The 288358-nt window shown below is 39.1% G+C and overlaps 3 protein-coding genes across 3 annotated transcripts; 2 read left to right on the forward strand and 1 right to left on the reverse strand.

The window, feature by feature from the left end:
• The first annotated feature begins 3444 nt into the window (after window positions 1-3444).
• LOC139729247 (sodium- and chloride-dependent glycine transporter 1-like) lies at window positions 3445-49656 on the forward strand. The gene is made up of 14 exons (XM_071640177.1): window positions 3445-3834; window positions 10305-10533; window positions 14300-14431; window positions 16313-16652; window positions 22546-22678; window positions 37071-37205; window positions 37931-38034; window positions 40043-40167; window positions 43417-43529; window positions 44336-44476; window positions 45609-45708; window positions 46311-46411; window positions 47884-48057; window positions 48612-49656. Exons 1-14 carry the CDS (start codon window positions 3817-3819, stop codon window positions 48741-48743), a joined length of 1977 nt encoding a protein of 658 aa, XP_071496278.1. The 5' UTR covers window positions 3445-3816; the 3' UTR covers window positions 48744-49656.
• Window positions 49657-61074: 11418 nt separating this feature from the next.
• LOC139729248 (alpha-1,3-mannosyl-glycoprotein 4-beta-N-acetylglucosaminyltransferase B-like) lies at window positions 61075-220413 on the forward strand. The gene is made up of 14 exons (XM_071640179.1): window positions 61075-61375; window positions 64783-64950; window positions 83530-83688; window positions 132122-132255; window positions 149718-149764; window positions 169643-169756; window positions 170190-170265; window positions 184730-184844; window positions 197886-198016; window positions 210555-210662; window positions 214947-215140; window positions 215980-216149; window positions 217217-217329; window positions 219538-220413. The coding sequence occupies exons 1-14, from the start codon at window positions 61291-61293 to the stop codon at window positions 219565-219567; spliced, it is 1644 nt and encodes a 547-aa protein (XP_071496280.1). The 5' UTR covers window positions 61075-61290; the 3' UTR covers window positions 219568-220413.
• Window positions 220414-232555: 12142 nt separating this feature from the next.
• LOC139729227 (lysosomal Pro-X carboxypeptidase-like) lies at window positions 232556-245182 on the reverse strand. Its single transcript, XM_071640160.1, has 9 exons — window positions 244998-245182; window positions 243876-244016; window positions 242951-243052; window positions 242279-242460; window positions 239320-239477; window positions 237742-237914; window positions 236204-236368; window positions 234966-235153; window positions 232556-232818 (listed from the first exon to the last, which is right to left on the reverse strand). Exons 1-9 carry the CDS (start codon window positions 245166-245168, stop codon window positions 232614-232616), a joined length of 1485 nt encoding a protein of 494 aa, XP_071496261.1. The 5' UTR covers window positions 245169-245182; the 3' UTR covers window positions 232556-232613.
• Window positions 245183-288358: the final 43176 nt, after the last annotated feature.

The following is a 288358-nucleotide window of genomic DNA, read 5'->3' on the forward strand; positions in this document are numbered from 1 at the left end:
GTTCACGCATGATGTTAATGCAATGATCCAATGGGGTTTTCTGTAAGATGTGGGCAATGAGTTATAGTTTCACACCCTGAAATTGTATTTGGATTGATTCATTAATATTAACGTAATATCGTTGCGGAGGGTACCATTGTATTTTTTTTTTTTTTTGGGGGGGGGGGGGGTGGGGGCATGCGGTACATAACGTGGATGGTCCAATTCGCTTTGCGTGCCTTGACGCTGATTGTGGCAAACCTATTTTTACTGTGTCTCAGGATACGAGTTCAGCATGTAGGGAAGTTTTAAAGGAAGAAAGAGTCATCTAGGATGTGAACATCTGGTATACTTGTGACCTGTATCACTCCTGTTTAATCAGGCATGTTTTTACTGCAGAAGACAGGCAATGGCAAAGCTGAGTATAGCCGAAAGGAAAGGGCAGCTGCGTAAAACAACAACAACAAAACAAAACACTATAGCCCTTTTTACACTTGTGTTTCTTAACCCCGGATTTTTCTCTGACCCAGGACTATCGTTAGTCCCGTACCAATTTTTTTTCAGCTTTTTACACTGGCCAATTAGTCAAATTTGCTATCAGTACCAAGGATTTATTAGCTTTTCTGTCAGTCCGGGGCAAATTCATCTAAGGAGAAAACTGATCTTTTTACATTCGTGTTTCTTAGCCCCGGACTTTCCAAACCACATGAATATTCATGATTACGCTGTGCACTGTACACGTACACGCACGCACCGGCAGCACTGTCTTGATTACCTCGTTTCTGATTGGTCAGTAGGGGCCAGATAGTACCGGACTATCGGTGGGGCTAGCCCACTTTGGCAAAAAACGAGTGTAAACAGAAAATGGGCTAAGGATAGTCCCGTACCAACGGTGGGGCTAAGCCCCCCCCCCCCCCCCCCCCCCTTAGCCCCACCGTTGGTACGGGACTAAGCAAAAATTTACAAGTGTAAAAAGCCCTTATGGTTGCTATACTGTTTCACTCATCTGTAGTATAGTAAAATCATGTAAAATCATGTAACTGATTTTGGAGTGACCTCAGGGATCACTCGATTGACAAAAGTAGTGAAATGCACATTTTCACTCAAAATTCACTCTTTTCTGTTATTCACTCCTTCAAGAGTGAACATTTTCACTCGATACGCATACTATAAAAGAAAGCGGGTTGAATTTTTATTCAGAAATTAATCAAGCCTTTTCTATGTGATTTTATGGTTTACATGTTTCAATGCGGATTAGATTTTACACATCGACGGGACGATATTAGTATACGCCACAGTAGGTAAACATGCAACTTCGGCAGACAGTATCTTATAGCTCTGTTCTCTGTTACCACATGTAAATTGTAATGTCAACCAAGAGCACCAGTAACCATGCCAGGGGGTACCTGTGTGGTATAAAAGACAACTTTTTGGGGAGAGGTGTATTTGAAGTCTATTTTCCAAAAATCAGAGTGAATGATTTTCATACTTTTGCCGAATTCGTAATTTTCAGGACTTTGTGAATAACTGGTGCTATTATGGGCTGAAATAATGACTGCGGAATTCAGAGCCCCCCCCCCCCCCCCCCCCAAAAAAAAAAAGAAACAAAAAGCGTAAGGTGATACGATCCACTCTCCTATGTGTCGGAGCTCCTTTACACAGAGAAGACACCAGTAAGCATCATGGTGTATCATAACATGATAACACTGAAGAAGGGTGAAAGTTCAGGTATAATGCCGCGCATGCTTGCAGAAAGGTAAATTTCGGTTGAGATGGAGGATTCAACTTTTGTGAGCAGACCCGTAACTTGCTAACTAGGATTTTTATGGGGGGGGGGGGGGGGGGGGGGCGGTTGGTTCAAAATTGGAAATAGTGGACCTTTACTGTAGATATTATCTCGCTCAGTCACCATAAACGCCGACCAAGCGGGAATGAGGGGGATTTTTACGGATTTTTTTTTTTAAATTTCATTTTGATTGTTGTTGGTTTCTTCTGTCGTATTTGGAGCTTTGGGAAGAAGTTTTCACTTTTTTTTTTTTGGTTCAAGCGGACCCTGCTCGCTAGCGGGTGGGCCCCCGGGGGTTCGTTCAAACCCCTGAACCACACCCCCCCCCCCCCCCCCCCCCCCCCTGGTTACGGGCCTGGTGAGGTAAGTAGAACTACTTATCATAAAAATTTAAGTAGGGCCTATACATATAACAAAAGAGGAACGGAAAGTTTATTGGATGAAAATCGGTTTTGAAATGGCTGAGATATCAAAAAAAAAGTAAAAACAAAGTGCTCCTAAAAAAAGGTGAATTCCACCTTTTATTAGGATTCTTTGTTTTTGAATGTAGAGTATCTTAACTATTTCAAAACCAATTTTCATCTAGCATAGTTCGTGTAACATTTCATAAGAGGTTTCTCATTATAACCTCACAGGAAAAAGTTGGAAACCTGTATCCCGATGTCAGCCACCAAAAACTCGTATTTGAATTCACAGGGCTCACACCTGAAAAAAAAAAAAGGAATTTCCGTTTCCATTCAATGACACTTTCACAAAATCGTTCCAAAGATACCCAAATAAATGAAGACAAAAATAATTAAAAATCAATAATGCAGTTCGGCAAAAAACTGAATAGCTGCAGTTATTGAGTGCGAATTCCTCTACAAACTGCATTGATGTTAAGATGAAAGTTTTCTCATGGAATTTGAAGGGACTAGTAGTATTTCATTGGGTGCATGTACAGAAAATGTTCAGTACTCCAGTAGTTGATTGTTTTTAGTGGAAAAACAACCTGTAGTCGGGCTTTGCAGACCCTTGGACAGAGTTTGAGCTGAAGAACCCGCCTTGGAAATTTTATGGATGAAAGGGTATATCTCACTTATCCAGGATAGTGAAGATGAAACACCTCATTTCTCCCAGCTATTTTACAAAATGTCTGAATTTTGATTTTTAACACACGCCTCTATGGGGAATTATTTACCCGTGGCCGTGTGAGCCCTAGCACGTTGAAACTCGTAACATGGAGCTACTCGTAGCTCTATGCTCGTAGTCATTATTCTCGTTTGCTGCGCGCGCGGGAGCAGCTGCGAGCGAGCGATCGCGAGCGTAGGTGGCCTTCGATCCATGATCCACCAATCCAGTTGCTCGCCACCATGTCATGGGTAGAATTTACACACATACACACACACACACACACGAATAGAAATTGTACATGCGCATGCAGCGTCATTGTGTGCGCGCGCACCTGAAAGACACTTACACACACACACAAACACACACACACACACACACACACACACACACACACACACACACACACTCATGCTCCCTTATCCACCAACCACGCAGACCCACACTCAGCCAGTGCAGTGATGCGTTTACTACACTGTAAAGGTACTCTCTCCGCTCCGTCGCGTCTGTCGCCCGTGGAGCACGTCGATCCTCCCGGCCGGCCAAGCGCAGTACACATACATCCACCAGCACCACACACGACACGATCACACACACTTCTTGTCGAATGTCGGCATATCAGCATCTCATTTTCAGTCAGGCCACAGCTTAGAAAGCTGCTTGTACATCAGCTAGACCACTATACCACAACGTTTGAATTCTATCGAATTCTAGTGTCGATGTATTACTGTTACCTTGCCTTGCTTGTGAATTTAACAGTGGATTCTTTCGTAAATCGTTTCGAGAGCCTGTCTCGCAACTTCTTACGCCGCCGATCATTGGGTGTGTGGCAGAATTCTGCTTGAGCCCCCAAAACGCCGCCACGCGAGCCGAGTGATTCATTCATTCAGTGTATTGAATATTGCATGCGTTTCACTATTTGAGAGAGACAAGTCGCCAAGATGAGTTACGACCACGTGGTAAGTAATTTTCTCGACACGCGATTTTAACGGATTTTCTCTGTGTCTCGTTGTAAGTGAATTGTTAGCATCTAAATGATATCCCGATGTTTAATGTATTTGGGTCAATTGGTTTTTTTTTTCACTTTTCAAGCATTCGCACGCGCACGAACATCTGAACATCCAACAACTCTACGCGAGTGTCTAAAGTACCACATGTACTCATGTTGCTTTAAATCGCATTTTCCACTTTTACTTTCGTACATAGTATAATAGGCCTCAATTACAAGGGTTGAACTGGAGTAAATTATTTGCCGTCGCGTTTTCCACTTTTGATAAACCTGATCAACTTCTGATTAGGGCGTACCGTAGGCCTCACTTGTGACTTAGTATTAAGGGCGAAGGTGCCTATTAAGAATCAATCAGTTCAACCAGTTCAAACCATGGATTGTAAATTATCAAACATGGGAATATCAAAAACAAAACAAAAAAATGTGCGGGTTTGGCCTAGCCTTCGGTTAAATTTACATTAAAAACAAAAAATATAGAAGCAGAGTCATTGACATTGTTGTCTATGTGTCCGAGTTCCCCCCCCCCCCACTAATTTGCACAAAACAAATAAATTACTATAATATAGTGCCTCAAAAGGAAGTCTTCCTATAAATGGCAGGCATAACCTTTATTTAGTTTATTAGTTGCCTTTAAAAAAAGAGTGGGGGACATAAGGAACTCTTTCCCTATTCGCTATCGTACTCGTGGGGGTTTGCAATATTTTCGTTTTCCATGAACATTGACATGATAAAGGTACACATGTGATGTCCGATGATGGGTTTAAATGGGCACCCCTCCATAATGCTGGTAAAAGTTTGGGTGTTGCCGCTCGACGTCGACACCGTTTAAAATGTTAGCAGATATAAACAGGCTTATAAACAGCGTACCGTACTGCGTAGAGTTTTAATATTTGTTTGAAATGACTAAAAAGCGGTGCGAGCGCCGGTGTTGTTACGAATCCGTGATGGAAATTTCCACGACGCTCCGTGTGCGGTATACGGGTACGATGCGGGTGTTGTGAATCGAGGCGCCCGTCGAAGCGAGGCCATGTCATTCGCCCGAGTCTAGTTTCATTCAATTCAAGAAGTGGCAGCATGCGGAATGCTATTCATCGCACCGAGGCCGAGGTTACTTCTTCACAAAGGATAAAGTATTCGCTGGATTCCTTTTTTTTTCTTTTTTTTTTTGCGTTGATAACTATGCTACATCCCTACATTGTACGCAGAGATGATGAGAACAGTGGATGGCAAGGAAGCAAAATACTTAATAAATCCGCCAGACGCCAGCGCCAGTGTAATGTGAAAGAAACTGTTGACACGGTCTGTGGTTGCTTTTGTTGTTGTATACGGTACAACTTTTGTACACTGTACTAGTATTTTTGTAGAATTGTACCAATCTTCGTGTACAGAGCTCAGCTACCAAGCTTATTTAAACACACAGCGAGTGCGTATTTTGATGGCGATCAAAAAAGTGAAAGTAAATTTATACTACCTACCGGTGCGGTGTAGATGTCGGGCGCTGAGCACTGCCTTTCATCTTCAAATTTATTTGATGCGAATACTCTTGATAGATGCACTGATTTTTAAAACACATTCACTTAAGGTCCGTGTTTAGTAGGTATAGTAAATGACCAAGAAAAAGTATGACAAAGACACGACACTTGTGCTTTCTTGCTCACATCAAACTGCAGTTGTAAACCTATTCCCGAAACTCCTTTGACAATTTCCATATGACCGGATGTCATCACCACCGAGGTCGTCTTATCATAGTGAACAACATTGACCCCGGCATCGCCAATTATACCAGACACCCGTGTTTTCACGTGGGTAGGGAGGGATGATTGTAAATAGGAAGGTGGAAAGAGACCTCTACGGAATGGTGTAGTGAAAAATGTATATGCCCAGTCTTGTGATAAATCGTAAAGGGATATATAAACCTACAGGAACTGTACAGTTCAGAGGAATCAAACGCAGATTCCCTGCCTCTGGTTTGAGAAGACGACATTATTGACAGAGCTTACTTTTGCACAACACATTTTGTACACCGAGTTCCTTGTCAAGAAGGAAGGCGGGAAAACCCCTTGAAGTTGAATTGGGCAGCTTTCAGTGAGGAGAGCTGAAATACCGAAACGGTGTGACAAAAGCTGAATCTACTGTACTTTCCACTCGTATTAAGGTCCAGTAAATTTTGATTGAAGGTTCGAATCATTTCTTTATTCAAGGAAATGGTCAAAATACATATCTAGGTCTATTATCCATTTAGATGATTGCAGGGACACATCGAAAGTTACAAATCACAAGTATCTTTTCACATAAACAGGCCCTTACACAGATGACACCCATGAAATTAATGCGCCGATATCAACAACACTAACAAACATTATACAATAGTAGCAGTTATTCCTACCAATCTTTTTCTTGATATAATTATTTTCGGGGGGGGGGGGGGGAGTATTGAAAATATCCGAATTTTATATGCAGACTTGTCTTCTGCCCAAATTTTATGTTTGGTCTACGTAGTCCTAGTTTCAAATTCAATGACATCGAAAGTGCGCGTTTAATTATGATTTACATGTATTGCATTGGTTACTAGTGCAAATGCACTGTGCCTCTTTCCCTCAGCCAACTCCGGCACGATCGAGTGAGTACTGAAACAAAGAACAAAAAATAAAGTTAGGAAGTAGCACCGGTATTTCATATACATACCTGGCACAAAGCGTTTTCCTGCTCCTAAGTCGATGGAATGTGGAGTCTCATTTCGGAATTCGCCACCTTCTTTGTGCGATATCTGCGATCAATAGCATTACAGCTGCATACAGTAGTTTTGTCAATCAGGCATCTGCCGTTTGCACAAAGCCTTAATTTGGGTTCGTTAGTTACATTCGTATCCCATTTCTGCGTTTTGTTGCATGCGCAAGTTACCATCTTCCACCCCTCCCAAATTGCACGTTCTACCAGTGCTTGTACAGTCAGTGCATTCTTCTCTACACCCATGTTTAGTACGTATACATGTACTAGTATTTGAAACCACTCGACTCTCCTACATTCTGCTGCCTACATTGCTTGAAAATTTTCATAAGAAAAGCAAAACTTCATTCCAAAATGAACATTTTTGTGTAAGGCGTTTATTGAAACGAGCGAAACTTGATCGTTTTCAGAATTGGAAGCCTATAATTAGTAGGCCTACATAGTATACCAGCATGAATGTGTGGCATATTATTTTGTATGGCGTGTCATAGTCAATATAGCTGCAATCCGGCTAGCAAATATGTCTAGTGATGCATCAGGAAATAATGTGAGAATGTAAGCTAGCGGCTTTGTCTACCCCAAACTTTCAATAGAGGGGACTGGTTTATTGTTCGACGTTCATTCATTAAACCGTCGTCTGGCCTGCGTCCATTTAGGTCGCGAAGAAAACACACAAAGAAAATTCCCGTTGCGCACATTGTGGTGGCAGTTCCCGCGCGCGCGCTTGGCCGAGAGCCCACGATAAAGATCGTACAGTGCGTACGCTTTTTTTTGTTTCGCGTTTCGTTTTGTATAAGGAGCTGTCCCAGAGGGCTCTCGCCGCAGCCCGTGGTCATGGGGTCCCAAGATAAGTAGCAGAATCGGAATGAGGAAAAAAAAAATTACATTCCCGTATTCCAAGTATTTCATGAGTCATTGCTAGCGTTGAACACGTCGGTAACAAAAGTAAATATTCACTTGATCGTGTGCTATCTGTAGATTAAAATCGGAAGAGACCCAAATCCCAACTTAGTCAAAATTATGTAGGACAGTATTTGGGTATATTAAACATTACATTCATGTTTACCTTCTCTTTTAGTCCAAATATGTTGGATCTATAGTATTTGCGTAGGCCCTGTCACATTTTATCTTCTCTGTTTTTTTTTAAAGCGTGTGTTCCTAAATCAATGACCTCTCTTCACGTGATTTCCTAGCTGTGAGTGATAAGCTTGAGGGCCGTGTGATTTCCTATTAAACTGTTAGAGATAAGCTTAAGTGGGAAAGTGTCCGTTATTTTCCAATCATTATGCTTTGGTCTATTGAGGCAGATGAATTGAGCAGTGACAGTGTCGAGGAGTTACCGTATTGCTTGACAGCACCACAGCGTACGATGGAAATCTACCCGTGTAACAAGCTGGTTTACAAAGAAAAAACAACAACAAGTTATAGGCTTCGTTCACATTCCACAAGAGCTAAACTCTCCTTTGTTCCGTGTTCTCCACGGTTCTGCAAAACGAAGGGATTAGCGCCCCTCCATTTCGGGCTTTTGATACCCGTTCCAATTCAAGTATCTCATTCTCTGCACCAACGACCGAACTCTTAAAACGAATTTTTAATTTTATCTTCCCGTAATCATGTCCAAGAAAAGATGACTGTATGACGCATTTTTTCTTTCAGATTAGGTGCCCTTTAGCTTTTTATGTTTGTCTGTTTGTTTTTTGACAATCGCAGAAAACAACACGTTTTCGCTGTTGACAATTGTTTATTTGGTTTCTTGGTTTCGGAGAAAGAATGAGAGAGAAGTCCTGAAGTACCCAATGTGTCGGGAACACTATAGGGTATTTAGACCAAATGTGATACGGCCTATACTGCGCCATGGGAGCTGAGTGTTATTTTCGCGAGTGAGGTCACAAAACATTTTCGCGAGATGTTGTTTTCGCAATTTTGAGAAAAGGCTGTTGAAAGAGCATTAACAATGCCTGTCTGTTCGCGATGTTTTCGTGTGTTGTCAAATCTGCGGCCCAGCCGTAAAATAACAGCTTTTACAAAACACGTACAATGCACTGTATAAAAGAATTAAAATAAAATGTGCGTCATACAGCGCTTCGTATTTAAGGCATGGAAAAGCTCCATGGTATACATTACATTCCCTAACCAAGTTCATTTTCAATACGCTGGCGCGGCATGTGTTGTTGGCTGTAGAGCAAGGTTATGTGGCTTTTTTTGTGAAATCATCAAGAACGAGGAGGAATGCGTTGTTATCCCGCTCTCCTCTCCACTTAGGTCAATTATGGAAGGAAGGAGGGGTTCGTGACGTGTTGCTGACGTCATGGTCAGAGAATGCGCAAGGTCATTCTCGCCTATGCAGACTGTCGGCAAACTGCGATGGTTGAGGAAAGCGCGCGAGCGGGGGGTGGGGAATAAAAGAGAAAAAAAAGAGGATGGTGGAGGGTGGGGGTGGGGGGTCGAAGAGAGGAGCCCTGCCAATGTGTGTGTGAACTTATGGGTATGTGTCTGTCTGTCTGTTTGTCTGTCTGTCTGTCAGTTTGTCTGTCTGTCTTTCGGTCTGTTTTTCGGTCTGTTTGTACGTTTACGTCTGTTTGAGAGGAACTAAAGTTTATTTTGTAGTAGTAGGCCCCTATACAAATTGAGTCGATACTCTTTTCATGGACTATTAGTTCATGCTCATAAGCGTGTAACAAAATTGGAAGTATAGCCAAAAGTCCGGCCCTTTATGATACGGCAATCGTAAGTAGTATTTTACATGGGAAATTCACGTCAGTGGCTGTAAGGGTTAGTAGGAGACGACGGACGTTTACAACCACGAAATTCTTTCAGTAAGCCTATTGGGCAGTCAGTATGAAGTGGTCATTGAACCAGCAGGTAGTAGTTTAGTGTAGTTTTATTTTGTATCCAAATTGAATATTTAGAGATTAGTATGAAATCAAAACAAACGCAGTGATCGTTGGTACGTAAAATTGGAAATAATCCAGGTAGATTTTCAGAAGTGTTATTCCGCACCATGCTTTATCTCGGCTGGGGAGGGTTCCATCATCTTATGAGAAAGGGGATACGCCCTCACACAAATATGACCTTTTTGAAAATACGCGTGATGTATTTCTAAGTATTAGTGCCTACAGTCAATACAATAAAATTCCATAAAATAGTACTAAACAACTGGTAGTGTATAGGTTCCGTTAATTTTAGACCTTATATTACAAGAGTTACAGGATTATTGAGTAGAAGTCTACATTTTCACATATTGCTCGCAGCTACCTAGGCGTAATTATATTCCGCACTCTTCATTTCAATCATGACAAATTTAAGAAACAGCTATTGTCTTGTTTGGCGTTTACTTCAGCATGGAGAGTTGCATTGCTCTTGGAAAAACTGCTGATGGTGAAGGTGATCCGAATTCGCATGATACATGTGCAGCGAATATAGAGCTTTAGATTTGCGACGCGAACGCTAAAGACGACGCTATTGAGCTAAAAATCGTGTTCTGCACATGCGCGAGGCAACAGGTATACTGTTTCCATTGTTCAACCCTAGATGCTGCATCGTTATAGCGTTCGCGTCGCAGATCCCAAGCTCGGTAGTGTTTCCGGGTGTGCAGAGAAGTAGCGCGCAAAACCTAATAGCCAATATACTTCGTTAAAGTTATGCAATCACGTTCTAGATTCTTTCTCTGCCTTTCTCCCTGTCTTTGTGCAGCCAACCAGTGAGAAACCGATGGTCAACGGTCACGATGAAAAGAAGTACGACCTCGCCATCTCCGCACGGAGGGATGATGGCAGCCTGCCGCCCAAGGACAGCGAGAAGCCGAAGGTCAAGCGAGAGCATTGGGGCCACAAGATGGACTTCATCTTGTCCTGCCTGGGCTGGGCCGTGGGCCTGGGGAACGTCTGGAGGTTCCCCTACCTCTGTTATCGCAACGGAGGAGGTGGGTTCAATACTGGATATTGATTGTTTCCGAGTTTATTTGTTGTATTTTATTTCTTTGTTGAATTGTGTTGTTGTTGTTCATGTTGTTGACTTTCGAATGCTGAATCTTGTGATGGCTGGAAAATGTAAAGTTAAAGTATATCTTTTGATATTTATCAAGTCGCGTGTATTGACAAAACATTGAACATACCGGTACTAGTAATTTAGCCTGCAGCGTTGCTGGTATAGACCACACTGCATTAATAATTTTCTATCATCTGTAACGATGAACAGTGCAGCACGCGGTGATGACCAAACTGTTCTTACCGTGTTTATGCTGCATAATTTTTGATATTTTGCGTTTTGCCTTATTTATTTATTTATTTATTTATTTATTTATTTTTATTTTTTTTTTTTGGGGGGGGGGGCGTGGTCTTGGCGGTTGCTGAGATCTTGTTAATTATTTGAAATATTTTCTTTTTGCTCAGTGCCTGCCAAATGGTCTCCTTCTGGTAGGGACCCTCGAGATTACCATAATTTATAGAGTTGATTTTTGGCTTCTGCATTATTTGAAAATACAAATATTTACGCGAGACCAACCCATCTTGTGCTCAGCCCATTGTGACCATGGTGTGCTATAGCATATACTGTAGCCAGCGATGGGTATCAACCCGGCACGTTGCGCCATGCCAAGATGATATCGGATCCTCCTCCCCTATCCCGTCTGCCAATCATCATCCAGTACATTGGCCAACTGTGTAATTCCGTCTTCCGACGGCGTCTCCTCCCTCATAGTGCATGCTCCTCCCCAGTCAATAAGACTGATGGATTTTTTCATTTTAATCTGTCAGTCCGCACGGAAGTCGCTGATGTTACAGTAGGCTGATATGTACAGGCGGAGGGTATGATCACCGTGCGCGATCATGGAGTGGTTCCCCTCTCATCTTCAATCGGAGATTTGAGAATTCTCATGTCGCTTCTCTAGACTGCAGTGCAGCCATTGCACACATCCTGGGTCCCTTTACATCACTTGGAGCTTTTTATAGTCAACAGTTGCCACATAATCCACTTTTTTTTTTGTCTCTTCGAACAATTATTGCAGCAGTCAAGCACTAAACAGCAAATAATAATGATAATAATAATGATGTCAATTTTAATAATAATGATAATAATGATGATAATAATAATAATAATGGTAATGATAATAATAACTATAATAATAGTAATAATAATAATAATAATGGTAGTAATAATGATGAGAATAATAATAATGGTATTCGACTATGCAATCAGGAATATGCATAGTCTCAACCTTATATTCTTAACTCTCATTGTAATGTATATATTCGTGATGTGTCGCCCTCCGTGTTTTGCATTAGCTTGAGCTTGATTCGCAAATGACGTTCGGACGTCATTGCCGCGGTGCATGGCGAATCTGTTTTCCAGCTTGTTATTCAAGCCCTCTCTCACATTCACAAGGATTCTATATTTGGCGCAGCCTCCTGCGATTCGGTAACGACGACTACAGCATGTCTGCGGCATTTTAAATTAAGTCGCTGGGTGACCAGAAAAAGAAGGAAAACTCGATTGCCTTGTGAATTTAAAAGACGTCGAGCACACGTTATGAACATAATAAGTTCTCCTGTTGTCCATTGACATTTGTAAGAGCAGACATCACGTTTCCATTTGTAGTGAGTGTCTTCGAGCTCCCATTCAAATGAGAAGGTATATGATCGTTATACAAAATGACATAACACCGCCCACACCTTTCTCCTTCAGCAAAGACTCGCATGACAAGTCTATCGATAAGATTGATATCGCCCAAGGAGCATTCACAACCTTGCGTTTTTTCCTGAAAAAGTGAGGTATATTTGTGGATGTGTTTCTGGCGAGATCTCTGCTTCCCTCCGTCTGCGATGATTTTTTTTATCCCCGGGATCTGCAAGGTCATGAAACATTACTCTTTATTGTCTAGTGACTTATAAATGTCTTCTTTTTTCCCTTTGACATTCGAGCAAGATCTCTTCTCTATTGAGTGTTTTAATTCAGTCTCTCCCCCATTCATGTGTGGCTCTCTTTAATCCTCTTCCTCACTCTCCTGTCGTCCTTCGTCCCTCCGTCTGATGATTTTGTAAATATTATTATGATCCCCGTAATCTGCAAGGTCATCAAACATGGTGGCTTATAAATGTCCCCCTTTGACACTCGAACGAGGTCTCTACTCTATTGAATGTTTTCATTCAATCTCTCCCCCATTCATGTGTCTCTCTTTAATCCTCTTCCTCAGTCTGCGGTCATCCTTCACTATTCTTTTCTTCACATCTTTCCTGTTATTCATAAGCTTTTTCTCCATCTTCGCCTTCGTCCACAAGACATGGACTGAAAAAAGAGGGATATTTTGCCTATTCTTTTTGTATATATGATCATATTTTTTACTTTCTCGTTGAAGGGACGTTTTAAAATGGTATTTTGCCTTTTTTTTCCTGTTAACTTATGATGAAAAAAATCGTATACATATATATATATATATATATATATATATATATATATATATATTTCTTTTTTTAAATTATTATTTTTTTTTTTGCAATAGAGCATTGCGTGAGATTAGGATTCAGCTTTTAATGTTTTGCGAGATACATAGAAACCACTTCAAGATTTTGAAATCTGCGGCCTCATGTCAACCTAAACTATACCAAACCTTTAAGTAGAACATCAGCGCCCCCAAATCTTGTTCGAAACCTTAACAAATCCCAAATCTTAATAGTGTTAATTTTTCGGATTTGATACAAATAATGGAACTTGACGAGCGCAGCTTTGGTTCATCTACAGCGAGGTTCGAGTTTATTTGGCAAATAATTTTTTAATGAATATTTGATGGACAATGTTGCATTTTGACAATTTTGTTTGTTTTCTGTATTTAAAGCAATGCACATACCAACCCTCAGATTTCTATTAATAGATCGATGAAAAGCTGAATTTTATTTCATGGGGGACTTGTATTCGTCTTTATACATCTTACTTTGTAAATTTTATTCAAACTTCAAAGGGACATTGGCATTCCATGAAATCAGTGACCCATGCCTATTGCATAGCGAAGAGCAACGGACAAAGGAGGTATAGGCCCTAATAGGCGAGCATCTGAGCGGAATTTGAAAAGAGGTGCTGAAACTGCCAGTGCATCAGCTATTGCAGTTGGCACGCAGAATTGGCGTGGCCATGTAACTGAGGCGCCCTCTATACTGATATCGTATATCATTCATGATTGCTATTTGCTGAATGACATGTAATATCACGTGCTTTTGGTTTTTTTTAAGTTATTTAATTTCCTTATGTATAATAGATGTTTACGCAACATCAAAGATGTAAGAATAATAATATTCTCGACACAAAGGAAGTTTTTCAGTCATTTCATTCGAATTCAAAACGGGACAATGATTTGGTCTGTAATGAGGAATTCTACGTCAGCATCACGTGACAAAGATGATCACCCAGATGTCCTCAGTACCACCGTATATATAGGTGACTGACAGAGGATGTTCATAGCGTCTGAATTCGTTTATATATCCATGGAGCTACAATATGTAGCTCCATGATATATCATTCTTATGAGATTCTGTCGTGTTTCTACTTCGTGTCACCTTATTCTTTTGAAACCATTTCATATTTCCGACTCCTTCATGAGCACTATGAATTTGCGAATATGTAGCACTAGCCCAACTATTGGTCGAACTGCTTGATAACTTTTTAAACATTTACATCCTGCATCTTTTCATTTTTAACAGGTGCCTTTCTCATCCCATACCTTCTGATGTTGACGCTGAGCGGCCTGCCTCTCTTCCTCATGGAACTTGGCCTCGGTCAGTTCGCCAGCCGTGGCTGCATTAACGTTTGGTGCATGGCCCCCGCCTTCAAAGGTACGGAATCGCCCCCCCCCCCCCCCCCCCCCCCCTGTCGACAATCCCCACTTCCGATCTTCCGTTTCCGTTTTCCGAATCTCCATGTTAAGGTCATGAGTGATGGGAGCGTGGTTTGACCATTTCAGATCTGTTTTATTTATCTATTCGTTTATTCTTTTTTGTGCGTGATTTTGCGATTAGGTGAGAAAATATCACGCAGACAAAAAACAACCAAAAAATTCTCAATTATACATTCATGATTCCTTCTTTGTGAAATAATTCAGTATATTAAAATGTTTGCCTGTATTCGTAAGCGTCAATTGCTTTCGACGATATAAAATGAAATTGCTCTCCAAACTTATGATGCTTAACTTGAAAGACACATTCCAGTGGCATTTTCTTGATTGTTGATATCGCCAACTTTTCAGATGTTTATATAACCTGCAGACTAACAAAGCGGTGTCTTCAAAAATTCTTCTTCAGATTATTTAGTAGAAAGATTCTTAGCCAGTGATGACGTACATTCTTGTCAACTTTACATGCCATCTCATCAGTAGCCCTACACGTACTAGTCTATGATAGGTTCCGTCTTTGATAATTTTATTGATCCAGAGACCTTCATGAGTTTTGATATAGCGACAGAAAAACACGTTTACAGCATAAATTTGTTATGTGATTAATGTATTTGTTTTATCTATTTCCCATGCATTTTGCATTGATTTATATTTCCCTTATTTTGTTTATTGTACTTGAATTCAAGCGAAAGATGATTTTCCTTGTTTTACATGATCTTCAGGATATTGGACTCGTTGTGTGATCTGTGATGATGTCATTTTAGCCACTTGCCTTCTATACACCTCGAATTCAGAGTGGATCTTTTTCCAAAGATTACCATCTTTATGAATGAAGATATTCATTTTTGAGTGTAGCGTGCTTGACTTAATTTGTTAATATCAAATGTATTCGTCATATTTCGTGTTTTCTCCCAATAACTATGTATTATATTCGCTCTTGTCATAAAATCTGCTGATTGTTATGATCCTGATAATGTCATCCCATGTTAGCAGTTCATGTTTTAGACCATTCATGAATCATTAGCATCGTCTTCAGACTGACTTTCGTTGTTAGTCTATGTGGCTAACAACACAAAAGAACACCAGACACGGACAGAAAAAAAAAATAGAATTTGTTTGAAATATTGATTCAATTTCTTTCGTAGTTTTTGTCCCTCTGCGAACTGAATCACGAAAGCAAGTTTTATAGTTAAAAGAAAACAACAACAACAACAACAACACTAAGAACAAATACAGGATAAATTCCCAGCGTGGTGTGTAGCGAATTAACAGAACTCGGCGCGTTACCTTGCAGTACTTTTCCTGTTGTCTTCTGTATAGTTCTTGGATAAACCTGTCCTCTGAGCACGCGGCCCCAATTGCAGTGGTCGCGTCGCATTCAAGGACAGTGTGGTAGAATCGCCGTAAGTATTAATAGTCGGTGTGGACGGCTCCGCTGATTCCTGGGGTTCGCTTTTCTAATCCCTTTGTCCTCCGAAGAAACAATCGTTGCTGAAAAAAAAAAAGCGGAAAAAAATTATATGATATGAAAGAAACCAAACTAGTGATCGGGATTCGTTTTTGTAAACATGTTTACACAAAGTATCCACGGGCCTAATAGAAAGCCGGCCAGTTGTTGCCATGACTTTCTGACCGTTTTATGCACGAGGTTAGCGGTCATTTTTAGCTGGAGAAAAGCGAGCCCCCTAGAGTCAGTTGGGAGTGTGAAGTCTCTTGTGGACTTGTCTATGCTTCAATGAATGCTCGCATATCATGTCTTCTCTTTTTTCGACAGATTTACCTGATGTGATATTAAAACTCATTTTATGTATGATGTGTCATTTAGGTATTGGGTTAGCCATGTGCATGATCAACAGTTTAGTAAATATCTACTATCCCGTGATCATCGCCTACGTCTTCTACTACTTCTTCATCTCGTTTACGAGAGAGCTCCCCTGGAAGTATTGCCATGCCCCCTGGGCAACCGCAAACTGCACCGATTCCCTCTCGGCGTTGGGCAACGGTACCGCCAACGAAACCGACGCCACAACCTGGTCAATGACCACGGTTGCGTCCAACGCTGTCTATAACGCCACCTCGGCGTTTGGTAACTCGTCGTTGCTAAACGAGTCAGCGCTGGTCGAGAAAGAAGATTACAACACGAGGCCGGCGCAGGAGTTCTGGGAGTACGTTTGTTTCCTTGATTTCGTTCCGACTATTCTTTGGGCGGGCCCGCGTGTGCGGGGGAGGTGCTGGCTACCGTCCCTCCCGGCTTAGCCTGGGTAGGACACAGCTCTCCCCCGTAGACGCACCGCCCCAATATATCCGAGATTTCTAGAGGTTCTACTGAACTCGCGTGGAATTGTGCTTTTTTTCGGAGAAAATGTGATAGGGGAAATGCCCTTGGGCTTTACCGTCTTCTTTATAGGAAATGTGTACCCATCTTTTTTGCTTTATGACATTGAATAAGTGCTCCGTGCATTGTTTTCGCGACAAATCCTTGTTGTCCACTGTCGCAAGGCGATCGGGACTCCAAAACAAGAGCAGGGTACATAAATATCGTATTTTCCAAGTCACGTGACCCGATGCATACGTCACTGTGGAAAGAATTAGCATTTTTTCATTTTCGCGCTCATTTTTGGTCGATAATGAATTGTGACCTTTCCATATGGTATAGAACGTTTAGGCTCTGGTCGCATTTCAGGTCAAGAAATTAGTGTCCGCAGTTTGCTTGTCGCGGGAGAAACGTTCGTCATTCATGGTCATGCACAATATGTTAACGAAAAAAAAAAATAATAACCGCCGACTTCTACGTGCAACTATGGAAGTGATGTGAATCTTTTCATGCGAGCAGTGCCACAAAATCGATGGTTTCTGTTTTGGATACAGTATTCGTTGTCGAAATGACGTGTAGATTGAAATACACCGTTAACGAAAGACGGTTTTCCATCGATGAGCGATGTTTTGTTTATCTGTTTGTGTGGGTTTTTTTTTTTTTTGGGGTACTGGGATGAAGAAACCAAAAAAAAAACCCCAAAATCTTGAACCATCCGCGCTATTGGTTTGTGTTGGCGATATAAATAGTTCCGTGCAGCTCGCTTCCAGATTTGGCGTAGAATTCCGTGGGTGAATGGTGGGTGTGGTGGGTAAAGGCTGCGAACATGGTCCCGATGGAAGAGGTGCCTGCTGGTGACCCTGTATGTTGCGATGATGGTGGTGAGCCTCGCGGTCTTGGGCGATGTATAATGATGTGAAAATGTTGTGTGTGTGGCCTGATGCAACGAAGTGGTTTCTCCGCATTTCAAAAATCTGTGACGTCGCTGCTGCCCACGGCCGAGAGCTTGGCAGAGAAGTTTAGAGAAATTTCTGAAAGCGTCCACCGAGCCACGGTGGTACGTTGGTCCTAGCTAAGAAACACTCGAGATCTGCAAAATAGCGAATTAATGAACATGAATTTATTGTTTATCGGAACTTACATAGCAGGAAAGTTGAAGGGATATGGATCATCAATATCTGAATGAGATATTTAAATTCAATTCGTCTCTGTTTTATAAATCCAAATATGATTGCAAATTGCTCTCATGGAGAAGATTTCATGCCGTGGAAACAGCGATGGAAGCTTCAAAAAAGCATGGAAAAATTATTAAAAATTGATATCACCGCGTAGAAAGTGACGTATGCAGTGCCTGGTCGACGTATTACTGAACCACCAATGTATTCGTTCTCAATTTTGCTCGATTTCTTGCGAACCTCTATAAATCTCAAATTGTCACTCATTTTGATGATATGCCACAAATGTTTGGATATTGCGTTACGCCATACGATAGTTAAAGACGCTGATATATTCCTCTTTTTTTTTTCTGGGACGCGGGGGAAATGTACGCGTACATATCTTCATGTATACTACTACATGCTTTCCACTACCATTATTAATGCATTGCGTGGATTGTTCCATTTCAATACATGATCATTTTATGAACATACAATATAAAAGTACTATATAGCCGAGCTCATATGAAATTAATACAGACTTGTATTGGGATTTTTTTTTTTCAACGAGTGATTGACGTCACACAGAATACACTCCAAGGCAAACATAGTTATACAGACACATTAAGCAGAAAAATGAAAACTTTGCTCTATTCCCCTGATTCAGTTGACAATAGTCTATTTTCATTTTGCAGTGGGCAATGCAATGTTTCCACTTTCAATTATACAACAGCACATAAGAAAATACAGATCAACACACACACAGATCATATAGGAAACAAACATAATTTCCCATGCACAACTAGTGATTCAATTAGAAAGAAGAAAAAAAAATATATATATATTATGTATGCTACTCTATGTCTGTGGTATAGAATCATCATGGTATAATATACCGTATTTGTAGCGTCTGAAAGAGGATTTTCTGTGGAGTCTCCTTTGCTATAATTTTTATGATATGACTTTATACATGAAAAAAAAATAATTGAATGCTCTTGAATATTTTTGCCTATTTCCAGATGGGAGTATAAATTTTCTAGCGTGGACGAATGATAGTAAAAGGTGGAATTATGGATTATGGAGATGGGAAAAATTGCTGATTTCCTCCTTATCATTAATAACACACTTCCATTGGGATGTATTTACGCTACATTGACTTCTTTTGTTATGGTTTTTGTAATCATTTGATCGTCATTTCATGGGGAATTGATCGCGAAATGTGTTCTTGATTAACGTAACACCATCGTTGCAGTCAAAGATGAACATGACATTTTTATTTATTTTTAAAATGTTTTGGTCAGAATTGAAAAGGATCAAACTCCTCAGAGAATTAATTTGCACGACTTTCACACTCACAATAATTCACATTCAAAAAGCGCCCGATACTACTTCATTACTCGGCTATGAGCGTTCACGATATTATAATTATAATCCCTGAAGTAGCTTTTGTCATCAGCAGACGACATCTATGCACTAAAACCAGCATCAACAGTGAGGCGAGAGAAAAAAAAATACAAAAACCCAAAACCAACAACATCACTATTCCACAGTCATGACATACTAGTACATTATCTACGTTTGTATCTACTCCCACAAACTGCATTTCAATCGTCCATTGCCAATAGTACATGTAATATAATCACGACCCAGAAATAAGCAAGCAAAAATTGCACAATGACGCTTATAAAAATCATTATTTTAGTACTTGTTCTGTCGAAAACGGGCAAGCAATTTCTCATCCCACCCTATTTTTTTTTTTCTGGTTCTTATTCACGTTTGTCCACGAGTATAGTAGCGAATACAATAGTATCAAGAGTTTAGTATATGACAGTATGTTATTGCGTTTTATTACAGAATTTAAGCACTGTTGATGAATTTTGAAGGAAATGATATTGTTAATTAAGAGTCTAAATTCCTTCGTCGGTATTCATGGTACGAATAATCGATTTTACTACAATTCAAGTACCGCGGTGACCACATTTTTTCTTACTTCAGATATTGCAGTGATATTTGCAATAAAATGTCTCTCGCTAGAATGTGTGCCCATGATATCCCAAGTTTTCCACCATATTATTAGTAGTAGTAGTATTAGCAAGTTCTTTGAGCAAATTGACTTGGGAGTCTTAGATGAAAAGCTGAATTTCAAAATTTCCTAGAATGCGTGATTTTTTTTTTCTTATTTTATATTTGATAGCAGTGATGTACGGTACCTTTTCCCGAAATTAAATACGTAAAGTCTTTGTAGGAAAAGTTTTTGGTTGAGTAGGGAATTGATTGTTTAGCTAGAATTATTGACATGTGTCTCAACTCAAGTTTTCAAACTTTGTTTCTGTTGAATTTTATGTTTTATTTAAAATTTTTGGATTGGGAAGGAACCCAGCTCATGGAAAACAAACCACAAAAGAGAGAGAGAAAAAAGAAAGAAAGACATACACACGATGAAATAGGTATTTACGTACTAATCGTAACAACCCTTGTTTCTTATTTTCCATGATCGCAGTTAACCCAAATCACCTTTCCTTGCAGCGACGGCCCAAGGTTGTCGAGCTCTTGTGTCTCATTGGTGAGATTATCACAACAAAAGATGAATATGTATATATGTTAATTTGGCAATGAATGACAATGTAATTCTTTTCTGCAGAGAACAATGTCAAACAGAGTGTGTGTGTGTGCGTGCGTGTAGGTATGCGTGAGGGTGTGTGCTGGGTGTGTATGGGTTTGATACGAGTGAAGAGAGGATCTAGCGTCCTGTATGGTGCGCATTATTAATTTCTGGCGCCAAATCGGCATTTCTTGTTCTTCTTCGAGAGGAAATAATCCAAAGGAGGAAAAAACAAAACAAAAACAGGTTGCTACAAAATCAAGCACTACAGTCCACTCAAACTGATACAAACATTTTCACGCTAAATCTTGGAAATTACTACTCCTTTCTTACTTGAAAGATGTGTCACCGTCTCATGTATAGTGCTTTACAAAAATTAACATTGGCCTTTGCCGGCGGTTCGTTAGGGGATACCGTTGGCATACTCATGTTGGTGTGACTACTTAACACACATGGTGAAAGTGTCTGCTTTCAATTCCCGCATCTTGTTTTGACTCTTTCGGAGTATGCAGTACCGTATTTATTTATTTATTTACTCCTTTCCTCTTCATTCTCTTTACACTGTTTTCGATCCTGACAATTCTAAGAAGATACAGACCGAAACATGTCAGAAATGTAATGCTTTACCAGAGGGAAATGACGTATGGAAATGCGACAAATGTTGTTCCATTACACACAAATCGATTGTGAAAGAGATGTTTTGATCCCAGTTTAACTCTCCAAATTTTTCACGGATTTATTTCAGTCATGTTCATTTTGCTTGCAAGTTTCAATGCTCTGATTCTAACAAAACTATATTATCCCTATAGTTCGTACCAGTTTCGATTATGTCAAACAATTATTGATTTGATCTTTCTTGTGCTTAACTTGAAATACCAAGACGTAATTATAGGTGTGAATTGTGAAGTACATTGTATAGCTATACTTGACTAGTTTGCAAATCTGACAAATCATGTACCGCTTCGTCGCCAAATTGATCATATTAAACAAAGTTGTCCGATGGCATAACAAATTTATCGCTGTTTCTAAATTAATGTATACGTTTCTGTTTCACGTTGTAGGTGTTTGGGCGTGGTTTTATATTGTTCTCACTATTGAAATACCACTTATGTGCCTCTTAGTGCATGGATTTTTGTGATGGGGATTTAGTTTACCTATACTCGTGAGTAGATTAGGATGTTTATCAGCATGTGGTTTATTATTTATTCATTTCGATATAAAGAAGTTGAGTTTTTCTCAAAAAGAAAACGAGAAATTTATGCCGGACAATGATCTCAAACAGCAAAACAATTCAGAGATCAAAATTTCGATCGTGCTTCCAGGAATCAGTTTGATATCTAGAAGAGGGGAAGATTAGTTTGAGTGCCTTTTTGCTGTTTTCACGTAGATACTAGGTCTATCCTTTTGCTTGTATACATCATCCATTCATTCTACGCCTGTACGTACACATCCCGTCTCCGTTAACTCGACTTTGCTGTTATGCGCTCTGGCTTTTCATACTGTGTCTAATTTCACTGATGTGTTTCATCGTTAACTCTCCTAACCTTTTTCACCTCCCCGTGTCTTCTTTCGTCACTGTCCCTTCAGCTCTGCCCCCTCCTTCCCTTCTCTCTCGCCCTCCATCTACATTTCTCTTTCTCTTTCCTATTATCAAACTAACACCCCCTCTCCTGGTCCCAGTTGTCCAATGTTCCAAGATCCAGTTTTTCCCTTTTGACTGTTCTGTCCAATTCCGCCAAGTTTATGTTGACGCTTCCTAGTCCGTCTTTGTGTTATAGCATCACACTGTAAACCCATTTCTAAAACCCAAATCAAACCTCCCCGATCTTTTGACGTACCCACACACCTCTCTACCTACCGTGTAGTTAAAAACCAAAAGACAAAACAAAATAAACATGCGTTGATGTCCGAATTCATTGCTAATGTGCGGGACGCTCTTGGTTTTTCTCCCCGTTGCCTGCCCTATACTTGGCTTGTGCCTCCGACAGTAATTCGGTGCTCCAGAGGTCTGCCGGACTCCACGAAACGGGCGAGATTCGCTGGCAGCTGGTGCTGTGCCTCATGCTGGTCTGGATCCTAACCTTCCTGGCCCTCGTCAAGGGAGTGAGGAGCGTCGGAAAGGTGAGCCCTCATCACCAGCTAATTATAGATAGATAGATAGATTTTAGATAGATGAATGAATCAATAAATGGATTAATTTGTTAATGAACAGATCTCATTTATATAAATGAATGAATGATAAGTTATTTTGATATATATATAAGATAGAAACAAAACTGGAACAAAGTTCATGCTATTCTCCAACATCTTATATCTGCACACAAATTTTCGAACGATTCGCTCTTTCTCAAAAGTGTTGATACTGAGAGAACAATAACAATTCTACATGAATATGATATAATGTATACGTTTATTATGTATTTGATAAATTATAAATTTTATTTGTTAGATAAAGAGGAAATCGATAAGAATGAAGATGTTTTTTTTAAGAATTTTATTCAAATGAGAAGATTCAGATTGTACAAGTGAAACTCATTCTACAAAATGCCTGATACGAAATGCAGGAGATGGCTGACGGCAACAAACAATCTGGAATGAGTATATTGTTTTCAGCCGACGTGGGAAACAAAATCTTCATTTCCTGATACATATCCATCAATAGTTTTGCTTGCTTTATCGAATGACAATTTTGATGGGGGAAAAAAACATGATTTCTGTTCATTTCTGGTAGAAAACATGAAATGTTTTGCGTACAAAAACGACATTTAATGAAAATGATAGTGTGCATAGATGTGATGATATCTTGTATAATTGTGTGAGTAGGTCAATATCCCCTCAAGCGATTAGTCTCCATGCTTCCAATTCTTGCTCAACGTCACGAAAGCGTTGCAGCATTGTGCATTCGTACTTCAATATTTTATTCATTGGGTTGTGCTCGGGTATCGAACCCTCACAATATCTGGCAACGCCGTACAAAATACATGTAGGCCCCCTACTGGGAGTTGCAAGCATGCGCATTATACACTGAACATGCTCGTGCACCGCATCATATACACCACCACTCAATCCCCTGCACATCGACGTCGTCCCTCTAGCGCCTACTTGTGAATACAATGTATTTTAAGGAAATGATGGACTAGTTTGAGGACGTATTTCTTGATCATTTTCCTCGTCCTATACACTGGAAACGGCGGGAGGGGGTGTGGCCATCATGGGTAAAGAGAAAGGGAGAGATGTCCTGCTAATTATTGTCTTCCGGTATATAGGTGAATATTGCGAATGAAAAGTGGTTCTGTGGCAACAAACAAAACAACAAAACCAAAATCGTGGGGAAAAAATATGGAGTTGTTGCGGGCACCGCGATTTATTCATTTTGTCGGTGTTTTATGTGTCTTATTGTGAGTTTCTACATTGTCGCAAATGCTTCTGGCTTCGTTGAAGCGGCATATCTTGATATATCTATATATCTGTACTTGTATATGTATTATATATTATATATAAAACAAAAAGGAAAACAACAAAGGTGAAACATGCGAGTTACCAACTAATCGTCGAAGAGGTGAGGTTGCCGGAAGTATTCAAGCATGCGTTCCATTGGGAAGAACTCTATACACACAAAGAACCGTGAAACTGCTCCACAGTGTCCTCGCCTTATACGCAGATTGCTGCTCTTATCTGGGTTCAAATTGGATTTATTACACGACCATTGCATGCCTGTTTGATGAGAATAACTCAAAGGGATCGTATAGTTTTGGTTGAGACATAATTTCAGGTTTCTAACATTTTTTTTTTTTTTTTTGTGAGATAGTGAGAACTCTCTTATGAAATATGAAAGAGCATGTAATTCCATGAGGAATTCAACGTTTATTAGATGAAAATTTGTTTTGAAATGGCTGAGATATCCAAAACAGAGCGATTCTCATAAAGTGTGGGACCCACACTTTTTTACGATTGCTTTGTTTTACTTTGTTTTTGGAGGTTTCAGTCATACCAAACCCGGTTTTCATTAAATAAACTTTGAATTCCTCTTAGAATGGTATATGTTCTGTACTATGTCATAAGTGTTTTCTTGGTATCTCACAAAAAGTTAAAAGCCCAATTCTCATCTTCACCAATACTGTACCATCCCTTTAAAAAGAATACGCGGAATATACAAAGACTTATTTCTAATTGTTTGCATAAATGCACTTTCCAGTCAGATTGGAAATTTAGTTTCTCTTTCAATGTTTTTTTTTTTTTTATTAGTAATTTGCGCTGCGTGAAGTAGAAACTTAAGAATTTATGGTTTCGATATTTATTATAGTTTTATCAAGGAGTTAGGCGACTTTTTGCCTGGTACCCTCCTTGATTTTATGACGTTTTATGGCGACCCTGTACTAAATATTTCACTCTTTTAAGATTCCGAAAACGAACCGTCCCGTTCTTGATTACAATGCCAAGTTCGAAACTTTTAGCAAGCCATCCTCAACAGGGAATTAGGGTCGTGCACTTTTTGAAGGAGACTCCTTCAGCTGTAAAGCGAGACGCCAACTATGTGCCTATGTTGTTGTAAGCAGCGAGCCCTTATACAATGATGAAGGGCGGATATATAACATGCAACAGTATTAGTCTTGTCAATATGTAAACAGCGAGTATCTGTCTTCTTGGAGAGGTGTGTTACTATTTTCGTGCTAAATGCGCTTTTTGCTCGTGGTTTTCACTTTCACTTGTTGGCGGCGAACGGAGCTGTTTGAGACCGGGAGACGTTTGCATTTCCTCTTCCGTATATAGAGAGCTCTGGAATAGAAACCACCGAATGATTTACTGGAAAAGTCCTAGTGAAATTCCTTGTAAAATTCCTTCATGAGGCGATCAGGCTTACGAGTTGTAGTCTCCTTCATATCGGGCTCTCTTCAATAATGAATTGAAGAAACGAAGGTGAAATAATCCAACCTTCCCTTCATGTGATATTGTCTCTCTGCGGATGGATACGATCTTATGATCCGAGCGAGAGTTTTGAGACGATAACTCGACATTTTTTTGTGTGTGTTAGATGTTTCCAGTATATTATAGACCTTCAAAAGCATACATTAATGTGAAAAAAGGAACTCCTTTTACTTAACTAAGGGTTTAGAATTTCAAAGACGCTCAAATCAAAATCAAACAGTGGTCATTAAGGACCTTCGAAGCACATATTTTGCGTTTGATGGAATTTTGATCTCTTAATTTGAAGAGCAGTGGAATACAGCCAAGCAATAAGTGGTAATTGACATGTAAGCGCTGCATGAATGGCTTTAGATAATTTTGATTGTCAAAAAGTTTCCAATGGGTTAATGGCTTTAGTTGATTTTGATCGTCAAAAATATGCGTTCACCTGTACATGTCGATATGCATACAGCTTATGAATATTCGTGACGTAGTTTTCATGAAGACCTGCCTATTTTCATTATAGCACTTCAGTTCAAGTCTCTTTCAAGAGAAGGTCTTCAATGACCATTATGTGCACATGCTCAGATTGACAGTGTGAACCTGCTTTTAGTGAACGTAATTCTTGTTTCTGTGTAGTTTACGTATAGGCCCTAAATCGTTTTGCAGGCCTCCGATCATACAAGTTGTTTTAGTTTAGTTAATTCATTTCTAGTCAGTGGATGATTGGGATGTTTAACTAAGTCCCAACGACCGATAAAACCTTTTGATAGTATACCACACACAAATACACTCCCGCGCGCACTCATGTTTCTTTGGGTGAGAATTACGGGAAGTGTTGTATCAGAACTAATTTCTCCACCTTTTTATTCTAGGTCCGACATAAAAACTAATATTAATGTCCGATTTATGATTAGGGCAGTAAATGGGTGTAAGGTGCAACGTATACTGTTAGATGAAGGAACACGAGGAGCGTAATAACTGGCTTTATTCATTCCTTCATTTTCATATGAATTTCTTCATTAAACAGTGAAGGCCCTGTTATGGCAAAGAATAGACCAAAGTCAGAAACTATTCGACGCAGCCTGTAGTGTCGTGTGTACGCCGATCCCGACGTGAATAAGTTCCGCTTGTGAGGCAGACTCTTGCTTTCCAGCGTCAAAATAATATTTTGACGCTGGAAAGCAAGAGTAACATATTATGTTACGCCCTCCCCATGCGATAACCCGTTTTGCCGTACTCACGAGTTTATTAAATAAACCTTATAGCCACTGTGTTCTGACACAAGATGTAGTATGACTCTGAATAGAATGAGGGCTTCAAACAGGTGACCTTGTCTGTAATTTTCCGCGGTATTATACAATACAAAGTATGGTAGTTTTCCATTCGCCATTATCCCCGCTCAAGGTCGACTTCGTGAAGTCTTTGTCCATTCGTCGTAGCGGGCTTCGAGGCACATCGCAGTCATTAATTGCGATACTGGTATCCTTTTAGCGCGTTTTTTGAGGAGAGCACAGTGAAATTCAATCACCATCCTGGTGTTCTTGACTTTGAAAAGATGCATTGTTTTGCTTCGTTTTGTGTAGTTTATTCATTTATATGATTTCCCTACCAAGAGAACTGGCTTAAAAAATATTGGCACGGCTTCAAATGTGTAGTTCTCGCCGCGTGATCACGCGGAGAGGATCTTTCCCTCTCTCTTCTCCCTTACTCTCTTAATTATGGCTAATAAAAAGTTAATGATTACTGGTGTGGAGTAAACACACACACACACACACACACACACACACAAATATACACTTCTAGTTATAATTATGCCGTTTTCATACTGGAATATAGATTCACTCATTATACTGCCGCTCTTTGCCCGGAGTCTGCAGAAATTGATCGTAAAGTTTCTTAGCTCTCAGTCGACGTTAAGTGAACATTTGGCAATCGACTAACGCGATAGATGATATCGATCGGGCCAGTTTTCGGTCAGTCATCCGAACTAGTCTAGCTCGCAGACCTGTCGTCTCGCATTTTAAAGGCACGAAACATGGTCTACGCGTTTGTAATCGGGGAAAGAGATGGGCACTTCTCATACCAGGCACATATTACTATTGGCAAAATATGTTTGTTTTCATGCTGTAGGCCTATAGTTTGTGGTGTTGTTGGTTTTTTTTTTTTTCTGGCTTCTATTGCCATCTTAGGCACTGGCACTAGTACAGCTATTACAAGTTCCATCCGATCGTGAGAATGGTATTGTCATTAATCTGACAATGTAATCACTTGCACAAAAGCACAGTGAAATCTGCTACAACGCCCACTTGGCCGCTAGTGGAACCTGATTATTAGACCATGGAGAGTTATCGTCAGCCTTTAACGGTCTCATTAGTAACTGGTAACTCCATGATGAGACCGTTACATGCTGAGCACTGTGAATTAGAAACATGGTACACGCCTTTAAATAAGTCTTAGACGGAAATCCCTGTGCCTGGTCAATAAAACTGCATTTTGTAAAAAAAAAAAAAAGGATCCCTTACAACCCATCAGCCGCGAATTAGCAAATACGATATGCATCCGTCCCTGCATCGAAACATATCCGCTTTACCAGAGATGAAATTATTGATCATCAGTATGTTTAGTAAGATGTGGGCAGGAAGTACTGTTGTTTCTTACTGATCGTTCTACTGCCATCATTTTTTTAGTTTTGATCCGTCCGCATTGGGCGCTTCGGTACACTTGAGCTTCCGGCAAAGGAAAGCTCATTTGCGCAAAATTTTTAAGAGCAGATATTTTTCCGGGTATATACGGAGGAATTCCTGGAATTCTCACTACCATATTCTTGTACAGAAATCTGACTCTGAACTGTGTTAGACTGCATGCGGGTTGATCCTGCAAACGAGGATGCATATAGAGAGTGCACGTCGGGTATGGTCACATCAGCGTTGTGAATCCGTTATCTACACTGTTTAAGACTCAAACACACATAACAGTGAAGATCATTTTCATATGTTTAAATGATTAGGAAGGCCTGCGATTGTATAACACACTTTTCCAATACGGTTATATTCATTGCAATGACTATCCCCTCCCCGAGAACAAATCAAAGTTGTGAGGGGTCCACCTACTCGGGGTCTACTCAGGAAATTCACGGGAACTGTTTAATTTCCTGTTTTCAAACTGATCAGTCAGTGTTCCAGTGCAAAATGTGACACAAAGATGCAGCAGGTTAGTCATGTCTCCCCACCTTCATCCCCCCCCCCCACACACACGCATACACACGCACACACACACACACACACACACACACACACACACACACCTCATTCTTCCATGTTTGCCATGTTTGTTTCCGGCTCTCACTTTTTGCCACATAGCGATAATATATTCCGACATGGTTGAGAGCCACTTAATTCACTCCCACCCAACCGGGGGCCGTGGGGGGGGGGGGGGGGGGGGAAGAAAAGGCAGACGCGTTGCTTTGCATTTGATTTGCGCAACCCCTTGCTCCAGGCAAACACAAGATGTTAATGAAGCCAAGAACAACTAATGCATTAGTGAACGAAAATATCGGCAGGACAGTTTTCTTCAGTTCGTCGTTCATCTTAAATTGCTGTTGCATCATAAATTTCAGATGCGAGTAGGCCGAGTTACGAAAATTTGAATAAATGCAGATAATGGACTCTATACAGCAGGACTAATCCAGAACTTGTAATTATCCATTGATCTGATTTAGTGCGTAATTGATATTCAGTGCGTTTTGCTTTGATTCAGTGTATAGGATTTATTGTGTCTTCCAGGTAAATGTAGCCATGAAAGGTCAGTTGAATTTTGTGAGCTTTGGACCAAGTACTACATCAACTCTTCAGGTCGCTGGGCCTGTGACCCGATTGTTGGCAAGCCCTGTATCCGGCAAATCTGCGCCATGTCGACTTATCGTGACGACCAGGCACCCATTTGCAATTTAGTAAGATGGATGCAATTACTGAGGGTTGCTGTGACTGTAGCTGCCATGATAGAGGCTACCATGCTGTGGTCGTGTGCCTCTTCAGTTTGAACACTTCTGTCCAGAGGACCCTGTTATCATTGTCACCGTAGCATTTTCTATTAGGTACCCTTTATACAACGTACACCTGTATGCGACAAAGGGACATTGTCGGCAGAACATCGTCCAAGGATGAACGACCATGGGAACGGATTCGAACCCCAGACCAGCTACACGTTGTGTGAACAAATCCAGAGTCTTCTCCCGATATACCAACTTGGCTACTTGGTATACCTAGCACCACGATCTTCCACACGGTGCTCACAGATAGTCTATCCAGGGAGGTGATCCCTGAACTATTGTCTCGCTGTTTCCATAGTAACAGATAGAACAGCCAGTTTGCCATGATTGTTCTAGTGCACTCTGAAACGGCCTCTCTTCAGACGGGAGAGAAGAATATTGCTCTGGCATGGAGCCATTAAACCGTATCTTCACATCCTTCGAAAGTTACTGGACAAGTGCGGCTGGCACCGGAGAGTCGATCACGAGCTGTCCGTTTTCTCACGGCTATTTGCCACCGATGATTGCAGGACCGTCGCAACCGGGGCTTCCGATTGGCAAGGCGTATCAGCCCGGCCTTCCGTCTCAGCTGTGGATGATAAGTCACCATATAAGGACAACCAGTTGGACGGCGCTTGGACACTGTCCTTTGCTATCTGTAATATCGCGTGTGGATGCATCCATCCATCAGTAGCCGGACTATCATGTTGAAAGTGTATGGTAGAAATCCCCCCCCCCCCTTTCCCACCAATTTTCCCATACTAAGTAACAGTGAGCATAAATGGTTGAGCAAGAGTAGCAGTCTGGGAGAAAGACTATCATCATACCCTGTATCCATATCCTTACACCGCCGTAATACATATTCATTTTATACATTGGCCTATATACTATTCATTTTTAATGTCCTAAATGCCAGGCATTCAAGGCAGACAGCAACAGCAGCTGCGATTCGGTGGTTGCTAGCAGCTCCTGGAGTTAAAGGAAGGGACTCGTCTAACAACCCATTATCCTTACACGCCCCCTTTGCCATAATTATTGTTGGCCTTGCACTTCTGGCATTATAGAATGGCCGCGCCCGACATTTCAGTTGCGTTTTACGTGGGAACTTCTGCCGGACCCCGAACGCCTCCCTTTATTTCCTCTTAGAAAAAGAAATAAAGACATGCAATTCATTAATGAATCCTTCCACACCTGCCAATTAGCTGTGTGCTTTGTATTTGAACTCATTAACAAAATGATGTAGGAAGTGTTTCAAGAAGTAGGTCTACTTAACAGCCTTTTATCATGAATTTGTAAACTCAAGCCTTAAGTGCTTCTGTTGTGTACGCATTAATTGAATCTCATGTACATGTCAAGTCTATATCTCCATCACCATACGGCAACAAAACAATAAAATGATACCACCATACGGTTTGGTGTGTCTTTTGCTTTCGAAAGTCATTGATAATTATTTTTCCATTGCTTCCTTACTATCGACCAACTTCCTTTTGAATTTATGCGATTCATCTTTGGACAACAGAAAATGGCAATGAAGGAAATTGAAAAGGAAGTGAGCACCATTATTATGATTTCTTTTCACGTTTGTCAGCAAGCAAAGGTCTCTTGGATATCAAAACTGTGAATATGCTCGCAGGGAGCTATGGGTATTGCAGAGAAACTGTACCCGAGTTATTCGTATTTTCTGTGAGTTTCAATCCCGGTTTGATACGGAAACTGAATATCTATGCATCCCCATAAAACCGGTAACTCTTCTCTGTTGTTCACTAAGCAGACTTTTGTCATCTGTTTGCTTGTTAGAAATAAAAGTGTCATCTTAAGTATCGGGATTATTTTATTTTCACCTCACCGTGTGATGTGGAAGTTTTCCCTCTTTTACATTATGCCACCCTCTCGGTACCCCCTAACGCGCATGTTGCCAAGGTTGGCAAATGAAATGAACGTCTACGGTCTACGTGTGAACCGAAGCTTCATCACGGAGCTATGGCCTCATCGTGCCAAACTGTCCCATTGCTAATTTAAATACGATGCAGATAGCTAAAATGATTGTTTTGCACTCTAGTAATTGCCCCTGAAAAGTTCATGTACTTTCTGCCATTTCCTGCCTGCCTATTGGCGTTGTAAATTTGGCGATGTTTACCTCCCCGTAAAAATGTTTGGACTTCTCTTCCCCACACAGGGGATTATTGATGGGATGGAGCTTCGAATTTAATGATGGTGTTCGATCAAAAGACGATGAAGGAGTGAAGTTTAATTTTTGCGTTTATACACCCACTTGCGATGTCTCTGCTTCATGTTATTTTGCTCGGAACGATGGTGCATCTAGACAAGGTGAATCAGATATGCATGCAATTTTAATCCCCCAGGCTGGATGATGTTCCGATGTTCTGATGTTTGTTGTCTCCGTATGGTGATGGAGACAGACTTAACCACGTCATGTCCTTTAAGGGGGGGGGGGGGGATACATGGGTCTGTGGGAAGGGAGAGGCGGGTGGTGCATGTACACAGACAGACATGCGTCCCCTGCTCATCTCTTCCTCATTCGTGCTACACGATAGACAGACACAAGGCCTGTTATGTGTGTATACCACCTGTACACACACTATGACTCACTATACAGCACGAATTGATGTGAGACAGTTTTCCCTGTCTCTTTTTCTCCTATCATCTTTCTCTCTCTCTCACCTTTTCTCACCGTATCTCTCCCTCTATCTATCCATCTCTCTCATTTTATCTACCTCTCTCTTTTCTCACCTCGCCAGTTCATCTGTGCACTGTTCATCTATCGTGGAAAATTATTCGGCCTTCATTCCCGCGCAAGCGTCCGTGTGTGTGAGCTCACTGTTTATTTTAGCACACAGTTCGTGTCAAACCTATGATGATAGAGCGTACATAGTCGTGGGTGTGGCATTTGAAATCCCGGAGACATGCTGTGTTCCATGTGTGAATATGTATTGTATATTGTATTCGAAAGAGAGGCTCCCGAGAGATCCTTTAACCATGTAATGTGACAATAGTGCCGAACAAGGAGACAGAAGGCGCATACATTCCTGCCTCACTGTCGCCCAAGCATATCACAGCCACGTCGCGAACGAGTGGTTATACAATTTGTACTTTCGTACACACTTATATCACCCAGATATAGGCTATGATGTCGGTACGTGACCAGACAGATGAGATCAAGCTCAATGAACAACATTGTTTCCTTTCTCGTCATTGCTTCTCCGATCCTTTTTTTTCCCCATCTATACGCTGTTTATCTATCATTAAGAGCTATTGAAAGACTTGGAAAGGCGCGAACAATATAGGCGTACATTTTATGCTGACGATGTGGGGGCACAGGTATTGTAACAAAGAAATCACATATTTTTATCTCGTACCTTCGTTGAGCCCAGTTTCGTAATAATTTTATGCTCGATAGGAGCAGAAAATACGGGTCAGGAACTCGCACATTGGAATATGCCTCACAGTGCAGACACTCCTACGCCTACGAAGCGCACAGTATACAACGTGAAAACCTGTTAAATTGTCTGTCGGTGATTTGTGCAATAGCAGTCACGTGACTGATGCAGCGGGATCGAAATTATTTCTGTTTCAAGCAGTGACGTCAATGAAATCAGGTGATATAATTCCAGAATTTGACTGTATGCCTTTATGGCTGCTGACGATTCGGACGAGGCCAAGTTGGAATAAATTAATGTAGACCTACATTATTTAGGCAATATAGGATAACAAAATCTAATCACTTGGGGAAAATATAACTCAGCGGGGATGTCAAGTTTTGCATTAGACCCCTAAAAGGGCAATATCTGCATATTATTATAATGATTACGAACAGGCCAGAGGCTTGCCGCTTAATTGCAATTTTTCCCGCAGCCGTTTTTCAAGCCCGAGTCCACGCGGTTTTTTTTCTTCGCCAAGCTCGCCCCTGAAATGAGGCAAGGTGACCGGCAGTATATTCAAGTCTTCAAACATGAGGGTATGGGGCTCGCTGCGCAGCGAAAATGTATACAATCCCTTGTGAACATGGCCGATAAACACTCGAGAAGCCTGCACTGAATTGCCATACGACACTTAGGTAGGCCTATAAAGTAGAAATGATGCAAATGTAGGCCTATATGTAATTTCGTCCGCCAAGCGCGGAAGCGGTCGGTTGTCGCGTTCAGATTTCATAGCCATTTTTATGAAACTCGTAGAAATATGAAGCGGTCGCGAGAGATCCACAATGCTTGTGTCGTGCGTATCAGAAGTTACAATTAATTCTTTTGACACATGATATGATTCACATGATTCCGATTTATTGTCTAATTTATGCCACTGCAGTTGGTATGGAACGAGACACATTCCAAGCCCCGTCGTTTTTGTCCCCCCCCCCCCCCCCCGTCAAAAGATAGAAAGCACTTATATTTTGATACACTGTGTTGTTACGGTTTATAATTGACAGGGGTTACGTAATCAGGCGCGTTATGATAACTGAGGTGTTCGACCTTGAAAACCATTGTGGACATCCGTTGTAAACAACACACAGTGGATATCTGCGTGCATCCAATACTGAGTACTTCCGGGAGGGTATGTGGAAAAGTACCGTCACCCTCACCCGTTTAAAATTGCCTCGCGGGTATAGAGTAATCCCGAGACATCATTATTAAACAAATTATACAGGGTAACCTTGAGACGTTAAATCATCTACCAATCCATATTTGTCTGTACAGACATGTAGACAACACACTCATGCGGATAGACAGACGTGAGACAGACACAGACAAGCACACACATCCAGACACTAACGACAACAAACAGATCCCAATGCATACCGAAAGGCGACAAGCACACACACTAGTACTCGCAGCCGCCTAATAATTGTTGACAAGCAGGAATCGAGAACATACATGCTGAGCACACACACACACACACACATGTCACATACCAACCGTACGGTAAGTGGTATACCAAAGAATCTGCTTTTGGGTATTCGCACAGGTACACACGGCACACGCACCGCAAATGGTGACTGTATTTTTATTCACATTTTCGAGCAAGATAAGTGAAAGGGCTTATTAAAAATGCATGCTCGCAGCGTCTACCGCATGGTACGGGCAGGTTGGTTTTGCTGCCTTGCATAAATGCTCTCCATTCCCTCGCTTTTTGAGTAGTGTGTAAAATAAGCACACACTTGTCGGTATGGCGGGTCATGTGTCTGGGGGAAAAAAGGCATGTGTTGTGTGGTTGATGGTCTTTCCCTGCGAAAATAATATGCAAGGCATTGATTTGTGATCGTGACATTGTGTAAAGAGAAGGAAGGCAAAGGGAACATTATTGAGACGTGACTGACGGAAAGAAAACTTAATCGAAATCGGAAAAAATCCTGAAATATCAAAAAATTATGGGGAGCGGAAATAGGTTATGTTTCTGTTCTAGTACTGGTCGTAAAACGGTTTGAGTAACTTGTATTTCTCTCGAATCCGTCGTGTCAATTCATAGTGCACCGACAAAAAGCTTCGTCGCACCATGGAGCTCGTTTCTGTTAGGTCCATGGTCGCACAAACTCGGATTTTCTTTCTGGTAGTCTGCAGCGAATCTGTGTACTAAATAATTCATTTTTCCGAAGTATGCTATTTGTGCTGTTTGGAAGGGACAATTTGTAAATGTAGATGAAAACTGTTTGTACAGTGTATAATGTAATGCGTGCGGTGCGTGCGCGATCGTAAGGCGCGGGGACCACGTGGCATTCAACCAGACGACATTGGTTAATGGATGGCAGATGCGCCTCATCAGTATTACGCGGGCCGCTGTCTGGGAATAATGATTATTCCTCTCTGCCCGCTAAAGTGCCGCTCGATGCAGCAGTCGGGCGAATGTTTGTCGTATGTTGCATAGCAGAACATTAATGATTCGCCATCTCATAAAGTGATTTTGCAGACGGGAGATTGGGGGGGGGGGGGGGGGGGGGGGGGGCATACTCGTATCACGTAAAGGCATAATCGCAACGCAGAGCTAAGATATTTTCGCGGGCAAAGCACGCCGAACAAGTGTATGCAAAATACCACGGCTTCTCCGCACCGTCCGCACAAATTGTAACAAATTGTTGGTCATGTTTTGAATGCTCACGGAATGCAAATATATCAGGCCAAACAGAGGAAACCTTACCGTGAAAACTTCTTGATGGTTTTTGTTACATATCTGAATTCTGGTTTATATCCTTAGCAAAATATTATTTAATATTAAACTCGAATGATGGTTGTCAATATGCGTCGAACTCGAAGGTCTAAAAACACTCAAAATACAATTGAAAATCTAATTTGAAATTGAATTTGAAAATGGGAAAGAAAAACAAGTAAGTTTAAATCGGGAATCTGAAATGTCTTCATTTAGTCCCAAATGTAGGAGAAAGTATGATGTGTCATTATCATCGTGTATATCTTTACTTCCCAAGCTGAGAAGCAATACACACGATTTCACGAGACATGCGTTTTGAATCGGATAGAAACTGTTAAGTGTTAGTCTGAACGCCGGTGGGTGTATGCAAGGTGTACAAAGTGGAAGCTGGGATCCTGTCACAGGAGAACAGCATTTATCTCGTACACCCTGACCCTTCAAGCGAAATGTCATATTCCCAAAGTGGGTGTGACAGGCAGCGGGGAGATTCAGGGGTAGCTGCGAGAGCGGGGGTCCCTGGGAGTGTGTCTCGACGAGACATTCATTCGCATGACTTACTTGTAATCTCCCTCAAAGCCAGCAGGTGTATGAAGCGTGCTACTGGCTACATTGTTCTGGCTGTGCGCGTCGCGTCAGACATGACTTAAGATGTCTTGTGCAAGGGCGCCTGAATAAAACTTGACTAGCAATGGGCTGAGCAAACCACAGTAGGGGGTGTGCGGGGGGGGTGCAGGAGATTTTCACACACCCCTTTCTTGTCATGAACAAGGGTACCACTGAGGATAAAGGGCTGTAGCTGCCCCCCCCCCCCCATCTCCACAATTTGTTGGATGGTTAAAAAGATCAACAGAAAAATAGGAAAAACACCACCCTCATTGTCTATGTGTTAGATTCTTCACATCTAAAGGGAATACCATTGACTCCTAGCAGCGCCCTCCCACCCCCCCCCCCCCCCCGAAAAAAAAATTAAAAAAAATCCATCATTGCTGGGGTATACCATGCGTGATTCCTTTAATCTATTCTTTTCTTTCCTGTTGCTCAAATTACAGGCCCAGTATTCTTTTTCTTTACCAAACCATTCCCCTTCTCTCCTCCTCGCTAGGAAATAATTTTGTAATCTCTGTAATCAATCATTTTATTTGAATTTATTTCTGTGTGATGTATTACAACTGCAGTGTGTGAAAGAATACTTCTGATTTTTTTTTTCTTTTTGGAAGTCATTCGTCACATTGATGTTGCTTGAAATGTACTTCAGCAGTCAGAAAATGGTTGCTTTTTTGACAACATTGTTTCCGACAGACGCATGGAGAAACATTCACAGGCAGACACTAATGTTATTTATGAACAGTTGTAGTTTGTTCTTTATGGAGTCGCAAGCTGCTTCAATAATTTCCTGCCTTTTCTTCTTTCTTTTTTTTCCTCCAGGTTGTCTACTTCACAGCCACTTTCCCCTACGTGATCCTGACGATTCTGCTCATCCGCGGTGTTACTCTCCCGGGATCGGCAGAGGGAGTGCTCTACTACATCAAACCTGACTTCCAGCGCCTTCGCGACCCAAGGGTGAGTTTTGGGGGCAAGGGGGGAGGGGGGTAGGTGGGGTTGGAGGTGAGGGGGTGCGCTTTTTGCAGGGCCCATTCAAGATTGGCTGAAGAACCCTTCAAGAGAGTAAAGATTATCTAAATTTTTTGCTCACGTGGAAGCCTTGCACAGGTTTTAGTCATAACATCACAAAACTGGTGGAGAGCACAAGATATGCAACAAAATTGAAGTACCCATGCCATCCTAATACAAAATACAATCTGCCAGTAAATTTTTTGCTGAAGTGAACTGAGATTGTAAAGGACTTTCATGATTTCTTCAGTGCTTTCCCAGAGGTAGGCAGGACTCCATCCAGCAGTATAGCACCACTAGGGAAGTTAAAAGAAACTTCCGGAATCTAGCAGATCCTATGAAATCACGAAAAAGTACACGTAGATCTGACTTGCAAGAAAAAATATGCTGCCTGCAGTATTTCATAAGATGTACAATAACATGAGAAAGGAAGGGGACATCACATCAGTGATGTGTAATGCCTGTATCAACAGAACCCAGAGTCAACGGCTCCCTCCATGAACTAACGATGCTTTTGGCCCTCAATCAGTTCACACATATACATGCGTCTGTACTGCCAGTAGTTACTGCCAATGTTTTTATTGTCACAACAGATAGAACACTGAATTTCCAAATGTCTCTAGGGAGCAATGTCTTTCACGTTCCTTTCTGTCATGTCTGAACTCCCCTTACAGGTGTGGAAGGATGCCGCTGCCCAGATCTTTTATTCCCTCGGACCGTCCTGGGGAGGTCTGCTGACCATGGCCAGCTACAACAAGTTCCAGAACAACTTCTACAAGTACGAAGCAATACAAGAGTGCATTTCTCTGGCTAGCATCCAAACAGAACGGGAGAGGGTCAAGAGAGGGGGATATAAGGAGACTTAAAAGGGTGGTGGGGATGAGGGGGGTGGAACTCACTTATCAGGGGGACATGTGCATGACCCATCAATCATCGGTACTGAAATGTCTCACAGCTGCAACATTCCTGTGTCTTCGTTTGTTCTTCTTTTGGCGACGCCATCCCCTCCTTGGGCATGGGTGTGAGACTATTCAGAGAATGTCTGTGGACCAAATATCCCTTCATCCGAGATTACTAAACTCAACATAGGAAGGAGAGGGGAACTGTGAGCAGTTCAAGGGGTGCTGTCTGATAGTAGTGTTCGCCAAGAGTTGAGGGGGCAAGTGTATCACCACATTGGTTCTCATGTCGTGTCTTGTCAAAGCTGGGATACCAAAATGCAAGGATGAGGATTAAAACAACGATAAACATACTAAGAAAAAAAAGCAGCACAAGGGTTTATGCAGAGCAATTTCGATTATTTTGTGCCTTTTGAGATGCAGGCAACAGGCAAATATGTTCTTCACTGCCCTTCAGAAGTTTGATGGGTGAATTATGACATCCATGTTTCATGTAACAATGCCACCATATTTTCTGTCTATTGGTGGGGTGATGTAGAATGAGACAATTTTTTTTACTGCGATTTTGGTCAAGAATGCTGTTAAAACTTATTTTCATGTTTTGACGGCAGTTAGTGTCATCGGGTGAGGGAACAGCAGCCAACCCGGTTTTATTTCATTCTAACATTATGTGATCTGATCATGTTAAAGATAATTATCTTAGTTTTGCATTCTTTCACCTGTAGTGGAGTGTCACGTGACAAGCCCTCCCCCCCCCCCCCCCCAATCTTTGCTCTGTTTATCAACATTTTCTAGAGGCCCAGGGTAACTATGTTAGGAATTTCCTATTATCTATGAACTGTAACAATTGTCTCAGTAATGCCACTAGGATGGAACCACCCCTAACCATACTCGTGTTACAGGCACAAGCACTTTCATGTTGAGTCAAGTGCCATGACCAAATTTCAATGGTTAAAAAAAAGCAAAACACAAAACAAAATAAAACAAAACAAAACAAAACAAAAACCTGTATGGATGATTGGTTGTTGTTTTTGAAAGACCTTCCACCAAAGTTCACAACAATGTTGGTATTCTGTCAAAGATGAATTGGTTGTTGTTCGTGAAAGGCCTTCCAAAGTTCACGACAATGTTGCGTTCTTTCACTCCCATGTAATGAGATGCTGTCATTTAATAAATCAGGAAAGAATTACACACGAGTGCAGCAAATAGCTCTTTTTGTTGTTACTCAGTAAAACGAGAGATGACAAATTTGGGAGAATTTGTGTCTCGCCATCATTGATTTTGGAATGAAAGAAGATGATTTTAATAATTTGAAAGTAAATGACACATTATGCAATGTAGAAGAGTAAAAAATGTAAATTTAACCATTGAATAACAAGACAAAGGGTTCAAATAAAAGAAAAGTCTTTTACTAAAAAAAGTCTTTTACTAAAAAAAGTCTTTTACTAAAAAAAAAAACATGCAAATCGACATGCAGAAATCCTGTTTCAGAGACTTGGTTTGTTTGGAGGCAAAACTTTGTCTGGCCTTCTATAGTAGTCACATCACAGATAGCAGTGAAAGTACAGGAAATGGTTTAACCCGTTGAGGACGAGTCCCGAGTATACTCGGGCAGGTGTCTATGGGAATTGCGTGCTGTAGCAAAATCAAACCGTCCTCAACGGGTTAAAGTTCGAGTGTCCCTCATGCAACCCATAAAATCGGATTCCTTTCATTCCCAAGAGACACGGGGTTAGGTTTTTGTTTCCTTTTCAAAGACTGTAAGATGCATTACCGTAAGACTTCATACATGATGTTGGGAGACATTATTCAAACATACAAAATGTTGTGACGTTTACAAAAGGGATATGCGACCAATAAACTGACAAATATTTGTTTGTTCTGCAGGGATGCTATTATCATCGCCATCCTCAACTGCAGCACCAGCATCTTTGCCGGCTTCGTCATCTTCTCGGTTGTCGGCTTCATGTCCTACGACTCTGGCCTGCCCATTGAGAAAGTTGCTACATCAGGTAAGCCTTTCTTCTTTATTTTCGATGTAATCTCTGCAAACTGAGTACTCTCTGCAATCTGTCTCTAAAGATTACTGGTAGCCGGGAAGAGAGAACATCTAGACATCAGTAAGATGAGAAGTAGTGACAAGTCATGTGGCTAAAGAGGTGCACCGTTGTCTTTCTGTTCCATGTTGCTTTTAACTCCGTGTGCAGAAGTAGAAAGTACTTTCACCTCGCACAGGATCGAATATACGCCAACTAAAATATGACATGTATAGAGCTTCAAAAACTGATTTGTTGCAGACATATGACAAGGTGTGGAAAAAATAGAAACACTCCCACATAGACAAAACACATCCACATAGACACACACACACACACAAAAAATAAAAATGGGGGGGGGGGGAAATGAGCAAGTCTACCTGCAACTGTGAATACATGTGACCTTACTAGCCATGCACAAGCTCTATTGGCTCTTTTGTGTGAATTCAGTTCAGTGCTGGCTTTGCAGAGATGGATATGTGATGTGTGGGGGCTGTGTGAAGAGGGGCCTGCATTTAATCTATACTACCAAGACTGCAGAATGCTGTGAGCCACTGGTAGTGAGTTGATTTTTTTTTTTTTTTTAAAGTTCAGAGGCCTGGTTGTGGATTTTGGAAGTCTGCCATTAAAATGGACGTTAAAGGAGATGTACTTGACCCCACTACGGGTTCAAAGGTTTTGTTGATGTCCCTTAAATACAGGGGGTGGGGGATGCCTGATGGTCAAGTTAAATAACAAATATGCTCATATTTTTATCTATCTTATTACCTCTTTCCCTGGGGACACTTGTGAGGAGATAAATGTTTGTTCTCTCAATCTATTTGATTTTACTGAAGTAGTATTTTTTTTTTTACCTAAATTTTATTTACATTGGAGGGAGGGTTTTTTGAACAGGACAAATAATTCACTACTGATTGATCAAGCAAATGCCTTTTGTTTCTGATCAATCATAGTGTACTTTTCAAGTCACAATAAGGTTTCAAAACCAGGAGAGTATTTCAGCATTGCTGAATTGTATCATGGAAACAATTTGAATACAAAGTTGTCATGTGTACAGTGATGGGGGGGGGGGGGGGGAGGGGGGGGGGAAATGGGAGAGTATTGGGCACATGAACAGACAAAGAAAGCTGTCAAACAACTATTATCATTATCATATCATTATCAAAAATGAAGTGATGGACTTCTTGCTGCAGGGATGTCGAGTATGAAAACGAATGAAATAAACAAATTTTCTACTTACAGTGGGAAGAATGGATGATGGTATCTGTGTGACTTTAGAGGCATTGTGTCAATTATTCATTAGTTTTAGTTTGCTGGAGGGCTTGGCACGCAGATCATTCATTATTCACCCAACAAAGGAGGGTCTAGCACAAAGCATTTTTGTTTTGGCTTTACAGTGAAACTTGCTGACTTTGCGTTTTGAAAGTTCACTGTCCTGTTCGTGTTGAATCCCTGCTGATTGTAGGAAGTCGAGTCGCACTTTCCGGCACATGTTTGCACTTTTCTATGTTTTGCCTTCACACAATGCTTTCCTGTCAAAGTGTCGGTGCCTTAAAGGGATGGTATAATTTTGGTTGAGATGGGGATTCAGCTTTTTAACGTTTTGCGAGATAATTACAATGCCACGGATGAAATATTAAAGAGCATACAATTCTAAGAGGAGTTTGAAGATTGTTTGATGAAAATCGGTTTTGAAATGGCTGAGAATCCAAAAACAAAGGAAAGCAATGTGACCCCAATGGAAGATGGGTCCCACATTGTATTAAGATTACTTTGTTTTGGATATCTCAGCCATTTCAAAACCAATCTTCATCAAATAAACATTGAATTCCTCTGAAAATGTTATGCTCTTTCATATTTTGTAAGGGGTTTTTCATCTCACAAAAAAGAGAGTTGGAAACCTGGGGGCATTTCATGAAGCATTTTGTCCGACAAAGTTGTCAGACAAATTTGCTCTCAGCCAATCAGATGCAAGGATTTCAGTAGCTTGTAACAGCTTGTCAGAAAAATATCCGACCAAAATGCTTCATGAAGAGCCCCCCTGAAGCCAGCCAACTCGGTCAAATCTATGCCATCCCTTTAAAGCTCCAAAGAGGCTGTAGGAATGCCTGAATATTTCAAGAAAATTTATCTTAATCCTTTGATGGTATGCTGTGCAAATATTTGTAAAACAAATTTGATAATTTGCCATAACTAAACAAAACCACAGACCCACTGTTTACCCTGAAAATGACCTACATGTGGGTATAACAGTTAAAAAAAAAGGGGGGGGGGGGACAAACAGACTTCTCATATACCTTTATTTTGAGGTAGCTTTAAAAAACAATTGGCTTGTTTCCAAAAAGAAAAAAAGAAGTAATGTTTGGGTTGGTGTTAAGTTTTTTCGGGGGCAGTTGTTCTTGTTTGCTGTTTCTTTTTTCACGTTATGAGTGTAGTTCGTATTGAAAACAGTTCGAGAGTGCCCTACTTTTACAAGGGTGGCCCACTTCTCGATTTTACTAGTGATAAAAAACTTGATATGAATGAAGTAGCAAGCATCTCCTATTGTTGATCTATAACGACCACTATTTGAAAGCATGATGTATGCTTTAAGGAATTTTGTTTATGCATGGTATCAGTAAGAAAAGAAAGAAAGCGATTCCTTTGTTTCAGTAAGTTTTCATTACAAGACCAATCCAGTTGCAGGCTTTGTTCCTTACAAAAGTAGGGCATTCACTAAATGTCTTGAAACTTGTGTTGTAGACTATCAAATAGAAGGTTTCTGTGGCATGTTCAGTGTATGAAGAGCCCTTGTAGGGGAAAGAGGGGGAAGGATATGGTTCAAGGAGAATGAATGGGATTTCTGACTTACCAAATTTGGTGATTCGACTCTGGGGCAACAAGACCTCGTATCTACAAAATGTCAAATGTTCAGGAGAGCCAAAAAAAAACATGGCGGCCAAAGCACTATAGCAAATGGGAAAGCCTTTCCTTTGACATGCTGTGGTGGCTTTATTTTGGAGTAAGACAGTTGGGATTTGAACAGGACATCACCTAACCCATTATTTGACCATTTATTAAAAAAAAGTCATTTTCACCAAAATTTCAGATACAAGGTCTTGTCGCCCCAGCGACGATATATGGCCTAATACGCAAAGTGTGTGCCATTAGTTCTTGGCCAGAGTTGAGCACTTTCATTCATTCATGTTTGTTTGTTTGTTTCTCTTGTGCCTCTCCTGTGCTCAGGTCCCGGCCTAGTGTTTGTGGTGTACCCGGAGGCCCTGGCCCGCATGCCCGTGGCCCCTCTTTGGTCCGTACTCTTCTTCTTCATGTTCATCACCATCGGAATGGACAGTCAGGTGAGTTTGGCTGGGAATCTTGTCCGGGGTCCCATTCTGTGTAAGATGTTAACATGGTAACACTCACTAGAATAGCGACTTCTTGTAGCAACAGCCAATCAGGAAGCAGAATTCTTGTCATTACCATGACACTTGACGTTGCAGCAAGAATGCAGCTATCGAAGGGACTGTTTATGAAATGGGGCCCAGAAGTAGTAGGACATGTGTGTGGAAGAACTACTCCACAGTGAGAGGAGTAGCTTTCGGGGCCAGATCTGTTGTTGCCTAAAGACCTGCTGTGGATGTAAGCAGAGGTTAACGTGGTGGGGACATTCCATCAAACATGTGGCTTCAGAGGACGTAGAAAGACAAAAGGAGCATTCAGTGAAAGTTGAAGGGAAATTGGATCATATGTTCAAAAAAGTTACAAATGTGTTTAAAGTTTGGCTAATGCCCATGTGCTGCCTTTTCAAGATAAGAACTCTTGAGATGTCACAGAACTATCTTTATAGATATATGTCAAAATCAATTTTCAAATTTTCAGTCTTTTAATGAAAACTATCCTTTTCTGCGCCCCCTACTGAGATGTGTTACAGGAAATCATGTATTCATTGCCTTGGGAAGAAAGTTAGTCAAGTGCTTTATTGATGTCTTTCGGAAAACCTAATTTTTGTGAATTCTTTCAATTTTTTTTCCTCTGTGATATTTGCATATTATTACACAGCGTTGCTTTCAGATGAGGGGAGATGGAATGAACAAAACTTTGAAAAAGTATAACTTTCGATGGGATTTTATATTCCCATTGTCTTCACTTGTTCCATGTACAGTTTGTTGACGTGGAAACGGTTGTCACCGGCGTCTATGACATCCTGGAGAAGAACGTGCCGTGGATGCGGGGGAGGAAGACACTCCTCACCGGTCTGATCTGTTTCTTCACCTTCTGGATCGGACTCCTCCTTGTGACACAGGTGAGGACATGGCATCGTCAAGGGATGTTAGCTTAAAGGACAAGTTCACCTTCATAGACATGTGGGTTGAGTGAATGCAGCAATATTAGTAGAACACATCAGTGAGAGTTTGAGCAAAATCAGACAGTGGCAATCCGTTAAAAAGTTATGAATTTTTGAAGTTTCTGCTCAGTCAAGGCTGGATGAAAAGACTACTGTAGCTTGTGATGTCACATGAGTACAACGATATAAAGAAAGAATAAAGAAAATTCAACATATTTCCATTTTTCTTGCACAACAAAAGAACACTTGACTTCTCTCTTTCAGAAGGCAGGGGGAATAATATTACCCTTAACAGACGTCAGTAGCAAGTCGAGGAAATGTGCACTTTATTCAAAAAGTAAAGCTTTGTGAAATTCTCTTTTTATTTTCCTTATATAGTTGTACGCATGTGACATCATACACTGTAGTAGTCTTCTCTTCCAGCAGTGACTGCGCAGATACTTAAAATATTCGTAACTTTTGAACGGATTGTCCAATTTACCTCAAACTTTCACTGATGTGTTCTTCTAATATTGCTGCATTCTCTCAGTCCTTATGTATATAAGGTGGACTTGTCCTTTAATTAAAGCTGAGCTTGTTAGGGTTTCCTTCCCTGGTTGAGGTTTCATCCATGGTTGGGGGAAATGATGCTCCCAGAAATGACTCGCATTGTAGCTGGGCTCAAAAGTAAGAGGAATGGGAAATTTAAAGCAGTAGGAGTGGTTAGTGAGTGGGAATGGTAATAATGGTGAGTGTAATAGTGGTAGTGTTAGGTAGTGGTAGCAGTAGTAGTAGTGGTAGTGGTAGTCGTGGACGTGGTGGTAGTAGTAGTAGTAGTAGTAGTAGTAGTGATAGTGGTGGTAGGTAGTGGTAGTGGTAGTAGCAGTAGTCACACCATTTATGTCTGCTTTCTCCAATGTGAGATGCATTCTTTGTATGTCTTTCAAATTTCTGATGTTTCAGAAATTAGACTAACAGCATACCCAGATTAGCATGTTTGTTGCTAGTGAGTGCTCATAATGTCTGTACCCATGCACGACAAGATGCTCACAAGTTGAGCAAAGGGCGTCGACTTTCAAATTTTCCCTCTTCCTCCCCCACCCCCTTATAGAGCGGAATCTACTGGCTGACACTGATCGACAACTATGCAAGCACTTTCACCACCTTGACAGTTGCTGTCTTTGAGACAATCGTCATCTCATATGTGTATGGTGAGTGGCTCATTACATTCCTTGTGGTATTGTGGTTCTTGCTTGTTTTTTTGTTTTTGTTTTTTGCTTTGTTTTTCTTTATCTCATCCGGTAGATACAAATCAAGTCACTCTTGTGTTGATCGAATCCACCTGTTGTGACTGAATTCAGTCATTGAAAAAGATAGACACAGATCAGAGTTGTAATGTTTTAGCAAGTACCTTGCAGAGACATTTCTGGGTTTAGTTGAATAGTTTTTGAAGGTATTTTTTTCCCCCTTTGGTTTATTTTGTGTGTTTTCTCTTGTTCCTTGCTGATTGAATTTCTTGGATGAGTTATGTGAAGAGTAATTTCCTTGATAAACCATTAACAGAATTTTTCTAACCCTTTGTTTCTATGAGAAATGGTACAGTAAACCTTGTCACCTGCAGAGTTTTCATTTCCCAGTGGCATTTAGTGCTTATTACTAGTTTGATATTTGTATACCTCATATTTGCATTATATCAAGACTCTCATAACATGTAAGACAGTGCAACTGCAAGTTGTCACACTGGAAACAAAATGGACAGTGGCTTTGACATACATTTTGTGTTTTTCCTCTGTTTTGAATGTTAAATTCACAGGAGTTGGACGCTTTGTGAATGACCTCAAGGCCATGATCGGATTTGAGGTCCCAGTCTACTGGAAAATTGCCTGGATGTTCATTGCACCTTTTGTGATTTCGGTAAGAGAATTACATAGCCTACCCAGTTGTCCCCACCTCCTCAGAGCCACCAGCCCCTGCTGGGCATAACCCCCAAGTCATTCAAAGACTGGATAGTATGGGTGGCCCAATTCATTCGCTGCCCACATGGGTACAATCTGAAAGCCTGTAATAGCAACCGGTCAGCAAAATATGTTCATTGAAGCATACGCTCATTGGTCACGGGCAACTCCAGTCAAGGGAATCTCCCACTGTGTGTGTACTTACATAGAGATCAGTGATGAAGCTGTGTGCAATTCATTTCAGGATTTTTAAATATATCTGAACTGGTCGGCCTTCCCACTCTATGACACCCCATGCTACTAGGTCTTTAATCCTATCAATCAATCCATTTCCTCTTATCCCCTCCCCTTTTATGATTTTGTAAATTTTTTTTTTTTTTCATATGATATGACCTATGCCAATGGAGTGTTCCTCAGTTTAAGATTAAATTCATGTGGACAAACTTGACCTTGTGACCAAGACACGCTGAGAAGGTTGAAGGATACGGAGTGGGTATGGATAGCAAATGGATAGCTCCCTCGTAGATTAGGCAAAGTAGACAGTTGTGTGTTATGAAGACTGAATCCGCTGCCTTTAGTCTCTGGTGGTACATGTATCTGCACCACCCCTTGTCCCATCCAGCGTCTATTTGGCGTCTGTAACTGTTTGCACAAGTTTCTGTTTTGTTCCACAACCTTGTTTTTGCATCTGACCCATTTCCTGTTGATACAGCTGCTGGTCGCTCAAGTACTTAGAGGTGTGTGTGTGTGTGCGTGTGTGTGTGTGTGTGTGTGTGTGTGCGTGTATGTGCTGGGGGACCAAAATAACACCAAACCGAGAGACAATGCCTCAAAATGAGAGTAAAGAAAATGCCTACTATTAGATTGTACCATGTGCAAAAAACAGATGTGGTTGTAATCTATTGGCTACCTTTGGACTGACTGACCTGCCTGTACATGTGTCCCTGATTAGAAACCATTTTTTTTCCCCCCAGAGGATCTTCTGTGGTCTCCTTCTCGACCCCCCTCCCCCCCCCAAAAAAAAAGGGAACTTGAAGCACAATGACCTTGACCTGTGTAAATGGTCCTAACTAACGTGAGCATCGATTGACATGAGTTAATTGTCTACTGTCTTTGGACATAAAGTGTCGATTCAAAGCTTTCATACTCAGTATATTAGGTAGAAATGTGAGACCAAGCTGGTGCATTAACAGGGTTCGAAATTGGCGATGGTCCGCTGGCCATTGGCCACCCAAAATCACGTCGGACTAGCTAAAAATCATAAAATTCTGAAGTTACTAGTCCGTCTGGCTTGCCAAAATATTGCTTCAGTGTTAAAATTGATTCTAAGTAGTCCGCCTGGCTAGTTAAAAAAAAAGTTAAGTGCGACCCCTGATTAATGACTTTCCTATTTCTGTCTTCCATTCTGCATCGTCTGACGACACCGAACAGTTCATCTTCATCTTCTTCTGCGTGGCCTACCAACCGCTGACTTACGACGACGACTACGTCTACCCTCCCTTTGGGGAAGCCCTGGGATGGGCCATGGCCGTCTCGGCGATGATTCTCATTCCCGCCTACTTCATCTATTTCTTCATCTTCAAGGCAGAGGGAACTCTTTGGGAGGTAGGTTTGGATTGTTAGTTTTTGATTGGAAAGTTCCACCCTGTGGGACACGTGTGTTTGATAAGAAGATGCATCCAACACAGCAGCATATAATTGCAGATATAGAAAAACATGATTGGGGCAGGAAAGGAATTTAGGAGAAAGCGACATTGATGTCTTCATCTCGTAACTATGTCATCAGTATGTGCAGTTTTTTTTTCAATCACAGTGAAATTATAATTGGTGAAGTGCTTAGATTGGCATGTACAGCAACTAATTACACCATATCTAGGAAATATTTTGATATTTCGGATACATGTATGAGTAAGTTTTCAGATGAAGTTAGAGTTGCCTTCTTTAATTGGACAGAAGTTGTGGTTTGCCTTGAATTTGTACTTGAAATGGACTCTTGATATCTTGAGATATGTGGTGGGACATATTACCTCCGTGGAGGTAGAATCAACAGTGGTGAGACAGATTGAAAATGAGTGTGAGAGAAACGGCCAGGGTGGAAGGTTACATCATCATCTTAAAATTTTATTACCCTCCAATCTGTCCCTTTTTTTTCCCTACAGAGGTGGCAGACCAGCACATCCCCGGCTGTAGAGTGGGGACCTCTGCGAAACGGCGATCGGCTCAAGGCGGGATACCCGCTTCTCGAGGGGCACGACGCCGAAGAGGAGAAAATGGATAACACAGCTATCTAAGGAGGAGGCTACACCCCTTGCAGCCTTTGTGCTCGTGGCAGTTTAGCATGCGGTACTCTGCACTTCGTTACACCCCACACTGCTGCTTGCAGCGATATTATCACTTACTTGCCCGCACTTTCTTACTAGTAGAAAGAGAAAAAGAAGAAAAACAGAATGGACTGAATTAGGTGGAAAAAAAAACCCGAAACAAACAACAGCCTGTGATGTCAAGGAAGAACTTTGTACGTCCTTTTGTGCCTAAAACTTTTTTACGTGTGCAACCGGAGAGGATGCAGAGACGAAGCGTGTCAATCCGTCCTTCTTGTCTGATGTTGCGATCAAGCCACTGGCAGAAGGAGATTGGGATTGAGACTGGTGTCCGCATGGAGGCTTTTGTGGCGTAGTTTTTAGTTTCTGTGGTCCGATGTGCCGATGAAATGATACTTAAGTTTTGTGGTGATTCATTTATCCTAGTCAGGATAATAGATTGTTGTCGCTTGCCCTTGCTTGTCCGAAGAGGGGTCAAGGGGTCAATGTGTGCCCTGTTCGCACACAAATTTTGAGCACAGTATCTGTGTGGACCATGAGGCAGGGAGCTAGCAAAGTATCATTGTGCCATCTGCCCTCAGTTGCTTAATCAATGGAATGTAATAACCTCTGTTTTAGAGATAGCCTGAAAGTTTTGTAAACTCCCATCCTTCAAAAAACCTTTGATTTGCTCAACATACTATGTGCATCTCTTAGCATTATGCTATGCAAACTCTTGTTTTCCTTCTTTCTCTAGTCGTGCACTATGTGGATCAGGAAATGGCAGAAGAGTTTAATTTCACTATATCCAACAGTTCATGAAAACTAATATAGGTAAGGCTTGAATTAGTACGACAGAAGTAAGGAGAATGTGTCACAAGTTTAATTAAGTATACCCCCCCCCCCCCCCCCCCCCCTCCATTCAATTGACATAAGTGGCATGTGGTAAATGTCCCGGTGAGTTGTCATGGTGTGAGTATCTGCTCGCAAACGAGCGATGCTAGGTGCCGAAGACTCTGCCCACTCTCAACTCCTTCCAATAAGTCAGGCAAAGTTTGTTTTAAGAGTGATCTGCTGAACAACATGCAGAGATGAATAATAATTTGTATTACATTTACCGCATGTCTTTACTTTGTAACAAGAGCCCAACTGACTTGTGAAATTTATAAGTGAAAGCATTTATCTCCTTCTATGTATGTTTGATTATTTGCTGATGTGTGGTAAACTATACAAATGTTAGTCCAGAGGGGGTTAAGGTAAATCCTTAAAACACAGCCCCCTCTCAGCACTGATTTTTGTTCACTTATTTATTCTTTTATAGCAGTTACTATAGATGTGGATACAGGCACATTGTTAGCCTGTATGCCTTTGGGAAGAGAGGGCGGTATTCCTTCTAAGTGGTGTTGTATATTTGTTAATTGCCTCAGTGCATTTGTGGTACAACATATTACTTTGGTGCTGTCATTTATTTTTTTAGCGATTTAAGTTACCTTTTTTTATTGTTGTTAAGAGAGGCTTTTGGTTTCCTTATACATACCTTGGTTATGCTAGAACATTCCATTTGTCAATTAATTTGCTCACATTTTGAGTCAAGAGTTGTTGCAGGGTAGCCAGCTCCTTGCATCCAGAGAACCCCAATATGATACTCTAATGCTTGTTGATTTTTGTTTATTTAAGGCTGTGTGCTACTTTAGGGCAACCCATCATCACTTTTACACTTTTAAATCCAATCTGTCAAAGCATTCCGAGGCATCAATTAACATGTTTATGGAATCATGCATACTCAAACACACACAGATTGACTGTGTAGGGAGGGGAGGAAAATTACTCGTACGGTAGAGCTGCCGACATACTTTGTTTTTTCTTTTTCTTGAGAGGAATTTGCAGGTTCAGATATACTTAAGTGTGTCAAATAAAGAAAAAGTCTGTAATAGATTAAAAGAATTAAACAAATAAAATAAAGTAAAAGTAGGTAAAACATTTGTGGAATCTGATCGGACAAGGGGGGTGTCTTCTGTTCTTGTTTTCAGGACCGAACTCTGAGCTTGTCCAAACTTTCAGCGATCTTAATCTGTAACATATGGGAATTGCCAGTGTAATATATTTACCGCTATAAAGACTTGTCAACTCTGGGACAAAGCCAGGTTAATCGCATTATGAACACATCTCAAGAGAGCATCGTATGTATCTCTCTATTAATTTATTTTACTTTAATAAATTGTAATGTTAATTTGTCTGGAATAGATACTCCCTAATATGGTAGCTAAAGATCACCTTTAACGGACAGCAAAGTTTGCCTCAGCCAGATTTCTGTGAGCATTCTTCCTCCGCATATGGTAGTCCTGATAAGTTTGGTGCAATGCGTAAGAAATGGTCGGCATAGGACCTTTAATATATATATGTGTGTGTATATATCTACGTATAGCTAAAATATGCATCTGAATTATGATCAAGAGGCAATGTAGATTAATGACCAAGAAAAAAGCACATCCACTGGATATCATCTGTAATGGCCCCCGACTCTCTTCCCAACCTGCAAGAAATTTCCGGTTTTGATGTGGATTTGTAGTCGTTTTTATATTTGTGTTGAAAATTAAATTTAGGTTGATGTGGCTTCCAAAGAGCTTAAAATTAGTTGTGTTCCTCTTTCTTTTTTTAAAATAACTTATTTGAGGGTTATGAGAATTTTGTATATTTTAAATTCCCTGTGAGGAAATTCAAGGACCTCCTGTCAAGCTATTTGTCACAGCATCTTGATAGAAACATCATGAAGCACTTGACAGAAAGGTGCGACGGTGAGTGCAGCTTGATACCATGATCTTATTTTTGCTTTCTCGTTTTTTATCGACTGGATCACCGATGAGACCACAAATGTTACGGGGGCCAAAGGAAGAGATGGAAGAACCAGCGGAGAGGAGGAGAATACCGTTAGGAGGGGCATCAGCTCTTGGGCGGTAGTTCTTACAGGGTTTTTAACTGAAATGTACCCCTCTTTGTAAATTGTCTTACATATGTCTACATCCTTGTCATAGTTTTACTTACGTCATTTTTTTTTTTTTTTTTTTTTGTATTTATGTACAAATGATTTACATTTACCTTCTGGTATATTTCTGTTGTTTCCAGATATGTGTACATTCTGTTTATCTTTTGCAAAATGATGATGATACATAGATTTATAATATAAGGTGGTGTATTTTCAGATGACATTTTCGTAGATACCGAGCCACATGTAATATAAGGAAGGTAATGGTGGATACCTCCCAGTATTTATGAATATGTACAATAGACTTGAAATAACTTTGTATAGACTTTAAAGCGATAAAGAAAGTAGTCGCACCAATGCCCGACTTGTCCCTTAAGTCTTTGCTCTGCTCTATGTCCTGCTCCCGCTCTCTACTTCTGCATTCTTTACAGTGTGCTTTTAAATTTTCGTTGGGTGCTTTTGTTGTAATCTTGCTGATTATCCCCGACATGCACCCTTTTCACTCTCGCATTGATCAAGTGTAGGCTTTCATCGATCGAGGGAGGTAATGTTTAATGTTGATATCAAAATTTATTGGATGTATTGCTCTGACTGTTCATGCCTTTAAAATGTCTCCCATTTCTCTTGCTCACTGGGTAAACTCTCTTTTGTTTTCATTTAAAGAGTAAAATTTGTTGCATCACTGAAACTTCCGTCATTCATTGATTGTGACTGTGAGTCATATGCTAAGGACTTTGATCAGTGTGTGATAGGTAGACTTGTCAGAATCAAGACTAAATTGTCTGATTATTTTTTGTCTTTTTATTTAAAAACAAGATTATTTTTAATGAAATTTGTCATGTTTTTTAATGGTATTTTAAGCCTTTATTTCAGGCACAATATTGACATTTTTAGACTGAGTAGTTCTCATATAAAGTTGCATCATCTAGAATAGCTTTCCCCGATGTGATTTAACATCTGTTGTTTGGTCTCCTCAGTCTATAGGACTGGTGTAGTAATTATCGTGATGTCTTCATCATTAACTAGGTAGCAATTCCAGATTTATTCATTTTTTTTCCCTCCGACATGAAGTCTTTCATTTCCTTCTCCTGCGGAAAACCTGCAAACTGTAACAACAGTATTAATAGTTTGCACAAATAGTGTGAACCATGCCCGGTGTTACCGTGACGATGCTTTAGTAGTCGGTGCCTAGAGAATGACACAGAGAGTTACGGCAGGACTCCTCGTTTAGTCGTCCATTCGTAGGAGAGGTAGTAGTTCCCCCTCATTGCTGCAGTTGCTGCAGGCTGTACTGGTCCTGCTCAAGGTGGCCACTCGTTGTGTTGAAACAACTCGACTTTCTTCTTACCCCCAGGGGGTAATATTTACATAGAAAGAACATGTTCTGCTAGCCAAGACAACCAGAAGTTGTGACAATGGATTCAAGGAATATCACATACACTTTTAGGATTAATATTTTTTCTTAATTCTTGTTTGCTGAAACTAGAATTCGATTGAGGTTTGTTCTGTTTTGTTTTGTTTTGTTTTGTTTTTGATAGAGAAAAACAATATTAAAGCTTGCAATCTGCTGCACAGCATCATCTTCTGGTTAACTTCTGATGCAAATGGAGAAGAGATATTAATTCTCGTAATGTGAGTCAGAATTTGTGCTGTCCATCAGCAAAGATCAAATCTCATTCTCCAGCAGAGTGGATCATCCGATGTTGCAGGTAGTTGCGGTGGTGGGGAAGGCTTCTGCAGTGTGTGTACATGGTATGCAGAGTATACAGTGTGTGTAGCTTGGCCGTCAAGAGCCAAGCTTTAGGAAACCAGTGTCAAGTTTATCGGTATCCGATACAGGACTATAGCGAGCATTATTAGGGAAGGTGTGAAGTATATAGACAAGACAACAGGAAAAAAAAATGCACAAAAAAGAATCGATAGTAGTTTTGCTCTGAATATATGCCTATGTAAATAGAGATGTAATTAAAGTGTAGAGGTAGTTCATGCGTGTAGGAGATGATTCACCATCTGTTCAACTCTTTGTTTTTGCTTCTTCTTTTTTAGTAGCAATGTCACTATGTGAATGTGTAGAATCTTTTGATATGTTTATGTGATGATATAGTTCTCAATATATCAATATATCAATGAATGCAAGAGGAATACAGCAATCCAGATAATTTACCATCTCTGAGTGGGAGATATCCAGTTCCAGGGTATGTGTTCATTCTTTCCAGGCTTTTTGAATGCTGATTTGGACAGGGAGGTGTACTAATCATACGAAACTAATTGGATACTTATGTCATCTTTTGTCTTGGGTTTTGTTACAAAATTGGATCTGTTTCAGTATTTCTCATTTGTGCTCACTATCATTAAAAACAAAAGTGGCTTACAACCGAAATGTTCTTGAGTGAGTCTGTGTTCTCTCTTTAATGTCGACTAATGAGGTGTATATGTTTCCACAGTGCAACTTAGAATATTAACTCTTCAAGTCCCAAATACCACTGTTCTGCAATTTAGAGCCAACATTTTTTTTTTTTTAATTACAGTACTTAGATATTTTAAAGTTTGTGGCCATTTTGTCACCCTGAAAAACTAGATTCATTTCATATGCTGCTACACTGTAGAGGTAGGTATGGATTTACACTGAATGTATTACCCCCCCCCCAAAAAAAAAAAGCCGTTATTCTCAGTACAAAACGTAAGAGTATACTTGAGTGACATAGGGTTATTTTTCAACTTCTTTTTAAAGAACTTGGGTATATCACCGTAAGATTTCATACACAATGTTGGAAAACATTCTTCAATTTTTTGACATTCGCAAAAATGATACACGACCGACAAGTTTTTAGCTCACCTGAGCCAAAGGCTCAAGTGAGCTATTGCGATCGCCCTTCGTCCGGCGTCCGTCGTGCGTCGTCCGTCGTCCGTCGTCCGTCGTCCGTCGTCCGTCGTCCGTCGTCCGTCGTCCGTCGTGCGTCGTGCGTAAACTTTTTACATTTTCATCTTCTTCTTGAAAACCCCAAGACCGATTTTCATCAAACTTGGCAGGTAGCATCCCTAGGGGGTTAGGAACTCAATTTGTTAAAATGGGCACCATGCCCCACCCAGGGGGCCCCCAGGGGGGCCCAAACCCCCCAAAATTAAGGAATCTGTAAAAATCTTCTTCTCTAGAACCAGAAGTGATAGAGCGAAGTTAATACTATGAGTTAGCACATTGATGACTGTAGTTTCAAGTTTGTTCATGGCAGAATCAGGGGTGCCCCCCTTGGGACCCAGGGGAGGGGGGTGGGGAAGGGTTCTAATGGGGCCTAAATTGTACATTTTCATCTTCTTCTTGAGAACTCCATGACCCATTTTCACCAAACTTGGCAGGTAGCATCCCTAGGGGGTTAGGAACTCCATTTATGAAAATGGGCACCATGACCCACCCAGGGGGCCCCCAGGGGGCCCAAACCCCCCAAAATTAAGGAATCCGCAAAAACCTTCTTCTCTAGAACCAGAATTGATAGAGCTAGGTTAATACTATGAGTTAGCACATTGATGACTGTAGTTTCAAGTTTGTTCATGGCAGAATCAGGGGTGCCCCCCTTGGGACCCAGGGGGGGGGGTGGGGGTGAGGAGGGGTTCTAATGGGGCCTAAATTGTACATTTTTATCTTCTTCTTGAGAACCCCATGACCCATTTTCACCAAACTTGGCAGGTAGCATTCCTAGGGGGTTAGGATCTCAATTTGTTAAAATGGGCACCATGCCCCGCCCAGGGGGCCCCCAGGGGGCCCAAACCCCCCAAATGAAGGAATCTTTAAAAATCTTCTCTAGAATCAGAAGTTATAGAGCTGAGATAATACTATGAGTGAGTACATTAATGACTGTAGTTTCAAGTTTGTTCATAGGAGATCCAGGGGTGCCCCTCTTGGGGGTAGGGGGAGGGGGTGGTTGGAAGGGTCCAAATGGGGGCCTGAATTGTACATTTTCATCTTCTTCCTGAAAACCTCATGATGGATTTTTGTCAAACTTGGCAGGTAGCATCCCTAGGTGGTCAGGATCTCAATTTATCAAACTGGGCACCATGCCCCACCCAGAGGGCCCCAGGGGGCCCCAATTCCCCCAAATTAAGGAATCTTGAAAAAATTGGGCCCTTATTGTACATTTTCATCTTCCACTTGAGAATGCCTCGTCAAATTTTGGTAGAGCTGTGAATAATTTAGATTAGTGACTGCGTGAAAGGTGAACTTGCGATACTCAGGTGAGCGCTAGACCCGCGGGTCTCTTGTTACTATTCGTTATCAGAGTTTCATGTATAATTCATTGTTTGGGTCGCAGACTTCTCAAAGCCTTTCAAATACTTAACTACCTGATCCTTAGATTGCCAATATAAAAGTAAATTATATATTTGTGTATATATATATATATATATATATATATATATATATATATACAGTAATTAAAAATGTCTTTCTCAATTTGGAAATTTTATGTCAAGATGTTTGCAGTTTGCAGATTTAAAGAATTGAACCAGTTTCATCCGATATTTCTACAGTGAAAGTTGCTCTGAATTTTAGAACTGGTTTAGATACTGAGGGACTATATGAAGAACACATCTGTGAAATTTGAAGAAACTCTGACAAACCATTGCTGAATGAGAAGACTACAGCACTTTGTGACGTCACATACGGACAAGGACAAAAAGAAAATAATAAAAGTTTAGCATATAATCACTTTTCTAGCAAAATTAAAGAGCTCTTTACTTACTTCTTTCAGAAATCAGAGGAATAATATTGCCCTGCACAATGTACTTGTACTTGTATTATGTGAATACATGTACAATAATGCAGCAAGTCGAGGGGATGCGTACTTTCCATACGAAATCAAATTTTGTGGAATGCTCATATCTTTCTATCGATGTACTTATGAAAGTGACGTCACGAAATGTATGAGTCGTTTCATCCAGTGATGACTGCTCCAAATTAAAACAAAAAAGAAAAAATATGTAATTTTGGCACTGATTGTCCAATTTTCCTCAAACTTCGGTGATGTGTTCCACTAATATTGCTGAATTCATCCACATGTATATCGTGAGGGTGTTTCCCCCTCCCCCTTCCCCCCCCCCCCCCCCAAGGAATATAGGTGTAGGTTGAGAGCTTTTTGGCCCAAAGTAATCCAGAGGTTCGCCATATAGGGATGTAAGTCGGTTGTGTGTGGTGGCAGGAGAGGAAGAGAGCGGGTGAAGTGAGCGTATTGAGTGTGTTCGATCAGTATACAGTGTAGTGGATTATAATTGGTGCGTTAGCTTTTCGGTGTATGTGTTAAAGGGGAATGAAACCCGAATACAGGTTTACATGAATGCAGCAGTATAGGTGTAGAACAATCAGACGATCCGTAGCTAATTTATTGATTTTTTTTAAAGTTTTGGTGCCAACATCGCAGGATGAAAAGACTTCTACACTTTGTGACGTCACGAATATGGAAAACAATACATGTATAATGAAAACACAAAGAAAAAGCAACCTATTTTCACTTTTATACCACAATGGAAGACCACCTGACTTGCCTTTTTCAGAAAGAGAATGATTATAATGTTTTGAAGGAATCGAAAGAGGGTGTACTTCTCAAATAATAATAATAAAAAATGTGTATTAATCGTTCAAAAGATGACGAGATACTAGGCAATTTTCTACAGCTCTATATCTTCCAACTGAATACATAGTTGCAGTACTTTGGGTGATATACCTTGACAATCCCCTTTTCCTTCTGTCGACTATCAAAAGAAATGCAAGCATTATTGTTAATCACGCTGCAGCTGTAGATAGTAAACCCCAAATGCATTCACACGATTTACTACGATCAGAATGATTAGGCCTACACATCATGACAAACTCGTATTATCAAGAACTTAGACGAAAATTATCCAGGTCACTCAAAACTTGATTAATGTCTAAAATAAACGCGAAAACTTCACAGAAAGACAGGAGGGTAGAGAGAGAGAAAATGAGGTTAGGGAGAAAGAGATTAATGAACGCGAGCGGACATAGTTGTTTACTTTAACAAAAATAGATAGTACAATGTAATAGTAAGGTCATATGGCACGTAATACCAGTTGTGGAATTCTCAACTAACTTGACGATCAGAAAATGAACAGCGCCACCATTCGCTCTCTCTCTCTCTCCACAGGTACTGTCCCCATCATGTGATCTTTTACAAAAATTACCTCAAGAAAGAGATCGGAGTGTGTTGGATCTGGCACGGTAACTTCGTGTTAACCCACTAAGATCAAGAAGCAATTCTTCCCCCGTTTTTTATAAGGAAGGGAGGGGTTGATTTAGGATATTATCAATATATATATTTATATTTTTACTGTCCATTCTTCGTGTTTCAGAAGATGAAGGGAAATAAGTTCATACTTAAAACTAATATTTTTTTATTGTTAAATCGGGTAAGGAATTTTCAAAACCTTCCTTATCACTATGGTTATAACGGATGATTCGTAGACTGGTAAGACTTTTGAGAAGATTAGAATTCTTTTCCCCCTCTCTTTAACCAGCATTGTAAATTTATTTCTGATATTGAGCATGCAGATAAAGTAATCTAACTAGTTTCCGGAAATCTTTTTAGAATGGTAAAATAATATTATAACAGTATAAAGTGCCGATGATGATTCCTGCAAAACAATTTTCCAGAACTTGACGGGCGAAGTCAATAATATCGGTCCGCTGTGACTTACCCCTCCCCCCCCCCCCCCACCCTCCATGAAAGATATCAGATATAACCACAATCCCCGTGGGGCGAGTGACAAAAAATAGCGCCTACATTTGTGAGTTATGTTTACCTTTATTATCACTCTCGTTTCTTTGGAAATTACATCAGTTTAAGTTCTATATTCGGTCCACAGCCGCGCAATGAATCACACTTATTAGAAAACATTTTATTGCTTATACTGTCAGAATATTGAGTCATTTCCTATACTGCTGCAACCAGATCGCACATCTTTTGTTACCACTCATAAACACATTTTCCATAATCGAATTGATAGTTGGAAATTCAATTTTCGCTGAGATTAAACTAAGTTAGAACAAATGCGATCAATTTTTGATATCCCACACACACACCAAAAAAAAAAAAAAAAATGAAATGGAGCTCGGATGGAGAGAGAGAGAGAGAGGGGGGGGGGAGGCAGAGTATGGGCACAGAGGTTAGATTTGGGGGACAGAAAAGGTTTTCTGGATATTTTAACGTTACCATTATGACTTCAGATGGGCGTTTTTATGTCTTCTATATTATAAGTTTATAAGATAATACCATTATTTTCTTTTATCATCCTCGCAATTACTACCATTACAAATATCAATAGTACCTGTATAATGAATACAGCAATGAATAATAATTATCATCGGTGACTTTTTTATGATAACTTTTAAAACCATTTTATTTGTCTTACATCGTCGCAATCGCACTTATTTTACATTTGTAAAAATTCGCTTGTAGGCCTATAGATAGGGAAGGTCCAGAAGAAAAAAAAAACCCGGTAATATCTCTTTGAATTCGACCAAAATTGCACATTATGATCACTCTTTTTTCCCCCTTTTTGGAAAAGTATCAATTTACACGTTCGCTCGACTTCTTATTATCGACATAACAAGGTTGGCATACCCAGCATGCCTGCTAATGTGAATAAGATTATGATCAATGAGTGTGGAATTCCTTATAATCTATGGTTCCGTGATTATACTCTTACTTACACGAATACTTGATAAAGCCTCCATTTCACTGACCATCGGAGCCGCTCATAATAATTATGGGCTGATCCCAAAAATGCGGGGAAGAAAAAAAATCGGCGTTTGGATGAGTTTCGATGACTCTGATCCAACATGCTCCACAGACTATATGCACGTGAGGGTGACCAATGCCATTTGCGGAAGAGCCCCAGAACCAAGGTTCAAGGTAACCTCTCCAATGACTGATTAATATCGTCGAAAACTCAACAGACTGTCTTAGGACGCCTGTTGAACAAACTTAATTACAGCACGAAATGAAACTGACACACATTGGATAACGGGATTATTGACACTTTTCTGAAACACAGACACGACATTTTCTCAACTTTGACGCGACTTGTGACTGGAAACGGCGTCGGAGTTTAGCCCGTGGTGAATACTAGTAGTTCCCTTATCGGACGATCTTGCCTCATCGGATCATGCCTGACATGTCTGACACCGACCTGATACTAGTAGTCGGCCAACACAAATCGCATTCATCAGACTGTGATCCGATACACTCTCAGTGGGTGGCCGGAAGCAACAAACATACCTAAGCTTGCCTCCGCCGAGTGACCAAATGAGAAAAAAAAAATCTTTGTGGAACAAGGGTACAATGTATTAGAGATATGGAAAGTGATATAAACACTCTCCTTTTTTCCTAGGCATCGAAAGAACTCGATGTCTACAGATAATATTTTGATCGAATCATGCCCGGTGCATATCATGTGTGGCAGAATATAATTATAATAGATGTAAATCCCTTTTTCATGCACTTCGCCCTCTTAACCAAGTTGTATAAATGGAATCTTGATAAGGCAACAGGGTTCTCTGCAGACATTATAGGGCCTATTATAGTACTCTAGAAAGTTTTCATGCCTCCTCCGCGAAGTGTCGCCGGAAGCATTACGCTTTCGGATTGTCAGTCCGTTCTGTCCGTTATCGGTTTGTGGACGGCGTAACTTAACAACCATTTGAAGTATCCAAATGAAACTTGGAATATTATGTAGGACTATGTGTATGAATGGATGAAGCTGTGGCTATATCAACATTTGGGTAAACACGCTCAAAGGTCAAAAGAATTAGGGGATTCGGGACCCCTGTTCGGGACATACAGCTACATTATTTTCATTTCAACTAAAATTTAACTCTTAAAATATTGAAAACACACAGCAGATCTTTTAAATGAAAGAGCTTCATGATTTCTCCCGTTAAATTTTCATCATAACCATGAATCGAGTTTAGAGAATAAATGCATTCAATATAGTTTTGATAATTCATATCATTTTTGATCAAGCCAAGCGAACTTTCTGTCGACTTGGGCGCCAGCACTACTGTATTTTGTTATGACTATTACGCCCGCATCCTCACATGTGTGTGTCTTTGATACCCAAAGCATTAGTTGTGTTGTCTCTTCCGCTGCCCGTCGTAGTGCGCGTACTCACTGAAGTAGCGTGTGTGCAATCCAACCTGTGAAAACGACGCTAACGTGTAGAATTTCCGTAGACACGAACACGTCTACGAGAATTACTGTACCACAGCTAGGCCAGGGTTAGGGGCTGGTTACGATCGCCCGGTGCACGCCCGCAATACATCCTGTACTTGAGTTGGCTCGTACAGTACAGTGTACGTACGTTGCACGGGACGGTACAAATGTACATTGTACGATTCCGCTGGGGTTACTGGTACATTGCCAAAATAAAACTGGACATAACACCGTACTGGATGCCTACCGCCTGTGTTGAGTGATGTCGTTAACGGAACTCGAGTAATCGCCAATAGGAGAATTATGCGACGCAGAAGTCCTACACATCACATATAAAATGGGCCTACGATCGAGGGGAAAATATTTGATACTGATAACTATTTTTGGTTCGTTTTCCTTGCTGGTGCTGCAGTCGAGAACGGGTGAGTGAGACCGGTACCGGTGACGTGTGTGTGGGGAGGTAGGGGATAGTGGGTTCAACATTGTACGCATATGATAGCTAAATAGGCCCAGCTACAGCACAGCTCACCAGCGGCTGGTGTATGAATGGTGGTGCATGGCAACAACACAGAGTAAATTTAGAGTGACTCATATTAACGTCAGCGATGTAAATTTACCCTAAATCTGACGTATACAAAAGTGTAGTGTCTAGTGACGATATGTTGGTTGATGATGATGTTTTGATATTAGCCAATTTTGTTGTCACTTTTTCAATTCACAAATTGATGTGATACATTAATTTGTGTGTAAATTTAGAGATCTTACACTCTCTAGGTCTAGTAGAAGTAGACAATGATTCTATTTTTTAGCAGTCCGGGAAACCCGCTCACGAGTGAGGCCTGCTCCCCCTCGGCCTCGCCTTACGAGCACTCCTCCGCCTCACAAGGCCTGCCGGGAGCCTCATGAGGGCTTCGGGGAGAGAGACTCAAGAAGCTCCCTGTTCACTTTTTATTCATCTCTCATGCATCTGACATATAATTTATAAATTGTCGCAACTTTGCACAGTGATTTTTTGTTACACACACATGTCCACCATCGTATCCACGATGAAAAGAAGAAAAAATTCCTTTTTTTTTCTTTTAAAACAAAAATCGAGTTTTAATCAACTGATGCACATCGACCCATCAAAACACGGGCGCCAGCGTGTTCGCACAATGCAAGACTGCCGCACCTAGCGGTCTGATCCGACTAAATATTTTCGGTGCTTTTTTCTGCGGCTCTCACCTCTCCGCACACGAATCAGCCTCTTGAAGCTGAAGTCTGACATCTTTTACCTACCTATGCTAAAGAATAAGAAGCAAATTTTCTTCTGATTATGAATAATCGGAAGAAAATTACCTAAATTCAGCAAATTAAATATGCGCTAATTTGCATATTCAAGGATAAGATGAAAAAACCGTACTCTTAATGAAAAGATAATTGCGTAAGCTTCAAAACAAGTACAAACAAGCCATACTTTATACATCAAATTAAAAATCATTTGGGTATGCTACCTATGGTACCTATGAAAGATTCTGAATGCAAGCTGAGCCTCTGTATTCAGATCCAGGTTTAGTCCTTGAGATGAGGTGGATCATGACCAGGTGGCGTGGCGTCGAACTTAAATTTAATGGGTTCATTGTCACAGAATTTATCCAGACCAACTTCAAAACTGAAGACTTTTTACAAAAGTTCGTAACGAGAAAAATAAAATCAGTACTAACCTGATCTTGTGCATACAAATTTTGTATTATATTCCAAATTACTATTCCACACTGATAGAGTAGGTGGGTACTCCAGTTTGTTAGCAAACTAATCACTTTGTAGGTATGACAAGTTCACTTTCTTCATCAATTCCGCCGCCCGCTAACCTTTGGGCGCTTTCCTGGAATCATCCCGCGGTGCGACGTCACATCACATCATGCATCCAGCACATACAGACAGCGTGCAAGCTGTGAGATTTTCAGAGCGAGCTTGCACACGCACCAGGGGATACAGTATCCTCCGGTGCGTGCGCATGCTCGCTCTGAAAATCTCACAGCTTGCGCGCTGTCTGTATGTGCTGGATTAATGGGGATCGATGTGTGATGTGATGTGACATCACGTCGCGGGATTCCAGAAAAAGCACCCAAAGGTTTCTAGTTCTCTGTAATATGACAACCATACACAGCCCTGTCACTGGGGTCCTTCGCATGGCGTCTGGTCTGGCTAACGAATGCGAACGTTACTATTCACATTTCAATTCTTCAATACAGCCTACATACTGTATACGCCGTTATTTTCACGAGGGTTTTATTTTCGCGAATTTCGTGAGCTTCAGGCTGATCGCGAAATTAAAGACACGCGAAAATATTACCCTGTCATACCTTATGTGCAAATTGATGACAAAATGCATCCAACGCTGGCCGGACCAGAACGCGGCTGTAACATCGGCCAGTACGTACGCTACGGTGCGACCGATTGTGGAAGTGCAGTACGATGCTAAACATGCATTTAAAATGTGCAATCTCCGTGCTACGTTACCCTACGCGAATGAACACCGGCTCGACGTGGTTGGGTACACGGCCGGGTGAGGCCTAGGGATGCATGTAGCTCGAACCAGACGCTGTGTGCGCAGGGCCGTGCAGACGCCAGTGCGCAGCTAGGTGTAGCTAGCGCGACACTTGTGTACAGCGACAGGGCCGTGTATATAGGATGTATGTAAAACTTTCGCTAGCGCTAGCGCAGCTCTGAAACTTTGTCTTCTATTTATTGCAACATTTGGTAGGTACTGAGTACTTGTGAATGCCGTAATTGTTTCATTTTATAAATCTTCTACTGTGTCGTTTCTATTTTCATGTTTGGGAGTCACAATGCAAATGGAAAAACGTTACGAGTACGTTGGCAAGTGTTTGAACGTGTTTCTCGGGCTTGGCAGTAGACCCTACTACTACTATCAATCGCGAATTTAACAACACGCGAAAATGCCACTGATACCGTGATTCGCGAAAATATCTGTACACGAAAATATTGGCGTATACAGTAGTACAGGACACTGTTCACTGTATGTGTAGTGTGGTTTATATGCCAACGATCGACAACTGCACTCTGCTGTTTCTTCCATTAGATGTTGTGGGATTTTCAGACATTTGCGATTGTTTACCAGTAAAATTACATTTTGTACATACAGGCTGTACTTTGTATGTACTTACATTGAAGTAGAACTACATTTGAGGGTAAACTTTCGGACAACGTACAATTTAACAATTTATGTAGACCGTCCAGGCTTTTAGATTGCACTTTATCATTTATTGTGATGAAGATTTCATAAATCTTCAAATAGGAACTTTTTTGTAGAAAAGGCTTCCTTATGCCCTCCAACTAATTTTGCCATACCACTCTACACCACTTTTGTTAGCTTACAAATGCATGGATGCACTCACACACATTTTGGGGACATACATATTAATGTATTATAAGGAAGCTTTGCTTTTACTTCTTTTTTTTTAGCAAATAGCTGAACATTTTTCTTTGATACTGTACTCTCTGGGATTATCTGAATTCAGCATGAGACTGAAGTTACTAAAAAAAAAAAAAAAAATGAGGAAAAGAAGGGAAAAAATATAAGAAGAAATTCAAGAGATGGATCATTGATACAAAACAAACAGTAAACCAACAGCATGTAAACCTGTGCATTAATGGATTGTTTCTTCTGAAGTGGCTGCTGCTACACGTACAAGAGTATATTGTGCCACTGAATCCTGGATGAAGTAACCACTGTAGCATGGATTAATTTGGAAATGGAAAATATTTTGTTATGATGTACCGGTATTATATCCTCTTTTTAATTTTTCTCCCGCCAATGCATCAGGGGAGATTGACGGCAACTTCCAGACGTACGAGAGCCGACTGGAGGAGTTGCGTAATCGCCTTCAGAGCACCGAGCGCCAGAACCAGGCCCGGGCCGTGGAACTCCATCATCTCCAGCAGCAGCTGAAACGGGTGGCAGAAGCTGCTGCCAACAGCTCGGCTGCTCGAGGTAAAGAAAACTCTGGAGGAGTATGCTAGAGTCTATCCTAACTGTAGAACAAGGAATGTTTGCATGCATTTTAATTTTGGGAATTTCGCGGGCGCGAAGATTCGCGAAATTAAAATGCACGCGAAATTTCTTATCTACATTATATGCATTGAACGCAAGTGGCAATTCGCGAAAATTTCGTGCCGCAAATATATTATGTTTTACAGTATTTCCCTTTTTTTGGGGGGGGGGGGGAGGGGGAGGGCATTGATATCCATGGCCAAGTACTAGAGAACAAAAGTCGAAAGTGCAGTGCAATTTGAAAGAATCATCAAAATTGGGCTCCAAGTATGCACTGATTTTGCATAGGGAATATAGGTTTACTGACTAAATGGGCTTTGACTGCCCCCAACAACATCAACAACAACAACAGCGAAAGTAGTGTATAGTTTCAAAGTGTGTATTCTTTTTTCTAATGTTCAATGAGTGATAACTTTCCAGTTGTCAAATTTTAACAAGAATTTGCTGAAGTTATGTACTCAAATGTTGCTTACAATACATTATTTGTAATGTGTAGTGATGTGGGTTGACTTTGTGTAGAGTTTTGCTTCATTTTGTTGATGGTATGAGGTGTAATCCACTCGCTTGATTACCACATGAACAGATTCATACCGATTGTTTCCTGAAAATCGTGCTCAGGCATCATCCGATCATGCGTACAACCGTAAGGTTTATGATGAAGCCTACTTCAGTGATGTGACCCTCTGTAGGGAGACACCCTGTTCACAAAGGCCACTATTCCATCTCATTTAATAGTATTCACAGACAAACACGACTGCAGCATCTCACATGCCGTGTGTCAGTACATTAAATGATTAAAGACACCCAGTCGCGAGGATACATGGACATATTTCAGCCGCGGGCGGCAGCACGTAAACTCGCTTCCGAAGTTGCTACGAAGCGAAATGTGTGTGTGCGCAAGACATCCCTAAAGCAATGTATCGCGCTATAGTATCTCGATTGCTCGCGATCGCTTGCTGAGCGCGGGACGGTACGTTTTGTGTAATGTGAGTGATGTTCGCATGAGCTAGTAGCTAGCTGCGTATACTTCGTACGACTACGCATTCTCTTCATCGCATCGTCGATCGTCGTCACTCGTCAACTATACTGTAATCATCAGATCAGATCAGATTAGTGAGTGCAGACCACATTATAATAGATAGGGTGGCCATCATGGACGATGACACATCGTCATGGGTAGCGGATATTACCGCCGAGTTGTCTATTCTGAACGCGGACGATTGGGTCGGAGACCCTGCCTGTATCATGTACTTGCCCTGGCGTGTGTACATAAATTCAGGACGGGGAAGCGACTGTGCCCGTGCAGGGCCAACGGCCAACGGCCACAGTTGCACTGCACATTTATGCAGTATTTTTGCACTCTTCATTGTTTTACTAACTAATATGAAGAAGGTGAGCGTTGTATCACCTGCCTGGAATATACTATATGTAAGAAGCAATGCCGAAACCCTTTCATTTGACTAGGTAAACTCACAGTTATAGTTCTGTCAGCTTAGCCTGGTGTGAATAATCTTTAAAAAAAAAAGACACACACACACACAAAGTGAACATTAAAACTCATAGATAAGTACATGACAAATAAGATGTAATGCCTTCTTCAGACAGGAGCATAAAGAAATTATTGTCTATCTCCCTCTTACACAAACAAACAGAACACTATTGTCTCAACAATACAGTGTGAAGGATAACCATTATAAATAAACCTATCACAGGTATCAGTATTTGAGGTTATGTGTGAAAAATGCCCTACAAATTAATGAAAATCGCGGACAGTAGACTTTTGTCCATAGTCAACTCAGTGTAACATCGCAAAGCCATTGTAATGGGTTAGCTTTCTACCAAACACTGATTAAAATACCAATCAGAGGCGTACCTTTGATCAATAAATAAGGGATGTGCCACGGATACCAATTAATCGTACTTGATGAAGCTCATACCTGTACATATTAGCATGTTACAAACTGATAGGTTCATATTGCCCCTTGACCTATGACCAATATCTGTATTAGAATTAAAACAATGGATTCTTATGAACTGTTGTTCATCAACAACTTCCACACCAATCAACATCCCTATTAGACACTCCTATATGAAGATGTGAAGGTAAATAAAACTGTAACTTTCACGTACAAGGGTATTGTACGTACACTACTGTAACTCTGTAGTTACTACCACTGACCTGACACTGTCGGTGTAACCAAACTTTAACGAATTTCAACTGTAAAGGATCAATTTTTTTTTCTTCAGAATTTACATTTCAACATATTTGTAGAAATTCACATGAAAAGATGTACACTTCACTGGATCACTTGAATTTGGTTTCAAATTATTGGACCAAATGCATTGGAAGTTTGACTATAAATGCAACATAGATGCCTGAAACTTTTGCCAAGCTTATGAAAATTACAATCTTTATCAAAATTCCTTAACCAAACTTAAAATGTAGGGCCCTAAATATGATGAAAGAGGAGACTTTGCTATACAGTTAAATCAATGGGGACAAACAGTATTTGAATCGCAGCCATGAAATCTGGCTATGCAAATTTAACCTGGATTGTTGACGCTAGCTGCTCAGGAAAGTGACCTCTCTGTATCTATCTAGATTCTACATTTGCACATGAAATACTTTAAATTCTCAATACTGTGATGACAAAAAACTTACCACTACTTGCGATTCCCTGACTAATGACATTTGCTGCCTACTGCTGGGTCAGTTTTTAAGAAGCGATAAACTGACCCAGCAAATGTCATTTCGATTACGGCGTTATCATAATTTGACATAAATGAGAACTTAGAGAAGTTTTTCGCGGAATTATACATAGAAAAATAGGCCTACTTGTCGATGAAACGCAAAGGCCCTAGCAGTTAAAGATAGATTAGAAAAAGTCATTCCACTTCAATCATTGATTCATGTAATAGACTTCTAACGTTACTTACACATCATCTGGATCTGGATTCCTTGAAGTTGTTGACTTGGTCAGCTGGGGTTGCTTGATTGGCGTAAGCCGTGGCATTACAATTCCACCGTGCATGCCGTAACACGAATTTGCACATTCTAAATTCCTGCAAAACTGTTCATGCAACTCCAGCAAGTGGAAAGCAAATTTTTCATCGGCATGCTGACGCTGAAGCTTCCCCCTCTGCCACTGGTCTCTTACTTGTCCTAAGCAGGGAGGTGAGAGGAAACCTCCCTGTCCTAAGCATGCTAAGAACACGTCTCTCTGCGTTCTCCACTCGTCGATAGCGTCAAACAAGTAGATACGTTTTACTCGAGTTGGACGGCTGTTTTGATCTCCATTGTGAGGTTTCATTACTAAACCAAAGCCAAGGCTAATCCGAAACAGTACACGCATACCACACACATTATTGATATTGACATACCGGTACCGACGACTTTATACCAACTTTGTTATGTTCCGATCCGGCCCAACATACTGTAACACAGCTGACGCAGCAGACAATTGCCAATGAGATCAAAACAACCCGCCATATGGCCATGAGCATTGCAACTTGCTATACATGAAGTTTAGAGTTTTAATATTTCTTCATCAAAGCATATTTATAAATACCAAATATTAAACAACGTAATATATGAATGATTTAAAATATTGTTATATGATATTTTCAGACATTTTAAAATATTATTGCTTAGATTGCTGAAATTGGCACCATAGTGCAAATAAACAGAGACTGCAGCCAGATACGTACGTACGTACACCACACAGCTCTACTGTTGTGTCGCGACTGGGACCCGTAGGAGAGATTTTCATGCACATGGCTGTTGTGCGGTTTTGTGCGTGCACCCATTCGGCCCCATTCGGTAGGTATTCGGGCGTCCATGTTGAAATTACAGTGGACGGCTCGCACGGCTCTCGTGCCCCATCTGGTTTTCGCTGGTGCGCTGCGTAGCGTCGTGTTCGGCATTCGGTACGTACGGGGGTAGAATAACGGGAGGAGCAGCTTGTCGTGCTTTTCTACTGAGCTGCGAATCGCCTGCGACGACCGATTGCCTTTAAGTTTTCCATACATTTATGAACTTCATCCTGTAGTAATCGGTATGCAAATAACATTCGAACTTTATACAGAACTGATCATTGAGTTAACTAAAAACAGTGTATGTGGCTGAACCACAATTTATCTTCAGACCCATGCCAATTTAATTCCATTTGTTAGATTGTTGATTATTTGTAAATAGATCTGTGACATTGGTATTAGCTCATGATCAGTTAACAGTTTTGATACTTTAATTGATATCTGAAAGCCTTTTCTACAGTTAACTTGACAATTACATTAATAGCTACACTGGCTGGGTAATTGTTTGTGGAGATCAAAAGTCATTACCATACGTTTTAAGACTGAGAGAAAACTTTTTGTTACTTCACTGTGTAATAAAAATCATGAAGATTATGTAATACCCCTGTGGAAAAAAGATAAAAGAATTTTTGTACGTTTTATTTATTTATAGTTTTAAAGAAGACTTGCAAAGCTCTTCTGGTCTATGAGAGAAGAAAAGAATTACAGTCTACAACAACAAGTCAAGAGAATACTGCAAAGACAGTACACCCTTGATAAAGTGTGTCTCTGAATGTGATGTATGGACTGCGATAGGAGATGGAGAGGGAGAAGAGATTAATTCTTGAAAGGATTAGTTTCGTCATGAATAATTCATTGATCCCGTCGTAATTAGGGTTGTCAGTAGTCATTACTTATCACAAGTGGCCTGTCTAAATTAGCCAGCAGGCTTACTGTAAAGTAGAAAGACAGTACCTGCTGGGGTTAGAGCATCAGCTCCATGGGTGGAATCATCAAGGAAAACTTTACAGCGTGGCTCTCTCAAATTTTCACAAGGCCATTGTTGGTGTGATTCCAACAATGGTCATCAAAGCCTTCCATAGAATTAGAAATGAGCTTGCACTTTAAGAGCATTAGCAAAAAAAAAAAAAAAGCCCCGTGCCGCCCCCCCCCCCTGAAAAAAAGAGATAAGGATGAGGATTATCTGTTAATTATTCTGCATGGTAGAGCGGCGTTATGAAAGATAGAATGCTACGATGTTCCAATTTGATTTTAACTCCGCTATAATGCCAGCCGTGTCGCATTAACCTTGGGAATGGCGATGCTGCGCATCATCAGCCAGACATAATTGAAGAAGATAAAAGAATGTGTTCATAACAGCCAATTAATGTCTCATCAACTCATCATGTTTTGACAAGACCCCGCGAGAGATGCTGAAACTTGCGTTGAGTCTCCCCGCAGGTACGATCCAGATGAGGCGTCAGACAGTAATGTTTATAGAATTGAAGAAGCCTTTCCTCTGTACACTTTTCACACCAGACACCGGGGTCGGGATTGAGATGGTCCTATAAGAAACCTGATACAGCCTCTACATGGGTGCTGCCAGGCACTTTATTGGTGTTTAATTGCAGAGAAATAAAGAAAAGAAGATAGAGTTCTACTGCATCTTGTGACTGAGAAGTGTGTAAGGTGAGAGTGCTTGAGAAAGTTTTGATATCAAATGGCCATTGTGTGTATTAAATTTCTGACACGATGAACCAAGCACATGTATCGTAGGACCTGAACACACATACAGGGTAAATTGTGTACGTACAAAATGTATTTCTGTGTGCGCAGTTCTTTTCCATGCCTGTGCCTGTTGATGATGAATAATATTAAATACCATATATTGTATGCATACCATACTGTATACACCATTTTAATAGTGAGTCTAATTTTTTTTTTTTCGCGAATTCAGGCTTCCCAACAATTTCACGAGCGGTTAGATTTGTGATCATGCAGCACAGTAGTCTATGGAGGAATGAACGTGTAACAAGTGGCATTCAAGGGCAGGCTGTTAAATTTATGAATGCCACGTGACCCCCAAAATTCATGAATACCACCTGACTTGCAAAATTCATGAAAATAAAAAAAATTGAAAAACTAGAAAAGCACTCCGAGAGCGCAGACCTCCGCCAAGCAGTTACTTTCCATCGATGATCTTGCTCAAGATTCCATATTATGGAGATCAGTGATTTCCACCCACTGAAAAATTGCCCGAGATCCCCAATATAGAAGCCTTTGTTACGTCATAAACCCTCTGATGCGCGGTGCGCCTCGCCTTAGCAGAAACTAGAGCACGCACTTTAGTGCGCGCATGCAAACCTCAAATATGCGCAGGCGCCTGAACTCCCAAGTTCACTGACCCTCCCTGCCAAAATATAAAAAATCCTTCATAAATTCCCCCAAAATTCTCAGATCACTACCAAAAGTTAATCGTTTGATACTCGTGTCATTCTCAACCTTTCCTGCAAGTTTCATCCCAATCCGTTGTCTACTCTTTGAGTTATTTTGCGCACAAACAAACGAATGAACGAACGAACAAACCAACGGTAACGAAAACATAACCTCCTCCCTTGGCGGAGGTAAGTAGCAAAATACTATGGCATATCCAGTATCAGAGCTGTGTAGTCTTCCTGATTCTGTAGCGAGTCTCTCTGAGAAAACAAACAAACCCCAAAACAGAAAATGTATCTCTTCATATCTGGAAAAGTACAATTCAAAGGTCTCATTGATTTGGGTATTGCTTCTGCCTTTGAAGTTCATGTCAACAAGGACATTACCTCCCCCGAATGCTCTGTTAGTTTAAACCTCCATGCTATAACCCAGTTCACATTAGCAATGGTCAACAATGACCTTGAACCACAGACTTTTCAAAGAATGGATTGAAGATCAGTTGAAAATAGCCAAGCAGAAAGCGTGAAGAGCAGTTGAAAACAACCTACAATGCAGAAAAAAAGTGAAAAATTGTGTACGTACAAGTGTAAGTGCTGCATGAATGGCTTTTGCTACTGTTAAGCAGGATACTGTATTTTTGCGGCATGAAATAGAGCGGATGTGAAAAGGTACATTGTATAACTCATCCTGTGTAGAACTGCTAGCAGTCTTGTGGTTCAACACTGACATTCCAATGTTCCATTATTGTGTGAGCATCTATTACTCTAATTAGTACACTAGCAGTCATGCCTCACTGTAAAGGCAGGGACACTATTCTTTGGAACACTGAAGTATTCTATTTTCCGTAACAGTTACAACCTGTACAAAGTAACTACTTGAGTTGTGAAGTGGAAGCGTTATTGACACACCCTAGGCCCCTATTACACATGAAAGCCAGCCTGAGGCCAGCCTGAGGCTGGCTGGTGAACCGTTTACACCTGAACTTCGGGCCAGCTCAAGCAAAAGTGCTCTTCATAAACCCTGTTTACTCATGGGCCGGCCTCACTACCCACCGCCTTTCCTCGCCTTGCTGTAAGAGCAACCTTTTATTAAATATTTAAACAAACACTATTTGTGCGATATCTGGTTTCGATGCTCGTACCCTCCCTTTTTGATCCACACTGTTGCGCATTAGCACGCACTTGTATTTTGGCCATCATTTATATGGGTAATCTGCTATTTGTTCACTTGTTTTCTTATCTGTTTATTAGTTTGTCAAAAGCTGTATGGGACTGAAAGAAGAAGGTACAATGTACATTGTATAGCAAAGATATGTACAGATCAGCACTTACAAATTTGTACGTCTACATCTGTGTCTGCGATTTCATTTTATGTTTGTCTACAGACTGAAGAGAAGTACACCATAAAGCAAGATATCATATGAAAATGAGCCAATGAAATTGACATAAAATGTTCAATCGCTGCAGTGCTGAACAAATGATGACATTTGTAAAAGAACAAATTCCTTGATTTGACCACTGAATAATGCCAGGTAATGATGAGAATCTTCGTAATGAATTGTACATGTACAGCTTTACATCACAGAATCTCTGTGTACGTACACACACAGCCGAAGAATCTCGACTAGAGTCGACCGTTGCCGATGAGGGTGTACAAACTTTGAGGTACATATTCGCTTACGGGCATTATTTGTGTTTTTGTTGTGTGTTTTTTTAATGTACCCCAGTGGCCAGCGAGTGAAGATCAATTCTGTTGGACCACCCACGCTTCTTCATGCTACTGTATCTTTAAACTTATTAATATTTGATTGCAAACTTCCTGCTTCAGTGTCTCGGGGGTTATGACAAAATGATTGTTCACAGAAGTGTCAATCACTTCATCCTTTCGTAGATGCTATCACTTTTTTCCCTCTCCCTCTCTATTGTCAAATTGCATCATGATCTACAATATCTACAGCTGTACATTTATGTTCATAGGCTAGATGCACACATCGTCATGCATCTGTGGGACTGTAATAACTCTTGGGCATATTGCTAACTTGCACTGCGTTCCTTCATCTTGCGGAGGCGACTTAATAGTGCGAGATATGTTTGGACAGCTGAATAAACTTTGTGAAAGTTGCAGGCAGGCAGAATACTGAAAATATATGGCGGGGAGAGCAAGACCCGTTCCTAGGTCATGAACTAATGTTGATGCATCCAGGAAGTCGCAGGGTCGCAAAGGAAGTAGCACATTTGTGTTGAGGTCTGAGTACAGTGAATCCACAGTGTGCGTTGCAGAGCGGCTACATACATGTATGTAATATCGTCTGTGGACATCGATTGTTTTCATATTTATACCCAGCAAGCCACAGAAATCACATTTTTATAGTTTGATGCTCTATCTTGTTATCATTTCATAGGAAATGTGTCAAAAGGAATCACAAAAACTTATCTTTCATGTTATACATCTGTGTAGGTGCTATTTTGGTCTTATACACTACCATTGCTTATTTCAAGTGCAGAATTGCAATGTAGTTGCCTCTAAAATCACTAAATTCATATACATTGTACGTGTTCCTTAAACTTGATACACATTTTGGATGATTAAAGTTATTCTCTCTGTCTCAGATTGGGTAGCTTTAAAAAAAAAGATTAATTGACTTTAATAGGCAGTTTCGTCTAACCTTTCTCCATAGATGTCATATATTTTGTGAGGTTTTATTTTCATGAATTTTTCAAGTCGGTGCTATTTGGGAATTTTAAAACACAAAAAATATTTATTCTGATCCTGACATGAATGCTATGTGCATACTATATGTACGTCTCCGTCCTTTGCTATACTCCTCGATTGTGAATTTAACCACTTGCAAAATTGTCAGGAAGTCCCAATTTGTGAAAAGTAAACTATGTTACAGCACTGTAGTTCCCAACAAAAGGATATTGACCAGAAATGAATGGTGTACATGTATACAGTATAAAGAGCCAGTGAAATTTAAAGGTGCCATTTTACGTTGAGATCAGATAATGGTTATAGCAGCAAACTTTCTCCAAGATGTGATAAGTTCAGTTGCTTGTGTCATAGAGGGAGACAGTGCATTTACCTTTGACCCACCCTCGAGCACTACCCTTAATTATGCAATTACTGAGCTAATGATGTCATCACCTCACAACTTTCAATTGATGCCATAAATAAAAAGAAAAAACTGATGAAAATTCAATTTTCTGCTATTAAAGTGTTAAAAATTCAATGTTAGTCCTGTAAGGCCAAATTAATGATCTTTCAGATGTATTAGTATTTAGTGTGAGGCATGATTATGTTTTTTTTTTAAATCTTTTTTATATTTGAAGATATTGTTTTTAAACTGTATGGCAAGTTGTGAGATGGTAACATCATCTGCTCACTCATTTGCATATGACTGTCAACAAGTGTTTTGTGAACATTAGCAAAATATCCAAATTTCATACATGTAACTTCCTTCATTTAGTTTCACTGTTTTGACTTGTAAAATGTTACCCTTTCATATCAGACTAACTGTCCTGAAATTCCCCTTTAAATACAACTGTAGCTTTTAAAGTATGCAGTGCTCAAGTCATAATACTGAAGTTGATGCATTGCACTCTTACCCAGTATTACAAGAGAAAACGAGTAGCCCACTGAGTATGGGAGACATACTGTAGAGAATGCTCTGTGTGTACCGGTACTCCCATGTTGGCTAACCTGCTTTCAAGCATCTGTTGCCATGGCGATATGGGCGGGCTGATATCATTACCCTGTGTGTGTGTCACTAACCCTTTGTGTGCTTTGAGTGCTGATTGGCACAGAAAATCCCATATGTAGCATTGTACACACTGTCTAAAATCCTTGGCATGGAAAGGGTTAGCTGTCAGATGCCTGTGTTATTGTGACATGGCTCAAGTGGTCTTTGATCAGGTGACCCGGATCCTGATGATATTTGGTGGAGGGGACCCTCCCGAAAGATTCATCAATGTCCACATTTCTCTATCTTGTCTCGCTATCTCTCTGTCTGTCGCTTTTCTCCCTATCTTTCATTTAAAAAGTCAAAAGTCATGTAATAATTGTTACAGAGATAAAATAGAATCATACACAACCATCACATACAAAACAACTGTACATCGTACATAATGATGTAAATATTCATTAATTCATGATGGATGTTATATTTTCAATAAATTTTGTTGAAAGGCAGAAGGGTAATTTGAAATGATTGTTGAATTACAGTATATTTGGTATACAATATGCCCTTCCCTTCATCGCTGTAGGAGTTACTAAATGAGCAATTAAAGTTTGTAAGCTACAGCATAGGGTAAAGATACATATTGAATTGTGCGAATTTTGTATTCATAAACCAAAACATGAAAATGAAGTTATTCAGTTGTTATTACGAAGTATGCAAAGACCTTTATTTGAATGGAAAAAGAGGATTCAATTCATTTCTGTAGTACATGCTGATGCATCATAATTATGAAGTACAATATGTACTAGATTTCTGTGACATGTGTGTACAAAAGGTGAATTGCTTGCTCAATTTTAAAGGCATCATACATACATGTACACTAAAGGTGGAAAAATTCAAGGCATTTTCTTTTTAACAGAAGAGAAATGACTCTTCACCAATGTGATGGCCAAAGCTGAATAGCCCTACCACTTTTATAGCGTACATCACATCTGCAAAGTCGCTTGATTTGCGAAGCAAAGCGTGCTTGATAGGTACCCATGCATCTTTGATGTAGCAATTCCCCCAAGATGGTCAAAACTTCTTTTGACACATCATTTTTATTTCTGTTCATATCACCCCATTGCGTATATCGCTTCAGAGCAAACCATCACTTTGCATTCTTGCTGTTTGCTCGAGAGGAGCCTTGCAAATTGCATCTAAATATTTTAGATATTTACGATGTATATATAAATTGCAGTGAGTAACAGTGATGATGGCAACTTTATATTGATACTGTAGCTGAAGATGGGGTGAAAACACTGTAAGCTAAACTTGTGCATATCACACTCTTGGATATCAATAGGGCATTATGAAGTGAAACATTGTGTGTCAACAGCAGAAGTACATTATGTACACTGTACATTTACATGCTGAAGCATGGCTGTAGTATAGTAATGTCATGAAACATCTGTCATGAAGGTAATATGAGGCGGCTCCTTCAATATATCAGAGTCCTTTTATCCTAGTCTATAATGGCAATGTACGAGAGGTTAATTAAAGGCCAGCCTTGCTGTCGCAGCTGATTTTAATTCACAGCGACCTGATGGATGGGGTAATTGATTCTTCACCATGTGTTGGCCCCTGGTTAACCTTCTTCTACAGAAGAAACAGAAAGATACTTAGATTCGTGTGTATGTGCTTTAATTTGCACTTGTCGAGATTATTTTGCACTTTCAGCAAAAATTCCATTTTCTGTTTAGCTTTTATATACAGTAGAATAGTGCTCCATGTGAAGATACATTGTAGATGAAAGATCATACAAAGTATGGTGATGTCCAACTGTTTCTTGTTGTAAGGAGCATCCCAATCTTTTTTTATTTAGAAACGAACCTTCTTTTTTTCTACCATGTTTTCTTATTTCTGAACATCTACTGATGGCAAAGTTTTGGAGATATTTTGAATATTTTACTAATGTTCATTTGGCTTCAGGGTTGGCGATTTGTATGATGCTGGTATTTTGTTTTATACTGTACATTGTATACGCCATATGTTTAGCGAGTCTAAATTTTTGCAAATCGGGACTTCCCAACGATTTCGCAAGTGGTTAAATTCACGATCGTGGAGTACTGTACTGAATGGAGAAATGTATACATGTGCGTCACATTCATATTGTGATCAGAATCATTATTTTTGCATGTCTTTAATTTCACGAATAGCACCTGACTCGCGAAATTCGTGAAAATAAAAACCTTGCAAAATATTTGGCGTATACAGTATAATGTACTCAAACTTTCACTTACAACCCTGATACAATGACCACATGTTGGCTGTCATTTCTTCTGTCTTTATTTATTTATCCCTTCAATTTTATGTTGTATTCCGCCATGTCAAGTCTGGATATGAATATTACAGGAAGAGAGATAGAAAGATAGAGAAAAGGAGAAGTATGTTGTAAAGGAAGAAAGTGAAAGGGAAAAAGACAGACTGGCTGACTGACAGACAGAGAAGGAGCTGAGAAGCAGACTTGCGTAGGGTGCAATTATCTGAAAATCTTTGGAGGCATAATCGCGATCCCATACGCGTTTGAGGCATTTTCGGGCGATAGATGATACAGCTCTGTAAATGCAAACAGTTCTGTGTTTTCAATTGCATTTAGAAACGCCAATTTCAACCCCCCCCCAAAAAAAAAGGCGATTAGAAGCGCATTTGAGACCATGATCACCTTTCTGCGAGTAGGTGAATGCAATGCCATTTTTAAATGTGTTTATATCTCCATACTGCCCACGTCAACTTCCAGCTTGTTCCTGTTTTGGAGAAAAGCATGTACCATTTGTGTTTTAATTACCCATTGTTTGTGCATGAATGATGAAGGCATGTTTTGTGATACGCAGGTGACCTTTACTTCTCATGTAATGGCGCAAAGCAGCTGTGCAGTAACGACACTCAAATCGCGATTATATGATGGTAAGATAAATGCGGCACCCCGAGAATCATGTTTCAAACCACGTTCGTAAACGCCATTCAAAACACGTTTTGAAACGTGATTTTGTCTGTTGAGTTTTATAGATAAACACAGCCTAAAATGATGAGCACATAAAGTCACAGAAGTGTACCATTGGCAAAGAAGAGACAGATAGACGCACAGACAGAGAGGGAGAAGAGAGACTGACTGAGGTGATGGATGCAGTAACCGTCAAGCCATAAATGAGAAAGAGACACAGTCAGATGCACAGACACACAAACACACAGACAGACAGACACATGGACACACAGACAGACACATGAACACACAGACAGACACACGGACACACAGACAGACACATGAACACACAGACAGACACACAGATGGAGAGACGAGACCAAAGATTGGTGCACTTATTGTCACACCATTGAGGAGAGAAAGAGACAGAGAGAGTCAGAGAGGGACAGGCAGAGATGGACAGACAGACAAATAGACAAAGAAACAGACAGACAGGGAGATGCAGAGACAGCTTGACTGAGTGATGGATGTACACTTACAATGTACTGTCACATCATTGACGAGAAAGACACCAGAGAAACAGATAGAAAAAGAGCAAGACGGACAAATGGACAGACAGACAGACAGACAGGGAGATGCAGAGACAGCTTGACTGAGTGATGGATGTACACTTACTGTCACATCATTGACGAGAAAGGCACCAGAGAAACAGATAGAAAAAGAGATTAAGACGGACAGATGGACAGACAGACATGGACAAAAGAAACAGATTGACCAAAGTGATGGATGATATGTATTATCACATCACTTATGAGAAAGAAAGAGACAGACAGACAGACACAAAGACAGCCATTGCTGTTTGCTGTGCCAACTGTCACCTCATATCATAGGTGAGCTTCAGAATGCTCCCTGAGTTCAAGGATAATGTATGTCTAGCCCCCTATTCCCTCTGATGAGCTTTTCATTTCAGCGATTCCTCTCACTTTACTTTCTGATGTGCATTTTGGTCTCCCTTACCCACGTGGCAAACCCGAGGCAAGCTATTATCGGATTATCAGAGGTAACTATTGGGGAGAAAGTGCACTATCAGTACAACTATGTCATGCATTTCACGAGCACATTTCACAAATCAAGACTCACAAGACAGTTTTGCAAATGGTTGAATTCTCAGTGAAGGACCTGAGCAATGAATTGATCAGTAAATTTTATCTCCTTTCAAGAGAAAAGTTCAGGATTGCCAAAATTGAAAATGTTTTATCTTTCATGTCTGTCACTGGGAGTGATATTTGCACAAGCTGTTGATTTGTAAATATTGATAAACATGCAAAATTAATGAAAATACACAATGCACTGCAGAAATATTATGTATGCCATATGTACTGTATGGCAACTGCGTGTGAATGTAACTTATGTCACACATTTCATGAGCACATTTCACAAATCAGGACTCAAAAAACAGTTCAGCAAATGGTTGAATTCCCAATCAAGGACCTGAGCAATGAAGCGATCAATAAATGTTATCTCTTTTCAAGAGAAAAATTCAGGATTGTCTAAATTGGAAATGTTTGATATTTCATTTCTGCCATTGGGAGTGATATTTGCACAAGCTGTTGATTTGTAAATATCGATAAACATGCAAAATTAATGAAAATACACAATGCACTGCAGAAATATGTATGCCATATAGAACTTATATCTGAGATTTATCTCATAACTGAAACTTGGCTTGTTTACCATAATGCATGTAGGTTATGCAAACATTGTGTGATTGACGTTGGAATATAATCAGAGATATTATGCAAACATTGTATGATTGATGTTGGAATATACTGTAAAAGTGGAAATTTTCGCGGTGTTCAAATTTTCGCGCATTTCGCGCAACCAGAAACTAGCGCGAAAATAAAAGCATGCGAATATTTTTGCTTGCCATATGTGCCTGTGCGTGATGTCTTGATTCCGCGGAATTAAAAACACGCGAAACTCTTCCGACCCGGCCAAGCGCGAAAAATTAGTCACGTGAAAATATCCACTTTTACAGTAGTCAGAAATATCTCAACTTCAGGATGTTGGACATATCGCTTCGAGGGTTAGAAGTAATTTCTTTTCTTTTCTTTGTGAAGGAGAATTGTCCTGTGCCCTACGTGTGAACCACAAGGCAAGGAGTGAGGGTATAATCATAGATTGTGTAGATGTGGTTTGGTAGAAAAGCAGCTGGACTTTGGAGATCGTTGGTTCAAATCAAAGGTAGCATGTATTTTTGATATGCTATGATTGTACATACAGTAGTTACAATTGTACCCACAATGCCCAGGGTAGTGAGGCTTCTCAATTGACTAATTAATTACTGCTTCTTAATTTGGCAATACAATTGGCAAATGAAACTTCCTGTTTATTTCAACTTGGCACATTTTTGCATTTTTTGATTTAATGTCCTATATTTAACCATTTTCTACAGTCTCTCTTTGATATACATGTAGATAAATGCAGTGGAAGTCAGTGTTGCCAATTTAATGATGCCAAGGCAATCATTTCTGTAGCAGAATTCCTCCAGAACTTAATGGATGAAATGAACATTAAAAAACAAGAACTAGAAGCTATGACAATATGCATGGGGTATCACACAAACAAAAAGAAAAAAAAACAACAACACATTTTCAAGATTTCACATGGACATGTACTGTAGAGACTTTGAATATCAGAGTGTGGCAGCGCCAACATGTTGAATCCACCTTTCCCTATTGATATAATTCCCATACCGTCATGTGTTGCAAGACGTGTCTTCAAACATATCCACGCTGCGTCATGCTGGCATTTTCCGTCTGCCTTTGTCGCTTCGTCATGGAAGCAGGTGCCAACCTTTGACCTGCGGTCAGAGACTGGTTGGATAACAATCCACCTTTCCCTATTGATATTATTCCCATACCATCATGTGTTGCAAGACTGGTCTTCAAACATATCCACGCTGCGTCACGCTGGCATTTTCCGTCTGCCGTTGTTGCTTCGTCATGGAAGCAGGTGCTGACCTTTGACCTGCGGTCAGAGACTGGCTGGATAACAATCCACCTTTCCCTATTGATATTATTCCCATACCATCATGTGTTGCAAGACTTGTCTTCAAACATATCCACACTGCATCATGCTGGCATTTTGGGTCTGGCGTTGTCGCTTCCTCATTGAAGCAGGTGCTGACCTTTGACCTGCGGTCAGAGACTGGCTGGATAATTGTGGAAATTTCTGCTTTGACCCCCCACTTTAATATGAGTGAATGCATATGTTGTTACTTTACCAGTAAAGATTTTCATCTGGCACATTATTTTATAATTTTCCCACAAATACTCGTCAATTTTGAGAACATATTTGCTTTACCTCCATTGTTTTACTGTTGTTGGTCAGATTAGCCCACTGTCTAACATGCAAACCATGAATCTTTAATATCAAAGATAAATCTTTCTTCAAGTCTATCTGGGACAATTTAAACAAAGGAGAAGATTGCATGTTCTGGCTAATATGCAGCTATAGTGAAGGGACAGCAGGCTACTGTGTGTCTCTGTCTCTTTGAGAGTCAAAGTCATTACTGAGTCATATGCAGTCATATACACTGTATGCACCTTCACACACGTGTACAGGACTGAGATTACGTGTACCAGTACTAATTACGTTGTACATCTGTATACAAATACATTGTACATGCTGAAAGAACATGGGTAACATGGAGTAGACATACATTGTAGATCCGCTTGTGGAAGCAAGATCCGTGTCGATGGATGAACACTTCCTGCTCTTTAGCAGGAAATGTCAACTCGTGCTACATGTATGTATTCAGTCTGGAGAAAACAGAGAGTTCAGAAGTGAAGGCCGACCCTGAAATGTGATGTCATTTGATGTCATTCCGCACACAAGTATGCCAAGAGAAGTTCACAAGTTTCAGGCTCAACTTCAATAATCTTGGCAAATTATCATATTGAATACCATTTTGAAATTCATATAAAAAATGATACATTTTGTAAATGATGGGGGGAGGGGGAGTGGACACTGTAAACAGGGTATAGGTCCCACAGTGTATGTCTCAGGGAAAGTCCCGCACCATGGGACTATCCCCTTAAAAAAAAAAACTGTGATTTGGACACTCAAGGGGACTTCCCGGGGTTTTCCTCCAAATCTAGTCAGGTTGACTACCAGGACAGAAATTTGGAAGAGATAATGACCTTGGGCTCATAGTTGAAAGCTCCCTGTTGTATTCTTTATGTGCACATGAGCAAACTCTGGTGTCAAATGGCAGGACGCACTTTTTGGTACTACACACAGTCCAAAATGCAGTTGTCCCCGCATCTCAGGGACAGACGTGGGCATGGGCATCATGGGCATCATGGGCAGTCAGTAGTAAAAAAAGATGAGATCCCCCCCCCCCCCCCCCCCCCCAACTGTCCTAAGATGTGAGATCCAGTATGAACACAGAAATTGCACTCTTTTGTTTGGAGCTGCGCCCCCTCAGAAAATGGTCCTCTTCCCACTACCTCAGAATCCATTTTAACTACAGTCTTTTGGTGCATGGTATAATTGTTCTTAAACCCATTGTTGACCTCCCTGGATCCAGTTGGGTCTGTTTGAAGTCCATTAAGGTTTCTGAATTTCAGTCGCAGTTTAGTGCTCTCTGAAATGGAGATGGCCATTGCGACTACTGATCTCCGTTAAGTGGAGAATCCCAAGTGAGCAAAGGAAGTGCTGCAGAAGTCCATTCTAGTGGCTTCCATTGTGAAGTTTGTTTAGATTATACAATGAGCAAGCAAGTGTGAGCCAAACTTTGACCAGAGCTAGATATCTTTCTGTGAAGGGATGAGGAGTACACCTCAAAGGAAAGGGAAATGCAAATTTGAATATCTGTGTTCTGCTGTTTGCAGACTTCATTGCAGAAGTGGGTGGCTGGAAGCAAATAACCTGATAGTCTTGAAGGTTAATGGTTAGGTCAGTGTCATTATGTGTGTGTGTGTGTGTGTGTGTGTGTGTGTGTGTGTGTGTGTGAGTGGAGGGATGTTTTTCATGATGTGTACGTTGTGTGCGTGTTGTTGAGTATAGTGTATTTGTCATTTGTCATTCAGTGCCATGTATAGGAAATGACTGCTATGAGGCAAGACAGATATTTTGCAAACTTCCAAGATGATTGAGTGCGTGGGTGTTGACATCTCACATGATGAATGTAATATCACCTGTACACCACCAACCCCCTCGTTCTCCATGAACTAGAACCCCACCCAAGTACCAGATAAATTTTTAAGTCATGAGCACTTTGTGGTACAAAGTTGATTGCTGTAATTACAGTGTAGCTTGCATTTATATCGGGGACTTGTTAGAAAAGTTTAGTGTTCCCAGGCAAAGAATGACTTGTAGGAAGTGGTAGTGGACATGGCATTGCAAAAGATTTCTGTCCCACCTGATTGGATAGGCTTCATTATACTCTCCCAGTTTGCCTAATCACCAGCTTGTACAAATGATTACTGTTACTTTGTAATAATTTTGTATGACATGGATATGGAAATGAAATGAAATGAAATGAAATGAAAAATGAAATGAAATGAAATGAAATGAAATGAAATGAAATGATTGCTGACTATTATTGATTGATTCTGTCACCACTTTTATCTACTCCTGGCCACAGATGCGTCGGTCGATCCCATCATATCTCAGCTGAATGCAGCGGGCACCAACACCACCAACTTTCTCCATCTTCCGTCCGTCCTGCACTACATGCCTCACCTCCAAAAGAAACCCCACGGGCTCCGCCCTGCCCTCCAGCTCTCGCAGGGCAACACTGGAGGTAAGACGCCACCACGGGCTTTACCCAAGTAGAACTTTAGGAGAGCGCTAAATACAATTTAAAGAATAGAACCTTTACTTCTGAAATTGCTTTAACACGTATGCCCCCCCCCCACTTTTTTCACTCCGGAAGTGCGTAAGTGGCACTAGTGGCACAAGAAAGAAAATAGATAGAAACCTTGAAAGTGCGGTAAGGCTTTGTTTTTGCACTGAAGACCTTTTTTTTTTTTTTTTGCCTCTCAGCTGAAGAAACCCTGAAGTTGCACCTACAGAAGTTGCGCTGAAGACCTTTTTTTTTTAAACTTTTTGCTTGTCAGCTGATGAAACCCTGAAGTGCCCCCCCCCCCCACACTTTTGAAAACGTGGCGCCGGCCATGATTATATAGATCGGTTACACACGAGAGAAAATTCTTAACTTGAATCATCATTGTAAACTGTGATTAGAATTTGAATTCTCGAGCGAAGGCGTTACGTAATCCTTGGTGACTTGTCAATCAAAACAACGAGGTTCTATAGCGTACGATCGAGTGCATGCATGCGGCGCGCGTATTATCTACGGCAGTGCTTGAAGGGTCACGTAAGCTCCGCCCCTCAAAAGATGTTTTGGAGGTCAAGCATTACACATGCAAATTTCGCACCGTAATTTGAGTGAAACTTCACTGAAATTCACCTCCAGACTAGAATTTGAAATGGTGATTGTGATTAGCATTCGTGATTCTAATTTGCTTCCACACGTGCTAAAAATTTGTCATTAGAATCATTTTTCACTGGAATCATCATTCAAATGATGAATTTTTGACCGTGTGTAACCGCTCTTAATAGAGGAACTGACAAGGAAGTCACATAATCTCATAGACCAGGGTTTCATGGTCAAGTTACCAACCCAATTATGTCATTGCAGTGAAATATATATATCCAGACAGTTGAACGAAACGTAATGTTTTGTTTCTAATTTCATGTTTTGTTCCAGAATTCGAGCTGAAACTTCAAAAGTATTGTGTACTGCAAAACATGATTATCTGAGAGATAATTAGAGATATCGTTGGCTGTTAACATAAGGAAGGGTTGTAAAACTCCTATCACATTGTCTGCCTGTGTTGGGTAGACGCTAGTGGTGTCAAGTCGTATCACAGATTGGAATGTGACATTCTTTACCCTACTTCAGGGTCCAGAGGTTATGTAAAAGACCATACACTATCATTCAATCTTGGAGAAACTTTGATTTCTCCTATCTCATTTGTAAATAAATCATATTTGTAGTGATCAGATCTGTGACATGTCAATTATTATTAAAGGCTTCTCATTTGAATTTCAGAGAATTTTAGGTAGTTTGTTTTTGCTGTAGGTTTCCTTTCTGGTCTTGCAGCATTGCCTCAACAAATGTGCATGATATCACTACTTGATTCTTTGATTTAATTTGATTTGATACACTTTCAAACACAAGTATCAAACGGACCTCACAGTCATTCTGAATTTGAAGAAAGTCTTCCTAATTTGAGTCCATGTCAAGTCCATGTTATGAATGTCAGATTCTTCATTACATTGTTATAAATCTGTAAGAAAAAGGCAATGTATATTGATGTACAGCGTGAAATTTTTGTAAATTTTTTCTCAAAATGTTTTTGAAGATGTCACTCAGATACGATGGGTGCTCTCGTACAAGGCACAGATCACCAGTAGCCCAAAGATAATGTACGCGTGATCCTGTGTTGAAGGCATTGCATACATGTGCAAAATGTAGCCAGCAGCCGTACGAGATACAGTGTACAGTTCACACACTGTTCGTGTCTTGTCTTTATGGCACAATGGCCAAACAGGGTCCCTTCTCCTCTCATCTGTATAGAATGAAGCTTTCTTTCCTTCTTTCAAGCATTGCCCAACAAAGGTCACAAGCCATCAGACAGAAGAAACTGGTCACTTCTGACAGTGTAATTGAGTTTACAGGAAGAGCATGTCTTCCAAAGTATCCACCTGATATGAAAGTCACGAAATAAATGACATCAGTGCCGGCCTTCACCTTTGTATTGTAGTCCATGGGACGGTTTATGCTGTAGGCATCATTCTGCATTTGAGGAAAGACTGCTTCATGTTTAAATTGACTTTTGTTGAAAAGACTATTAATGTCGAGCCTACAGAATGATGGAATTTTGTTATTCTATTCAAACAAGAAGAGATCTATGTTGTAGAAGTTCAGGAAGCTTTAAGTTTACATGTACAAATGTGGTACTTGTATTACGGCTGGTGTATTTCTATCTATTCAAAACGTGAAACCCTAGAGCCAAAATTCACAATATTTTTGTAGTTCTGATAAAATCCATGGTTTCAATTTAGCACATGGAGTGAAACAAGCATGAAAAGGCGAGCATCACATATTGTGAGTGTCAGCTGGCATTCTTTTAATTGGATTTTTCTTTGCATGTAGTGCCATATCATGTGCATAAATTTACGAGAGTGAAATTCAAGTAATCCATGGACTGGATTTAAAGTACAGTGTACCTTTCCTGTTGTCAAACACCACGATCTTGAAGGATTTTATATTATGAACAAACAAACAAATTATTTCAAGAAAGAAAACGAAGCTAGACAAGGCAAAATTAGTCTGTGACGTGACCATATCTTAAAGGCATAATTTACCATTTGCATATGAAACAAAAACCCAGCTTTAGTGCTTCAAAATAGTTCTAGAATGTGGGATAGGGATAGAAACAACCGCTGTAAAAATTTGAATCAGTATAAGGCCAAGTAAAAAAAGAAACCAGTTTCTCGTCCTCGCGCGCATCGATTTTGGCCGCCGCATCGATTTTTTTACTATTTACTATTTTCAAAATGGCGCTGAAAATACCAAGAAATTCATAATTCTCGTCCCAGCCCGCTCCCCGCCCGCATCGATTTTCAGTTGCCGCATCGACTTTTTTTATATTTACTATTTTTTCGGCCGTGTCTGTAACTTGCTAGCTGTCCAAATCGGGTCCCCAGGCCATCGCACGCATGAACACATTCGAATGTGTAGAGGCCCGTACACTCTGCTCTGTAACGTTGCATCTGACGGCGATGTATTTTGAAGAGAAAATGAGTGCGCTTTTCCAGCAAATGTGGAATTATAAAATGGGTGTATCTACAAAATGAATAACTTTTCCACGGATTCTGGTTTGTATCGTATTTCTGCGGGATACTTTTCTTTACGACGTAACACGGACACGGCCGTGAATCGTAACATCTGTAGTGTGGTATACAGGGCAGGGGAAGCTCGGTATATAAAACGAACACTGCTATAACGAGATATCGGTTATTACGAGGAAATTTTCCCGGTCCCAAATTTCCTTCCACACAAGTCCATGTAAAATGCTACTCTTATAGCGAGATTGGCTATAACGAAATAACTGCTATAACGAGATAAATTTTGTGATTTCCAAACAAAGAAAAACATAGCCAATCAAACCTGATATAGCGAGGCAAAGCAAAATGTCTTCGGGTAAAGCTTAACTTCGCCTGTGCTATCACGGTCCGAGATTGTAAAGCTCGATGCGCCAAAAACTGTCTTGTACACACACATTTTCTTCATGACAGTTCACTCTACAGCTAGCACCGCATGTTGTACGTGTATGTGTGTGTGTGTGTGTGCGCACTGATACATGCAGAAAATGTGGTGGGACGGCCGTATACATGACATCATCATGACGTTTAGCAAGTGTGAGGCAATCTGATGCTGTGATTGGCTTTCTACGTAGGGAATTCCCCATCTACACACACACATATATGCAGTCATAATGTACATACAGAATGTGTCACACACACACACAGCATTGTGCAGACCATATTCAAGCTTTCCACACACAACACCCATACCATAACCACATACTAATCCACAGACGATCTTCACACAATCGCAAGCTATGTAGATTTACAAATTCAAACATCTATTCTACAATTGATAAGAAAAACATTCTTGATATCGGATTTCATTGGCGAAAAAAAACATCTTCTTACCCATAAAGGTGAGTACTTACCTCACACACATTAGCAAGTTATCAGTATTGATTGAAAGATGATGGGTAGTCCCATGTGTGCAAATTAATGTCTTTATGTTATGCCTTCTTTTATTTCTACTGATATAACGAGATATCGGCTATAACGAGGAACACGACTCGTACCCGACCATCTCGTTATATCGAGTTTCCACTTGTACAATCATCATCCAAATGATGAGTGATTATCAAATGTCTTTTTAGAACATGAAGAAACATCTTTGTTTAATGCTATAATGCCATAAATCGTATCATTTTGACATCCATCTGCAATTGTACAAGCCAGTTTCCAGTTGAATGTGCTACGATTGTACTGTGAAGAAATGCATATACATACACTGTACCAGCTGTGTGGACACAAAATGTCACAAACACAATAATAAACAAAGCAGTGTTTTGAATATAATGGAATTTATTTCAGTCGTACATTTGTTGAAAGACATGTTTTATACCTGTTTCAATTAATAGCACAATACATCAGAATTGCAAGTACACTGGTATCAGAAATGCCATTACAACACTAAATACCAGTATTAAGATGGTCATTTTCCCTTGACATCTGTAATGGAAAGAAAAAGCAAATGTATTTCTGCATGCATGAAGTTTCATTTCAAGTATGGTACATATATCTATTTGTTTGAAAATGTTTGAGAGTGCAGGCAAGACATACACGTGGGACCTGGTTTTTCATAACACAGCTACCACTTAACAGAGTGATATTTCATTTCATAAATTGGATATAGAAAATAGTAAAGCCCTCTCTCGTTACTTTTCTCAGAATTACCGGACGAGAAACACATATTACTTTCATTTTGACAATTCTCGAAAAAATAGTAAGATATCAAATAGTAAGGACCTCCCTCATCGCCTTGCTCAAAAAACCCGGACGAGAAACTACTTTCTTTTTTTACTTGGCCTAATTAATGTTAAGTGTTGCTAAATATACACTGTACAAAATGTGAACAATAGTTATAATAAAAATGTTTCTCGACTAAACCATACACAGTTATGGTTTATTGAAAAAAATCGTGATATCTCCTTACATTTTAGGCTTTATTGCAAAATTTTTACATGGTAGGATGTTTTGTAATACAACTGACCTACACATATGTATCAAATGTGATATCTCAAGCATTTTCTAAATCACTGCTCCCAAGGGTAAACTGAGACATATATGGAGAGGTCTCCGAAACCAACTGGAGACTGGAAAGAGTCTCAAAATAAATGAAACGTGTTCAGTTCTCTCCCAACTCTGCAGAGACCAGGCTAGTCTCTGTGAGAGATGTTGCAGAGACGTCGCAGAGATCTATGTCTCTGCTACTGGCGAGACTTGAGTTGCCGCCATGTTGCCACCTAGACTCCAAGCCAGTGAGATATATATCCACATTTAAGCACCATCTTTCTTCTACCCGCACATTATCATTGCCACTGCCTCTACATCCATACCAGGATCTTGATGAGTGCTTGGGGTAGGGTTACCGAAAAAAAACAGAGGAAATTTGTCCATGTTCGGTGCTCAGCAATTTAATCACTGAATCATTATTGGAACGAAATATGAGTGTCCTTCCATCAAGGGCATATTATTGCTTTTACTGTTTGTAATGAACACAAGTCATGAAGCAGGATATCAGATTACTTCAGCTAGTACAAGTGGTTTGCAGCTGCCTATTCAATAACCTTGCCCATTGCACACTGCCTTCTAAACCATCAGCTCATGTTCCCCTGGTTTCTCTGTAGAAAAGCTGGCTGAAATTCCCTTCTATACAAACGCTGTACAACTGTATGTGGGAACAGATCCCTTTTATACCACGTCCACGAGATTGACATACAGATTCAACTGCTGTTGAACCAGTGAAAAGAAATTTTCTGCTCATTACTAGCAATTATCACCAATAAATTTCCTCACTTGCGATTTAAGACTTGATGACATGAAACCAATGAAATCTGAAAAGAGAAAATCATTCTCAGCACAAAAGAGTACATGTCTTGATGTCAGCTAACTCTAGCCCACTCTACGTGTACGGGTCTGTGTAACCATGGATACTGTGAATGTATTGTTGAGATGGAGAGCATTTCAAAAGGAGATTTCTTGTTCAAATATTTGTTGGTGTTTCTTCAGTGTTTGTTGTTGGTGTTTTTTTTTTTTTTTTTTGGGGGGGGGGGTGGTTTTCCTGAGAACTTCTGTCTTTGTGACCACAATTAATTTCAGGTGATCAGTCAGCAGGATAAAGAAGAGAACAGATAGGATACTTCCAAAGTTTTGTGAGCTTTGAAATTGAAATTGCAATTGAAAATTTCTACTTGTTTGATGATTTGTTCATGAAACAATATAATGCAGTCACTTTAACCATTGATTACACGTCCAGACAAGTAGACAGATACCCTCACGCCCCGAGGTGCAGTGACATGCGCTCACATGCTGCCTTTGCAATGCAGTTAAACAGTCCCACATGTTCAACCTTATGTTGGATCGTAAGGGTGTGGAGAACTGCAGGGTTTCTGCAATTTGATGGCTTCCTGTACCCCGCCAGTGATAAACTTGACCCCGTAGAGCAGAGCAGAGTTTCCTTTGTATGCCGTTGACCTCAGGTCATTCTGAGCAAAGTCTAAAACAGACTGGGTATGCAGCGTCTGTTCTTCCCAGTGCTTAAACTTGTCAGAATAATGTAGTAATGTAATCGTACTTTACATGGATTAGATTTACATGGGTTAGATTTCACAGTTGGTGTTGCTCGTATGTCTTCTATCATTTGCAACAAGGGTCCTTCCTGTTGCAGCATTTCTTACATGAAAAGCAAGGGAGCTGCTGATATTGGCTAGGTAAAGGTCCAGTGCTGCAGCTGAACGGGACTCTCCTTGCCGTGAATATGGAAATGAAAACTTCCATTGATTGCTGGGTGTGGCATTTGTTCATGGTCATACTGAATTGATTGTATGGTACATGTAACAGTTTGAGCTTTATTGATTGTATCGTGTGAATGTGACAGGTGGACATGATTTGCCATTTCTGCTGCCAATGATATATTATTACCTATATTTGATTGGATTTTGGTAACTTTTAGTAAGAATGTACAAGGCTCCCCCCCCCCCCCAAAAAAAAAAAGCAACAACAACCACAACAAAACACACACACACACACAAAGAAAACATCTGCTGGCTTTTAAATGACAATGGAAGATGAAAGACGAAAACTGTCTGTTTAGCTCTTTTCTGGGTGGGTAAAAAAAAAATGGAAGATGGAGATTTTTCCTGGCAAACGTGCAAGTAAGGACATTCCTTCATCTGACTCTCAAATGCAAACATTGTGCTTGGCGTGCTCTAATGTCATTGAGTGATGCTGTAATGCTGTTAGTGTCGCAGCAAATCTGAGTCATCTATGCAAATTTATTCCATCCGTTCCTGGTACGCCCCTGCAGTGCCAGCAGCAATGTTTTCCTCCAGCTTGAGTGAATATGTAATGTGCATATTAATGAGCTTCCTTTCATGTGGTGGGGTCATTCCTGTTGTAACGACTCTGGCACCACTTGTGTGTGGATCGATTCCGTCTTTATCCGTGTAGTCATTAGTAGCGGAGGAAGAATTGATGAATTTACGCAGTAGAAGCGGGGAGATATAACAAAACATGCAGCTAGGCAATGTGAATCTGGACTGTCCATTGTTTTTAATAGTGCATGCGTCTCATCTACAACACAATTCACAATTGAGAGACAACCCATTGTAATACTATGCAGTGTGGAAATGTGATCGTAGAAGTTGAAGTCTCAGAATAAGTGTTGTGTTTAACCATTGTCCGCATATTGTATCAATTACCACCGAGTTCAAATTCAAATATCATTGCTACAAAACTGATAAGCCCTCTCTTCTTGTTTTAATATTGTTTTTCTGTAGTTTCTAATAAATGGCATATTTAACCCTTTTTGATATATGTTAGCACAGTTTGGGCCATAACTCTAACCCAGTTATCTTATAATGTGTGTTTATATGGCTCACAGAGGGTTTATGCTAATCATAAATCAATCATTTGCACTGACAAAACCGTTTTCAATGTCGTGTGCAGTAGCTATTAACAGTTTGGTGTTTAAATGCAATGGATATGGAATTTGATAATGGATGCAAGAACCTGCTGGTACAGTGTATGTTCAAAGAGCTGGTCTTGTATTGTCTTCTGTTGTAGAGAATTTTACTTGAAGGCTGTTTGATTGATGATACTCTTGTATGAATTATCCTTCCCGTACACTGATAGTTTCTACCGGGAATTTTTTGCTGAAATATGGTAATGACATATACAGGGGAAACTCGGTATAACGAACACTGCTATAACGAGATATCGGTTATAGCGAGGAAATTTTCCCGGTCCCAAATTTCCTTTCACACAAGTCTATGTAAAATGCTACTCTTATAGCGAGATCGGCTATAACGAAATAACTGCTATAACGAGATAAATTTTGTGACTTCTAAACAAAGAAAAACATAGTCAATCAAACCTGCTATAGCGAGGTAAGCAAAATGCCTTCGGTAAAGCTTTATTTCGCCTGTGCTATCATCTTCCGATATTGTAAAGCTTGATGCGCCAAAAATTGTCTTGTACACACATAATCATTTTCTTCAGTGCACTCCAACTAGCACTGCATGTTTTACGTGTAAGTGTGTGTGTGAGCGCACACTGATACATGCAGAAAATGTGGTGGGACGGCCATATGTATACATGACATCATCATGACGTTTAGCAGGTGTGAAGCAATCTGATGCTGTGATTGGTCTTCTACGTAGGGAATTCCCCATCTTCACACACACGTAGTCATAATGTACATACAGAATGTGTCACATACACACACAGCATTGTGCAGACCATATTCAAGCTTTCCACACAACACACACCCATACGATAACCACATACCAATCCTCAGACGATCTTGATACAATCGCAAGCTAGTGTACAGTCCCGCTCGCGGTAACCTGTGGGGGTCCGTGTCACTCCCGCGATTACCGCGTATGCCCGCGTCCTCCCGCGTACTCCCGCGCTCTGTCATGCAGAATTTTCGCAAGTCCGTGGACGATGTGTGCGGCGCCAAAAATCGCGACAATACCGCACACAGTACAGGGAACTCCCGCCCACACGAGCGAGTGCGAGTTGTACGATCGCGATTGCAGCATGCATGCACACTGTGCACAGCACAGCTAGCAGCGCGCGATTCAACGTTGTGCTTGTCGTGCTGTTCCTGACGACGCAATGTGCACTGTATGTGTTACGAGTGGCGTAATCACAGTACAAAACTTGTACATTGAGAAACAAATGTGGAATTAATCTCAGCAAAACCCAAGTAAAATTTATGCTACATATCATAAAAGACTAGAAGACATTCGCATTGGACCACGAACGCAACGGTATAATATCGTTACCTTCTCATTTCGAGCGAGTCCCGAGGAGGCATCGAACGGCAAGAATCAATGCAACATGACAGTTTATGCAGAACGTTGAATTTATTTCCAGTCCCATGAAAACAGCACGATGTGTTTTTTGCTATTATAAAGTAGTACAGTATTCCTGTAGGTACGTAAAGTACAGTTTGTAGGCCCACTGGTAACTGACGCACCTGTGTCTCACATCTAGTTCTCCGACCGTGCTGTATGACCGCCGAGTCGATTGGTTGGCAGTACCAAAAATAATAATAATAACAATGATAATAATAATGATAATAAATAAATAAATAAATAAATAATATTGCCTTCCATGTGTTTCTGGTACCGCATGAGCTAATAAGCCTGTGCTAGTTCGTATCAGCTGTTCCCTGTCACAGCTTAAGGCAACGTACCGTACGAGAAAGATTTTTTTTTAAAATTTCCATTTTTTTACTTTACTTATGGCCTATATATTTGCCGTAACTTTATGCCACGAACGTCAGAGAATTAAGTTTAGCAGAGAACCATGAAAACACGTGTAGCCCCTAAAGAACGTGTATTCCCCGAAATGTCATTGATACTCACAACCTGTCGAGAAAAATGCGATCACAACAGCTGGCACGCGCGATCTACAATTTGTTGAGCGCCCCGCGGCCCGTTGCACTGTTTGTTTATTAAATTTGCGTAAGTTATATGAAAAGCTAGGAACCATACCGTGCTCATACGAAAAATAGAGCTAGAAAACAACTGTCGTATCGCTTAGAAATATCCGTAAGGAAATTATAGAGCTAAAAGAAAATTATGATGTCATGATGATAATAATGACATACCGGTAAATGATTATTGGAATTAGCTTTTGTGAAGTGAGTAAATGGACGGCACAGACCCCTTGCAAAATGAGAGGAGACAATAAAAATTATGATTACAAGAGGAGGCAAAGAGTAGACACAGACGATGTAATACGATTCGAAAAATAAACGCATTTGTGAACTCTCATCTTCATAATGATTTGACAAGTTTCGATTTTACCTCCTGACTAGTGTATTCGCTCAGAACTTCCTGTGAACACGCAGGGGAGTTGAAATTTGTAGCTCCCGCGATTCCCGCGTTCGCTCCAATGAACACGGAAGGCATGCAAGCTTTTGTACCTCCCGCGTATTCCCTCAACTTCCTCTGAACATCACGAAGGGGTGAGAGATGAGTGCTCCCGCGTTTACCAGTTTACCGCAGAAGCGCTTTCCACTGAAAAGAGAGCGCAAACTTAATTACCCCGTAATCCCTCCTCTGGTATAGAGTAAGGGAAGGATGCGAGATTATTGTAACTCAATAAATAATAGAAAATAGGCCTACTTTGATGCTGATATGCATGTCTAGTACAGTCGTTGCTATAGTATACTTAAGTTTCTCAAATATAACCATACCCATAGATTATATAGTGCGTTAGTTCAAGCAATTCCGCCTCCCTGCTTCAAGTCTAAGATCTCTAGCTGGTGTATGCGGATTTGAAGAAAATGGTTCCAAGTTCATTACTACCTATATAGTGATGGCCCTGAGCAAAATTGGCCATAACAAATACTTTGTCAAGAAAGTAGAGGGCAACGCTTGTGATTTTGATATTTCTTTCTTTAAATAATGAAAACACTTGGTGCTCATGTAGAGGACAGATAGATAAAGACAGTTATACCAGTTTGTTGCTTGTCTAAAAGAAAATTATAGAGGTTATAGTAACAGAGTTATTATGATAGTATTAATAATGACAGTAATAAGTAGAAGACGAAGAACAGAAAAAATTGATAAGAATAGATGATTGGTGTATTTATATGTGAGTCCAGTACGAAAGATGAATTCATCTGTTTGTTTTTAAGGTGAATGCTGAATACTCTAATGATTTGATAAATTTCCCTCTTACCATGGATTTTTGTTACTGCTGTTATCAAAATGAATAATACAAGGACTTGTAATGTTTTAGGGATTTATTTGCCATCTGATATTACTAGAAGAAAAAAAGTGTACGAAAAACAAAATTGCATAATATTTGATTATGAACCAGAGCTTGTGGATTTGAAGAAGTACAGTATAAAATTTCCGGTACGACAATCCTGAAAATTGTGGCCAAGCAGGACCAGTGTTAAAAATAAAAAATAAAAATAAAAATATTCTGGAATGGATTTGTGTAAGGTTGTATTCACGCTGAACCTGCTGTAAAGGAGTCGAGATTTGTAGCTCCCGCGATTCCCGCGTACGCTCCAATGAACACGGAAGGGGTGCACGCTTCTGTACCTCCCGCGTATTCCCTCAACTTCCTCTGAGCATCACGAGAGGGGTGAGAGATTAGTGCTCCCGCGTTTACCGCAGAAGCGCACTCCACTGAATAGAGAGTGCGAACTTTGAAATTACCCCGTAATCCCTCCTCTGGTATAGAGTTAACAAGTGAAGGATGCGAGACTATTGTAACTCAACTATAGAAAATAGGCCTACTTTGATGCTGATATGCATGTCTATAGTATATGCAGTCGTTGCTATATAGTATACTTAAGTTTCTCAAATAATTTATAACCGTACCCATAGATTGATAGTGCGTTAATTCAAGCAATTCCGCCTCCCTGCTTCAAGTCTAAGATCTCTAGCTGGTGCGGGTTTGAAGAAAATGGTTCCAAGTTCATTACTACGTGATGGCCCTGAGCAAAATTGGCCATAACAAATACTTTGTCAAGAAAGTAGAGGGCAACGCTTGTGATTTTGATATTTGTTTCTTTAAATAATGAAAACACTTGGTGCTCATGCAGAGGACAGATACCAGTTTGTTGCTTGTCTGAAAGAAAATTATAGAGGTTATAGTAACAAAGTTATTATGATAGTAGTAATAATGACAGTAATAAGTAGAAGACGAAGAACAGAAAAAGATTGGTAAGATGATGGGTGTATTTATATGTGAGTACAGTACGAAAGGTGAACGCATTTGTTTGTTTTTAAGGTGAATGCAGAATACTCTTAATGATTTGATAAATTTCCCTCTTACCATGGATTTTTGTTACTGCTGTTATCAAAATGAATAATACAAGGACTTGTAATGTTTTTAGGGATTTATTTGCCATCTGATATTACTAGAAGAAAAAACGTGTACGGAAAAAAAAAATTGTATGATATTTGATTATGAACCAGAGCTGGTGGATTTGAAGAAGTACAGTATAAAATTTCCGGTACGACAATCCTGAAAATTGTGGTCAAGCAGGACCAGTGTTAAAAAAAAATAATAAATAAATAATATTCTGGAATGGATTTGTGTAAGTTTGTATTCACGCTGAACCTGCTGTGAACGCGGGAGGAGTCGAGATTTGTAGCTCCCGCGATTCCCGCGTACGCTCCAATGAACACGGAAGGGATGCAATCTTTGTACCTCCCGTACGTGCATTCCTTAAACTTCCTTTGAGCGTCACGAGAGGGGTGAGAGATAAGTGCTCCCGCGTTTACCGCAGAAGCGCACTCCACTGAATAGAGAGCGCGAACTTTGAAATTACCCCGTAATCCCTCCTCTTCTGTATAATAGTCTTCACAAGTAAAAGATGCGAGATTATTAAGTTTAACTCCAGAAATAAAAGAAAATAGGCCTATACTGGCTACTTTGCTGCTGATTATGCAAGACTGGTATTCAGTCGTTGCTATAATATACTGAAGTTTCTCAAATAAATATGCGTTAATTCTAATTGTTCCGCCTCCCAATACTTCATGTCTGTAAGATCTCAAGCTGGTGAGTTTGAAGAAAATGGTTCCCATGTTCATTATACTGACGACCCGGTCCAAAATCGGCCATAACAAATCTCTGTCAAGAAAGACTAGTATTGGTTAAGTGCAACGCTTGTGATTATTTTTCTCTTGAATAATGAAAACACGTGGTGCTCATGCAGAGGAAAGATAGAGAAAGACAGTTAGTTTGTTGCTTGTCCAAAAGAAAATTATAGAGGTTAATAGTAACAAAGCTGTTATGATAATACTAATAATGACAGTAACAAGTAGAAGAAGAGAACAGAGAAAGATTTGATTAGATAACGGGTGTAAATATGTGAGTATATACAGTTCAAAAGGTGAACGCATGCTATTTTGTTTGTTTATTGGGTGAACGCTGAATAATATTGCTGAGTGATTTGATAAGTTTCCCTCTAACCATGGATTTTTGTTACTACTGTTATCAAACTAAAAGATAAAAACAAAGACTTGTGATGTTTCGAGGGATTAATTTGCCATCTTTTATTACTATATACAACGTTTCCGAAAAATGTATATATACATTGTATAAAATTTCATATTTGATTATTTATTATTTTATTAAGAACCGGAGCTTGTGGATTTGAAAAAGTACAGTATAACATTTCTGGTACGACAATCCCGAAAAATGTGGCCATGCAGGACCTATGTAACAAAAACAAAAAAAAAAGTATGTTCTGGAATGGATTTGTGTAAGCTTGCATTCACGCTGAACCTCCTGTGAACACGGGAGGAGTCGAGATTAAACTTTGTAGCTCCCGCGATTCCCGCGTACGCTCCAGTGAACACGGAAGGCATGCAAGCTTTTGTACCTCCCGCGTATTCCCTCAGCTTCCTCTGAGCATCACGAGAGGGATAAAAGATTAGTGCTCCCGCGTTTACCGCACTTCACTGAATAGAGAGCGCGAACTTTGAAATTACCCCGTAATCCCTCCTCTTCTGTATAATATAATAGTCTTAACAAGTATACAAGATGCGAGATTATTTAACTCCAGAAATAATAGAAAATAGACCTACTTTGATGCTGATATGCATGTCTACAGTCGTTGCTATATTATACTAAAGTTTCTCAAGTAAATATAACCGTATATACCCATAGTTTATAGTTCATTAATTCAAGCAGTTCCGCCTCTCTGCTTCATGTCTATAGATCTTAAGTTGGTGAGTTTGAAAAATGGTTCCCATGTTCATTACTGATGACCCGGACCAAAATCGGCCATAACAAATACTCTGTCAAGAAAGTATTGATTAAGAGTGCAACGCTTGTGATTTTTTCTCTTGAATAATGAAAACACGTGGTGCTCATGCAGAGGAAAGATAGCGAAAGACAGTTTGCTGCTTGTCTAAAAGAAAATTACAGAGGTTATCAACAAGGTTGTTGTGATGATACGAATGACAGTATAGAAGAAGAAGAAGAAGAAGAAGAAGAACAGAAAAAGACTGACCAGTTGTAAAGATGTGAGTATAAGGTTCGAAAGATGAACGCATTTGTTTGTTTAAGGTGAATGCTGAATACTATATGCATTTGACAAGTTTCCTTCTTCCCATGGATTTTTGTAACTACTGTATATCAAAATGCAGAACAAATCAAAAACTACTTGTAATCTGTTGATGGATTTACAGGTTTGCCATATTACATGTATACTATTAAAAAAAAAAGTTTCCGGAAAAAAAATGATTAGTAGAACCAAAGCTTGTGGATGGGAAGAAGTACAATATAAAATTCCCGGTACCACAATCCCGAAAAAATGTGGCCATGGATAGTACTAAATGTAACAGAAAATACAATTCTGGAATGGATTTGTGTATGCTTGTATTTGCTCAGAACCTCCTGTGAACGCGGGAGGAGTCGAGATTTGTAGCTCCCGCGATTCCCGCGTTCGCTCCAAGGAATATGGAAGGGGTACGTGCAAGCTTTTGTGTCTTCCGCGTAATCCTCAGCACCCAAAGTATTGTGGAGCTGGTAGCACTTTCCGCGTATTCCTTTAACATCCTCTGAACATCATGAAAGGAGTCTGAGATCAGTGTTGTGCTCCCGCGTTTACCGCAGAAGAGCACTCCATTGAATAGAGAGTGCGAACTTTGAAATTGCCCCTCTGTATCTTGTCTTAACAGGGGGAGGATGCGACATTACTGTTACTGTTACTGTTACTCCAGTAAAGAAAATGAGTTTGATAACTGGTGGGTTTGAAGAAAAGAATGCACAGTTCATAAATACATGAAATAGACATTATAGTGATTGCCAGGACCAATATCCTGCCAAAACATGAATATTCTACGAAGAATGTATATAAATTGCATATCGAGCTCCTCGCTGTTTGTCTTCCTCTTTTTCTTTTCTTTTGACTGATGAAACCATTTGGTGCTCAGAGGAAATATAGAGAAGACAGTTGCCTTATCGCCTATCGGAAAGGACATTAAAGAGGTAAAAGAAACGAAGTTACGATGATACTAGAAGACGCAGAGAAGAGCAGCAAGATTGATCAGATTAAGGATAGTACAGAATAGATTATTTGAATACAATTCAAAAAGTGAACGCATAGTGAAACCATAGGTTTGCCTTGACAAATTTTTCTTCGTCTGCGTGTGATGAACACTTAGTAAGGTTATGAAACTATGTGACAAGTTTTCCCTTTTCACTTCATTGGATGTCAATGAAATCTACAATATACACTTGATATTGCAACAACGTCGAGGATTTTGCTTGCCACGTTACGACTCAAGTTTCCGGGTGTACAACCATCATTTGGATATTCACCGTATGTAATATTTTGCCGCCAGATGAAGAAATGCATGATCACTCCGTGTCGTGGCAGAGAGGTAAGCTTTCGTTAATAGCGTTCATCAGATATTAAATTTTAACATATAAATTTAAGATCCGGAGCTTGTCGATGGACATGTGAACAAAGACCTTATGGGAAGGGCAAGCATTCTGTCAAGGAAGTGAGGATAATGATATACCGACAAACTCTTCGTGAAAGGGAGGAGAAAGGTAAGTGAAAATAAAGCATGCCTATTATATAATTTCAATAATTGCCTGTGGTCTGTGAAGGCATTAACACTGAAAGTGGTCATGTAAATGAGAAGAAAGGTAGTAGCTCCCGTGTAGTCCCGCTCTCCCTGTTTAACTCTCAATAAGGGAGGGAACGGGTAATGACCCTTGAAGCTCCCGCGTGCTCCCGCATTTTGTAATCACAATACAGGCAAGTTGATTACGACCTTTGTTGCTCCCGCGTTTTCCCGCGCCCCTTCTCTCGATACAGGAGGGGTAATCAGCTTTGAAGTTCCCGCGTAATCCTGCACACCCTACTTTCAATACGGGCGGGATACGAACCTCGTCACTCGTGTAGTCACGCACTCTGGATATCACTTATGAAGTATCAGTTGGGGGAGGGGCACTCTCTACTCTCAATACAGGAGGGGGATACGAGCTATGTCACTCATGCGAAAATGAGAAAGGGATATACCCCGTGCCAGAAAATAATTTTCTATCACACCATGATGCGTTAACTATAGTATATACCATTATCGCTAAGTGATTTAGGCCACTAAAAAAGAGTGGAAAAAAAAAGAAAAAAAATGTAGGCACTTTGTATTATGGTACTGTTAGATCAAAGATTCAGAGCTTGTGAAATTGAAGAAATGCAATTATATCTAATTGAAAAAAGGGATATAGTAAACAAAAATTATATATCACATTTTACTGTATCTATTTGATGATCATGATTTCAAAAATGTTCAGGATATCACTTTTGGTGCAAATGTGTATGTCAGTTGTATCACAAAACATCCAACCATACTCTTTTTTTTTTCAATAAAGCCTAAACTATAAGGAAATATCGCTATTTTTCTCATTAAACCATAACTGTAGAGAAGAAAATGTGAGCAAGAATATTTCATTGCTTATTGTGCAACACAATCTTTTTTTTCGAGAAAAGTATGAATGTGAATTTATTGCCAAAGATTGACGAACTTTCCCCAGAAAATGTGTCTCGGAGCAAGTGCATAAATTATAAAAGAAATAGAAAGGCTTTTTGTTATTTCTCTGTTGGTCTACGATGTTTCATCACCTGATTAAAAAAAAAAGGAAATGTAAACGGGCACAAAATAATACGGCAGGGGTACGAGCTTTATAGTAACTCCCGCATTTCCCGCACAACACGCTCTCAGTACGGGAGGGGTACGAGCTTTGTAACTCCCGCGTTTCCCTCACACCCTGGGGTGGGATACGATCTTTGTTATCCGAGCTTTGTAACTCCCGCGTATTCCCTCAACTTCTATTGTGCAACACATTTTTTTTTCGAGAAAAGTATGAATGTGAATTTTGTTGCCAAAGATTGAAGAACTTTACCCAGAAAATGTGTCACAGAGTAAGTGCACAAATTAGAAACGAAATAGAAAGGCTTTTGTTATTTTTCTGTTGGTCTACGATGTTTCATCACCAGATTAAAAAAAAAGAAAAGAAACGTAAAACGGGCACAAAATAATACGGCAGGGGTACGAGCTTTATAGTAACCCCCGCGTTTCCCTCACACCCTGCTCTTAATCCGGGAGGGGTACGATCATTGTTATCCGAGCTTTGTAACTCCCGCGTATTCCCTCAACTTCCTCTGAGCATCACGAGAAGGATGAGAGATTAGTGCTCCCGCGTTTACCGCAGAAGGGCACTCCACTGATGAACCTCCTGTGAACACGGGAGGAGTCGAGATTAAACTTTGTAGCTCCCGCGATTCCCGCGTACGCTCCAGTGAACACGGAAGGCATGCAAGCTTTTGTACCTCCCGCGTATTCCCTCAACTTCCTCTGAGCATCACGAGAGGGATAAAAGATTAGTGCTCCCGCGTTTACCGCACTCCACTGAATAGAGAGCGCAAACTTTGAAATTACCCCGTAATCCCTCCTCTGGTATAGAGTTAACAAGGGAAGGCTGCGAGATTATTGTAACTCAAGGAATAATAGAAAATGGGCTTACTTTGATGCTGATATGCATTTCTCGTACAATCGTTGCTATAGTATATTGAAGTTTCTCAATAATAACCGTAAGGAAGTAGATTGAGCGCAACGCTTGTGATTTTTTTTTCTTTTTTCTCTTGAATAAAGAAAACACTTGGTGCCCATGCAGACGAAAGATAGAGAAAGATAGTTAGTTTGTTGCTTGCACAAAAGAAAATTACAGAGGTTATAGTAAAAAAGTTGTTGTGATGATACTAATAGGTCTACTGTAATGACAGTAATTAGAAGAAGAAGAACAGAAAAAGATTAGATCAGTAGAGGAAGTGCATAAATTAGAAAAGAAATAGAAAGGCTTTTCGTTATTTTTCTGTTGGTCTACGATGTTTCATCACCTGATTAAAAAAAAAAGGAAATGTAAACGGGCACAAAATAATACGGCAGGGGTACGAGCTTTAGTAACTACCGCGTTTCCAACACAACACGCTGTCAGTATGGGAGGGGTGCGAGATTTCTAACTCCCGCGTTTCCCTCACACCCTGCTCTTAATACGGGTGGGGTACGCTCTTTGTTATCCGAGCTTTGTAACTCCCGCGTTTCCCGCACAACACGCTCTCACTATGGGAGGGGTGCGAGCTTTGTAACTCCTGCGTTTCCCTCACAACCTGCTCTCAGTACGGGAGGGGTGCGAGTTTTGTAACTCCCGCGTTTCCCTCACACTCCTCCACTTACGGGAGAGATGTGCAACTTCCCCGAGAATGAGTAGCGATTTACGGATACCGTACATGTAGTATAAATTTCTTCACAAGGTTTTCCCCGTACAGGAATATTTGATTGTTTAAAGATGAATTTTTTTTTCTTTTTTTTTTCTGGAAAATTACAGCATGGTTCGATGTGAATTTATTGACAAAGATAGAAGAACTCTTCTCAGGAGATGTGTCACGAGGTGAGTGCACGGATTAGAAAAGAAAGTTTTTTTTTTTTTTTTGTAATTTCTCTGTGAGTCTACGACGTTTCATCACCTAAACTTCGGGAAATCACGTGCTTGTAACATCGCTTCATTCGTGTTACTGTTGCTTGCTGCTTTGCAGTTTTGTGCAGTGGACTGACAGGAAGGTAGTTAATCGAGTCCCTCCAACCTCGCTACTTACAGGGCCCTCCGTGCGAGGTACTAGTACGATGTGCTGGCACGTGAAATTAAATTACAATTAGGCAGCTTTCTTCGCGTGCTTTTCTTCTTACTCTGCAAATTGCAACTGTGACTGAGCTGATTTGTCTGCAAAAACACGCGCGCTGCAACTTAGTGCAAGGATGTACGGTCTGTAGGCCACCAACACAGCGCAAATCGCACACTCAGCCATGCGCGCGAAGCATAGCATTGTTCATACACTGCGTTGATCGTACATCGGGCTTGCGTTGATCGTACATCGGGCTGTTTTGGCGTGTTTCCCACACGATAAATCGCACGCGGTCTCGCTGCGTTGTACTCCCGCTGTATTCCCGCGTATCCCCGCAGGTATGTCGGAAGTGAACACCGATTTATCCACTCGAAGAAGCACGCGGGAATACGCGGGAGTGACACAGGTTACCGTGAGCGCTACTGTATATAAATTTATAAATTCAAACATCTACAATTAATAAGAAACACATTCTTGATATTGGATTTCCTTGGCGAAAAACATCTTCTTACCCATAAAGGTGAGTAATTCCCTCACACACAATATCAAGTTATCAGTATTGATTGAAATATAATGGGTAGTTCCACATGTGCAAATTAATGTCTTTATGTTATGCCTTCTTTTATGCCTACTGATATAACGAGATATCGGCTATAACGAGGAAAATGACTCGGTCCCGACCATCTCGTTATATCGAGTTTCCACTGTATTCCCTGTCATCTAATTTCCTCACTCTATTTCACAGACAGTGAGTCTATTGGAAAATGATTGCAAAGCCAGAAAGTGTGTCAAAACCTGATTCTGAGCACAGTACTTGCATGCCTTGATGAAAAATGCATCCACATTTGTGTGTGTGTGTGTGTGTTGGGGGGGGGGGGGAGGTTTCAATTCAGCTGTAAACTCATTAGTCTAGTGAGTATGTTTTCAGGAAGAGTGATGTTGGTGAGCGGGCCTATTGTGTATGATCTGGAATGATTGATTTGTCAGATGTGTTGCACCGGTGTACCGGCTTGCTACAGCTGTAGGACGCTTTATAAATTTATGTGACTCACTTGTACATTGAAAGATACAGGCAACGTTTTAATGGCCCGAAGTCACGAAGGTGGTACAATCTTGTCCATGGTTTAAACCATACTTGGACAAAGACCATGGGGCGCCAAGTGTCGCATGGAATATTTCGTTAAGAAATCAGTCATTTCGTCGACAAAATGACCATTTCATTATGAAATGTTGTCATTTTGTTAATACAAAATAATCATTTCGTCGACGAAATGACTGATTTCGTAACGAAACATTCCATGCGACACTTGGGGCCCCATAGTCTTTGTCCATGGTTTAAACCATAGACAAGATTGTACCACCTACGTGAATTTGGGCCCAAGTGCACATGTTATGAATGTGTGATTGTCTTGTGTGTGTCCAAAAGTTACGGACTGAGAAAAATGTGAATGAATTGAATTGGCCTATTTGATATCATTACCATCTAAATTTCACAACTTGCATCTTGTTGGCCAACACAGGGCTATATTAACTCGAGTGCTGCTTAGATATTTACGAAAAATGGAATTGCTCAAAATTGTGTAAAAAGCATGCACAGATTAATGCTTCAACATACAACATATATGATGTAGGCCTACATCACAACGTATTAGAAGAATTTGTAAGAAACTTACGGTGTATTCAGCCAAATTTGTATCCAAAAATCTTTCAGGAAGTTTGGGGATCACCATTGGCTGTCACTTAAGTGGTGATGTCAGGGTCGGTCTTGTGTTGTAAACTTGCAGCTTGGATTGAAACCAGGTGCAAACATTGTACAGTGTAGTTAGCAACATGCCAGGTAAGGTTGATCAGAACCAGCTTCCATGGCAATGATTGGCTATGACATTTAATACACTTTATTACTCCACATTATGATTGTGATATGACAGCATCCTCCAACTCAATCTTTCCTTTAAGATACACCCTTCTCCAATGAAAAAAAGTAAGGAACTTATGAATGGTCTTATCTTGAAAACCATTTATCGGACCAGAAATTATAATCAAGAAGTGAACAGATTTAGTTTGGAAAAACAAAGGAAAACATGAAACTGAAAGTAGTGATATTGATATGTTTGTCTTTTTTTTTCTGCATAGTAGTGCCAGCAAATATGTCGAAGTTGGTGTCAGAGTACAGTAGAAGAAATATTAAAACTTCAATTAGACCTTCAGCCCATGAGGTAATTGTAAACAGGGATTTCTCAGTCACACTCTTCTAGCTGAATGTTTTCTTCCCAAACTAGATTGCTCCTTTGAGTATGGGCCGTGGAATGGGGGGGGGGGGGGGGGGGGGGGAGCTGCAGCCTCCCTCCAACTTTTTGGCTATTCAAATTGAAAATAAAAACAAACACACACACACACACATACACACATATAAATTTGCAAAACCCATGAATCTCCACAGGTGACATGCATAGATTCTTCCCGTTGAAGGGGGGGGGGGGGGGAAACATACTATTGACTTAAACCCCCTCCCTGGTCCCCCCCCCCCCCCCCCCCCGGCAAAAAGGGGGGGGGGGAGTTGGGGGGATGCACCTGTTGATTACCAACTTTTTATCTTTGATGATCGTGGTGAAGGTGGCCCATACATCGTTATACAAAGAGAAACCATAGGAAGCAAGGTCTGTTATGAAAGGGATGTGTGTGTATTCCTTTTTGGAGTTGAAAGACAATGAACAACCCTGGTGCACATCATTGGGTACATCACCAGTACACAAGAAGGAATTTCATTGAGAAACTCTGCATTGTAAATGATCTACAAAAGACTTTGCCATCAAGCCTTGAGAATTACTAAATGAGTGTACTCAAATCTTTCAAGCACACTCCGCAATTCCTGTGATGCGTGACTACCTATCAATTTTATTGTACGTAAAATGAAGATGTTGGCTAGGAGAGAAGATGCATGGTTTGCATGTGCACCACCCATACTAGAATATGTTGTAACTTCCCTCTGCAAATTAGAAAATCCAACTTCGCAAGACACCTTCAAATCAAATTGAAAGGGTACAGGTCTTCTTAATCAGATATTGACAGTTTCCAGCTAACGCCCATCCTTGGATTCAATTTGATTTTGATTCATTGAAGAGGGGGCATGTGCCTGTAAATCTTCAAGGAAGGCGAGGTGAAAGGGGTGAGATGTTCTATCATCCATTACTGGAAGATGTTGGGGCAAGCTGCTGTTGTTACATCAGCAGGACTGTTCACACAGGCAATGGTAGAGGACAATGATAGAAAAATCATGACATTTTGAATGAAAGTTGCCAAGCAACTGTGCCAAACACCCCTAGAAACACCACCACCATAAAATAGATGAATAGATAAATAAATAGATAGATAGATAAATAATTAAATGAATAAATAGATAGATAGATAGATAGATAGATAGATAGATAGATAGATAAATAGATGAATAGATAGATAAATAGATAAATAGATAGATAGATAAATAAATAAATGAATAAATAAATGAATAGATTGATAGATAGATAGATAGATAGATAGATAGATAGATAGATTTGAAATAGATAAATAGATAAATAAATGCAGATGGGAGTGCTTTTTCTCTGGCTTCACTAATAATTTGCTGTGAAGCTCCTTGCTGTGACACTTTGCAGGGACATTGAGAATGCCAACTGCAGAAACATATTTTTGATATTTGTTGCATGGTGTCAATCAATATTTGGACTCCTCCTTTCAGCCATACACAAGATGTGCTGCATGCTGCCCAGGCTATTGTTACTATCCCTGTGTTTATCTAACTTGAGAGAGAGAATCATGCTTCAAAACGCATTTGGAACGGTGTTTGCAGACGTGGTTTGAAACATGATTCTTGGGGAGCCGCGTTTATCTAACCGTCATACAATCACGATTAGGTTGGTGTCACTGCACAGCTGCTTTGCGCTGTTTGACCCAGGAAGTAAAGGTCAACTGCTTACCACCAAACATGCCTCCTCAGTCACACACAAATAATGGGTAGAGAGCACAACCGGAAACAGCTGGGATTTGACCTTGAGATATTAGTTACGTTCAGACGGCAGGCCCTAACCTCGAGGTTAGGAAACCTTGAGGTTTAGCTCTTGCCCCCTAACTACGACGTGTGTCCACACGACGAATCTTAACCTCGAGGTTACGAAACCTCGAGGTAAAGCTTCTGCCCCCCCCCCCCCCCCCCCCCCCGTAACTACGAGTGGGTCCCACTCGATGTTAAAACCACAAAACCGGAAGTTTCAGCCCACACTGCTAACAAGACGTCTATTTATTCTTTAGTCCAACCCTGTCGGACTCGCTTACAGGTACTCTTGTTCTCTGTCATGGTATGCAGAGATAGCCCTGCACTGATGACTTTATGCCTTTATGAAGATATTCGTCGAAAACATTTTTTTAGCGTCGGAGAAGAATATAGAATACAGTAGCGAGTTCGACGTGTTCAGTTTCAGAGATCAAGCGCATGGGAAGAAAAGATGATGTTGTTGTGTCGTGCGTCATAGGTTTTTCACGTGTAGTGTATTTGTGGTGTACGTTTGGGAGGTTGACCCGGAAGCACAGGGAAATTGTGGGGGCTGGAGTTTACGGCGAGGTCACTCTTAACTTCGAGTTCGTTGTTTTTTGTGTCCACACGGTGTTTAACTACGAGTGGGGACCCCCCGCGGCTCGTGGTTAGAGCGCCAACCATAAGATTTCTCGTGGCTCGAAACATCGAGCAAACCTCGAGGTTTGCTAACTACGAGTGCGTCTTCACGGTCCCTAACTACAAGCTCTAACCTCGAAGTTTCCTAACTTCGAGGTTAAGGGCTCCCGTCTGAACGTAACTATAGAATGCTCAAAACGGCATTGCATTTATCTACTCATAGAACGGCGATCGTGGTCTCAAATGTGTTTCAAAATGCCCTTTGAAAGGCGTTTCAAAACGGCATTTCTAAACGCATTGAAAACACAGTTGCATTTATCTAACCCCTGAAAATGTCTCAAATGTGTTTAGGATCGTGATTCTGCCTCAGAAATCTTTTAGATAAACGCAGCCAATTTCATATCTGTTGCAGTCAGTAGACTCCTGTGTGAAGTGCACACGCTCATTTTATGGTGCCACATACACTTTTATTGTCTTCATTATCATCATTTTAATTTGTTGGAGTATAACTGAATGGAATAGCTCAAGCTATGGGAGGCAGCAGTATTCAGTGCCTGTGCAATGACCCAGCAAGAATCACATGCCAGGACAGGAAATAGAAATATGAACGCTAATGGGCACTTTAGGAGACTTTCACTTTCTCATAGTCCGGAAAGGGAGCAAAAACAATTCAACGCACGAGAAAAATATTTGGTTCTTTGCTCTAGAGAAACCTATTTGTATTATATAACCTAAAGTATCATCAGTGTGAAAAATTGCGACAGAAAAAATTGTTTCGCATACACATCACACTTTTCTGTCACGTTGAGTCATGCACACACACACACACACCGTTGGGTGCACCAGAGAAGCTCGTTCAAAGTCGCTCCAAATCTAGAACTTGGCATTCGTGGGACCTCATCATTCCTAATCCTCTGACTTCCTGACCTGATGCTGCCTTGCTGGTATTTCTATGAGCCTCTGGTATGCAGGGCTGGTTGCTCATGAAACAAAAGAGAAACTGTTGGGTGCTACATAAAACTTTTTTTTTTTTACCACTTGGGTATTCGGGCAAGCAGATTTTCAAACTGTTGCAAGGACAGTTGCCCAAAAAGAAAGTAAAAAAAATAAGAAGACGATTAAAAAAGTCACTTCTAAGTTCTAGTCAAGGGCGTAATAAAACACAATCATATGAATTAACAGCACACATTGATTCACATGCTTCATGAGCATCATGATGTCATGGCGATAATTAACTAGTAGTAGTATGTGTGTCCACACAGTGTCCACACGCATGAATTAACAGTTGTGGTATCGCATTGCAAAAATGGATTTCTGAGTGTGTGTGAGTGCAGCTAATGTGACTGCAGAGCCTGAAGGAAGATCTGTATTGTTCGTTTTTTTTTTTTTAGCCTTAACTGTTAAAGTAAAGCCAACAGGATGCTGTACCATAAAACACCTGGTGCTCTCCTGCGAGGGGTAATTCTGTGTTGTCATGACAAATGATCTCAACAGCATGCACATAAAATATGCATATAGATATGTACACCATGATATGTTTGTACAAGTGTACATGTGTATATATTTGTGTAGGGAAGGTTGTATGTGTGCGAGGGATGAAATTCCAACAAAGAATATGAAAACCAAATATGTGTGATTGTATATTTGTGTGTGTTGTAATATTAAACTTGTTTTAGGGAGTGTGTTGAAATGCATTTTTATTCACACGCGTGCATACATTTGCAGTGTATGTTTGTTCTTGAGTAAATACATTGTGCATGCATATCACGTAGTAGAGAGATAAAGCAGAGATGAAAATGTACTATTCATGATATACATATTATTACCTCCGCCAAGGGAGGAGGTTATGTTTTCGTTACCGTTGGTTTGTTTGTTCGTTCGTTCGTTTGTTTGTCTGTGTGAAAAATAACTCAAAAAGTAGTTAACGGAGTGGGATGAAACTTGCAGGAAAGGTTGAGAATGACACAAGTAAAAAATGATTAACTTTTGGTAGTGATCCGAGAATTTTTTGGGAATTTATAAAGGATTTTTGATATTTTGGCAGGTAGGGTCAATGAACTTGGAGTTCAGGCTGCGCGTATTTGAGGTTTGCATGCATGCACTGAAGTGCGTGCTCTAGTTTCTGCTAGGGCGAGGCGCGCCGTGCAGCTGAGGGTTTATGACGTAACAAAGGCTTCTATATTGGGAAATCGGGCGACTTCCAGCACACTATAGACGCTTCAGCATGCTATAAGTACGTATGGGTGGAAATCACTGATATCTCTATGGAAGAACAAGATCAGTGATGGAAACGAGCTGCATGCTTGGCGGAGGTCTGCGCTCTCAGAGTGCTTCTCTAGTTATTATTTTTTTTACTAGTAGTACCTCTGTAATTCATGAGTATCTTGATAAATTCAGAAATACAGGTGTATACATTTTTGTTGTTTTGACAACTAAGCCATCAATCTCTGCACAATTTGTCATGTGAAAATGAAGTGCTGTCTTTACTATGGAATGCCCTGTGTAAACATCAGTTGTTGCTATGTTAGGCAAATTAGGCCTGTGTCGACATTATCATGGATAGCCCTTCGTTGTGGAAATGCGCATTAGAATAAAGTGTGTAATGAATGGGTGGGGGAGGGGGGGTTACGACAGTGACAGTTCTGATCACGTAGGAATTTGCTCTTTTATAGAGACTTTTCGATTTCACGTCCTGGATGTGGACAGCGAAGTAGAGACGTCATAAGTCATTTCATAAGGAACTGCGCATGCTCCAGGTTCCCCAGCACATCCAATGCTAGAATCGAGAATGTGTCTTCAGTGGATTTCATGTCCTCCTAGATTCAGGACGGGAACGACGTCATCGCTTGGCACGCCAATTGCCTGCCTGCAGGAGGGGATGCAGCCATGATGTCATAACAGTATGTCGTGAACGACGTGCACTAAAAACCAAAATGGGTTATAATACCGCGGACATGACGAGTAGACTGCACCCATGTCAGGGAACCGCTGTAGTTTGAATACGGCGTCCTCGTCCACACAATTGAAAAGTCCCTAATGCGAGAAAAATGCGCACTTGTAAATATTACACGGAGGGGCACAGGTTAGGGTGACTAAGGAGAAGACATTCGTAATCACCTGATTACCTCAGCAGTGGATCTAGGGCTGCCCGTGTTTCTATCACTATAATGACCACCGGCAAGGATTGACCCCCAGCCCCTCGTTTGGTGGACAGAGATGATTTCGTGACTCACTGCAATAATCCACCCCCTCTCTTCACCGGCTTAAAGTTCATACGGATATTGAGAGGATATTGCCTGATGTAATGCAGGCTGGCCAAGTTTCAGCAGCAAGTCATACTTCCCTCAGCTCATCAAGGGGAAATCATGAGGGAAATAGAATTGCATTCCTCAGGTTTAATCTAAGTTTTATCTCCTTGAGAACTACCCAGTTGATTGCTTGTGTGAGTTCGGGGGGGGGGGGGGGGGGGGGGGGAGGGAGTAATAGCTAGTTGCATAGAGAATGAGCCCCTTCTAATTGGCCCAGTCATGCCGGAAATTAACACTTTTTGACAATCTTTACTTGCAATGCAATGCGAAACCCGCTTATTCTTGTCTGTAGATGCACACACGAACAACGGTTAACTCTCGTGATGCACATCGTGATGCGAAAATCAGTCCCGTTTGATTTTTTTTGTTTACAAACGGTTCCATACACCTGTTTTTACGAAGTACATTTAATCTATACTGAGTATCCACATTGCAGAGATTAATTATATTGCTATGTTGGCAAGCTTTAGGAATACTTTGTGGTGGTTAGCAAGTGCGCATGTGGTAAAGGATGACTGAATAATCTTTCATTTGCATCAACATGTCCTTTCCTCGTATGAAAAGGCTTGTAACTTGTAGACTAGAATACCAGATTGGTATCATATTCCAGTAAATGATCAATAAATCTGAAGTTACAATTTCTTATAGTCTCATCTTCAGATCTGTACCCTTCAATGCTTTTGAGCTTGGGACTCCAGTACATTCAAAATGCATAGCCGTTCATATCCCTCATGTTTGGGCTGGCCTTTCAGAATTTCTACAAGTCCATTACTTTCAAGTTGTCGTTGGCCTGACATTTACTAGCATACACCATTCATTATTCCAAGTTGTATAGAAGCAAGAATAGTTGAATCGTGGAACACAAGGGTATATTGATTCTTCTGGACGAATTTGGCAGCTCTTTACATGCATGAACTGAACATTCCTTGTTTTAAACATTACATGCTGAACATCTGGATAATAATGAGACTGTTTTCATGGGGTGGCTCCAAACAATCTGGAAAATGTGGAGCGGCCAGATGTCAGCAGAAGAACCGAACAATTGGAAGTCAGCAGAAAAATCAATACAGGCATGCCGTGACCTCATTCACATAAAGCCATATTCACACGGGTTGCCCTGTCATTGATCATAGCTACAAGGGTATCATCAATGATAGGCCAATTAGCATGTAACTTCAAGTTATTTTCACACTGTGTTTATTACCAATGACAGCACTCATAGTTACAAAAAATAGCTACAATAACAATGAGCCTGTACACTTGGTGCCTAAAGGCATTGTTATACCCCCGCCAAACGAAGTTTGAAGGGGGTATATAGGAATCAGCGGACGGTCGGTCCGTTGCAAATCTTGCGTCGCGAACTACTTTCTCAGTTTTCAACCGATTCCCATAAAACTTGGCACAGATGTGTGCCTTGGGTTGTAGATGTAAAATTGTGGTGCCACTACCAGGTTTCATTTCATTTTTCACAAAAACTAAAAGGGAACGCGCGCCGGATGCACCCCCCTCTGGATCTGCCACTGACTGGGTTCACATGGGCTAGCTGACAATGATGCTCAGTTGGACGCCATTATCATTAAACTGTGCATAAAAAGCAACCCGATCACAGAATTTCTTGTGGATGGAATTAATGACGAGTGTTCACACATTCCTTATGTAGAATTTAATGCACCGGAATCTTTATTATTAGGGGGCTTCATTGTCACTGAAGTCAGTGAACTTCAAGTTCAGGCAGGCCTGTGTGAACCTTAGTACTATTTCGCGTTCTGGAATTTCCGTCAAAATTGAGGCTGTGCACTAGACTTTGATCCCATTTGTACAGCTGAAATGGGCTGGGGTATTTCAAGTGGGTCATACATGGTTGCATTTGGATAATTGTGATTCCAATGTGCAATGTACATGAATACTTTAAGTGGTGTTTGGAGAACAAATGCTTAAAATAAATTTGTTCCCTATCTTTTGTCATTGTGTAATAATAGTCAAGATGACTGATATAATGCATGTCCATACAATGTATGCTATCATATTCTGAGCACTGATAAACATTGTGAAAATGGACGTGCCTGTCAATTAACGTTGATACTTGATTTAGACTGTGATAACCTTTGTAAGAGTGTCCCTGACTCATGGCTTATCATACAAGACCTCAGTTTAGCTTTTTTCCCTTTAAAGGATCACTGTAGAAATGTAAATTTTTGTGGCTTTCATTGTGTAGTATGGGATGGCGCATTCCAGTATGGGGTAGCATATTCCTGTAAGGGGTACAGTTGTAGCATATTCCCGTATTGGATAGCATATTCCTGTACTGGATAGCGTATTCCCATACTGGTTAGCGTGTTCCCTTTTAAATACGGGATATACTGTTGCATATTCTCATATGGGATTTGTGTCCCATACTGGACAGCATATTCCCGTATTGGAAAACTCTTTCCCTTTTAAACATGTACAATGTACATGTACTATTGCATGTCAATTCTCATTTGGGATAGCATATTGCCATATATGGGATAATACAAGTGTATATTTACCGATACACCCAATCTTATTTATCTAGGCCTATTTGTAGTGCAAGTGTGGTAAATGCATGGTGTCAGGACAGACCTGTGCTGGAATTAATATTATGCATTTTCAATGAGCAACATGAGAACAACATGATGCTGAATGTAATCTTTGTAGCACAGTGATTTGAATTATCTGAACTCTTAGTAACCCTGGCGTTGCCAGCTATGTAAGATTACACCTCATTTCTAATGCCGCTGGGGTTATGTTTGTCTCCGTGCTCGTGAATGATTTAGCAGTTCAAGGTTGCTTGCAGGGTGAACCACTACTCGCTTGAAGAAAGTGGTAAGATCACTCTATCCAGGGAGGTGGTCACCTCCCTGGTCTATCATTTGAGAGTATGGCTTACAAGTGGATGATATGAGCCAGACAAAGAAGAACACATATTTTTGCCCTCCCACATATACCTACATGCACCACACTTCGCAGAAAATGTGGACAGTTCAGTGATTCTTATTTCTAGTTTAAAGGAATGGTACAGTTTTGGTTTAGTTGGGGCTGCTGGTTTCCAACTTTATGCGGGTGTGTTTGTAAGATAATGTGAAACTGCTTATGAGATATGAAATAACATGAAATTCTTGGAGTAATTCACAGTTTATTTGATGAAATTTGTCTTGAAATGGCTGAGCTATCAAAAAAAAAAAATTACCCTAATAAAGGTAGGACCCACCTTTTATTAGAATCCCTTTCACTTACCTTGTTTTTTTATATCTCAGTCATTTCAAAACCGATTTTCATCAAATAAACTCTCAATTCCTCTTAGAATTGTATGCTCTTTAACATTTTATAGAGTGGTTTGCAAAAATAATTTGCAAAATTTTAAAAGCTGAAGCCCCACTTCAGCCAATACTATACCATCCCTTCAAGCACAGTTTTGAACTCTAGGTTACGTGGTGCAGACAAACCCACAGAAAGAAAAACTTTTAGAGGTAACATTCATTACATAGCTACGTTCAGCTTCAGACTCAGAAGGATTTGCTGGCCACAAGACATGATGCAGCTTGATCCACAAATATTTTGGGCCACCGAAGGGATTTGCTCACGCTTTACTCTGAAATACAAATGTATGTGTATATTTGCAGAAAGTTATGAATTTCATGACTGTTTGAAAGGTACCCCACCGATTTTAGTAATAAATCTGCAAGAAAAGAAAAGCATTAGGACTAAAAGCAAGGCGAATAAATTCATTTTGGCTTCGTGTAAGTTCATGCGATATTCATGGTATTTTTTGGTTCCACTCACAGGCACTAAGAAAAGGAAATACAATATGTAACATGTGATTCATGTAGATTCAGAAGAAAAAAGTGGATAAGAGAAATGACTGAGGTTTTTGTGGTTTTGAGGCTGAACGCTTTTTTGACGCTGAACATCTCATGGACACTCTGACATTCCCAAACACATGTCGCTGAACTTTGCAAATATGATTCACGTCATCTACCACAAAAGGGGAAAAAATCCCAGAGATACCATGGCAATTCATTCAATGTCATGTCATCCGTAGTTTGCCATGAAAAATTAACACTCTCTCTCCCATTAATGAAGTGATACTGTTTAAAATGTCAATTATTAACACTTGAAAGTGTTTATGGGTAATAACTTCAATCAAAACAAGACACAAAAAAAAAAAAAAAAACAAGCGGGGAAGATCCTGTTCCATTTTGCTATGGCAAAATTTCTGTCTTCTTTAGTGGAGGAGAATTTATAACCCTCCCCCTTTTATTTTTGATGGTGTTACCCTGATTTGATTTTCATGCAGCAGCAAATTTGTGAAGACAAAAGTCACTAAAGTACAATGGCACAATAGGCGTTTTCACATCAGCCCGATATTTCGAAATAGCGCGCTATTTTCAGACTTTGGAAATAGGAAAATATCTTGAGCTTGGATTTTTCTCGGGCTGATGTGAAAACGCCTATTGTAATCTCTTGCGGATATAGACAGAGTATTCATTGGCTTTTTATTGGAAGAATGTTCCTTGCTGCCAACATTCCACACATGATTGGCGAGATTCCAAAAAGCTATCAGGGAGATGCCTGCCTGTGTATTACATACATCTCAGTAGGCTTTAATGATTCCCAAATCATGGAGGCCATTATATTCTGTCGGGACATGAAGAAACAGTGCAATTTTTCAGGGAGCCTCCTGTAGGAAGAGGGAAATGTGGCAGATCTGTATACCATATGAATGTGAGGTACACTTGTCTTCATTAGGGCACCCCACCTGAGACCACCACATCAAAACGCTATTGACTTAAAGGGAGTCGGTCGTCAGTTGGTCGTCAGTCGATCGTTAGTCAATAGATATTATGTTTTTTTATTGAAATGACCTCACTTTGCTGCCCACTGCTGTACTTTCGAAAAACCACGACTAGTGCAGGCCTGCTAGTATGGAATTGCCCGTCAGCGAATATGTGCACCATAGCATACGCACATTAGTAATGGTCAACTCCGGTCGAGCGAGATCCTTTTGCTATATGTGCAGCATATATAAGAATCTGTACACAATTTGTTATGAGGGTTATGAGCCAAGCATAATTAGACACGATCTATGATGTAGATGTGTAGGCCTACAACGCTCCGGCTCCAGCCGAGCAAACTTAGCACCAGGCTCAGCAGTTACAAACTGTCTGTTCATTATTCATTGTTCCCTGCAAGCTTAGCAGAGATACAAACTCCTGTGTCAAACTAAGGGCACGCAAGAAAACAAATATGATTTGATCCGTAACATTCATGAATTGGCATACTTGTTTACCCTTTTCACCATCAAATCCCTGATCATGCATTTCCTATTTTTGTCCAGAGCTACATACGCTACATTTCATATACAATGTAATGAGTGAGTGTAGTGACATTTCAATTGTTAGACCTATGTATTAGTCTCTTGTGCTGTTGCTCTTCATACTACCAAGGAAGAATCACACACCTCCATGATATACCCAGCCCAGAGAATTTTCATTATCAGTGAAATAAATTCTCAGCAGTGCTCCTGGGAGCAATGTGACTGTTGGTCGGGGCAACCATTCACATTTTTTAAACCTTTTATGGGTGCCTGCCCTTTCAAGCCCTATCTTTCCTCCTCTCTCTCCCCCTCTCCCTCTCTCACTCTTCTTCTTTCCATCTTTCTCTCCTTCTTTATATCTGTTCCTCCATGTTTCTCTGAGGCTGTTTTCACACGTACCAAGATTGTGTATTGTTACGACCAAAATCACTCTGAGAATGATCGCACAAAAGAAACAATCAACTGATGTTCAGGCGGTTTATTAACAGTGATATTGTTGGTACAGACTGGTAATCGGCGTCACATCAGTGCAACAATGATCAATAAAAACAGTTATAAATCGGTAGTGGAATCACTTACACGTATTAAGTAATCCTTTGAAAATGTCCAGATACGATGTTCGATGCACAGACGAATGCTCCTTGACGCACCGATGAATGATTCCTCCGACGTAACTCCAGAGGCGCAGGTTACGATAGTCCGTGGTATAAATCCGGGATAAATCCACGATATATGTCCACGGCGAAACGTGCAAAATCCAAACGTTGTGACGACCACGTCCAGTTGAGGCGTTGAATGATGATTCACTTAATAATGTTCAGCTAAGAATCCAGCCCATCACAGCTTTGCCGTAGCAATGTCCATTGACATAAAAACATGGAGTCTATCTCCAATGAAGGCAAATTAATTATCTGCAGGCAAAATGTCTCCCAGGCCAAGTATCTCCACAAACATAACAGGTCAGCAGGTAACACAGGACTGACTATAACAAGTCGCTTCAGAGCCAGAAGTGACGTAACTCTCAGAGCAGAGGTGTTGGGTACTCTGCCTACTGCAGAATTTCTCTAGCTTATATACTATCTATTCACCCCTTCTAGCACATTCTGTAACTCTCTCCAACCTACTAGCCAGTCCAAGTTCCAGGAAATCTGGATGACTCACTGCCTATCTATGTACAAAACATCATTGCCAAGAATAACTACCAATCACATTGGGCTACAGGGACAGTGCCTCACTCAGCCAAACATGTTAGCACTTCCCAGAACTTTCTGGAATGGGTGAAATCATTCTAGATTGAGTGAGCTATAATGTATTTCCTGTTAGGCGCACCTGGTAAAGTAGGGACTGCGAGCGACGGAGAGCGACACTCAGCGACGGGGACATATTGCGAGAACAATGAAGTGCGTCGCAGTATGTTTTTACTCCGTCGCTAAGCGTCGGTCAAAGCAGTACGCGCCATCATTTTGATGATACCGCGACGCTTGCCGACGCTTGCTGACACTTGCCGACACCCTCGAAAAAAGCTGTTGATTATTTCTATGTTGCGTGACCTCCGCTCACGCAAGTGTTCGTTTTAATAGTGCCGACGTTTCTGGACATGGCGCTTGAGATGTAGCGAGATTTCTGAATGGTCACAGCCAGTGCTCAAATTGAATAGCGAGCGACGTGTCCAGACGCACCTCTCCAGATTACAAATGATGCTCGTGATAGCCTGACGATGAGCGACGTGTTCCGACGCTTTCCTTTGTCTCAACATTGGTTATGAGTTGATTTGCGTTTCGTTTGGCTATAAGATGTTGAAAAGAAAACGTAATTATGGGGTGTGATCTCACTGAACGGGGAACACTTTGAAAGTAGCGATCGAAGAGGGTTTATGAAAACACATCTACACTCATACGCGAATGTATGCCTTAATTAGGCAGCTCCATACATGTAAAATTTTGCATGCATGAGGTGAGATCTTTTTTTATCTGTCAAGTGACTCAAGAACTAAATACAGTGTATTACGAAGTCGTCCTATTTCTCCCGTAGGAAAAAGTCAGAATGTTTGCCTTTACTTTTGGAAATGAACAGCGGCAACAATCGGCTCCGCAAGATGCTGAAATTAATGTCAGGTGTTTCATTTTAATTTTGGAAATGAATAATGGTAATTTCGTATGATACTAAAATAAATGTCGGATGTTTGTTTATACTTTAGGAAATGAATAACGGTAAGATTCAGCTCCATACGGTGCTAAAATTGATGTCAGATATTTGATTTTGCGATCGGAAATGCATAAGGATAAAATTTGGCTCCGGAAGATGCTGAAATAAATGTCGAATGTTTGCTTTGACTTTCGGAAATGATTAACAATAATATTCAACTCCGTACGATGATAATAAATAAGCGCCGCATGTTTGCTTTTACTTTCGAAAGTAAATAGCAACATTTGGCTCCAGAAGATGCTAAAATAACTATCACATGATTGCTTGTACGTTCGGAAGCGAATAGCAGTAATATTCTGCTCCATACGATGCTAAAATAATTGTCGGATGTCTGCTTTTTAAATTTCGAAATGAATAACAGTAACATTGATTCATTAAAATTGATGTTTGATGTTTGCTTTGACGTTCGGAAATGAATAACAATTATATTCAACTCCGTATACGATGATGAAATAACTGTCTGATGTTTGCTTTTATGTTTGAAAGTAAATAGCAATAACATTCAGCTCCGGAAGATGCTATAAATGCTGGATGTTTAATTTAACGTTCGAAAGTAAATTAGCGATAACATTCAGCTCTGGAAGATGCTAAAGTAAATGTTGAATGATCCCTTTGACGTTTGGAAATGAATACCAATAATATTCAACGCCGTGTGATGGTGAAATAAATGCCGGATGTTTGCTTTAATGTTCGAAAACAAATATCAATAACATTCAGCTCCGGAAGATGCTAAAATAAATGTCGAATGATCCCTTTGACGTTCGGAAATGAATAACAATAATATTCAAGTCCGTACTATGATCAAATGTATGTCGGATGTTTGCTTATACTTTCGAAAGTAAATAGCAATGACATTCGGCTCCGGAAGATGCTGAAATAAATGTCAGATAATTGCTTTTACGTTCGGAAGTGAATAGAAGTAACATTCTGCTCCATACGATGCTAAAATAAATGTTGGATATTTGCTTTTACATCTCGAAATGAATAACAGTAACATTCAGCTGCGTTTGATGGGAAAGTAAATGTCTGATATCTGCCTTGACGTTAAAAATGAACAACAGTAGGCCCTACTTTTCGGCTCCGTACGATGCTAAAATAATATTGTCAGATGATTCATTTCACTTTCGGAAGTGGACAGCAGCATATAACATTCGGCTCCGTATGATAATGAAATAAATGTCGGATGTTTGCTTTTAAATTTTGAAATGAATATCAGTAATATTCTGCTCCGTACGATGCTAAAATAATAAGAGATTGTTGCTTTTACATTTGGAAATGATTAACTGTATCAATCGGCTCAGTTAGATGCTAAAATAGATAGCGGATGTTTGCTTTCACGTTCGGAAATGAATAAGGATAACATTCAGTTCCCTAAGATGCTAAAATGAATGTCGGTAGTTTGCTTTTACATTTGAAAATGATTAACGGTAACATTCGGCTCCGTAAGGTGCTAAAATACTAGTAAATGTTGCATGATTGCTCTTACCATCGGAAATGAATAACGGTAACTTTCGGCTCTTTATTGTGCTAAAACGTTATGTCGGATGTTTTAAATGTCTGCAAATGCTCCCACTTTCTCATTTCAAACGTAAGTTTTGACCACCTAAATAGGCATCAACTTTTAAGTAACTAGTGTGTGGGATTATTCCGAAGGCGCCTTAGTCTGAACACTCTTAATCCGGCACGAAAATTTATTTATTTATTTATTATGTATGTATGTATGTATCTATCTACAAATGTATCTATCTATTTGTTTATTTACTCATTTATCTTTTGAGTTTAACAACGATTTAATATCGACCCCCGTTTTGTTTTCGAGTCGACGATTCTTCAAAGAACGAAACTTTTTTTCCCCCTTGTTCGTCAATTTGGAATTTACGAGCCTTCGGAATGACTGTAACTACGTTTATTTTTTTATTTTTTTTCAGTCGATTAGGGGATGGGGGGGGGTAATTCAGAAAATAAATATAGAAGGGAGTGAAAATCTTGAGGCAAGGAATACAAGTAAGTGAAATTCTCAGTTTGATGTCGTTAATTTTTTTTTTTGCGTGATGTTTGTATTCTGGAAAGAGTCACGTACTTATTCCGTTGGTTCGTTCCTCCGAATCTTAGCCTTCGGAATAACGAACTTTAAGTAACGAACTGTAACTGTATGTTTTGTTTTGTTGTTTGTTTTTCAGTCGAGCAGTGGAGGGGGAAGGGTAATTCAGAAAAGAAATATATAGACGGCATCAGGGAAAATTTTGAGGCAAGAAATCAGTTTCTCAGTTTGACATTGTTAATTTCTTTGCGTGGTGGTTATTATTCCAAAAAGAGTCAGGTATATGAGATGATACTAGGTGTACTTATATTCCGATGGTTCGTTCTTCCGTATCCGAAAATCGCAAATTCCATGTTTGTTACTATAGTAATCTGAAAGTGTACTAGGGTTTGTTAATCCGAACATTTTGTGACATTCCGAAGGTTCGTTAATCTGAAAATGGGAAATACGGTTCGTTAATCTGAAAACGAATAATGTGGTCAAAAATTTGTTTTGTTTTCGGATTAACAGCATTTAGAAAACCAAACCTTCCTTCGTTTTTGAATTGACGAATCTTCAAATCAGCAACACAGTTTTGTTGTTGCTTTTATTTTTTTTTTCGAATAACGAGACTTCGGAAATTGCAAACTTTCAAAGTAACGAACAGTTACGATTTTTGTTAATCATTAAAGCGAGTAGTGGGGGATAATTCAGAAAAGAAATATAGACGGGAGGAATAATCTTTGATGATGATGTGGGTCATGTTTCTGAATGTTTATAGAAAAAGGGTGAGTGATCTGAGTGATGGTGATGATAAGTTATACTAATGCGAGTGTAAAAGACAGCTTGCAGAACATACTAGAGTACTTCTTTCCCTTCCGGCCCATGAATGATGCAAAAAAAAAAAATACATACACCTCACAACAAAAAGAACCACGTGCTCGCAACCTTCGTAAAGTTAAATCTAGAAGTTCATTACCAGCAAAGGGGAAAAACACAACAGTAACTGAAGCAAAGAGATTGTGTAGGCACTCTCTGGCATTTACGAGAAACTTGACACCCCACCCTTCTCCACTCCTTGTGGAAAATTTCCACAAAACCAGGTGCCAGACCCAAGGTGCCAGACGAAAGAATGCGCGCACTGGAATAAACCGCGTGTCAATAGCCTGGAAATATCGATCGAAGAACTAGCTCATGAGTTGTCATCGCAAAGATCATGATTCTAATTAGTCTTTCTTTTGACCGTTAGTAGAAATATCGAACAGTTTATTATTGTGTACTTAATTGAGTATTCTAAATGTTTACTGAACTACAAATTGTACAGGAAGGGATTGGTTGCTCACACATACGAAAGGCCTCGTATGCCCACACAAATTCACTACGAGTATGTGATGCAGCCACTACCCGGTTAGACAGCAAAATCCTGACAATTTCACGCTCAAAAGTACGTATTACTTTGGAAAATTTGAAGGAACTTCACCTACGAACTGTGAAGTTATTTGGCTATCAACATTCGTTCGTTTTTGTTTTTTGTTTTGTTTTTGTTTTTTCCTCGTTTAAAAGACATGATTTCTTCGTATGGAACGTAAACTGTTTAGCGAACATCGTTATGGCAGACTTTGTGATATCAGTCAGGGGGAAAGAAACTGGAATAGTTAAGATGTATAGAATCCAATAAATAACATGAAAAAGCCTGTAAATAACACATAACTATGTTTTATAGTAAACAATAACTGAATATACCCAAAACATTTTGCATTGAAAGAAAGATATTATTCAGAGGGGTGAAGGTTCAGATGCGAGTTTCTTCACTTTGTCTCCCTCTACAAATTAAATTTGTTAAGATCGCAACTGCTGATCTGTAAATCAACAAACACGTACAGTGTACATCGCGTACAGTAGCTCAGTATATTATACGTAGTACTCGAGAATCTTTATAATCGTGCTGCTGGTACACAAGCTGGACGATACTATTACTAAGGCATACTAATACATTGTATGTCGTAATGTTTGCTTAGTCAATTTTTTGCGGACTAGCCAAAATTGAATCAGGGTAGTGATATGACAACAGTAAGTGAATAAAGACAATCTGAGCTTACTCGTTGCCCTATTGTGATGTGGAGCGAGTTTTACCTTGCATTTTAAAAGGCGAGTTTTCTTTCTGTTAGAAATCATGTAACTGATCTCTGCAATATTAATGTACGAATAGGCCCGATAGCTTCTTACTTAGTCTAAACACGATTTCAGTCGATTTTGCTATTAACAGTTCAAGTTTTTGCGTTTGTAAACGGCATTCACTGGTGCTTGCTTGTTTGCTTGCTTGGTACATTTCTGTCATGCGGCTGGCAGTTCGTGACTTATAATTTCCACCTCTCTTTTACGGTCAGCAACGATTTGATAAACAAATTCATAGGGTTCATCAACAAGATGGTGCACATAACGTGATACAATGCGTATTCAGCACATTGGCGTGGTGGCGTAGAAAATTAATGAACAAGCACTAATCTGTCTTTTTTTTTTTCACGCATCGTACTGTGTCTTGCAAGGAAGGTGTCTCAGTGACCGCCTACACCACAGAGTTTCAAGTACATTGTACAGAGTAACTTTGATCAGAGACAATTACGGCTTGCCGATTTCAAAACAGAATGTCCACGCCACGCCTCGTGCGAACAAAAGACGGATTAGGAGGCAACTCATTCACTAACTACCCAGCCCTTGTCGCTGCATAGAATTGCACTGCGTCTGGTCAGGCTTACTAGCAATTCCCTCAGAAGAAGGTGACGGGCACTCTCCACAGAACTCTATAAGAAGTTCTGTGGCACTCTCCCGTTTCGGGACAATTTTGTGACTGAAAAAAAAAATCATTTTTGGGAATGAACTGGATGATGACACATTTGCTCCTGCGATAATTGTTCTTGCATGTATTTTGTGCATGTGAAAAAGCGTTCGAACTTTGTTTCCAGTGTAACGTGGAAACTCGATTAGGCATAGGAGATCCTGATGTAACAAAATAATACCCGATATAACAAACTAATTTCTCCTGTCCAACGAATTCATTTTCTGTTTTGTATTGTTTATTGTGTACTGATAAGGATTACAAAGAACAAAATATGTCTGTCTCAAGATCTCGTCATAGCGAGTTGCCACGTGTTGACTTTGTATAATTTTCGCGTGGTGTTCGGTGCTGCAAACTTCGGCGAGGGCCTTTACTTATTGTTTTATTTCCGCTGTTTCTCATACCTCGTTTGGTACGATTTCTTTCGTTTAATGTCACTTTATTCGTTCCCTTTGTTTCGAAGTACCGGTATGTAAAAATTCTTTCAGGTGTCTCTCTGGTTACAGCTCGTTATTCCGAAGGTTCGTTATTCCGAAGGCTCTTTATTCCTAAGATTCGTTATTCCGAAGGTTCATTGTTCCGAAATTCAGATTCGGATTAACCAATCTTCGGAGTAACGAACCTTCGGAATAACGCCACAAACTTTCGGATTAACGAACCTTTTTCATTTTCGGATTAACGAACCTCTAGGTATAGGGAATCTGCGTGTTTGCGTCTGATTAACGACCCTTCGGAATAACGAACCTTCGGAATAGCGAACCTTCGGAATAACGAACAGCACCCGTCTCGGTTACTGCACATGCATTTTCGTAACGGCGATTTCTCCAATTTGCTGTAGTACTGCATATTTCGAAGGAAGTTCGATCCCAGCCTCTTCGGTGTGCTGCGTGATATTTTGTAGTGTTTGTGTTGTTGTCTGAGAGGTTGTTGGTACTTTGTGATTAGTTTGCTTAGGTGTTATCTCGAGTGATGATGGTGGTTGTGTTCCTTAATTTTGATACGAAAAGGGCCAAATGATCTGAGTGATGGTAATGATATTACTGATGCTGGTGTAAAAGACAGCTTGTTGAGCTACTTGTCCTCCGTCTGATTTCATTTCTCCCTCTTTCACTCTTCTTCTCTTCCCATGAATGATGGGAAAAATACATACACCTCACCTTCGTTAAGTTAAAACTAAATGTTCATTACCAGCAAACGAAAAAAATAAGGGGAAAAACACGAACGGATTGTATGCGGTCGACCCCCCCCCCACCCCCCTTATATCCTTAACTTTTCCACAGCTGCGTGCAGTCACCAGCTGTCCGAAATACTTCCACAATCCCCTTTTCCGTTTCTCTGTCCAGCGTGTAGGCACTCTCTTTATCTCTTTCTTTCCCTTCTTCCCTTAAATGTGTTTTTTGCTAAGGGTATTCCTTTCAATCGTATCCCCCTCAGTTTAGTCATGTCATGTTGTTGTGCCTCTGTTCTTTGTTTCATTTTGTCTTATTTTCTGTATTATGTACATGTACTTGTAATTATAAGTATTTTTGAAGATATTTTAGAGTGGTCCACAATCTACAAGCAATGCTTTTTAGTGGACCCCTCAGTTCTCATTTTTTAAAATCCTTCAAACATAACTTTGTAATTCCAGTATGTGTGCATATCTTTGCAAGTTTGTTGATTACCATTGATTGTTATACTTTGTAACGTATATTATGCTTATGATTGAATTTGTGATTTACTTTGTGTTATGTTTTGTGGAATGAAAGAAAAAAATGAAAATGAGAATGAAATAAATCAAATCAAATCAATTCAAAATTCAGAAGGTTCGCTATTCTGAAGGTTCGTTATTCCGAAGGTTCGTTGATCCGAAATACGCAAATTCCCTATATCTAGAGGTTCGTTCATCCGAACGTGGCGTTATTCCGGAGATTCGTTAATCCGAAAATGAAATTCGGGAATAACGAACCTTCGGAATAACGAGCTATAACCTACTTAGTAGCACGTAAGGGACTATCACAATTTGCTGAAGGTCTCAAAGAACGCATTTAAGAGAAGAAAACGAATCACGTTTTACTTCCAAATCCGTAGTGTTTAGAGTAACTTTACGCTTCATTAAGACATTGTAAGATAATGATTAATCTTCTCTTCTTTGTTTGCCAGTACAGTGTAACGCTTTCTATTCATTAAAAAACAGCAGTCGCCATTGAGAGAGGGACTCCTCGGGACGCAATACATGATGACGCACATTCAAGCAGAAAGCAAAATAAAATGTGATGAATTGTATGCTGTGGCGACGGACATCCAGAATGCGTCCGGCATGCAGGCATTCTCTACTTTATTCCCGGTCCATGCATTCTGCCTGCACTGAGAATGCCCTATTGTTCCTCCCCTCAGCCTTGTGAATAGAGGCATTCCGTCGTATCCCGAGATAGTCCATGGGCCAAGACCCGAAAAATGGGTTGTTGGTACCATCTGAGGTGGCACAACCTTTTTGGTGTCAGTTTGTTTGTCGAGCATAGATATGCTTATCAAGCTATGATAGCATTTCCAAATGAGTAGCTTAGTCATAATAAATGAATTTTTAACCAATTTGGTCTCGTATTTATATCCCTATACTTCTGAATCGAAACTAAACCGCTATACAAAGAAGAGCACTGGCTACTGTATGTCCACAGGTGTTCTGTTGTAAACGCGGTGCGCTTAGTCTTTATTCAAGGCAGCGAAGGGAATATCCAGAGGGTTATGATGTCCACAGCTGTCACGCGGTGCGCTTAGTTCTTTATCTAGACCAATGTACCGTTATCATATCTAAAGTTCCTCATAAAAGGGATTATCCATACTGTTTTTATACTATCCTATCAACAAATACATCAGTTTTAAACAAAAATCACTCTGTTCATTTACAATATCATTCATTATAATGTATCGTAGTGTACCGTTACATTGTTTTTGCATTATCTTATATTGTTGGAGGGAAATAAAGCGACATTGGCGTGGTATCAGCGTTTTCACCGTAGCGTTTTCACCGGAAAATGATAAATGATTGAAAAATACGGTAAAATTCACTAGTAATTGCTTTTGTTGTTGTTGTTGTTGTTTTTAGATAAAAGGATATACACTGTATCATACGCTTTGGATATTCCCTTCACCGTCTAGAATAAAGACTAAGCGCTGTGGACATCATAACCTTTGGATATTCCCTTCGCTGCCTTGAATAAAGACTAAGCGCACCGCGTTAACAACAGAACACCTGTGAACATACCATAGAGCTGCATTTTACAGCTCTATGGAACATACAGAAGACAGTGCTCTTCTTTGTATGGCGGTTAGTTTCGATTCAGAAGTAAAGGGATATAAATACGAGACCAAATTGGTTAAAAATTCATTTACTATGACTAAGCTACTCAGGACTCATTTGGAAATGCTATCATAGCTTGATAAGCATATCTATGCCCGACAAACAAAATGACACCAAAAAGGTTTTGCCACCTCAGATGGTACCAATATCTGGCCTGGCCCATGGACTAAGAATGGGGATTATAAAATCCTCTATTCCAGGCGTCCGGAATGCGTCCGAGAATGCAGACGCGTTACTGAAACCATTCATTCACGAAGAATGATAGCGGCCTCGTGCACCTCTATAATACTATTGTCTTTGACCTTCAAAAGAACATCACACGCCGCCCTGTTGCGTTGTGAGAAAGAAAAGTCGCGCCATATTATACACGTTGTGTTTCAGTGTGCAAAAAAAAAATGAGTAAAAGTGTGTCTGGAAACTGATTTCTAACACAGAGATTTTGTTTTTGTTCGATTTTCTGTACTGGTATGTTGGTTAGTTTGTTTTTTTACGATATAATACTCGTCGCCTAAAGTTGCGTTTCGTACCGCAGTTCGATATACATTCGTATTTTTTCTTGCCAGATTGAGACGCCAACCCTGTTGCTAGGAGGTACCTACCAGGTATACCGTCAGGTCTCGAAACTAGCGGTGGCCCGGGGCCATCAAAAAACGCACGTCGGGCACCAAAATTTCATATATGAAGATTTTGGTGGACCGATCGGGCCAACAAGAAAAGTCGGATGTTTGCCTTTTACTTTTGGAAATGAACAGCGCTAACAATCGACTCCATAAGATGCTAAAATAAATGTCGGATATTTGTTTTTATTTTCGAGAAATGAATAACGGTAATATTCGACTTTATGATACTAAAATTAATATCGGGTGTTTGCTTATACTTTTGGAAATGACTACAGTAAGATTTAGCTTCCTAAGGTGCTAAAATTTATGTCAGATATCTGATTTTGCGTTCGGAAATTAATAAAGATAACATTCGGCTCTGGTAGATGCTGAAATAAATGTCGCATGTTTGCTTTTACGTTCGAAAGTAAATAGCAATAACAGTCAGCTCCGGAAGATGCTAAAATAAATGTCGAATGATCCCTTTGACGTTTGGAAATGAATAACAATAAAATTCAACTCCGTACGACGATGAAATAAATGTCTGATGTTTGCTTTTATGTTCGAATCTGTAGCAATAACATTTACCGCCGAAAGATGCTAAAATAGATGTCGGATATTTGTTTTTAATTTTGGGATATGAATAACGGTAATATTTGACTTTGTATGATACTAAAATGAATGTCGGATGTTTTCTTATACTTTTGGAAATGAATAACGGTAAGATTCAGCTCCGTACGGTGCTAAAATTAATGTCGAGTATTTGATTTTGCGTTGGGAAATGAATAAGGATATCATTCGGCTGTGGAAGATGCTGAAATAAATATCGCACGTTTGCTTTGACGTTGGGAAATGAATAATAATGATATTCCACTCCGGACGATGGTAAAATAAATGCCGGATGTTTGCTTTTATGTTCGAAAGTAAATAGCAATAACATTCGGCCCCGGAAGATGCTAAAATAAATGTGGAATATTTCCTTTAACTTTCGGAAATTAAAATATTCAACTCCGTACGATGATAAAATAAATGTCACATGTTTGCTTTTACGTTCGAAAGTAAATAGCAATAACATGCAGCTCCGGAACATGCTAGAATACATGTCGAATAATTTTCCTATCTGTAATTTGCCCGTTTGCTTCATGGTTGTGAGGGTAGCTCGTTAGCCACGCTGGTCTGTAATTTCATAACAGCCCTGTCACTTTAAAAACGCTTTGTAATGCATTATAGGTCCTGCAGTATAAGATAAGTAACTTGTAATCATTCGTAGTGACGTAGAATGCGTTTGTATTGTAGCAACAGCACTGATTTTCATATTATTATTCATATCAGTTCAATTCTGTTTGATCCAAATCCGGTTAATTTCACATGATCGGCATTTGATGACAATAATAATGGAACTGTAAAAAAGTATAGGAGACAACATGCTCAGCAGACGATTCCTCCTTTTGATTCCCCTCTCCCTGTCTCATTCCCTCTCAGCTCACTTTGATCTTTCCTCTCCCCAGCCCACCCGACAAAGAAGAAGTTCGGTACAATACAAAAACAAAAACAAAACAAAACTAAAACTAAAACAAACAAACAAAGGAACATGTGCTAGCTGAATAAATGGGAATGATACCTATGCCCCAGCCAGGCCAAGCTTGTGGAAATTTCCATGAAAGCGGAGTGGATCAATCAATAAGTTAGTGTTGCCTGCCAGCAAAGGAATGCGCGTATGCATTCCTTCACACCCCACCCTTGTTGTAAACCACGTGTAGATATCAATTAGACAGTCTGGCCTGGGAGTGGGAGTGAGCTAGGGACATGTCTCTAGCACTAGTCTTGAGTAAAAGCCCCTTTTGAGTTCCTGTAAACGTCATATGATACTGTTTTGTCTTTCTTTTCGCCTAAAAAAAAAGCATATAGCGAACAGACCTCACCTCCCTGGTATCATAAATGTTCACGTAGCCATGCAAAAGGATTGATTTATTCCTTCTAGGCGAAAACTGAATTAAATGTCCTTTGATAGAAAATTCGAAATCTAGCATGCCTGTATAAAGACTACCTTGGTACCTTCGCAATACCAGGCCAGCTAGAGATCCAGCCACATGTTCGATCGTTGAGAGCTAGCGAAGGAAGCAAAACGGTGAGCTAGTACTTAGCGGCTGTACGTATACTTAATGCACCTCATTGGTGAAAGCGTGGGGCTGATCGAATGCGTTCTAGAAGACAAAGGCTGTGAACCCTGGCAAATTAATCCTGTTGGTAGTGTTACCGTTAGGTTTTATCAGACAATAGAGAGATTAGACAAAGTCACCCTCATTGTTGATGCATTCTCAGTTTCATTCCGGAATGCCCGGCTTATTTCTAGGCCCTGTTGTAAGCTGAGCATTCCCAGGCGACGGCCGGAATGGGTACTGAGTATAGAATGCGCGCATTCTCGAGTGCATGCCACTGAGATAAAAGGTACAAGGTGTATTCCGAACGCATTCTGGAATACCAACGAGTGGATGTCCGTCGTGCCTTAAAATGACAGTAACAAAAGTTGTTGGGACCAGGGCTCGCTGGCCCTGTGAGAGATTTGACTTGCAACTGCAAATAAGTAATACAGTTTTGCCTGAAACTTTGCGTTGAATTAGAAACAAACGCAAATTGGCATTGGATTAGTCAAGGTTGCGTTCGATATTTTCCCTACGAAATCGAGCGTCCGCTTAGCAATGAACTTGCTTGTCGCTCTCGGGCGGGAACTTGCATGTGTTGATGCTTTGCCTTTACCTCTCACAACTACTGAAATTTCCCAAGCTTCAGTGCTTAGATTATGTGCACTATACCACACGCTATAAGTATACTTAGTAACACATACAGTAATACTTCATGCGTATCGGGGATTTTCGGAACGATATCGGGAGTTGTAGCGAACGAGTAGCGCGAAACGGTAAATTCGCGATTTTTGTAAGCATCGGGCAGCAATTCTACCTTCATACTTAATGCCGAATTTGGTTCGAAACTGCACTGCTGAGGAGCTGAATCATGTTAGAATTCATTTCTGTAACCTAGAAAATCAGTAAGTGTAATTTTCAGGTCAAAACAGTGCGTAGCCCCAAACACTGGCTTCTCCGCTTCATCTGCTAGTAATATGTAGCACTTTCTATTCCATTTGATTAGTGAAGGTTGCGTTCGATATTTGCCTACGGAATCACGCTTCCTTTTAGCAATGAACTTCCTTGCGTTTAAATGAAAATTTACGTACGGTGCGGGGACTTGCATTTGATGTTTTAGCTTTCACAAGTCACAGCTGTGCTTCATAAAATTTCATCTCAAGCCCAGGGCGCAGATTGTGTGCCCAAGTATACTCGGACGCTGGACTACGTACACGCACGCGTATCGGGGATTCGTATGATTAGCGAGCGAGTAGCGCGAATTAAACGGTAAACTCGCGATTTTTTAAGCATCAAGCAATAGTATATTTATGGCATTTCCTCCTTAATACTAATTGCCGAATTTGGTTCGCAATTGCATTGCTGAGGAGTTGAATCATGTCACAATTCATTTCTGTAACCTAAAATACGTTAATTATTTTGCACATGTATCAGTAAGTGTAATTTTCATGTCAAAACAGTGCTTGGCCCCAAATCCTGGATTGCCGATGGCTTCTCCGCTTAGCACTAGTAGTAGCACTTTAGTTTTCTATTCATTACGAAACAATAGTCGCCATTCAACGAGGGACGCCTCGAGACGCATCGGGACGCATCGGGAGGGTAGAGGGAAGGAGCTTATTTCGCGGACGCAGCGAGACGGCCACCAGGTAAGCTCCTTTTCGTACATGCAACGGTCCATTTGTGAGGGCTCGTCTTTCACAAGTATACTTGGGAGTTAGCCGACGCTTTGCGACGCTCGGCGGCGCCCGCCGACACGCAGTCTAAACTAGTGATTGTACGCCGTCGCTAACCGTCGCTGGGTGTCCTTTGACGTCGGAAATTGAAAGAAATTTACAGAAGCGTCGCACCGCGTCGCTCGCCGTCCCTAGTTTACCAGGTGCGCCTTACATGCATATACTGTATAGCTACATTGTATACCACCTAGAAAATTCTCCACTTATCTGGTCAGCCTGTATGTACTATATCTATACCACATAGAATGTTCTCCATTAATCTGGTCAACCTGTGTACATACACATTAAAACAACCATGCATACAGTACATCATACATGTACATAATTACTAGTGTGTACATTTGTGACAGTATATTTAAATCACATTTCTGATGACGCATCATTAGAATCATGATTCAAATGACGCATTTCTGCCATGTGTACATGCGAACTGGAATCGTAGAGGGTGATTTGAATCATAATTCCAGTGAAATGGCATGAAAATGAGTGTCCGGACATGTTTTTTAATCTAAAAGAGTTGTTTTCAGAGCAGGTAACAACACCAAACCACCACGGAGAGCTTGTGCTACAAACATTTTATCCAAATGTAGCTCAGAAATAAATCCAGCGAGAAAATATTCTGCATCTGTTTTTGTTTTTCTTATATAAACTTACCCCACCCATCCCCTTTCCCATCCCCCTCCCCCTTCCCCAACTCTCAGAACTCACTTTCAAAGAATCAAGTCGCAAAGGGACATGTGTGAAGTTTCTTGTCTTTCTTGGATGTCACTGAGAGATGTCCCTGCTGCTTTTAAAGTAACTAGCATCAGTTAACGAAAGCAGTAGAGAGTGAGGAAAAAATGTGAAATAAGATGCATCTTCAGAAGAGGCTGTTGGTACTCGAGGGATCTTTAAACACAAGTCTCCTCCTCTTTCCCCTCTCCCTGTCTCCCCCTCCAGTCTCCATAGTGATCGGCGTGCCGACCATCAAGCGAGAAGTGGAGACCTATCTGATGGAGACGCTGCACTCGCTCGTCAACGGCCTGTCACAGGAGGAGAAGCTAGAGTGTCTGATCGTTGTCTTCATCGCCGAGGTAACGTATGTCAGCGGAATGTCTAAGCAGAAGATGGTGTGGTTCTATCAGAGTGTTCAGACGCTAAATTGCGGTGTAGCTATATGATGAATTTATACGTCTGAACGCTGACTAATGAAACGACGTACACTTTTTGTATAACGAAACAATGTATAGCGAAACAACGGTCAGAGCATCATTTTGAACTAGAACTCGATAACGAATCAGCATTCCATCGTGTCCATTGTGCGTCTGAACGTATGGTGACCTTAGAACAGTAAACTTGGAGGGGCTTAATGGGAGCAAGCACGAGAGGTGATCTTGTACCTGTCACTCATGACTGCACATCTCTCCTATTTCCGGAATGGTCAAAATTAGCATCTGAACGATCTGTCGGCTATAAGATGATTCTTTATACATCGTTTCTTTTAATCGAGTTTTGGTATAAACTGGCTTGCGTCTGAACAGGGGATATGACAGTAAAAAGGGGGGGGGGGAAGGGGAGGCACCTATCCCGTTGTGTTTACTCTCCAACATCACTGCTGGAGTTCACCCTGGCAGACAGACTGATTAGGAGATGCTCCTTCTCTTCTCTGATCAGTCAGACTAAATAACTGACTCAAGAGGGTGAATAGGTAGATGTAGGATAATGGGATGGATGGATTGATGGGAGGTCCAGTGATGGGCAGAAGGGCAGATTGACAAATTGATCCCAAGATGAACAAGATGAAGGGATGGATGGACCTACGGGTAGGGTATATAGATAGTTTAGTTTATTGATTGAGAAATAGATGTTGAGGATAGTTGGATAGAGTTGGATAAATGTTTAGGATAGTTGGATGGACAGCAGAGGAGGAGGAGAAAGAGGAGGAGGAGGAGATGGAATAAGGGGAAAAGAGGGGCGGAAGGGGCGGGAGGGCACTAAGACCTCAGGTACTTTGACCTCTCAGTTGAATGTCAGTTGTGGGTAGCTGTCAGGCTTGTGTCTGTCAGTAGAAGTCTAGACAGTGACAGAAGTGCCAGATGTGGAATGCCCTGTGAATGCAAAGTAAAGCAATGCTAGTGACCTGGACAGTGTGATGACAGCTCTCTTTATTGACATCTCAAGCCATGTGTTTTCCATGTATATCAAATGCATCTTCTTTTGGACCCCGTTTACAGTGCGAGGCTCGGCTGCGGCTCGGCCGCGGCTCGGCCCAGCCCCGCTTCAGTGTAAACGCGCAAAAGGCCAAATGCGGGGCCAAAATTGGCCTCGCATTTGGCCTCGCTTTGGAGGTGGTCTCGGCCGCGGCCGAGCCCGGCCTTTTCTTGGTGTAAACGCAAACTGGGCCAAATGCGCGGCCAATTTTAGTCTGGCTTCCAAACCCTCTGCCCGTACTATTTCGTTATTCAGGATATTAACCCCCTCAACGTCGAAAACCAGTATAATTTCAGGTGCTTTTGTCCTGCAAAGGATTTTTTCCTTCGGCAAAAGCCTTTGCCCGAACGGCGACTTCGTCACCACGAAATTCAGTTGGCAAAGGGTCTGAAAACCAGACAATACCAAATTGCGTTTGTTTACAAGCAGAGCGCCACTACGACAAAATATTGAAAGGTTTGAATCAAAAACGCGGCCGAGCCCGGCAGTGTAAACGGACAAAATTGCGGGGCTCGGCCTCGCAATTCAGGCTGGGCTCGACCGCGGCTCGGCCGCGGCTCGGCCCAGCCCCGCACTGTAAACGAGGTCTCATTTTCAGAGGGCAGAATTCATGTTAAATCTGGCCACCATGGATAATGCCTCAAAGAAATATGACTTTGGAGTTGGTAGATATTCTGGCAATAATCGTAAATCATTTATAATCAGTTTTTTTACGTCATAAGTTGCATGAATTATTATATTTCTTTTTTGCGAGCAAGGCAGTGATGTAGAAAAGGAATACTGGTATTTGGGCAAAAACTGCTAATTTTATGTTCAGAAAAAAGAAAACCTCAGAGGATATTACTGTAGGCAACTGTAGGATGTTATCTTTCCTTTATCCAGTGAGTGCAGATCATAATCATATGTAGGAAAGACACTACATTTACCCAAGCATTATACTCTGCCAATAAAATTGAATTTCGTATGGTCCGCAAAACAGTGTTCTTTTGTATGTGTAGTGATAATAGCAGCGTCTTTCAGATTGAACATCCAGAATGCATGGCTAATGAACTCTTGCGTCTTCTCAAGCTCTGATGCTACATGTGGATCGTATCACACTTTGGTGATGTTGTTTCTGGGTTACTAACGTTTGGATGATGCATCAAAACTGTTTTTACTCGTAAGTGATTGTTGATACACCTGATGGCTTGCTGGGTAAAGTTTTCCTGCTCGTAGACATCGGAAGGGCATACAACAAAGGGCTAGAGCCACACGTGCTGACTAACTTGGTACCCCCTGGGTGTTAAACTGGGTTGCAAATCACCCCCTGTATTCACATGTAGATAGTCAAGACAGATTAGAAATGGTAGTCTGTTGGAGACTGTCTGTTGGTAAACCCTGCTCCCCTGTTCAGACGCAAGCCAGTTTGTACCATAACTCGATAAAGAAATGACGTATAAAGAATCATCGTATAGCCGACAGACCGTTCAGACGCTAATCTCGACCGTTCTGAAAAACGTCGTATAGATGTGCAGTTTCTCACTGCTCATGCTGTTCAGTTATGGTCATGAGTGACAGATATAGGATCACCTTTCGTGCACGCTCCCATTAAGCCCTGCCCAGTTATAACATTCTATGGTCGCCATGCATTCAGACACACAATGGACATGATGGAATGCTGATACGTCATCAAGTTCTAGTTCGAAACGATGCTCTGGCTGTCATTTCGCTATACGTCGTTTCATAACACATTGTTTCGTCAGCGTTCAGACGTATAAATTCATCATATAGCTATAGCTATACCATTTTGGTACAGCTATACCATTCTAGTATAATTTTTTTTTGCGTCTGAACACCCTGTTCAATAAAACCGAAATATCTCTTATCCCAGTCATACAGGGCATTTAGAACACTCTAGGAGTTCTCCTGAACCTCTCGTGAATACAGAACTGGTCTATTGAAGGACTTGATAGATAAGCAATCTTTAAGAATGTTATATAATGCTTAATTATTGTCATAAATTTTGCTGTAGCACTGGAGAAAATGCATTATGTTGTGACTGATGCTGGTTGTACATTGTTATATAATCTAAATTTTATTGTGTATGCCCATGTGCATCCTCACTGGCACACGCACGCACCTTAGCACCACATGCACTTTGCTACACTTTAGAACCTCAAGCAGCATTAATGATTCACACAGCCCTCCTCTATGTATTGCAGTGGTAGATCCAGGGGGGAGCGCACCGGGCACACCCCCCCCCCCCTCTATTTTTTTTTGTTAAAACAAAAGAAATAAAAAGAAAAAAATGGGGGAGGGGTGCATGTGCTCCCCCCCCCCATTAATTTTGTAAAGGCGCCCTCTCTTTATGGAATTCCTGGATCCGCCCCTGTATTGTGTTCGTCAATGTATGTTACATGAGGTCAGCCATTTCTTCAAGCTATGCTTGACATGGCAGCCATAATTTGCACTTTCTAGCAGTCACATATCTCAATATCTATGTTCCCTCACAATGCAAGATGAACTCAAGTCTATATGATTTCTGTTTGAGCTATTCACCATTTAATTTCTGTACATCATTACAATGTCTCCTCCAGCCGTTTTTGAACTTAATGTCAATATTTGTGTGTGTGTGTGTAAAATGTGAACATGCAAAAATGAAAAGAAAAAACAAAAAATGAAAAATATGCAAAATGTAAAAAAAAAATTGATCTCTCAAAATATAATTAAAGCAATCTTAAGCAGTTGGTACTAGTTGGGCATATTTTGTTTGTAGTAAGCATCAGTGCATTTCTATCCCATTCACCCACCCCCCAGCCCAAAATGAAGATGTTACGTGAATTGTGACTTTATAACCATGATGCCCTGTACGCATACCAATACCATCCAACTCGCCGTTGCCATGACAGCGGTTGGTCACACGTCAACCCACTTGAGGATTTCTACTCAGGCATCACGCGATTTGCATTTTGATTAAGATACGAGTATCCATCATCAGGCCACTCATTTTTTTTTTTCTTTGCCAGAAAATTAAGTATTGGCCCATTGCATTCACATGGGTGAAAACTTGTGGTGGTGCATAATTTTGTCTTCACTGTGTTTGTAGTGTGGAATGCCATTTAACTGTTTCGTAATACAAGCATTGGTCATTGCAGTGTGTTTTATAGAAAGCATAAAGAATATATTGTTATAAAGTGTGACTTTAAATCTAATGACTCGATAGAATTTTAGGAGATGCAATGAATTTTGATCGAGAGTACTTTCAGTTTGTATTAAGTTTATAATGACCCAGTGGAATTGTAGGAAATGCAAGGGAATTTTGATTGAGAGTACTTTCAGTTTGTATATATTGTTGTAGAGTATGACTTTTAAAGACCCAGTGGAATTTTAGGAAATGCAAGTGAATTTTGAGTGAGAGTACCTTCAGTTTGTTCAAAATTAGTGACCATTAGTGATCACGTGGGATCATGAGTGACCATGTAATTATATATGACTATTAAAGTATAGATAGGATGACAGAGCGGTTAATGTATTCAGAATCAATTAAAGAGACGGTACACTATTGGTTGAGGTGAGGACTGGGCTCTTAACTTTTTGTAAGATACCAAGAAACCAGTTATGAAATAGTACAGAGCATACCATTCTAAGAGAAATTCAAAGTTTATTTGATAAAAATCGGTTTTGGAATTGCTGAGATATCTGAAAACAAAGTAAAACAAAGTGATCATAATAAAAGGTGGGTCCCACCTTTAATTAGGATTACTCTTTTTGGATATCTCGGCCATTTCAAAAACAATTTTCATCAAATAAACGTTGAGGGTACACTTGGAATTACATGCTCTTTTCATATTTCATAAGAGGTTTCTCATTATCTCACCAAAAAATGTTAGAAACCTGAAGTTTGGCCTCAACCAAAACTATACCATCTCTTTAAGCCTGCCAAAGACCATTCACTCTCGAAACATCTTCAACATTGGTTGTGACACATGTATTTGTCTGTGAAGCAAAGTCTTGTGAGTGAGAATGCATTCATCAAGGAAAGTTCGGTTTCGCCTTTTGAATTATGGGAAGTTTTGTCATGTAATGGGGCTTTGGTGCTGTACGCTTCCATAATCTGTATGGTATTATATACTATGAGATCAAGAAGAAAGATAAAGGGAAGTTGTTTATCATTTCCATGTCAGGCTGCATAAATAGGTGTTGAGTATCTTGTGGGACATACCTGGTTTGTAGATTGTACACTCTGTCAGTCTCTTCTGAAGAACCTGTGTTTGCATTTTAACTATACACTCGCACGTTTCTATCAAAACTTCAGCTACACATTATGGCCTTATGGAATCATTTGGTATCAAAAGTTATGGAGGATGGCTAATTTTGCTACTGCCTGACTAAGTAACGTGCATTATTTGTTTTATGAAATGATGACATTGTTCTCTGGTTAGTGAGTGAGAAAGAACATTTATCTGCATTCTATAGAAAAATTTCCTAGGAGATTGTCAAGCACTTTCCAAGTTACTCCATTTGGGGACATGTTTCTCTCTTACAAAAATGTCACATTTTGACCCCAACATCGTAGTCACAATAGACTTCAAATGTTCTTGATGATAAGGGATCACAAGTTTTATTCGTACTCTAAGTTAGACTAGTTCACTGGGATTAAAATAGTAAATTCTAACAAACCGATTAGAAAAAGATATCTTTGGCATCAGGCACAAAAGTATGAAACTTACTGAATTTTTGGGAGTCATTTTAAGTATTTATTATATATCCTTGGTTGGGTGAGGTGATGATGTAACTGCCTCACAATTTGCCCATAGACCTGCATGCAAATCTTCACCAAATTTCTTGAAAAGTGACTTAAGAAGACAAAGTCATATCTCTCATGTCAAATTATCTTTAAGTTGTAATGATTTAGCATAATATATATGACAACTTTTGAAAGAGAGGGGTTACTGTTCTTAAATCAGTTACAAACAAACAAACAAACAAACAAACAAACAAACAAACAAACAAAGCCCAGTGTTTATTTTTATTTACAAACTAATAGGATAGTCATGAAGTGATGACCTTGTTGTATCATCTTATTCTAATGTTACTGTGATCGTGACTGTTGGGAGTGTTGGAACAAAATAGCATATTTGACAAAACAGATGAGACTTCAAAAATGTCCAAAATTTTTCAGATCTGATTGCACAGTATCTTTCCGTAACGTGTTTGAGTTACTTTATTTTCCTTGACGAAAGTCAACATATAATGTTGAGTCGAACTTTAATTTCTCTCACGATGACTCACAGTAGGTACCCTCCCACCTAGATGTGACTGTGACTGCCCCCCTAAAGTAGCAAAATGTACCTTCGCTTGTCCAAGTGCGGGCGAGTGATATATTTGGTCCCCCAACCCCACCAACAATTTCAGCAGGAGCCAGCTTTCTGTTGGCACCAGACGATGACACATTCAAGCTTTTTATGGAAACATGCTCTCCACCATGGAACAGTGCATTTTCTTGAAGTCAAATGGCCTGACCTCATCTTAGAGGGGTGATTCCTTTGCTAAGAACGACATCCACAACAACGACAATGGGCTGCATAACAAGTGACGAGAAATTCAAGTACTAACAATTTGTAAACTAGACAGGTTAAATGGAAGTGTCTGCCCCGTTCTGCAAGATGAGGCCAAAACGTGGGCAAGCTCTAAAAGGGATGGTGTAGTTTGGGCTGAGATGGGGCTTTAGGTTTCCAACTTTTTTTTTTATGTGAGATATTGAGAAACGTCATGCAATATGGAAGAGCATACAATTCTAAGACGAATTCAAAGTTTATTAGATGAAAATCAGTTTTGAAATGGCTGAGATATCCAGAAACAAAGAGGTCCTAATAGTCCCGCCTTTTATGAGGACAGATTTGTTTTACTTTGTTGTTTTTTTTTATATCCCAGCCATTTCAAAACTGATATTTATCAAGTAAACTTTGAATACCTCCTAGAATTATATGCTCTTTCATACTGCATAGGGGGTTTTCTCAATATCTCGTAAAAAAGTTACCATCTGAATCCCCCATCTCGACCAAAACTCTGCCATCCCTTTAAAATGTACTCCAGTGCCAGACTGGCTCATGTGGTGAAACTCTGCAGCTCTTCACACTTCTCCCTTGTTAGAACAGGGCGGTAGCATTAAGTGGTTGGAAAACTGGCCCACAACCAAATTCGAAAGGAATTAGTTTTGTGTAGTTAGTATGATAAGTACATACGATTGTTTCATTTTCTCTTTGTGATGGTATGTTTGTTTGTTTTGTTTTGTTTTTGCATTGTTCTTCATTTTCTTTTCTTTTTTCAGGGTTGGTATGATATCACATAGCAAAGAGGATTTTTGTTTCGAATGAAATGTTTTGGTTTTGTTATGTTTCTTACTGTAGTGGCGTGTTTGGATTTACATTGGAATGCATAAGTTTACCTCTTCTTTTGTGCCTAATCCAAGAAGAAGAGTCAGTTGTTTTTAGACTTACAACTTTTTATATATAACCCAGGGGATTTGTATTCTTTTATGAACCACATTCCTGTCAGGTATTGTGAATATTATGAATAGCAGACAGTTTGTTAAAGGGATCGTACAGTTTTGGTTGAGACCTAATTTCAGGTTTCTAACATTTTATGGTGAGATAATCAGAAACCTCTTATGAAATATGAAAGAGCATGTAATTCTATGAGGAATTCAACGTTTATTTGATGAAAATTGGTTTTGAAATGGCTGAGATATCAAAAAAGAGCGATTCTACTAAAGTGTGGGTCCCACACTTGATCACAATTGCTTTGTTTTACTTTGTTTTAGCATGTTTCAGTCATTCCAAACCCGATTTTCATCAAATAAACTTTGAATTCCTCTTAAACTGGTATGCTCTGTACTATGTGTATATAATAAGTGTTTTCTTGGTATCTCACAAAAAGTTAAAAGCCCAATTCTCATCTCCACCAATACTGTACTATCCCTTTAAATATAACGCGCAAGCACAAAGAGGGAGGGGGAGTAGACGTGGTACGTGCATGTACCACTAGGTCTACATGTTTACAATGGATAATCTGTATTGATGTCTATGTTAGTGTGAATTCTTGTGAAAGTATCCAAGATTGTTGGATACTACAGAAGATTATAAATTATTTATCCATATCTTTAACGTGACCATATGGATGCCATATCAGATGAGAAACTAACACTAATATTCACCAGAGCCTTCTTGTTTGATTTTGATGATATTGTTTTCTGATTATATATATTTTTTTATTAATTGTGTCAATCAAAATAACTTTCTTATGATGACGACAATCTGTTTGAATGTGAGAATGAGATTTTGACAGATAACTGGTCTTATGTGTCATGGTGCCTTGTCTGACTGATTTTACTTTGGGGTTAAATATAGTCTTTTCTTTAGCCCCAGGGCATTGCTAAGGGCTTTTTACACTTGTGTTTCTTAACCCCGGACTTTCTCTGACCCAGGACTATCGTTAGTCCCGTACCAATTTTTTCAGCTTTTTACACTAGCCAATTAGTCCCGTACTATCTCTTGTCCGGGGCTAAGGAGAAAACTGACCTTTTTACACTCGTATTTCTTAGCCCCGGACTTTCCAAACCACTGAATATTCATAATTACGCTGTGTACTGTACACGTACACGCACGCACCGGCAGCACTTGATTACCTCGTTTCTGATTGGTCAGTGAGGGTCGGACTACGTCTCCGCCGCTTAGCCCAGGATTATTTTTTCGTTCTGTTTACACTCACTTGCTTGGCACCGCAATTGCGGTGCTAGCACCGCAATTGCGGTGCTAACCCCTGCTATTTTGCAGGGCCAGATAGTACCGTACTATCGGTGGGGCTAGCCCACTTTGGCAAAAACGAGTGTAAACAGAAAGTGGGCTAAGGATAGTCCCGTACCAACGGTGGGGCTAAGGCCCCCCCTTAGCCCCACCGTTGGTCCGGGGCTAAGCAAAAATTTACAAGTGTAAAAAGCCCTTTAGTGTGTGTATGTGTGTGTGTTTGTGTGTGTATGTGTTTATTGTCCTGTTTACTGATGTTGCCAGCTGTATAATGAGCAAGTTTTTTGTTCGCCCAAGTGACCTCAAAGCCATTTGCACCGTGAAAGTGTCAGGAGTTACTGCGCCCTCTGAATAATTTGTTGACTGAGCCCCGACTTTTCGGCGATAGCTGAGGGACAATGCCACGGTTATGAATCACCAGGCATAGGGCAGGCACACGGTTGAACTCTCCCCGTCCTCACAGCACTCCATCATAACCTGTCAGCCTTAATTGCATGTACTTGCAAGAGTTTTGAATAATCAATTACCTTATTGATTCTCTTTGCACCCTTGAAAAGTGCCCATGTGTGATGAGATTACCAGCAAATGAAAACAAGAATATTCCCCCCCCCCCCCATGCGACAAGAGTTTGGAGCTTTATACAGCTGTGCAATTTCGACCACTTACAGATTTTTTTTTTTTAAAGTCTCTTGCATTTTTTGCCCAATATCTCTTTGCTCATATTCTGCACAATTAATGCTTTTGACATTCAATCCACATATTTTTTCCCCATGCATATGCAAAAAAAAAAAAACCCAAATGTATGCCAACCAGAAAAATTGGAGCTCATTTCCTCAATATAAGTCTGCATTTAAGAAGGGATATGTTATACATATGAAGATGATATTTCATTTATTTGAAAGGATAGAATACATACTGGAAGACCATCACTGGTTGAAATCATAGATTTTGACTCCATTTACAAATTTGCATGAATCTTTCATATATCACAGATCGTAAAATATTACTGTCATGATATTTATGAGATTTTTCTTGAAAAATTCATCATCAGAGGTATGAGAGAAAGAAATAAAAAGGTGAAAAAGAAGACATTAAGAATAGGTAACCTTTATCGTAAAATTTCCGAAGCCAACGTTCAGAGGAATATGAGGGTTGAGTGCATGAATCATTCCTATCTACAGCCAATCAGCAGAAAATATATTTCATCTCGCGTTACTGTCATTAAAATGCTGAAGTTTGCAGGATTCATCATTATTTGTGTCATTTTTAGCTAACCCAAGCAGAGTCAAGTGAATTCTTGCAATCCGTCCTGTGCCATGAATGGGTAAAATTCTTCTTCTTGAAATATGGTAGTAAACAGGAATTATCAATGGAGGAAATAGTAAATAGGTTGTACAAACCCAGGCTGGGGGGGGGGGGGGGGGGGGGGGTGGAGGAGGAGGAGAATAAAGCTAAAATTGAAAAGAGTTTTTAGTATTTACCAAGGTAAAGCATTGAAGTGTATGCATTACCCTCCCACATAGTAACAAAGAGCTATCATATCAGAATACTTATTTTGCCATGTGAGAACAATGTAAAAAAAAAAATCAATAGATTTTTTTTTTCTGTCATAAGCTTCCTGAGATTATGTCCCAGGTTTAATTTGGAGAATAAAGCTAGAAATTAAAAGAGTTATTCTTGTTTAAATTTACAATTGTACCATGACAAGCCTGTATAGTGTCAATGTATTGTTCTAGTACTGCATGGTAACAAAAGCGGAATACATATTTTGTCATGTGAGAACAATACAAAAAAAATCAATAGTTTTTTTTTTTTGTTCTTTATAGACATCCTCAGATTATGTCCCAGATTCCATTGGGAGAATAAAGCTAGAAATGAAAAGAGTTATTCTTGTTTATTAGGTGATACGCTATCAGCGTATCACCTATTGTGATTGTCAAAATCTCTCTTTATTTCTTTTTATTCTTCTTTCTTTCTGGACAATTTTGTGTCATCAATATCTCAAGAATGACATTACGGAATAACATGACATTTTCAGGGAACATGTCTCATGACAATATCTAGCCACAATAAGGTTTTCATGACAGTAACATATCTATGACGTCGTCTAGGCGCCATTTTGTGATTTTTGGACCATGTTACATGATCGATCATAACTTCATAACTAAAGGTCATTTCTGTATCATTTTTTGTGGACATAAAGTTCAGGTCACGTTCTATCTTACTTCTTTTGATGCTAATTACCTAGGACATCATTAAGTGCGCGTAAGCGCGCGTCAAAATTTTAAAAGGCTCAAAACAACTTTCCAATGGGAAATCTCGAAGTTTCAGACAATTTTATGCGTTTCAAACAATTTTGCGCGTGCGCGTCCGTCCGCGCATTTTCGCGCGCACAGCGCGTCAGCAACATGAAAATACACTTTTTTTGACAGATTTGGATTCCTGATACTTTGAGCAACAATATCCATTGATTTCTAATCGATTCCTACAAATAACAAAGCAATGCACTTGCGTCAAAGTTCAAATTTCGCGTGCGCGTCTATGTGCAAATATAGTGAAAAAACATGTCTTTGTTTATTTCGCCATAGCTCTTTAAAACGTCAGGTGACCCTATGTTTTTATTGCATATTACAAAAGCATATAAATTGGACATGACGTTTCAAGTATCATTATTTCCATAATTACATTATGACATCATCATATCGTCATCTGAAATCAAAAAAGTGGAATTAATTTTTTTGAGGTACTGTTTCTGACATTCATTTGCTCGTATCTCTGTTGTTTAAGCTCAATATTATCCCAAATTCAGATATGTTGTACTTTGAACATTTGCCTTTCAAGTCCATGTCATGGTTTTGAAATTTGATGACGTCATCATGCTTTAAATTGTGTTTAAAGGTAAAGACGCAAAATCGGACAAGTTTACGTGTTATGTCTATGGGAGGTGATTTTTTTAGAAACCATGCATTGACTTGACAACGTTTAAGCACCTTTATCTCAGCTGATTTTGCTTCATTTCCTCTGAAACTTATTTATGTTGTAGCTGTGACAATAAGCTGCAGTAATCATGCATTTTATTCTTTGAAATCTCCTCATGAGGTTGACAATTTTGCAATTTAAAACTGAAAATGAGAATGGAATGCGGACCAAACGATTCCTGATTCATCTTTCACGTACATAAGCTTACGTTCCTCTAATTTTCTCGTCGAGACGTATGGTCGAGTGGTTAGAGGCGTCGTCTTAGAAATGTGAGGTTGCACACGTACGGGTTCGATCCTCACAAGAGCACGAAAGAAAATAATATATTTTTTTTACTTTTTTTCTTCAATAGAGTACTACACCTTCGTCCATGTAGAAATCACGTTTGCATGTAAACACACCTATACGCACACACTCACACAGTATACCTTTGTTTTGCGTTGGAGACTGCATTACTTCGACTGCTGCAAAATTATAGTTTTGCAGGTTGGGCTTTTCAAACTGATATAGTATACTGTCACAACATGAAATTTGTTCATATTAATTCAGTAACACAATGTAGTCGTGGTTACTTTGTGCTGATTTATACATGTAACAAGCTATACATTGTAAAAAAGGTATTCAGTCTTCTGTATTGATGATTATTTGTCAATTAGTGGTTTTTGTGGAGTTTCAGATAGTGATAAAAAGTATGGATGATAAGTGCAGCGATAATTCCTATAGTTAGTTCAAAGCTGTGTTACAGATGTTTGATACATACATTTAGCATTGTGTGTGTGTATATACGTGTGTATACAGGTTGGCCATATGACACATGCTAGACAATTACTCTTAATTGATTAGCAAACGTGATCAGCTATGGAACTGAATATGGTACTAATGTATGATGTTAATGATTCTGATTAAACTGTGACGAGTTTAAAGGGATAGCGTAACTGTGTGTAAAAATAAGGCAATTATAAGGATATTTTAGGGCAATTTGATAACCATGCCTATAATAATTTCATACAGGTACTAATGCCTGCCTCATATTCAAATGATAGATCGTCATGTCAATAGCAAACTGACAACGTACGATGAATGTGTTATATATTGAACAACTGTCTTTCAAGTCCATAACGTTCCCCATATTTTCCCGTCGAGACGTGTCGCCGAGTGGTTAAAGGCGACGTCTCAGAGACGTGAGGTTGCGGGTTCGAACCCCACAAGATCACGAAACAAAATAATTAGCTACTTTACTGTTTTTTTTTCTTCAATTTTGTATTACATATTCGTCCATGTAGAAATCACGTTCGTATATAAACGCACCTATACACACACACAGACACACACACACGCCATATCCCTCTTTTTTGTGTGTTGGAGACCACATTGCTTCGACTGCAGCAACATTTTGCAGGTTGACTTTGTCAAACCGATCATAGTATGTAATGACGACGACTGAGGTGTTGTACTTTGAACAATTTTCTTTCAAGACCATGTCATTGTTTTGTAATTTGATGACGTCATTACACTGAAAATTGTGATTAAAGGCAAGGTATCAAAACCAGCCGATTATAGGTTTTATGTCTGCGGGACGTATTTTTCCCAAGTTGCCAGAAATGGCATAGCGACCTCAGTCGTTACAAGGCCGCTTTTCCGTCTAGCAATGCAATAGATGTTCACACGGCCACGTTAGTTGAGTGGGCATTGACTTTCCCCCCGTTATATCTATACATTGTTGTTGTTTTTTTGTCTTACCATTTCCGTGGATGACCCGTGGTCGAGTGGTTACAGATACGGTTTCGCATGCACGCTCAATATAACTTCAAGGTGCCTATATCACATTCTTTTCTTTGTCGATCACAGATGACTGTCATCTCATGACCACAAGCGTATCACCTAACTCGTCCTCAATGTGACGAGTTTTCATGTCTCGTTATTCTTCTTTCTTTCTGGCACATTTTGTGTCGTGAATATCTCAACATTGACATGACGGAATAACATGACATTTTCAGTCAACATGTCTCATGACAATATCTAGCCACAATAAGGTTTTCATGACAGTAACATATCTATGACGTCATCTAGGCGCCATTTTGTGATTTTCGGACCATGTTACATGATCGATCATAACTTCATAACTAAAGGTCATTTCTGTATCATTTTCGTTGGACATAAAGTTCAGGTCACGCTCTATCTTACTTTTTAATGCTAATTACTTAGGACATCATTACGCGCGCATTAGCGCGCGTCAAAGTTTTTAAATGCTTAAAACGACTTCCCAATGGGAAATCTCGAAGTTTCAGACAATTTTAAGCGTTCCGCGCTTTCGCGTCCGTCCGCGCATTTCAGCGCGCAGTGCGCGCAAGCAACATGAAAATGCACATTTTTTGACAGATTTGGATTCCTGATACATTAAGTAACAATATCCATTGATTTCCGATCAATTTCGACCTATAACAAAGGAATGCGCTGGCGTCAAAGTTGAAATTTCGTGTGCGCGTCTATGTGGAAATATAGCGAAAAACATGTCTTTGTTTATTTCGCCATAGCTCTTTAAAACGTCAGGTGACCCTATGTTTTTATTGCATATTACAAAAGCATATGAATTGAAAATAACGTTTCAAGTATCAATATTTCCCTAAATACGTTATGACGTCATCATATCATCATCTGAAATCAAAAAAGTGGAATTAATTTTTTTGAGGTACTGTTTCTTACATTCATTTGCTCGTATCTCTGTTGTTTAAGCTCAATATTATCCCAAATTCAGATATGTTGTACTTTGAACATTTTCCTTTTAAGTCCAAGTCATGGTTTTGACATTTGATGACGTCATCATACCTTAAATTGTGATTAAAGGCAAAGATGCAAAATCGGACAAGTTTACGTGTTATGTCTATGGGAGGTGATTTTTTTTAAAACCATGCATTGACTTGACAACGTTTAAGCACCTTTATCTCAGCTGATTTTGCTTCATTTCCTCTGAAACTTAAGTATGTTGTAGCTGAGACAATAAGCTTCAGTAATCATGCATTTTATTTTTTCAAATCTCATCGTCAGGTTGACAATTTTGCAGTTTAAAACTGAAAATGAGAATGGAATGTGGACAAAACGATTCCCGATTCATCTTTCACATACATAAGTTTACGTTCCTCATATTTTCTCGCCGAGACGTATGGCCGAGTGGTTAAAGGCGACGTCTCAGAGACGTGAGGTTGCGGGTTCGAACCCCACAAGATCACGAAACAAAATACTTAGCTATTTTACTTTTTTTCTTCGATTTTGTATTACATATTCGTCCATGTAGAAATCACGTTCGTATATAAACGCACCTATACACACACACAGACACACAGACACACCATATCCCTCTTTTTTGTGTTGGAGACCACATTGCTTCGACTGCTGCAAAATTTTGCAGGCTGACTTTGTCAAACCGATCATAGTATGTAATGACGACGACGGAGGTGTTGTACTTTGAACAATTGTCTTTCAAGACGATGTCATTGTTTTGTACTTTGATGACGTCATCACACTGAAAATTGTGATTAAAGGCAAGGTATCAAAACCAGCCGATTATAGGTTTTATGTCTACGGCGCGTATTTTTCCCAAGTTGCCAGATATGGCATAGCGACATCAGTCGTTACAAGGCCGCATTTCCGTCTAGCAATGCAATACATGTTCACGCGGCCACGATTGTTGAGTGGGCATTGACTTTTTCCCCCTGTAATATCTATACATTTCTTTTTTGCCTTACCATTTCCGGGGATGTCCCGTGGCCGAGTGGTTAGAGAAACGGTTTTGCATGCACGCTCAATATAACTTCAAGGTGCCTATATCACATTCTTTTCTTTGTCGATCACAGATGACCGACATCTGATGACCCCAAGCGTATCACCTAACTCGTCAGCGTGACGAGTTTCATATCTCGTTTACAATTGTACCATGACAAGCCTGTATAGTGTCAATGTATTGTTCTAGTACTGCATGGTAACAAAAGCGGAATACATATTTTGTCATGTGAGAACAATACAAAAAAAATCAATAGTTTTTTTTTTGTTCTTTATAGACATCCTCAGATTATGTCCCAGATTCCATTGGGAGAATAAAGCTAGAAATGAAAAGAGTTATTCTTGTTTATTTACAATTGTACCATGACAAGCCTGTATAGTGTCAATGTATTGTTCTAGTACTGCATGGTAACAAAAGCGGAATACATATTTTGTCATGTGAGAACAATACAAAAAAAATCAATAGATTTTTGTTGTTGTTCTTTATAGACATCCTGAGATTATGTCCCAGATTCCATTGGGAGAATAAAGCTAGAAATTAAAAGAGTTATTCTTGTTTAAATTTACAATTGTACCATGACAAGCCTGTATAGTGTCAATGTATTGTTCTAGTACTGCATGGTAACAAAAGCGGAATACATATTTTGTCATGTGAGAACAATACAAAAAAAATCAATAGATTTTTGTTGTTGTTCTTTATAGACATCCTGAGATTATGTCCCAGATTCCACTGGGAGAATAAAGCTAGAAATGAAAAGAGTTATTCTTGTTTATTTACAATTGTACCATGACAAGCCTGTATAGTGTCAATGTATTGTTCTAGTACTGCATGGTAACAAAAGCGGAATACATATTTTGTCATGTGAGAACAATACAAAAAAAATCAATAGATTTTTGTTGTTGTTCTTTATAGACATCCTGAGATTATGTCCCAGATTCCATTGGGAGAATAAAGCTAGAAATGAAAAGAGTTATTCTTGTTTATTTACAATTGCGCCAAGGCAATCCTGTTAGAAGTGTTGAAGTATTGTCCTACTACATCATGGTACCAAAGAGCTGTCATAGCAGAATACGCATTCTGATATGTCAGGATGATGTGGAAAAAATCAATAGATTTTTTTTTTCTGTCATAAACATCCTGAGATTATGTCCCAGGTTCCATTAAGAGAATAAAGCTAGAAATTTAATAGAGTTTATTCTTGTTTATTTACAGTTGGACCAAGGCGAGCCTATAGTGCCAATATATTGTCCTACTACAAGGTACATCGTACCAAAGAGCTCCATGTATCATAGCGGAATACATATTTTGCCATGTGAGAACAATGTGAAAAAATCAATAGATTTTTTTCTTTTTTTATAAACATGCTGAGACTATGTCCAAGGTTTCATGCCATATTCCAGCTGATTGTTCTGCAGCCGTGAAAATGCAATTATATCCCATTTCTGTTGTAGTGTACGGATTCAGAGGAGCAAGTAAACCATGCACCACAGCGAATAAAAGAATAGAAGGCTGTGGAAGTGCTGTGGAAATGCAATTAGGTCCCACTCCTGTGATTTGAGAAAGCAAACTGACAATGCACTGTTGTGGATAAAAAGATGCTCTCTATGATGAATGTCAGAATGTTAACCTGTAGTTGCCATGGCAATGGCCCTAGCTATGTATTCTTGTGTTGCCATGGTGATATTGATAATCAAAGTCACATTAGCATTGATTTATTTAAACCTCACTGAGGGTAGTCTCTATGACATACATGTATGTCAACATTTTGATGAGGTCTTCTACATTTTGTTTCTTCCGTCTGCAGGTGGATAAAGATTACGTGATGAGGGAATCAGCCAAAATAGAAAAAGAGTGAGTATCATCGAGGGTTTAACTCCCAATTTTCTCTTCTCCTTTTTTTTTTCATCAGTGTTTTAATTTTTTGCTTTCCTCTTTTTCGATTTTAAAAAAAAAATATCCAGTTTCATTTGTGGGCCAATTATTGGCCTTGATGAAAAAAAAATCCAACAGAATTGCATGAGATAATTTCTCTTAAATTGTATGGTATGTAAAGGTAAGTTTCTTTAGAAATTAATACGTTACTGTAATTATTTTATATGCAGTATAATTTGTACTTTTATTACAGTTTCACGTATCATTCATTCTGTTTGTTTTTCATTTTCTTTTCTCTTTTTTGGTGGTTTTATGTTTGTATGTTTGTATGCTTGCTATGATTCTATCCATCACCCTCTTGATGAATAGACAGAAAAAAAGAAACGAGCTTGTGGTATAGCACTCAGAAGTGAGCCATCTTAAACGTCTCGAAGACGGACTAATTTTCCTTTAACATACATTTCTAATTCGCCCCAGCCTGAGAATACTCGGAACTAGTCTTCTATGGGTTAAAGATTAGTTGGTGATTAGTACCATAAGACAATTTAGGGTTAATGCTACCTCCACAAGCCGCAAGGGGTCCCAACTTATAGTGGTTTCGCGTCGTGTGGAGACAAAAAACAACTTCAAAAGTTAGCATGACCTCTCCGTGAAACATATTCCCCCTCAGCTTCCGGGTCATCCTCCGGTGTGTGTCGTATACTACTGTATCTTTACTCATTATGGGTTTTTCGTGAGTGCTGCATGTGTGTATTTTTTTTTTCCGGTTCTGTGGTTTAATCATTGAGTGGGACTCTCATTTGAAAATTCAATCTTAAAGATGAGGCATCGTGTGGATGTGTGTTGTAGTTTTAAACTGCAAGATAATTAGCGAAGTTTAAACCTTGGAAGATTACAAACATGGTGTGAATGTACCTGAAGAGACCGGTCTGCAGAGTCAGGCCACTAACAACCAGACCTTTTAGGAGTGGTTTCCCAGACATACACACATGCTCAGCTGTTGAAATGGAACGGACGCACCTGGGATATATTAACCCCTTTATCAGCCTTTCTCTTTGAAGGTGGAGAAATATGTGTTTATATCAGTAGAAGTGCTACAAGGACTCCAAAGTAGGGCAGATAGATCTTTGTTTGAAAGGTGTTACCAAGGTTGGTTTAACTGTTTGGCTTAGATTTCTACCAAACGAGTTTGAAAACTGTGTCACAAGCAGGGCATTTTTGTTGTTGTTGTTCCTTTGCTTCATTTTGTATGTCGGCATAGACATCTAACAAGTACAAAGTTGTTACTGTAAAGCAAGATATTTTTGCAGCATGAAATTTTCACATTATTGGAGCCGACGGCCTTTTTCATGGCATTGAATTTTTGCAAATTGTGACTGGCATTCAGTGCATACAGTGTAGAGAAAAACTTTCACTTGCATTTTAATTTTGTGAATCTTTGCTCTCGCAAAATTTATAAGATTAAAATGCATGCAAACATTTCTAGTTTTACAGTTTGCAAGAGGAGGGACAAAAATACCTTGCATTAAGAGGAAAAGGTACACATTATTTAGTAGACATGGGCTGTGCCTTTGGGATACAAGAAAGTGAATTCATGAGCCATAGTATGCAGTATACCCAATCTTTCTACCAATACCCTTGATTGTGACTTGAGATGTCATACATATATTATGTGTATACCAAGTTTTTTCTCAGTTCAATCCAAATTTTTGACAGTTTGCAGTGCCTCAGTGACTTAAAGAATGTGCATTAGAGGTCAGTCCATCCACTCTCACGAGTTTAAAATCATAAATGTTCAGGGACTGAAGATTTTCTGGGCAGGTACACTGTAAATATATATATATTGAAGGAAGTTTTGCAAAATTTATGTTGATTGCTTGATACGGCAGGAAGGCTGATTGTGCCTGTAAGGGTCAAACTTTGTTGGCGAGCTCTTTGTAGACACAGCTGTCAGTTCCTGCAGCTCATAGATGCCTGTTCTCAGAAGTAAGGTTCACTCGCTGTTCCTAAACTTGAAGTTCAGGTTGAAAACTTAACCGTCGATGATTAGCTCCACTCATCAATTCTCTACACGGGTTCACACGCACACCTAAACTTAAAGTTACAACTTACGAGCGAATCCCACTAGATGACCTTATGCCCATACAAAAAAACGCAGGTGGAGTTTGACCCAGATGCGAACGAGAAGTGAGGTTCACGCTAACTCACAAGCTTGTTCATTATTGTGTCCACACCGAGCAAAACTACAAGTGGGGACCCCCCCGTGGCTCGTGGAGAGAGCGTAAACCCTAAGATGTCTCGTGGTTCAAATCATCTATTAAAATTTAAGATTGCTACATGTAACTTTCGAGTTCGTCCACACGGTGCTAAACTACAAGCTAATCATCGAGAGTTAAGTTTTCGATTTAAACTTAAAGTTCAGGAACAGCGTGTAAACCTAACTAGAGCTACTGGTGCTGATGCAATGTGAGTGTATTCAGAAATGTATGTTGGTGTAAAATCATTTTCAAACCCTGAAAAGTGAAATTGTACATATTCATCCGGCAAACTTTTAGTGTACAGTGATTGTCGAAACGCTGCCTTCATGTATGAGGTCACATGTTTCGGCGAAATGGAAACTCACCAATCATCAGTCGTGATGACTTCCTCAAACCGGGTGGCTGTAAGATTTCATGAAAGATGAGAAAAACGGCCACCCACTACGGTAGAGCCTTTCACAGGTAGAGAATTTCTCAGTGACTACTTGTATTACCAAATTATTTGTCTCCAGCTTCAGTAGCCTGTGGCGAGGAATGTGCCTGTGGCGTCTTGCTGACATGGTTATTGCAGGGAGAGAGATTTTAAAAAAAAAAATGAAAGGCCCATTCACACACAAAAGATATCATTTTTTTCTTAAATTGTGATGCAAAATTTCATTGTACAGTTTGACCTCGATTATCCGGCCTCCTTTAATCTGGAAATCTCTATTATCCGGACACGTTAACGCAGTGAAGGACTTTTTTTTTCATCCAAAAATTGAGAAAAAACAGTGACTTTAAACTCAATTAAAATTTCTACAAAACTCAGCATGTTTTACCGACAATATTCCCGCCAGAACTAACATAAAGTCACACCACATTATCATCATAAAAGTAAGCAGTCATGATCTATAAATTCACCATAAGAACCACCGTTGCGGGGTACGCTACCGGCCTAGCTGTCAGTGCACTGGGACGGCAGCTTGGACAGCAGCTATATACATTAACATTGTGTCTCCCATATCTGGCCAATTCGCTTATCCGGATGAGCACCGGTCCCGACATGGCCGGATACTCGAGGTCGAACTGTATTCCTTATTGTTCACACATGACCACCCTACCCCCACCTAAAAAAGACTAATTTGGCTGCAAGCAAAGTACGCTAAATCTCCAAAATGCGCATGCCTAAACATTAGCGAGCTTTCACTACACAACAGGAAGATAGAGAGGACGCGGAATCAATCAGCAGTGACACTACCAGCAGTCAGACAGCAGTCCCTTTCCAAAGTAGTTTTGCTTTCCCATGGACGTAGAGCCGGCGGAGCAGTGTGACATCAATGCTTACAGTACGTTTACATTCCACGCTTCTTGCTGATTGTTACTAAGCACATCCTCAATCCAGACCAGATGCTATTTTAGCTAAGCATCGTTCTCGATTTCAGGAGGACGGGGAACTATTCAGTCTTGCGTATGCGCAGAAGCAAATTTGAACACAACGTGATCAAGCCAGTGTCTGCGTCATGCTTGCTAAAGCTTGCTAGTGACTGTAGCGTGCCCCTGGTCACCCTAAACTTGGACCCACAGATCTCTACATGGTCAATGCTAGGACCTAGTTTGGCGAGTTGCGTCATGGGAATTAAAAGTCGAATCTTTTTGTGTGTGTGTGTGTGCTATCCACACATACTGCAGGAAGCAAATTATCGCGAGTGTTTCTGAAAGATCGAGATGAATCGTTTTCCACATCGTGATGCGAATCGCGATAGTGTTTTCTCGCTGTGTGTGTCCACACATGAGAATTATAGGTTTTGCATCATGTTACAAAAAATTGATTTTAAAAAATCATTGGTTTTGAATGTGTGTGAATGAGCCTTAAGTCTGGCTTGGTCCTATCACGTATCCCCCATTACAGAGTACTTGTGACAGAATCCAGGAGTTTAGGTCAGGGTCATTGACCTCCTGGATGCCTAAAGGGCATTCCTCTGTCTTTTCCACCCAATGTTGCCTGTCAATGACATATTTGTAATATTTCAGATATTTCCTTTTCCCCTTGGGGAAGGGGGGGGGGGGAGGGAAAGTTATTCTTTGACCTTTAATCTGTGACCTTGTTTGCTGGAGGATAGGCCAGCAAAGTTTTAGCTGTGGTCAAAAGTCTAGAAATAGATTAGTAATCATTGGATATGTTTCCTTAGCCTGATCAGATGTGGAATAGCAATTGGGATCAGTCATTTTTGTCAGATGCAGTACGTTACAAAGTGTCAGGATACCAAGGGTCAATGATGCAAAAGATTTTAAAAACGTTTCTCTTGTAGAAGGAATGGGGATTGAGGATCACCTGCAATGACATGAATACAGAGTAGAGAAGGAAAGCGCAATCCACAAACACGGTGAGACAAGCAGAATATTTCGACCACAAATTGACCAAAATAAGACAAATCTTGAGAGAAAAATTGTATCCATTCAAATGCCTTGTGTTGTACTTTTATCCTTGCTATATATTCATCCGGTGGTAAAAAGGAAATAGTCTATCACAGGAACTATAAATTGTAGTTGAAATTGTCTAAATGCAGTACTATACAGGAAACATATCAGTAGTAGTAATAGTAGTACCTAGACTTTCACATCGAACTGAATGGCAAACACTGTAGTACGTCTTTCTGTGTTTTGTGTAAAAGATATGTTGATGTTCATGTGGCACCTGGCATTTTCACTTTAAAACATATGTTTGGACTTGTAATCCTTCTTCAACATCTACCTAAGAAATGGGGGCAACTTTAGTAGATACTGCAAGGTTCCATGACATGCTTTTGTAGCAGAGTGCATTACAGTTCATAGCAGTACTGGTAATCCAGTGTGCATGTATTATTTGCTGCTGCCATGTTAGGCAAGTCTCACACAAGTTTTTCAATGACAGGAACAGCCCTTTTTTTCTCTTGAAAGTACACCTACATGTAGCATTTGAATATGGTAGCAAGCAGGTCCGTGTAAAGAAAAACTTTATTGTTTTCCATCCCCATCAAACACATTCCTTCAAGATTTGTACGGATGCATTTCCAGTGTCGGCTGCCTCCTGTATCAGCACTTTTAGTAGCTAACATACAGTTTACTGTGTACACCACATACAGTACATATTTTGTGAGGTTTTTATGCCTCCGCCACGAAGTGGTGCCGGAGGCATTATGTTTTCGGGTTGTCCGTCCGTCCGTACGTCCGTACGTCCGTACGTCCGCTTTCATTTACGCGATAACTTGAGTAATATTTACTGGAATTTTACCAAACTTAATCCAAGTATGAAGTATGATGGGGCAATTATTTGATTAGATTTTGGAAAAAATTGGCTAAAGGTCAAAGGTCAAAGGTCAAGGTCAAATCATGAAATTGTATCCGTTCACGCGATAACTCAAGACTGGATAGAGCAAATTTTATCAAACTTTGTGGGAGGATGATATATGATGGGAAAATTACTTGATTAGTTTTTCAGTGAAATCGGACAGAGGTCAAAGGTCAAAGATCAAGGTCAAATCCTAAAATTTATCTGTTCACGTGATAACTCAAAACTGGATGAAGCAGCTTTCACCAAACTTGGTCCAAGGATGATGTATGATGGGACAATTAGTTGAGTAGATTTTAGTGACATTGGCAAGAGGTCAAAGGTCAAAAGGTCAAGGTCAAATGCTACAAATGTTGCAATTTCCCCCATATCTATGCAATGCCCAAAGGTATTTTCTTGAAACTTGGTGCGGACATGTACTACTGCATAAAGATTCTCCAGAGAGAGTTTCATGTCATAAGGTCAAAGGTCAAAAGGTCAAAGGTTAGGTGAAAATGTTGCAATATCACTTTTCTCGCAAATGGTTCAATGTATCTTCGTGGAACTTGGTACATACGCATGTACTGACTGGCAGGGATTATCTAGGGAATTTAGGGGTCATGGGTCAATAGTCAGGGATCAAAGGTCAAAGTCAACTCCTCAAAATTTTACTATTTCCCTCATATACTAGTACAGTTTGACCTCGATTATCCGGCCTCCTTTTATCCGGAAATCTCTATTATCCGGACGCGTTCACGCAGTGAAGGACTTTTTTTTTAATCCAAAAATTGAGAAAAAACAGTGACTTCAAACTCAATTAAAATTTTTACAAAACTCACACGATTTACCTACAATATTCCCAACAGAACTAACATAAATTCACACCACATTATCATCGTAAAAGTAAGCAGTCATCACCACCGTTGCGGGGTACGCTACCTGCCTAGCTGCCAGTGTACTGGGACGGCAGCTTGGACGGCAGCTATGTACATTAACATTGTGTCTCCCATATCCGGCCAATTCGCTTATCCGGATGAGCGCCGGTCCCGACATGGCCGGATAATCGAGGTCGAACTGTATATGCAATGCTTGCATCATTAGTTTCAAAACTTAATACATGCATTACCTAATAGAGATTCTCTGGGAAATTTCCAGCCAGAAGGTCAAAGGTTAAAAGTTAAGGGTCAAAGGCCAGGTTTCAATGCCTCCCCCCCAAAAAAAAAAAAAAAAAAAAATCCATTTTGTACCGTCATTACACTCTTTCTTCATACCTTAGAAATTACTCAATGCATAAACTTATAAAAAGGTCTGTCAGAATTCAAGTAAAAATTCTCAATTCCCCAAATATGTGTACCTGCACTCTTAGAAAATTAAAGCAAACCCAGTTCAAGACATTTCTGACAAACCTGCCATTTCAATATTTTGCCAGTTATGTGAAACTGTCATGGATCACACATTGTGAAGACATTGTACTATACGCCTATTGGGAGAATCATGCATTATGGCGGAGGCATCTAGCGACATTTCTAGTTATTTTCATGAATTTTGGGAGTTGGATGCTTTTCACGAATTTAACAACGTGCAAAAATATCAAATCTGATTTCGACATGAATGTGACGTGCGCGCATATATTTCTCCCTTCATTACTGTACTCCACGATTGCAAATTTAACCATTTGCAATGAAATTGTCGGGAAGACGCGATTCGGCTTGCTAGATATATGGCGTATACAGTACTTATGATACTGTGTCCCAGTTTGCTAGTCAGCACTGATTAGTACTGCAGGGGCTCCAGCCCATGTAAACACTGCCCCAGAGGTGCCCTGTTTGATTTGCATTTGGGAAAAGTAAATTTGGTCGGATTAGGTGTTTACAGTTTCAATGGGCCCCTGAAATACTGAGTAAATTTCTACAGACTCCGTTCAATCTGAACCTAGCCTGCCATAGGCCTTACAGAATCATGTTTAGAGTGAGGAATACATTCCTGTACTTGCAATTTTTAAAGGCCATTATGCCATGCTTTGTAATGCTGTGATGTTTCATCAGGACCCTGTGTCATATACAATTAATGAATCCAATGATGAGTATCCTGCTGTTTATGACTTCGATTTTTTTGAAACAGATGTAGAATTTAATGAGGATAATATTGAACAATATGTAAGTTCAAAGTATTATACTATAGTCCATGGGCCAGTGTGGGACCCCCCTCCCCCCCATTAGGGACAATTTGAAATGATGTTTTCTGAATAGGCCCGACGACCAGTGATCAGAATCCACTTGTTGTTTTTTTTCTTAGTGGTGGGTGTGGCCTCCAGAGCCGTTTCCATGGTAACGCTCAATGAAAATAATGGATTCTCATATAAATGCTTATAACTCTTCATGGAAACACCCAAATCTCATGTAAATGATATCATATTAAAGTGCATAAAATTTCCTACACAATGATATATCACTCTTTGTGATTCTTGGAAATTAAAGGTCATTTTTGAGGGTCAAAATGTTATTTTTTTCACTTTTTCTTCAGAAATTGAATTAAGCAAAATATATTTTAAAAGCTATGGAATAAACAAAATACAAGAAAATAAATGGAAATTTTCCCAAAATAATCCACAATATATTTTCAACGGTCTCTGAAAAAATAGCTTTGATTGGGACTTAAATCACAGAGATATGGACCTTTAAATATGACAAGAATAATGCAGGCGGATGAGTGATTGCACAACACGAAAAGCGCCCTCCAATGAGAAGTCCCTCACAATACTAGTACCCACTGATTTTCATAGTTACAACACTTTTAGTAGAGCAGTTAAGCCGAAGAATTCAATTGTGCAAAATTTGACTGAAGCACGAAACTTTCACCATTGTTAGTACATGCTATAAGATTAATTTTAAGATCGGGAGGTAAGTCTGAATTGACCTCTGATGACCTCCAGAGGTCAATGACCTCAAAATGTAAGAAAATTGATATTTTGCATCATTAATTAATGATAAACACAGTAATGATGTACTGAAACCTAATTTTTGTCACAGTGAAATTGTCTTCATGTTCAGCAGAGCCTTGACAGGTTTCTACCTTTGACCTCTGATGACCTCCAGAGGTCAACGACCTCAAAATGTCATAAAATTGGTATTTTGCATCTTTGGTTAATGATTACCACGGTAATAGTGTATTAAAAGTAATTTTTGTTACAGTGGAATTGTCCTCATGTTCCACAGAGCCCTGACAGGATTCTACTTTTGACCTCTGATGACCTCCAGAGGGCAATGACCTCAAAATGTCAGAAAATTGATATTTTAATGCGTCACTCATTACTGAAACACGGTAATTATGTACTAAAAACTAATTTTTGTAAGTGGAATTGCCTCAATGTCCACAGAGCATTTCAAGTCAGGTTTCTACCTTTGACCTCTGATGACCTCAGATGACCTATGATGAGGTCAATGACCTCAAAATATCAGAACATTGATATTTGGTGCAATTGGTTGATGATAAACATGATTAAGATGTCATATTCATTTGTATTACAATTGAATTGTTTTCCTATTCCACAGAGCAAGAGAAATTACTCACGTGTCTCAACCATTGACCTCTGAGGACTGTGCTTGTGGGTTGTTACAGTATGATTGCGATGAATGACACTGTCTGTAACAACCCACAAGCTTGACATTGGCCAATACAGGCCCACTAGCTGGAAACTATGCAAATATTGCCCATGAGCTTGACACTATAAGCAAACCAGTCCCATAATCAGTCTGACACATGGGGAAAAATGTTTATGAGACCTACAGAGAATAAATTAAACGCTCTAATGTATCCTAGTCTCGTGGGTCTTGTTTTCCACGAGTGCGGAGATAATGGCCATATTTGCTTATATTTGCTAGTCTGCATACTAACCCTAACATAACAATTTATATTTGAGGTCACTGCCATCACTCAAGACACTTAAAGCTTTATTTCTGAAGTAATTAACCTCTCACATTGCAGAGACCTGTTACTATAAACCAATGCTCTGTGGAATATGCATACATACTTTGATCAAAACGTCAAGGCGGATTTGTACATGAAGCATTTACAATTAAGCCAATGAAGCCAAACATCAATACAGGTAAGCCTTCACAAATTCCGATATTCTGAAAGGTCAGTGACCTCTCATTGTCCTGAGGTCAAAGTTGGATATAATGCACAGGGTAATGACCAATGTTCCATCGAACGACAAGATTCTTCTATATAGCATAAATGCTAATAGCATACATGCTAATAGCATAATGCATGATTGTACATTGGGTATAAATTGACTATTGACTATACATAACATATTCTGATATTTTGAGGTCATTGTCCTGTCACAGTCCTCAGAGGTCAAAGGTGGAGACACGTGAGTAATTTCTCTTGCTCTGTGGAATAGGAAAACAATTCAATTGTAATACAATTGAATGTGAAATCTTCATGTTTTCGTCGGTGCCAGGTAAAAATGGCAGCGGTAAAAATGGCAGATGTAAAAATGGCAAAGGTAAAAACGGCAGGGGTAAAAATGGCAGGGGTAAAAATGGTAGAGGTAAAAATGGCAGAGGTAAAAATGGCAGGGGTAAAAATGGCAGAGGTAAAAATGACAGAGGTAAAAATGGCAGAGGTAAAAATGGCAGGGGTAACAGTGGCAGGGGTAAAAATGGCAGGGGTAAAAATAGCAGGGGTAAAAATGGCAGCGGTAGAAATGGCAGAGGTAAAAGTGGCAGAGGTAATAATGGCAGAGGTAAAAATGGCAGAAGTAAAATGTCAGAAGTAATGAGAGCGATTTCGTCAGATATAAACGTATGAAGAGGTTTTGAATGATAACCTAGCCAGAGCAAACTTTATTTATTGAATTTTCAAATCCAAATTGCAGATTTGAAGAATGTTGATTGAATTATGTTTTAAAGCGATTAGAGCACTCTCATTATTCTGAGTTTGATTCTTGAAAGTGCAGTGGCGTAATCTGTCTGTGTGCAGAGAAATAATAAACCAGCTAAGAGCCTAGTAGGCCTATGGGAAATTATTTTTATTATTCAGTATTATTATCATTCTTATAATTATCATTATCATTATTATTATTATTGTCTATTATTATAAGGGGGTTCCAATAATGCTGCAAAGCCCTTAAACAGTATAATCCTACGTTGTTTCGCCCAATGAAGTTATCACACGAACACACACACACACACACACACACACACACACACACAAACCCACTTTTGGTATAAACATATACGCAGATATACATACTCTCACATACACACTCTTACACAAACGAATTCCGCTCACGTCCAGACTAGTATATTGTCATTATTTTTCATTTTTTAAACTGTTTAGTTTAAAGAAGTGAAGGAGACATAATCGAAGCAAACCGCCAATTTTCACTTGTTCAATATTATTTTCTCACATTCAGGTTTCGTAGGAGCCTATTTATCTCACAAGGCCTGATCACGACATAATGTAGAAGTAAAAATATAAAACGCAAAAAACAAACTACAGTAGATGTATCGGCAGACATAAGTAAGCTCTTGCAAAATATTTTATTACATTGTTCAAGTATCACATGGCGCAAAAACAAATATCTTGAAGTTTAATGAACACTTTGTGGTCACTTTACAAACTTATGCCTATTAAAACTGGAGACGAACGTTAGCAATAAACTGTTTTAGTGAGAGTAAAAACTGATAATTTGCCGCGGAATTTCTTTCAATCATTGTTGAACAAATCCGCAGGCGAAAAAAATGTAAATGTTTGATGCCTTTCAAACTTAGCTGTTGCTCCAAAGTCAGATTCTATTATGTTATCAACAGGGTGTTTTGCTAAAGATTGGAAGTTTCAGCCATCGAAAAATGACGTTGTTCCCTCGTTATATAACAACAGTAAGAAAATCCAATCCAGTCCCACCCAGGTAGATTGAAATCACCACCTATGACTACCATATGATCGCGATTCAATTTACACACGGATCGCTGAAGTTCTGCAAGACTCTCTTTACATGTGCCGCGGGGAGAGATGTAACACTGCCCTATTAAATTTCTCCCAGTGGTAACAGAAACAGTAAAAGATCCCTGCCAATTTTCCATACCTGCATGTCTGTTATCAAGCAATGTTATTTTCAGAATTTTGCACGCTTTTTAAAATACTTATCAATATATATAGTATAGGACCGACCAGATCTAAAGTGAGTTTGATATTTTACTGACTAGATACCTGTAGAGCTGTATAGTGGTTAATATGTCCATTTTTAGGTGTACCGAGGCCCATCTTTTTACTGATATAATTGGATTGTTGACTGGCCGAGCATTTTTCAAGTTACATGAGTGTCCCATATTTCTCCCCTCGTCTCATTTCTCCCCGGTCTCCCCCGTGCTTTATTTCAGGAGAGGAAGGCACGAAAAGCGCGTATTGCGAAAAAGGTGTCAGAAACATGAAAAAAAAATCTCTGTCACTTTTACCTTGTCCTCTTGCATTTCAACGACTGAATTTTTATCAATGGCATTTTTATCTCTACCATTTTGACCACTGACATTTCGACCACTGACAACTTTACCTCTGACATTTTTACGCACATGATTATTTACCTCTGCCATTTTTACCGCTGAATTTTTACCTCTGCCACTTTTACCTCTGCCATTTTTACCTCTGCCATTTTTACCTCTGCCATTTTTACCTCTGCCATTTTTACCTCTGCCATTTTTACCTCTGCCATTTTTACCTCTGCCATTTTTACCCCTGCCATTTTTACCCCTGCCATTTTTACCTCTGCCATTTTTACCTCTGCCATCTACCTCTGCCATTTTTACCCATGCCATTTTTACCCCTGCCATTTTTACCTCTGCCATTTTTACACCGAACCTTATCATCAACCAATTGCACCAAATATCAATGTTCTGATATTTTGAGGTCATTGACCTCATCATAGGTCATCTGAGGTCATCAGAGGTCAAAGGTAGAAACCTGACTTGAAATGCTCTGTGGACATTGAGGCAATTCCACTTACAAAAATTAGTTTTTAGTACATAATTACCGTGTTTCAGTAATGAGTGACGCATTAAAATACCAATTTTCTGACATTTTCAGGTCATTGACCTCTGGAGGTCATCAGAGGTCAAAGGTAGAAACCTGTCATGGCTCTGCTGAACATGAAGACAATCTCACTGTGACAAAAATTAGGTTTCAGTACATCATTACTGTGTTTATCATTAACCAATGATGCAAAATATCAATTTTCTTACATTTTGAGGTCATTGACCTCTGGAGGTCATCAGAGGTCAATTCAGACTTACCTCCCGATCTTAAAATTTATCTTATAGCATGTACTAATAATGGTGAAAGTTTCATGCTTCAGTCAAATTTTGCACAATTCTTCGGCTTAACTGCTCTACTAAAAGTGTTGTAACTATGAAAATCAATGGGTATTGTGCAGGACTTCTCACTGGAGGGCGCTTTTCTTGTTGTGCAATCACTCATCCGCCTGCATTATTCTTGTCATATTTAAAGGTCCATATCTCTGTGATTTAAGTCCCAATCAAAGCTATTTTTTCAGAGACCTTTAAAAATATATTGTGGATTATTTTGGGAAAATTTCCATTTATTTTCTTGTATTTTGTTTATTCCATAGCTTTTTAAATGTATTTTGCTTAATTCAATGTTAGAAGAAAAAGTGAAAAAATAACATTTTGACCCTCAAAGATGACCTTTAATTTTCAAGAAGCACAAAGAGTGATATATCATTGTGTAGGAAATTTTATGCACTTTAATATGATATCATTTACATGAGATTTGGGTGTTTCCATGTAGAGTTATAAGCATTTATATGAGAATCCATTATTTTCATTGAGCGTTACCATGGAAACGGCTCTGGAGGCCACACCCACCACTAAGAAAAAAAACAACAAGTGGATTCTGATCACTGGTCGTCGGGCCTATTCGGAAAACATCATTTCAAATTGTCCCTAATGGGGGGGAGGGGGGTCCCACACTGGCCCATGGACTACTATGAATCAGTTCAAATCCTTAACCGGACTTACTGATTGTTTCTCATTATTGCATTTGAACATTAGGAGTTTTTTTTTGTTTAATTTTTTTTGTTTTCTGGACAATACTCATGATATATCTTTTTCTATAATAGGTCTTAGTGAAACATGGATTACTCAGGATTCTGCTTCCGCATATTCTCTTCCAGGCTATGATTTCATAGAAAATAGTAGACGCGATAGAATGGGCGGAGGTGTCGGTTTATACATCAAACAAAACCTTGATTATGTTATGCACAAAGATTTAATGTGCATGAACGGAGTCATCGAGTCATTATGTGTTGAAATCAAGGTCGCCCATGCCAAAAACTTACTTGTATTTATGATGTATAGACCTCCTAATTCTAACACCCAAGACTTTTTGGATTATTTGCAAATTTTATTCCATAATTCAGTATTTCATAATAAAGACTGTTATATTATGGGAGATTTCAATATAGATTTATCTAAGTTCCAAGCAATGAATACTGCTCAATCTTTTCTTGATATCATGATGTCCACATCTTTTTTACCCCTTATAACCAAACCAACTCGAGTAACCAATCACTCGGCAACTCTTATTGATAATATATTTTGTAACATTAACCCCTTACCGGTCTCTGGTATTGTTCTTTCAGATTTATCAGACCATTACCCTATTTTCACTCACATACCCCTTCAGAAAGACATTACCATGAATGACCCGGTGTCAACTTTCCGGAAAGTTACACCTGGAAATATAGAGAGATTGCAAAACGACCTCGGTAATGTGAATTGGTCTTCTGTATATAATACCGAAGATACAAATGAGGCTTATAATTCGTTCATGAGTACTTTAATATCGCTTATGGATAAGAATGTTCCTGTTGTTAAAAAGAAATCTAGAAATTATAAGAGATCCCCTAGACTTCCATGGATATCTAAGTCTTTACTGCGATCAATCAATCGAAAGAATAATTTGTATTATGCTAACAAAATTAAACGTACCCAGCAATCTCATGATAGATACACTTCATATAAAAACGTCCTCACACAAATATTACGTTATGAGAAACGGAAATATTTTACTAATCAGATAAGTTTGTTTAAACATGATATTCAAAATACTTGGAAAGTTATCAATATGGCTATCAACAAAAATAAGGACAAACCCCGTATTACATCTATCAAATATGGTGATTTATTTGTTGATGATGTTTCTTCAATAGTTGATATTTTTAATCAGTATTTTTCACAAATAGGAAGTAATCTTGCCCAAAATATTCCACATACTCATCTGAATTTTCAAGATTATTTAGAAGGCCCGAATCCTAGCTCATTGTTTTTCATGCCTTTGCACAGAAATGAATTATTAGATATAGTTCAGAATTTAAAAAATAAAAAAAGCTCTGGTTATGACGGCATTGATAATGTCCTTTTAAAAAATATTATTGACTATATCGTTGATCCACTTGTACATGTATTTAATTTGTCTATAAGTAACGGTGTTGTCCCTGAGGCTATGAAAGTCTCGAAAGTAATTCCTGTCCATAAAAAAGGGGAAAGGGAAGATGTCTCCAATTATAGACCAATATCCCTGCTAACCTCCGTTTCGAAAATGTTAGAAAGGGTTGTTTACACCAGACTCTTGAAGTTCTTGGACACTCATAAAATAATTTCTGATTATCAATTCGGATTTCGGCAAAAGCATTGCACATCTCATGCAATCCTTACTTTCCTTGACAGGGTTTCAAAAGCGATAGATACATTTCATCATACTATTGGAGTCTTCCTGGACCTCTCCAAGGCCTTTGATACCATAGACCACAACATACTGCTTCACAAATTATCACATTATGGTATCAGGGGAAAGGCCTTGGAGTGGTTCACGAGTTACCTTACTAATCGAAAACAATTTGTATTTATCAACGGTCACGCATCGACTACGCAAAATGTTGACTGTGGTGTTCCTCAGGGAAGTTTACTAGGTCCCCTTTTATTTACTCTTTATGTCAATGATATGTCAAATTCTTCAAACATCCTCTCTTTCTTATTATTTGCAGATGATACTAATGTGTTTTTATCTGATTCTGATCCCGATCGATTAATTGATACTTTAAATAGTGAATTAATGAAGTTACTTCATTGGATAAGAGCGAACAAACTGTCAATAAATTTGCAAAAAACTAAATGTATGTTGTTCAGTAATTCGCTGGAAAATTTACCGAGAAATGTTCTTCTGGAAGACACGGTCATAGAAGAAGTCTCTTCCATCAAATTTTTAGGTTTGATCCTGGACAATAAACTTACCTGGGGTTTGCATATTGATTCTGTATGTCGTGTTATTTCAAGGAATATAGGTATTATAAACAAAGTCAAATTTTATCTTCCCAAAAATGTACTTTTTATGTTATATTCTACTTTGATACTACCTTATTTAAACTACGGGATACTCGCATGGGGAAACACTTTTTCTACTTATACAGAAAGAATATTATTATTACAGAAAAAAGCTCTTCGTATCATTTGTCACGAATCGTGGAGAAGTCATACTAATAATTTATTTCACGAAAATAATATTCTGAAAATTTATGATCTTTATCGTTTGCAATTAGGACAATTCATGTACAAACTCACCAACAATTCTCTCCCCCTGGTGTTTGATTCCATGTTTTTAAAGAATGAAACTGTTCATGCATATCCAACCCGTCAATCCCATGAATATCATTTGCCTTTGACTAGGACGGTTTTTGCTAAATCCTTATTCTCCTTTTCTGGACCAAAATTCTGGAATTCTTTTGATAATAACATCAAAGAAGCTTTAAGTTTTCATACATTTTCTTTAAAGTTAAAGAAATATTTAAAAATGTCGTATGCAGCATAATGATTCATTCTTTATATATATATATATATATATATATATATATATATATATATATATACACTTGGTGATTCTATCCTTCTATGAAGAGTGCTCATATCTTCTGTCTATATATATATATATATATATATGTATATTTGTGATTTCCAAAACTGTTGTTGCTCGGTAATGTCACTATACACACTTTGTTTATCAGTGAGCCCGTACTTCTGTGCCTTTAGTGCCCTGGTTATGACCCATCGTTTCCTTCTCTCTCTCTGCCCCCCCCCCCCCCTTGCCCACTTCGGGACTTACTACCTTCCTCACTATATCTCTATCCTCTCATCTATCTTTCCTTACAAGAGAGCCGCCTTGTGTCTGTCAATGTGCATTGGTATGTGTGCATGTATGTGTGTATTTGTCTGTCTTTTTTTCTTTTTTCCGCTTAGGGAAATTGTTGTTTTGTTGTTTTTGTTACTATGTGTGTGTGTGTGTGTTTTTTTTTTTATACGAGGGGACTGCACTCTACAAGCTCTGCTTTTTAGCAGTCCCCTCCATTTCCAGCAATATTGTGTATGCATTTACCACAGCGACACGAGTTATTTTTTGTATCTATGTTGGAAATTTACCTGTATCTGTGTTACAGTGTTATTTCTGTTGATCGCATTGTGGTACTGATTTTCTGACATCTGTTTATACGAATGTTTCATTGTACTTCCAATTATTTTGTTTGTTGGAAATGAAAATAAATGAACTTGAACTTGACTTGAACTTGATGAGTACTTTTTTTTTCTGTGTGTCCATTTATTTGAACAAAAAGAAATATCCATTAAAGCAGTGATTAACGCTACCTGGTTTTAATTGGTTGGAAAGCTCATTAAGATGGTGAACAGTCATTTGAAGCATGAGTGGAGTGGGATGAAATGGAGGAAATACAAGGTGATGTGTTTTTATTATTTAGAGAGTTTAATGATGCAGGAGAGAGAGATGGAGAGGGAAGGGGTAGAAACAGTGTGAGGAAGAGGGGGGAGGAAAAAAGAGAGAGAGAAATTATAAAGAATGAAAAAGAGGAGAAAAATAGACTAAATGAAGAGAAGGACTATTTACAAAATGTCACTGAAAGTAAGGTAATCTAGTAATAGAAATCTAAATATTAGAAAGGAAGTTCATTGGCAGCTTTACAAAATGCCCTGCCGAACATCACCCCCACCCCCACCCCCCCCCCCCCCCCGAATGAAATATAAATGCACACTGGGCTAAATGTTTTTTTTTTAATTATTTCACTAGAACTTCATAGTGGCAGTTTCAAGTGAGAACCATTATGGCAGGAAATGTGATTGTTCGCCATAGTGTGACTCCCATTCGCAATTAGGACTCCTCCTTTTGGCCTCTCCATTAATGCAAAATTGCAGGTAACTGACCGCTCTACTGTTCACATGACATCGATGACTGCATTCAGGCTGCCGAGCCAATTATGGAAGTGCTTTACAGCGGCAAAAAACTCAACAAAATTTCTCGAGTGCAGTAGTGTTGCCAATGTGTATTGCATTGTGAATGAAAGATCTAAGCATCCCAGATTACACTGTTGCAATAGTTCCTAATTAGAAATGGTCTAACGAGTAGGAATTAGGTAGGACAAGTGAAGTCCCTTAAGTAGAGGGGCAGTGAGTTGCTACGTGACATTGGATGTGAAATTAGGAATATGCTGTATACACTGTAGCAGTGAAACTGACTAGAGTACCTTTTGTGAGGACATTTTTAGTATCGAATCTAAGCAGGAATCTATCGACTTGACACTGGCCTTGTTTTTTCTCGCTCTCTGATCGAAATGACTGCAAATGACTACTTCCCAAATCGTTAAAAAAGTATTTAAAAAAAATATGAGAAGTGATGGATGACCTATTTTCTTTTCTTTTTCACTTCAACCAAGTGCATTTTGGGTAGTTGTACATCTTATCGAATTGTAGCCTTTGAGTTGTGTGAACGCATCTCTTTCGATTGGTTGGCTTCACATTGTCTCGTGGGCACCGTCATCAGAGAGAGGAGGCTGAAGTGTGGTTGCAACGTAATGACAAGTTCCAGTTGATTCCTCCCAGATGTATGTATGTGATGTGTAGATGTTGAAATTTAGAGGCGGATGTAACGGAAATGCTTATGATTCTGCATCATACTGATCAAAATGTCATCTGAGTGGGTAAAATAGATATAAAATATGAGCGATGTCATTAGCACTAATGCAACTGGTAATCTGTTCATGAATGAATTATCATGAAGAGTGCAAAGTAGATTACATCCTTGCTACAGAGTGAGTGCATTATTGGTACATTCAAAATTGATGATTAGGTGTCATGTTTTCATTTTTGTATGATTTGTATGTGTAATGCCCTGAAAGTTGTTACTGCAGATGTGCGCGTGCAAAGAACAAAAACCGGAAATGGCAAATACAAGCGTGCTGTGTTTGCGGTGCATGCCTTTTCAAAAAGCTTTTCATGTTCAGCCTTGACTTTGAACAATTTGCTTTAGAAATTGTCAAACTTGGGTGACTGAGCTGTATAATAATGCAAACATGAATGAATAAAACACAATGACAACTCTGTAGCTGCCAAAACTTTTATGAATTACGCTGCCACTATGTTAGGATCGATTGTAGCCAATGGTACCATGTTGATAAACCATTTATAGAAGTCTTTTATTCCAACCCTCCTATCTACCAAAAATGGTTAAACTCATCGCACTCAGATTTTCACTTTGTTAAAAGCATTAAATATCTATTTTGAACTCTCATGTGGTAAATCTTCATATTTACGCAGTGTAAGTAACTTTGGTAGCATGTCGGACCTTGCAGCTAAGATTTTGCAAACAAGGAAACAAATTGATAAAAGTTCTTTAGCCTTATTTTGATATAATGAAAGCACAGTGCCCCATGAGTGCACTGATGATGAAAATGTTAGTGAGTTCTGTCTGTACTCACACAGTACTTGTCTTTCTTTGTTATGATCATTCTTTATATATTTGAGTGTTTTTGTATTTCTTTTGGGGGATTTGCTGGTCTACGTGAGAATAACTGGCTGTCTCTGAAATATAAACGAACATGGGAATGACACACTTATATCTGTTTTCTTCATTTTTGTTGATATTTGTGTGTGTGCATGTGTGTGTGAGAGAGTTTTTTGTGGATAATTGCATTTAAAAAATCTCATTTATAATGCATTAAATGAATTTTAATGTGTTTGCAGTTTTATTTTGTTTTGTACTTTCAAATGAGTTTGATTATTTCTCAAGGAAATGTTAAAGTTGGAACCTGTATAAAAATCTCTGTCATCTTACCAATGAATGCAATCATGTTTTGATCTTAACTACTTTTTTTTTTGCTTTCTTTCTTTTTGAATAGTCATGAGGGGAATATGAAACTTTCTTTTTCTTTCTCTGTTGTGCTTGTCAAAATTTCAGATTTAGAGAAGAGGTTGGATCCGGCCTAATAGAAGTCATCTCACCCCCACCAGAATACTACCCAGACCTTAATAACCTCAAGGAGACATTTGGGGATACAGCAGAAAGAGTCAAGTGAGTCAGCATGAGACAGGTGTCACCTTCCCCCCCCCCCCCCCCCCCCCCTCAAAGATGTTGGAATTGATGATGGTGATGACGATTATAATGATGATGATTATGGTGATGGTTATGATGATGGTTATGATGATGATGACAGCGATTTCATGAAAATACTGCCAATTAATTTTTAACCACATGTAATCAGTGGTACCCTGTATCACACCCGAGCACTCCAATTCTTTTGTGAGGAAGTAACAGTATCCTAAAGGAATAAGTGCACTAGCCTGATGTGTTTCATTGAATATTCTCTGAGATTGCGTATGAGAATCAAGTGGACAAAAATATGTATTTTAAATGTGCCACAAAAATACATTATATAGATAATAATTTGTATTCAATAACCAATGGATCAATGATTGTTTGTGATGTTCTTTGTATATTTCAACAGGTGGAGAACAAAACAGAACCTGGACTTCTCCTTTCTCATGCTGTACTGCAGAATGAGAGGAACATATTATGTGCAGGTAAGCATACACCACTACCCTCCTTTTCTTGTTAGTAGCCATTGAAGTTGGATGCAATAAGTTTTGATTACAGTGGGAATGGAGTGTAAAGAATTGGAAGTGAACACCATCAGCATGCCAAACAAGAGGATGAAGAAGGATCCTATTCGTATAGAATCTGATGCCCCATTTACACTCAAAGTTGGGCCCAGGAGCGCTCCCGAAGCACTTGGACTTATGCCCCTCTGTGGGTTCATACAGAAAATCAGCGCTTGCTGAGACCACACGCAAATTGGCTGGGAGGGGTGTAACTATCATGGTGACCTTCGAGTGCGCGGGAACTTCTAACATACAAACTGTGTGCACAGTGCGCACAACATTCCACTTCCAGAGCGCTCCAAACATTGGTGACTGTTAATACAGAGTTTTGAGCATCTCAGAAACACTCCTGAGCAGAGCCTCGAGAGGGGTGTAACTTTTAGAGCGCTCTGGGCCCGATTGTGTGCTCATGCATAGTTCATGCACAGTCGTTCAGGGCACCATTTCATGAAAGTCATCATCCCTGACAAGTTGTCAGTCTCTGACAATTTCAGTAAAATCCTTGGTTTTGATTGGCTGAGAAGCTCTTGTAACTGACTGTTGCTATGGGGACAGTCAGAAACTGACAACTTGTCGGGGCTGACAACTTTCATGAAACGGTGCCTAGGAGCGCTCCTAGAGCCCTCTACATGCCCTGTATAAATGGGGTACGAGCGAGGTTACCAAGGGTGCATCCCGCCACTTCTCAATCAGTGCTGCAGACGTCAGTGTGACAACTCGCGACTATGTTTCTGTAGGGGCAGCGCAATAAAGAAATAAAAAAAAGAGTGGAACGTCCCCTGTTCTCTTGGGTAATCTACGTGGAACTTCTTTTTGCAAATATTACAAATGTTTGCGCAGATTGCTGCACAAAAGGTGCAGCTGTCACAGATGTCTGAAGGAAGTTTCATGCTTTGTCGTGTGGGAAAATAAGACATTGGGTCAAAGGTCATGGGATCAGATGTACTACTGTAATTTGCTCCCAAACTTTGTGGGGTAATGTATTAGGTGTAAGATCATCAAGCAGCCAAGAAACAGTGTGCATTCAAATCTCTTCCATTATGCTTTTTATATAAAAGATACTGTGACTATACAATGGTCAAGCTGTCCACATAAATATCTATCTATTTATCTATCTATCTGTCTATCTATCTATATGTCTGTCTATTTATCTATCCATCCATGTGTCAATCTTTCTTTCTGTCTGTCTACCTACCTATAGCTACCAGCTATCAGCCCTTCTGTCTGTCTGTCTGTCTGTCTATCTGAAAAAGAAAAGACAGTATTAAAACCTGTGGATTCAGTGAATAGCCATTATCAGTTGGTCATTGCCAGCAATAATATAGGTATGTTATCTGTAATGCCATATTTAACCCCTTTTCAGCTTGGAAAATAATTCTGCATCCATTTTCTTTCTATTGCACTGCTTTCTCCATTCAGATTGCAATGGTTATTTTTTTTTTATACACATGTGAAAACATGTATTACAGTGGGTGTGGCTGGTGAATGCAGGGAACTTCCCTCTTCAATCATCAAGTCAGTATTGAAGAAGACATTCAGATTTCTTGGAATGAAACGAAGTATGGTGTGAGAAAATGTTGACTGTAAGAGCACTCACATATATTTTTGATCGAGACCTGAACATTATTTGCTGTGGTTCCAAGTTGTGAGGAGTGGGCATGCAAAATAATCTAATATGGTTGGAGGAAGAGCGTAGTTTGCAATGCCCAACCTTTTGAAGAAGAAACTAAGAACAGAGTAGAGCATGGCAATAAGACATTTGTGAAGGAAGGAGCTGCACATCTGTGAAGAGGGCAAGACTTTGATGGAGGAACTTGATGACAGTTCTGCTTAGTTTCCTTGGTTGCCATGTGATCATCGGTCTAGATTATTTGCTGAGGTAGACTGCACTTTACTCTGCAAGGAAAGTGCAGTTAACACAGTTTTCAAAGCTCTCTTCTTTTGAGGCAGTAATGTGTGCACCATTCATACCAAGTGGTACTGGATTGTGCTGTCAAAGAAGTGTTTTTTTTTCCTCCCGTGGCAGTCAGATAGCTTGGCTGAGGAGAACTCGTGGCCTAGTATGAGTCAGGCCAATTCCAGCCGATTAGGATATTGACTGAGACCTTGTCATGTGAATGTGTGTTTGCTCAAGCTTTTTACACAGCATTTGAGACTCCTCGCCTTCCCCTTTCCGGTCTCTAACGAGAGAGCAAAATCTCTGCCAACTGTCGAGAGGCGGAAAACGCCGCGGTTCCCCCCCAGCCCGTGTTTGCCGACGGTAATTAGGCCGATTCGTCTTAACGTGGCCATTCTGGCGGACAAGAGGCAGGCAGTTGTGCCGGTTTTCCATCGTCTTTCATGACCGACTTCTCTTGCGAGAGACACACATTTGTCCGGCTGCTTGGTTGTGGATCGGAAGGCATACATGCTCTATCAATGTCATTTGAGCAGGTGATTTGAGGACGTCAGCAACATTTTTTTTTTTTTTTAATCGGTCTTTCTGTGCACTACAATGCCTGCATTTGGTGGAAATGCAAATTTCAAAACCTTCTCTCTTTTTTTTTCAAACAGATTCTGTTCACTTCATAGACACTATAGACGATGTGCACGTGCAATCTTCACCCCTAAGTTCGCTTACGATTTATATTCCCTCATAAGTGTATATTTTGAAAAATACACAGATGATTCACATTAAAGCTTATTGATAAACAAGTTCATATACTAAACTTTTTCAACTATCTTGACATGAATGGCATACAAGCATAGGTAGAGAAAAAATGGTATCATTTTTCTTTTTTCGTCTTGTTCTTTTTTTTTTTATCTGGTTGCACATTGGTGAGGTTCAGTGCTGTATGTAATTCTGTTATCACTCTACTCATATACCACAAACAAATATTTCAACCATGTAAATGCATGAAATAGGTCAGATGTAAATGTGACTTCCTAATGAACATTAAGTGCTTTCTATACTCGGCAGAAAGGGCAATGACCTTTTACAAATCGTTCTTGACGTTTTCATTTTTTTCATAGGTATTTATTCTACATACTTTGGATAAAACATTGAGTCACCCTAAAGATTTCCATCCTGTCCAGCATCATCTCTTTTCTGCTGTCATTCTGGAAAAGTCAAAAGAGTTTAATAAACAATGTTTACACCTGTGTCTTTGAGGTACTCTCTGGGAGAATGATGCTGTAACATAGGAACTATGGTATGAAATGGAACCAAATCAGATCTGATCTGACCTTATCATGGAAATTCAACAGTTTGCAAAATGTGTGTTTTTGTTTTGAAGTGGAATTTTTTTTTTTTTTTTTTTTTTTTTTAAAGGGGGGAGGGGTTCTTTTTTGTGTGTTTGTATACATGTATGTGTCTATGCTGTGTAGATAACTGTGACACCTGAGAAAATGGGCTTGTGTGTGGTTATGGCTACGTGGTATTTTGTGGAGAAATTGTATCTGCTGTGTGCCAGGCCACTGATAGCCTGCTGAAATGCTCGACCGGAGCTACACCACGGATGGAATGGGAGCTGGGAATGGGAGCTGCCTCCCCCGGCAGATTTGACGAGATCAAATCCAAATTATTACTCGGTGTCGACAGAGAGAAAAATAGATGTGCATCTTGTAGCCCTGTTCGTACAGGGTGAAAGAGCTTTGTATGCTATTTGTTTGTTGAATGTTTTGTTTTCTTCTTTTAATAGGGGAGGGTAGGAGGTTAGGGATTGAGGAATACTTTTTTGATGATCTCTCGATGATGAAGGAAGATTTTGTCCTTGAACTTCAGGAGGAACAGCGCTCCATTTTTCATAGGGGGGAGAGGACAGAGGGAATTCGTTAGGACTTTCTTTTCGTTTGATTGCATCTTGATGATAGGAAGAGGCTCTCTTTGATGACCTAGTAACTATTGTTCCTCTTTCTTTGGGGTGATGAGATGACAGGGGATAAAATATCTTATTAATGCATGTCTCGGGATGATAGAGGTGTACCTCTTTTGTGACGTCTATAGAGTATTTGGCTTGTTATAATTTTGGTATGGATCAAACTCATTTGATGAGATACTTTGACCAGTATTAGTGTGTAGTGAACTAATTGTGGATAATTCATTAAATTGAACTTTCGTGATTTGTAACAATAATATGATTTGTGCTTCCCCAGATCTCTTCAATGCTCAGTTTTTTAATTTGGAGTTATTCCATTCACAGTCTTTTAATGATGGAATTGTTCGTTTTGTTTTTTTCATGCAATCAAAGAAAATTTGACCTCACATTCAAGTGTTTAAAAATTCAAATAAACAATGCTTTTGTAAAATATCATAGAAGACTCAGTAATATTAGTATAACAGACTATACAAGTGACTTGCATCTTTGCTTAAATTCACACAAATGTGTCCCCCCCCCCCCCCCCCCCCCCTCCCGTAAGGGCCTGTCATATGCACTAATCTGTACTTGAGAACTTTGCCATTGCATCAATACTGGAGATATTTGTCAAACGATTGGTAGTCTTCTCCCAAAGGTAACCTCAGGCTTGATGAAATATTTGGTAGATTGAGATTTTCCCAGTCCATCTATGAGAAGTGTATACTGTTCTAAGTAGGTCTTCAAAGGATTCACATCGCTGCATAGACTAGCCCTTTAAGTGCATTGATCCATCATTTGCAAATACCAGGCACTGAATGAGAGTGGAGTGGAATTAAGCTCATTTTGATTGAAAGCGATGACTCATGTATAAAGAAATATCTCACTACATTCTCGAATTCACCAGCCATAAAGTGGGTTTTTACCCTGATTGATTCGATGCCAGAAAAAAAAAAAATCTGCAGGTAATGGGAAGATGGCTGAAGCCTTTAAAGGCTCATCTCTTCCCGCTAAGAGCGCTAAAAGTCATCATAGACTGATTACATGAACCAGAGCGCCCCAAGCCTCCCTGATATTGCAGGAGTCTCCCTGAAAACTGTGAAGAATGAAAATCCCTTAATGTCCTGCCAAAGAGAATCTAAAATTGCTTCCCTAAGTTGGGAAGTATTTTCGCTTATCGAGATGCATTTAACACACGAGCATCCCTCCCCGAGTTGCTATTTTGAATCTCTCAGACTTTTATACATTAGTGTTGGCAGCCCTCCATGAGTATGACTAGAACGAACATTGTCCACATTTTTTTTCCCCTGTGACTGCTATATTTCTGTTTATAGCAGGACAAGAATAACACATACTTTCTGTAAGAAAACATGAAAGCAACTCACGACCTCAGCGAGTTAATCTGGTCAAAAAGGTCACAAGACTATGTGCAAGGCGTAATGTGCACCATGTGTTTCCTAGATCCCCACCCCCACCCCCACCTCCGCACACAATGCCATCAGCTCAGATTACAAGTGTGCAACAGGAACTTGAACTTGAGCTTGAACTTGGGAATTTCACCAGCAACATGACTGTTTTTATGGTATGGGCTCTCAAGGAAGCGAAATAAAGCCACTGTTTACCATTGGGAGTAGTGATTTAAGAAAAAAATGAAATCACATTTGATGCAGATATGTATAGTTCAGTTGTATCACAGAACATCCTACTGTATGAACATTTGGCAATAAAGCCGCAAATGTGAGGAGATATCACTTATTTTCTCAATAAATCATAACTGTAGAAGGTTTATTTTAGAAACAATTTTAGTAAAACTATTGTTCACATTTTGTATATCTAACAATACTTAACATTGATTATACTGATTAACATTTTTACATTGGTTGTTTCTATCCCTAACTCTCATTTTAGAAATATCTTGAAGAACTAAAGCTGTTTTTTTTTTTCTGCAATTGATAAATCGTGGCTTTAAGTGTAGACTTCCCAAGGTCATATGAACACAATCCTGGGGGTCTCATTCTCGTCATATGGATATGGATGATTTATCCACAGATACCTGAAAGGGTATCCATCGTTACCACTGGCACCTGGACTGAATATTACAGAGATGTCAGTGACTTCTATTTTAAAGCGATGTTATCCAGAGAGGTTCACAGGAACTCGAGGGAAACAGCAATCAATTTTCATTTTGGTAACATTGCCCTACCGTGTTTAGAATGCCTGAATAAAATTATACAGAAACTGGAGCATATTTTGTAATCAGAGCTTTCCTACCTGGAGGTGCAGCTTGGTGTCAAGTCAAGTCCTAATATTGAACTTTTTTTTTCTTTCATCTCCACATTGTTTGAGACAAAACATAGATGTTCATTTATGACAACAACAACAACAACAAAGAAAATAAGAATAGACATTCATTTATAGTTCTATAATGCCATTATAGGTTTTTTGTCAGTGACATATTAAAATATTAGGGTTTGCTTCATTAAGCTGCCATCTGCCGTATGGGATATTTCCTTGGCTGCTCTTTGAGAAATTTTGGGATGATGAGTGGATGCAGGTTGTCATGGCAATGATGTCCTCTGTTTTGGAAAGGAGAAGAGGCGATGAATTCCATCTAGGAGAGGAGGTCTGTGGACCTCACAGCTGTGTCTACATCATAATCTTGAACTCTTGGGGAAACTGCTTTCAAGAAATTGTGACCCGGCCATGCTAAACTGTCCTGTATAGTCCAGCTGCAATTCTTGTCACTCATGCCCATTGATGATGCTTTTGTGAGTGTTGTCCGATAAATGGCATTTCAGTATGAAGTGTAGCCTGTTCACAACGATGTTAACAGTAAAAGGAATTCATCTTCAATCTCATAATGTGCAGTAAATTCTCCTCTGAAACATTCTTCCAATTCAACAAGATGGCAGCAGTGATAGTGAAAACATAAGATAAATGTTTCAAGCTCTTTTATGGGTGTAAAAACTGTGTACACAGTAAACCATCTCGTCTCAGTGTTAAGAAATGAAATAATCTCCCAGACACGACGTGCAAGGGTGTACCCACCCCAGATTTCGAAACGATATGCACAGCTTGAGCATGGATGCAAAGCACATGTAGGGATAAGAGGTGGCTCAAAAGGGCATGTTAAGAATGACAGGGGGCATCATAGAGCACTCATTCATGTCGCGCTGCCAAGTCGGTAAGCGACTGATCGTTAATCTACCAAGTTCGATTTCTACAGAGGTAATCCTCTGTCCATTGGTTCGATTTTGCCGAAATTGTGAGGGGATTGCCGAGAGAGTAGAGGAGTGCCGTGCGTTAATGAGTTTCTCGGCGGACAAGTGTCTGGTAAAGCGGAGCTGTGGCGTGGCTCGGAAATGACGGCTCTCTCTCTCTGCGAGCTTTTTTGGCAGTATCACCCGGGCGATCGCGGATCTGGGTCGACAGCACCTTTCAGCTCCGATGGATGCCACGGATATCGCAGGATTATATGATTAATCGCACATTACCCGACTCTCTCCCGGGTGACTGCACCCCACCGCCAAGGCCGGCTTGGAAGACAGGAGACAGAGGGAAGAAGAGAGATGAAACGAGCATCTTCTTTCTCTGCGAAGGAATTTGTCGTGGGAGTCGCCTGTTTTGTTCGATGCACTTTTAATGGAACACCGGGACAGAGATGGATTTCTCCAAGGAACAACGTTCATCCTCGGTCAATTTTTATCGGCAGCCGTGTAAACATTCCACACTGTGCACATTCTACCTTGAGAATAAAATGTGATGTAAGGTCTCAGACAGAACGGCAGTCGCTGTAAAAGACTCTGATTATTTCCGCTTATTCTGATTATCGACTTCTCCGCATATTTGCGCGAATGATTTGTCTGCATAGCCTTGACTGTGTTGTGGAAGAGCTGAGCATAAACCCTGTCCTTAAGATTTCTGCAGTATATCATCCTTCCACTCGTATGATTAAGTGGTTTATTAGAACAACAACAGCTGCAGACAGCCCACAATGGCTGCAGTTATCAAGCCTGTCTGTTGAACATTGATAGAATATCATAACAATCCATGTGACCATCTACTCTACTGATTTTAAATTCACTTAAAATGTATTTGTTTTGTTTGTGTATCTACTGTTATTCAACCAAGCTTGAAACTGTCATGTCCAGAGTCAGTTTGAGATAAAAAGCAAGAAAGAAAGACACAGTGAAATAGAAAAAGATAAACATTACAGATTGATAATGTAAATGCAGAAATCTTGCAGTTAATTATTTTTTTGCTCATTTTGGGCTACGTCTGTATGGCTAGCGGAATTCTAAAACCCATGCAAATATCTTCACAATTTTCTCTGCACATTTTCAATGGGTGCACAATTCCGTAGCAGGAATTCAAGAACCCACAAATATGTTTTGGTGCCGCTCAGCGTGAAAAATTAATTTTTCGAAAATATGGACATTTACAGTCGATAAATAGTGAGGAAGACAAAGAGAGAGGGGGAGAGAGAGATAACTATTATGTCTTCTACCTCATTCTTGTAGTTAAAAGAATGTACAGGTAGATAAAACCACTGCTGTAAAACCAGAAATTCCCGCATGCATGAAATTTTTGCAAATTTTGTGAGGAGCCAAGATTTGTGAAATTAAAGTGCATACGAAAGTTATTGTCTACACTATGCATTGAATACCAGTGGCAATTTGCAAAAAATTTCATGCTGCGAAAAAGGCCGTCAGCTCCAATTCGCTGAAATTTTATGGCACAAATATTTCTGGTTTTATAGTATCATTCATGGTAGTTCCTGCCCAAGATGAAAAGAAGTCTTGCTAATTCACGAAAACAAAGTGAAGAATGCTAATATCCACATTTGCCTAACTGACTGACAAGTTTAATTGTTCAATTTGAAAAACCATTTAAAGGGACTGTACAGTACTGGTTGAGGTGGGATTCATGTTTTGAACATTCCTAAGTGAGATAATGAGAAACCTTCTATGAAATATGAAAGAGCATGTAATTTTAAGAAGGATTCAATGTTTATATGATAAAAATTGGTTTTCAAATGGCTGAGATTTCCAAAAAAAAGTGATAACAATAAAAGGCAACAAGCCACGCCTTTTATTAGGATCTGTTTGTTTCACCTAGTTTTTGGATATCTCAGCCATTTTAAAAACCGATTTTCATCAAGTAAACTTTTGATACCCATAAGAATTGCATGCTCTTTGATATCTCATAGAGTGGTCTCTGAATATCTCGCAAAACATTAAAAGCTTAATCCTCACCTCGACCAGAATTGTACACACCCTTTAAAGACACAAATAAAACGTGGAAAACAAAAATGTTGATTCAGATGAACTTTCTTATCAGAAATTTATCATGTCAGTTCTGCCCTGAAATAAAATCATGCTCTCAAAACAATTGTAGGATTGAGAGATACAGCATATTTATTTTTGAGCATGGACTGCATAAAAATGAATCCAACCTCTGTCCATTTGTGGTGACCCCACCCCCTATGAAAATTGAATATTAGCCTATTGGAAAACAAATATTCAGATTGTCAGCAACCATCAATCCACCTTTTTTTTATTTCACTGCTGTTTGATTCTTACTCCCATTTGTTGTTTGCTGTTTTAAGATGCAATTCAATTTTGTTTGTGATACATTTCTTTCAACTTTTTTTTTTTTTTTTTTTTTGGGGGGGGGGTTCAATCTCTAACAGAGAGATATGTTTTGTTTGTAGGTATTGGCAATATTTCATCTGGTGCGTTGGATCTTCTTTTCTTATATTTCTGCACATATTAGTTTCCAGGAACAGGCTTTCAAGCTCTTGAGAAAGGGAAAAAAAATCTACACATACACACACATAAAAAAAAGAAAAGGCCCAGACATTATGTTTGTTCTGCATTTCCATACAGCATATCGTGAAAATCTGAGGACTCCGTCTATAAAATGCTTCAGACTTTTATGTAAATATTGTGGAGGCACTGTGGTATAGTGGATAAGACTCTTGACTCTGTAGGTCCTGAGGTCAAACCTGCCAAGTACTTTAAATGTCCTTGCACGAGATGCTTTTACCCACATTGTCCCTCTCGATCCAGGTGTATAAATGGGTACCTGGCAATACTGGGGTAATAATAATGGCAGGGCCCTCTGGTAGAGCAGTGGCAACACTGAAAAAGCTACCCTGGGCATAATACATAAGACCATATTAGTATTATATGATTATATTATGAGTTTGGTGTGTGCACTGATACAATGTATATTTGTGAAAAAAAAATATTATACAGTGTAGATATGGAAACATGATGCCAAAATTGTCGTTGTAACAGCTGCTTCTAGATTGCTTCAAGCAGCCATAATATATTGACTGCATATGCTAACATTTCTTAGATATTCTATACCATGATTTGTTATTATTCATACCCCTTTTTTTTCCATCTCTGCCAGACCCGTATTTTCTCATAAAACTTGTAGTGACTATGGCACCATCTGTTATTCCATCACAAATTAATTTGATTGAAATATTGCTCATGAAAAACTAAGTTCTAGATCATGTTGCATATAGAAACAAGCAGGATTGTGTTTCATGGGTTTGGAAATGGAAAAGTTGAGAGAGGCAGAAATGGGTGACATGAAAATAAAATATATAACAGGGAGAATAGATGTGCAGGGGAGAGAGAGAGAGAGAAATATATAAAGAGAAAATAGCACAAGAAGTTAGATACAGAAAGAGGTAAAAGGAAAAGAAAATGTAATAGAAACAATATAGAAAGTATGAAAGCAGCAAGAGAGAGAGAGAGAGAGAGAGAGAGCGGTACATTGTATTTTGTAGTATGTATGAACATATGAATGATCAGCTGGGAAACAAGACAAAATCTTCTCCTTGCATATGGTTTCCAAGAAGTCTCACATCTCATTGAAATACATGTACAGTGTAGATCACAATTTATGGAAAATCTGGGGCCCGTTTCATAAAACATGTTACCAGTGACAACTGCCACATTTCTATGACAAATTTGCTCTCAGTCGATCAGATGCAAGGATTTCAGTAGCCTGTCACAACTATAACAACTTGTCACTGATAACAAGTTTTATGAAACGGGGCCCCTGGTTGCAACGTGTTTAAGGGATCTAACTGTGATATTGAATGAGAAAGTAAACCAACATTAACAATCATCACCTTCCTGGTAGAACGGTCCTAAGGTTTGCACACTAAGGCTCACTAGGGGCCTTTCTGTCAGGCAGGAGACACCTTACTAATGATTCGATCACACTGTAAAATATGCCGTGCCTTAAAGGGATATGATAACCAAATATGTGGATTTAGTAAAGTGCAGCAGTATTAGTAGAACACAAGTGAATTTCGAGGAAAATGGGACAATCCATTCCAAAGTTACAAAGTTTCATCAGTGTCGCCATTACCACATGAGAAGACTACAACAGTATGTGACACCTTCAAATTCCATTGCATTTGGGTTTTTTTTTTTTGGGGGGGGGGGGAGGAGGGTGAGATAACCAGCTTTTATAATACTTTTGCTGTTCTATCTGTTTGACTTCATTCTCTTTCTTGAGAGTCGACTTAGATATTGGGTGGATTCCCTCCTTTAAGAGATCTCAGTTCTGTGCGTTCTGGGATCAGTGATGGCTTGACTAGACGACGCAGCTGCACAGATGTGGAATATCAGTGATCATGGTTAATGGAGCAGCAAAACATGGAATTCCTTGATGTGCCATTGCATTTTCAGGGGGTGTTTTATTTTTCCAGTTATCACTGATATACAAGAGTAAACATGATAAATGTATTGCGCTTCATAGGAGGCTGTCCTTGAAATGCTACAAGTTCCACAAGTTCCACAAGTTCATTGGCGGTACTAAAATACAATTGATTGGGCCGACTGTCGGCAGATTCAGCCATAATTCTTGGAACATGGGCATTAATAAAAAACAACAAACAAACAAACCACCTATTCATGTGTCATGCTATGTTGATAGTCCGTTAAAATCAAGTAAAAAATATTCATATGTACGCGCCATGTATTACTGTACTTCCGTCAAGTAATTTCATGTCAATGACTCCTGGCAAATTTTGTATACACGTGTATATTTCCTCCACAATCGCAAGGAATAGATAGCTAAGATGACATTTATATTTCATGTATACTGTCAGAGAGAGAGAGAAAAAAAAAAAGGTTTTAACTGACCATCGGTAACTTTTGCTTGGAGACTTTCCTGATGTTTGGCGGTTCCTCATGCAAGCAACAGTGGATTCCAAGTACTGTAAAAGTGGTTTCCTTCATCACGTACAGATACTTTCGCGGTTTCCATCGGTGCCGACTTTTTTGCGTGTGTTTAAATTCACGGTTGGCAAAATCTGTGAATTCACAGTCGGCAAAAACTGTTTTATTTTGCACATGAAAACCCAAACTATTATCCAATTATTCTTTTATTTATTAAATAGAAATCAAAATCAAATGCAGGCTTACCTGAAATCCCATCTCTTCGAGTACTTTATAACATGCTTGTACCTACATTGCGCGGTATCGCTGTGTTTGTGTTAACCATCAATACACTCAATGCGAGGAATCTTTGTGTGCGCATGTGCGCAATAGCGTTGTAACAAGCAGCGAGTTCAAAACATTTCCTTGCATGGTTAATTTCGCGGGACTCTTCAAAACATTTTCGCGTGATGTTAAATTCGCGGTTCAACCTCAAAATGCAAAAAGCATGAAAATAGAACCACCACGAAAGAAACCACTTTTACAGTATTGGAATGCGTCTGTTCAATAAAAGGTCAATGAACCACTTAATACAGGATTTGAACTCAGTCCTATTGGCTGCCAGAGTTGTGGTTTCTGTCACACGCTGGACCTCCAATTTATGCCATATATCTGTGACAAGCGCGCTTTCCCTAAAGAAACTAGATGGATGGGATGACAAAACAACACACAGTACCACTCAAGTCTTGTCTAGTACTCGGGCCTCGAACCGGAGACTGTAGGAATGCTGGCAGGGCAGACACCTTGTCGACTTGACGCGCATCGCCGCCCGAGCGTTGCCGGCAGCAACCTGCGAGAGGCCAAAATTATAGGCCATCTATTGTGAGATCAAGTCATCATACATTGTAGTAAAATTGAGTTTGATTGTGGGTATCTCTCCCATGGATTGTTGTGAGCAAAGAATGCTCTGCTATACATTGTACCCTGAGTCGTCTTGTTTATTCCTCTTTCTTTTTTTCTTTTTTTTTCAGGAAGTGCGGGTGTCGTAATGCATTCCACCCACAAAGCAAGCAAAATATTGCTTGTGTTTCCCTCCATAGTGTGACAGCGATGTCAAATAGACGCGAAATCTCACTGCAGACTGCATGCAATCACACATTGTAGTCAAATGAAGGATTAAAATTGTGTATTTTCTATCCAGACAAGTCGAATGTGTTTTTGTTCATCATCCTTTGCTGACACACGCCAGCCTTTTTGGTGATTGGTTGAAACATGGAGGTCGAAAACTCGCTCTTTGTACCTCCATGGTTAAGAGCAGGCATCTGAATTGAATCTTCAATCAGTAGACTGTCGCACAGTGATCATAATACATACTTACAAACACTAGGTTTGCATTAGTGAGCAGTAAACTAGGGTTGATGTACACAGTCATCAACTATAAATTTAGACAAAAGAGATGGCATTCCACCAAGCTACCAGGGTCCGAAGAAATATCCACTGAATTTGTTCCAGCTATGTTCTAACTACTCCTATTTTATTGGAACATTCATTCTATTCTTCTTCTTTTTTTCAGGAAAGGAGATAATTTGTCAGTGTTGCGTTCCTATTCTTTATAACAGCATATTTTAACAAGTAAATTATGGGAGAATGATGGTAAAATACTTTTTTTTTTGGCAGTTGTTTACTCCCATTTATTCCTATTTGTTCAGCTGCTGGGTTGAAGGGATTAATTGCATTGAATGAAGTTGAATTGAATGCAAAGTAATTGTTGCATTCCATTGTGAAACAATGGGTGGCATTCCTGAATGTAAATTAAAATGGCATATAAAAAAGTGCCATTGTAAAAAGATCAGTGAATGCTGCTGTGGCCTGATTTATTGATTACCAATAATTGATTATAATATAAAAGTGCGTAGCAACCGTGATTGGGTATGTTCTGAGATTATAGTACTTCCAGTGAACCGTTCTAAGTTGATATTTCACATTTTTGCTGTTACCCAACTGAAATCGTTTCATCACAGCATTATTTCATACATCTTTATCGGTACATATGTACATTTTAGAACCAAACTTGACAGTCCTGCGGGCATATGGGAGCTACATTTCCTCTTCAACCCGTTGAGGACGGTTTGATTTTGCTACAGCACGCATTTCCCATAGACACCTACCCGAGTATACTCGGGACTCGTCCTCAACGGGTTAAGTGAAGCACTGTATTCTACTGTCCTAGTCCTTCTGGGGCCACTCAAAAGCTGACTGTCCATGATGATTCGCACACACAGGCATCTAATCACTTCTGTAGTGGCCAGGGGAAATTAATCTTAACTCAAACCTATTTTTAAATCTCCTTTCAATTTGTTTCAGCTGGAGGATGACATTGTTGCCGTTCCTGGATACCTGACGACGATGAAGAACTTTGCCATGCAACAGAGCACCAAGGACTGGCTTCTCCTGGAGTTCTCGTCTCTTGGATTTATCGGTAAGAATCCGGCACTCGCTCGAGGAGGCAAAGTTGGAATAAAGTAGTAATCCAAAGAGGATATTGATGGCATTAAAACGTCAATCAGGTCTGAGAACCTTGATTTCAGCAAAGTCAGACGGTTGACAAGAAAGTTGTAACAGTTTGAATGTCTATATCAAGAGGACAAGAATTGACCTCCTTGTAGCACTGTTAAAGGAATTATATATAGTTTTGATTGAGATGGGGATTCAGCTTCTAACTTTTTATGAGATAATTAGAAACAACTATTATTTATCTGAAATATGAAAGAGCATACAATTCGAAGAGGAATTCAAAGTGTATTTGATATAAATCAGTTATGAAATGATTGAGATATCAAAAAACATAGTAAAACAAAGAGGTCCTAATAAAAGGTGGGACCCACCTTTTATTGGGACCTCTTTGTTTCTGGATATCTCAGCCATTTTGAAACAGATTTTTGTCAAATAAACTTTTAATTCCTCTTGGAATACTATGCTCTTTTTTATTTCAGATAAGAAGTTTCTATAATTACTGTAAAACGAGAAATTTTCGCGTGCATTTTAATTTCGCGAATTTCGCGAGCGCCAAAATTCGCGAAATTAAAATGCACGCGAAAGTTTTTGTCTACACTACATGCATTGAACGCCAGTGGCAATTCGCGAAAATTTCATGCCGCGAAAAAGGCTGTCAGCTCCAATTCGCAAAAATGTCATGCCGCGAATATTTCATGTTTTACAGTATTCCATAAAAAGTTAAAACCTGAATTCTCATCTCAACCAAAACTATACAATCCCCTTTAAGACCTTAGAGATATTAGGATGGTAAAAAAAGGGGAAAGAAAAAGTAGAATGATATTGATGAGGTGGAAAGTAGAAGAACACACAAAAGAAGTAGAGGATGAACAAGTGCCTGAGGAAGAAAAAATACAAGAAGTAAAAGAAAAAGAAAAAGAAGAGAGGAAAGAAAAAGAAGGAGAAAGAAAAAAAGGAAAGAGGAGAGACGGAGATGCAGGATGAGGAGGAGGGGGAGGAAGAATATTTTCATTTCTCATCGCTGAACTGGAGGCTAGCTAGCTTGAGCTGAGGTGTTGCTCACACCTCTTTGACACCAAAGGTACACTTCAGGTGGAGTGAAGGAGACATTCTTCAGATTCACAAAGGAGACTTATGCCTGTAGTCAAGATGACTCATGGTCATTAACTTTGGTTACTGGATACACCATATATTTCGGGAGCCTACATGTAATTGTTCGTGATTCGAGACTTCTTGACAATTTCACGTGTGGTTAAATTCGCGATCATGGGGTAGTGTAACAAAAGGAGAAATGTATGTGTGTACGCTGCATTCATGTTGGGCTCAAAGTCAAAGTTTTCGCATGTTAAATTTGCGAGAAAAAAACCCCCCACAAAATACATGGCATATACAGTATTATGTCAATGCATGGATGATTGATTAGATACTGAGGCCACAAAATGCCTTGATGTAGCTCTAGATTCTCCTGAAACGAATTGTTAACAATTCATTCTTAGTGCCAAGTGTTAATGTTTTTACTTGCGGTGACCCCCCCCCCAAAAAAAAAAAAAAAAAAAAAAAAAAAAACAAGAAAAAATGTGAATGTCACTCTTTCTGTGCCATTTGCAATACATGTGACTATTCATCCCAACAAGGTCCCTTTCAATTGAAGATTTCGTGCTGATTTTTTCCCATGAATGTTTCAATGTCTGAATGTGAGCAAAACTGGCAGAAAGAAGGGCAGATAGTTTTTGTCAACTTTCATCACGAGCGATTAATTTTGCTATGAGCATATTTCTTGCAAGGAATCAAGGCCAAAATTGTCCTTGCACTGAATCGCTGATTGGCTGTCAGAGGTTGTTTTGTGCTCGTTACGCTCAGCTGTTAACCTGAATGGCCACTGTAATTATCAATCTGCTAATTGAGTGTCAACACTGCATGGAACGTTGAAATTGATTTTGTGGCACTTCCTTAATTACCCCCTCGTATCAAGTGTCATATAAACAGTGCAGGAGGAAATGAGTGCTCGTTGTTCCACATCTGTTTTGCTTTTTGTGATTGTGCCTGCATTTGACACTTTAAAGGGAAGAGTCAGTAACTTTAACAAAATATTGTGTTTGATCCACGCTCCCATAGAGATCTGTTTGGTTGCTCTGCAGTGAAGTTAGGTTTTAGTCAGACCATCTCAACAGCAAAGTCAAGCTTTCATTGCTCATTTTGAGTTCTTGTGTAATGTTTGTTACTGCCGTTATTGCGAATGTGGGTCTTCGATGTTTTTTCTCCCCCTCCCCTTGTCAGCCTCGTGTAAGAGAGGATCGATAATTCTGTCAAATTTGACTGGAGACGGCGGTCCGCACCCATCCCCCACGTCGCCAGAGATGGGTATTGATGATGAATTCCAATATTGTGAGATAATGGAGGGGAGGTGAATCCAATGATCACCCCTGATTAGATTAGCGTTGCCCTACCAGCTGCCGTTGAGCCGGTCCCACTCTCGTAGCGGTCTTGTCTGCCCCGCCCCCATGGCAACCGAAATAGTTGTCGTGTCGCTAGGGTGTGATCATCGGAGTCGCGAGCAGATGATATGTAGCAGATCTAGGCCATGCATGGTTTCGCCATCATCTGCCTTGAGTGGGCGCCTGTGCTATGTGTTCTGTCTGCGAGGTTCGTTGGTGGAAGCTTTCTTTTTCCTATGCTGATGCTCTTGGGGTTGTAAATAATCTCTTTTAAGAGCCTTTCAAGTTTTTGTTGCTACGGGATGTTTTCATGCTTTTCATCCAACACGACTATTGTTAGCCTTTATGCAATCATGATCCTAATATCCTACTACCATTCTATGTGAATGCGTTTCAAATGGAGCTGAAAGAGTTAAAATGTGCCTGTTTGCGTTTGTCAGTGTGTGGGTCTGTGTGTCTGACTTTTTAGTGTGTGTCTGTCCTGTTGCGTGTATGCATGTCTGTGTATGTGTATGCTACAGCGCGAGTGTTCATGTTTGTGCATGTTTCATTTTTGTTTTTTGTTTTTTATTTCTCTGTGTCACAAATGTCTTCTTGTGTGATTATTGTACGTCTGCCAGTAGGTGAAACCTATGACTGGTGGAGGTTATGTTTTCCGTTTCTTTGTTTGTCTGCCTGTCTGTCTGTGTACAAAATAAAAACAGGAATGACAGAAGTTTACTGTCTGCTTTATTCATACTGTTGTATGTACCACGAGAGCCTCACACATTGAGTTTGCAAGTCATTATCCAGCGTAATTCTTGTGTCCTTGTATCCCATCCTTGGGGGCTGTGGTGGAAATATGAGAATAAATTAGTGATCGCATTGCACGTTTGCTCGCCCTAACAACACAGCCTGGGGAAAAATCCACAAGTTAGTCCTAGTAAAGAGCAGGTGTGTTGATATTTGTGCAGGGGTTAGAATCATTGCGTATCCATCACAGAAGAAAAGAAATATGAAAATGATAATGTAAAAAAGAGATATGGGAATATTTTTCTGCATGTGTTTTCTTTGTAGTAGTATTGTCAAGGGATCTTCTGTGAATAAACTCATTGGTTATCTCAGTTGGGGCACTGCTCCGATTCATAGGAAATTGAAGGCAGTGCCACACAGCACATTACCAAATGAGAGCACTGATTAGGGTCAGGATCTTGCCATCTTATTGTGCATTCACGGCGTATCATTCTTGAGTGAGTGCCAGACTGGCATGCTAATTTGGAAATGCATCATTTTCGCTCCAGGTGTTCATGCATGGCAAATCAAGATTGCCGCCACGTACGATGTGTATGAATGAAATCTGTACAGGACTTCCTACAGAGGGAACAGCTGCTATCTACATGTATGGTAGAAAAATCAAAACAATATTTAGAGTGAATTTCGTCGAGATGTCAAATTCTTGCTCCTTCAAATGATTTCACCCGTACTTGCAACCATGCTATTTCACATGAATTTGGGCTCTACATAGCAAATTAGCGCAATAAAAGCTAACACGATCAAATGTTACGTTGATTCTAGCAGTTTTGCACGTTGAATTTACCCAGTTACTGTAGGCACATGTAAACTCTCGGTGGAATGTTATCATGATGCAATCATAATGAATGCTACATCTATTGCAGTGTCCATGTAAGGATATCCTGCTCAAAATTCCAAGACAAATTGTGTCGCAATCAGTTAGGTGCTGGACATTGTAGTGGACGTTTGTTGGTCGATCGTCCAGTTTTTCTGCAAGTCCTCCAGGACAGGCAGAGAGGAAAGAGAGATTTGATGTCCAGTTTCTCAGAGCAGATGGAAATTAAAGTCGGTATCACTTTCATCCACATGAGGTAGGATTCTGGGCATGATTTTTTTTTAGGGCGTTGGTATCCACGAGTTGTCAAGAGATTTATCAGCAATCCGATCCCAGACATGGGATGGTTGATCTGCCGAGCATGTGGTTGCGGCAGACACGACGCGTTGGACGGGAGATGGTATGTCATTTTGTCCGACAGCTGATGTCCGTTTTTTCATCGAGAGAAGTTATGAACAGTGCAATATCTGTGCTGTCGGGCCGGCGTGAGGCGTAATGAAATCGCCAGATTGGAGCGGCGGGCTCGTTATTCGTTAATTCAGTGGGTGGCTAAGCATGCGGAGGGGCTCACGTAAAACCCCCCCGTGGGGAGTCCATAACGAGGGTTCTCGGCGCCACTCCAGCGGAGCCTGGGAGGCTGATAATCACGGTACTGACGTCCAAACTAGTGCGCCGACCGTAACATCCTACGCAAACTGATAAACATTTCAATCATCACAAGCGATCGAGTACAGCTCCCTCTCACGTCAGTTTGGGAAGTCCTTACGCATCTTACTATATCAGTACTCGATGACAATCAAGCCTCAAAGTAATCAAATCTCATTTCAAAACTTCTGGCTTGTGTCATTATTGCGTTTCTCTCTCCGATAACTTTGTGTTTTCGATTTACATGCTATAAAAAATGCTGAGGGACTTTTGATGGAAATTAAAGTATTAAATTACCTTGTATTATGATATATGGAGATGCCTCCAGCTAAACAGCAGTATTGATTGAATGAGAAACATTTTTGTGTAGCCTAGTTGAGTCTTAGGCAAAAAATTAGATCAATCAAGAGAATATGATACTGAAATCTGTTTTATAAATCTTTGTGTATCCCTTTTGCAACCCTAAAAATCAGATTCCTTTCATAAGCTGATATATTGTGGAGGAAGGTAATTCAGACCTTTCCTAAAGATGATAAAACTGAAACTTCTCCATGATAGAGTGGGAAATTATACATTAGATAATGATTTGGACCCTGAAAAAATTCCAACCATTATTCTTGGTGCAAAAGGGAAATGCATTCTTGAGTGACATGGGGTTAGTTTTTCATTTCTTTTTTAAAACTGTGAGGCGTATTGCTGTAAGAGTTTATGTATAATTTTGGGAGACATTCTTGTTCAACTGTGCATAATTTTGTGATGTTTGCAAAAGGGTTATATGACCTTTAATGGCAGGCACACTAAAGAAAACCCCAAATCATACATGCATACAACTTTCACACAAACAGACCTCACTATTGTTGTGCATATATGCATTTAATTGCTGTTAAGTGGTACAAAGCATAAGTTATTTTGCTCGGTGATCACAGTTCTTCCAGTCACATGTAGAAGACTGAGCTGTATCAGAATTTAGTCCTTGCATTATAATTTTTTGATATGATATTTTTAAGAAGCCAACTAACTATTGCTTCATGCCAGTAAGCCCGTTACAGTTCCACTTTGTGCATGAGCAGAAAAAGGTCATTTGTACGATCAGGCATGTTGGTTTTTTAATTTACTGAGATAAGCATCCCTGATGTAATGATTATTCATGTAACCCTTATAAATGGTGCTTGCTATCACATCCACCTGACAGCAAGTCTGGTATTTAGCAATGTTGGTAGAAAAAGTTTGCTTCAATATGCATTCGACACAAACCAATAATATGAATGCCTGCCGAAGTGTCAATTGACAGACCATTCTTGTCACCTGCTCTGTGCAAGTTCATTCTTTGTTTGAACGTGAATTCCATAAATTGTGGGCATGCTCATGCATCATACTGCTTTAAAAATGAGTGAAGTGCCTAACCAATTGAGAAAAAAAAAAAGGAAGGTCATTTATACCAGTATTCCCATGTGCTAACTGTAAGCTGGCTTACATATGATCCCCAAACGTATCTTCATCTTGGACATTAACCAGGTGAGATACACCTTATTTCCATTTCTGTTGAGATATTCTAATCAACTTTATCAAATTTTGTAATTTCATATGTAACTTATTGGCCACAGAAATTTATTAAAGAGGGGATTAAAGGACAAGTCCATCTTTATATACATGTGGATTGAGTGAATGCAGCAATATTAGTAGAACACATGAGTGAAAGTTTGGGGAAAATCGGACAATCCATTCAAAAGTTATGAATTTTTAAAGTATCTGCGTAGTCACTGCTGGATGAGAAGACTACTTCAGTGTATGATGTCATATGTGTACAACCATATAAAGAAAATAAAAAGAGAATTTCACAAAACTTTACTTTTTGAATAAAGTGCACATTTCTTCGACTTGTTACTGACATATGTTAAGGGTAATGTTATTCCTCCTGCCTTCTGAAAGAGAGAAGTCAAGTGTTCTTTTGTTATGTGAGAAAAGTGAAAATATGTTGAATTTTCTTTATTCTTTCTTTATATCGTTGTACTCATGTGACATCACAAGCTATAGTAGTCTTCTCATCCAGCCTAGAGTGAGCAGAAACTTCAAAAATTCATAACTTTTGAACGGATTGTCAGATTTTCCTCAAACTTTCAATGATGTGCTCTACTAATTTTGCTGCATTCACTCAACCCACATGTCTATGAAGGTGAACTTGTCCTTTAAAAAGAAAACGGTTAGTGGAGATATGAGATGGTTGCTGTAAAACATTCATTGGCCCAAAATAATCTGGATTGACAGACCCTATGGCCTGTGTTCCACCTCAGAAACACTCAATTTCTTGTCATGGCATGATATCACCCAACCAGTATTCACCAATCTCTCACGTTCAAAAGACATCACAAGTACCTGTGACAGGGGAGAGAAAAATTCAGGACATGCATTTCATTTTTTTTTTTAAGCCATTGACCATGTCAGTCAAGTGAGCTTTGTCCTCTAACAAGTATCATCTTCACCTATTATTAAAAGAGAGGCCACCTTTTAAATACTTTGTAAGTCACATGCGGCAAAGTAGTGGGTGTTTCAGAGACTGTCTATAAAGGACTATGATCAGGCCGGCTTGTTAACTTACCTCCTGTTCAGACGCAAGCCAGTTTATACCAAAACTCAATAAAGAAACGACGTATAAAGAATCATCGTATAGCCGACAGACCATTGAGACACTAATTGAGTTCTAGTTCGAAACGATGCTCTGACCGTCGTTTCATTATACGTCGTTTCGTTAAACGTCGTTTCTTTAGTCGGCATTCAGACATATAAATTCATAGTATAGCTATACCGTTCTAGTATAAATTTTTGGCGTCTGAACACCCTGAACCACTTGACACATTTTCAGACTGGTGTTGCCAGAGAGAGAGAGAGAGAGAGAGAGAGAGAGAGAGAGAGATAGAGAGAGTTCATGCCACCTTTATATTCTTCTGCCCAAGGGGTGAAGAACCTCCTTCTGTCTCTTCCGAAAACTGTTCAGCCATGTTGCTTGAACACTTTATTCCCAGTGTATATCAGAGATGCCAGTTTTCAGGCAGAAGCCTGAATTCAGGCCCTGGTAGTATCAAAGTTCAGGTTCTTTTGTGGATAAAGTAGCTTCGTGTAGATGTATATCAGGAGGATGTTTCATAAAGAATTTAAGTCAATCTTTAAAAGTCAAGATTAAATTAAAAATTATGGCATGCTGTGTGTGTTTTCAATGGTATTCTTTTAAACTTCTTAATTAAGTTGAAAATTTTGGAGACTTTTTTAAATGCAGCTGTTGATATACAAGATAAAATAGGTGATAAAGGAATTTTTCTGTAAAAATGGATAAAACTTTGAAGTGGATGTTGAAATTTAACAGGAAAACCAGCGGTATACCATAGTTTTAAGCGGATCTTGAATTTTAAGATCGACTTAGCTTCTTTGTGAAACACCCCAGACCCTCTCTGGGATCCTAACAAAAGTGGTGTGTAGCACTTGCAAAAGAAAAAATTCCTTTTATCTCAGATTGTCTCTGGTGAATAATTCATGATAGTATTTCAATTTGTTAAGTTTTTACCGTCCTTTTTCCCGTAGAGAAGCTAATGCCGATTTGTATCTGTATCATAAAACACAAGAGACTACCAAGTTCATACAAATTCATCAGTCATATCTGCATTCTACTGAACCAGCCTGTCATCTTATAATCTCCAGTAAAAGATTTAAGAATGATAAATATGTATTTTGCCAAGCATTAGGATTTTGTCTTATCCCAGTCTCAGACGCCATCACAAACATTTGCTTGAATACAGATTGTCTTCTTAAAGCTTGAAGGTTGGGAGCAGCAGCTGTCGGGGAAAATCCCTTTGTCAGAATAATCCTTTTATCACTTCTGGTATTGTAAAAAAAAAGAAGAAAGAAATAAACAAAATAAGATGTAGAAGACAGGCATAATCTCGAAAAACACAGGAGAGGGATTGTAAAGACTGATTCTTTGGAATCTTCAATAGAATTGGCCCACAGGCAGTCGTTCCGTCCTTTTAGCTATAATAACAGGGATAATGTACTTAGGATGTATTTTTTGAAAGTGACAGGTAGATTCCGCGACAAGTGCAAACAGCAAGATTAAAGAAAAGAAAACAAAGGTTCGGAATTGCCATGCCACTAGCGAGACTTGTATTTCCACACCTAGTGTATATGTCATTATTCTCAGCTCATCTCATGATTTGTGGCTCCATCTATCTTCATGCAAAGCAAAATGTGGAAGTAGTAGTACTGCTCCTTGCATTTTCTTCCATTAAGCCTGTTCGCAGTTCCACTTTGCGCATGAGCAGAAAAAAAGGTCATACGTACAACAACTACCAACAGGCATGTTGGTTTTTAAATTCACTGGGATAAGCATCTGTGATAATGATTATTCATGTAATCCTTATAAATGCTACTTGCCAGCACATCCACCTGACAGCAAAAGTGGTATGTGCCCATAAGCTAACTCCGAACTGGCTTATGAAATTTTCTGTGGCATGCCAGCACCAGGATCTACTTAATCGGATTTTTATTCTATTTTCATTTTTTTTACAAAGTGTTTATATGTACTTTTATCTTTCATCTACTGTTGTGTTCAGCAACTGAGGAATTCTATGTAAACAATGTCGTGGCCAATACGGCGAGTAAGAGATTCCTGTGGGACACAGCGTAGGATGACTTACAGACATTCAAACCGTTTTGACTGCTTGGTTACTTTCTCATATGTCGATTAAATTTTCATCAATGCATTGCTTTGAGTTTACACATTTCATTCATGGATGCATCTTCTTTGGTGCCGCTTTCCGTTAAACTCCATCAGTACCAGTAGTGACTTGTTTACGTGCAGTCCAAGTGTCATCTTAACACAGTGGTATTTACAGGGTTAAATTTTCTTTTAAAACTGTCATTTACAGAGATGCCAGCTGTAACTTCTTTGAGTATTTATTTTGTAAATTTTTTTCCCCATAATACTGCAGGTTCCATGGAAAATACTGTTTTTCCGCAATTGTATTACTATACACGTCTGTCGCAGGAAAGGAGTAGAATTCTGTTTTTCCACTAAATATATGCCTTTCAACTCAGAATACTGCAGTGTAGTGTACAAATTTGGCATCCCTGCATTAAATTTGAAGCCATAGTGCGGATTCAATCGATAAAAGCATATTAAAACTAGAAAAGCACTCTGAGAGCGCAGACCTCCGCCAAGCATGCAGCTCATTTCCACCACCGATCTTGTTCTTTCATAGAGATATCAGTGATTTCCACCCAAAAGTACTTATAGCATTGTGTGCTGAAAGTCACCCGATTTCCCAATATAGAAGCCTTTGTTACGTCATAAACCCTCAGCTGCACGGCGCACCTCGCCCTAGCAGAAACTAGAGCATGCACTATAGTGTGCGCAAGCAAACCTCAAATACGCACAGCCTGAACTCCCAAGTTCAATGACCCTACCTACCAAAATATCAAAAATCCTTCATAAATTCCCCAAAAATTTTCGGATCACTACCAAAAGTTAATCGTTTTAAACTTGTGCCATTCTCAACCTTTCCTGCAAGCTTCATCCCAATCCGTTCACTACTTTTTGAGTTATTTTGCACACGGACGAACTAACTAACTAACTAACAAACAAACAAACAGTAGCGAAACATAATCTCCTCCCTTGGCGGAGGTAAAAATTTCATATGCCACTTCAGTGGTGAAAAAAAAAAACTGGTGAAGATATTTAAGATCATGCTTGTGGACTTCACTCAAACAGATCAGATATGATGTGAACAAAGGAGACATTTTAGGATTGAAGTGTTATCACATTTTATCTTTATGATTTACTATCTGAGAGTGTGATTTTCATTTTGAAATAACTTTTTCTTAGTATTTTGTTGTGAAAAAAAAGAGAAAGTGAAAGATGTAAATTTTGCCGGTTTTGTAATTTGCAAAGAAATTTTCAAGACAAAACGAATTGAATTGAATTGAAAACAAAGATAAAACAATTCAATATAATCACCACAACACTTCCATGAAATGTATGCGATCTATGTAAAATTATCCGATTTGATGAGAAATACTTCTTAAACTGAAAGCCTTCAGCATTCTTTGAACTTCTTTCCTTTTCCCCCAAATAGGGATTTCCTCTTTCATTGTTGTTGTTGTTGTTGTTGTTTGGAATATTCTTACATTATGTTTGTGTTTTATGTGTGTTTTAAGATGGCTTTAGTAATTGCTTGAGGAAGGCTACTCTCTAAAAAAAATCGAGTGAAAATGTTCACTCTTGAAGTAATGAATAATGGAAAAGAGTGAATTTAGAGTGAAATTAGAGTGAATTTTGAGTTAAAATGTTCATTTTCACTCATTTTGGAGTGACCTCAAGGATCACTCCAAAATCTTCGAGTGATCCCTGAGGTCACTCTAAAATGAGTGAAAATGAACATTTTAACTAAAAATTCACTCCAATTTCACTCTAAATTCACTCTTTTCCATTGAACATTTTCACTTGATTTTTTTAAAGAGGGTACATTACAGGCTTGTATACAAAGTCAGTGTTATTCTGACAAATTTCACTCCAAATAGTATACAACCCTCACCATCAGATTAATATCATTGATCTTTCTTCTTCCTTTCAACTTACTTTTTGATATCCTACATGTTGTATATATCCTTCCTGCTTCTATATTGGTTCTTGCTTATTCTCATGATATGATTATTATCTTATATCTTTGTCCTTTCTTAGTACTGTTTGCTTATCAAGCTCTGCGTGCAAATTCTCCTTAGGAATTATGAAATGTGAAAAATTGGGTCCACTTTTAAAGTTGTTCAAAAGAAAAACAAGTAAAAGACATGAAAGCATACATCGTTCAACCTACTTTAGTATATGAAATATTATGTTGTTAGGAAGTACTCTAGAAAATCAATAATTTTGTGTACTTTCTCTCGAGTAAGGTGCAAATAAATCTTGATGACTTAGTTTACTTTTTACACCACATGTGACATACCATCAAACAAAGCCAGATGAATACACAAAATGCCATTAATGATTCAAACAGCATTAATGATTTGTACAGCCCTTTTGTACATCATTATTGATTAGGGCCAGCCATTTCTTCAAGCTATGCTTAATATGGCGACCATCTGCATTTTCTCACTATTATACAATGTACAGATTCTCTGTTTTTCCATGATGCAAGATCAGCTCAAGTCTGTTCATGTATATTTTTGTTTAGTTATGGTTTGTCATTTCTGTACTTCATTACATTTGCTGCCTTCTGCTGTAAATGAACTTTATGTCAATATTTTGTTGTAAAATATAGATTATTGTTTACAGAAAGAGCAGAAATTTAAGTACTTCCTGAAATAAGGAATCAGCCAAACCAAATTTTAGCAAAAGGGACTCCAAATGAGACAAAGGCAAACAGACTTTCAGAAAATTAATGTTCCAGGTGTTCCTCACCATTGAAATAGTGACTATCTACTTGCAAGTTCTTGAACGTGTGTTGTTATGTTCAAGCATAATCCAGATGTCTGCAATGAGATAATTTTTATCGATGCGAACCCTCCCATTATTCCAGCTGAATGATCTTGGTTTTTATTGCACATGAAAAGTGTTTACATGCACAGTGAGAATTAACCTGTTAAGGACGGACTGATTTTGCTACAACACGCATTTCCCATGGACAACTGCCTGAGTATACTTGGGACTCGTCCTCAACGGGTTAATGCAAAATGATGAAATGTGAACTATAGTCTGCATCATCTTTATGGAGTTAAGAGTGTACATTAAATCGTATTTTATGTGATACCTTTAAAAACTGATAGTTTTTGCAGTCAGACGTCCGAAGGAATTCAACCCTATCCAGTCCTGGGGATTTTGCTGCAAAAATAGTAGCTTTTTTCATCAAATTGGCAGAAGTAATTCTCACTGCATTTCTTACATTGGAGAAAGATGACCTCAAACTGCCATTCATGAAATCAAAAGAATTTATGATAATGTCAATTATGAGAGAGATACTGGAACATTATAATTCTAAATTATGTCACAAATCTAGGAATTGATTCGACATTTAGCAGTGCAACCAGCTGATGACGGGCTAATTTTGCTACGACATGCATTTCCCGTAGACACCTCCCCGAGTATACTAAGGACTCATCTTCCAATGGGGTAAAAGTCTTGGCAGTTCTGCAACCCAAACAAACAATTATGTATCATCTACTAAAGGGCTTACACCGTAAGGATTTTACTCTAACTTTTGAAGCATGGGTATTATCATCTTTATCAGTAGTTATGATGTCACAATTATGGGCTGATTGTCTCCCCTGTCTTCTACAGGCAAACTCTTCAAGTCATCCGACCTCAACATGGTGGTGGAGTTCTTCCTGATGTTTCACATGGAGAAACCCATTGACTGGCTCCTCGATCACATCCTCTATGTTAAGGTCTGCAACCCGGAGAAAGATCCAGTGAGTACCGTCTCCTCTTGCACAGACGGCTTTAAATCATAGTGGTGATGATGATGATGATGATGATGATGATGATGATGATGATGATGATGATGATGATGGTGGTGGTGGTGGTGGTGGTGATAATGATGATGATGATGGTGATGTTGATGACGATTGTGATGATGATGATGATGATGATGATAATGGTTGTGACGATGTAAATATTATCATGATGGTAGTGATTTCACAATGATTATCCTGATGATGTAAACAATGGCAATGGTGAAAAAGGATGAGAGTATAAGGAAAGGGAAGATGATCATAAAGAAGAGGAGGTAAAGAACAAGGAAGGAAGAGAGAAAGAAGAATAGGAGGAAGATGATGATAGAGGAAAGGACGACATTATGATGAGGACAGGTGGTGGTGATGATGATGATGACAGTAGTGATTATGATTGAGGATATGTTGATTTTTTTTAGTGTTATACAAAACAAATGCTCAAATGGCTGAACACTTTAAACAGTTGGAGATTTTTACTCTTTAGTGGTAAAATACACTGTATCATGAATATCAAGTCATGATGTAGCACATTTTTTCTCTGTTGGCATTTTGTTTTCGACATCATCAACATCATAGCCATGTTATGTTTAGTCACATGACACTAAGTAGATCTGTCCTAGGTATGCTTTAACGCCTCCAGTGCCAGGGGTAACATGTTTCATATGCAGTGTCAGTGGGATTTTAGGAAGCTGGTCTGAAGAGGATTAGGGTTAATTCTTTTGTGGGATACTTCCGTACCCTGCACAATACACACATACAGTAGACTTTACACTCGGAAGAAATGCAATTCAGCCACTTGTCTCCCCTCCAAAGGAAGGAATGTCCGACGATATGCAAAGTGCCAGCCTCAGTCTGGAGCTGCTCATTTTGCAGCCATGGTGCTCAAATCACACGTGGTTCCCATTTGTATGGCACTGCAGGGGTTAAAGGAAAGACAAATGAAAGATATAAGATTTCATTGTGGCACTTTTGCCATATATATGAAAAATAATGCCAAGGGTCATTTTTATGGCCATTTTGCAAACTGTTTGCAATCATCGATTGACAAACCATGCCAAGCCAAAGGGGCGGAAGCAAGTCAATATTGACACGAGAAGTACTTACTCAAATGGTGTGTGATGTTATATAGGGCAATATTTGCCAACATCTTGGTAGGTCTATTCTAATTCTTAGCAGAATCAGGAATTTGGCCTGCTACCAGAAATACAGCAGCAGGGAATAAAGGTGGAAACCATTTGCATGTTGTTTCCAAAGATCCGTTGGAAAATGAAGAAAGATGTGGACAATATGAGTGGCTGCTTAATTTGTCATTTATTTTTGGTCTCCAGTGAAAAAAAACCAACAATTAGGATCCTTTCAGTGTGAAAAGGATGATCAGAAAATGATTCAGAAAAACCAAAGCTGAACGTCCCACACATCCCTGCTCTAAATTTGATAATTGATTACGAAGCATTATTGTCATTTTACTCAAAAAAAAAAGGGAAAAAAAGGAAAGCTTTGTATTTTGTAATGTCACACATCTAGGCAAATCAGCCAGTTTACTGTTTAGGGGTATCCAACTAAAAGAATGGAACACGCTGGCCTCGGTCTGTGCAAGTAAGTTCTTTTCAAGGAAATGTGGTAAAAGCTTGTAAATTTTATTGGTCAGACTGTCTCGCTGGATAGCAATGACCTGACCACACACTAGTGACCATTGCAAGAGAATTCTCTTGGGTCAAACAAGGCAAGGTTTGGCAATGTGGAAAAAAAAAGAATTGTCATTGACAGGAATGATACAAAAAGGATTGAATTTGAATTGTGTTTTGTTTTACGTGGCCCGCAAAGTATTAAAAGCACTGAATGCTCATGAGAACCAAACACAGGAGCAGTAGCCCTACGTTCCCTCCACAGGACAAGGCATTGAGGATTAAGTACCTGGCATAGGGGCATAACCACAGGACTGGAACCTGCGACCTTATGTTTGAGAGTCTGTGGTCTTGTTTTACTGAACCACAACAAATCCATCTACAGTTTTCAGATTTGATGCAAGCACATATTTTCCGCTTACACATGCTGGCAAACAAATCAAAAGTTTGTGTGACTTTATTTCTGAATTTTTGCCCTCTTGGGTAGCAGCCCAGACTCCCAAAGATCATGTGGTGTCTTGGACATAATATGTCTTTTGCTTAAAACATTGAATTTTTAACATCATTGTCATTTAGATTGCAGTCATTTTACTTGTGCAGAAAGTAACTGTTAAAATATTGAGACAAGTGAACAAGATTTGAAGCTTTCAGATGATTATGACTATAAACACAAACTGTAGAACCGTTAAACACTTTGCTGTTGCCAATTTGCAGACAGCCTGAACTGAGACAATGTGATGCCTTTTGTGTTCAAAGAAATTTATCAGGTTCTACTTTCAGTCTCTAAAGCCATTTTTATCACTCTCGAGTGCTTAGAGACACTTGAAACTTGTAGTTTCTGCGAGGTTTAATGTGCCACATTAAACATTGATTAATCTGTCTGGAAATCCTGCACATTTTGCTTGTCTGCCTTTGCCATTTGTTATCTCCCTATTATATTCCTTTTTTCTCTCTGCCTTTTGTCATTCATTATCACATTTCTCTTTTTGCAGGCTGTTAATATTCATTATTTCCAAATCTGATATTCCTGCATAGTGGTAGGGGCTATACATGTGCAGCTGTAATACTCTATCAGTGTCATACGCCGATATTAAGATGCACACTCATGTCCTTCGCCCAAGAAATTAGCCTGTTGTCGCCAATGTCATCATATTAGCAGCCTTCCCCGGCAATCATCCATATCCATTCGGGGAAGGGCGCTAGAATGGTTCACTGATTATTTAACGAATAGAAAACAATTTGTAAGTATTCACGGTCACGATTCCCAACCAAAACTGATTTCTTGTGGTGTTCCACAGGGTTCCTTGTTAGGCCCACTTCTTTTTATTTTATATATTAATGATATCCAAAACTCCTCTAAGATTCTCTCCTTCGTTTGCTTTGCAGATGATACAAATTTGTTCTTCTCTCATCAAAATCCTGATGCGCTTATAAACATAATAAATAAAGAACTTGTTTCTGTCCAATCTTGGATTTTTGCGAACAAATTATCCTTAAACATTGATAAAACTCAGTATATGTTATTCAGTAATTCGCTACCTGTGTTACCTCTCTCTGTCAAGATAAACAACATTGATCTGTCACAGGTCAACAATACAAAATTTTTGGGTCTTCATATCGATAGTGATTTATCTTGGAGAACCCATGTTAATTATGTAAGCAGAATTATTGCTAGAAATACCGGGGTTCTTAACAAACTTAGCTATTATTTTCCAAGTAATATTCTACAGAGCATATATTCAACTTTGATATCTCCCTATCTCAACTATGGGATTCTGGCGTGGGGAAATGCTTCTAAAAACCTTATCGATTCGTTATTTCTTGTACAAAAACGAGCTGTTAGAATTGTTAACCACACTGGATATTTATCCCACACGAACGAACTTTTTGTAAGTAATAAAATTTTGAAAATTCCCGAGTTATTTTATTACAACGTCGGCCTGTTTATGTTTCAATTTTCAACTGGCCAATTACCAGACGTATTTTCCCAAATGTTTACAAGAAATTATACAGTTCATGATTATCCAACTCGTCAACGTTACGCATATCACCTTCCACGTACCCGAACAATTTTCGCGAAAAAAACCATTATGTTCGCTGGGCCCAAATATTGGAACGAACTCCCTATGGAACTTGTAAGTTGTACCACTGTAACCTCATTCAAACGAAAACTGAAGCAATATCTTCTTAGCAGCTACATTGTACGGCATGCATAGTGTATAGTTCTTGTTGCTCTTTACATGTTACCCCTTGTCTATCCCACCTTAGTCCGGCGGGATCCTAACCATGAACACTATTTTTGAACAGTCTGCCTATTGCGCTGTTCATGCACCTATTGTTCCACTCGGTTATCGAAACTCTCGCGCGTGACAGCTGTCGGTTACTATGGTCACACGGAATGCTTGGTTTTAGAACCCATGCTGGAATGTTACTCCTGAGCTTTCGGTATTGTTTACATTCACGACAAATCTCATTATCCCACCTTCTACTTATGTATTTATGACATACAGTTACGCCATTTTCTATACTCTGCAACACACCCCTTGAATCTCTGCAGTTGTTGTTCACTGCTGCAACATGTGACCTTTCAGCTTTCTGTTTTTCTGTATTTTTATTTAGTGATATATATTTAATTGGATTTTTTGTTATGTTTGTTTTAATCGGTTTCCCCAGATATAGTTGGTCTTAAAAAACATCCGTACTTTAAACTTCCCCTAATCTGATTACTCACGGGACCTGCGGCTGTACAAGCTAATGCTTTTACGCAGGCCCCATCATATTTTTTTTTCGCATTATGACCACAGTGTAATTCGCATGCATACAGACCTCATGTTTATACCAAATCAAACTTCTGTACATTCTGATGAAGTCTCATCTGAATTATGTTTTGTATAATTTTCGTATTTATATACTTTATTGTGATATATGTGAGAAATATGAAAATAAATTGAAATGAAATGAAAAATATACTCCCAGCGGGGTTGTAAAGGGGGAAAGAAAGGAAAGAAGAAAAAAAAAATCCAATCACAAAATGGCATGATTGAAGAAGGTGACGGAGACAGGGTTAATTAGGCGAAATGGATCTAGCACAAAACCTCAAGGCTGCTAGACGCTGAAAGTACAATGTACATTGAATGTTTGGGCTTAAGGCTTTGAGATACATACACATACATGTATGTACTGCGATACCAGAATGTTTTGTGTGCATCTTAATTTTGCAAATTTCGCGAGAGCCAAGATTCGCAAAATCAAGATGCATTAGAAAGTTCTTGTCTACACCATTTGCATTGAATGCCGGTGGCAATTTGCTGAATTTCAGTCATGCCGCAAAGAATGCCATTGCCTCCATTTCGCAAAAATTGCATGCCGCAAAGGTTTCTTGCTTAACAGTATATGTACGTTTTACCTAACATATATGATTTGAGTAGATAAAAGATAGAAAGAAGGATAATTGTAGTTCACCGAGACAAAGTGGTTTCTATCTTCTTGATATACATGTATAAATAGACAGATAGATTGACTGATGAATGGATAGACTAATAGATACAGAGATATGAAAATGTATACATGTTGATATACAAATATGCTTCATATCAGCATTTTCATATGGCAGTATTTGTAAATGTGGCTCATACAAGTGTGCAGTATCATGAGTAATGTGACATTTTGAGTTGATGAAATGTAATTCGTTTCAATCAGTTATATGGCATTGTAGCGAGCGTGACAAATCTATGATTTTGTTTTTCACTTTTGGCTGAATTACCTGCGTGCTGCGTAGATCCTTGACTTTTACATTTTAAATCAGGTATAGACAGAACAATGAAGGGGGAATCAAGCGGGGATGATGTATCAATGTTTCCAGAAGATGAGGAGGGCCCACTTCACATCATTGCATGTACCATCTTTATCTCTTTTCAGGTATTAACAATCAAGTTGGAAATATTCCTATGTTTGAAGTTTAGTTTTAAAGAAAAAAACAACAACACATAACTCCCCCAAACCCAAACTGCTCAGCCCATTCTAATCAGGGTGTTTGAATATGAACTTATATGCCTTTGATTATTCACTCATGAGAACATTATGTTTTGCCATTGCACAACATGTGTAAAAGCTTTATAAATAGACATAAATATTCTCTTAAAATATGCACGCGCGCACACACACACATGCACACATACAGACACTCAAGGAAACAAAAATGGAGGACTTTATGTAGAAGACCATCACAACATCACTAACAGAGATGTTATATTGAGGAGTTTGGTGTGATTGATTGATTGATTGATTGATTGATTGATTGATTGATTGATTGATTGATTGATTGGTTGGTTGGTTGGTTGGTTGATTCATTCATCATTCATTCATTCATTCATTCATTCATTCATTCATTCATTCATTCATTCATGGATGGTTGGTTGGTTGGTTGGTTGGTTGATTGATTGATTGATTGATTGATTGATTGATTGATTGATTGTTGGTTTGTTTGTTTGTTTGTTTGTTTGTTTGTTTTGTTTTTATTGTGTGAGGGGGGGAATCGGTACTTAGTTGCCATAATTGTGACATATATTGGAATTTCAGACAAGTAGCCTATTATCAAAGGAAGCTCTCTCATCTAGACCTGATGTGGACATATAATCATAGCCCCTATGTGGGTATGGTTAACATATCATGAAGCTATATGTCTACTCAACCACGCAGGCCTTGTGTCCCACATAGACCAGCAAAAACTAACCTAGAGTGTATAACTTACCCAATAGCACAAGTTGAATTATAACTTATAAGTAAGAACAAGTTATGGAAACAACTCAGTCTCCCCCCCCCCCCAAAAAAAAAAGAATATACATTGTAGCAAACAAAACATAAGTAGGTAGGACTAAAGTATTAGGGTGTAGTTGGTGAGTTTTTTTTTTTTTTTTTTTTTTTTTTGGTAGTGATGATGCATGTGAGTACAAAGTAATTTCATGGTGAGTTTGACCTGAAAATTGGTTGTTATACATGTGTGTTTATGATCATAAACAAATCTAACCTTTTTTGGCTATAATTTCTCAGAGACTGTACTGAGACTGAATCACAAGTTTGTGCATGTGATTTTCATCTAAGGATGAAGCTTTAGCAGGTCTGTTTTTCTTTTTCTTTCCAGTTAGCCAGTTTTTGCAGAATGCTGCTCTGCATCCTAAGAAATGCCCATGTTGATCAGAGCACTAATTAACACCTTGGGAACAGGTGGCTCTATGTCTTGTTGCTAGGGACAACATTCTTATTTTCTCCACCTTGTATAAACTGTCACTATCAGGCATCCAGTGGTAGCGTCTCGAATTTGAGACATTCTCTGCACAGGAACAGAAGCAGCGAGCGAGCGAGTGAGCGAGCGAGCGAGCCATCGATATGCTTGTTTGGCGCGAGGTCGTGGCCTGTCTCTGAACTCGGCACATGAGTCTGACGAGCGAAAGTTATCGCGCTCTTCTTGAACATTTTTTCCTGTGAGCGAATGATCAAAATGTGCAGAGAGTGTGGAGAAGAAAAGGGGGGGGGGGGGAAAGAGTGATTTCTGTGCAGGCATGGTGTTTCAGAGACCTTGAATTGATTCAATTTTTGATCCTCACAAATGTCAAAACTCATGATTGCTGCTCCGATAAATGCCAGAGGTAAATTTGAGCAATGGGGATTTGGGGGATGAAGCAGTGTAACTTACATAAATGACTTCTCAGACTGTAGGGGCATAAAGATTGAGTCATTATCACTCATGTTGACTCTTCATGTAGTTAAGCTGAATTTGAAGCATTTTGTATCTCCCTTTGAAAAAAAAACAACCCAACAACATTGCAGTTTATTTAGCAGGGTTACGAAGCTATTTTGACAGCAAGAACCCTGTACACTCATACTTATGTGAGAGAAATACACTCATACTGATGCTGAGAGAAATTCCCTTGGCATGGGAGGGGAATCTCACTCAGAAGTAAGAGGAAGTTTGGAATTAGTGAAAGTTTTTCAGTTGTTGCTGTTTTTTAATATATATCTTGGCCTAAGTTCCTGTCTTCCAATCATCTTATTTCCCAGCATTCAAGCTCTTCGTAAACATTTGCTTGAGGTTTCTTGTCTTGAGGTCACTTTTTTTCCGCACCTTGACATGTCAGTTGTCGGTGATACATATTTGTCCAGGTCATGTGATACACTTTCTCCGCCAGGTCTGTCTGTCTGTGGCCGGTGGAGCAAAGGACAGACACAAACAGTCTGTGCAGGGATGAAGGCTGTTAAGGGAATGGGAGAAAGGAAAACTAATCAGTGTTTGGTGTGTCTCGGAGCATGATAAAACACAATGTTAGATCCAAATAATGAGAATATTATTTTGTTAATGTTCAGGAATCTATTAGGTAAGCAGGACAGATGCCATACTATAAACGGGGTGAGAGTAAATTTGAATGAAAGAGGCATATTGATATATTTCATTCAGGGTATGATGAGGGTATGATGGGCATAAAAGAGGGAGGAGGAGAAGGAGAACGATAATGATGAAGATGATGATGAGAAGGAGGAGGAGGAGGAGGAGGAGGAGGAGGGCAGGAAGATGAGGAAGAGGAGGAAGAAGAGGAAGAGGAGATGGAAAAGGAGGGGGAAAAGAGGAAGAGGAGGAGGAGGAGGAGAAAAAGAGGGAAAAGAGGAGAAAGTAGAGACTAGGGGAAGAGGAGGAGAAGCTGGAAGAGGATGAAGAGGAAGAGGAGGAAGGAAAGACGAAGAGGAGGAGGAGGAAGAAGAAGAAGTTCTTATGAAACATGACAGTGTGTGAGGTCTGATGCTGCCATTTATACATTAGTGTATAGTTAGACATTGTGTCTGAATGGTTTCATATCAATACATTAATCCACATGTCGTACGAACATAGGTAACTTGTGCCTGAGAGTGTCCCAAGATGATTGTCCCTTTAATCTCACTCAAAATAGTTTTGTTTGTTTGTTTTGGGTTTGTTTTTGTTTTTTTGTTTAAGAACGCACAACAGCACAAACTCCGTCAGGTAAAGTGGTATATTACAGATGGATTTTTTTTCCCCAGATGCTGTGGCTGACCATGAATGGGACTTGCTTCCACAACTGTAGGACAGTAGATATCAGCAAAGCTGTTTGCATTTAGAAGACAAAGTGATGAACATTCCCGTAAGATGCACTCCTGCAAAATGAGAGGGGAAAAAAAGAGAGAAAGAAGTAAGAAGACACATAGAATTGTCTGTTTTCTCGTCTATGGGTAGTGGAATCCCACAGAGGATCTCCTGAGGTGTCAACTTTGTTCATGGCAAGTGATAATGGGACAAGAGACAAAAGAGTATAAAGAGATGGATGGAGAGGGAGAGGAAAGAGGGGAGAAAAAAGCTCTTCAACTAGGAGTGAAAGTTGCCATCGATCACCGGACACGAGATTTCTGTCCCGCGGCGACATCCTCGGAAGAAAAAGCGCCAACCGTACCCCTCTGGAGTAGTCCGTGGGGTGCATCAGTCAGTCGATGGCCCTTCTCACCGCTCCCCGGGGAGGCATCGGAGTGTGAATGGGTAGCACTCTTTTTTTCTTTTCCTGTTTTTCCCCCGTTGAGGCAAGAGTGGAAAGGAGTTTGGTTTGTTCTTTGCAGAGTTTTGTTCACACCTTTGACATGTCTAATTTGGCAAATGCCCGTCCCAGCGCCAATTTCTGATTTTTGATGGGTGAAAAATTGTGATTAACCTTTGAAGGCAGATACACATTTTGACAGCTCTCCTCTCCCCAACCCCCCCCCCACCCCGTCTCCCAACACTGACACTGTCACACTCTGTCTTATTGTTTGTTTGTCTGTCTGCCTGTCTTTCTGTCTCTCCTCTCTATCTTACAATGTATCTTGTCTCTCACCTTTCTACGGTATAGAATGGGGAATTTTTTGCAGTGTGGAAATTTTTGTGCAACGTGAAAGAATTTTACTTGTAATATACTATGTAATATTATTTGCTGTCTTTGATTTTGTGGAATTAGAAAAAAAAATGATTTTACGTGACTGAGCACAAAAAAAAAAAAAAAAGCATGAAAATTTTCACTTTTACATAACCGTCCATGCACATATTCATAATCTTTCTATCTCATAATCCTCATGTTTTCTGCTTAACAAACATTGTATATCTCCTTATATCATCTACTCATATTTCTTCCTCCGCTCTTTAATATCTTTTATGTAATTATTTTTCTCTTTGTCCCTTCGTTAACTCTATTGCTCTTTGTGAAGAGTTTCAGACTTGTACAAGAACTCATCTTGTTTTGATTGGCAGGGATAATGTAAGGAATATGTCCGTAACTGTTATGTGGACTGCTATTTGCAGTAAACGAAGGGAGAAGAGAGACATTTCTGTGTGTGAACAGCTCATTGCATTCCAAGCATGATGATGATCAGAAAAAAATGTTTTTGAAACAGGATTGCAAATAAGATCAATTTTCAGTCTGAAACCCTTCTTTTTCTCATGGGCACCTATGCCCTAGGAATGACTCAATTTCATCTGTCTGATAAGTGCCCATTATCTGGTCAAAATAAGATAGTGTTTGATCGGTTACACACGAGAGAAAATTCGTAACTTGAATCATCATTGTAATGATGATTGCAATTCGTCTTAAGAATTATCGGACCTTACACATGCTCACTCGAAAACTGTGATTAGAATTCGAATTCTTGAGCTAAGGCGCTACGTTATCCTTGGTGACTTGTCAATCAAAACGTACGATCGAGTGCATGCATGCGGGGCGCATGTTATCTACGGAAGTGCTTGAAAGGTCACGTAAGCTCCGCCCCTCAAAAGATGTTTTGGAGGTCAAGCATTACACACGCAAATTTCGCACCGTAATTTGAGTGAAACTTCACTGGAATTCACCTCCGGACTAGAATTTGAATTCGTGATTGTGATTAGCATTCGTGATTCTAATTTGCTTCCACACGTGCTAAAAATTCGTCATTAGAATTATTTTTCACTGGAATCATCATTCAAATGACGAATTTTTGACCGTGTGTAACCGCTCTTTGCTTCTCCCTGTGTCCTTATCATCCTTGGATATCTTTCGCAATCATTTTTCTTGCAGAAGTGTTGTTGTTTGGGTTTTTTAGCCCTCATCCTCTCTTCTGAAAAAAGCCTCATGTTAGCAGTCAAATTTTATAGTTCAAGTAATAATGCACTGCACCTTGCCTTTACAGTAAAAGTAGAAATTATCATAATGCATTCATAGGCGATCAAGAAAAAAAAAGACGTATGCAAATAGCAACTGGTTCAAGAGACATGAGTTGAATAATAAAGAACAAGAAGCAGTAGCTACAGGTTATCTGTTTTAGGTGCACTGTGGTGATTGATTTCTCATTTAAAGCTGATTTTAACTTTGAACTTACACTGTATGTGTTGTAAGTTTACATCTTTGTTTTTTGTGTTTTTTTTTTGTTTTTTTACCCTGCCAATACTTCCTTATAAAAATCACAATACCAGACAAATCTGGAGACTTATGGGCCTTGATTTCTAAGCATGGATCCATTTTTTTCCCCCTGCAAGATCACATTTGGAAAAACGGTAGACACTGTAGCATTTCGATTCCTGAGACAAGATCTCCACTAGCGAGGGAACGTTCAGCTGCAAACGACGACGCAGGCGTGACGTCATGCCCTCAGGCACAATGGCCAAACTTTAAAGGCGCTTGCTGTGCTTGCGTGATTGTGGTCTTTTCAATACTCGGTATCTCCCGTGAATGTTTTGGAAGAGGGTGCAAGGTGTGCGTTGGGCTGCATGTTGACATTATCCCTTGGGCTGTGTGATGTAAATAGAAAGTTGAATGACAGAGAGCACAGGAACATAAGTTTCCAAATATATGTTCAGTTTTATTGATGTTTCTCTCATTTTGATATAACTGCAAGTCTTTCGGTACTTCTGTATCTGCTATAAACAGTTCTGCACAATCCTTTGTATAAAGGTAAAGTATAGATTGATTTGGTGATATTTGACTATGTTGTAGAAAAAGTCATAAATGAAATAAGTGTCTTTGAAAAATGTAACCCAAATCCAATGTGATATTAGTGTACAGTGTACATATTTTGAATGCATTTCATGCAGACTATAAACTCTTGAATGGTTGGTGCTGTCTTTTGTGCTTCCTTAGTCCGTTGCCAGTGGCAACAATGGCTCTGCAGTCATCTTTATGAGTGGTTTGAAATCAAGCTCCGAGTGAATAGAAATGTCATCCATCTGTTGAAATATTGCGCAGCATTGTGCCGTGCAAAGCGTAATCGCGATCTTCTCCTTCAGCTCGTCATAGATTGATTATCAATATTAATATCTTCCCCAGACTCTGCAGTCCTTTTTTTTTTTTTTTTGATAATTCTAATAGAAACATGACCAGAACAGAAGAATTGCTTGGGGGTCGTTGAATCTCATGTGTTCTGCATTCATTTTCACGTACATGTATGTTCCTAGCCTCTATGTATGGACTGTGGGATGCTATGTGTGCGTGGAACAATGTACAGAGCTTTTTCTTAAAGCTTGCTGTGTAGTCTTAATATATCTCCTGTACCATGTGCACGAATGACTGTATGCAGGGTTTTATACTAACTTTTTCTCCGGTGGCCCACTCAGGGAACTAAGATCTTATATTTGAAATTTTGGTGGCCCAAAATAGAGATGTTTTGGCCCGAAATTAAAGGAAACATATCAAACCATTTTGAATGTTAGTTGTCCAATTTGGCCACCAAAAGATAACCGTTATGGAATTTTGGTAGCCTGACATCAATTTTTAGTGGCCCCGGGCCACAGCCAATGCCGAGCCTTGTTTTATGTCTTAGTATGTTTGTGTGTTGACATAACTTTTTATGTGTTTGTTCTACTTACTTTCAAACAGAAACATTGTCAGCGGCAGAAGGCGGGATTCAGGATACGCTACAAACCTTCGCTGTTCCAACACATCGGCCTCCACTCATCGCTCAAGGGCAAACTTCAGAAATTAAAAGTGAGTCAGCCAACTTCCCTGTCTGGACTTTGAACCATTCTTTCGCCAAGTCTAGAGTCACAGTTTTCTTTGAGATGTCAAGGAACGATTTACAGTCTACACTGTCGTAGTGGCCACCTGTGTAGAATGGCCACTAATGTGCAACAATATCCTGTAGATTTGCAAGCTGCGAAAGCCACCTGAGGGCCCATTATGATTGGAAAATATCACATTTATTAGAATACTTTGTGCAATGTGTAACACTTTCAAATCACGCAAATTTACACTTAAATTGTGCTTTAGTGGCACTAGCAAAGTAAAGTACTGTAAAAGTGGAAATTTTCGCGGTGTTGAAATTTTCACGCATTTCGCGCAACCAGAAACTAGCGCGAAAATAAAAGCACGCGAATATTTTTGCTTGCCATATGTTCCTGTGCGTGATGTCTTGATTCCGCGGAATTAAAAACACGTGGAACTCTTCTTACCCGGCGAAGCGCGAAAAATTAGTCGCGCGAAAATATCCAATTTTACAGTAGTTTCTCCCACCATACGCGGCATTTGTTTCTCTCTCGGCAATCTGCTGCATGCAGTTGACGTAACAGTAGCCAGGCTAACCAGCTATATGGGGAGTAATCTAAATATCTAGCTGAGAAGATGTGACAATTCTCCCTAAAAACTCAAAGAACAGTGGCGCTATTTGATTTCAGTAACAGTGTGATGGCAAAGCTGTGCTGGTGGACAGAGCGAGCTCTATTTGATCGTATAAGAAAGATGTTGAGCACTATCTCTATCTGCAAACTAGCATGTGACAATTCTCCCTACCATATATAACTTTAAAAACTCAAACAGTGGTGGCGCTATTTGATTTCCGTAACTTTTTGTGTATTTATTCAAAGTTCAATTGTGGGTTTATGACATCACCTCCGGACCGCAAGGCTGTGCTGGTGGACAAGCTCTATTTGATCATACATGAGAAATGTTGAGCACTATACATCTCTATCTCTAAACTAACATAGTTTTGCAGACTTTCTCAGCAATTGTTAGTGTTGGGAAAAGAGATATCAAGTTAAAGGCTCTGAAAACACACTCTATTGTGAAGTGACAATGTTTTTAGTCATGATAAAATGGGAAAAATTAGATGCTCGATCTTACCACGTATACACTCTGCCTGTGCCTAGTGCACGGTAACTCTGCATTTACCGACAGTGCACAAATTAACACTGAAAGTATGACCACACTTGACCTCCGCGTGTTGCGCATAGATGCGTAAGATCACTTTAATTCATTTGCACTTAGTGTACGGCAAGCGTACGGACCCGACTACTAGCGACAAAATGCTTGTATTTAAAGGGGCTCATGCAATGAAGAGAATCATCGGTGAAATGTTTGGTGGGTGTGCTCGCGAATTCAAGGTGGATACCATAACACTGTACAGAAAGGTTGGCTTTCTATAAAGGCCATTATTGCAGTCTCCCTCGCAAGGTCTTTCAGTGCAAATTTGAATGAACCTGAAAAAGGGTGAAAGGCTTGATCAAGAACACTGACACGAAAGACAATAATAGATCCACGAGATTGCATGCATGTGTATTACATGTGGAATCGAATTGCCACAAAGATGAAGGAAAAAGTCGTAACAGTCGTATCACAACATGTATCACAATTTTCAAACTTTGTCTATGTTTACATGCTTTACAACTCCTACATAAATGACCATTATGCTCTGTCTTTCCTGCCAGAACTCCACACACAATGCTTTGCAAAAGATTAAAAAAAAGCAGGCTATATTCAAGAACTTTGCAGGATTTCTAGGCCATCCACACAAAACTCAAAGGACCGACTTCAAAGTTTTTGTTCACAAAGAATGCTGTCATACCTGAGGAGTTATGTGGAATCTTGTGATCAAAATTCCTTTGCATTATCATGGGACTTCGTGTTTATTCTTTCATGACATTTTTACAGTGCAATAGTTGACTGTGTGTGTGTGTGTGTGAGAGAGAGAGAAAGAAATCTAGAGGAAATGAAAACACACACACACACCCACACACAGCAGCAATATTCCTGTTCTGTGGTACAGTTTTAGATGCAATTTTACAAGGCAATCACTGCTAATCAGCAACAGAACACTGAAAATACTCCTATCTGGGTCTAGTTCACCAGACTAGGTTTGCGGTAGAAGGAGAGTTCTCCGTGTAATATTCTAAACAGCCGGTCTGCTGTATGCAGTGTAGTGACCAGCTCAAAGGGCAGGGGGAAACCCCATAACACCTGAAATATTCATAGGATGTTGAAAGGCACATTACTCTTAGCTTTATGGACAGTACTAGTGATACAGCCTGTAGTTCACAGAAGCAGCTGTGTTCACACTCGCACAAAGGAACTATGTGGCAAAACCTCTCACTGTTAAAAAAGCTCATGTTTGCGGTGCCCTACACTGTACAAAACTATCTTTAAGAATAAAATGTATGATTATAAAAATGCTGATGCTGATGATGGGGACGACAGTGATAGAATAGTAGTGTAATGATAATGATATCAAATAATAATGATCATGATATTGATGAAGATAATGATGATACTAGTACTGTTGATAATAGTACTGATATTAGTCCTACTTCTAGTAATACTTGATATGATAATACTATAATATTTAAGTTGATGATATTTTGATAATCTGGATAAGGGCCCTCACACTGCATAGAGTATACTGAGTGACTAAAATGTTTTGTATTGAAGAGAAACAGAGAAAACTAGGGGGAAAAATTTGCAAACTTCTATCGCAAAATAAATGCACAATCATTCCCCTGCCCTGCAAAACAACAACAGCAACAACAAATGGCTTTGAATGAACATGAGCAAAAATATTCACGTTTGAGAAACCATAAATCTTGGGAGTATTAACCCGTTCCTCCTTTAATTCTCTGAGCGCCTTCAATGCCCCCCAAACAAGATTAGCTTGACAGAGAACAAACAGGTTGATATCCACCTGTAAGAAAGAAGTCAAGTGGTACATATATCCCCTTTCCACTGTCAACTACATGTGCCATCGAACAAAGAAAATATTGATCTGGTGCTAGGGATGAATAGAGCATGCGCTGACGGGCTCGCAAATTCTTTAAAATACACAAAATATGCACCTGAATGGGGTCAGCGAAATCAGATATTTACCGAGCTCAGCCTTGATCGTTATGTACATCTTCAAACGAATTTTACAGCAAAGCAAGCACACACTACATTGGAGGAAAGACAAATAATACTGCGGTACATGCAGTTTTGATATAGAAAGAAAACAGATATTGATAGAAGAAACCTTAATCTTTCTATCACAGCCATTTTTCTGAGCAGCATAACACAAGTTGACATAGATTTAGGACACCAATGCAGGCACTCCTGTCTCTACTTTGGGAACCTGGTATACCAGTTTCCCGCATATCAGTTGACGCCACAGGAACCTGGTATACCAGGTTCCCATATATCAGATGACGCCACTGGAACTTGGTATGCCAGGTTCCCGTAAGGAACGGGTTAAAAGAAAGGCGATGATGACCTGAAATCCTGGCCATGCTTCGTGGAAAGTTTCATGTCGAACACAGGATATCCTTTTGTCCTCACTGATCGGCAGACACAATGCTGTCTCGTGTTTGCCAAAGGACATGGAAACTAAGATTGGCAGGGATCAATGGCCAGTCTGCCAAAATCTACTTGTCATGTTGTGTACTTCACTTGAATGACATTGATAGTGGTTTGTCTGACCATTTGTTGTAAGAGAGAAAAGGGGGAATGAAAAAAAAAATGAAGTGAAATTGTGAAGCATTCCATGAGAGTTTGCAGAAGTAAGCCAAATTAAAGGTCCTGTTTACCTTTGGGAACGGTGATTTAAAAAGTGTTCAAGATATCATGATTGATGCATATGTGTCAGGTCAGTTGTATCACAAAACATCCTGCCATATAGAATTTTTGCAATAAAGCCTTAAATATAATTCAATATCACTATTTTTCTCATTAAACCATAACTGTAGACGGCTTAGTCTGGAAACATTTTCATTTTAACTATTTTTCATATCTTTTATATTTAAAACAAGACTTAACATTGGATATACTTGTTTAAATTTTTACATTGATTCTTTTTATCCCTAACTCACATTTTAGAACCATTTTGAAGAAATAATGCAAATGGCAAATTATGCCTTTTAAAGGTGCACACAATTGCAGCATGCCACATGTAGTGTTTGCGTACGTTGTAACTTCTACTTCATTTGTCTTCTTTCTCTCTCTCCTCCTCCCCCTCACCCCAAAAAAATAAAATAGGACCGAGACTTTAAGAAAGGAATGAAGCTGCCCTCACACACAAACCCATCGGCAGAGGTGTCCTCCTCGATACGCCACTACCTCCGCTACACCCTGGACAAGGCCTACGTTGGCCAGGACATCTTCTGGGGCACCACGCCCACGGCCGGGGACCAGGTCAAGTTCCACTTCACCACCCCGGTAGTCATCGAACAGTGAGTGTCTGGTCTCCGTGGTTACGGAGAGCAGCCCCTATCTTTGCCCAATTTTTTGTCAAGTTTCAAACAGAATACATGTATATGTCAAGCCATCTGAGCATAATACGTACATATATCTTTTCAGAAAACGCAACTCATGGTTGAAATGTAACATCAACAGAAGAATTCACACATTTTTCATATTTGTACCAAGAGTTCTCATGCAGTCTGTGAAGTAGGGGAATTTAGGGTTTGTTGTCTCTTTTACGTGTACTACTCCACTCCAGTCCCACTTTGATGTAATTACTGGCCACGTATTATTCTCTTAGGAATGTCATCAAAGCAAGCAAGGAGAATGAGCAAAGAAAGGATTTTTTTTTTTTTTTAATGGGAAAGCTGTTCAAAAAAGTAATTGCTATCTTTAACATTTAGAGCTCATTCTCTTGGTTTCGATAGTCTTATTGTGTCATCACAATTACTTTGCATTGTACTTTGTATACACTCACAATGAGGGCTTAGTTGTGATATGACATACAGTATGTACCATAATATGTATCGAGTTGAATGTGAAGTCTACTAGTTTCATGGCTATTTTTAGAAACTAACAGAACAGAGAATGGAGTTTACTTTTGAAGAAATTTCTTAACAGTGAAAGAAAAAAAGTACAGCAAGTACAAGTACAGATTCCATGGTTATTGTTATTAAAGGGAAACACTGATGTTACTGTAGACAAGATGAGACAATGAACAATCCAGAGGTGATGGTAAACCAAGGTTTTTTGTTTTTTTTCTTTAACAAGCAACCGTTTAATGAGCTATTTATCAAAAAAAGGCGAACCTCACTCCTTCTTTTGCAAGGTACCGATTCATCAGCGGCAACACAGAGAACCCCGGGGACAAGTTCTTCAACACGACGGTGGAGGTGTTGCCTAGTTACCACAAGGAGAAGAAGGAGGGCATCCTGGAGAAGGGCGAAGACGGGGGAGACCCGAGCCTGAGCAGGACGGAGGATGGTTTCATCCAAGTCGGTAAGAGCCTGGTGGGATTGGGAGACAGGCACCGGCTTTGCTGAGGACTCTTTTACTTAGGAGAGTGTAGAGGCTCTTAGTTGGATGTAGCAGATTCTATTCACATTGTCATGTGATGTTGGTGACGTTGATGGTAGTGGTAATGATAATGTTGGTGATGATGGTGATAATGATGATGGTGATGGTGATGATAATGCTGGTTCTGTGCTTCTGGTAGTGGTATTTGGTCATGGTGGTGGTGGTGGTGATGGTGATGATGATGAGGATGATGATGCTGATGATGATGATGTTGATGATGATGATGATGGTGATGATAATGATGATGATGATGAGGAGGAGGAGTAGGAGGAGGAGGAGGATTAGTAGTACTAGCAGATGAAATGAGGAAGAGGACAATGATTGAAGACGATACTACAATCTCTTTCACTGCATATATGTTGAGACTATTTGATAAGGCTTTTGTCAAGCATCTTTTTAATGTGATTTCTGCTAGATATTTTACAAAGAATAATGAATATTTTGGTAATGTACATTGTAGTAGTAATGTCAACTGAAATTTGTGGAAACATTCCCTACTGTTATTTTACCATGAGTGTGAGGAAAACAAATGTAAACAAAGAGAAGAGACAAAAACATGCTGGCATGTGCTTGTGTACAAGCAAGAGAAGATTCTTGTAATGAACCGCTTGCATTCAACAGAACTCTAGATTTCTGCCGCTTACTCTGTAGTGCCCCCAGATTGTGTCTGTGTAGGTTTTTCACTAACTGACTGATGCATTTAATACTACCGTAAAACACAATATTTTCGTGGTATGAAATTTTCACGAATTGGAGCCAACGGCCTTTTTCTTGGCATGAAATTTTCATGAATTGGAGCCAACGGCCTTTTTCTTGGCATGAAATTTTCGTGAGTTGCCTCTAACATTCAACCCATATAGTGTAGACGAGAACTTTCATGTGCATTTTAATTTCGCGAATCTTGGCTTTCGCAAAATTCGCAAAATTAAAATGCACGCGAACATTCCTCGTTTTACATTATGTGTTAATTGAATTTTTCTTTGTTTCAGGTAAATTTGAGGACGGCAGAGCGATGGGAAACATTGACGAGAAGATAGGGGCAATACAAGAAATGAGGCTCAGGGTTCTCTCAGAGTCTAAGAACTGGGTTATCCTCTCAGAAGTAAGTATACCATGTACATGGAGAAGCTATGTGCTGCTTTTACTTGTAGCATTGCGGTGATCTAGTTCGCAGGTTTGGGGTTTTGTTTCCTTGTTGTTTTTTTGGTGGAGTGTTATCAGAATTAGTTTTGTTGAATCATTTTTTTTTTTTTTTTACTTAATTGATCTGGATAGTGCAGAAAATGTGATGTGATTTTGTGTGTACACTAAATGTCAATATTTTTGAAAGAAATAATGTTGCTTTAAGTTTGTTGTAATTACTTATTCATTATTCACTCCAATATATACTCCATAGACTTCCATTAATTGAATAATCAGTCTTTTGTCATTTTCTGGTACTCAAAAGAAGAAAGTGTCTGTGTACGGATCAGATCTGCTGCCCCAGCCAAGTAAAAAAATGAAAAAGATGATAAGAGTACAAAGTTTTGCATTTTTCGAAATCATATCAAATACAGTAGCATGCAAACTAGCGGAGGCATAGATATGGGACAAAAGTGCCCATAGATCAACATTCAACAATCAAATTGATTTAAAAAAATAATATGGATGTGTCATTTTCCAACCTTTCTTCCCAGAAGTCTGCACCTATGTTTTAACCCGTTGAGGACGAGTCCCAAGCATACTCGGGCAAGCGTCTGTGGGAAATGCGTGTTGTAGCAAAATCAAACCGTCCCCAACGGGTTAAGGTTTTGATGAAACTTTTCGACAACATGTTTGTGTTGTTAGACAACATGTTTGTGTTGTTAGACATGTTTTCCTTTAAAAAAAAAAATTACTTGAAATGTCTCAAAATCTTTAGACTTGACCATTCCATGTAACACAAGTTTAATAGCAACTTTCTCCTTCAACAAAAAGATACTGACTTGAAAACAATATGAGGGCTTACTTATTGGCTTCTTAGTGCCTTAAAGCTCCAGAAAAGTGAGACAATAGCTAAATCATAAATATGCTTTTTGTTTTGTGGATTAGACTCTCATGATGAAGGTTTTGACATAGCATAGCTATTGTCATGTACAGTATGTCCCCCCCCCAAAAAAAAAAAAAAAAAAAATTACAATCGGATTTTTGCATTGATAACTTCAAATTTGATGAAACCGTCTAATTGCTACTTCAGGGTTTTAAACCATAACAGCTTCAGCTGTATTTTGCAGAAAACCCCATTCATTTTGGTTAAGTTGTCATGGAGAAACGTGGATCTTTGTACAGCATGTCATGGGTCTGATTTTTCCAAGTTTATCACCTGGATGCTCTCGAAGCTGCATAATCTGCGAACACAATGGACAGAACTTGGAGGGAAGAGATTCCTGACATGCTCTACAAAACTCCTCATTTCTCTTTGACCACTGAAGCAAATCGGATGGGGTTTTCTGTATGATGTGGGCACTGAGTTATAGTTTCATACCCTGAAATTGTATTTGGATTGATTCACTATTTTTAAAGTTATCATTGCAGAGGGTCCCGTTGTAATTTTTTTTTTGGACATTTGGAATAAAGAAAGGCAAAATGCAGTGTTGTCCATAGTTTGTGGGAAAAGTAGAAACGTGCTGGCTTTGAGCAGATTTCTTAACTTGTCATTCTAATTTTTGTCTTCTTTTATCCCCCTTCTCTTTTTCCCTTTCATCTGTCACATATTCTCTTTCTCCCTCTCTCTATCTATCTATCTATCTATCTATCTATCTATCTATCTATCTCCCCTTCTATCTATCTATCTATCAATCCATCTATCTATCTATCTATCTATCTATCTCCCTTTCCATCTATTTATCTATCTATCCATCTATCTACCTTTCTATATGTCTATCTATCTATTTATCTATCTACCTTTCTATCTATCTATCTATCTATCTATTTCCCTCTCTATCTATCTATCTATCTATCTATCCATCCATCTACCTACCTATCTATCTATCTATCCATCTATCTACCTTTCTATCTACCTTTCTATTTATCTATCTATTCATCTATCTACCTTTCTATCCATCTATCTATCTATCTATCTATCTGTCTGTCTATCTATCTATCTATCTCTCTACCTTTCTATCTCTCTATCTATCTCCTTTTCTGTCTGTCTATCTACCTTTCTATCTATCTATTTATCTACCTTTCTATTTCTCTATCTATCTCCTTTTCTATCTATCTATCTACCTTTCTATATATATATCTATCTCTCTCTCTTCCTCAAACCCTCTGGTTTCATTGTATTTCACAGATTCATATAGTGGCGAAGAAGAGTAGGTGACGAAAGCTGACAACTCGCAGTGGATTTGTAGCCAATAATGTGTGTATTTTTCTACGGGAGTGTGTCCAAGTTCTAATATCACATGTTCAAGTCTTAGTATTGCGTGTCCGTTTGTGCGTACGTAGAGTGCAGATGGGCGGAACCGACAGAGTCGCCGAAACCCCACGATCAACTGTCCCCTTTCTTCCCGGTTCCTTCAAGGATTCTCTTGTTTTAGCCTTGGTTTTGACCATGAGCCCGATTTGAATGTGGAAGGAGAATTGTGAATGTTGGCTCTAGTCAAAACTCTCTTTCAACTCCCACCCTTAATGAACAAGCTAGCTGTGTCCCATGATTAGATATTGGTTTGAAAGGAATGTAAAATAGTTAAAACCACAAGACAGACATATAATTGCATAAGCTTTAGAGAATCAAAGGTTTTATTCAGCCCTTCCAGCTTGCCTATATAGCAGCAAATGAAAGGGTAAAGTCTTTTGGACATGACATTGTTATCACAGGCTCATTGCAATCTACAACACCTAACGCCCTGTAATTGAGTGAGTGTACCAGATGGTATATAAGTGTGTTGAACAATGCAAGGTGAGCCGTCTAATTGTCATTGCCTTTTATGTCAGCATGACTTGCTAAATTATGAATTCCATCTGTCTCTAGGACCGGGTTATCGCAAACAGCCCACCTTTGTTTTGTTTTTGAGTTTGTTTGTTTTTTTCATTTGTTTGTTTGTTTGTCTGTTTTTTCATGTGTCTTGCCTAACATCCTCTATTTTGGATCATATTTTCACATACCAGGCCTTGGCATTTTCTTTCATGTGATCATCAGAGCAAAGTGAACATTCAGTGACATTTTCCCTAGGGTTTACCTAAAAGTATGACTGGTCTATAAATATACTGTACCTCACTATGAGCTGGTTCTTCTATATACATGTAGTGTGTTTTTGTCCACCCTTTTGTAAAATCCCCCTTTTGTGTGTCTTTCCTTGGTATATACTTCAGCCATTTGTGCTTTTCTTTGCTGGTACCTTATCATTATCACTGTACGTGTAGTCATCCTGTACACACCATGTAATAGTGGCCTCGATTGTAATCAATGCAGTTCATGAACAGAGTGACATAAATGTACGGACTTAACGCATCCTTGCTCTGAGAAATAAACCTAAGACTGGAAAGAGAATACATAAATGATAGCATTTAAGCTTTCCTTACACTTTACGTAAAATCATGAAAATTTGTTTTGCATCAGATGAAACAGCTGATCTGGGATTGTAGGTGTTCCGCACACACCCAATCCATGATCCGCCATAAAGTGAGTGCATTTTATGCATTCTTTGAATGTGGCAATATTGCTGTTGGGATGTGTATGGCAACATGTTACGCACACATAATACCACTCCATGTTGCATGACTGTTGGACATATTGCTCAGGTCAGGATGTGGCTTTGCTGTTCTTTAAATTCATGTATGAATGCTTCGCAGCTTCAATAGACGGGTCGGCAACTGTATGGAGTATCAATGTGTGGCATTATGGCCATTCATCGACATTGAAACTGGTTCTAAACGACCTCTATAGATGAAGAGCCCGAATGTCCGTGAGCACAATGGTTGCTTTAAACAATGCTTGTACTTTTGTCCAACCCACAGCTCGAAGGCATGGGCAAGAAAGTCTGGTTTGGAACCAGCACGAACCCTACGTTCAGACGATCCCCCGCTTTGCGGGGGCAGCTTTGAGAGTTTTACGGTCGACCGTCCACACGTGCATTGAAATCCCCCACTGAAAGGGGGACAAAATCACGGCTGGTGGTTTCAGCTGTGTGGTAGGTCATCGTACGTGGCGCTGTAGGGCGCGCAATTGCAAATTTATACGATAGCAACATGTACAGCGCCTGATTGCCTACTTTTGCCACCACATTTCGAGCATGTGCATTTCTGAGGAAAACAGCTGCACAAGAGATCAGAGTCAGTCCCCCGCCAGAATTTTGTTGCCGAACTCGACAAGCTTGGTGGGGGAGCGGGGAATGTCCCACCGAGCGTTCACACGATGGGATTACCGGGGAAAATTCTGGCAAACGGGACATTCCCCGCGAAGCGGGGGATCGTCTGAACGCAGTGTGAGCCATAACAAAAGACTGTGACATCGTCACTTTGGTTTTCTTTACGTCCTTTCTATAGGTGGAATGGACATTGTAAGGTTGTTTCAAAGAACCAAAGTTTCAATGTCTTTGTGTTCTGTAGAGTGTAAAAGATGGTCAAGTTTTGTTGTAAAGCATACTCCATGGAGTATCAACGTCTAATGAATTTTTCAAATGAAATGTTGCTGTAAAATCCACTGATTTCTGAAGTAAGGAAGAACAAAGATGGCATTAAATTGCACAAGCTATGGGAGGGGATCTCCAAGACAACCTTTAAAGGGTCAAATTAAATCTTGTGCTGAGAACAAATTTCGGTAGCATGTTCGCACCAGGATGTCACAAATAAATTCCTCCATTACGTACCTGTGGAAGATGTCATTGTAATGCAGTAAAGCATTACATGTGTATGAGGACATTCAAGGTGTATTGTAATCAAGCTCTTTCACAAGCACAAAGCAAAGTGGTCTGAAAACACGGCATGATAAAATTCAGACACCATTTGTAAACTCTCTTTTAGAAGTAGAAGGCATTTTCATCTGGTATGTATGGGTTTGCTGTTTCAGTGACAATTATCATTGTATGTCATGTAATTTGGTTTGATATTTAGTGGACAAAAAAATAAGTTGTTCATTTTTTTTTCCTTTCTCTCTCTCATTTGATGCACAGAGCGTATCCTGTTTGTTTAGAATTACAACTATTGAGATTTTATGTATTATGGACATTTTCATGAAATTTATGTATGGTGCCTGACTTTGTCATTGGATGTTTATATTTGTAGATGTTGCAATGCAGTTGATGTAGCAGGAGTCGCCGGGCTTTGTTTTCTCCATTGTTTTGATACAATGGTATGAATTGGTCTACACCAATGAAATAATACATCACATCACCTGTGCATGAGTGCAACACCTAATAGCAGTACTCAGCGTAACTCATATCCATCGTGGGCATTTTGTACGCATTGAGAGTTGATGCGTTGGGCGGAAAAGTTTGTGGGAGGGAGTCCATGTAAGTCTAGATGTAGATCAATAGATTCTATGTAGAGTTCCTAATTATGTGTATCTTATTGATAGAATGGGTTGTAGTTTGAACAAATTTTGTGTTTAGTGTATGTGAAATGCTCGAGCAAATTGTGCTACGTATACAGGACATTCCTTGTGTTTTAGAAACCCTCCTTCGTTCTTCCCCCTTCCCCTTCCATCCATCCCCCCTTCCATCCATCCATCCCCCTTCCATGAATAACTGGTAAAAGATTTTCACTGGAAGTGGATCTTATCCCATTGGTTGTGAACTTCCGTCATTTGATAGAAGGTCTCTTCAATTCAGAAATAGTTAGAGACCTGGAAGCGTGGAGAAAGATGGGAGGCACGATAGAGTTAATCTTCGTTCGCTGCTTCCAGGGGTCCATTCGAAACCACGAATCATGCCCATCAGCGAATATGTGCACCAAAGCGTACACTCGTCGGTAATGGTCGACTCCAGCCGAGATTCTTCATCTGTGTATGTACTTACAATGTACGTAGAGATCAGTGAGAAGGGTGTACACAATCCATTTGCGGGATTCTCAAATACACATGTGTATGTGTTTATCCACGACGGGCCAGCCCTCCCACTCTTTGGTATCCCCACGCTACCCCGAGGTCTTAAATATTAGGTGTTTTGTTTTACCATAGAGTTAAAGCATATGTAAGGATTAGGCATGGACACACCGATACTGTATTAGTTATTACTACTTCAGTGAAGATATACCTTGCTCAAGTTTCATATATCTTCCCTCTATGTACTTGTATAGTAAGCAGTAGTCATAAAGGGATGGTATAGTTTTGGTTGCGTTGATAGAGCTTCAGGTTTCCAATGTTTTTGTGAGATAATGGAGAAACCTCTTATGAAATAAGGAATAGCATGCAATTCTAAAGAGGAATTCAAAGTTTATTTGAGGAAAATTGGTTTTGAAATGACTGAGATATCCAAAACAAAGCAATCCTAATAAAGAGTGGGACCCACCTTTTATGAGGATGGCTTTATTACCTCCACCAAGGGAGGAGGTTATGTTTTCGTTACCGTTGGTTTGTGTATTCGTTTGTTAGTTAGTTTGTCCGTGTGCAAAATAACTCAAAAAGTAGTCAACGGATTTGGATGAAACTTGATGGAAAGGTTTAGAATGATACAAGTAACACATGATTAAATTTTGGTGGTGATCCGAGAATTTTTGGGGAATTTATGAAGGATTTTTGACATTTTGGCAGGTAGGGTCAATGAACTTGGGAGTTCAGGCTGCGGGTATTGAGGTTTGCGTGCGCGCACTAAAGTGTGTGCTCTAGTTTCTGCTAGGGCAAGGCCTCGGTGCGCCGTGCAGCTGAGGGTTTATGACGTAACAAAGGCTTCTATATTGGGTTACTTTCAGCACACAATGCTATAAGTACGTATGGTTGGAAATCACCGATACATGTATCTCTATGGAAGAACAAGATCAGTGGTGGAAATGAGCTGCATACTTGGCGGAGGTCTGCGCTCTAAGAGTGCTTCTCTAGTTTTACTATGTTTTTGGTTATTTCAGCCATTTCAAAAGCGATTTTCATCATATAAACTTTTAATTCCTCTTAAAATTGTATGCTCTTTAATATTTTATATGTGGTTTCATAATTGATGTGCATCGACCAGCATCTTCCCCTCCTTCCTTCCGTTCACTTCGACCGGAATCTCGACACGCTCGTTACAAAAAGTGCCTTCACTGCATATTAGCACAAATCTAGTAAGGTTTCTGACTCTGTCTCATGGTTTTAAACCCTCAGCTGTATTGTGTGCAAGTTTTGTTCGTTTGTTTATTTTTTAAATATTGGCTGTATAAAACATTTTCTGTATGGTGCACAACAAACTTCACAGTTGCACCATGCTTTGATATTAAAGTGGAATATTATATAGTCTGTTAATGGCTTACCATCATGTTTGTTCAGTGTCCTGTTTTACTCTCTATGATCAATCATAAGTAGTGGGTTTTGGATACTGATGAAACAACCACGCTTTTTGAAAGGACAAATTTGCGAGTGAAAATGTCTAACGGCCACAATGCTGTGCAGATGTCTGCTCCACTTTATGCTGCATGGCATTGTGAACATCTATCAGCGCTGAGTGTTATCTGTTTTGATAGACTTTCTGGGAAAAAAAAAAAGTAGAATGAAAGAAAAGAAGTGATGTGGTTAGGCGCCACATTTATGCATGGATGGAATTGTCCACATGCTTGTTTGTTGTTTTTTAAGAATATGCTTGTTTTTGTAAATGTGGCTCTACCACAAGACACCCATATGTGTACAAAGCATGGTGTATTATTTGAATAATTGTTCTTTTGGTGTCAAATGGAAACTCATCCCATCAGCAGATGATTGAACAACTGGCAAGAAAAATGTCCTTGTCTGGCTTGTTTGTTTGTATGTTTGTTTGTTTTGGGTTTTTTTTGGGGGGGGGGGTGGAAGAATTGATATTCTTCAGTCATCATGATTGACAGTCCCATTGACTTGTATTATGTGTTAGAAATCGTCAGAAGAGATTTTGCATTGACACCCCAAAACAATCGTAAAAGTTAATTTATGTTTTTTATATGAGGGCTCGGTGAAAATCAACATTCACGTTTACATCCTTCTGCCATTCTTTGTGATGTAAGATTCAGATATGATGTAGAATGTTTGCATGTACTGTGAATGTCTGACATTTTTCTATGGTAAATGAAATACCAGTCCGTGGAATGGTGCAGCAATCACCTCCAAAAGGATAGGATGGCAATGCAAAGAATTTTCACTTTCTCTTCGGTGTTTTGTTTTCCTAACCCAAAGTGTAAGAGGAAACGTGATTTAGTTTGTGGCTCATGATGTGTTCATGCCTGTTTTAATCTATACAGCTGAAGGTTTGTGAGATACATTGTACTAAAGGGCTTGGGGGAATAGGGGAAGCTTTCACCTTAATCTGACAATAGATTAGAAAGGGGTGTGGCTAGTCATGGGATACAACTGCGTGATTAGGGAGCTTCGTTCCGTCTACCAGTACTCAGAGTACTCAGAAATAATCTCATGTTTGAGATTAGCCTGTAGAATTTGAGCACAACGTCGACACAGGGTAAAAGAGTACAGTGTAACGACACAATGATTCAAGAAAGAAAGTCGTGCTGTAAGCGGTAGAGGGCGCCCCACACATGGCAAACATATGAGTTTTGCCTCACAGCTTCATGTTCATTTAATAGAGTCTTGGACCTGTTGCCAATGGCAACTTGATAGGTTTCCATGTTCCCCAGTCTGTGGGTATTACAAAATCCGACAGGGAATGGGTTTGAAAACCACCTTATGATGTGCCATGATACAATGCACTGATTGGGTAAGATTTTTTTAAACTGAGCTCGGTCCACCACCCACAGAGCAATATGGGAAGAAGGCCAACCACGATTTTAGTAAAAAGGATCAAACAATTCCAGAAGGGGAAGAAATATAGATGGGTATGCAGACTATTGTAAGCTCTTTTTAGGAGATATTGTAGGTGTGAAAATTAAATCGGTATTTATGCGGCATTCAAACGTGAAATGTAGATTGCGGAAGAGCCGTGACAGTGTTTTTAGTATGTGGGGATTGATGCATGAGTGTGAACTGTCATTATTTGATTTCATGCGAGACGCATAAGGACCTATGCTCGAGTGTACGTACGCCATCTTAGTAGGTACCACTCAGAATACATTTCCCTCCATTCTGTAAGCACAGTACTGTATCCTGTAAGCTCTCTTCTGACGTGCAGAGGAGAAATAGAGCTACTTGTAGGGTGAAAAGAAAAAAAGAATATTCTGATGATAATGAATTAATGTGCAATTAATAATGATGTCTGTCCTTCAAGTCAGTTTAAACTTTCACGTCCGTTGATCGGACGAGTATAATAAATGCAGTGAATTGATGGGTATTGCAAGGGCCATTTACACTTGCAATTGCAGGTGTACCATATGATTTAAAATTTGTGAGAATTTGCTCCTCTGCCGGCAGTCAATCAAAATACTGGAGTAGCTACGTTCACCTCAAAATTGTGAATCTTTGGCGCGTACTCCACTTGCGTAACTTAGTCTGTCCATTAAAGCTTGATGTACGTTTGTACAGGTGGCAGAACTCACTGGAATGAGTACATTATATGATGTGGAGATGCTGAATAGACAGATGGATAGGACAAGTTGAATTTTATGTGTGAAACTTAGTTTTTATGAAGAAAACGTGGCGGTTCGTACGCTACTCGATGTACACCAACAAAAGATTAGTGAATGGAGACACAACATTTGAAACATATTTGAAACGTTGGAGCAAAACTTCTCTGGCAATTTGGGAATTTGTGGTATGTCTGTGTAAGTGTCAATGGCCCTACTGTGCACTGTCCCATGCTATTAGAGGCCTGTATACAGTGTAGTTTGCAAGACTGGTGCAAACAGTTTGTAAATAACACTCTTTTTTTAAAAATAATTAGTCTTTAATATCTGTCGTTATCATCTATTGGACACAGTGGAGCTGGGGTGATGTGGTGGGATGGAAGTCGGGTTGTCATGATAATTGTCAGCATTTTAGATTGTAATTTCCTTGTGTCTTGAAGCTAGAAATACACAAACTGGTTTCTGTGGTTAATAACAGACAAATTGGTTTCTTTCAGACAAAATCATTGTGATATGAGCATTCTCTATTATGACTGTAGCTATTTCAAGTACCAGTATTTGTTTGCCTTTATTTGACATTCGTTATGGTCAGCAAAAAAAAGGCAGATGAAGATTTGTTTGGTAAAACATTTGATATAACTTTTCCTCCTTTTTTCCCAAGAAGTTTGTGGAAGTAGACAAGTAATATAGTTTACATTCATTGCTTGTTGTCAGGAGTTAGGACAGACTTTTCTTACAATCATCCAGCTCAGTGGACCTTACGACAAGAGCCTGCATGGCCAATTTAGCAAGTCAAGACTTTGGGTCCAAAAAGGGGACAAAACTTTGAAAAAATTAAATGGATGACCATCTTAAGAAGTTGAAATGCCAAAGTTGATAAATTATTGTCTACGGGTACATCGTGTATGGACTTTATTTGTTTTGTGTTTGTTTCTTTTAATCATAATAGTGCTTGCTCATTTTTTTTTTTTAGGATGAGGTAGATCTTGTCAAATTTGTCCTCTATGGTGTTCAGTGGCATGATATTTTGACTTTCCACTTTTGTGTGCACAAGCAAGGTGCAGAAAGACAAATTTATTGGATACTTTTTGATAGTGTGAATAGCAAGCATGTTTTCTCATGTTAACATGTCAAACTAGATTAATTCGTAAGTATGTGAAACAAAGATTGCAAGCTGACCGACTTCATTAACTTACGTTTGGATTAGAATTTGTGACAAGGGGTCTGTCTTGATGTTGAGCTAAAGATTCCCATTTTAAGACTTTTGTTGTTTCAATATTGTGTTGCTTCAATCTTAAACAGACTTGATATGGTTGTAAATAGTTATCCTGATAGATGTTGTATTTTTATTTTGTTACAACTTTCTGCCTTTGTTTCTTTGCTTTGTCATTTTTTTTCCGTTTTTTTTTTGTTTTTGAATTTGTGCGATCCTGAAATTTTTTTAATCAGACATCCAGTTGACTCTGTCATCCCCAGGGGATAACCATTCTGTGTGAGTCATCAGTGGCAGTCTGAAGTAATGGTAGTAAGCTTGTTAACCAATTCTGTGCCAGGGACTTCAGACAGTGTGTACAATCCTATGGGTTTTTTTCTGTGCCGATCGACAGTCACAACGCATCAAGGGTTAAGCTAAGAGTCAGGCTTACTACTGTGACAGGGGCATCTTCCTTTGCCCCGCACGCGATGTCTTTGATTTTTACTGGTTCATTCGTTTAAATTTCCAATGAAAACTGTTTTGTACGATCGTGTGTGTGTCATGTCTTTGTGGCTTAAAAAAAAAATGTCTTGACAACCAAATAGGGGAAGAAAGTATAGTAAGATGAAAGCTTTATTTGTCATTATGTAATGAAGAGAAAATAAAATGTGTGGATGATGACGACGATGACTGTCATATTGTTTGATTCGTATCACTTGACAGGGGTTGCATATGCATATCGTCCCTGGGGTGACAATAATTCTGTATCTCAATTGGCATGTATTCAAACACCTCCTAAAAATTCAACATATCAAATATGCTTGCTTGATGTTTGAACCAGTACATGTGTAAATGTAATCCAAAACAATATTTATACAGCATGTGAGGTTTCTAAACATTTTAAGATATTTTGCAAAATATTTGCTAATAGGAAAAGGTTTTTCACTCCTGAAAATTCATGATTTTTTTTTTAGTAAATGTGTTCTTGTCACCACAGGGACGATATGCAAATTAGTGTGGTTAAAATAGAATGAGACAGGAATACAACATGATACTGTATGTGTAGCATGTATTTTGCAGTAGTTTTTACTTTTGGCAATTTTGTGAGTCAAGTTATTATCGCAAATATTAAAACAAAAGTAAAACTCCTGATAAAATAATGGAATCTATTAAAGGCAGTTTTGCCAACCAAATACTATACAATCAGCAGTCCTTTAACACTTGTGCATTCAGGTATGTTGCTATAGTTAGTAAAGGAACTATGCAATATAAATGCACATTGACTTGTACTGATTCATCATGATACCCAGATAATTACTTAGGCATACGTGAAGAAAAAAAAAAATCTAAAAACGTGCCATATATTTTATTTTTCTATTTTCTTCACATTACTTGGATACCCCACCAAAAAAAAAAAAAAAACAACAACAACTTCCAATCCAAGATGGCGTCAGTGACATCATCTGTCAATCATTGCTAAGTACTAATATGATGAACAAAAGAAATTGGAATGCAACTTCCCATAGACCAAGCATAACTTACATGTTTCTGGAATGCAACTTCCCATAGACCAAGCATAACTTACATGTTTCCCCGCAGAGTGTCTTGTGTAAATCATATTTGTAACATGGAAACATGCACATTATTTTGTTAATAATATTTTGTACTTTAGCGATGATTGATAGATGATGGCGCTGACAGAATCTTGGGTTTAGAAGGATTTGTGGACATATCCAAGTAATCTGAAGAAAAATATTTCAAAAATGTTCATAAAATATATGGCACTATTTACACATTCATTTGGTCACATAAGTGATGTTGAGGGTATCATGAATCAACACAAGTCCACATGCAATTGTATTGTATAATTCCTTTAAAGAGGATGGCTAGTAACTGATCAGTGGGAATGCAGGGGGATGATTGCTCCAATCCTTGTGGGATTCATTTAGGAGTACATTATATATCTATTGTTGTGTGAAAATTATTTGCTTCAGAATGGTCTCATATTCAAGTAATGTGCAGTTTAATGTTTCCAGGTTAGCATGCCTGTACAGTGACGGGGCATCAAACTGCACATTACTTGAATATGAGACCGTTCTGAAGCAAATTTTCACACAACAATAGATATATAATGTACTCTTAAATGAATCCCACAAGAATTGGAACAATCATCCCCAAGCATTCCCACTGATTCCCACTGATCAGTTACTAAAATTGTCCTACAAGTTGTGATTCATGAGGAAAGGGTGCCAGCATGATACTTGATAAATGCAATATACCTCAAGACCTGGCTAAACTGTACCACACATTCTTAATGAGGTTCACACTGCCTCGTCCAAATCCACACATACATTCTACTCTGTTTTATTCCCGCAAACCATTACAATATTACATACACCAATGCAAGGGCAGCATTGTCTGATGGGATAGCTTCTTTATTTAAGATTTCTCATATCAAAAAATATACCGGTATATTTGACTTATAATGCATTCATACATGATCAAAGATCAACAATGTTAGGAAAGGCAATAATGCTAAAACTATATTTCTCCTTTACATGACAATACAGTACTTTGCTTCTCACATCACTGCAACAGCATTGATACACTAAGTTTACCTCTTTAGTCCATTTCAGTTCGATACTAAGGGTGCTATTCTTGAATTTTATCTCATAGTCTGCCTGTACAGTCAAACCTGCCTTAGCGGTCACTTGTCTTCAGTGGCCACCTGCTGTGTATATATACATGTATATATGGCCACAAAAAAAGTCCCAACCAGCAACATCAGCTAGTAAGATTTCTTCTCCAGTTAGCAAAGACATACTAACACCATCAATAAACATGGCTATTGTATGTAATGCCCCTAATCCCATTGTAACTCCTTGGCCTCAAGGAAGGACCAGGAGTAGGTCATCAAACTTTGCACGAAGGCTGATTTACTACACAATGATGGTGCGACTTGCAGTAGGTCCTACTCATATGCACATGGAAAACAAAATCGCTGCATAGATCCTGTATAGTACCAGTAGGATCCACATCGGAACCTTCAATCATTAAAAGAAATCCACAAATCAAGTGAAATAAGATCAGTTTTGTGATGAGCTCCACTCCAGCAGCTTAAAAATTACCACCCCAAGGCTCCTCATCGTAACAAAAAAGTTAAAATTCCCATCATGATGGACAACCAGATATTTACACCCTAGTCATTGCAACAGAGTTGTCAGAAACCTGAAACACACTTTCCTCTCACAATGTGAGGGCGCTATTTCAGTATAATAGCTGTGTCCATGTGTTTGCTAGAGTGTACAAACAGTGCGCTCCCGTTATAATGAACACGATTATAACGAAATTCTGGTCACAATGAAGTAAAAATTCAGGCCGCAATAATATCCGCTCTATGTTTCTTTATTGTTTATTTGTTCAGTTGTACTAAAATTTCGATATAAAGAAAGAAAACTGCCGGTCTCGAGGACATCGTTATAATGGGAGTCCACTGTACCAGCATGATTTGCTTGCTCGTGGCTGTGTAGATCTATTTCTAGCACATACTATGAAGGAAGTTAACACAAATTCATTTTTTAAAATCAATACAAGACAGTCTCTGCCATAATTCACTGGAATAAGACACTTCCATGACATAAGAAATCATGAAGGGTGAGGTAGAAATCTTGCCGTACCCACTAAAAATAATCTGCTAAAAATTCCAATAAAAAAATTCCATTTGGAATTGTTAAAACGGACACCAGACATTGTGTTAAATGTGGTCATGAAATTGCCTTTGCGTGCTGTGGTGAAAACTGAAAGTGTTCCTTCAGTCCTTTCATATCTCAAATTGGCAACGCTTGCACAACATTTGCTAACTGCACAGGAATTTACTTTAAAAAAAAAGAAAAAGATAATTACAACAATGCATGTATGACTGCAAAGTCTGTGGGCAAGAAAAATGTCCCAGCAACCTATACAGAATCAGCTGCACTTGCACAATGTTTTGCAAATGATATCCACTCTCTTGTACAAGAGAGAAGGAAGTCTATTTTCTGGGAAATACAAATGTATTTGCAGCCAAGTTGCCACAACAGCTTTCTGCTTTGGAGACATCAAAAACTAAGTAAAGATCAAATGGTGCTGCACTAAATTGACAATTGTTGTAATCACTTTCTTTTGATTGTGTGATTGTTTTCTTTGTCACCGTTATTCTATTCTTATGCTGCATGTTACATTGTGAGTGGGATGTTGTGTTGTGTTGTGTGGTGTGGTGTTGGTGCTAGTGTTAGTGTTGTTGTTGGTGTTGGTGTTGTTTTGGTGTGGTGTTGGAGTGGGTGTTGGTATTAGTGTTGGCAATAATATTGGTGTTGGTATTGATGTAGGTATAGGTATTGGTGTTGATGTTGATGTTGGTATTGGTGTTGGTGTTGGTGTTGGTGTTGGTGTTGGAGTGGGTTTTTGTTAGTGTTGTGTTGTATTGCGTTGTATTGCGTTGTATTGCGTTGCATCGTGTTGTGTCATGTTGTGTCGTGTCGTGTAGCATCCTATAGCAGGTTCCTTGTCTATCCCTTTCGAGGCCATCAGTGTCCCTTCCACCACTCTGCGATCCATCTACTGATATTGTCCCTCTCCTCCTGCCGAATCTTGAGCACCGTGGGTGGGTCCGCCTTGTTTGCACCCCTTAGGTCCAGGTGATGTGCACCGTCTGGGATGATTCCAGCCACCAGAGTGTCTGAGAGATCTGTGAGCACCCCGCCCCCATGCCACGGGTCAAGCAGGCCATTGCTGAAAGAAATCATTTCATTTTGTTTCAATTCAATTCAATTCAAACTTTATTTCCTATTTGATATATAGATATAAAAATACATGGGAATATGAGCAAATCACATACAAAAGTATAGATATAAAACAATGAAAATACACATAAAACAAAGTGCGATTATGAAAAAAAAGAAGAAATGGCATGGGAAAACAGATAGCATAATAAGTACATAAAGAACACACGCTCAATATCATTATTCTGTGTGTGAAGTTAATCGAAAAATGGTATGTGCATACAAAGTCAAAATAGGCTTGTTATGTTGCACATACCCTGAGCTGTATTAATTATCATTACATGTACATGTATTATTATTTCAGTTAACAGTGTCTGTCCTAATAGACGACATACAATTATACTCACCGGATCATGAATGTATTCACATAATGCTTATCTCAGGATCAGCTTAAGAAAGACAAAGAGTCTATGTTGATCTTCCCACATACTGAAAGAACTGTTATCATGTTGTGCATGTCTTCGTCAAAATATTGAAGTACTTCTCACCCTGTATTGAAGTATATTTTATGTACTGTTCTGACATTCTTTCTATACTTTTTTTATTAGATGTCAAAAGAAAATGAAATGAAAAGAAGAAAAAAAGAAAAATGATATATGATCCCTCTGTATAACATCATTTACTTGTAACACAGAACACATATAACAGTAATAACACAGTTTGTGGTGATAATTTAAAGCCACTCTATGAAAAATGTTGATTAAATGCAAACTATAAAGCACATTGGTAAAAAGCTGTTAGAAGGAAAGAGGATATGCAAACTGAAAGAAGAAAAGGAAGGAGAAGGTAACACAGGGATATTATGAATTAAAAAAGACCTGTACAAGTTGTGTCACAAAACCGAATCACATCTTGTCTCAAGATTCAAGAGCCACTGCAGCTTAGTGGATAAAACCACAGACTCTAAAATTTCAGATCAGGCATGCTCCTCCACAGAAAATGACAATGCTCCTTTAATTCCATCTTGCTTGCGTCTTCTATGTGCTTTGTGTTTGTTCTCTAGCCTCTTGAAGATTATAAGTATTAGTTTGCCTTGTCAATGATTCATTCCGACCATGAAGTAATTGTTGCATCGCTATCATAAGTGGAGGTAATATGCTACAATAAACCAAATTGTTTCTGTTCAAGAACCTACAATACTCTGCATGTGAGGTCTATTACACATATGTAGTTTTAATGTTCTCTCAATTACAGTATACAGTTGAACCTCTATTATCCGGCCTCCCTTTATCCGGATCTCTCTATTATCCGGACGCAATCTCGCCGTGATTTTTTTAAATAATTACGGGAAGAAAGGGGGATTCCCACCTCCTTGAGAACTCCTACCCAAACACACATGAATTACATATTACTTCCAATATGATTAACATACATTGCATCAAATTTCCTTCCAAATTGCTTACCTTCAGACATTTCAACATCCCGAAACATCCCCAAATGTAACAATGAAAAGGTTGCAGTATACACATTACTACATGTGGTACTACAATGGGCTACATCAGTACATGTGTATGTATATGTACATGTATAAAGCATTGAGTCTCCCGTATCCGGCCAAATCCCTTATCCGGATGAGCCCAGGTCCCGACTTGTCCGGATACGAGAGGTTCAACTGTACTTCATAGTTGGAAAGTATTAAGAGGGAATCATCATTGTATAATTACACAATAGAGTACACTCTTTAACAAGAGTGGGGTATAACAATAATACAATGGCAAGATCCAAGTTTTGATGGTCAGTCACACAAACTGAATACTTTATGAAACCAAAATATAATCCCACTCATTATTTGGTTGTCCCACATACCCACATTCACGTTGGCAATCCGAGCTTGCATGGTCTTGAAGACAATTGCTGAAATTTTGCTCCAGTTTTACAGTCTGTAGAAGTCTCAAAATATATCGGTGGTTTGCACAAACCGAGGCGTAGGAAGAGGAAGGAGAGCTATGGCATATCTACATCTACAAGGTTTCTTTCAAAATACTTGTTATTATTACAACTCTTCCTAGGCTCCAAACAAGTGGAATCATTACATTGATATGATAATAATGAGATGAAAATGATGATCTCATACAAATTTCCAGTGTGATTGCCTACCTGAAATAGATGTTACTGGATGCGGTGATGTTTTTCCCTCCAAACTGCGTCTTGATCCACTCCGGCCGCGGCGTCACACCCCACGTTTCCTGGCAACCCCTCACGAAGGCGTCGTAGTCCCATGGCATGTCGTAAAACATGTCGTTCTTTCCATCCGCGCATAATGGCATCACCATTTCTGTACATGACTTTAAGATTTAAAGTAACACAACACAGAAGCAAAAGATTATTATAGATCTCTGGAACTTCTGTACAAGTTGCTAAAATTGGAATGCCTATTTAGAGATCTAAATACATTTTTTTTTTTTTTTTTTATAGAACCATCAATCTAGTTGTAACTGTCTAACTCTTAAGACACTACAACTTCCAATGCACCTCATACATTTAAACAACTGCTTGATAAATAGATAATTGAGAATGTATGACATACAGTATCAATGTAATGTAGTAATGACGATTACTAATTCGGGTGTGCCCATAATACATCTCATCATGACACAAACAGAAACACAAACACATACACATTAGTACACACTCACCCATATTCATGAAAAATCCCATGTATGATTTACAAAAATGTAATGTTATCTATGTTTCAAACACTGAAAAGTAATAATTGCAGATTTCCTTGAATCTAATATCAGCAGGAATAGCACAAATGAAAATTTGCATCTCTCATGTTGTCTGGTAAGGAACTTCCATCCAGTACAGTGTAGCATGCTGTCAGCAGTAAAAAGCTCCTTGACGGAAATGGGGCAAAATGCAGGGATTAAAAGAATGGTATATTTTCGGCAGAGATGAGGATTGAGCTTTTAGCTTTCTGCAAGATACCAACAAAGCACTTATGAAACAGCACAAAGCATACCATTCTACGAGGAATTCAAAGTTTATTTGATGAAAATCGATGTTGGAATGGCTGAGACATCCAAAAACACGGTCAAACAAAGATATCGTAATAAAAGGTGGGTCCCGTCCCACCTTTTATAAGGATTGCTTTGTTTTGCATATCTCAGCCATTTCAAAATAAATTTCATCAAATAAACACTGAATTCCTCTTGAAATTACATGTTCTTTCATATTTCATATGAGGTTTCTCATTATTTCACCAAAAAATGTTAGAAACCTGAAGTTAGGTCAAAACCAAAATTTTACAATCCCTTTAAGGAATACTGCTATTCCATCACCACCATTTACTTGTTGCCGGTGAGCGAGGGCTCACTTCGTGGCAAGACACAAACCTGGAAGCCCCAGCCGAGGTCTTCAAGACTACCGGTGGCATCCTGGCTAAGGTTAAGGCAAGGTGTATTCCCCGTGTAGTTGTAGTAGACATCGAGACCCTGATGTAGCTCCTCCAGGAGCTGGGCGTCGCTGGGAGACGGTATCGTGAAGTGAGAGCAGACAACCTGTAAAGACAATTTTAGGGGGTTTTAGGAAGATGATTTAAAGGTGCATAGTCCCGGTAGTGTAGAGGGCGCTGTTGATGATACTGCCGATCACTGTTAGCATTGATACCAAGATTACTGAAGTTGAGTTGTCATCAAGAGTAAAGTGCGTAGGTGTTGCTAAGTAACGTTGCCTTAGTTGTCTTCTTTGCGCATCGCGCAGTCTGTAGTAATGCCAGGGTGCGTGCATAGGTGCTTGTTATTATGACATCACAAAAGAAATTTGCTAAAGCTGTCATCCCCCTCAGCCGAATCATGAGCCGAACTGTGATCGTACCACTGACTACAGTGAATCAGACTTCTTCGGACTTGGGGAAGTGGGCCACAGCGGAGGAGTCAATAGCATAGGTCTCTATAGGAAACTTGCGCCATGCGCCCGCGTACGCATTTGACTAAAACACCGGGACCATGCACCTTTAAATTACTGGCAATTCCAACATGATGTTTAGTATCTCCAATATAATTTTTAAATGGTCATTTACATCATGTACATGTACTGTGGTGCTTTTACACTAGGCTGCAGTGCTCAAGACATTTGTGACTCGGTCTACAACATTTCTTCCTCTTCATTCTTTTCAGAAAATCATGTACTGTTTCTCCTCAAAGTTTCTTAAGCTGTCAAGGACAGGCAGATTTTGTTATAACACACATTTCCCATAGACACTTGCCCAAGTATACTCGGGACTCATCCTCAAAGGATTAAAGCTGAAATATTAGAAAGACGTTACTTGTTTGAAACAAAAGATTTTGTGGAATGTTCTTTATATTTTCTTTATACTGTTGTCCACTCATACGTCATAACCTCTAGTAGTCTCCTCATCCAGCGGTTCCAACACCAAAACTTTAAAAATTCATAACATTTGCATTGATTGTCCAATTTTCTTCAAACTTTCACTGATGTGTTCTACTAATGTTGCTGCTTTCACTCAATCCATATTGCTCTTTGGGTTTGCGTTCCCTTGAAAATCTATGTTCAGTGCCAAAAGAAACTTTCAGTTCTGATGAAGAATTTTAGTGACACTTCCTTATAGCTACTCTGAAGGCCATAGCTCCTTATCATATCTCCTGTAATAAATGAAGTTCCTGCTGTGAAGGAAACATTCATCATACAATGTATTTCGCTGATTGAACCATGATGATATTCTGGTACCAGAATTTCCTTCTTATTGTTCTGCCATAGCTACAAAAACATTAAAGTAGGACTGGTTCACTTGTTCAAATGACTTTGCTATGACAAGAGTATGTCATACTTAATCTTATCGCTCTTGACCACAAAAACATTTCAAATATGCTAAAAATGAAGATGACACAGGCCACAGGAAAGATGGCTGTACCTTGATAGGAAATGCCGGAAGCGGTTCCAGGAAGCTAGCAGGGTATGGATAGTCCACCATCGCCAGATTAAACAAGGTGTCAGCAAGCCATGCGATCAACCCATTCACATCAGCCTCGGTCTTAAGGGAATCACAAAGCTGCAGGCTCTGTGTCAGGGTAGCGCGCCCAGAAGCTTTGGGATCCAGAAACAGTTTGATACCATAGAACAATCAAATGGCACACACAATAAACTTTATTTCTGTAGGTTCTTTGCTATCACGATCATTGTACTACATAATATGTAGCTACAAAATGCCATACACTATTTTCTATTATTCTTGGAAAGCACTCGATGGTAAAACAATTAATAAGAAGATTTAAATTCAGCAGCATACATTTTGGGGAAGGCCTATAAAAACATGTTTTTACTTTGCCATGTACATATCTTGGAAAGTTCCAGTGCACTTTGATAAAATTTTCATATGATTATCATTACATAAAATCTGTTTGACCCTCACAGTCAAAATTTGAAAATCGGATCACAAGCTCCTCAACTATCACTGCCGTCACAACATGCATTACTGTTATGATTATTCCACTATCCAGAAGCGTATTATTCTTGATTTAAATAATACCACTAATTCTATCATTTGGATCAACATAAGCAATATCATCATCACTTTAAAAAAAAAAATCATTATTATGATCATATCAATGTTGTCATCACAACCATCCTACCATTTATCTTTTCATCGGGTGACCATCATTACCATAATGACCATAACATTTGTCATCCATCTCCCCTCCCCCTATCATATCCACTGCAACCAGTATACCACTACTATCAGTCTTTTTAATATCACTGTTATAACCACTATCATCATTGTCATCACCATCATCATCATTACCATAATAAAACATCATGTCTGACATAATGCAAAACATCACCACCATTAAACATCAACTAAAGTACATCTATTATCCAACATTATCATTAACATGATTGCTATTGTTGGTATCAGTCAGCATTTATTACCAGTACTATTATCTTCATCATCATTGACATCAACATCATCTGCAAGGGTTACATAAACTTTGATATGATAATACTAATAAAAAAAATGTCCATTGAATATCAATAAGATTGTCTACCACCATCACCATAATAACTATCATCATTATCAAACATCATCAATAAACATCATCATGATCACTATCATCATATATCATGTTTCACATAATTCATTATAATAGAATACATCAACATCAGAACTACCATCATATAATCATGATCGTCATTGTCATTAACCATCCTCACTCATAGATCATCACCATCATCACCATCATCATCATCATCAGGGGCAGATCCAGGAGTTCCGTTAAGGGGTGGCGCCTTTACAAAATTAAAGGGGGGCGCTTGCGCACCCCTCATTTTTTTCTTTTGAAGTTCTTTTGTTTTAACAAAAAATAAAGAGGGGGCACGCGCCCGGTGTGCCCCCTTCTGGATCTGCCACTGATCATCATTGTCATCATGACATAACCATCTCCATCGTTATCAAATCTAATCCTTCTCATCATCAGCCTGCTCTTAACCATACCTGTCTGTCCAATTCTGGTGATGGTATCCCAGCTCTGGTGAATGGTGTCATGGCAGACCTGGCTGGCATTCAGGAAGTCTTCACTGATCACCCTAAACTGGGTGTAGCACGGCGTCAGCCCAGTGAACTGCCATACAGGAGCAGATGCCGCCAGTGACCTGAACAAGCAATCATAAATAAATGGGTGCTATAAACTGAAATACAGTCAAACCTGTCTTAGCGGCCACCTGTCTATAGCGGCCACTGAAAAATCCCCCTGAGAGAAAAGCTCTGTTAAAGACCCTGTGTATAACGACCACCTGTCTAACGCGGCCAGCGGCCACAAATTTTCTTTCCTGTGGTAGCTTTTAACCTGTCTATAGCGGCCAAAGAGATGATAATTCAGTGCGTTTTTCTGCTTTTAGTAGCCGTACTAGTCATTCATGGGCAACTTTCAGTGATCGCCATCACTGCTTTCATCGCTCATTTAGGATCAAGCTTTCTTCACGACTGTGCACATGCTACTGTGCAACAATAATTATTTCAAGAACACTGGCATTGTTCAATGCATGAAGCACACGTGTGCATACATACACACATATACATGAACATGTACCCGGTACTCATAGATGTATACAACGATGATACATTGTAGGCAATGCACACAAAGTTGGATAACCTGTCTATAGCGGCCACCTGTCTATAACAGCCACTTTTTTCGTTTCCCTTGGGTGGCCGCTATAGACAGGTTTGACAGTACTTTACATGACCACCGACTTGAAATTCATTTAGAGTATCAATGTTTTCATTTCAGAGCCAGTGCTACTTAAAGGGAACGCAAACCCAAAGAGGAATGTGGATTAAGTGAAAGCAACAACATTAGTAGAACACATCAGTGAAAGTTTGAGGAAAATCAGACGATCGATGCAAAAGTTATGAATTTTTAAAGTTTTGGTGTTGGAACCACTGAATGAGGAGACTACTAGAGGTTATGATGTATGAGTGGACAACAATATAAAGAAAATATAAAGAAAATTCCATAAAAATTCATTGTTCATGAAAATTACAACTTCCATCAACTTGATACTGACATATGTTGAGGGTAGCAATTATTCCCCTGCTTTCTGAAAGCAGTAAGGCAAGTGCTCTTTAATAATGCTAGAAAAGTGAATTTTTGTTGAATTTTCTTTATATTTTCTTTGTATTGTTGTCCACTCATAAGTCATAACCTATAGTAGTCTCCTCATCCAGCGGTTCCAACAACAAAACTGTAAAAATTCATAACTTTTGCATCGATTGTCTGATTTTCATCAAACTTTCACTGATGTGTTCTACTAATGTTGCTGCTTTCACTTAATCCACATTCCTCTTGGGGTTTGCGTTCCCTTTAATATATCAGGGATGTAAAATCATATTCATGGTCTTGTTTTAAGTCTTTGTCTTAGTCTGTTGAAAATAGCAACCAGCTACAAAAGCACTTAGAGAGTGCAGACCTCCTCCAAGCCAGCAGCTCATTTCTCCCATACACGTATGCAATTTCCCAAAATAGAAGCCTTTTGTTTATGTCATCACATTCCAGCTGTACAGCGCCTTGCCAAAGCAGAGCACGCGCTTTGGTGCACGTATGAAAACCTCCAGTATGAACAGCTTGAGCTCCAATTTCATAGACCATATATGCCAAAAGATAAAAAATCCTACAAAAAAATGAAAAAAAAAAATCCCGAATCACTACCAAACTTTAGATCATCTGTTTTTTTTTATCATTATTGAGTTTTCTTGCAAGTTTCATTCAAATCTGTTCACAACTTTTTGAGTTATCTTTCAAACAGACAAACAAATGCCGATGATCACATAACCTCCTAATTCCTTTTTCGCTTTTATTTTCATGAATTTTGCGAGTCAGGTGCTATTTGCGAAATTAAAGAAATTAAAAAATATTGCCTCTGATCCCGATGTGGATGTAACGTACGCAAGTACATTTCTCCATTCAGTACAGGACTCCACGATCGCGAATTTAACCACTCGGGAAATTGTCGGGAATTCCGGATTTGCGAAAGTTTAGACTCGTGAAATATATGCTGTATACAGTATATGTCAGACTATTGCTGCTATCTTGCTTCACTTTAATTGAGAGTTTAGAGAGACAAAGTGAGGGGAGAGAAGAGAGAGAGAAATAGATTAGAGACATTGATAGGTCTAAACTTTCTTAGATACACTCTCATAAGTGTTGTCACCTCTAGGTATCTCAACATCAAGGAAGAGATGACAGTATCAGTTTCTGTACATGATCAGACAATGGAAAACTGTTACATGCTTGACAATGGCGAGTTTGGCCCGTTGCTTCAGCTAATGACATTGTTGCTCTGCCACAGTGGCTGTTCCTGTGACTATATGGTCAGTAACTTAATCTGCTATGTTACAATATAATTTCTTCATATGTCATGATATGCCATACTTCGGTTCTCCATAGATCAAAGCATGCCAACATGTGACCTGATGTTACTACCTGCCCATAAGCAGGAAAGTACACGGAAATACGATACACTATCACAACACAAGTGACAAGGATACAAGAATACACAAATATTTACACACAAAGATAAAACATTTGGTGAGACCATTTCAAAACAAAGATAAAATGATGCAATTCTGACATTACATTGATATAATATACTTGGTTTTTAAATTAGTAACATATAATAATATTAATTCCCGACACTCATCCAGTTATATGATGCTATAAAAATACAAAACAGATAAAATAAACTTATTCATTAGTTTATATATTCAGAGCAAATCTTTGACTACGGATATTACTGAATTTAATAGTACACTGGTGGCATTTTTTACAAGTTACCATCATTACTATGTCTAAATGACAGTCATTCTCATCAAGAATGCTCCTCCTTCTCCTCCTCTTCCGTAATCCCCATTGATCTAAAACTTTCACCCATTATAAAGGGAAATTTTTCATTCTCACCCACTGATGATGCTGGGGTACTTGATGCGCATCCACGCTGCCAACATGCCCCCGTACGATCCCCCGAAAGCCACGACAGGTGCGTTCTCCGCACCTGCAGTCATGGCTTTCAGGTTGGTTATGAAGACGGCATAATCAGCCAAGGCCTGCTCGGCTGTAAGATAGGCAAGATGAGCAAGATCCTGTAACATAGGAGAGAAAAAGCGTACAAGAATTCAGAAACAATTACATCAAATAGCATACATGGGACCATGTTGTTATGAGCTACAGTAAGTAACTGGACCTAATATATGTGGTCTTACAAATTAATTACAACAAATAAAAGTGCCCACATTTTTTGTGGTATAGTCGCATAGAGATGTTGAATAAGAGTTGTAAAAGTCACATCAAAATGCTTCAGCATGAACGCCATTAATTCTTGCATCATTTGAGCTCTACTTCTTTATTTCGCTATGTATAATATTATCTTTATATATGATTTACATCTTATGTACTGTCATAATATGATTAAGAAGAAAATTTTGACTTGACAGCACATTGTAAAACTTTTGCACCTTTAATTTTCCCTGAATTAGGCGACTTCATCAAAGAATAACAATGTATATTTCCTTGTCCCTGTGACAAAAAAAGAAAGAAAGAATAAAAAAGAATTCTCAAGGAGTTGGATCAAACCTTGTATGAGTCATTGCCATATGGCAGTGATTTGCCGTAGTAACGATGTTCCGCAAAAACAACCAGCGCCTGGAAGTCTGGAGCTGTGTCCCACACAAAACCCTGTGAGTGATTTAGAAAGCAAATCACGCAATACATGAGGGCATGTTTAACAGAACATTACTTTAAGTGTTAAAATTGTTCAGACTTATGCATCAAGAGAAACTCCTGTACCATTTCTTATGCCAATTTCCTATGATTTAAATATTAATGAATATTTCTGCATCTCATAAGAATTTATTACAGTAACAGTGAATCTACAGATTTAAATACACATTATTTGTAATGAGACCTGAAATTCTAAAAATTAAAGAACTTGCCAATTATCACCCACAATTCTTTTCACAATGCTACCAATCCTGACAAATTTTGTCACTTTGATATAAAAATAAACACACTTTGGCATTAGCACTTTTAAATTCTTCTGAATAGATACTTTCAAAACAAGCATAATACATATATCTATATATATATAGAGAGAGAGAGATAGATATATCGTTGGTGGGGTGACAAAACCTCGTATCTCAATATTTGGTGAAAATGAGTTTTCTTCATTATATTGAAGCTAGGAACCATTACTATGTAATTCACAATCCTTATATGCCCATCTGCAAAAATAAGGTCACAAATGATAAATAAAAGTTGGCTGTTTCCATTGACTTACATGTTATGGCAGCCATGTTTTTTAGCTCACCTGAACATTTGACATTTTTGAGATACGAGGTTTTGCCACCCCACCAACGATATGTATATGTATGTAAATTTATTGCTAATTTATTTGTTCATTCATTTGTTTATTTTATATACACAATATAGTTTCCATATTGCACATTTACCATGGTATATTGGTAAATAAAATTGGAAAAAAGAAAATAGACTGACTCACGGTGTTATCACAAAACCAGGCTATGTCTCCCTCATTTCCAGTGTAGAAGAAGATCGGCCCTTGACCAGGTTTCCAGAACTTGTCCGAGATGAGGTATCGCATCTGAAATGTGTCACTGTTGTGAAAGCTGAAGTGGTCCACCTATTTATGGGGAAGGCATGTAAGAGAAGCTTAGAACTACATGTACTGAAAAAGTGGATATTTTCGCGTGACTAATTTTTCGCGCTTGGTCGGGTCGGAAGAGTTTCACGTGTTTTTAATTCCGCGGAATCAAGACATCACGCACAGGCACATATGGCAAGGAAAAATATTTGCGTGCTTTTATTTTCACGCTAGTTTCTGGTTGCGCGAAATGCGCGAAAATTTGAACACCGCGAAAATTTCCACTTTTACAGTAGATGGTACAAGACAAGGCAAGACACAACAAGGCAAGAGAAGACGAGACAAACAAACACACACACAAAACAAAAACAAAAAAACAGGCAATGCATTCAATAATTACATCACTACAACTTTGTACAACTACAAGAATGAGTTGTTTTGAGTGACAACGTGAAAGTCAAGATCGATATCAATATTCTGGATAACTGATTTGGTTCAAATTCATGTGAGGTGATTGGAAATATTAAAGCCCTAGCCGCTAGGCCAAGTAAGCTGTACAAAATTCAATTGGCATGGCAACCTTTGGCTACTCATTTAGTATCCTTTTTGTGTGCAGTCAAATTTTGGCATGGGCGGCCAAATTTTTGCCAAATTATGACACGGGGAAAAGATAAGTATTTTCTGTGATTTTGGTGCAATTTGAGAATGAGGAATTCTTATTGTGGGGCACTGTAACCAGTAGCACAGTAGTAATGCTGCACGTTCAGGTCCATGCGATTAGCACAGTTCATAAAGAGCCCAGAGGAATTCAGGATATGAATACAAAAGTCCATCAGTGCTGGATAGCGCATCTCACTTGCATTTGAGGGCATTTGAGAGCCGAATTGCATTTGAGAGCCGAATTGAAGTACAACCGTTTTCTTCTATTTCTTACTAATAGTATAGTACTTTCTAGTACAAGTAGCCTATATGGCCTATGCTCTCTAGGGATCTGATTATGTGTTTCCTGACCATCCATACCTGTTGTTCAAAGAAGAGTTCCTTGTGAGGGTAGCTGCAGCCCTGATCGCTGATCTTTGCTTCAAGACGGCTGTTGATACGTCGCCCAAACAACACACCAGCAGCTGGAGAAACACAGCAGATTACAGCACCGCACAGCAGCACTCCTGGCCAGAAGTTCCCGCGGTCCATTCTGCCGACGACACGTCCCTGCGGCGCAGCAGATAAACTGGTCGAAGAAGCGTAGTGCTAGAGATGGTTTCTCTTCTTAGATTGCTATAGCTTTAAATCATTGCCCACGAAACCCTTGTAAACAAATTTCAGCGATCAAGAGGAAATGAATACAGCTGGGAGAAGAAAAAAATGATGAAAGAGCTCAGTGCAGCATCGCGTTGCCGACAGTCGAACTCGAGCACTAGTAATAATAATACACACACACTGTAGGCCAAGGCAGGAAAGTCGCTGCTTTGATCAGGTGACCAGTCACAAGACTAAACAAGCACGTGTGGCATCGTCAGCGAATTTCACATAACGTTTCTTATGTTTTGTTGGTAGTCTGCTTCCTTCAACCTCAAAGATTTTTGCAGATCTCGGTGACAGTGCAGTGTTTGTTCGGCAAGGAGAAACCTAAGGATCCTTGGATAGCTCTGATGATTCATCAGTCCGACTATAGTGGAAAGATTTCACGAATTGAACGAAAAGTCACCACTTAAAGGGCCGGCGGAACGTTTTCAAACAAAAAAAAAAGGGGGAAGCACTTCCGGGTTTCATGAGCTAACAGGCAAAATAATAATAATAATAATAATAATGATAATAATAATAAATAAAAATAAATAAATAAATAAAAGGGTCTTCATGTCATCTCTCCCCCTTCCACTTTCGGGTTTCTTCAGCTGACAAGCAAATAAAATAAGATAAAAAGTCTTTGATCAAAGTGCAAAAACATAACCTTACCACGCTCACACTTTAAGATCCCTATCTATTTCTTTTTAGTGCCACTTACGTGCTTCAGGGTTAAAAAGTGGGAGGGGGGCGAAAACGATGACACCTTATGTATTCCTTTGTATGGTGCACAAAAAGTGGGGGCCAAGGCCCCCTCCCCCCGTCCCCTCCTCCGTTCTGGCCTACCATGTGTGCGGGGTTGGGAGCATTTCTAGCAACATGCTTTTACTCAACACTCGTCGCTTGCCCGGCGCGACAGAAGGCTCAAAACCTCTCAAGAATATGATGGTCACAATTATATCATGAAGTTACATGATCATATGAAAGAGCTTTAAAACTCTTAACAAGTTATGTCATTAAAAAAAAAGATTATAGGGTGAAATTTCATGCTGGAGTCCTTCTACTGGGCAAGGAACGCACTGTCACTTTAGCGACAAAAAGAAAAAAAAAGAAGGAGAACAATGTATAAATAGGCCTATATACTTATATAAAATAAAACTGAACCACTGAAACAAAGTTTATGCTGTAATCACCAACAGTTTATTTCGAAATACAAATTTTCGAGTGATTCGTTCTTTTTCAAGAGTGACATCAAGAACACTTGATTATAGGTACCTAAGCGTCGTGGATGCATTTTTTGATGATTAGAGAAAGTAAATTAAAGTCCCTACTGCCGGATATATGACACCATTCTTTTCCAGTATTACTCCTTGGTCTTGAGATGCTTAGAATGTTATTCAGATTGATATGTTTTCTTTAAGAGTAAAACATTCTGTCAGATTTTGCTCACAGCTTTATAGACTAATTGAAGCAAAATTACAATGTTGGGCACTACTATCAACAATAGTATTCCACTCAAGAATGCAATATATCTTGTTGTTAGATACAGGAAAACGTGGATTAATCTTCAAGATTACTCTCCCTACGTGCTCTGTATGTTTTGGAGCTTTTGAATCCATATGTGTTTACCTATTTTTTTTTAGCCTGAGTCCCACTCCCATCTGCATAACCTATAACTGCGGAAATATGAGAGACTTGTATAATTATCAATCTCATGTTTTGTTCTTGAATTACATTTCCTTCGTAAACGGGAGGAAAGGGTAATCATTTTATTTATTTTCTTGCAAATATTATCAACGTGTATATTCAAATTGAACTGTGCATCAACTGTGTTAATTAAATATTTCACTTTATCATCTTTATCAAATTTTCTTGCGTTTACATGCAAATCTAAAATATTGTATCTGTTCAATAACTTTCTATTTGCAATCAACATACAAACTGTTTTATCACGATTCAAATTTAATCTATTGATACAAAACTACGTAAAAATCCTATATATCTTTTTGTAACACTATACTTGAACTGTGTATGGATTGGGAAAGAAAATATAATACTGTGTCCTCAGCGTACAGGTGAAGATAAGAAACGACAACTTTTTTCCCATTATATATCGTTCATGTAGATTACAAAAATCATTTGCTCCAGAATAAAACCCAGGGTAAGAGACCATTATGAAATATATACTCTTCTCGTGAATATATATCATTAATTTGTGTCACAATTCTTGGATTTTTTTTTTCTGCTGGAGAGCTGATGTAGGCCTATGGAAAAGCCTGATCTGGACTCTATCCGAAGAGGTTATGGTTTTGAGACTGCACAATGCATACATTATCGCACCTGTGTCTATCCAAAGTTAAGAACAACTTATTCATAAATAAATTGACGTGGAAATCCACACCATGCTCGGGGGACTTAATTCAAGCAAGCACAATGGCTGATAGTGATTTTAGATCGGAAGTAAAATAAATTCACTGAATCTATTCATAATCATGTCTGCATGCTAATGTTTATGTGTGCACACGACGCAATCTCCAGTCTGGTCCCTTTTTTCTGCAGGTATACTTTAATGGCAAACTTAAAATTCCGAGGTTTGAAATCTTCTCCTTCTATTTTTTTTTTGTAATTAATGTTCTTAAGGAAAGCCATATCGTGATAGTTCCTTAGGTCATCTGTTACATCATCTGTTATGGAAAGATCATCAAATATATCTGAATGTGGTGGTATAATAAATTATTTTCATTTTCTGCTTCTCTACTGGTTTTTATTTCCATGCGGTAGTAATTATTCAATATTTTCAGTCATGTTGAGTGACAATCATTACACATTATTCTCTATAGTCTCTGTATAAACTGCAATATCGCTAATAAACTGCAATTATTAATTGATTGTACACTTTTGTGTAATGATATTTATATAATATTGACTGGCCCTGAGGGAGGTACCAGAAAATATTGCCCAAACTGAAAGCATATTGCCCGAGTCGAAGACGAGGGCAATATGTTTTCAGTGCGGGCAATATTTATCTGGTACCTCCCGAAAGAAAGGCCAGTCAATATCATAATTATTACCTATCCCCCTAGGTAAATTAAGAAAAAAAAATGTAAATACGGCTATACACTCTATATGATACAGATCAAGCCACATTTGACTACCTGTAGACCATCAACATGTTGAATAATTGCAAAATTGTTCACCAATATATATCATTCAACTCCAACTTCAAAGATACATGTAGTTATGACAGGCAAACTTCAAACTTCTGAACGTTCTTACACTTTATTTTTACTTCTCTGTTAAAAGTTTGAGAGTTGTAAAACTGATGGTCACTGTGCAATTACTGATCACAAATGGACTAGTCATTGCCTAGTGCTGCTGTAAGTGGTCGCCCTTGTATGAGTTGATTTATCAGCGTTCTTCTGCGGTGCGTGTAACTGACACCCTGGACGTCCTGGAATGTTTTCTTTTCGTGGTCGGAGAGAGATTCCACTCTTTTTTTTTTCCTGTCGGGTCACCGGATACATTTTTTTTCCTTTTTATTGGATGTAAACCAACAGGTAAACAACATAAACTCTTTCTCTTCCCACCTCCCCAAACCGGAAGATTGCACTGTTTGCACATACTGTTACGCAGCGACGCGTCGCGATGTGGCGAAAAGCATATTGACTGCTGACCTTTAACCCTGCAAAATAACAACTCCTGACCTTTAACCCTGCAAAATAACGACCGGAATTGCCTCGCAAAACTCCCTCGTATAGGTAATAATTTTAAATATTTCCCGCTTTTCCACTGTGTTGTGAGTGTAACTGGGCTTGCTTTGTTTAAAGATAAACTTTTACTGCGACGCCAAAGGTTACTGGGCATAATTCAGTAAACAGTTCAATTGCGATTAAAGGATATATCTATATCTACTTCAGTATAGATGGTCTATATCTATTCTATGAGCTTGATTAACGTTATTGTCATTATTGTTATTGTAAGCTCTCGATAAAATGGCGATGGATATGCTCAAAGTGAATATCAACGGAAATAACACAGTACTCACTCTGGTATATTGTGCATTTTTGTAGATGCTTCGTTTTCGGATGAGATCAGGAAAAATATAGTGTCTAGCGCCATCTTTCATTGAGAATTATTATTTCTCCATCGTGTTTCTGAAGTCACGAAACACGCAAACTTTGAGATGAATATTCATGAGCCGTGTTCACTTTGAAGAAGGGGGTAAATAATGTTTTCTCCTCGAGGGACAAATTCACTACACTAATTACCCCATCTGGTATCCATCTCCTTGTCGTCTGCCGGAACTGTGCTGAATTTGATGTTGACAAACTTCGGTAAGTTTCTCATTTACAGCTATCGTGCATTGTATCCATTTTGATGTCAGGGTTATGTGTTGTCATTGCCGCAAACTGGGAAAGAAAGCCATAATCCGCGCCTTGTTTGTGAGACATGCAATACAAAGCCGCAGCGCTGTATGACCAAGTATTTACCACAAAAGTGAAGACATCATTGTGGAACCTCAGGCCTGCTGCGGATACGGCAGTGGATGTTTGGCGAGTCTGCCTCTGCTGGCTGGCTGGCGACAGACTTCTTCAGCTTGTGGGTGTGTAATGAGAAAAACACGCAAAAAGTGCTAGATTTGCTCGAAAACGTTGCATAGTCTGATATTCATATTGGCATTATTTTGTGATGCAGAGGGTGGCTAAGTGTGTCAACATCATCATTCTGATCTGGTTGGTATTGCAATATTGTGGTGATGAATGTTTGCTTGCTATACTTTTAAACACATATTACTGAATGAGACCATTATTTCAAAAAATATATATTGGTATATCTATGTTTGATTTGTAAACAGGTTACTGTGGATTTTTTTTTCATGAATCCCCATCTAGTGTACTTAACTGGCAAAACTGCTATTGGAACTAGATTTCTTGGGTTAATTTGGATTTGGGTGATAGACGACACCAAAAAGTCATGGCAAGATACCACAGTGCACAGAGTTCATTGGTGTATTGATGAGTGATGATGATGATGAGTGATGATGATGATGATGATGATGATGGTGGTGGTGATTGTAATGATGATGATGATGATCCACAGCATTTTTATAAATTATAGCATCATACATCTGTTGTAGAAACATTCAAAGGCGCAGACTCCTCCAAGAAAGTTAGCAATTGAATGCCAGGTGAAAAATGTGAGTCTTGAGTGAGGTGATCACAATAAAGAACAGGAAAATGAATGTGAGAAAGATGATTACACAGGTGATGGTAAAAAAGGAAAAGAATTAAGAGAAGAATCATGATGGCTGTATGATAATGATGGAAATTTAGCCATGAGTTTGCAACTTTTGAGGAATCAAGAGAATGAAATCATTTTTTTTTTTGAAGGATAAACTGAATGGAGCTTACAAAATAATACCACAGACACTCCAGTATGAATAAGGCAATGAAAATGAATAATATGTATGTTGTTTTTGTCCTTCCTGCCAGCTGCCTTCTCAGTTTGCTAGGAAAAAGATCTACTGTGCTTGAACATAAATTTCTCTTTTGGTTGTGGTAGTGTCAAGTTCAAGCGCACTTTTATGATTTGCATCACCTCGAATGAATGGTTTGAAAATTCGCCAGAAGATTTAGCAGTGTGGAGGGTGATGAATGCAATGCTGTGGCAGAAACTTGTGCCAGTGCAGAAGAGCACCGCTGTAGCTGGTACCACCATAGAACGCTGCTTGGTGTGTAGTTTGTATGAGGAGGATAGCCAGCCGCAGGAATTAGCTCACGTGTGAAATGCGGAAAGCAGCCCCCTCTTTAATTGCCAACTCAATGGGAAATTATGCACGGTAATTTGACGGAATGTCTGGTGCGATTTGTTGTTTTGCAGTCCGCATGGCTGGGCAGACACAGTCCAAGTTGCCATTCAAACTGGGGTCTTTCTTCTGTTTCTTTTTTCCTTCTTCTCTCTCTGTTTCCCCTCGATCCTTGTCAGTCTGCTCTGGTGATGTCTATTGTGTGTGCTTGTCTAGCCAGAGAATTATAATAATGCTCAGTCATAAACTTGCAGGGAGAAAATATAAGTCTTTCTATATAGCATGACACCAAAAACAAAGCAAAGTAGATCCTTCTCCCCCTCAATACACAAGTTATGGTGTAGTTAATATTTTAGAGTATCAGAAGACTGGAAAACTAATGTTTGGACAGGAATGAAAGAAAAAGAGCTCCAGAGATTGGGAGAGAGAGGGGGAGAGATGGCAAATAAAAGTGTTTACTACATTCATGAAAGAAACACAGTGAAATTGAAAAGGGAAAATGCAAGAAGGTTGCGATGCTGGTAAAAAGCTAAGAGGTGATTACATCAAATCATGTTTGATGATAAATCAGCCTCCAAAAAGCCTACAAAGGTACAATGTAGGTTGTAATTTGTCAACTCATCCCTTTTTTTCAAAGATACATGATTAGGATCTATAGGCCATGTGACCATGCAAAGATGTTAATAATGATCACTGTCCAGGGATGGAGAAAATAGCCATCCTGAATAATTTTGTGTAGTAGAGCTTCACCCTTTTGGTCCATGGATTGTGATATGTCTACTGGCATCAAATTTATTGCAGCTACATTGATCTAATGAAAAACAGAAAGGTTATCAATTTGCATCGTCTTCGTAATGATAGCCCAGCGGCATTTTGCGGAAGGCGGAATTGCCGTAATTTCTTGGCAGTTTAAGAAAGGAAGACTAGATTTGGTTTGTGATGGTTAAACTAAATTGTAACAGGGTTGTTGACACAAATAGCCATGTTTTCAGCCACTTCCCCTCCCCCAGACCCATACAAGAGGAGAACCTTGATGCTTGGTTGAGCTCTTTGTGGGATATTCTTGTGAAGGACATGTTAGGCATTCATGAACATTAGCGTCATGCAGTGAAAATGGCCTGTAGAAAGCAGCCCGGCCAGACATCGTAAGCCCTGTGCAATATTGTAACTAAAACCACACAAGCCTACAGCTTTGCTGCGTGTATGCACACCCTCCTTCTCCTCCTCTTCTTCCTTTTGTTTCCCTCCCTTTTCCTCTCTTCTCTCTCTCCTTCTCCATCTCCCTCCTTCCTTCTATCTCTTTGTTTTTCCTGTTTTCCTCTTCCTTTTTTTATCTTCCTTTTCTTCTCCTCTTCCATCTCATCCTTTTCTTCCATCTCTTCTTTGTCTTCTTCCATCTCATCTTTTTCTTCCTTCTACCTCTCCCTTCTGTTTTTTCTCCCTGTTTGCTCTCCTTCTCCTTGATCCCTCCCCCTCTCCTTCTCTTCCTCTTCCTTCACTATCTCTCATCCTTCTCCTGCTTCCTCTTACCCTCTCTCATCTGCTTCTTCCTCTTTCCTATATTTCATGATATCCTTCTCCTTCCTATATTTCTCGTCACCCATTTTTTCCTCTTTTTCCTCTATATCTTTAATCCCTCTACCTTTCATTTTTTTTCCTCATCCCCTTCTATCTGACAATCCATTCCCCTCCCTCAACCTCTCTTACCCCTTCTCTTCCATTCCCTAATTCTAATTTCTAAACCTTTTCCTATCCTCCTCCCGAATCTCATCCCTCCACGTCCCTTCCCTCTATCTCTTATAATCCATTCTCCCGTTCAATTTTGCCCCATTCATCTTCTTCATTTCTCACCCTTCCAGCCCCAGCCCCAGCCCCCTCCCCTAGCTCCCACGTCGTTCCTTGTGAGGGAAGACTGATGAAAGTAGAAGAAGATTATTGATCACATATTATGTGATTGACACACTCACATTGTGCCACAAATCAAAGCTCGTCGTCAGGGCAATATGACATTAGCTCAAACACATTTTGTACATAGTCTCTGATAGGCAGGAGAACATGATTAAGTACAGTATTTTTGAGCCATTAGCTCAAAATTACCTACTGCAAATGACATGTTTCTCATACTAGTTATTATCAATCAATGGTTGTCCTTCCAAAAGAGGGGCATTGTCTGGTCAGACTACCATGATAGATTTGCTAAGGTGTAATGACAGCACCATTGCCATTTTTTTTTTCGTTGACAAGATGTTGTACTCTTGTTCACGTTGTGCTTAAATTCACTTGTATGTTTGGGAAGTTTCTGTTGTGCAAGCTGACCTTTTTAGGGCTTAAAGATGTATGGCATTGCTTATTTGTTGCAGTCCTTTAAAATCTTTGGTCAGGTAGATACATTGTAGGATTAAAACATGCTAATAGGTGCTATAACCTAAGTTTGGTTATGGAACAACACTGGGGAAATGTAAGTACATGTACATTGATGGAAATGATAGAGTTACAATACAATAATAACAATGAAAATACAATTTCTATCTGTGCCTCATGTTTATTTTATTCTTTGAACTGTAGTTTTGTATCTTGGAAGATATGAATATTAATGATTAGATTTTAAAGATATAATTATTTATATTTAATCTATATTATAGCTTTCAAAAATGGAACACTGGTAGATGTCACACATCTTTCCACTTAATAAGTTGGTAGGCCTATATGTTTATTCATCTACTCTCTGAGATTTTGCATTAAATTTGTCTGTGTATCTTGTAACTGTGTTCTCTCTAAAATTCATTATATATCTGTTGTAATCAGATTATGGGCATCAAATGGAATGAAATGGATGATTTTTCCCTGCTGATATACCTTCAGTGCAAATCTAGCATACTCTTGAGTCTTTATGTCAGTGTGTGTATTATTATGAAGCTCCTAATGATGAAATGTTATGGTACGGGAATGATCTGGCAAAGATTTCTTCCTGCGCCAACAGTGTGTTGTAATAAGTGTTTTCCTGTTCTGTCATTTTTTTTTTGCTACGGCTTTTAATCAAGTAATAAACTTTTTTTTTCTTGCTAATGAAGAATAGAGAGATACCATGCATGCAAAACTGCTTGTGTTCATGATTATAAACAAATTTAAGTCAAGAGCACTAAAAACCAGGAGAAGAATAATTTCATCATGAAAAGAAAGCACAAGTATTTCTCACCTAAATAATCCACAGAATACTCACAGAATTTCACATATTTTAGAGAAATCTTATAGATGTGCATTAATCACAGAGTTTTCAATGATTCATTCAGATCTGCAATTTGCACAGCAAATGGACAGTGTCATAACCTACTGGTATTTGTAGGAAAAGTTTGAGAATACATATGGTTATTCTCTTCTTTTTCTATCACTTTGTAGCTGTTTTTCTTTTTACTCTCAGCAGTTTGATTCAGTCGAGTGGAATAATTTTGCTGACAATTATTTAGGCACATTGTGAGAGCCTTTGTTTACCTTCTTCACACTGCTCAGATAGTGTGGTTTTTAGTGCAATTTGGTGCCATTCTGTTTTTGAAATCGAGTGGAAAAGAACAGGAGGTAAATTTTGCTGAAATCTCCTTTTTCTTTGTGTGTGTGTGTGTGTATGTGTGAGTGTGTTCATTTTGACGTCGATAAATGTGTGAAATGGAAAAATGATGGCGACATTTAGGCGCATAAGTGAGTTTAGCGTGATCATCAGCTATAATCATTGATAATGTGAATAAATGGCAATAACTTCTATTTGAAGAATTTCAAGCGTTCTTGTCAACTAGAATATCTAAATTTCCTATTTCGTTAATGTCTATTACCCAGGTAATTTGTTTAAGTTCCCTGTTACTTTTAGGGCTCATTAAACATTGGAAGTTCTTCAGTCAGCAGCCAAAGAGAAAAGATGCAATTTAGTGATAATTGGTATAAATTGCATTACAAGTTTCACAGATTGCAGTGCCCCACTTATAGTTAAATTGTATTTCTGAAAGTGGGGAGAGTGGGAAAAGTGAAGAAACTGGAATTGAATTTATTTCAGACATTAAGCACAGCCACTTTTAATGTAAGCCCTATTATGTACATTGGAAGCTTTTGATCACCATCTACCAAACATCACCCAAAGAAACTTTTATGAGATAGAAATATTTTTTGACAAGCATAGAGTGAGGATGGTGTGTGGTGCTGGAGTTGAATGCTAATACAGTATTCGCAGTATGAGGAATTTCAGGATTGAGAATGCAAAATTATGCATGACTTTTCTGGATTAGAATGTATTTGCAATTAGTTAGCTTGGCTGCACCAAGTCCCACTAGCTTAGCAACACAATCACTACACACCACCTGTTTGGGACTTGCTCTTATTTATTTGTAAAAGGCAAGGAGACGTAGAGTGAGGATTAAGGTCAACTTCAAATCCCAGTGTCTTAAATCTGCCCTTTTTTGCAGCAGTTTAGAATAATTTGCCAGCACAGACTTTGTGGTCTGGTGTGCCTGTTGTGACTGAAGTAAATAGCTTTAAGAGTGTGTGGGAATTATCAATAGGGATTTGTGCTCAGGTAGTGCTTTTAAGCATCTCATTTTATGTAACAGGTAGTTTAGGATTTTAGAAGGCCTCCTCATGTTTGCTTTGCAACCTTTCAATACCCACCTAGACCTTGAATACAGTGCACAAATATATTTTTAGTGACAGTGAACAGTCTAGAGTTCCCTCTGACTATTTGTTTCCTAACTTATGATTTGTCAATTTATGCTAGAGGCTTAATTCAACAGAAATTACGAAATGAACTTATCGAAGGAATGAATGAATAAATCAATTAATAAAGTCATTCAGGTTTTTCTATCTATTGCATATCTATAAGTTCTTCTAAATTGTGTGTGGTGTTTAAGAGCAGAAGGATGTTAATGCCACTTTCTAAAATTGTTTTCGTGATTTTTCTTTGTCTAAACTAGAATTACAAGTAAACTCCCTTGAAAATGTGTTGATGAGGTATGTGAATGAATGTGTAATATTGCATCTTTATCCTGGTTAGGAATTTGTCTTGTTATCTCCTACTCCATACGTTTGAAATGGAGGCCATTTTCATTACTGGCTCATAGGAGAAAAAAGTGCAATGATTGATCACCAGTATGATATAATTGGTTACATCATTTCTCACCATATTAAACACTTTGCAAGGAAAAAAAGTCCTCAGATGTTATATTCTGTATTTATTGCGTTTTCACTAGTAGGCTCTTTGTTTGAACAACATCAACAACAATAAAAATGCAATAATTGGGTGGCAGAATAGAATTACAAAGAGGGTTTACTTGGTGCGAACATGCTGCTGGGCATTGCTGACCGCAACATGAGGCAATTGACTCTTTTAATTAGTAGACACACACTAAGTGACTGCTAGTAGTAGGGCCAGCTTGTCACCACTGATAAAACGTAGAACAATAATGATGGCTGGAATTGTATCTTTGAGACAAATACCCAGTGGTTGTTTAGCAAATGCTGCGATGCTCTTACCAATATTGATTCTCTGTGGTGAGCACAGTTCACTTCCTCACAAGTGAAAGAAGAAACAATCTTTTTGAGGCAAGAGCATAGACTGCAATGGAATAAATAAAAAACAATTAAAATAATCTCCGTTTATGACTCATGAATCAGTATGTTCTAATATTCTAAGGTTTGTTATCAAAATGCATTATGATCGTTTCTTAAACAAAATAATGTATGTTGTCTCTCCTTGAAGTGGTAACAAAAATGCATGGATAAATTGTAGGAATTATAAGGGAATATATTCAAATTTTTATTGTGAGTACATGAGCATTTGAGCTAAAAATGTTGAATATTCCATACCGACATAGTATTCCTACTGAAAGTGATATTCTATGGATTCTCTGTCAACATTGCAAAAGTTGAGCTCAAAGCCCACATATGCAAATAATGCGTGCTAAGGGTTTGAAATTGTTTTGCAGGAAAAGTTGTTTAGCCTGCCCTTTCTGAAAGTTGAAAAACTGCAATGTGGAAAATGAAAGAAAGTTACTACTTTTTATTAAAGTGGAATGGATTCATTCTTACACAAATGATGAGATTTGGTAAAGTATGGTAGTCAAAATGTAATATGTTTGTGTGGTTAAAGAAAAAAAAATAATATTAGACCTAGGCATATGAATTCTGGGTGGACAAAAAAAGAGAGCAGAAAATAGATGCAAATATTGGCTAAGGCATAGGCCTATATTTTTTACTTCTGAACAATGGAGGTGCTTGTGCTGATAATTCATTTTTATGAAAACCCTGAACTCCACTCTGTAATAGAACCATGCTGAGAGGGGTGAAAGACATGCAGAAAATTACATCTTGATTTTGGATTTTGTTTATGAATGATATTATATAAAAAAGGAACAATGCACACTTTGTCATGGTAACAAAAAAAAGAAGAAGTAATCATAATGATGGAAAAGAGTGCTCCACTAAAAATCCAAGCTTGTAGGATGTGGAACACTGAAATGAAAACAACAGCAACACCACTATACCAATAAACTGTCAACCATCAACAATACTTACAATAATTTTAGAATGCATATAAATGATATCATAACATAGCAATATTGTTTGCAAACTTATTGACAGTGAATAAGTCAAAATTCTTAGATTATGTGATGTGTGCTATTTGTGATATAAAAATTGGTAAATTCTATTGTTTTCATTATAATATACCATGATAGGCTTATGTTGTATCCAATAGCATTCTCCATGACTTCTGCATGTATGTCACCAAATGGGACTGCTTTGGACAGACACATTGCTTTTTAGCAATTGAATTGATTCAAATTTGTATTGGAATGATCATTTACACAATGTTCATACTTCAGTTTCTAGGGGCATCAGAATTTTATACCACCTGAGAAACTTATTTTTTCAGAAATCTTTGTTTATTTTGTATTAATGCTTTGATATTATGGTATATTACATATTGTAACATCGTTTGGGGAAATAGTGGTACAACTAAAACAAGCTCAATATAACTGTTACAAAAACAATGCGGTTGATTACAAACTCCCACTGCTTATCTCCCTCTGACCCATCGTTTTCTCAGTTAAAAGGTTAATGAGATTCATACTTTCCTTACGGCAATTTTCATGCACAAATACACGTTCAACCAACTTCCCTCGGTGTTAAATGATTTCCTAATCCCTAATTTCAATATTCATTCTTACCCAATTCACTGTTCATCTGATTATCATCTTGAAAAGCCAAGAATTGTTTTAGCACAAAAATCCTTGAAACATCATGGCCCTGATCTTTGGAATTTTATACCCAATAACCGTAAACAATGTAGATTTATTAAAAAAACAGCTTAATGATATGATGTTAACTCATGATTATGTCTGAATATTAGAGTATGTTGCTATTTTTTTCTCTGTTCACTTTTATAGTTAAGGTAAGGGCTTCGAACTGAACATACACAACAAACATGAACATTAACACATACAACTCATTTCCACGCAAACACTTCACATTTTGCACAATGCACTGCTGCACTTTTTTCTTTTTTTTTCTCTCTTCATTCTTCCCTCTTTCTCTTTTTATCACCACTCAGTGAGTGGAGACTTGAATATTATATTCTTACTATGTCGTATCGTTTAGACAATGATTTCTGAAGCCATTATATCCTCGTCAAGCATTTGAGTATATGAATATAAGAACGACCCAAGTCCAATTTTTGGCCAAATTCAGTTTTTCATGGGAAATTGTAGCTTATGCATGGACTCATCTTGTGTGTAAATGATAAATCCTAATTACCCCCGGAAGTGCCTGAAATGAATGAGTTAAATCTTATATTAATGTAAGAATGAAGGACTTGGGTCATTCTTACATTCATATAATAGCGCCCTCTCTCATCCTTCTCCCATCTCTATAGCAGAATATCATGTATATGAATCAAAGAACGACCCAAGTCCATATGAATCAAAGAACGACCCAAGTCCACCACACAAAATGGCCTCTCCACAATTAATGTAAATGTTAATTGTCATAATAATATATGTTCTAATTTGTTTATACTATGTTGCCTTCCCATCACAGTTAAATAGAATATTATTGGACAAATAGAAAAGATATGAAGTTTTTTTCAGTTTACTCGAAATGATCCTCCATGGACTTGGGTTGTTCTTATATTCATATACTCATTTGCTTATGATGATGGTCTCCTGTATTGCTGTTACATCCAGAGTTGCTTGATTTGTCTCCTGAATGGCAGGTACACGGGATCCTATGTTTGCATATGCATAAAATAACGCCTGCTCGTTTTTGTTTTGCATTGTGCAGTATTAAAAAAAGGTTGGATATTTTAATTAATCATTTATCTGTTTCAGCTGTCAGATTCAAATAATACTGTGCTCAATAAGTTCGTTCAATTGATTTTGTATTACATTTATGTATGGAAAAGAAATTCAGAAATCAAATCAAATCAATCAAACCAAGATGTTACTAGGATACAATCATCATTCGGTTAAAAATCAATGCCTGACTGTGAACATTCTAATATAAAACATGAGACAGCAAGTAAGATAGTTACAATTGTATTTGAGCACGAAAGCAGTGGAGGAGACTTACTGTATCTGATACGATGCAAGAAAGCACCGTGTGGGTGTGTATGTATGTGTGTGTGTCTGTCTATCAGTCTGTTGGCATTTGAGTGACGTCCCTTATCAATAGCATTGTCCTTCAGACCACTGGACAAATGGAACTGTTGACCTATTCATCCATCTCAGCCGGACATTAAAAGATATATCTGCAATGAAAGATGGACAGTACTATGTGTCTGCTACTGGCAAGTGAACAATGACCTTGACCTAGGATGTTGTTGTAGTTAATATTCAAGTAATGCTTTTGTTTGTTCTGTTGTTGTTTTTTCTCATGTATTTTTATGCTTTTCCCTTCCCCTACATGTTGCAAACCTCTCTTTTATACGGACTGTGTCATCTTCCTTGGCAAGTGATTAATTGCTTTTACCTTGATGGTCTCTGGCCACTGCAGTAGTATTTCTATTTCTTCTATTGAGCTATTAGATAAACACAACCGTGTTTTCAAATACGTTTTGAAACGCCCATTGGGCGTTGTGAAACATGTTTGGGACCACGATCGCCGTCTTGTGAGTAGATAAACGCAATGCCGTTTTGAAACGCGTTTGTATCTCAAGGTCAAATCCCAGCTGTTTCCCCATTGTGCTCTCTACCCAATTTTGTGTGTGACTGAGGAGGCATGTTTAGTGGTATGCAGTTGACCTTCACTTCCTGGGTCAAACGGCGCAAAGCAGCTGCGCAGTGACACCACTCGAATCGCGATTGTATGATGGTTAGATAAACGCGGCTACCCGAGAATCGCGTTTCAAACCACGTTTGCAAACACCATTCCAAACGCGTTTTGATACGTGATTCTCTCTCTCAAGTTAGATAAATGCAGCCAAAGTGTACTATTTTCAAACCTTTACGGCAAGAGAGATGATTTTAGAGATCGTCATAGTTCACTTATGAGCAGGTGTTCAAGTTTTGTTGTCCTTTTAAATTCAATTACATAAGGAATAAAATTGAGAGAGTGGAAAGCAAAGGAGTATAAAAAGATGAAAAGATAAGAGATTAAAACTGAAAGAACAAATGAATGTTAGACAGAAATGCGTATGATTATCTAAAAATTGTATGAATTGTAGTTATCAAATAACTGCAGATGTTTATTAAAGAAAATAATCACCCATAGAATGCTGAATGTGGGGCTAATATCATTATTTTATTTGTGTCTTGTGCTACCAGACATCTGAGAGGAGACTTTATATTGATCACAATACCAACTATTTGTGGGACTATTGCCTAACAGTGAACTGCGCACTACATAAGAAGAAAAATCATCATATTTTGGGGAATAAGAATTTGAAAGGAAGGATTTTGTGTTTGTGACCAGGGGAGACATGGAAAAGGTCACCAAGTGTATGACAAGAAAAGTGAATGACCATGCACTGCAGTTTGGTGGTGGAGTATCATGAGCAACAACACGACCATTTTGAACATCAGCAGTCGGCAAAAAATCAGCTCTTTATTCAGAGCTGTTGAGATGTAAACAAGTAATGGGTATCATTTAGTACCAACTGGGGAGTTTCTTTTGTACTCCTGCTCCTAATTTTCCATAGATTGTTGGGAGGCCGCTGAGTGTGATAAGAGTTTAATGAGTTAACCGAGTGTCTTGTATTTGCATGAACTATGAAATGATATACGGGCATATGCTTACAGGATTTACGTCAGCACAGGGTGGTGGGTACACGTGTCTGCTGTGAACAATACGGAAATGAACCATGCTTGGAAAGAGATTCTGGAGGCAGTAAAGAGAGAAAATAATCAAGTCTTTGATTTTAAGTGTGAATTCAAAAAGGGTTGTTACCACCCTGTGATGGTACGGGTGTGTCAGTAGATTAATGTCTGTTTTTTTTTTTTCTTTTTTTTTTTTTAGCTTGCTGAATAATGATAGTAGATGTTTTTTTTCTCTCTAGCACCTTTCCAACATTTTTAGAAGCTCAGAGTGCAATGCATTATATTTTTAACCCAGTCATAGGAATCAAACCTGTGCCAACACTTCACTCATTCAATTCCGTTATCAGTATTCCCATGATATTGCTGCATGCATATGAAATCCAAGGACAGTGATGCTCAACTACCGACCAGGTATCCATGTAATTATGCACCCGAGTAGAGAAGAACTCGTAAGACTGTAGGCCTATATATTTCATGGTGGAGTTTGAATCATGAACCTTCCTGTTTGAAAGTACAGTGAATGATCCACTGGACCATGATACCTCCATAGTGATGATAAGAATGAGAAGGAGAATGAAACTTGGTAGCAATGGTATTCTGTAGTATAATGATGATGATGATAATGAAAATACTAATAATGATAATAGTAATATGATAATGATGATAATAGTAGCTCTTATATCATATTTATTATTTTTAGTATTATTATTCTCATATTGTTATAATTATAATTATGATCATGATCATCATTTATATTTTTGTCATTACTATTCTTCTTGTTTTCATCACAATATAATCATTGGAAGTAGCAGAAGTAGCATCTAAAATGCTACCTGCTCTGAATCTAGTCATCACTGATATTCATGTTCAATGTATTTTGGTGAATTATTTCCTCTACTACTATTAGGCCTACTCTTACTATTATATGACATGAAATCATGGCTTAAAACCTTACAGAGAAAATTAAGGGTTGACATAGAGTGTTGTGACATTTTCCATGATGTTTTCTTTGTGTACAACTTTCAAGCATGTTTAATGTCAGAGTGTGAACAAGATGGAGTTGTGCTAGTGCCGCCTGCCACTAAAAGTAACAAAACCATGTCTCTGAGATTGTGAAAATGAAAATGCTTCTCTGTAGCATTCTCTGATGTATGTCTTAGAGATGCTGACCGCAAGAGAAATTGTGGCTAGATTTTGAGCAAGGAGGGTATACTAATTGGAAACACTAGTACTTGAATTAAGAATGGAAATTTATGTCACGCATTTTGACGACGCACATGGGGAAGGAATGGGGAGAGAAAAGTGCACTTGAGTGCGGTGGAGCCCAGATCGGCCATTTCCAGGGGTGTACCGGAGAAAGAGAGTCTGTTTGAGTTTTGTATGGTGAACAAGACAGGCATGAAAGCCTTCTAAACCGATAACTTTCTGCCATTTTGCCGTTTGCATCTTTGCATAACAGCGGAGACAAGTGTAAGTGTCTTGTGTATGTTTGTGTTGGATGGAGGGGGGGAGCTTATTTTTCTTGTTTGAGTGTTTCTATGGAAATGGATTCTTACGGAAAAGATGCGGTCTTTAATGGACGACATACATAAGAAGTGTGGGAGACAGGGGCATAGCACTTACAGTTGACAACTGTGAATGCCGTACCAGGGTGTTGCATTGGAGGGGGGGAAAAAAAGGAATCAGTTTCAATATAAGAAGAAACTAAGGAGACAAGGGAGGGGAGGAATATAAGAATATGTTGGAAAGATGAACGGAAGGAAAGGCATATTGAAAGATATGAATGTGAGGATGGAGGAAGGATCCCTGGATTGGAAGAATGTGATGAAAGGAAGTGCATGATGGAAGGAGGTATCGGGAAGAAAGAGAATACTGATTGTGTAAGTTTTAGAGAGATAACAAACTCATGAGTGGACCAAGAAGGGGTTGAAAATATATTTTGAATGCTTTTTGTATTTTGTGTTTCCATTTGAAAGGAGGCTTATAATCTGCTATAACATACAGTTCATAGTAGAGACTTGCCAACTTCAAATATATTCAGTGTCACTCTTTGCATGGGCAATGGTCTCTTTCTAACAGATGTAACAAATGAATAGATGAGTGAGTGAATGAATGAATGAATGGAAATGTAAGTGCAAGTATAATATGTGAATTTTTAAAAGCATCTGAGAATAGATAGTTGAATAGAGAAAATGCATTGATAAATTTTGAAAGGAATACCCGGAGACAGTGAATGAATAAGTGAAGAAATGAACAAATGGTAAATAATAACTTATAGAATGGATGGACTGATTGAATAATGGTTGGAATGAAGGAGTATACCAGCGAATGAATTTATGAATTGCTGAATGAAGGGGAGAGCAAACAAATGAATGAATGAATGAATGAATAAATAAACAAATAAATAACTACATAAATAAATAAAGAAAGAAAGAAATAAAGAAATGAATAAGGTCAAGAAGATGAACAAATGGCTTTACACCAGAAAGAACACATCCTAGTAGTTTGTGTAAACTATAGGGTATCTATGTAAGTGGATTTGTGGCTGGTTTTGAATAGGGATTATGTGTTTTGTGGGCATTCCCATCTTGTCTGATGTCATCCCTTCCAGATCACACTGACCTCTCTTGCCCTCTCAGTGTGACCTCCAATGACCCCTACTGTCTGTCTGGGCTGGAGTTACACCATCCAATAAACCAGGTCGTTGACCCCTGCAGGATCTCCTTTTGATGTATGGGGGGGGGGGGTGGGGGGGAGGGGGTTGTGTTGATGTGGAACAGGCTCTCTCATGAGAAGCTTGTTGATCAGGAATGTAAGGACGGAGAAGAATTATTGATTTATTGTTGATTCCATGGGGAATTGTGTTGGGAAGGTGATAGAAAACATTCGTGATTGAATGTTGAGCTTGGCTGAATACAGATTATAGTTTGAGTCACTTTCACTTTAATCTCTAAATCATTTGAAGAGTTTGTTGTTGTTAAGGTAAGCATATTTTTTGATTGATGTTTAGTGATGAATATCACTTTTAGAGTATTGATGGGATAAAAAGTTTTATCTGCTTCTAGTTTCTGCAGTATTTATCAATTCCTGAATTGTTTTCAAAAATGAATGAAAAAAATGTGTGATCTGCCGGTTTTTATTTTATTTCTTGAAATGATTGTCAGAAATTCTGAAAACTGGAGTTGGAATACATTTGAAGAGTTTGTTCGCAAAAACCGATAAGTCCATATTTGCCAAATGGAGATATTTGCTATTAAAGGTCAAGAAAAATAAAGAGAATAATAAAAAAATATTTGCTTCTTTTGACCATAACTTCAAAAATGTACCTTATTATGTAGTGATCAATATGTCATTTAAAAGGTATTATTTTGTACTTTATGACAGAGACCGTACTTCAAAATCTTCAAAAATGGACTTATTGGTTTTTGCGAACAAACTCTTCATTTGTTTATGTTCGTAGAATTCAGCGAGTGACTTTAATATTGTAGGTTATATTTCCACTATTCCTAACTGATTCCCTAAGGTAAACATTGGCAAGCCATAGATCTGCATCATGAATGCTAAGATTTTTTTTTCCCCCGACCTGCGTATCTCAATATAACTACTTATATATTTTTTACAAATGATTTAAATAATCTATATCAAATATAATAGCTATAAAAAACCCTCGAATAATATATTATTTACTCATTACTTATCTAGCGATCCACGTCCCACAAGCTTTGCTTTTTAGTGGATCACTATTTTCCATAATCGAATCTATTTTCCGCACGTCCACGAAGTATATATGTATTGTTCCTCCTAATTATTGTATGATATATAAACATATGTTGTTATAATTTATCTCGGATACTATATGAATCTTTTGCAAATGTTTGAACAATATCATTTCATGACATGTATACTTTGTACTATGTTTTGATTTTCGTTGATTGGAAATTTGTACTATGTTTTTTAAATTTTTGTTGATCGATTGGAAATAAACTATGATTGAATTGAAGATGACGCAACCTTCGGGTTGAACAATGGAAACGGCTTTCTCACGAATGTGCAGAACACCAGTTTGGGTCTACTTAGCATCGTTTTAGCAATTCTATCGCAGATCTAGAGCTTGCTATTGTGAAATTGAACAGCTGCTTTTGACTACCTGCCTTTCAGAGCTCTTTTCCTGTACTTGTGTTACAGATTTGTGTTTACACATTTAGGAAATGGCCCTAATGTTGTTACCTTGTATGTGTAACTTGTAAATGAGTTTACAAATTTAATCCAGATGTCATATAGGATAGGCCTACCGGGATACAAACACATCAAACCTATCTCAAGCTGTAGACTAGCACTCTGGTTTCACTGAGTGTTTAATTGTCACATATCACTTACCAGAATTGCATTCCTTCCGATTACTTGATGATTTGTATTTTGATTATTGGTTTACAATGATACAGTAATCAATAATCAGATCAAACATATTCATATGAATATTATATTTGTGCATAAGTCCATATCTGTAATTTATCTACTTGTATATTTGCACTGTTCTACAGTGTGTTCACACACAGTTCTAACCTGTTCCAACCACCACAAATGTGGTTCCACTGGACTACTTACAACTGTGCATAATGACTGCCTGGCGGCGTGCTGCGGTAGAGTTTTTTTAGCTTTAATACTTCAGTTTCTTTGCCCATTGCATCCAGCAATGTAGGCCTCACATGATTAGGTAGTACAATGTACTATGTAATATGGTGGTATGATTTTTGGCCTATTAAACATAGTGGTGTATTACATACACTCTTTGTATGTAAGCATGTGTTTGTGTTTTATGTGTGTTAAATATTACACAGTTAGTATAGTCTGCATTGTATGCATTATCTGCTCAGACATTTGCATGCTGCTAGTATGTAGGCCTATGTGTGTGTGGGAACGTTGAGAAGATAACAATCTTCCTGCCTACTTTCTCACATTCAAGTACATGTTAAACAGTGAAAGTGCTACATCAAATATGCACCAGTGAACAAGACCACAAAGAAAATGCCAGAGTTAGTGCATTCACACATCATGAGCAATTCTTTCTCAAGAGACAACACAGCTTGAAGGATTCTGTCATGACATTGAAGTGTTTTGCTTTTACTTATTTTTGTGTGTGTGTGTGTTTTGAAGTTGAGAATTAATCTTCTTTGCTTTTTAAAGGCACCAAAGGGAGAATTTCATATGCTCAAATGAATTGATAAATTCAACCTTAGCTAACAGTTTAATTTCTGCGTGATAAAATGTAGGCCTACATTCTACAAGGTGTCTACTAAGAACTTACATGGTGATATAGAAAACTGACTGGTTTTGTCAAGAACATGGCAAACTAATGCCTGTCAATAAAGTTGAACTTAGTTGAAGTAGTGGTTTATGCAAGAAAAGAAGAAGAACCAAATGAAGGTGTGTGTTTGGACTGGAATGTACAATGTTTAACAGGTGCTCTCATTTTACTAGCAATTGGAACATGGATGTGCCTAAAACAAAAAGAATTTAAGGTTTGCGATAGTCTCCACATAACTGGTACCAGTAAGTAGGGATGTGGTGCTATGTAAACTGAGTAATATCTGAGTGAGCACTTTCTAGAATTTTTTTACTGATTGCATTGGGTACGGTATTCTGGTTAATTGAGCAAAATCTGTTTTCACCAATCCTTTGCAAATAGAGGAAAGTGCTGCACTCCAGTGTCTATAGCTCTCAGATTGGGAAATATTTTGAGATGTAGAATGCCTTGTATTCTCTCCAGTCGAGGTGTTGTGATGGATGAAATTTATGAAGAATTGTTCCAAGGATATGTGATGGAGAATTCACATCTTTTTGGAGGCAAGAGTCATCTGGTTCCCCCTGGAGACCGCACCAGGACAAACTCCATCTGGCGGACCACACCACGAGGGAGACAGACGCTTCCTCTTTCAGTTTATCAGGATGTGTTTGGGAGTAGAAGATTGAAGAGGTGATGGAAAATGGGGAAGATCCAGAAAAAGAGAGAGAGAAAGGATGCCACCAAGATATTCTTTGACTCTTTATAGAAAACTATTAGGCCTACTGTTTGTTTTGAGTTTGATGTGATTTACCGCTTGCTCAGAATATACTTTGTAGCTGTTTCCTCACTATGCATATTGTGTGTGAATAATTATGTTTGCACAAGTCTTATTCAATTATAAGGCCAAGTAAAAAAAGAAACCAGTTTCTCGTCCTCGCGCGCATCGATTTTGGCCGCCGCATCGATTTTTTTACTATTTACTATTTTCAAAATGGCGCTGAAAATACCAAGAAATTCATAATTCTCGTCCCAGCCCGCTCTCCGCCCGCATCGATTTTCAGTTGCCGCATCGACTTTTTTTTTTTTTTTTTTGATATTTACTATTTTTTCGGCCGCCCAAAACACAAAATCGACAATTCACCTACCAATCGTGGTGTGTACGCGTCCTCTATCTTAGCTGGAGTACAGCTGTAGCTTCCGTAGTGCGTATGTAATAACGCATGCATTTCACTCTGCGAGCTCGGCAAGAAGGAATGACCCACAAAAACGCAAAGCAGTCGAACTGTAGTTGGATGGGCGCGCGGGCGCGGGCCTGGGCTGTTACAGCGCACTCGGTACGTCGTGAACGCGATAGCGGCAGCATCTTTTGCGAACGATCGCTGATACTAGTATTCCACTTATCTAATTTCGCGCATTGTTCGTACTTTTTCCCCGTTTCTCATATTTCAAAGGGATGAATTGTACTGTACAAATGCTTGTGAGGATTGTATCGAGTTTACATTTTCATGTCATTGTGACTATGTGCACGTGTGTGCAGTGTCGGAAGGTGCGGTGCCAGTGCAGTGGCCGTGCCGGCCGCGTAATGCGTGTCTGTAGCTAGCTGCCAGGGTCCCCATCCCCCTGGTCTGTCAGCTGTCTGCACGCACGCATGAACACATTCGAATGTGTAAGAGGCCCAAACACTGCTCTAACGTTGCATCTGACGGCGATGTATTGTTCTATTTTGAAGAGAAAATGAATGCGCTTTTCCAGCAAACGTAGAATTATTAAATGGGTGTATCTACAAAATAAATAACTTTTCCACGGATTCTGGTTTGTCTCGTATTTCTGCGGGATACTTTTCTTTACGATGTAAATTCACGGACACGGCCGTGAGTCGTATCACCTGTAGTGTGATTCAATCAATTCATCATCCAAATGATGAGTGATTATCAAATGTCTTTTTAGAATATGAAGAAACATATTTTAATGTTTAATGCTATAATGCCATATCAGTATCATTTTGACACCCATCTGCAATTGTACCAGCCAGTTTCTATTTGAATGTGCTACAATTGTACTGTGAAGAGATGCAGATACAATATACCAGCTGTGTGGACACAAAAAGTCACAAACACAGGTTTAATGATAAAGCAGTGTTTTGAATATCATGGAATTTATTTCAGTCGTACATTTGTTGATAGAATGTTTTATACCTGTTTCAATTGATAGCACAATACATCAGAATTGCAAGTACACTGGTATCAGAAATGCCATTACAACACTAAATACCAGTATTAAGATGGTCATTTTCCCTTGACATCTGTAGTGGAAAGAAAAAGCAAATGTATTTCTGCATTCATGAAGTTTCATTTCAAGTATGGTACATAGCGTATTACATGTATATCTATTTGTTTTAAAATGCACAGAGTGCAGGCAAGACATACACTTGGGACCTGGTCTCTCATAACACAGCTACCAGAGTGATATTTCATTTCATAAATTGGATATAGAAAATAGTAAAGCCCTCTCTCGTTACCTTTCTCAGAATTACCGGACGAGAAACACATATTACTTTCATTTTGACAATCCTCGAAAAAATAGTAAGATATCAAATAGTAAAGACCTCCCTCATCGCCTTGCTCAAAAAACCCGGACGAGAAACTACTTTCTTTTTTTACTTGGCCTAACAGAAGGTCTGGTTTGACTCTTTGTAGAAAACTATTAAGTACTTTTTTAATGTATTTCACCATATTCTCAGAATATACTCTGTAGCTGTCATCTTCACAGTGCATATCACTTGTGAATGATGTGTTTGTACATATCTTATTCAGTTGAACCAAACTTCTGCATCACAGTCTGTCTTGATATTGTAATCTTGATGAAACCATATTTGTTCTATCCTTCTTTGTATGATTAGTAATCTATCATGAGCTGAACTAAACTCTAGCTTCCCACACTTTCTTGGGAATTGTGGATAGGAGGTGATTTTCCCCCATAAAATCAGACTCCCAAATCATTATTGATAGCACCGACACTTGATATCGGAATGCCTGTAACCAGTTAGATGACCTGGGGAAAATTGATTTCTTAACTGATTGCAAAGAATCTTGTGGTTAGGTTCAAAATATTTGGCAGTCAGTCAGTCTTTAGATTTGTTAGAAGCTGTGTGTAATTAGCACACTATATCAGAGCAACCTCAATGAGTTACTTGTGTCCAGTATGGAATTTCCCTGCAATCAAAGACAAGCTGAAAATGATCGTGGTTCTATTCCCATTCTATTTTCCGGTTCATTTCTCGAGATTGAGGTCACCGTCGTCGGCAGACTGGCGGAGTTTCCCCTTTTCCCCCTCTCATCGGTAAAAACCCGTTATTTTCGTTGGTGTTTACCAGAGTGGTGAAAATTTATAATCAATGTGTCAAGATTATGATGGGAGTTAATATGTCATCGGGTAAGGTAGGTTCTTGGATGAAGTCAGGTCAATGGAATGGTGTGTGATGGTGGTTTTGACTGTGATGTCTTTGATCAAACATTCTCCCCTTCTTATTCTCCAGAATTGGTTCGGGGGGTGGATGGGGGCTTCAGGAGTGAAGTTGACCCAGCTGCCGCCACTCAAATCTGCCAGTTGTGCTCGAAAATGAAATTAGGGGCAGATTTTTACTATTCAAGTTCTTCATCATACAGTGCAATGCAAAGTGCAAAAAGCCCCCTTGCCTATAACTCAAACTCATTGATCACATAAATCTGCAAGCTGTGCATCAAAATAAAATTAGGGGCAAATTTTTACTGTTCAAGTAAGCACAGTGCAATGTCAAGTGTTAAAAGCCCACTTGCCCACAACTAAAACACATTGATGGGTAAGTATTAAATGGACACTTGCCTATTTAATGTGTAGAGCCAATACCCTAATGCTATTTTTTTCCAAGTAGGAAAAATATATTTCTAAAATTCATTGAATGGTGCTGTTTTAAGAGTATGTGAATGTAGAAGTGTCTGATGTAGTAATCTGCACAATTGTATTGACAAATATACATAAATAATTAACTATTCAAGCATGATTTTTGTTTATGTTTTAGCCTGGAAATGGCAGAACATTCCCCGTAAGCGGTAATTTCTCTGTTCCCTTGTTGGGCATATAACTAATTTTGATCAATTGATTCTTGGGTCTCATTGTGTCCGTTTAATACCTACATGAACAATATGATGTTGTGTGCCAAAAACTACCCCCTCCCCATTTATCTGTGAAAAACCCTATGAAAGTGTTTAAAAGTAGGGCAAGTGTGATGGTTTTGCTGATTTTGTCAAGTTTACAACTTATCAGATGAAACAGGGGATGAATGAAAAAAAATGTATAGATTGATAGAGTGATAGATAAAGGGAAAGAGAGGATGATACCTTTCTTCAATTTCGGTACATGTACAGATCCCAAGAGGTATTTAAGTGTCATTTGCAAGCTAGAAATCTGGGCTAAAGACTCCTCTGCCTTGGAAGTGATTGATACTAGTTGAGTGATGGAGGGAAGGGGGTGGGGTGGTACAGCCCCCCCCCCCTTCCTCCTTTCTCTTGGCCACTGGCTCTAGTCAGGGGAAAGTAGTCTGTCCTTTGGTGACCTCAGATCACCTTTGACCTGGCAGCTCAGCTCAAGGTCAGTAGAACCACTTGGGACAGTGCCATTGGGAGAAGTTTATGGGGTCTTGGGACAGTGAGAGCTTTGTGCAGTAGCTGAGCGCTGGAGGATTACAGGTAGGACATACTAGTCTAGCCTCCAGGCTGTTTCTTTCCTTCTACCTCGTAGGCATTCATCTGCATGCCTCTGTTTGGGAAGATGCTAGTTACCATGATAACACTAGAATTTTGGTATTGTAATGTAGTAGAAAGTATTGGTCCAGGATTGATGCAGAAAGGGGGGGGGGGGGCTACCCGAATTGTTTTCATGAGCATAGCAGAAACTTAGACCAAGGCATAGAAGACAGACCATTCCTCCAGTGAGGTCACAGACTGTGATTGTTTTCATGGTATCTTGTCATTGGACAAGCAGGAAATGAGGGATTTTAGAAGAGTGTATTAAAGGGACCGTACAGTTCTGGTTGAGGTCTGGATTTAGCTTTTAATGTTTTGCTAGATATTCAGAAACCACTCTATAGTATGAGATGTCAAAGAGCATACAATTCTAAGGGGAATCAAAAGTTTATATGATGAAAATCAGTTTTGAAATGGTTGAGATATCCAAAAACAAGGTGAAACAAAGAGATCCTAATAAAAGGCGTGGCCTGTCGCCTTTTATTATTATCACTTTTTTTTAATATCTCGGCCATTTGAAAACCAATTTTCATCAAATAAACATTGAATCCTTCTTAGAATTACATGCTCTTTCATATTTCATAAGAGGTTTCTCATTATCTCACTTAGGAATGTTATAAACCTGAATCCTCCCCTCAACCAGTATTGTACAGTCCCTTTAAAGGGCCATCTAAAACATGTTCAAGTTATCAGTGGCCCATCCCGATCCATGTATGTTCTTTTATGCACTGTGTTTGTCTGACATGACCCTCACACACTTCCTTCTCTGATGTTTTCAGAAGGTAATGATTTTCCTCATTATTGTCATCCATCCACATTTTTGGAAGTTGTGCAATAGAAAAATGTTAGTCAGTCATATAATGTAGCGGTGATTCTAGAACTGTGTTAAATGAGTATCAGAGTAGTCTGTGCAATGTGATATGTGTATGTTCGACATTTTGTATTGACAAAGAAAAATAAGAAGGAAGAAAAGTGGGTATAGCAGGAACAGAGTCAAGAGGAGAAGATAGAAGAGATGGATAAAGAAGATGTAGGAGGAGGAAGAGGAGGAGAAGGAGAAGAACTTGAAAGATATTTACCAGAGTCCTCTTTGTTACCACAGCCTTTTTTTTTGCTTTGATGTCATCTAATAGTAACCATTTGTTTCCATAATATTTTCTTGCATGCAAAGGCGAATGTCCCAAATCATTGGTATGTCAAGGCAAAATTAGCATTAATTGAGGAATGTTCCTGAATCACAACTTGCGAATGTTGTGAAACTCTTTAATGTGTCACTTGGTTACCAGAACGAACTCCAACTCCAAACCTTACTCCAGCTTCTCCTTTGCCCCTCCCCTCTCCCCAACACCCCCCCCCCCCCCACCAACCACCCTTCACCAGCAACCCCTGCTGGTCTTCCTCACTCCACCGAGTTTTTACAGCTTCCTTGGTCTCGCACTAATGATGTTCCTTCTTTAGTTTCACTGGAGGAGTAAATGCCGTCACCCTTTTTGGAAAAGAAGAAGAGTAGGAGAGAAAATCTGGCATGCATATGTCAGTGTGTGTGTGTATACCACCACCCCACTCTCTTTTTACTCTCTCATTGAGATGCAGTCTTCCCTGCAGTTTGGTATGGTGAGGTAGAAGTGCTTTCAATGGTATGAATGATGTACACCATTGGCCATCTTTGTGGACTCTATGCAGCAGAGCAGTTTACTGGAGTTATGGTTGATTGGGACACATTTTTGGAGTCTTTGCTGTGTTTGTGACTGTGAGAAGTTGCACTGCACATCCAAATGTGTATATGCTTGGACACCATTCCTGAATTCTTGACTCCAGGATTACATTCGAAGTATTAGGACCTATCTGTTTCTTCTCTCTTCCGCGATGTCGGGATTTATGTCAGAAATATATATGGCTACTCACGATAGGAATATCAGACTGTGAATAGCTGTGATTTCATTTTGCAGAAACAGGTAAGTGCAGTCCTATATAGGCCTTCTTCTTCTTCTTCTTCCAGGTTAGCGACCACAATCAACAAGATGATTATTCTGTCACTTTTGTATATCTTTTTTTATATCTGTGATAAAATTGTATAAAAAAGAGAGAAAGAGAAAAGGCCAAGAGAAAGAGAGGGATAGAGAAGGGAGATGGTGAAAAAAAGGGAAAGAAAGGTATCTTTGCTATAGTATGTATACGTAGACTCTGTATTTATATCTCCCCCCAATGCTAATTTACATGTATGGAAGGAGAAATTGGGGCGGGGAGGGGGTGTGGAGATTGAGAGAGAGGGATGAGATAGAAAGTAACTCACTGTTAATGTTTTAATAGTTATGATAGAGATTCATGGATTGTTATGTGAGTGTGTGTGAGTGTGTGTGTGTGTGTGTGTGAAGAGAGAGAGGGAGAGAGAGGGAATCAGAGGGAATGAAAGAGTGCTATGATTATAATGAAGGTTTATTATATTGTAAAGACAGACTGATGTGATTGTTAACAATTTTGAGGGAAGATAAAAAAAGACAAAAGGGCGGAAATAGGAGCAAATTTCTTTCACGGAAAACAAGAGCATGCTTTTGGACATTATTTCTCTGACAGCTATGCCATTGTTTTGAAAAGACTTCTGAAATTATTTGGTCATCTTTATTGCTCGCCCGAAACCCCCATCTTGTTAATTTGCTCCTGGTGTATCTGTCTCCATCAGACTTTGTAAGTACTCGCTGGAAAATTGTATTATGCAAGAGGATTTCATCCCCGGGCACGCCAGGTGAGGTCACACCTTCTCTCGTCTGTACGTCGTCGGTCTGCTGGGGAGTCCACGCTGTTTACATGTTCCACCAAAGCTTCCCTCTATAATGGCTGGAATGAGGTTCCTGGTATGTTTTCACGGTTCGGTCGCCCCACTCTAAATAATTCACTAATGGTTCATATCTGGTGACATTCAGTGGCGAGGCCACTCTAAAATGGTCAGCCTCAATGACTGGACACTAATTAGTTCCGCCTCTGAATTTCTTTCCTCTTATTAGAAAACAATGTGTCGGCCATCCACAATTGAGTTAATGAATGTTCGCTTCATAGGGATCTTTAAATATTCATTTAAAGGTACTTCTCAGGTAAGAAATATGAACTATTTTTATACAAGTACTACTAGAATAAATTTATCAGGCTAGTGATGATTTTGGTAATTTGAACAAGTGGTTTAAAGTTAGTGATTGCTACAGTTGTCAATATCAAACACGGACCATTTGTGATCTGTTTTTCATTTGTCAAAATGGAGCTAAACCAGGGTAGTAATCAATCTGTTGAGTTAAATTTTTGGAGATTGACTCACAGAATGTGATTTATTTTAACATATAGGCCAATATATTTAAGCTGAAATCATGAAGTGCGAGTTCCTACTATTGTAAATACATGATTTGTATGTATTTACATCCTAATATTCATCTAGGAATCATTTTCATCAAGCCATTTCTTTTGTGCTGCTCATGGATTCTGCCACTATCATATTTGATACCATGTATTTTAGTATGTTTGTTTGCCTTTAATGTGAATTTTGTACACCCAGTGATGATTTAAAAGTGGAAATGAATAAAGTAAAATCAAATGAAAACAATTCCAGGAATTGCAATGGACCAGTGTGCTAGTGTACTAAATGTAATAGATATCTTCCCTTTAACTCTTCCTATGCCAGGGATTATGGTCAGTGTTAACAATGCTATGGGATTTTCTGTGACAATCAGCTCTTATAGCATACAAAGGGATAAAGACCTATTAACCCATTCCATACTGAATTCTTAAATCCCCATAAACTTAACACACAGGTAACCAGGTTCCCATAGGGAATGGGTTAAAATGCTATCGCATCCAACTATACATTCTTTATGCATGTCAATACACTTGGAATGCACTTTGCACGCATTAGTTGTTGCTATGCCAAGCAAGCCTGAGGTAAATTAGGGACAAGCCTTCTTGTCAAGAAAAGTTGTTCTTAAGGGAAACCAAAACCCAAAGAGCAATGGGATTGAGTGAAAACAGCAACATGCAGAACACATCAGTGAAAGTTTGAGGATTATCACACAATTGATGCAAAAGTTACGAATTTTAAAAGTTTTGGTGTTAGAACCATTGGATCAGGAGACTGCTAGAGTTCATGACATGTGTGGACAATAATGTAAAGAAAATAAAAATAAAATCTAACATGCTTTCACTTTTCTAGCATAATGAAAGAGGACTTGACTACTTGCTTTCAGAAAGCAGATGGGTAATTATTACTACCCTCAACATATGTCAGTATAAAGTTGATGGAATGTGTAATTTTCATGAAAAATGAATTTTTGTGGAATTCTCTTTATATTTTCTTTTATTATTGTCCACACATGACATCATGAACTCCAGTAGTCTCCTGATCCAGTGGTTCCATCACCAAAACTTTGAAGAATTAATAACTTTTGCATCGATTGTCCAATTTTCCTCGAACTTTCACTGATGTGTTCTACTTATGTTGCTGCTTTCACATAATCCACATTGCTCTTTGGGTTTGGTTTCCTTTAAGGTATACCATACATAAAATTTAGATATGATAGTAAATAGTCCACTGACTTTATACCCCTATCTACCCCCCCCCCCCAAAAAAAAAAAAAGAAGAAATAAATGAATAAATTGCATACCTAATTATTTTGCCAGTTGTCAGAGTTACTAGAACTTGTATCAAACAAATTTGTTACATATATGCAAAATGCACAACATTTTCTCTTGACAAAATGTTCCACATAAACAGCATTGTGGAAATAATGTGCAAATAGTAGCAGAGGATCAAATATTGTTAGATATTTCCCATCATCCCCTGCCCCCCCCCCCCCAAAAAAAAAATACCCGAATAAAGTATCCCATGTATCTGAAGTTGAGCGCAAAATCAGCACATTTGCACAAAATGGTAATCTCCCATGTATCAGCAAAGAGCTGCGGACATACCTTTCCTGCCATGTTTGATATCTCTAATAGATATCACAGCTTTCAAAAATTTATATATGTGCATAATGGGCGGGCTTGTCACAGCACTTATCGGCATTATCCTCATCGCCATGGTAACAATTTTCTGAGAGCCCTTAGTGTCTGGAAAAGGGCCATCAGTACTGAATAAATCTTTATCACCCTTTGGTTGGTAAACCATTCTCGTGTCCCAGTCATTCTTTGCTTCATTCCATCAGGGAAATGCTGGGGGGGGGGGGGGGGAGGGGTAGGGGAAAGGGGAAGAAGAGTTTTATATGGCAATGTGATCATATTTTAGACCTGTTTGGTCCATTATCAATTCATTACTTAATTATTTCATTCATATTTATTGTGCTGCTCTCTGACCAATGCTGGAAATGGTATGCTTTTTGCTTTATTGAATATATACACTAGGTGCCTTTAACAAATTATGTGTGTGAATCGTGCCCCTCAATTTGATGCAAATTAACCTCAAATCAAGGAGAGCTCAGGCAACTTTTATTGAATGATAACCCACATATTCACAAATAATTCCGTACCTTTCATTTTCTATCATTTTGAAGAAAGCAATTTCTGCACTCTGTTCTAGCATTTTTACTGACATATTATCAAGGAGCTGTAAACATATTATGCTACATATTCCATTGACTATTTTACCACTTTAAGGACAGAATTTTTGTAATCTGATTTTTCGGTGAAAATGTTTTATTGTGCCATTAACCTCCCCACCTTGCCTGACAAATTACTCATTTGTTTCAAATTATTGGCATTTTTGGTACAGAATTGAACTGTCAAACACAAAGGGAAGAGTTAAGATGGAGCAAATCTGATATGATACATTTTCATATAGATGTGTCACCTTTTGACTTCTTGGACGTCATGCTTTTGACTTTTTCAGTGCAAGCTAGTTTTGGTCGTCTTGCAGATGGATTAGGATGTTAATACTGCTAGAATCTCGGGTCGTGTTTTGATGCGTAATTTTCATCCTGGGGCACTAGTTTGGATGGAGGAGCATGCAAGCAGGCATTCCCAATCATATCATATTCCAACTTGAGACTCTTTGTTTGAATTCCTCTGGACTGATGTCGACCTGATGATGTCTCCCAGAAGGAGATGGTGATTCCTAAAAACTGGTACCAACAACTTTCTGTGTACATTTCAAAAAGTGTTGTGTTAAATATCAAACACCAGGCTGGTGTTAAATTTCCAGTGCTCATTTGTGGTGTTAGATTAACACCACTAGGTGTTACTTCAAAATATAAAATTGTTTTTTTAGTAGTTACTTAGTTACTGTTCTTCTTGATTTTGAACTTCAACAAGACAAGCAAGAACTTTCCAATAAAGTACTTAATTTTTTTTTAAAAGGTGTGAACACATTTACACCATAGTAACACCAGTTGGTGTGGTCTCCTATTGACACTGGGCAGGTGTTATACCATTGACATTAACACCATGTTGTGTCATCGTTAAATTAACACCACGATGTGCCAGGTGAACTCTTTTCCACACCATCACAACATGCTTTCTACACCTGTGGGTGTGGTCCTCTATTGATACTTGATCGGTGTTAGGTTTAACACCCATGGTGTTAAATCTAACACCAATGTTTTTACAGTGTATGGGGGAGGGAGCATATTGTTATGTAAGCTTCATGTTGAAAAGTTAAGAAAAGATTAGTTAGTGAAAAGAGGTTGTTCATGAAGAAAGGACAAAATGTTAATTCCTTGTTTTATCCATGGTGTCACAAAATAGAATGACAAGTTTTATGATCCAGTGAGCTTTTTGCATAATGTTTGTCACATGGAAACACTGTACAAACATCGGTGTTAGATTAAACACCACGGGTGTTAAATCTAACACCGATCAAACTTCAATAAAGGACCACACCCACAGGTGTTAAAAATGCACTGTGATGGTGTTGAAAAGTGTTCACCTGACACTTCGTGGTGCTAATTTTACACTGTACCTGGTGTTATATTGACACTGTACTGGTGTTAATTCAAAAATGACACCACATGGTATTAATTTGATATTTGCTGGTGTTAATATCAATGGTTTAATACCCGTCCAGCTTCAATAAGGGACCACACCAGCTGGTGTTACTTTGGTGTAAATTTATTTTCACATTTTTTCAAAAATCTAGTATTTTAATGTAAAATTCTTGATCGTCTTGTTTAAATTAAAAATCAACAAGAAGTGCAGTTACTAAGAAACTCTTCAAAAAAACAGTTTAAAATTTGGAAATGACATCCGTAGGTGTTAACTTAACACCATAAATGAGCACCGAAAATTTAACACCAGCTCGGTGTTCACTATTTAACACCGGACTTTTTGCAGTGAAGGATCAAACACTGTGAGGAATTAATATGACCAGGATGTTGTCTCCATAGAGATTTGTGATTTCTCTCTCTCTCTCTCTCTCTCTCTCTCTCTTTGAGGGTACTTTGAAGGAATAGTTATTGGTAACATTTAACCCATTCCATCCTGAATTCTACAATCCCCATAGATTTAATACACAGGCCACCAGGTTCCCCGCACTGAACAGGTTAACAGATGTTTATGTATGAACTATCAAACAAACTGTCACATGAAAAATATGTTCATGTTTGCTCAGAAAATAGAACGATGCGCAGCATTAGATATCAGCAGTATGATTTGGCTATTAACATATTTTACAACCTCTATGTCCATCTGTCTGTTGACATTTGTGTCTGTCTGTAATTTTGTCTATAGGTCTGTTTATTTTAACTGCCCATCTCTAATTCATAAGTGAATTCTTGTTACCACAATAACTCAGGAATCAAATGTGTTACAATTATAAATTGTGATGTACAATCTTCTACTATTCTCAGATATCAAGTATCTAATGAAGGATAAATAGTAAGGAAATCATGTTTAATGTCTTGGATAGATATTGATTACTGTAGATGTTCTGAAGGAGTTATATCAAAATCCTTGGACTGTAGTTGTCAAAATTGTAAATAAACAAAACCTGAAGACGGAGATTTATTTTTTTCCTTGTGATTATTTACTTGTATTTTTCAAGTTTGTAGCGATAGTTATTCTGCAGTTGGAATCATACTCGAGGTATGATATGGATACTTCTGTTATTTGATGAATTCCGAACATGTCTACCGTGCACTTAATTTTTCTTCCAGGATGTTTTGAAATTGTGTCCATCTTGATTGGTAGGCCTGACTAATCATAGGAAACAAACAGCATGGCTATATCCAAACATATCGATGAACTCATCGCTCATAAGCCTTGGGGGAGGGGATTGCAATGTCACCTCAAATTAGCACCGTCTATCCCTCTTCTGGGAATGCCAGGTGCTGGTGGCCGTGCCTCAGTCCCACATGTTAGTATTGGCGTGGTTAGGTTACACAGAATGCTTACACCAAAACCATAAGGCGTGGGTTATGTAATGGACATTCTGATGCAAATAATGAGTCATCGCTCCCATCCATGAGAGGGTTTAGTTCCATCTTTCTGCACTGTCCAAGATGTCCAACTCTCCCATGAAGTGGACATGTGCTACATTGAGGACGGTTTGATTTTGCTACAACACGCATTTCCCATAGACCCTTGCCCAAGTATATTATGACAAGATTGAATACTATTGCAGACAAAACATTCAGTCCATTGCCTGTGCCATGTTTTCTGATCAATTCTTTGGAAAAGGCTTGTTAGTCTTGTGTAAGACTTTTTTTTTTTGGTCAAGTGTGTCAGTTTTGTTTAAAGATGTCATGTAATGTCAGGTTAGTTTGTGCCAACATTTTAGCTCAGGTTGTGATGGCATGAGCAATGAGAAGGGAAAGCATTTCTGATGTTTTCTCTCCTCTGATGAATGTTAGACTTTGGAAAGTAGCTATTAGCGATGAGCAGTAAAAAGGGGGAATTTTATGTTGAGATTCTACACATGCTTGGGGCAAACCTGTTCAGGGAAGCGCCAGTCGCCATCAAATTGAAAGTACTTTTGCTTGACAGCAAGTGATGCATCGCAAAGAGTGCATCGTTATTTTTACCCACAAAAACTCACTCTTGGTAAACCTAAAGACCGATTGGCTTTTATGTTTTGAGTGAGGAGGGAATCCAATGTTTACACAGAGAATCTGCTGAATTTTCCTTCTTTTGACCTTGTCCTGCCTGACCTAGCAACGAAGGCAAGGAATTTCAATTAAATCGATTACAACAAGAAAAGCAGATTAAAGAGAATCAGATGCTGTGATACCCCAATGTTTTGTATGTTTCAGTCATTAGTTGTGCTGTAACCCTGTCTGTGCCAGGGACTTTAGATATTACAATGCTATTGGGTTTTCTGTGCCAATCAGCCCTCAAAACCACAACATAGTTTCATGAAGTGCTCCAATATGTGAATCATATGAATATGGATCCATGTTGGTGATGTAGAAGGGTGTCAAGCCAAACAAGCACAAGACTGTGGTGGAAGAGTGTTTGTTATACCAGCCCAGCTACAAACCCTTTGTCTGGTGTACATCTGTCTCCAAAACACAATCAGAGTCAGTCAAACTGTCCAGTGATGTTGTGTAGCACCAACCCACATCTCCGGGGTATGAGTGGTAGAAGTTTTTTACTTCTCCGAGCAGCCGTCCTCATGTACGGATGGACGAAAGAGAGAAATGAAGAAGAGGTGAAGATGAATATGAAAACATGGCGTGTTTGGAGGATCTTTCCTCGGCCCTGGTGTTTACCAAACACGCGTCTGCTGGCTGGCCCCTCCTAAATGGCAGATAACTTCTACGATGACAACATCCTATGATACGAGAGGAAACAAAGAATGTAAAGAGCATCAGGGGACTGCAGATGAAAGAGAAGTAGGAAGATGGAGTTAGTGGAGGAGGGAGAGAAAGAAACGAAGGGTCTGTGTAAGACAGAGAGAGAACATCCATAATAGTGTATGCGTATATGTTGTGTGAAAATGTGTTAATGCGACATATTGTCATGTGCCTGGAAGAATGACGCACATGTACCGGGTACTGTAAAAGTGGATATTTTCGCGTCACTAATTTTTCGTGCTCGGCCAGGTAAAAAGAGTTTAGCACGTTTTTAATTCTGCAGAATCAAGACATAAACTACTGGAACGTATACCAACCAAAAATATTTGTGTGCTTTCATTTTCGTGCTAGTTTCTGGTTGCGCGAAATGCGCGAAAATTTCAACACCGCAAAAATGTCAGCTTTTACAGTATATGAAGGTGGACTTGTCCTTTTAAGTGTAAGTCAAATGTTGATTTAGCGTGGTTACTTTGGTTACCTCATTGGCTTCGTAGAAACTTGATGGGTCCTGCCTGAAGTCATAAGATTTCAGAAGCTTGTGCGAAAAGGGTTAAAGGCACATGGACCCTGGATTTAAGAGGGCGCTATTGGATGACCGGTGTGAGAATCAATGATGTCAAGGTAGCCAATTGTCAGTAAAAATATATTGTAGACCTGTACAATTTGTGTATCATGCTTTCTTTTGTACAGATTCAATAGTCATTCATCATTCGTTCACATTCTGACTCGAGACAAATTGATCATCTTCGACATATGGTACAGATTGGTTTTATACGGATATGTGGAACATGGCAGATGTGGCCATGCGACAGCACTCTCTTGAATCCCAAGTCCATGTGCCTTTAAAGGGACTGTACAGTACTGGTTGAGGTGGGGATTCAGGTTTATAACATTCCTAAGTAAGATAATGAGAAACCTCTTATGAAATATGAAAGAGCATGTAATTTTAAGAAGGATTCAATGTTTATTTGATGAAAATTGGTTTTCAAATGGCTGAAATATCCAAAAAAGTGATAATAATAAAAGGCGACAGGCCACGCCTTTTATTATGATCTCTTTGTTTCACCTTGTTTTGGGATATCTCAGCCATTTTAAAACCGATATTCATCAAATAAACTTTTGATACCTCTTAGAATTGCATGCTCTTTGACATTTCATTGAGTGGTTTCTGAATATCTTGCAAAACGTTAAAAGTTAAATCCTCATCTCAACCAGAACTGTTCACACCCTTTAACCCACTGAAGACTAGTCCTGAGTATTCTGTGGCAGATGTCTATGGGGACATGCACCTTGTAGCAGAATCAGCTCATCCTCAAAGGCCCGAATTCGCAAAGGTGGTACAAATGAAACCATGGTTTAAACCATGGACAAAAACCATGGAACGCCAAGTGTCGCACGGAATATTTCATTACGAAATTGGTCATTTCGTCAACAAAATGACCGTTTCATTCACGAAATTATCATTTCACGAAATTATCATTTCGTGGATGAAATGTTCATTTAGTTACAAAATGTTGTCATTTCGTTACAAAATAATCATTTCATCGACGAAAAGATTGATTTCGTAACGAAATATTACATGCATCACTTGGCACTCCATGGTTTTTGTCCATGGTTTTTGTCCGTGGTTTAAACCATGGTTTCATTTGTACCACCTTCGTGAATTTGGGCCAGTGGGTTTATACTTTCATCACACTTTGTTGGCATACAGCTATAGTGAAGGTATTCAGGAACAACTTTAACGAGATTACACAAGAATGGTGACTATACACTGGTACAGAGCACTCCCATTATAACGAGTACAGAATTGATACAATATTTCAGTTACTATGAAGTAAAAAGTCAGGCTGTAACATTATCTGCTATATGTCTTTTATTGTTACTTTGTTTGGTAATAACAAATTTCGATAGAAAAGAAAACTGCTGGTCCAGCTGCAATTTAAACAGCTATGATATTTGGACAAAATAATCAGATGCATTTAGAAACGACGAAAATGCATGTGAAATGAATTAAACATTCCACATTAGTCTTGATAAAGATACGAATGACTGTAAGCAGAAAAGTCTGATTTTGTTGGTCTATTGATAACATGGAATGATGAGTTTGCTTGTGTTTGGCCTCTCAGTAGTAAAACTGAAGATAGGTGAATAACTATGTTTGTATGTTGTAGTGTGTGTATGCATATGTGTCTGTCTGTATGATTATTCAGTTGGCATGATGATGCTGAGTATTTTTCTGTGTTAAAATCATGTTTTCTGTGTCTTCGCTGCCTTGTTTGTATGATTTTTTTTAATATTTTCACTCTCTATGAATGTAATTTGACATGCTATGAATACATGCCAGCAGGCAGACCTGACTAATATGTAAGTAGCTGCATTTCTTCTTTTCTTTTCTTTTTTATGCTAACGGAGCAGCAGCTTTGTTGGCGGTGTAGTCCGTCAAAGCTATAAATTTGTTAGTCACAGAAAAGATGACTACTTTTAATGATCAGGCTGTTGAATTAATGACAGCTGTTGTGTCTGCAGACTGCATCATAAAGTAACCACAACTCCTTTGTTGCTATGCAGGAAGACTGTTAAAACCTTGGTGTAGGACAGTTTTTGTGGCTTGAGGGTATTATAAAACACTCGTTGTTGCACAGCCAGTTCAAGTCTTTACACCCCCAAGTGGCCATCCACTGATGTTTGACCTCTGAGAAAGGTCATAGGGTCGTGTCAGTATATTCGGCCATGGACTATGAATGTAGCAGAAGGCTAATATACCACTAATACAAAGCTATTTGATAGGAAATAATAAAACTACAGAAACTGATGGCTTAAATTCTGACCAAACTAGACAAATGAAGAGAAAGTAGTGGCCAGTCATTCCCATGATAGTGATAGCATTTTTGTTATGTACGGTATTAAAAGCAGAAACTTTTGCTGCACTAATTTCTCTTAGTGGGCCAATTTCAGCAAACATAGTTTATAAACTAATCAAATTAATTTATAATTTCATGAATAAGAGTTATCATTTCTAGAAATAGTCATCTTGTATTGTGATGTTTTTGATAGTTAGGTGGAATTCAAACTTTGTAATTCCACGCAGTAAAATATTTGATATGCAGAGCTGCCATTGTACTTTTTGGCCAAAAATGCTATTGTAGGAAAGATAAAAATATCTTTTTTTCCACCAAAAATATGTCTTTGCAGCCCTCAGAATGCTGCAGTGCTGCTAATACAAGGTTGGCATCCCTGTTTATGGTTACATGGAAAAAAAAAATACAATCCGTGTGATACTAGTCATTTGTTATTGTCAGACTAAATATCATATCTTATGTAAAATGTGCATCTTTATGAAACAAATTATAATTTTTCTTCAGACTTTGTATGCATTGCTATACTACAATGGAAATGACCTCATGCAATTGGAATTCACTTCCTTGATTCACATTGATCTATTCTGGCATTCTTCATGTGGTGATGAAGCTGCCACTTTCCAGGGTACTTGTGACGGGAAGAGTTAAGGTGTACAAAGGGAAGAGGTGGGAGTATTATGGGGAGATGAAACAAGATGAGGAATCAGTTGTACAGCTTCTTCTCTCAGTGAAGACACTTGTAACAATGCCAGCCAGACTCCAAAAGTGAGAGGGAGCACATTTTATTTAAGCCTTCAGTGTATGTAGGGGGGAAAAAAGATGTGAGACGTATCTCATTTTGTCACCCAATTGTCGAAAAACATGGTCAGTTTGGAACAAAGCAATGTTATTTTTGGAGGAAACAATCGCTATTCCTGACTTGCAAAACTCTCTGGAGGTTTTCTTTTTGTTTTTCTTCTTCTTTACTTCTTCCTTTATGCCTCGTTGGCAAACAATCCCATCTACTCGAGCAGGGCTAGGTGACATTCCTGTTCAATCGTGCTGAGGATAGAGGATTTTAACCCTTGGAGGATCGGCCTCTGGGGATTGCCATTGGTGTCATGCACAAACAGGTTGTTGCCAGTAATGACGGAGTTTAGTGTGTGTGATTAATAATTTTAAACATTTCCCTGTACTAACAATTTCAGGCACTGTGACCCCAAATACATTTGGCAGAAAGAAAGAAAAAACCTATGATAATATGTGATAATACGTATTTATACATGTACATATAATAGATAATACATATAAAGGGAAAATTACTCCCCCAAATGTTGGCAATATTGCCTAAAATCCTCCTTTTGATATGATGCTACTTAAGTACAAAGTTTATTTTATACAATTACCTTACATAGAGAATGGACATTATAGCATTATTTCCACATTTATCTAGCTAAATGTAAATTAAATGAATCTGATTATAAAATCATACTCTTTCAAGTGGACAGAATTGTATAAGGAACTGTTGATGAGAAATAGGTTTTAGTATTCTTTGATCAATGACAATCTCATATAAATGTAGATTATAGCACATTATTCTTCAATGGTTGTATGGGGGAAGAGTATTTTGGAATCAAAAGTCTGGAGATGAGGCTACTGTGATGTTCTAGTTGGTGGTGGTATTGTCCCCACATGATCCAAAGCAATTGTTTACAGACTGAAATGCTCTCAGGAAAACAAATCAGTGGAAAATGAGGAATGCTTTTGGCTCCAAGCTGTCGCAGTCATGCAAATTACTTTAGAAAGTAGCCACAGTCGAATTACAAAAGAAAATGGGGTTGAGCTAAGGGTGAGTGCAAGATGTTACAGTGATTGGCAAACATACATGATGCAACGTTGATTTTTCTTCCGTGTTTAACAAGCAAGGGACCCCTCAGGAATGATTTCAGGAAGAATCCATGCATTTTAGAAGTTTTTCACATGCTTGAACCAAAGCTCTTCTTAATTGAAATGGTGAGAGAAATGTGTAGGTGCCTATACATGCTGTCGTACATAATGCAGAAAAAAAAAAAATCTACTGTAGACGCTCAGAATTCTAACTCATCAAGCAGTGAAAGTCAAAACAATATAAGCAATGTGTTTCTGATCATTCAAATTGGGATGAAAGACAGCTTAATATGAAAAAGAAAAAGTTGTGTATGAGTAGCATTTCAAGACTGAGCAGGCTGGTCTGACATTTCAGTTCCATGACATTTGCTCCTGCGGCAGTTGCTCCCTTGAAATATCTGCGTACTAAGCCACACATAAAACCTGCCCACAAACGTAACCCTAATCCTAATCCCCACATTGAGCTAAACCTAAAACCCTGTCACAACCCTTACCCTAAACCCTCAATAGTCCTTGGAGAAAATAGGACCGCAGCAATGGGCTGCCATGGAAGAAAGTGTCATGTCACCGACATTGCCTCTTTCTCTTATTTCAAAATGCAAATAACACAGATTATTGTCCAATAAAAGTTTGATAAGTATGATAGAAGATTTGTAACATTAAAATGCATGTGAAAGTTCTTGTCTACACTATATGCATTGAATGCCAGTGACAGTTCACAAAAAAAAAAAAAAAATTATGCCATCAAAAAGGCAGTCGGCTCCAATTCGCAAAAATTGCCATGAAAATATCTTGCTCTATAGCATAATGAAGCTGAAGACTGACACTGGAATAATTTATTGAAGTTCAGACAATGATTTGTGTGTGTGTGTGTGTGTGTGTGTGTGTTTGTGAGACAGAAAATTATACTCGCTCACAGTCATTGTAGCTAATTCCACAAACTCATCATTATGTTTCATTCTTAGTATTATGTGAACACTCCAGCCCTTGTATTGGCAATTATTCAATAATCCAAAACAAATCCTAGACAGTTTCCACCACGGATGATTTGTGCTACCAAGTCTGCTTGATGATGCGGTGAAAGAGAAAACAAGAAAATTTGTTTATTGGATTTTGCAGGAGCATATGATATGCACTGGGGCGAAGAATGATATAGCTACATATGAGATTTGTAGTTCCATCTGGTGGTCGACAGACGCCAATTAAAATCTTTGTTAGGAGTTAACCACCATGAAGGATTTCTATGACATGATTCTCAACAGGGTTGTTTGCCAGAAGAAGGCAAACAATAACAGCCCTGTTGCCCCCCTAAAAAAAGATATAGTAAATTGTACTCACAAGAGAACTGTATTTTCCTTACAATTTGTTCGACTGTACAGAAAGATATACCAGGATATTTCAAAGATATATTTGCTTTCATTGTGAGCACTTGATCAGGGATGGAAACCCTCATATTCCCCTTTCAATCACATATGGGAAGCGATATCATGAAAAGGACATTGGCAGTGATGTATGCTTGCCAGTGTGTAGAGTTTCAAATTGGTTCTAAATTACACAATTTTTCATTTTTTGACAAATATGCCACTTGACTCGGGGACTTCCCATTAACCTCGGCATTGATCCCAGATTTCAGACGGAGCCTGGAGCTAATTTCGCAGGACTCATTCAGATGTGCTTTCATCATTCCTTTGTCATTTCGGGCAAATACGATCTACCCTGTCAGTCATTCTCTCCCCCCCCCCCCCCACAACACTTTGAAAGGATGCCGCAACTGTTATAAAAAACTTTATGGTGGAGATTAAGAGTACAATCACCTGATTGCCCAGCTCTGCAAGAAGGACGTTTGTCTCTTGGGTTTTTTTGGAAGTGTATGGCTCAAGATCAAAAGTAGACAGACCTTGGCGATTACAGGGAATGAAGGTCAGTTTCAGTATACAAATAATAAACATACCTGTATCAGTTACCTTTGGAACAGTCTTACATGCCCAAGGCAATAGCCAAGGGTGGATAGTTACACTAATGCCCAAACAAAATGATGTGTATTATTATATTTTTAAAATGATGTTCAAAGCAGATCCTTGTTATTTGATAAGTCACCCTCATCTCAAAAGTCCATATGGTACTAGATCTACATCTAACTTTAAGCGATGAATCTCATTTGGTGACCACTGTGACTGAAAGTACTGACTGATCATTATACTTTAAATACTAATGACCGTGGTCATGAGCATAAATATGTGTTAGACAAAATAGATGCACGTTCATGTGTATGCTTTCAACCAGTCAGTTAAGTAATATCTGCTTCATCATTTTATAATAAATATTACCATTCTTATTCAGATTAACATTCTCTTGTGAAGTAGAATCTTGATGTACTGGTTCTGGGCTGGTTGAAATCTTTTATTGCCATGATCAATGTGCATTGGTGGTTCTATTCTTAGATGGTGGGCCTGAC

The sequence above is a fragment of the Diadema antillarum genome, unplaced genomic scaffold, assembly GCF_040938485.1.
Source record: "Diadema antillarum isolate AM-2024a unplaced genomic scaffold, OU_Dant_1.0 seq00000229_RagTag, whole genome shotgun sequence".
NCBI classification, from domain to species: domain Eukaryota; kingdom Metazoa; phylum Echinodermata; class Echinoidea; order Diadematoida; family Diadematidae; genus Diadema; species Diadema antillarum.

Bases quoted from the DNA above. Each gene is read 5' to 3' on its own strand.
- LOC139729247 (XM_071640177.1), top strand. The intron at 10,534-14,299 runs GTGGGTTCAATA...CATTTTTAACAG, and splicing joins CTGTTATCGCAACGGAGGAG to GTGCCTTTCTCATCCCATAC. The intron at 43,530-44,335 runs GTGAGTTTGGCT...TTCCATGTACAG, and splicing joins CCATCGGAATGGACAGTCAG to TTTGTTGACGTGGAAACGGT.
- LOC139729248 (XM_071640179.1), top strand. From the start codon at position 61,291: ATGGGCCTACGATCGAGGGGAAAATATTTGATACTGATAACTATTTTT. The intron at 170,266-184,729 runs GTAAGCATACAC...AATTTGTTTCAG, and splicing joins GAGGAACATATTATGTGCAG to CTGGAGGATGACATTGTTGC. The intron at 210,663-214,946 runs GTGAGTCAGCCA...AAAATAAAATAG, and splicing joins GCAAACTTCAGAAATTAAAA to GACCGAGACTTTAAGAAAGG.
- LOC139729227 (XM_071640160.1), bottom strand. From the start codon at position 245,168: ATGGACCGCGGGAACTTCTGGCCAGGAGTGCTGCTGTGCGGTGCTGTA. The intron at 242,461-242,950 runs GTTTGATCCAAC...CCTATGTTACAG, and splicing joins ATGGCAATGACTCATACAAG to GATCTTGCTCATCTTGCCTA. The intron at 236,369-237,741 runs GTACAGCCATCT...TTGTCTTTACAG, and splicing joins TTCCGGCATTTCCTATCAAG to GTTGTCTGCTCTCACTTCAC.